A 229,440-nucleotide genomic window follows, 5' to 3' on the forward strand; every position below is an offset into this window, starting at 1 on the left:
TATTTAATTACCCACATAATTACAGCAGCATTATTATTATTATTATTATTTATTCGATTTGTATGCCGCCCCTCTCCGAAGACTCGGGGCGGCTCACAACATGTAACAACATAGCATGAATATCCTATGCACAATTCTTGAAAAACAAAGAGATCCCGCCAGAAAATAACATCATAGAAAAAAAATTATAGATGTGCAGGAATGGATAGGATGACCATGGTGATTAAGGAAACTAGCAACTCAGAGTATTCCCTATATGATCTGGAAAAATTGGTACGATTGGACAGGTAAATAAAGACAGGAAAAAAATGTGAAAGGATGTATCGAAAGGAATATAGAAATATGTAACATATGTATCTATAAAGAGGCAGTATAAGAAATGTAACATATACACGATATCGGGTATAAATCTGTATTCAATCATTGAAAATGGTTTTTTTTTCCTTTTTAAAAAGTTGGAAAAACTCAATAAACATTATTTTACAAACAAAAAGTGATTTATGCAGTGTGGACTCCTAGCAATCACTGACTCAGATTTTCATATCCTTTCCGAAGAGCATCTACCATCCCTTCTGAGATTGGAGCAGACACCAGGGGGAAAATACTACTGGTAATCATAGAAACATAGAAGACTGACGGCAGAAAAAGACCTCATGATCCATCTAGTCCAGGTTTATTCAAGATAAAGACTATTAAGCATTCCTGCGATGGACCCATTCACAAAACATACTAAAGGCTAGGATTGGATTTCCAAAACACAAATTAAAAACCACTTGAGTGCAGACTTACATTTATAGGCTGCTAAACTCTGTCCCGATTCTGGGTGGTCTATAAATTTAGTCTAGTGTGTAATAAGATCTTAACCTACTTTCGGAAGGGAAGTAACATCAGCTTAGCAAATTTATTGTTGCAGCCACAATTTATAAGCTATAGCATACCATAAAATGCAATGCGGCAGAATGGTAAAACAGTAAAGTGAGATAATTAAGGAGCATTAGGTGCATGAAAGTTAAAATAAGACAAAGCCAGAGCTACAACCTTAGCATTTTTTTCCTAACTTTAAATATCAGAAGAGCAAAAGTAGCAGCTTGATTGCTAAAACTTGAAAGCACATCTGCAAGGAGCTAAATTCAGGTGTTTGGGGTCAATGTCCTTGAGTTCACCTACCATCAATTATTTGGCTTTAATCTCATTGTACCTGGGGCAATGAAAGGTATAATGAATGAATAATATCCTTGACTTGAGCAATACATTAAAAATGTTGATTGAACTGCAGTAGCTTCATATTAGACCATTTCATATTAGACTATATTGACCTTTGACTTAATGAAGCACATTGGACCAACACCAAAAACTGACATGGCTTGGTTCCCCAAAATCAACAGACTGCGGAAACTTCACACTAGACTTCAAGTATCTTGCTGTGTGTCTCTCCTCTGAGCCCTTGGTTTCCAAATGAGATGCAAAAGTTTCCACAGTCTGTTGATTTGGGGAGCCATGTTCACAACTACCGTATTTTTTGGAGTATAAGATGCATTTTTCCTCCCTAAAAGAGACTGAAAATTCAGGTGTGTCTTATAATATGAATGCAGTTTTTTTCTGATGCTTCCCCCACCCCCAGCCCTAACTAGGTGCTAACAATCTTCCCAGCTCTTCTCTTGCAGGTTCTTTCATTGTTATTGTCTGCAAAGAATGTTTTCCAAGCCTTAAATCTTTGCAGAGGTTTTTTTCATTGCTCTAACTTGCTCCAAATGTTTCTTTCCAGCCCTAACCAGGTGCTAACGATGTTCCCAGCTCTTAGCAGGTTGCAAGTCTTTTATTGTTACTCTCTGCAAATAATGTTTTCCAAACCCTGCCTTTGTAGGTTTTCACTGCTTCACTTGCTCCAAATGTTTCTTTCCAGCCCTAACCTGGTGCTAACAATGTTTCCAGCTCTTACTAGCTTGCAAGCCCTTTCATTGTTACTCTGCAAAGAATGTTTTCCAAGCCCTAAGTCTTTGCAGGGTTTTTCCATCGTTCTACTTGCTCCGAATGTTTCTTTCCAGGTGCTAATGATGTTCCCAGCTCTTATTGGCTTGCAAGCTCTTTCATTGTTACTCTCTCCAAATAAAGCCCTAACCAGGGGATAAAATAATGTGCTGAAGCTGACCAGACTAAGGAAGCTGACCAGACTAAGGACACTAGCCAGATGAATACCTGGTAAGCAGATTCTTTTCCCTATTTTCCTCCCCAAAAATTAAGGTGCATCTTATACTCAAGTGCGTCTTATACTCCAAAAAATACAGTAAGTAAGTAAGTCTGAAATGCTTTAGCAGTTCTTGAATCATTTAGGAACTTAGACTGGGTGATTCTGAGTCCCTTCCAACTCTGTGCTTTTATTTTTCTATTATTCATAAGGCTGAGACCTAGATAAAGCCAGCCTGGAATGCATATTTGTGCAAATTAAGGCTTCAGGAACGGTTTTTCCTCCCAAGATCTTCAAGAAGATGGGCATGAACTAGTGATTTAAGCCCCATTCCTTTTGTCATGCATAGAATCATAAATACATACAACTGTCATAAATACATGCCAATTGCCAAGCGTCTGAATTTTAATTATCTGACCATGAGGATGCTGCAAAGGCCATTAGGTGTGAAAAATGGTCCCAAATCATTTATTTTTCTAGTGCTGTTGTAACTTTCAGTGGTCACTAAATAAACAGTTGTAGGTCGAGGACTACTTGCAACCCTTTTCTCTCATTTGCCTAGCACAGCGGTTGGGGGTTATGCCGACTGAAAAACTGCCCGCTGCATCCCGGAGCCCATTGTAGCATCCTTGGCACATGTTTATGTTTCATCAGCACATGCCATCTGTGGGAAGAATGATTAGCTCACAAGCTTCTGGTTTGTGTAATGATCGCACCACAAACCCACACAGGACAGGATTCAACAAAATAAGAGTATTGCAAAAGGAGCAGCGCTTTTATTTTTATATCAAAGCAGCAAACCGCATTACGAAAAGAAGCCACCTGCAGTGCAGTTATTGGTGAGTAGAGGACTAACAGCAAAGGAAAATCCCAGGTCCAGCTGCCACTCATCCATTTGCTACCTTGCCTGGGTTGCTACAGTAAATTAAGCAATAATATGGCTGGTTTGGTTTTGGGTGTGAGTGCACTACATGCCAATTGCCAACCGATCTGTTTATAATCCATTGATGTATTCAATGACAGACAGGCACAGCCAAAGAGCCTTATGTGGCCCATGGGCCATACAATGCTCACGTCTGTTCTAGAGGGTGGGAATCACAGCGGAAAAAGTCCACCGTAAGGATTAGGATGCAACTCCTTAATAGACGGGATTTGTATTATATCCCTCATGATAAAGTGGGTAGATGGCAGGGATGGGTTGAAATTGGTGCAGTAGGCAACTGCTCACCGGTGGTGGCCATGAGATTGTGCAATTTGTACGTGACCGCTCTGGTGCCAGTCCTATGGCACTGCCATCTTTCTTCTTCAATTCTTTGCATTTATTTATTTATTGGATTTGTATGCCGCCCCTCTCCATGGACTCGGGGTGGCTAACAACAGTGATAAAAACAGCATGTAACAATCTAATACTAAAACAACTAAAAAACCCTTATTATAAAACCAGACATACATACAGACATACCATGCATAAATTGTAGAGGCCTAGGGGGAAAAGAATATCTCAGTTCCCCCATGCCTGACGGCAGAGGTGGGTTTTAAGCAGTTTACAAAATGCGAGGAGGGTGGGGGCAATTCCAATATCTGGGGGGAGTTGGTTCCAAAGGGCCGGGGCTGCCACAGAGAAGGCTCTTCCCCTGGGTCCCGCCAAATGACATTGTTTAGTTGACGGGACCCGGAAAAGGCCAACTCTGTGGGACCTAATAGGTCGCTGGGATTCGTGTGGCAGAAGGCGGTCCCGGAGATAATCTGGTCTGGTGCCATGAAGGGCTTTATAGGTCATAACCAACACTTTGAATTGTGACCGGAAACTGATCGGCAACCAATGCAGACTGCGGAGTGTTGGTGTAACATGGGCATACCTAGGGAAGCCCATGATTGCTCTCGCAGCTGCATTCTGCACGATCTGAAGTTTCTGAACACTTTTCAAAGGTAGCCCCATGTAGAGAGCGTTACAGTAGTCGAATCTCGAGGTGATGAGGGCATGAGTGACTGTGAGCAGTGACTACAGGTCCAAATAATCCCCAGACCTACATCAAAAATACTCAATGTGCTGTAGATATTATTCTTTTTTCCCTGAAGTTGCCCAGGTCAGTGCCCTTCCTCGAGCGGTAGAAATATTGTCAGATGTCTAGGCTCACCTTGGGAACATGCACAGAATGTATCGAGCCCAAAATTTCCTTAGCCAAGTGAGACAATTTGCACAGTCTGACCTCATTTTGCGTTATATGTTATACAGTGATCCCTCGAGTTTCGCGATCTCGATCTTTGCGAAACGCTATATCGCGATTTTTCCACCCGATGACGTCACTCCCTTCCTTTCTCATCTTTCTTTCTCTCTCTCTTTCTCTATCTTGCTTCTTCCTCTCTCACACTCTCTTCCTCCCTCTCTCATCTCTTTCTTTCTTTCTTTCCTTCTCTCTCTTTCTCTTTACTTCTCTCTTTCTTTTTACTTCCGCACCACTATATTGCGAAAAATCGAGTATCGCGAGGGGTCTTGGAACGTAACCCTCGCGATATTCGAGGGATCACTGTAGTTGTAAAGTCAATCGTGGCAGTTAACTTAGTAACACGGTTGTTAAGTGAGATTGTTGAGAATTCTGGGAGTTGAAGTCCACAAGTGTTAAAGTTGCCAAGTTTGAAGATCTCTGCCCAAGTTGCACTTTTTCAATTGGCTCAGTCTTCACATTTTATGAGGCAAAAACTCCATATATCCTGGGTGGTGGTTGTCACTCCTGAAAAGGACACAACTACTCAATTGAAAATTCTGTACAGTGTACAGTGATGTTTGTTCATCCTGTTTGAAGAGGACCTTGACATCTAATGGGTTGTGGGCTGTACGTGATGTGATCACAGGCGGCCAGTAAGGCCTCTACGGGCACGAAATGTTCTGCCCCATGTTGGGTAGACGTGTGGACACCCTTGTCGCAACATTTGCAGCTCTGAAGTACACAGAACAGAAAGCAGCAGCCAGGGTTGCGTGCGGAGTCCACTGTCCAGGAATATCTACAGCCCTCGCGTCAGCCTTCACACACACCTCACCTACCCCCATCCATGAAAGACTCAATAGCAGTTGGAGAGTAAATTTGATCAGGGTTTTAGAACATAGAATGATAAGAGTTGGAAGGGATTTTGGAGGTCTAGTCCAACCCCCTGCTGGAACAAGAAACCCATTTCAAGTAATGAGATTCAACCTGGAAATAAGGAGGAATTTTCTGACTCTGTGAGCGATCAACCAGTGGGACAGAAGTTGCCAACACTTGAGACTTTCAAGGGGAGATGGGAGTGCCATTTGTCTGAAGTGGTGTAGGGACTACTGCTTGAGAGGGAGGTTGGATTAGATGACCTTCAAGGTCCCTTCCAACTCTAATTAATTAGAAACATAAAAGACTGAGGGCAGAAAAAGACCTCATGGTCCATCTAATCTACCTTTATACTATTTCCTGTACTTTATCTTAGGATGGATTTATGTTTATTCCAGGCATGTTTAAATTCAGTTACTGTGGATTTACCAACCACATCTGCTGGAAGTTTGTTCCAAGCATCTATTACTCTTTCAGTAAAATAATATTTTCTCACGTTGCTTCTGATCTTTCCCCCAACTAACCTCAGATTGTGCCCCCTAGTTCTTGCGTTCACTTTCCTATTAAAAATACTTCCCTCCTGAACCTTATTTAACCCTTTAACATATTTAAATGTTTCGATCATGTTGCCCCTTTCCCTTCTGTCCTCCAGACTATACAGATTGAGTTCATGAAGTCTTTCCTGGTAAGTTGTCCAAGGCTCTTTTTGAAAGCCTCCAGTGATGCAGCATCCACCACCTCTGAAGGGAAGCTATCCCATTGATTGACTGCTCTCATCTAGGAAATCTCTCCTTAATTTCTTAATCTCTCCTTGCAAAGCCCTACATGGCATCAGACCAGAATACCCTCAGGACCGCCTTCTGCTGCACGAATCCCAGCACCCAATCAGGTCCCACAGAGTTGGCCTTCTCCGGGTCCCATCGACAAACAATGTCGTCTCGCGGGCCCCAGAAGAGCCTTCTTTGTGGCAGCCCCAGCCCTCTGGAATCAACTCCCCCTGGAGATCAGGACTGCCCCCACCTTCCTTGCCTTTCGCAAATTACTGAAAACCCATCTATGCCACCAGGCTTGGGGGACATAACTGACCCTCAGCTGTTTCATTTTATGTATGGTTTAACTGGATGATATGACTATTTTATAATGGGTTCTTATAATTGTTTTTAATATTAGATTTGTGCTTTGTATTTTGTTGTGAGCTGCTCCGAGTCTTCGGAGAGGGGCAGCATACAAGTCTAATAAATTATTATTATTATTATTATTATTATTATTATTATTACCATTACTATTATTCCAGGTTGTTTCTCTCCCTGAGTAATATTCCATTCATTGTTTTTCCATTTTGCCTTTTGGCGCTTTGGAGAATAGCTTGACCTCCACCCCACCCCGCCAGGCCCTTTTGTAACACCGACTAAGTCCCTCGTCTTAACTGCACCGGCTTAAGCCAAAAGTGGCTTCTCCGGGCCGAATCCCACCAACGCGCTTGGCCAGGATTGTGGCAAGCCAGCAACGCGGCCGGGGGAGGGGAGCGGGGTACTTACTTAGGCCTTCCGAGCGGCTCAAGGAGCCCCTCCGGCTGAGGCGCAGCGCTGCCCTTCCGAGCCGGCTTTGCAGAAAGCGCAACCGAGGCCTCCCTTGGCCGCCCTCACAGCCCGGCCCGGGACGCCTTATTTTTTCCACGCCGCTTCCCACCAAAAAAAAAAAAAAAGAGGGGAAAAAAAGCCCCCGTTTCCTCACGCTTTACTCTTTAGTTTTTCGAATATAGAGGGCGCCCCCCCCCCAACCGCCCCCGCTTTCTAGGGTGTTTTGGGTTTTTGCGCGCGCGGGAAGCTTTCCCCTCAGCTGAGGAGACTCTCGCGCGCCCTGCGTTTTGAGGACGCGCCGGGCGCCCTCTCGGCCCGTCTCTCCCGCGCCCCGTCCGGCCCTTGCCCATCCCCTTCCCGGCGTCCCACTTCGGCCGAACCCCCGGCCGGGGCGGCCTCCTCCAAGCGAGCGGAAAGGGCGGCGGGAAGATGGCGGAGCCCGGCGGGGCCGAAACCTTCGCCGAGCGACCGTCGACGCCGAGCGGCGGCAACAGCAGCCTCAGCAGGTGAGGACCGGAGGAAGGACGCATCCTGCCCCGCTCCCCACAGTCGTCTCTAGTCCCACCTCCTTAGGGGGGAAAGGGAGGGCGCACCTTCTTCTCAGTCCCCCACCTCGGCTCTGCCTCACACGGGACCCCGCTGCCCCCCACCCCAACGACGGAGAGCCCCTCCGTGGCTTCTTGGGTGCCCCGAGGACGACGCGGCGCCCTCTTTTCTCCAGTGCCTGGGCACCTTCCCCCCGCCCCGCCGCTGTTTTGCATTTTGATTTTGATTGATCTTCTCGGGTTTCTGACCCACCTCTGGAAACTGGGCGGGGCTCTTGCCAGGAGGCTGTCGGAGTGTATGTGGGGGAGTACCCCAATGTAGTATATTGGCAGGCCCAGTTTAATTAACCAGGTTACCGCATTAGCCCTGTTTTTCTACCTTTTGCACAGGACGAGGAACCCCGTACCCACCTGCTGGCTGGGCGCTCCAGGCTGAACTTAAATAGAGGCTAACATAATTAATTTATTTTTATTTATTTATTTTGTCCAATACACAATACATATTGAGGCGAATAGACATGAAGTATTATATATAAAGAGAAGATATAAAAATAGAGAAGATATATGAAGGAAGAAAATATACTGTATATGATATATGAGATAAGGAGAGGCAATTGGACAGGGGACGAAAGGCAGGCTAGTGCACTTATGTACGCCCCTTATTGACCTTTTAGGAACCTGGAGAGGTCAATCGTGGATTAAGGGAGAAATGTTGGGGATTAGGGGTTGACAATACTGAATCCGGTAATGAGTTTCACGCTTCGACAATTCGATTGCTAAAGTCATATTTTTTTACAGTCAAGCTTGGAGCAATTAATATTAAATTTGAATTTGTTGCATGCTCTTGTGTTGTTGCGGTTGCAGCTGAAGTAGTCATTGACAGGCAGGACGTTGCAGCATATGATTTTGTGGGCAATACTTAGATTGTGTTTTAGGCTTTCTAGACCTAGGATTGATAGTCTGCTTTCATAGGGCATTCTGTTTCGAGTGGAGGAGTGAAGGGCTCTTCTGGTGAAGTATCTTTGGACATTTTCAAGGGTGTTGATGTCCGAGATGTGGTATGGGTTCCAGACAGATGAACTGTATTCAAGGATGGGTCTGGCAAAAGTTTTGTAGGCTCTGGTGAGTAGTGTGAGATTGCCAGAGCAAAAGCTGCCTAGGATCAGGTTAACAATTCTAGAAGCGGAATCGAGGCTAGGGAGCTGTGTAAAAGGGCAGGATGACTGACCTGATTACTTAGATTGTGTGAACCTAGGCAATGTAATCCTGAGTGAAGGTGGATTGTCTCCAAGTCTTCAGAGAGGGCCGGCATACAAATCTAATAAATAATAATAATAATAATAATAATAATAATAATAATAATAATAACAACAACAACAACAACAACAACAACAATAACAATAACAACAACAACCATCATCACAACCACCACCATCATCCTCATCATCATCCTGGGTGAAGGTGGATTGTCTTCCCTGGCCACCTAGTTCTATAATGAAAGCTAAATCAGGGTTATGGTGCTGTTCAGATGGTTTGATGACTGACCTGGTTACTTAGGTTGTGTCAATGTGGGCAAAGTAATCCTGGGTGAAGGTGGATTGTCTCCCTCGGCCGCCTAGTTCTATAATGAAAGCTAAATCAGGGTTATGGCACTGTGCAAATGGGCATGATGACTGACCTGATTACTTAGGTTGTGTGAACGTGGGCAATGTAATCCTGGGTGAAGGTGGATTGTCTTCCCCGGCCACCTAGTTCCATATTCTTCTCCTGTGTCCATCTGTCAATGGTATGATGAACACCAGCTCTGCCTGTATAGGGATCCCTCAGGCTGGTGGCGATGGGAGATGTAGTCCATCATGTCTTAAAAGTGACTTTGGAGCCTTCGGGTCTTCCTTCCATTCCATAGTTTTTCTGCCTGCCCCTGGAAAGATTTTTCCTCCTTTTAATGCCCTATGATGGTTCCCTGATCTTTCCCCCATCCATCGCTTGGCCTTATATTTATTTATTTTATTTATTATTTGGATTTGTATGCCGCCCCTCTCCGAAGACTCTATAAAATTGGTTCTCCATCACCTTTTAGTGCAGTCACACTTGTTGCTAAATGACAATTCCCAGCAACCCCAAGTAGTGTGACCCAACATCTGGAATGCTACAGGTTGCTTTCACACAAAATTTTGATCACCCTTGCTGAATTAACTACTATTACTATTTTTTTCTCATCATTCCCATCACCCATCTCCTCCCACTTATGACTGTATGGCTGTAACTTGCTGCTTGTATCCTTATGATTTTTATTAAGATTTTTCCTGATTGCTTATTTGACCCCTATGACAATCATTAAGTGTTGTACCTCATGATTCTTGACAAATGTCTCTTTTCTTTTATGTACACTGAGAGCATATGCACCAAATTTTTTGCTGCTGTCTAGCGGTTGTGCCAATTTTTATAACCCATAGCAGTGGCTCTCAACTTCTCTTTTACCACGAACCTCCTTTAAAAACCTTTTGTGGCCATGGACCATGGCCACGGACCTCCAAGGCTTAAGAATAGAATAGAATAGAATTTTTTATTGGCCAAGTGTGATTGGACACACAAGGAATTTGTCTTGGTGCAGATGCTCTCAGTGTACATAAAAGAAAATATACATTTGTCAAGAATCATGTGGTACAACACTTAATGATTGCCATAGGGGTCAAATAAGCAATGAAGAAGCAATATTAATAAAAATCTTAGGATATAACCAAGAATCAAATCATAACGTTTCTTCAAGCGTTTGCGGACCCCTTGTGATGATGTCGCAACCCCTCAGGGGTCCGTGAACCACAGGTTGAGAACCACTGACCTAAAGCAGTGGAAGTGATGTGTTGGTGCCTGGAGGCTGTTGGAGTCTGGATGGGTGCCAACAGACTCAAACTCAACCCGGATAAGACGGAGTGGCTGTGGGTTCTGCCTCCCAAGGACAACTCCATCTGTCCGTCCATAACCCTGGGGGGGGGGGGGGAATTATTGACCCCCTCAGAAAGGATCCGCAACTTGGACGTTCTCCTCGATCCACAGCTCACATTAGAGAACCATCTTTCAGCTGTTGCAAGGGGGACGTTTGCCCAGGTTCGCCTGGTGCACCAGTTGCGGCCCTATTTGGACCTGTAGTCACTGCTCACAGTCACTCATGCCCTCATCACCTCGAGGCTTGACTACTGTAACGCTCTCTACATGGGGCTACCTTTGAAAAGTGTTCAGAAACTTCAGATCGTACAGAATGCAGCTGCGAGAGCAATCATGGGCTTCCTTAGGTATGCCCATGTCACACCAACACTCCACAGTCTGCATTGGTTGCCGATCAATTTCTGGTCACAATTCAAAGTGTTGGTTATGACCTATAAAGCCCTTCATGGCATCGGACCAGAATATCTACGAGACCGCCTTCTGCTGCACGAATCCCAGGGACCGATTAGGTCCCACAGAGTGGGCCTTCTCCGGGTCCCGTCAACTAAACAATGTCGTTTGGCGGGTCCCAGGGGAAGAGCCTTCTCTGTGGCGGCCCCGACTCTCTGGAACCAGCTCCCCCCGGAGATTAGAACTGCCCCCACCCTCCTTGCCTTCCGTAAACTCCTTAAAACCCACCTTTTCCGCCAGTCATGGGGGAATTGAGATATCTCCCTCGGGCCTATACAATTTATGTATGGTAGGTTTGTATGTATGTCTGATTAATAATGGGGTTTTAAAAATGTTTTTAAATTATTAGATTTGTTATGAATTGTTCTATTGCTGTTGTGAGCTGCCCCGAGCCTACGGAGAGGGGCGGCATACAAATCTAATAAATAAATAAATAAAGTCCAGTTGTGGAGCTCTTGGTGCCCTTTGATCTTGTTGGTTGGTTTGTAGACGTTTCTTTACCCAACTAGGTACCATCATCAGTGGCATTAAGTGTGGAATTTGCTCCTTGTTTATATCCGGTACCTTCCATATAAACAGGGAGCCAATCTGGTCTCGAGCAGTGTTTGCCAACCTTGGCAACTTGAAGATATCTGGATTTCAACTCCCAGAATCCCCCAGCCAGCATTCGCTGGCTGGGGGATTCTGGGAGTTGAAGTCCAGATATCTTCAAGTTGTCAAGGTTGGGAAACACTGGTCTAGAGGTTAAGGCAAATGGCCAGAAACCAGGGGACTGTGAGTTCTAGTCCTGCCTTAGGCATGAATGCCAGCTGGGTGACTTTGGCCCACCAATCTACCTCGCAGGATTGTTGCTGTGGGGGAAATAGGAAGAGAAAGGAGTATTAGGTTTGTTTGCTACCTTGAGTTATTTATAATAAAGTTGAGTGATGAAACATCTGCAAGCAACCAAGCTCAGAAAGCACCAAGGCATCCACAGTTGAACTCTCAGCTGCAAGGTACTGTATTCTCTTCGAGTGAAAAAATACGGTGGTCCTAATCAAGTTAAAACATTCTGACTTATTTGACTACTGCTATAAATCATCTCCAGGTATTTTGTGTTGTGTGATCCCAGTTGCTATGCGGCAGAGATGTCCCTTTATCTCGTTATGTGATCATGTCTGCTGCAGCATTATCTTCTCTGTCCTCATATTTCCTATTTTCCTCTCTCTGGGAGGTCCTGGCTGTGTTCTGCTTACATTTTTTTTTCGCAGGAAGTTAAGCGAGGCTTGCAGAGGTCTTCAAACATGGCAACTTGAAGACTCGTGGACTTCAACTCCCAGAATTCTCCAGCCAGCCATGCTGGCTGGAGAATCCTGGGAGTTGAAGTCCACGAGTCTTAAAGTTGCAAAGTTTGGGGACCCCTGGCTTACAGGGTAAGAGGAAAGATCAGGCCGGTTCAGCATGCTAGGCCCACAGTAGCCAACGCAATGTCTCTGCGGCAGAAGGCCACAAGCAGGAGGAATGTTGTAATTCTGCCGCATAAATCCCAGCAGCCAATCAGGTCCCACAGAGTTGGCCTTCTCCAGGTCCCGACAATGTCTAGGGGAAGAGCCTTATCTGTGGTGGCCCCGGCCCTCTGGAACCAGCTCCCTCTGGAGATTCGGACTGCCCACACTCTCCCCGCCTTTCGCAAGAGCCTTAAGACCTATCTATGTTGCCAGGCGTGGGGCAGTTAGATCATGCCCCCTCCTTTGGAGCATTAAACGTTACGTGTAGGTATGATTGTAATATTGAGTGTTGATTGTCTATTACTGCTTGTTTTTTAAGATAATGGGTTTTTTTAGCCATAGTTTTAATTACAGTATTAGATTTGTATTTATATTGTGCTATTGTTGTGAGCTGCCCCAAGTCTCCGGAGAGGTGCGGCATACAAATCTAATAAATTATTATTATTATTATTATTATTATTATTATTATTATTATTATTATTTATTAATTCCTCCCATCCCTATCTAAGTAGAACTACTAGGCATGGCTACTTTGAGGACCATCAAACATCCACAACTTTTTGGATTATATCTAGATGGTTTTTTTTTAAGCATTAGATGAAACTTATCATTTCACCTAGTGACCTGTGCTCAGTTTCCCTTTCTTTATTGATTGTTAATCTCTTTTCATTCTTTATTCCCTCCACGTTCTACAGTTGTCTTCTTTTAATTGCTCCCTTGTCCCCATTTTGTTTTCTGGTTGTAGGTTCTTTCGATAATCTTTTATTAAATTTCTTATTTCCTAGGTGAACTAGAAAATGGATCCCCTGACTCCCAGATAGAGATTCCTCCCGTTTGTTCTTCTCCACCTCCTCTCATATTTTCCCTTGAAGATAATTATGTGTTTTTCCACAATTACTCCCTTTATTCTGCTCAGCTTTTTTCCTTCTCTCCTATACAGCGATCCCTCGATTTTCGCGATCTCGATTATTGCGAAACGCTATACCACGGTTTTTCAAAAACTATTAATTAAAAAATACTCCACGTTTTTTTTGCTATACCGCGGTTTTTCCCACCCGATGACGTCACTCTCTTCCTTCCTTTCTCATCTTTCTTTCTCTCTCTCTTTCTCTATCTTGCTTCTTCCTCTCTCACACTCTCTTCCTCCCTCTCTCATCTCTTTCTTTCCTTCTCTCTCTTTCTCTATCTCCCTCTTGCTCTCGAGCGGCGGGCGGGCAGGCGAGTGAGCGGCGGGCGGGTAGCAGCGAGGAGCCGAAGATCGGGGTTTCCCCTTTGCGTGGGTGGCGGGGAAGACCCAGGGAAGGTTTCTTCGGCCGCCCAGCAGCTGATCTGCTCGGCAGCGCTGCTGCAGGAGGACCCGTGTCCGAAAGCTGGTGAGAGGGGTGGATCGGGCGAGCGGCGAGCGGCGGGCGGGCGGTAGCGGCGAGGGCGCCGGACGCGCTGGGGGGGGGCGGGGGCAGCCGACATTCAAAGCAATCTTTGTCGGCTTTCGCACTTTCATCGCTCCCCGGCTCCACCATATGCGCATGCGCGGCCATGGAAAAAGGGCGCGCATGCGCAGATGGTGTTTTTACTTCCGCACCACTATACTGCGGAAAATCGATTATCGCGAGATGTCTTGGAACGTAGCCCTCGCGATAATCGAGGGATCACTGTACTCCATTGGCCTGTGATATGTGTTGCAGCACAGAGCGTACAGATTCCCCTTAGTTTCAGTTTTTACATAACCTGCTATATTGTATACTAATATTCTTATTTGCCTGTATGACTTTCTCCCCCAGTATCTTACATGTGCCCCAAATAGTTTTCGGAGAAGGGCGGCATACAAATCTAATGAATTGAATTGAATTGAAAATACAGGCAGTCCTCAGCTTATGACCACAATTAGGACATGAACATCTGTTGTTAAGTAATGTAGTTGTTAAATGAATGGTCCACGGAAAGGGGCCAAATCTAATTAATAATAATAATAATAATAAGCCTTCTGCTGCACGAATCCCAGCGACCGATTAGGTCCCACAGAGTTGGCCTTCTCCGGGTCTCATCAACTAAACAATGTCGGTTGGCGGGAACCAGGGGAAGAGCCTTCTCTGTGGCGGCCCCGACTCTCTGGAACCAGCTCCCCCCAGAGATTAGAACTGCCCCTACCCTCCTTGCCTTTCGTAAACTTCTCAAAACCCACCTTTGTTGTCAGGCATGGGGGAATCGAAACATCTCCCCCGGGCCTATATAATTTATATATGGTATGTTTGTGGTTATGTCTGCTTAAAAATGGGTTTTTTTAACTATTTTAAATTTTAAATTTTAAATTGTATATTATTAGATTTGTTATGAATTGTTTTATTGTGTTGTGAGCTGCCCCGAGTCCATGGAAAGGGGTGGCATACAAATCTAATCGATAGATAGATAGATAGATAGATAGATAGATAGATAGATAGATAGATAGATAGATAGATAGATAGATAGATAAATAGATAGATAAATAGATAAATAAATAAATAAATAAATAATTCTTTTTGCTATTTTGCCATGGTTGTTAAGCGAATCCAGCTTTCCCCATTAACCGAAGCCAGCTAGGAAGATCTTAAATGGCAATGATGTGACCCTGATTATTATTATTATGATTATGATTATGATTATTATTTATTAGATTTGTATGCCGCCCCTCTCCGTAGACTTGGGGCGGCTCACAACAATAACAAAGACAATGTAAGAACAAATCTAATAATTTAAAAAACACTAAAAGCCCCATTATTAAAAGCAAACATACACAGAAACATACCATGTATAAACTGTATAGGCCCGGGGGAGATGTCTCAGTTCCTCCATGCCTGACAGCAGAGATGGGTCTTAAGAACTTTACGAAAGGCAAGGAGGGTGGGGGCAGTTCTAATCTCTGGGGGGAGCTGGTTCCAGAGGGTCAGGGCCACCACAGAGAAGGCTCTTCTCCTAGGTCCCGCCAAACGACATTGTTTAGTCGATGGGACCCGGAGAAGGCCAACTCTGTGGGACCTAACTGATGCTGTAACTGTCATAAATATACTCCAGTTGCAAAGCATTTGATTACATCGTCATGGGGATTCTGTGACAGTCATACGTCTGTGGACTGATTGTACGTCACAGCACCATTGTAAGTTCAAGTAGTTGCTAAACAAGTGGTCCTAATTCAAGGTATTTTCTTTAGCTTTCGGTGGGAAGTGAACAGAAGAAATGATCCATTTCCCATCCTTGCTTTACACTTAGAATTAGTTTGGTCTAGTGGTTAAGGGACCAGGCTAAAAATCAGGAAATACCTCACAGGGTTGTTGTGGGGAAAATAGGAGGAGAAAGGAGTATGATATAGGTTCGCTGCCTAGAATTACTTATAAAGTAATAAAGGTGGGATTAAAAGCGTATTTAAAAAATATGCTTGGATCTTAATTATTTTGTTTATTGCAATCCTCTTTAATATTAAATTCTTCCGTTCAGTGCTCTGCATGGCATGTTGCTAAAATTTTAATAACTAGCATAAACATGATTATAAACACCAGGATCAAATTGAATTCTAAATATATCTACTTAAAATAGTTAGACTTCTCTGCGGTTGTTTTAATCGTGCCCATTGAGTGTGGGAGTTTTACAGGCTGATCATTGTGAGCATTTTATGGTGGATTATTTCCTTGATTTTCCGCCAAATGGTTTACAATTAGCAGGTCTAGACTGATTAATGGACAATGGGGATATCCACTTTGTTCCTACAGCATCAATTGTTATCAGAGGTTAAAGTAGATTAAACTCCTAATATCCTGATTTGGAATTTCCAAAGTGTATCCAATAGGCCCTTAAATGCCACGAATTTGGACAGATTGATCTTTAACCTGATCTAGGTAATTTTTTAATTGAAGCAGATGAGGCTTGTACTATTCTGGACACCAGAAATTACAATATATAAGAATTATGATCCAAACATCCTTTTTCAGGCCTAGTGCCATATAAATTGAACTTGAGTTACAATCATAATGGAGCCTGTCCATCATGGTCATAATTTTATGTTATGTTATGTTATGAATTGTTCTATTGCTGTTGTGAGCCGCCCTGAGTCTACGGAGAGGAGCAGCATACAAATTTATTTATTTATTTATTTATTTATTTATTCATTCATTCATTCATTCATTCATTTATTTGGATTTGTATGCCGCCCCTCTCCGAGGACTCGGGGCGGCTCACAGCATATATAAGAACAGAACAATAATGAAAATCCAATTAATACTACAATTTAAAAACAATTAAAAGAAAGACTTATCGACCAAACATTCAACAATCATACTTAAGCATTCAGTGGTCAGGGGGAAGAACTAAAAGTCCCAAGCCTGGCGGCAAAGATGAGTTTTTAATCTCTTTTGGAAGGCAGGGAGGGTGGGGGCAGTGCGAATCACTGGGGGGAGCTGATTCCAGAGGGTTGGGGCTCCCACAGAGAAGGCTCTTCCCCTAGGTCCCACCAGCCTGTGGGCCCATTTTGCCAGAAACAGGAAGTCAATGCTGTTTTTTTGACAATACAGGTTGTAAAGCACAGTCACGCTGTTAATGGCCGAAATATAGGCCAGTTACCAAGCACTTGACATGCAGTCACATGAGCAGCCGTCAGAACTTAAGAATTGGATCATAAGCCCTCCAGAGTGGTCCATTGTAACTTTGAAATTGATTGTAAATCAACTTTGCGTAACAACCACAAAAAAGGGGGTGAAATTGGATTGGGCACATGACCCACCCATTTTACGACCATCACAAGAAACCTAAGTATGATTGACAGGCTCCATTGTGGTCATATATCACAGTGATGGTGAACCTATGGCATGCATGCCACAGGTGACACGTGAAGCCATATTGGAGGGCATGTGAGGCGTTGCCCTATGTGAACTCCACCGCACTAGTCAGCTTTTTGGACTTGGGGAAGGTGGTACTGTATTGCCCAAAGGGCAAACCGGAGTTTTGGAAAAATGGACTTCTGGTTTGCCCATTATGCTGTTTTTCGCCCTCCGGGGTTTTAGGAAGTTTCTCTGAAGCCTCCGGAGTGCAAAAAAACAGCGCAGCGGCAAACCAGAAGTCCATTTTTCTGAACTTCCCGTTTGCCTGTTTGAAGAATCATCTATGCCAGTGTTTCCCAACCTTGGCAACTTGAAGATATTTGGACTTCAACTCCCAGAATTCCCCAGCCAGGCTTGGGGCCATTAGAGTCTAGCCCCCCGGCTGATGAATGAATTGTATGTTTCTTTGTTTGAATGGGAATGATTGATTTTTTTAAGTAACTCAGGTTTTAGAATAGCTAGTTTTAAATTTAATTGGATTTAGGATATTTTGTACTGTTTGTATATGTTGTAAGCTTCCCCGAGTCCTCGGAGAGGGGCGGCATATAAATCAAATCAAATAATGAATGAATGAATGAATGAATGAATGAATGAATGAATGAATGAATGAATGAACAAAATAAATATAAGATAGGGGGAAGACAGGTGAGTGTGGGGAAGAATTGAAGCACACCCTGTGGGTGGATGGAAGGAAGGAAGGAAAAAAAGAAGTGTAAAGAATAAGGGAGGGAGGGAGGAAAAAAAGAAAGAAAGAAGAATGGAAGGAAAGAAGAAGAGAGGGAGGAGGAAATGATAAAAAGGGAGGGAGGGAAGAAAGAAGGAAGGAAGGAAGAAAAAAGGGAAGGAAGAAGAAAAAAAGAACACAGACTTGGGTACTATTGTTGAGTTGCTACTGGGAATGCCTGATTCCTCCTTTTGAGTTGGAGCCAATGGAGGCCTTTTCTCATTCCCAGTACTCTATGAACCAACCTTCAGTGCCTCTGGCTGTAGCTGCGGAATCTCAGGTCAGTTTCTAATAAGGCCTCCCTCCCTGCCTTAGGAAACAATGGCGCCTGGTGGGACCCAGGGGAAGAGCCTTCTCTGTGGCGGCCCCGGCCCTCTGGAACCAACTCCCCCCAGAGATTAGAACTGCGCCCACCCTCCTTGCCTTTCATAAACAACTTAAAACCCACCTCTGCCCCCAGGCATGGGGGAATTGAGATCCTCTTTCCCCCAAGGCCTTTACAATTCTATGCATGGTATGTATGTATGTATGTATGTTTGGTTTTTATATTAATGGATTTTTAATCATTTCTAATACCAAATTACTATTGTACACTGTTTTATTGTCGCTGTTAGCCGCCCCGAGTCTCTGGAGAGGGGCGGCATACAAATCCAATAAATAAATAATAAATAAACATTCTCTAGTCTCCCTCCCCACCTCCTCAGGAAGCTAAGTTAACTCTATCCCTGTTAATACAGGTAGTCCTCTGCTTACAGCCACCACTCAGCCCAATATTTCTGTTCCTAAGTAAGATAGTTGTTAAGTTACATCAATGTGAACATTAACAAAATCTGCCGCCTAATTAAAGGCCTAACTCATTAGTAAGAAAGGAGTAAAGTAGTCTTTAAGCAGTTTGCTTGTTTTATTTGTTAACCAAGTATAGGATAGTAGTTTATATAAACATAACATAGAAAGTAATGATAAAAAGGACAATAGGACAGGGACGGTGTGCACAATGGTGCGCTTATGCACACCCCTTACAGACCTCTTAGAAAAGGGGAGAGGTCAACTGTAGACAGTCTAAGGTTGAAGATTTTGGGGTTTGGGGAAGAAACAACAGAGTCAGGTAGTGAATTCCAGGCGTTGTGGATTATGATTGATAGAAACATAGAAGACTGACGGCAGAAAAAGACCTCATGATCCATCTAGTCTGCCCTTATACTATTTTCTGTATTTTGTCTTAGGATGGATATGTGTTTATCCCAGGCATGTTTCAATTCAGTTACTGTGGATTTACCAACCACGTCTGCTGGAAGTTTGTTCCAAGGATTTACTACTCTTTCAGTAAAATAATATTTTCTCATGTTTTCGATCTTTCCCCCAACTAACTTCAGAATGTGTCCCCTTGTTCTTTTGTTCACTTTCCTATTAAAAACACTTCCCTCCAGAACCTTATTTAACCTTTTAACATATTTAAATGTTTCGATCATGTCCCCCCTTTTCCTTCTGTCTTCCAGACTATACAGATTGAGTTCATGAAGTCTTTCCTGATACGTTTTATGCTTAAGACCTTCCACCATTCTTGTAGCCCGTCGTTCAATTTTTTCAATATCTTTTTGTAGGCGAGGTCTCCAGAACTGAACTGATTATGTACCATCAAATTGTTTTTGACTCCTAGTGGTCATAGATTAGTGTTTCTCAACCCTGGCAGCTTGCAGATGGTTGGACTTCAACTACCAAAATTCCCCAGCCAGAATGGGTTGGGAATTCTGAAGTTGAAGTCTACCCATCTTCAAGCTGTCAAGAATGAGGAACACTGATTTATATAGACCTTCTCCAGGAGATTCTGTCCCTAACTTGTTCCTTCATGTCCCCCCAATAGTGCCCCTTGTACTCGATTCTATCCCCTTTGCTACTGGTTGCTGTCTTCTTTCCTTCTATATTTCCCAGTCTTAGAGCCTTTCCAGAGAAAAGTTAAAATTTCTTTAAATAATAAACTTTTTTTTAGCTAAAAACCAAGTTCCGGTATCTTTTCATTTCATTTCATTTCATTTTATTGGATTTGTATGCCGCCCCTCTCCGTAGACTCGGGGCGGCTAACAACAGTGACAAAAAACAGAATGTAAAAATCCAATACTACAACAGTTAAAAACCCTTATTGTAAAACCAATCATACATACAAACATACCATGCATAAATTGTAGAAGCCTAGGGGGAAAGATTATCTTAGTTCCCCCATGCCTGACGGCAGAGGTGGGTTTTGAGGAGCTTACGAAAAGCAAGGAGGGTGGGGGCTATTCTAATCTCTGGGGGGAGTTGGTTCCAGAGGGTCGGTGCCGCCACAGAGAAGGCTCTTCCCCTGGGCCCGCCAACCTACATTGTTTAGTTGACGGGACCCAGAGAAGGCCAACTCTGTGGGACCTAACCGGCCACTGGGATTCGTGCGGCAGAAGGCGGTCTCGCAGATATCCTGGTCCGGTGCCATGAAGGGCTTTATAGGTCATAACCAACACTTTGAATTGTGACCGGAAACTGATCGGCAACCAATGCAGACTGCGGAGTGTTGGTGTGACATGGGCATATTTAGGGAAGCCCATGATTGCTCTCGCAGCTGCATTCTGCACGATCTGAAGTTTCCGAACACTCTTCAAAGGTAGCCCCATGTAGAGAGCGTTACAGTAGTCGAACCTCGAGGTGATGAGGGCGTGAGTGACTGTGAGCAGTGAGTCCCGGTCCAAATAGGGCCGCAACTGGTGCACCAGGCGAACCTGTGCAAACGCCCCCCTCGCCACAGCTGAAAGATGTTTCTCTAATGTGAGCTGTGGATCGAGGAGGACGCCCAAGTTGCGGACCCTCTCTGAGCGGGTCAATAACTCCCCCCCCAGGGTAATGGACGGACAGATGGAATTGTCCTTGGGAGGCAAAACCCACAGCCACTCCGTCTTACTGTTGGCATGAGCATCCATGAGCACAAATGACAAAATATGATTTTGAAGCAATGATCTTCCAGGCTCTCAAAGTTAACTTCTGAATTGGTTGTATGCAACTACTCGCAAACATCACCAACCGATCCCCATAATCGTGGCGTGTGGGCCTTGGCAAAGAATCACTCAAGGTTTTCTTTTGTGCCTTTCCTGGAACCTCTGCCAAGGAACAGTTGCTGTTCTGTATTTTCCCCCCACAACTATAGTAACACAAACAATGGGACTTGCAAGGCCACAAGGCATTAAGCGTGTGGTTTTTTTTAATGCCCATTATTTCACATTCTGCAATGTGACCTCCCTTTCTTCCTCCTTCCCCAGGACCCCCACTCCTCATTCTAAAGCCCTTTCAATTAAAAGTTTAAATTATATCATGCTCCTGGTTGAAACCATAGTTTCAGCTTGGAAACTGGGTATCCTAGGACAAGTCCACAAATGCTAGAGAATTCCTGGAAGCTTAGCACAATCAGTCGTCCAGGGGCACATTTTATTTATTTATTTATTTTATTTATTCATTTGTCCAATACACAAATACACAGGAAGAAAAATAGACATGTGATAATATAAAAGAGGGTGAAAGTGAACTTAGAGGAGAGGATATATGAAAGGAAGAGAATATATAAGATAGGTGAAAGAAAGGAAAGACAATTGGACAGGGGACGAAAGGCACACCAGTGCACTTATGTACGCCCTTACTGGCCTCAGGAACCTGGAGAGGTCAATCGTGGAGAGTCTAAGGGAGAAATGTTGGGTGTTAGGGGTTGACACAATTGAGTCCGGTAATGAGTTACACGCTTCGACAACTCGATTGCTAAAGTCATATTTTTTACAGTCAAGTTTGGAGCGGTTCGTATTAAGTTTGAATCTGTTGCGTGCTCTTGTGTTATTGCGGTTGAAGCTGAAGTAGTCATTGACCGGTAGGACGTTGCAGCATATGATCTTGTGGGCAACACTCAAATCGTGTTTTAGGCGCCGTAGTTCTAGGCTTTCAAGGCCCAGGATTGTTAGTCTATTTTCGTAGGATATTCTGTTTCGAGTGGAGGAGTGAAGGGCTCTTCTGGTGAAATATCTTTGGACATTTTCTAGGGTGTTGATGTCTGAGATGTGGTATGGGTTCCAGACAGATGAGCAGTAGTCTAGGATGGGTCTGGCAAAGGTTTTGTAGGCTCTTGTGAGTAGAGTGAGATTGCCTGAGCAGAAGCTGCGTAGGACAAAAACAACATATACATACCATTCAAAAGAGACAATCAAAAATCTAAAAAGGAAACAAAAGGCCCAAAACACCACATCTCCAGCAATCAACACCCAGATGAGCAGAGATTAGCACCAAAATTAACTTTAGACTAACAATCAACAAGCAAACAATACCCCAATCAAGGAACTGCCAAACCAGCTAACAGTAAACAACAATCCAATCAAGGAACCACTCAAGACAGCTTGGACCAACTGACAGGGCATAAAATGAGAGCAAACCCAAACCACCACCACCACCCAGCACTGATGAGGTTACCTAATTAGGTAATGAAATGTCTGAAAGAAAACCACTGAGCTCACAGAGCACCCAAAACCCCATATACCAAGCTCAGTTTCATATATTCCAAGATTACTTTGTCTTCATTTTTTGTTAAAGAAGTGGAATATGTGTGTGTGTGTGTGTTTTTAGGGTCCATTGGTAACCACAATGGAGTTTGAAGCTGTTTCTTGAATCATGACCTTAAACTTTTGTAAGAAGATGGGCCCTTGTTCCCTTGAAAAGGGATAAAACAGTGGTTCTCAACCTGTGGTCTGTGGACCCCCAGGGAGCCTTGATGTAACAGGGGGGGTCCATGAAGGCATAAAAAATGTTATGATTTAAATCTTGAGTTACGTCCAGGGTTGCGAACCATTGAGTAAAAGGTTTCTCCAGTTTGAGAGACTGTTACATAGCAGGTAGTACTAAGACTTCCTTGCAAATTGGTGGCGTGGCAGTTTTGAATAGCATATATTGTCCCCAAACTGTATATAAATCTATTCCCTTCTCTACAGTAGTCCTTGATTTATGACCGGTTGTTAGCAATAATTCAAAATTACAATCAGGATCTGAAGTGCTGATGGCTACCCTTGTCATGTGATTACATTTGGGGGCCCTGGCAATCTGCCCTCATTTATGGCTGTTTGTAGCATCCTTCAGTCACATAATCATAATTTATTATGTTTGTTTGGCTGAAAACGTAAAAAACGCCCATTGCAGATAAAGGATCTGCTTCATGGCCATGGCATTCATTTAATGATCGTAGTTGGTAAGGGGCGAGTATAAGTGTCCTAGAGTGCCTTCCGTCCCCTGTCCTATTGCTCTCCTATACCTTTCTTCTATTCCTATATTTCTTCTTCTATTCTTTCATTGATATGTTCTATTACTTCATCTTCTTTTCTATTATTTCTTAGATATATTTTAGTATGAGTATCTGCCCTATAACCGTCATCATGTATTTTGCTATGTGTATATAGATATACATATACCCATTAAAACTTTCATTGTGTATTGGACAAAATAAATAGGTAGGTAGGTAGGTAGGTAGGTAGGTAGGTAGGTAGGTAGATAGATAGATAGATAGATAGATAGATAGATAGATAGATAGATAGATAGAAAAAATGTAAAAAAATCAGGTGTAGTTACACTTAATGCCTGGCACAACTTACAACTGTATTTCTGGGCATCCCAAAGGTGTTTTTTTTCAAAAGGCAACTGAAATTTCCAAGAAGTTTCTTCAGCTCTGCTTCATGGATGAGAAGCGAAATATTTTCAAGGAAAACCAAAATCAAGAAAGTTCAGTTGCCTTTTGAAAAAGCACCTGGATGATTGAGAATCTCCTCCTTATCTAGGTGATAAGTTGAGGGCTACTTGTACAGTGGTACCTCTACTTAAGAACGCCTCTACTTAAGAACTTTTCCAGATAAGAACCGGGTGTTCAAGACTTTTTTGCCTCTTTTTAAGAACCATTTTCTACTTAAGAATCCGAGCCCGGAAAAATTTCCTAGGAAATCTGAGAGCAGCACGAAGGCCCGGCCAGTTTCCTGCCATTCCCCCTTTAATCCCGGCCATCTCCGGCATTTCTGGGCTGCCTTTCGGTGTATGGGAGGCGCATGCTCCTCCTCGCCACCTCAGAGTCCCCCCCTTTTTTAAAGCCTTTTTTAAAAAAAGTTTTGGATTTTTTTGATTCCCCTCCCCTCACCTTCTTCCTTCGCCAGCGACTGTCCTCCTCCTGTTCTTCCTCCTCCTCCTCCCACCCAAATTCCGAGCTTTTATCTCTTTCCTAATGGGTTTACACGCATTATTTGCTTTTACATTGATTCCTATGGGAAAAATTGCTTCTACTTAAGAACATTTCTACTTAAGAATCTGGGTCACGGAACGAATTAAGTCCGTAAGTAGAGGTACCACTGTATTGTACAATTGGGAAAAACTGCAGAAAAGGGTAATCAAAAAGATCAAAGGCCTGGAGCTACCTGTATGACCAATTGAAGAAAAAAAAAGCATCTTTTAATTTATCCCTCTCTCTCCCCCTTCCCCCGTTTCTAGCATGGCGGACAAGAACAGCACATTGAAATGCACTTTTTCTGCTCCGGGCCATAGTGTTACCCTCCTGCACGGCCTGGCTTCTCTGCGGGCTCAGGCCCAGTTGCTGGACGTCATCCTCACCATCAACAATGAGGTCTTTCAGGTGCACAAAGTTGTTTTGGCGGCCTGCAGTGACTACTTCAGGTGAGAGGCCCATAGAAGGCATTTTCTGCTCTTTCAAACCACGTTGACTGAGTTGGCCCTGGACAAAATGGTGGGTTTGTGTAAGGGAATTGAGCGGCGGGTGTCCAAATGGAGTCAGAGACACTGAACTTCTCGTTTTATATACATTATATAGAAATAAATGTATTTCACATCTATATTTGCAGCCGATAAGATAGTCAGGCGCATCACGACATCATGAGGTAAATTGTGAGGTAAATCACAGAACAGCATGCAGAACTCCCAGAAGGAAAAAAAGGCGGGAAAAGTGGGAACTCCCTCTTTACACCCACAGCAAGCAATCATAATGTAGAATGCAGGAGCTAGCCTGATTCCTTTAGTTTTCTTACTATCCTACATTTATTGATTGATTGATTGATTGATTGATTGATTGATTGATTGATTGGATTTCTATGCCGCCCCTCTCCGGAGACTCGGGGCGGTTAACAGCAGCAATAAAGCAGTGTACAATAGTAGTCTGATATTAGAAATAATTAAAAGCCCATTAATATAAAAAAAACCAAACATGCATACATACATACATACCATGCATAGAATTGTAAAGGCCTGGGGGGAAGAGGGTCTCAATTCCCCCATGCCTGACGGCAGAGGTGGGTTTTAAGCAGCTTACGAAAGGCAAGGAGGGTGGGGGCAATTCTAATCTTTGGGGGGAGTTGGTTCCAGAGGGCCGGGGCCGCCACAGAGAAGGCTCTTCCCCTGGGTCCTGCCAAGCGACATTCTTTAGTTGACGGGACCCGGAGAAGATCCACTCTGTGGGACCTAACTGTTGCTTGTGCTTGGTACAATAGTTAGATGAGTCAAGTGTTACATTTTCTTGCAAAAAGTTTTCCATTCTAAAAAGAAAAGGCATTTGCAATGTATTATTATTATTATTAATAATAATAATAATAATAATAATAATAATAAATTTATTGTCATTGTCAAAAACAATGAATTGTCATTGGCAACGAAAGTCGTGTGACACCCAGAGACCAATCCCACCATACATAAAATCAGAATAGGTAAATTTTAAACATAGAATAAAAAATAGAATAAAAAATAGAATAAATGTCCCACCCACTATAAATTCCCCACCCTGAACCTCTCAACCATCTACATGACAAACCGAGTAATATTGTCCAACAGTTCACTGATAGTGACCCTTTAGTTCGTTGTTAAGTGCGAGTATAGCTCTGGGATAAAAACTATTCAGGAAACGTGTGGTCCGAGTTCTAGTTGTTCTGTATCTTCTGCCAGAAGGCAACAGTTCAAAGAGATTGTTAGCAGGATGAGAAGAGTCTTTGAGAATGGTATGCACCTTCCTAGAACAGCGAGATGTGAAGATGTCATCCAGGGCGGGTAGCTGGAGCCCAATGATGTTCTGGGCAGTTTTAATAATTCTCTGTAGAGCTTTTTTGTTCGCTACAGAGCTGCTCCCGTGCCAAGCTAGAATGCCGTATGTCAAGACACTCTCAATGGTGCTGCGATAGTAGGACAACAGTAGACGCTGAGATAAATTTATCTTCCTGAGCATTCTCAGGAAGTACAGCCTCTTTTGTGCCGCACGCAGTGCAATACCCATCAAACTTTCATGCGTTGTTGTAAACACTAATGTTTTACTATTAACTGTAAAAAATAACATTTTCATCCTAATAGCCGCGAGAGCCATCGTGGGGCTTCCAAGATTCACCCACGTTTCTTCAACACTCCGTGGCTTGCATTGGCTGCCAATCAGTTTCCGGTCACAATTCAAAGTGTTGGTCATGACCTTTAAAGCCCTACATGGCATTGGACCAGATTACCTCCGGAACCGCCTGCTACCGCACGAATCCCAGCGACCGATAAGGTCCCCCAGAGTTGGCCTTCTCCGGGTCCCGTCGACTAAACAATGTCGTTTGGCAGGCCCCAGGGGAAGAGCCTTCTCTGTGGCGGTCCCGGCCCTCTGGAACCAACTCCCCCCCGGAGATTAGAACTGCCCCCACCCTCCCTGTCTTTTGTAAACTACTCAAGACTCATTTATACCGCCAGGCATGGGGGAGTTGAGATATTCCTTCCCCCTAGGCCATTACAAGTTATGCATGGTATGTTTGTGTGTATGTTTGGTTCTATAATAGGGGTTTTTAGTTGTTTTTTTATTATTGGATTGTACATGTTGTGTTTATTATTGTTGTTAGCCGCCCCGAGTCTGCGGAAAGGGGCGGCATACAAATCCAATAAATTATTATTATTATTATTATTATTATTATTATTATTATTATTAATAATAATAATAATAATTAATAATAATAGGTATGCTTGGCATATAAGGGACAGAATGAAACAAAAACAAAATACAAATACTAAACAAAAATGGTTTAATGTTGTTACGTTAGGTTGATGAAGAATGCTTGGGTGAAAACCAGAAGTAGATTTCTGCATAGGAAAAAAAATATCTTGAGATCATCAATTCTGGAGCTGAATGTTGATTTATTTACATTTGCAAGCCGTTCAGTTATAGTCTCTAAGTTGTTTAAACATTAGTACAATGAAACAGTGAAAGCCGTAGTAAGCAATAAATTATCAAACCAACACATCATTTTGTGCATCAAAAAAGGTTACAACCAGCTATCTTATATTTGCTGGATGATTACATTTGTAATTCAGACTTGTTTTTTGAGTGCTTTGAGGAAGAACGGCATTTTAAATGCCTTTTGATATATTAACAGGGAGGAAATGGTCCTTTACTTCTTACAATTATGTTATTTTAATGTAAACGCACAACAACGGATGCCTGCCTTGGTATTTTGCAGGCCTGGTTCCCAGAACCACATAATTTGTATTGCCTAAATTCATCTGTTGAAATAAGATAAAGTTAACCCAATCAGAATAAAATGAAGACCAGACCAGTTTTAGCTACTGAATGTGTCCTGAGTCACCATATTTCTTTTTTGGAAGAGTATATTTCTTGCAACTCATTCTGATGAATAAAAGATACACTCGAAGTCTGCTCATTTTTGTCTTAAATTGGTGGGTTATTGCTTAAATCAGGGGTGCCCAAACTTGGCAATTTTAAGACTTGTGGACATCCCTGAATTCCCAGCATGCTATTTTAAAGATGCCAAGGTGGTCACCCCTGGCTCAGATTTTCATATCCTTTCCGAAGAGCATCTACCATCCCTTCTGAGATTGGAGCAGACACCAGGGGGGAGAATACTACTGGTAACCATAGAAACATAGAAGAGTGATGGCAGAAAAAGATCTCATGATCCATCTAGTCTGCCCTTATACTATTTTCTGTATTTTTATCTTAGGATGGATCTATGTTTATCCCAGGCATGTTTAAATTCAGTTACTGTGGATTTACCAACCACGTCTGCTGGAAGTTTGTTCCAAGCATCTACTACTCTTTCAGTCAAATAATATTTTCTCACGTTGCTTTTGATCTTTCCCCCAACTAACTTCAGATTGTGTCCCCTTGCTCTAGTGTTCACTTTCCTATTAAAAACACTTCCCTCCTGGACCTTATTTAACCCTTTAACATATTTAAATGTTTCGATCATGTCCCCCCTTTTCCTTCTGTCCTCCAGACTATACAGATTGAGTTCATTAAGTCTTTCCTGATACGTTTTATGGTTAAGACCTTCCACCATGCTTGTAGCCCGTCTTTGGACCCGTTCAATTTTGTCCATATCTTTTTGTAGGTGAGGTCTCCAGAACTGAACACAGTACAGTGATCCCTCGATTAGCACGGTCTCGATTAGTGCGAAACGCTGCAACGCGGTTTTTCAAAAAATATTAATTAAAAAAATAAAATATTAAAAAATAAAAAATAAGTCCACGCTAGTTCTCTCTCTCTTTCTCTCCCTGTTGCCGGCGTGGTATATGAGAGAGAAAGAGAGAGGCAGAGGTCGGGCGCATTACCGGGAGGTGGAGGCGGCGTGGGGACGCTGGGTGCCGGGGACACCGAGGAGGGGGTGGACGTGGCCTCTCAGCTGCAGAGGCGGAGGCAACGGCGGAGTCCGGCGCTGGGGCCATGCGGGGCCGCTCATCCAGGGGGGCGTGGACTGGCAAGTCGCCCTCCTTTCTCTTTCTTTCTCTCTCTTATACCACACCGGTAACAGGGAGAGAAAGAGAGAGAGCGGAGGGCACCTTGCCGGTCCACGCCCCCCTAGATGAGCGGCTCCGCATGGCCCCAGCGCTGCCCAGGCAAAGGGGAAACCCCAAGATCGCTTGCCGCTTGCCGTATTGCAGCGAAGGAGGCGAAGCAAGGCTCCAAGCTGCAATACGGCAAGCGGCAAGCGGCAAGTGATCTTGGGGTTTCCCCTTTGCCTGGGCGGCGGGAAGACCAAGGGAAGGTTCCTTCAGCCGCCCAACACCTGATCCGCTCCGCAGCGCGGCAACGGGGAAACCCCATCTTCGGCTCCTCGCTGCTTCCGCGCTGCGGAGCAGATCAGCTGTTGGGCGGTTGAAGGAACCTTCCCTTGGTCTTCCCCGCCGCCCACACGCAAACTCCACCATCTGCGCATGTGCGGCCATGAAAAAAATGGCGCACATGCGCAGATGGTGGTTTTTACTTCCGCATCCAGTATAACGCGGAAATCGGTTAGCGCGGGAGGTCTTGGAACATAACCCCCGCGCTAACCGAGAGATCACTGTATTCCAAATGGGGTCTCACCAGCATTCTATATAGCAGGATCATAATCTCCCTCTTCCTGCTTGTTATACCTCTAGCTATGCAGCCTAGCATCCTACTTGCTTTCCCTACCGCCTGACTGCACTGTTCACCCATTAATCCTCATCTTATGACCATAATGGAGGGTGCTTATTATGATTGTAAGCCACGGTGGTCGTAAAGCAGGTCACACACTTGACCAAACCGATTTGATGACCTTTTTTTGTAACATTTGTTAAGAAAACACTGTGGTTTTAAACAAAAAAAAAAATGGTTAGGTGTGAAGCAGTTTTATTGAAAACTACTGTAGAAGTACCGTATTTTCTTATTTCTTATTGTTGTAAGCTGCCCTGAGTCTGTGGAGAAGGACGGCATAGAAATCCAACCAAATAAATAAATAAAAATAAATATTTTTTTCAGAGTATAAGGCACACATTAGTTTTGGGGGAGGAAAATAGGGAAAAAATAATCTGCCTGCCAGTATCCATCTGGCTAGTCCTTAAGTCTGGTCAGTTTCAGCATATTACTTTGCTGGTTTTGAGCCCAGGTGCTTGCTTTTCATCCCCTGTTTGGGGATAAAAAACATTTTCTAAAACACATAATTTCTCTTTCTCTCTTCAGAGAAAGAAAAACAATGAGAAAAGCAGGCAAAGAGAAGATCGCTTCCCTAGCAAACTACAGAAGACCACTTCATTCATTAGCACCTCGTTAGGGCTGGAAAAAAAGGCTCAGCCATGAAAAAAAACAGGCAAAGGGAAGATAGCTTAGCTAGCAAAGCATGGAAGATTGCATTAGCACTTCATTAGAGCTGAAAAAAGCTTAGTAAAAACTACATTTACACCTTCTCTGTGGTGGCTCCGACCCTCTGGAACCAGCTCCCCCCAGAGATTAGGATTGCCCCCACTCTCCTTGCCTTTCGGAAACTCCTTAAAACTCGCCTCTGCCGTCAGGCATCGGGGAATTGAAACATCTCCCCCCTGCCCATGTAGTTTCTGTGTATGATTCGACTGTGTGCTTGTTTTTTATATATTGGGGTTTCTTTTGGATTTTTTAACCTAAAACTGTAATTTAAATTGCTAAATATTAGATTTGTTACTATGTATTGTTTACCATTGTTGTGAGCCGCCCCGAGTCTACGGAGAGGGGCGGCATATAAATCCAATAAATCTAATCTAATCTAATCTACATTTAGAGTATTAAGACACACCCAAATTTTCAGCCTCTTTTAGGAGAGAAAAAGATGCGTCTTATACTCTGAAAAATACAGTAAATGTCGGGTTTTTTAGCAAAGCCATCATAAAATGTGGTCACATGACCACAAAACATTGCAAATTGATATACCGTATTTTTCGGAGTATAAGACGCACCTTTTTACTCCCTAAAAGAGCCTGAAAATTCAGGTGCATCTTATACCGTGAATGTAGCTTTTCCCCCCAGGCCTAACTAGCTGCTAATGATCTTCCCAGCTCTTACCTTGCAGGCTCTTTCATTGGTTCTCTCTGAGAAGAATATTTTCCAAGCCCTAAGTCTTTGCAGGGTTTTTTCCATTGCTCTACTTGCTCTGAATAAGTTTCTTTCTAGCCCTAACCAGGTGCTAATGATGTTCCCAGCACTTAGCAGTTTGCAAGCTCTTTCATTGTTATTCTCTGCAAAGAATGTTTTCCAAGTCCTAAGTCTGTGCAGGGTTTTTTTTCATTGTTTTATTTACTAAGTATTCTGCCGGGCTCTCTGGTAGGAGCCTCCCAAAAATTCAAAGGTACAAATTTCAGACACACACACGTTTGAAAATTCAAAACAATGTTCTTTATCACAAAATTCAAAATAAACTAAGCACTCTTTTTGTATTGCAAAGAGCACTCGTCCCAAAACAACCGGGTAGTTTGTACAAGTCCCTTATCAGTTCGTAAGTACTTAGCTTGCAGCTGTGAAGAAAGTCACAGCCCTTCTTCTTCCACGAAGTGAAACACACTTTGCTCTGCTTTGGTTTCAAAGTGGTGAAAAGTCAACAAACAAAGGCCGGAGTCAGCAAGACATTCATGAAACACAATGATCAGATAATTCTCCACAACGGACAAACCCACACGCTGCTATTTATAGCAGCAGCCCTAATTACTGGAGCCCCACCCAACCACAGGTGGCCTCATTTTCTCTTGTAATAATCCTTCAGTTGTTGTCTCCTATGCATCACTCTACGCATGCGTGGATGTGTCATTAATTCTTGTTCAGAATCCAAAGATGATACAGATGATTGATCACCTCCTGGGCTGTCTGCCAAACTGTCCTCCTCCCTGTCACTCACGCTTCCTTGGTCAGAGGAGACTTTGTCGGCAGATTCCACTGGGAGCAAAACAGGCCTGCAGCATGTGGATGTCTCCCCCACATCCACCTGCACATTCCTTGGGGCAGGAGCTGGGCCAGAGCTAACCACAACACTTAGAATGTTTCTTTCCAGCCCTAACCAGATGCTAATGATGTTCCCAGTCAATGGAATTTTGTGGACTGATCTTCAGCTATAACTAAGATAGGAACTAAGATTCCTAACATTATATGTCTCTATGTTACGTCATGTGTGTGTGTGTATGATTTTTTGTTGAGTTTATATATATATTCCCTCTCTCTACACACACACACACACACAGCGTATTTTTCAGTGTATAAGACGCACCCTTTTCCTCCCTAAAATGGGCTGATAACTAGGGTGCGTCTTATACTCTGTAGCTTTTTCCCCCCCAGCCCTAACGAGCTGCTCTTTCTTTTTTATATATAAAATATTTTTATTATACAAAGATTAAAAAGCAAACATATCCATTTTTTTCCAAAACCTACAAATCCTTAGGTTTTTTGACTCAAACTAGCTGCTCTTTCATTGTTTCTCTCTGTGAAGAATTTTTTTTCTAAGACTTTGCAGGTTTTTTCCATTGCTCTACTTGCTGAGACTGTTTCTTTCCAGGTGCTAATGATGTCCCCAGCTCTTACTGGCTTACAAGCTCTTTCGTTGTTACTCTCTCAGAATAAAGTTTTTTTTAAAGTCCTAACCAGGGGATAAAATAATGTGATGGCTAAGGACGCTAGTCATATTCGGGTTTCTTCCCGTGTAAGTTTCAGAGATTTCTGGCGACGTTTCGACGAGGTCCCACTCGTCATCTTCAGGCTGGTGCTTCTGTCCTTGTGCTAGGGCGAACACAGCGAAACCTGAGCTGCCTTCCCTCTATAAATACCACACCCACCAGCCAGTATTTATAGAGGGAAGGCAGCTCAGGTCTCTCTGTGTTCGCCCTAGCACAAGGACAGACGCACCAGCCTGAAGATGACGAGTGGGACCTCGTCGAAACGTCGCCAGAAATCTCTGAAACTTACACGGGAAGAAACCCGAATAGGCCAAGATCTCCATATATATATATAAAACAAAGTGACCTCTGGATGTTGACCATCTCCTACCTGTTTCTAACTTTTTGTCTCCCACCTTCTATCTGTTTATGATTACGCTTGCCTTATTTGTGCCTGCTGCGTGTGTATCTGCGAGCATCTGCATACATCCTGGTCCTTGTTTTTTGATTGGTGTTTGTTTCCCTAGTAACATCAACCCCAGAGGTTTATTGCTCTTCATAATGAGGAGCAATTAAGGGGGGGGGGGGCAGAAGATCACCCACCAGACACTAATGGCTCTGTCGGATTCTGTGCACCACGCACGCCGGGGCCCCGGTGTTGGCTTGCTGCTGAGCTATAATTGCTTCAAGGGCTTCTCTTGTAACTTGGGTGTTTGGCAGGGTTTTCATTAAGGAACAATGAACAACATAATCTTCCCTTTGGTTTGCAGTTCTGATTTTGATGCAAATGAAGGGTAAAAAGGAAAGAGGCAGCATTAAAGGCGATTTGGCAGCTGTTGCTCTAATCTGGATTTCAAGATTACAAGACAGTTTTTCTTCAAAAAAATCAGGATAATTATAAGCTGACCGTGATTTTTCCTCGATATTCAGCGCTTCCTTCCAGCAGCAAAGCATTTTCAGTCCTTCCCTATAAAAGGAGGGAAAGTGCAGCTCATAATTTTCTTAAGGGGGCTGGAGGCTAAAACATACAAAGAACGGTTGCAGAAACTGAGTATATCTATTCTGACAAAGAGAAGGATTGAGGGTGACATTGACAGTGGTCTTCTAATATTTGAGAGGCTGTCACAAAAAAGAGGGGGTTGGCATCTTAATTTTGAATCATGTGACCATGGGGATGATGCAACGATCATAAGTTTGAAAAATGATTATTATAATAATAATAATAATAACAGAGTTGGAAAGGACCTTGGAGGTCTTATAGTCCAACCCCCTGCTTAGGCAGGAAGCCCTACACTACTTCAGACAAATGGTGATCCGACATCTGCTTAAAAACCTCTAGTGTTGGAGCATTCACAACTTCTGGAGGCAAGCTGTTCCACGGATTAATTGTTCTGACTGTCAGGAAATTTATTTATTTTATTTTATTTATTTATTCGATTTTTATGCCGCCCTTCTCCTTAGACTCAGGGCGGCTTACAACATGTTAGCAATAGCACTTTTGAAGAGAGCCAGCATATTGCCCCCACAATTTGGGTCCTCATTTCTCCTTAGTTCTAAGTTACTTCATTCCTTGTTTAGTTTCCACCCATTGCTTTTTGTTCTACCCTCAGGTACTTTGGAGAATAGATGGACTCCTTCTTCTTTGTGGCAACCTCTGAGATATTGGAACACTGCTATCATGTCTCCCCTGGTCCTTCTTTTCATTAAACTAGACATGCCCAGTTCCTGCAACCGTTCTTCATAGGTTTTAGCCTCCTGTTCCCTAATCATCTTTGTTGCTCTTCTGTGCACCTTTTCTAGAGTCTCAACATCCTTTTTGCATCATGGCGAACAAAACTGGATGCAAATATTCCAAGTGTGTCCTTACCAAGGCCTTATAAAGTGGTATTAACACTACATGTGATCTTGATTCTATCCCTCTGTTAATGCAGCCTAGAACTGTGTTGGCTTTTTTGGCAGCTGCTGCACACGGCTGGCTCATATTTAAATGGTTGTCCACTAGGACTCCAAGATCCCTCTCAAAGTTATTACTGTTGAGCAATGTACCACATATACTATACCTGTGTGTTTTGTTTTTCTTGCCTAAATGTAGAACCTTATTTTTTTCACCATTGAATTTCATTGTTAGATAGCGCCCATTGTTCACATTTGTCAAGATCCTTCCGTATTTTGCTTACTTATAAAAGTGATTATAAGTCACTTTTTTCAGTACTGTTGTGTCTTTGAATGGTCATTAAATGAACTGTTGTTCATTGAGGACTATCTGTATCAGCTATAGATGAGCAGCTGTCAAAGAGAACTGTTCTTGTTCTCTTCTTTATGGAGGCAACTGTTTTGATACAGCACGGAGGGCTGGGTGGACTGATAAAACAGGATGGTTTATGTTATTGTTTTATGTCTATTAAAGCAGGGGTCCCCAATCACCGGGCCGCGGACCAGTACCGGGCCGCGGGGCATGTTGCACCGGTCCGTGGAGTCAGCAGCTGCCAGTCCTCCTGCCGCCACCCCCTCCCTCCAGTGCTTCACCTCCCGCCGGGCAAGAGGCCTTGGGAGGCAGGTTCTGCCGGCCACAGGGCGATGGACGGGACAGAGGGGCGGGGAGGACCGAGAGGCTCAAGCCTCTTTTGGCTTCTGCCGCGGGGCGCTTTTGCGTTTTTGGCTGGGGGGAGGCAGGAGGGCTAGCCTGACCCCCTCTCTCCACCACTTAGCTCCCGCTGGGCAAGAGGGCTTGGGAGGCAGGTTCTGCTGGCCACAGGGCGATGGCGGGAAAGAGGGGCGGGGAGGACCAGCACCCCCATGCTTAATCCCGCCCCCAACCACACCCCTTTCCACCCCCACCGGGCCATAGAAAAATTGTCTTGCTGAAACTGGTCCCTGGTGGAAAAAACGTTGGGGACCACTGCATTAAAGCTTCTAAGCTTTTACAGGTAGTCCTCGGTTTATCATTAATAATAATTAATAATTAATAATTTATTAGATTTGTATGCCGCCCCTCTCCATGGACTCGGAGTGGCTCACAACAAATAACAAATAACAAATAACAAATCTAATATTAAAATTATTCATTTAGCAATCATTTAAGATTATAATGGTCTCATTAAACGGTTTTTAAGGGGGGGAATGACTTACGACTGGTCCTCGCCCTTATGACCACTACAGCAGGTGCACAGTCACATGATCAGAATTCAGGTGATTGGCAACGGGCATGTGTTTACAAGGGTTGCAGTGCCCCCAAATCATGTGATTATTACCATTTGCATCCTTCTCCATCAACTTCTGATAACAAACTCAGGAAAGGGAGCTGAATTTGCTTAATAACCACATGTTTCACTTAACAGCTGCGCAATGGTTCGCTTAACAGCCATGGTAAAAAACAAAAATTGTAAAATTGGGCATGACTCACTTGCCCTTATTTTGCTTAGTAAAGGAAATTCTCATCCCAATTGTACTACCCGTAATTCTCTTTCTGTAATCAGTAAGTTTCGTGCAAGATTTTTCTCTCGAATCTCAAAAAGGCCTCTGTCAGTATGATGCTTGCCTACTATATGTAAGACTCACTTACACCGCCAGGCATGGGGGAGTTGAGATATTCCTTCCCCCTAGGCCATTACAAGTTATGCATGGTATGTTTGTGTGTATGTTTGGTTTTATAATAAGGGTTTTTAGTTGTTTTATTATTGGATTGTTACATGCTGTTTTTATCATTGTTGTTAGCCGCCCCGAGTCTGCGGAGAGGGGCAGCATACAAATCCAATAAATAAATAAATGTATTTTACGGCTTCCTGACCTATGCTAACGTATGCCATTCGGTTTTATTTTAATAGAGACGCTTGAGACAGTCTTTAACATGAAACCAAATCAAAATGCATCAAAGCTCATTTAAAAAGGCAGTGATTTGAAAAGATATAAAGGGTTCATCAACGTTTCATAGAACCAAGAAAAACATCTTAACATCTGCACGTGTCGGATGCTCCTGGAAGGTCTTACAAGCTGGCGTAAACAAGGGAGGGTTGAGGCAGATTTGCTGAGACAAGGAACACATAGCCCTTGCACAGGAAGGAAACTTAGTCATTTATAATAATTTAAATATGCTTATTCGTTGAGAAAACAACCTCAAAGTGGATTCGCATCCTTGAATTATGACCACTATTGAAGACCAGAATTTCTATTGCTAACTAAGCAAAGCAATTGGTAAGTCAGTCCTGCTGCCCCATTTTAGGACCCTTTTCACCACCATTGTTAAGCAAATCACTGTAGTTGTTAAGTGAATCGTACAGTTATTAAGCAAATCTGGCTTCTTCCATTGACTTTGCTTGTCAAAAGCAGGCTGGGCACATAACAAATGTCAATCACATAATCCTGGGGATGATACAGCCATTATCAATATATACCAGGTACCAAGTATCCCGATTTTGAACAAAGGATTGCCGGGTTGTAAGTTCAAGGACTGGTTGTAAGTCACGGTATTCAGTACCATTGTAAATTTGAATGCTTGTTAAACAAATGTTCGTAAGTTGAGGACATATCTGTATGTAATTTATCGCAATGCATCAGTCAGTGAAAAGACAAGTTATTTGTTGCACACTTTCTCGGTTGGCAACCTGTGGAAGATGTATTTATTCATCTATCAAATTTCTTTTTTTCTCAATTTTATTTATTACATTTATTTATTTAGCAAGTAAATCTACGGAGTCTATGGAGAGGGGCAGCATACAAATCTAATAAATAAATAAATATATATGTGTGTGTGTGTGTGTCACATGTTTTTTTTATTTTATTTTATTTTATTTTATTCATTGGATTTGTATGCCGCCCCTCTCCGGAGAATTTGCTGAATTTGAAAATTAAGGGAGACTAGGATAGATCTATTTCGGCCTTATTTTGGCCTCATCAGCTAGCCATACCCACTGGGACCTGAACCTGCAACCTTTGCCTTGAAAGGCAGAGAATTATCCTCTAGGGCTAGGCTACAGTATCCAATCCCTTCAGCTCTGCACCAGGGAAGGGTTACATATTTTTGTGTCAAATCACCCTGGTGTATTGAAGGAACATCACAGCTCCTTATTTGCCTCTCGGCCCAATATATATATATATATATATTTGTTTATTTATTTATTTTTTATAAAATTTATTCTCTGTCTTGTATTGTGGTTCGGCCGACTCTGAGCCCCTTAGACTCTCCCCGGGGGATGTCCAGGAATGGTGAATCTCACCCATGTCGTCTCCTGTTTCTTTGATTCTTTCAGGGCCATGTTCACCGGTGGGATGAGGGAAAGCAACCAAGATGTGATTGAGTTGAAAGGAGTCTCTGCCAAGGGCTTGAAGCACATCATAGAGTTTGCCTACAGTGCCGAAGTCACCCTTGACCTCGACTGCATCCAGGACGTGCTGGGAGCGGCCGTCTTCCTGCAGATGGTCCCCGTGGTGGAGCTGTGCGAGGAGTTCCTGAAGTCGGCCATGAGTGTGGAGACCTGCCTTAACATCGGGCAAATGGCCACCACCTTCAGCCTCGCCTCCTTGAAGGAGTCCGTCGATGCCTTCACCTTCCGCCATTTCCTCCAGATTTCCGAGGAAGAGGATTTCCTCCACCTTCCTTTGGAAAGACTCGTCTTCTTCCTTCAGAGCAACAAGCTGAAGAGCTGCAGCGAGATCAACCTCTTCCGGGCGGCCATCCGGTGGCTGCAGTACGACCCAACGCGCTGCAGCAGTGCCAGCCAGGTCCTCTGCCACATTCGCTTCCCGCTCATGAAGTCCTCGGAGCTGGTGGACAGCGTCCAGACTTTTGACATCATGGTGGAGGACGTCTTGTGCCGGCAGTACCTCCTCGAAGCGTTCAACTACCAAATACTGCCTTTTCGCCAGCATGAGATGCAGTCTCCCCGGACGGCGATCCGCTCCGATGTCCTTTCTCTCATCGCTTTTGGCGGCACGCCGTACACCGATAACGATAGGACCGTAAGCGGCAAAGTCTACTACTTGCCCGACAGCAGCACACGCCAATTCAAGGAGCTGACGGAGATGGAGGTGGGGACTAGCCACACCTGCGTGGCTGTCCTAGACAACTTTGTTTACGTGGTTGGGGGGCAGCACCTGCAGTACCGCAGCGGCGAGGGAGCCCTTGACATCTGCTACCGCTACGACCCCCATTTGAACCAGTGGCTGCGTATTCAGGCGATGCAGGAGAGCAGAATCCTGTTTCAGCTGAACGTGTTATGTGGCATGGTCTATGCCACAGGGGGCAGGAACAGGTCCGGCAGCTTGGCATCCGTGGAAAAATATTGCCCCAGAACCAACGAATGGAGCTTTGTCTGCCCGCTCAAACGCAGGACATGGGGCCACGCGGGGGCCACCGTGGGAGGCAAGCTGTACATCTCGGGCGGGTATGGCATATCCGTGGAAGACAAAAAGGCCTTGCATTGCTACGACTCGGCCCTGGATCAGTGGGAGTTCAGAGCTCCCATGAACGAACCCCGCGTCTTGCACACGATGGTCAGCGCCAACAATAAGATTTATGCCCTGGGGGGCCGCATGGACCACGTCGACCGTTGCTTCGACGTCTTGGCCGTGGAGTATTACCTACCGGAAGCCAACCAGTGGACGATGGTAAGCCCCATGCGGGTAGGACAGTCGGAGGCTGGCTGTTGCCTGCTCGAGAAGAAGATCTACGTCGTGGGGGGATACAACTGGCACCTGAACAACGTCACCAGCATCGTGCAGGTGTACAACACGGAGACGGACGAATGGGAGAGGGACCTCCACTTCCCGGAATCGTTTGCTGGGATTGCTTGCGCGCCGGTGATTCTACCACAGCCAACGGCCTGGAGGTGACCATCGGAAGCCACGCGCTCTTCTGAACCGTCCCGTGCATGCTCTTGCCTGGCTTGTTTTGCAAAATAAAGTTGTGTATCCATGGCAGACGAGCGGACATTTCTGCCTACACTCCTCTGGTTCATTGTATTCCGGCGGAACCCTTTCGACCCCGTTGGGAATGGGAGCGTGATACGGAAGAAGCAGCGGTGGTGCACGGCTCAGTTTTTCTTCCCTAACAACATCACACCTGTGGACATTTAATAAGCTTCTTTTTCATTTATGAATAACTGAGGGGTTCACTGTATCTCAGAGCGTCACTATACGGAGACGCGCGGTAGCTGGACAATTTGGAAAAAAATCAAGAAAATTTAAGATCATTCTCAAACCAAGAAGAACGATGGAAGGAAGGAGAAGTCAGCTCCAGGCACCAACCATCTATGATTTCACACAGGAGTATATTTTCCCGAAAAACAGCTTTGAACAACTGTACTATGGAACATAGCTGTTCTGTTGTTGAAAACTCGGTAAGACATTTTTTGCTATGCAGAGATTTAGGAAAAAGCGAAGACAACTCCACCGAAGCTTGGAATCTGTGGATTGGAGGCCAAAACGGGATTATTAGCACAGGTAAATATGACTCCCTTATGAAACCAGGTTGGTCTCTTCAGCCTTGAAAGACGGCGTTTAAGGGGTGACTTGATCAAAGTGTATAAAATCATGCGTGGGATAGAAAAGGTGGATAGAGAAAAATTCTTTTCTCTATCACGCAATAGGGGGCCCTCCCTAAAGCTCATAGGTAAGAAAGTGAGGACAAATCAAGGGAAATATTTCTTCACCCAGAGGGTCCTTGGTTTATGGAATTCACTTCCAGAAGAGGTCGTGACAGCTGTCAGCCTTGATAGCTTCAAGCCAGGATTAGACAGATTCATGGATGCCAAGTGTATCAGTGGTTCTATGTTGGTTGAGGCAGGCAGGATTCCCTTGGGTCCCACTTGTTGGGAGTCAAGGGAAAGGGAGGGTCTTGCCTTCTCTTTCTGCTCAAGATCCCCATGGACAATTGGTGGGCCACTGTGGGACACAGAATGCTGGACTCGATGGGCTTTGGTTCGATTCAGCATGACTTCTCTTAGGTTCTTATGTTTTTATGCATCATTTCCTGACATGGGAACACTTTCTTGAATCAAGAATGTTCACTATTGGATGGGATGGACAAGATACAGTCTGAACAATTACTTGATGGAATGGTTATATTTATCACTTCTTAATTGTTGGAAAACCTCTTTTATATGTCTGCAGCTGCTTGGAAAGTGAGATGCACAGATTGACATTTCATTCTGCAGGATGAACTCTGGGGATAAGATATGTAGTGTGCTGAATGGGTATTTATATTAATCTGCCAATTTGTCGCTCACATCTGCTGTGACTACAGTACTGAATCGGCAGATTGTTTTGAGTATAGCTCGACTTACAACCAATTCAATCTCAATTTATTGGATTTGTATGCCGCCCCTCTCTGAAGACTCGGGGCGGCATAATAATAAACCATTTGTTTATTGACAGTTCTAAGTTACAACGGCACTGAAAAAGCAACTTATGACTGATTTTCATTGTTATGACCATTGCAGGAACACGGAGAAATCCAATTCACTTAACAATCATGTTAGCAACTTAACAACTGCAGTGATTCACATCTGCTTAGCCACACAAATTCTACACTCAATGCAAAGAAGCTTTATAGTTGCCATTTTTACTTTCTTCAATGCCCTGATCATAGTGGCACCCCTGGGCATTATGGGAAGTAAGGCAGAGTCAGACAGTGAAATGCCAGTGCTAGAAAATTTAATTTAACTTAACTTAATTTAATTTAATTTAATTTAATTTAATTTATTCGACTTCTGTGCCACCCAATCCCGTAGGACTCAGGATGGTTTACAATAATACAGAAATAATATAATAATAAAAAGAAGTCAAATATTAAATCTACTATTATTTTACTGAAAGAGTAGTAGATCCTTGGAACAAACTTCCAGCAGACGTGGTAGATAAATCCACAGTAACTGAATTTAAACATGCCTGGGATAAACATAGATCCATCCTACAGAAAATAGTATAAGGGCAGACTAGATGGACCATGAGGTCTTTTTCTGCCGTCAGACTTCTATGTTTCTATGTTTCTATTAATAATAGCTGTAAAACCTCATAATAAACCCATATACTAAAATAACCCCCTATAAAATCCCTAAAACCTGTCTAACAACATACATACATACCAATCGAACATAATTCGGCCATGTCTGCTGTTAGATTCACAGCCCCCAGCCAATATCCAGTGCTTAGGAACCTTGAGTGAGGAGGGAGAAATCAGGGGGGGTTTGATGGGGGTGGGATGGGGGTGCTTGGTCTAGAAGTAGCTGAGATAAAGTTCCCCAATGCAGTTCTCCATTCACCAAGGATCAACAGAGATTTTCAGCCATCCAGTTTATGGTTGTTCCACAGATGCTTTTTCAAGAAGCAATTGGCCTTTCTTTGTTTTCCCTTGAAGACCTTTCGCTCCTCATCCAAAAAGCTTCTTCGGCTCTGACCGAGTGGCAGGGAATGGAAGGATTTCTATTGTTTCTAGGGCACAGATAAACCTCCAAATGGCCTCGATGACTGTCAGAAAGAATGCTGATGACCAGATGACTTCAAGGAATATAAATCCTTCCATTCTCCACCATTTACATAGAAACATAGAAGACTGACAGCAGAAAAGGACCTCATGGTCCATCTAGTCTGCCCTTATACTATTTCCTGTATTTTATCTTAGGATGGATATATGTTTATCCCAGGCATGTTTAAATTCAGTTCCTGTGGATTTACCAATCACGTCTGCTGGAAGTTTGTTCCAAGGATCTACTACTCTATCAGTCAAATAATATTTTCTCATGTTGCTTTTGATCTTTCCCCCAACTAATTTCAGATTGTGTCCCTTTGTTCTTATGTTCACTTTCCTATTAAAAACACTTCCCTCCTGAACGTTATTTAACCCTTATTTAACCCTTAAACATATTTAAATGTTTCAATCATGTCCCCCATTTCCCTTCTGTCCTTCAGATTATACAGATGGAGTTCATGAAGTCTTTCCTGATGCGTTTATGCTTAAGACCTTCCACCATTTTTGTAGCCGGTCTTTGGACCCGTTCAATTTTATCCATATCTTTTTGTAGGTGAGGTCTCCAGAACTGAACACAGTATTCCAAATGTGGTCTCACCAACGCTCTATACAGCGGGATCACAATCTCCCTCTTCCTGCTTGTTATACCTCTAGCTATGCAGCCAAGCATCCTACTTACTTTTCCTACCGCCCGACCACACTGCTCACCCATTTTGAGACTGTCAGAAATCACTACCCCTAAATCCTTCTCTTCTGAAGTTTTTTGCTAACACAGAACTGCCAATACAATACTCGAATTGAGGATTCAGTCAGAACTGAAGAAGCTTCTTGGATGAAAAGCGAAACGTCTTCAAAACAAAAACAGTCCAATTCGCCTCTTGAAAAAAGCACCTTTGGGATATTTCCCTGTGAAAGCATTCAGCCCTCCCCTGGTGGGTCGCCCTCTAGGGAGGCACAGCATGCCATGATTGCCACATCAGAATGAAATGACAGAGAAAAAGTTTTCTCGATGAGGCGCCCTTGAATGCATCAAGACCTCTCCTTTTTATTGTGTATTCACAGTTCTGACATGTGGTACAGAATAACCAATTCGCGAACTCCACCTACATTAAGCCATCCTCCAACTATTCATTCCTATACCATATAAGGCTGCCCTTTGGGTAATAAACAGAAGCTACATTCCTTGCCTTTTCCCTGGAAAGGAATGAGTGAGGCATATATTTCCTTATATGGAAGTTCTATAGGTTTTCTTTAAATGCTTTCCATACATGGTCATGATTCCGCAGGATGCTTATTCAGCCTAGACTTTGCTGCCTGCCTTTCCATAGAGGAAGAATTAAGGTTTTATTCAGCACATGATCTAGGCTTAAAACATCACTCTCCAGCAATATTTTATTCCCAAATTTCAGTGCTTAAAAACCTATGATTACAACATCCCTGACCATTGAATGCTTAAGTATGATTGTTGAATGATTGGCCGATAAGTTTTTCTTTTAATTGTTTTTAAATGTAGCATGAATTGGATTTATAGTATTGTTCTGTTTTTATATATATGCTGTGAGCTGCCGCGAGTCCTCAGAGTGCGGCAGCATACAAATCCAATCAAATAAATAAATAAATAAAATAATTGCAATGCCTGCGCTTCTGGCAGAAGGCTGCTGCTAACCCAACTGAAATTCATTTCTTCCTTTGCTTTTTCCATATCTAAATAGCCACGTATGCTTCAGCGGCAGCCTGGAACAGCAAACGAGGACTTGGCATTAAACACATAAAACCAGCGAATTGCAGCTTTTCAGAAGAAGCTTGAATGTGTGTGCTTAGGAGTTTCACATCTTGCTGATCAGGTTTGTTTTTGTGTTAGGGAACATGAACTTTGGAGCATCTTCCAAGGGTTGGAATAAAAACATACTTTCGTATATCGACCTCCTGAATTATTTTCAATGCAAGTTGTTTGCTTGATTCTCTGTTTTGCCCTGGGAAAAGGAACCAGGAAAATGCTGAGATACAGTATTGATATGCAATAAAGCACATTTGCCTAGAAAAAGATTTTATCTCTAAATTGTGTGCCTAAAACTTATTTATTTATTAATTATTTTATTAATTGGATTTATATGCCACTCCTCTCCAAAGACTCAGGGCGGCTTACAACATATAGAAAAATAACAATAGAAATATCCTGAATTCAATTTTAAGGTTAAAACTAACTAATCTAAATTCCGAGTTCCTTAAAAATCAATTACTCCCATTCAAACAATCAGACATACATTATGTTCTGCCTGACTGGGCTCAGGCAATGCGTAACAATCCAAGGAGAAGAAATCAAACACACACGTGCTCTTCTGATCAGCAAACTTGTATTAAACAAACAAAAAAGGGTTACTCAAAACAGTCCTTAGTGTCAGGAACCAATGATAGTGCAAGGTGTACTTCAGCCGCATACAAAAAACACAGGAAAAAGCAAACAAAGACAACCTGGAATGATCAAAGACGTTTCAGGAGTCCTTTTGAATCTTTGGAGCAAACAGCAAGTTCCAGAGGTTTCACCTCCCACGTGTCTGAAAAACCTGGGCTGAAAACTCCAAAGGCACGGAACAGAAACTTCAGAGCAGGAACCACAAAATAACACAGATAAACAGCCACAGTTTGCCTTGTGCCTCTGTTCCCTTTTATACCTTTAGCCCTCATTAAGGGAACCATACCCAGCCCTCAGTATAAGAACCACACCCAACCCAGGTGCTACTCTGATGACTTGTAATAATCCTTCAATTGATCCCTCCTTTGCATCGCTCTTCTGCTACCCATGTCTATGAATTGTCCTGCAGAGGAATCCAAAGACGAAAGACTGTCTGAGGGACTGCATGCCAAATCCCCTGGGATGTCTGCTGAGTCCTGCGAACCAGTGGCCTCATCCTCCTGGCTGTCAGCCAGGCTTTCGCACTCACTTTGTGCCGCATCTCTCCCATCTGTGGGAGCAACGGCTGGCCCAGGCCCAAACACAACACATTACATTCATCAACATCTAATGTCCCCAGGCCTGTCGGCACAAATGGGTCTTTAAGTTCTTGCAGAAGACGAGGAGGGGGCCGGTGGTACGAATCTCTGCGGGGAGCTGGTTCCCTTCAAGCTTTATAGATACTTGAAGTGGAATAATGCAGGTAGCCCTCCACTTAACAACAGGTTGCGTAGTACAAAGTTACAGTGGACCTCCCTGGGCTACTTACAAACCATAATGTTGGCTGCCTCCTTCTTCTCTCTTGCAGCCACATGATCACATTTTAGGCACCCAGCCCATTTAGAGCCATTTGCAATGACCACATTTTGCATTGTCATGTATCCATGGGTGAGATCATCCAAGGGCATGGGGTGAGGTATCATCAATACGCCGATGATACCCAGTTATGCATCTCCACCCCATGTCCAGTCAACGAAGCAGTGGAAGTGATGTGCTGGTGCCTGGAGGTTGTTGGGGCCTGGATGGGTGTCAACAAACTCAAACTCAACCCAGACAAGACGGAGTGGCTGTGGGTCTTGCCTCCCAAGGACAATTCCATCTGTCCGTCCATTACCCTGGGAGGGGGGAAATATTGATCCCCTCAGAGAGGGTTCGCAACTTGGGTGTCCTCCTCGACCCACAGCTGACATTGGAACATCATCTTTCGGCTGTGGTGAGGGGGCGTTTGCCCAGGTTCGCCTGGTGCACCAGTTGCGGCCCTATTTGGACCGGGAGTCATTGCTCACAGTCACTCATGCCCTCATCACCTCGAGGTTCGATTACTGCAACGCTCTCTACATGGGGCTACCTTTGAAGAGTGTTCGGAAACCACATCGTGCAGAACGCAGCCGCGAGAGCCATCGTGGGGCTTCCAAGATTCGCCCTCTGCGCGTCCCTTGGACTGCAAGGAGATCCAACCGGTCAGTCCTAGAGTAGATCCACCCTGACTGCTCTTTAGAAGGCCAGATACTGAAGGTGAAACTCAAGTACTTTGGCCACCTAATGAAAAGGATGGACTCACTGGAGAAGAGCCTAATGCTGGGAATGATTGAGGGCAAAAGAAGGGGACGACAGAGAATGAGGTGGCTGGATGGAGTCACTGAAGCAGCCGGCGTGAGCTTCAATGGACTCCAGAGAATGGTAGAGGACAGGGAGGCCTGGAGGAACATTGTCCATGGGGTCGCGACAGGTCAGACACGACTTCGCAACTAACAACAACCACTGCATAATTTATCGAATGCATTTTTCCTCCTTGGAAAAGACTGAGCGAAATAAGAGTTGACTCGTTCAGCCTTTTCTTCTTAGCTCTTAGCAATCTTTGTTCTTCACTGAACAGTTGATATACTGATTATGTTAATGTTGATTGTTTCTAAAGAAACCCATTGTTCTTGGTATCCTTTGCTAATCAACTTCGCAGCTTTCACTTTCTTATTATTACCAGCTATAAGCCTGGACAACCTGTCTATATTCTTCTCCCTTTATAAACTACAGTGGTACTTCTACCTAAGAACGCCTCTACTTACGAACTTTTCTAGATAAGAACAGGGTGTTCAATATTTTTTTGCCTCTTCTCAAGAACCATTTTCCACTTACAAACCCGAGCCTCCGAAACTGTAACCGGAAAAGCCAGGGAGAAGCCTCTGTGGGGCCTCTCTAGGAATCTCCTGGGAGGAAACAGGGCCAGAAAAGGTGGGGAGAAGCCTCTGTGGGGCCTCTAGGAATCTCCTGGGAGGAAACAGGGCCGGAAAATACTGGGAGAAGTCTCTGTGGGGTCTCTCTAGGAATCTCCTGGGAGGAAACAGGGCTGGAATAGGCGAGGAGAAACCTCTGCGGGGCCTCTCTAGGAATCTCCTGGGAGGAAACAGGGCCGGAAAAGACGGGGAGAAGTCTCTGTGGGGTCTCTCTAGGAATCTCCTGGGAGGAAACAGGGCCGGAAAAGGTGGGGAGAAGCCTCTGTGGGGCCTCTCTAGGAATCTCCTGGGAGGAAACAGGGCCAGAAAAGGTGGAGAGAAGCCTCCTTGGGGCCTCTAGGAATCTCCTGGGAGGAAACAGGGCCTCCACCCTCCCTGTGGTTTCCCCAATCGCACACATTATTTGCTTTTACATTGATTCCTATGGGAAAAATTGCTTCTTCTTGCAAACGTTTCTACTTAGGAACCTGGTCACGGAACAAATTAAGTTCGTAAGTAGAGGCACCACTGTAACTCCCTGTGCTTTTCTGATATGCCTCCTTTCTCATTGTTTTGGAGTTTTAAAATCTTTTTTCAGATTTTACTAAGCCTTTGGCGTAACTACACTGGCTTCTTTGGTGTCTTTCATTTTCCTCCTCCCTATGGCCGTTAGAGAGTCCTTGACTTAAAACAGTTTATTTAATGACCATTCAAAGTTACAACAGAAATGATAAAAGTCACTTAACGACTCTTTTTCAGACTTATGACTTGTAGCATGCCCACGGTCCCATGGTCAAAATTTGGACACTTGGCAACTGGCTTCCAATTATGATAGTCCTGGGATCCCATTTATGATCCCACGATCATGTGATCCCCTTTTGTAACCTTCTAAGAAAGTCAATGGGGAAACCAGATTCACTTAACAACACCACAGTGACTTCACTTAACTGTGGCAAGAAAACTTGTAAAATGGGGCAGAAATTCACTTTTAACAACTGTCTCACTTAGCAACAGAAATTATGGGCCCAATTGTAGTCGTAAGTTCAGGACTAGCTGTAAATGTGTTTTTACAATATTATTTCCTTGCTTAAGAACTCCCATCAATTTTCCGCAACTTTTCCTATTAATTTATTTTGTTGTGTTTTGATTTTACTAAAAAAATCAACATGATTATACAGTTTTTCTTTTTTTTAATCCATTTGAGTCTGTGTTGATTCCTGGTAACAACAACAACAACCACAAAGTTGGAAGGGACCTTAGAGGTCTTCTAGTCCAACCCCCTTCTTAGGCAGGACACACTACACCGCTTAAGACAAAGGGTTATGCAACATCTTCTTAACAATTTCCTGTGTTTGAGCATTCACAACTTCTGGAAGGAAGTTGTTCCACTGATTAATTGTTCTAATTGTCAGGAAATTTCTCCTTAGTTCTAGGTTGCTTCTCTCCTTGTTTAGTTTCCACCCATTGCTTCTTGTTCTACCCTCAGGTGCTTTGGAGAATAGGTTGACTCCCTCTTCTTTGTGGCAGCCCCTGAGATATTGGAACACTGCTATCATGTCTCCCCAGGTCCTTCTTTTCTTTAAATTAGACATACCCAGTTCCTGCAACTGTTCTTCATTTGTTTTAGCCTCCAGTCCCCTAGTCCTCTTTGTTGCTCTTCTCTGCACTCTTTCTAGAGTCTCAACATCTTTTTTATTTATTTATTTATTTATTTTATTTATTGGATTTGTATGCCGCCCCTCTCCGTAGACTCGGGGCGGCTAACAACAGTAATAAAAAACATCATATAAATCCAATATTAAAACAACTAAAAAACCCTTATTGTAAAACCAAACATCCCTACAAACAAACATAACATACATAAATTGTAAAGGCCTAGGGGGAAAGAATATCTCAATTCCCCCATGCCTGACGGCAGAGGTGGGTTTTAAGGAGCTTACGAAAGGCAAGGAGGGTGGGGGCAATTCTAATCTCCGGGGGGAGTTGGTTCCAGAGGGCCGGGGCCGCCACAGGGAAGGCTTTTCCCCTAGGCCCTGCCAAACGACATTGTTCTGTTGACGGGACCTGGAGAAGGCCCACTCTGTGGGACCTAACCGGTCGCTGGGATTCATGCGGCAGAAGGCGGTCTCGTAGATACCCTGGTCCGGTGCCATGAAGGGCTTTATGGGTGATGACCAACACTTTGAATTGTGCCCGGAAACTGATCGGCAACCAATGCAGACTCCGGAGTGTTGGTGTTACATGGGCATTTTTGGGAAAGCTCTCGCAGCTGCATTCTGCACGATCTGAAGTTTCCGAACACTTTTTGCATCGTAGCAGTATTCCAAGTGCGGCCTTACCAAGGCCTTATAAAGTGGTATTAACACTTCACATGATCTTGATTCTGTCCCTCTGTTAATGCAACCTAGAACTGTGTTGGCTTTTTTGGCAGCTGCTGGCTCATATTTAAATGATTGTATACTAGGACTCAAAGATCCCTGCGGTAAGTGCTTGGGCTGGTCCCTACTGTTTTCTTGATAGGTCTTTTGGGGAAATGGTTTGTCACTGCCTCCTTCCTAGAGCTGAGGAAGAGGGGCTGGCTCAAGATGACTCTACTGGCAACACTTGAACTCAATGACTCGCTCACTATTGCTAGCTTCAGTGCTTTAACCACTGCACAAAAGTGGCTCTCATAATCTATTTAGCTCTTTTTAAAAACAAGAGTTGCATTTTCATCCAAACTACTTGGTACTTCCTTAATTAAGTGCTTTGTATTGGTTTGTAAGTGTGGCTGATTTGCTTGCTTGCTTCCAAAACCCATTGAAAGAGAAAGCCATTCAACAAGACACATCAGGAATTTCCTGGAAGGTCTGTGCTCAATGACATTTGTATCATAACAGATGTTCGGGCTAATTGATGTTTCCCATCTCGATGACTTCATGCCTCTTGGGGAGATCTGTCGTTAGTTTTGGGAAAGCATCATTCACAATTTCTCTGTAATTGGTCGCGTGATGCTAGACCTCATGGGCCGTATTGTTTTCATTTGATCGTCCCACTTTTTTCAATCCGGATGATAATAATAATAATAATTTATTAGATTTGTATGTCGCCCCTCTCCAAAGATTCGGGGCGGTTCACAACAACAATAAACAATGCGGTACAAATCCAATATTTAAAACTATAGCTGTACTATAGCCACTCTGCAGCATGGCCAGGTTTCTCACTCAGCAGGAATGGATTCAAATGCTCCTCGCTAAGAAACATAGAAACATAGAAGACTGACGGCAGAAAAAGACCTCATGATCCATCTAGTCTGCCCTTATACTATTTCCTGTATTTTTATTTTAGGATGGATATATGTTTATCCCAGGCATGTTTAAATTCAGTTACTGTGGATTTACCAACCACGTCTGCTGGAAGTTTGTTCCAAGCATCTACTGTTCTTTCAGTCAAATAATATTTTCTCATGTTGCTTTTGATCTTTCCCTCAACTAACTTCAGATTGTGTCCCCTTGTTTTTGTGTTCACTTTCCTATTGAAAACACTTCCCTCCTGGACCTTATTTAACCCTTTGACATATTTAAATGTTTCCATCATGTCCAAGGGGGGAAACAGGGCTGGAAAAGGTGGGGAGACGCCTCTGTGGGGCCTCTCTAGGAATCTCCTGGGAGGAAACAGGGCTGGAATAGGCAGGGAGAAACCTCTGTGGGGCCTCTCTGGGAATCTCCTGGGAGGAAACAGGGGTGGAATAGGCGAGGAGAAACCTCTGTGGGGCCTCTCTAGGAATCTCCTGGGAGGAAACAGGGCTGGAAAAGACGGGGAGAAGTCTCTGTAGGGCCTGTCTAGGAATCTCCTGTTAGGAAACAGGGCTGGAATAGGGGGGGGAGAAGCCTCTGTGGGGTCTCTCTAGTAATCTCCTGCATTATTTACTTTTACATTGATTCCTTTGGGAAAAATTGCTTCTTCTTACAAACCTTTCTACTTAAGAACATGGTCATGGAACGAATTAAGTTCGTAAGTAGAGGTACCACTGTACTTGATGACCAGAAAAGTGCCAAGCCAACAATTTCCCACAGGCTTTTTCTAATTCTTGACAACATCCTATGGCCGAAACATGTTCCTCCAACACAAAACGCATTCTTTCCTCCATAGGATGGTGTGTATGTAAATCTACAAAGACACCAGTGCTAATCTCTGCAGGGAAATGGCAGTCTTCTCTGCCTCTTATATAACAAAGTGGCTGAGTCACTTTGGGTGTCACATCACAGATGTGTGAGACCTTTTACACAACCTGTATATTGCCGTCTGGATTTGGTGACATTTTATCTCACCTTTAAGCCAAAATTGCTACTCAATAGGAGCTTATTGAAAATAGGTTTTGAAGAACGAAAATGTGATCCGCGATGGAAAAAGAACCAGGTCAGTAGAGTGATAATAAAGCTTTTGCCTGCAAAAAGACTTTGAACTCTTTCCTTTCATCACTCCTCTATAACATTACCGGATTCCATAGTGTCATCCCCAAACCCCCAACACTTTACCCTTAGATTATCTACGGTTGACCTATCCAGATTCCTAAGAGGTCAGTAAGGGGCGAGTACAAATGCACTAGAGTGCCTTCCGTCCCCTGTCCTATTGCTCTCCTATATCTCCTATACCTTTCTTCTATTCCTATATCTCTTCTTCTATTCTTTCATTGATATGTTCTATTACTGTATCTTCTTTTCTATTCTTTCTTAGATATATTTTACTATGAGTATCTCCTCTATAACCTTCATCATGTATTTTACTATGTGTATATAGATATATACCCACTAAAACCCTCATTGTGTAAGGGACTAACTAACTAACTAACTAACTAACTAAATAAATAAATAAATAAATAAATAATAAACCTCTTCTCAACTCTATTCTGACATACAAAAATTAAATCTATGTCATCAATTTAAATCAACTCTGGATTAAAATAAATCAATAAGGATTTTTTTTTGTCTCCAGTGATTTCAAATCGGCTCAGGCTTGTGAAGAATGTTCACCTAGAAAGGGAGAGCAAGAACACTATAATTTCTGCCCTTTGTCTCGTTTTAAGCTTTTGGTGAATCTTAAGAATTGTGGCTGGTCAGAGATTGGATGAGTCTAATAAGAGCGGATGTCCTGAATCATAGTTAATCACCCCTTATTGCGCAGGCAAACTCAGTTTTTTTCACTAGCAAATATTTCCTCCATTGCTAGCCACTGAAATTCAGAAGAATTCTTTTTCTAATCCAGGAAGATTAATATAGCATATAAATGTTAATCAGTGTTATGGTGTAAGAGTACTATGTTACCCGTATCACATATGAAGTAGAACACAAATCTGGATATTGTCTAGTGCTTCTTGTAGATATAGTAGTCCTTGGAAGAAGCCGATTATCTAGGCCCTCAGCAGTCAGGATTCAGGCCTGGCTGCAGAATGGAAACTGCTTTGGTCGCGCTGATGGATGATCTCTGGCGGGCCCGGGACAGGGGTTTATCCTCTGTCCTGGTGCTTCTTGACTTCTCAGTGGCTTTCGATACCATCGACCATCGTATCCTTCTGCGCCGCCTGGAGGGGTTGGGAGTGGGAGGCACTGTTTTACAGTGGTTCTCCTCCTACCTCTCTGGTTGGTCGCAGTCGGTGTTAGTGGGGGGCCAGAGGTCGACCTCTAGGTTGCTCCCTTGTGGGGTACCTCAGGGGTCGGTCCTTTCCCCCCTGCTATTTAATATCTACATGAAACCGCTGGGTGAGATCATCCAAGGGCATGGGGTGAGGTATCATCAGTACGCAGATGATACCCAGCTGTACATCTCCACCCCATGTTCAGTCAACAAAGCAGTGGAAGTGATGTGCCGGTGTCTGGAGGCTGTTGGGGTCTGGATGGGTGTCAACAGACTCAAACTCAACCCTGATAAGACGGAGTGGCTGTGGGTTTTGCCTCCCAAGGACAATTCTATTTGTCCATCACCCTGGGGGGGAAATCATTCCCTTCCCCCTAGGCCTATACAATTTATGCATGGTATGCTTGTGTGTATGTTTGGTTTTTTAAATAAGTTTTTTTAAAATTATTTTAAATATTAGATTTGTTATATGTTATTTTATTATTGTTGTTAGCCGCCCCGAGTCTATGGAGAGGGGCGGCATACAAATCTAATAAACAAACAAACAAACAAACAAATAAATAAATAAAATTTATAATATTATAATTGGCTAATTTATTTCTGAATCATTTATTTACAGTTTGAATTACTCAAAAATTTCCAAGAGATCAGAACTACAAAAAGGAAGAGTCGAAGCAACCACATGCATATATGCATTTATTTTCACATTTTTTGAAATGTCTATATCCCTCCAAGAATGCATTTCAACTTGCAGAATTCCTTAGCTGCCATGGGACTCTGGGATCCCGTCTTAATTCCCCGAGTTCTGGGAATTCAGTCCACACAACTGAAATATTCTCAAAATTGGAAAAAAAATTGGGTTACAGTATTTGATATCTTTGAAAATCGAGTGAAATAAATTCATGGAAAGAGCCCCTATAGCTAAAAGAGAATGGCTGTACTGTATTAAAACACATAACTGCTCAGCCAGGATAGTTTGTTCTAAGATTGTTAACATGGTAGCCTGGGTTGGTAGGAAAAGAGTGTCTTTGAAAAATCTTGAAAGTATACAACATCCTGGTGTTATTCTGAATCCATTCCACAACAGAGTTTAATATCGGTGAGGGGATTGTCCTTAGCTTGGTGCACAAGAGCAGTTTTCCCCCAAACATCATCACTCTTCTAAACAAATAATTCCCTCAACACTGGCAAACTATTAAGTTTTGCACTACTATTACTACTATTACTACAATCTGTATAGTCTGGAGGACAGAAGGAAAAGGGGGGACATGATCGAAACATTTAAATATATTAAAGGGTTAAATAAGGTTCAGGAGGGAAGTGTGTTTAATAGGAAAGTGAACACAAGAATAAGGGGACACAATCTGAAGTTAGTTGGGGGAAAGATCAAAAGCAACGTGAGAAAATATTATTTCACCGAAAGAGCGGTAGATCCTTGGAACAAACTTCCAGCAGACGTGGTAGATAAATCCACAGTAACTGAATTTAAACATGCCTGGGATAAACATATATCCATCCTAAGATAAAATACAGAAAATAGTATAAGGGCAGACTAGATGGACCATGAGGTCTTTTTCTGCTGTCAGACTTCTACTAGTTTTTTCTCATCATTCCTACTACCTATTTCTTCCCGCTTATGACTGTATGACTGTAACTTGTTGCTTGTATCCTTAAGATTTTTATTAATATTGTTTCTTCATTGCTTATTTGACCCCTGCGACAATCATTGTTATACCTCATGATTCTTGACAAATGTATATTTTCTTTTATGTACACTGAGAGCATCTGCACCAAAGACAAATTCCTTATATGTCCAATCACATTTGGCCAATAAATTCTATGCTATTCTATTCTTGTTGGCTCACCTAGTGTTTCTCAACTTTAAGTTAAGAATTTGAATATATGTGGATTTCAACTCCCAGAATTCTCCAACCAGCATAGATTATGAATGGATTGGGAATCTGGGAGTTGAAGTCCACCCATTTTCAAGCTGTCAAAATTAGATTTGAACACTGAACTAAACGGCTGAAGATGGTGCAAATGTTGAAAGTACCCCCCCCCCCCAAAAAAAAATCCAGGCACCAAATTAAAGCTGTTACATAAATGCAGCTGCTGAGGAATAGGAAAGAGACATGTGAAGGGGAATTTAAAGGAGAATAAAGTCCCCCTAAAATAAAAAAGGACAACTAGAAATAGAATAGAATTTTTATTGGCCAAGTGTGATTGGACACACAAGGAATTTGTCTTGGTGCATATGCTCTCAGCGTACATAAGACAGAGAAAGCTTTGCTCTTTCAAAAAAGAAATTATTATTATTATTATTATTATTATTATTAATTAGATTTGTATGCCGCCCCTCACAACAGGAATAAAAATATAGCAGTGGAACAAATTTAATATTAAAAATATATAAAACCCTATCCTTATTTAAAAAACCAAACAGCAACATTCATACCAAACATAAAACAAAGTACTGTATTAAAAAAAGCCTGGGAGAAAGGTGTCTCAACTCCCCCATGCCTGGCGGTATAAGTGAGTCTTAGTGGACAGGCGGTCCGATCATGCGCAACACAGACGGCTTACTTGCCTGCTAAGTGTGAAAGGGGCCAGAGAAGATCCCCTCCCTCCGCGCAAGCGTAGAAAGAAGGATTCGGCCCATAGAGATAGGGGGGAAAAAATCAGTCTTGTGCGCCTGCTTGAAGGAGTTGCGATGAAACCGAGGAAAGGCACCGCGCGTGCGCCAAAGCGCCCGGCCCCGGGTTGGCTTCGCAAGCGGCGACTCTGCACTCCTTCCCACCTCCCTTTCCCCAAGTCTGCCTGTTCTTACGCCTGCGCAGTTCAGGCCCGTCCGGCTGCCTGTTTTTTTACTTTTTATTTTGAGTGGTTGTTGCTCAGGCGGCGCACGCGCAGAGGCGCGTGGTCCCAAGCCTTGCGAGCCTCTTCTCTTCGCTTCGGCCTCGTCTCCCTCGCTGGCGCGCCTGCGCAAGTCGTCGCCGCCTGGTTGGTGGCGGTGCCTGGAGCCCCCGGTGGGAGGGGGGAGTCGGGGGTGGGAAAGGGAGGGGGGGCAAGAGGAGGAGGAGGAGGAGGGATGCGGACGGGGGAAGATGGCGGCTGCGTCGTCGAACAACCCGCGGAAATTCAGCGAGAAGATCGCGCTGCACAACCAGAAGCAGGCCGAGGAGACAGCGGCTTTCGAGGAGGTCATGAAAGACCTCAGCCTGACGCGCGCCCACCGGGTGAGGAGGCCCCGTCGGAGGGAGAGGGAAGGATGGAGAGCGGGAGGGACCGCCGGACTGACGCGCTGCCCGAGTCCCCTCACAAACGCGGGGGCGAGGGGGGGGGTGACGGCTTGCATCGAAATTCGCCCCCCTTCTCTGTGGGGCTCGTTTTTAAAAGTCCCGTTTCCTGAGGAGAAGTCGGGGTGGGGGTGTCTATGAACACCCTTTTTTTCCTTTCCCCCCGAGAAAACTGGGGGGGGGAGTTTAAAGACCTCCCCCTCAATTTGAGGGGGAGGAATGAAGGAAAATAAAATGAAGTGGGGCGTGGGAGACGCCGTATCGACATCCTTTCCACCTCCCCTCACCGAGTGGGTGTGGGGGGGGGTTTGTAGAAAACGGAGGGTTTCAAGTTGAGGGGGGGCAATTGAGGGAGGGGGAGAACTGACGCCCCCTGATTAGGGATGGACCTGGGAATCAAAACAACAAATATTGGGGAGAAAATCTCCTTAGGAACAAGGGAGAAGTTAAACCCCACGGTTTAAAATGAATAAATCAATCCTGCAAGTGTAGTGATGATGATGATGATGATGATTATTATTATTATTATTATTATTATTATTATTACCACCACCCTTAGGAGTCATGGTTTATGTTATCTGCTAGGGGCCTTGGTAATTTGCGATCAAGAAAGGTAGGATGAGGATGTCACGAATACGTGTAAAAAAATATGCTGAATGCATTATCTTCCCCTTGCAAAAGAAATTGGCATTAAAAAGACCTGAGAGATGGAGTGCAAAGATGGATAAACTAAATAAAGGAGGTCAAGGGGGATGAAATGACCCACCTGTGCACTTATTTTTGGTAGGAGGAAGGGAATTGTGCTTTCCCAATCTATCATGGAGTTATTAAAAGATGGAGAAAGGATGAATGGATGGATGATAGATAGATAGATAGATAGATAGATAGATACATGATAGTAGCTAGCTAGCTATTATCTAGATAGATAGAGAGAGATGGAGATAGAGAGACAGACAGACAGACAGACAGACAGACAGACAGACAGACAGATAGGGGATTGATAGATAATAGATAGATAGGTGATAGATAGATAGATAGATAGATAGATAGATAGATGATAGATAGATAGATAGATAGATAGATAGATAGATAGATAGATAGATGACAAGCTTGGAAGGTGAGTTGGCCAGGAGAAGGAATCTTAATTCCATTCTGCTTCAAGTGAGGGATACTGGATTAATAAAGAGTAAGAATAGGGGTGGGGGAGCATGGGAATGGAGTTAACTTCCAAAACAGAAGGGATTGTAACACTTTTGTCTTTTATTAAATATCAGAGGAATAAGAGAGAATAAGTGGATTTTGATAAAAGAGGTTATAATGATGAACTCCTCTTTCCTCAAGGGATGGACCAAATTAATATTTTTAATAACCAACCAAACAGCAGGACTATTAGTATTATCCTTCTCATCTTTGCTATTACCTACTCCTTTTGGTATTTTATGACTATCACTTTGTTGGTTGTATCTTATGAGTTATCATTGTGTTGCTTGTACATATACTGAGAGCTTATGCACTGGAGACAAATTCCTTGTGTGTCCAATCGCACTTGGCCAATAAATAATATTTTGTATAATGGCAAATATGGGGAGGAGGTTAGAAGTGCCTATAATTTTAGGCAGATAATTCCCCTGCTCAATGTATAGATAATAATGTATACATCTTCCTTATAAGTATATGAAGAAATTGTAGAGTAAATCCCCTCCATATCCAGGAAATAATAACTCTCTTCCCAATTTATGGACCGGGAATTGAAGAGTCTTGCGTATATTGGGAGGAGTGTTTAATTAAAACATTCAAGATGTGTGGTAATTACATCTCATCTTGTTATGTTTGTAGTGAGGAGTTTCATGGCTCCCATTCTTTTATTTGTATATAAGAAAGGGCAGTATTGAGGGATAAAGCAGTATTATATGTATTTGTGGAAATGAAAATGGGGAAGAAATTAATTAGCCCTTAATTTATGCACAAGAGAATCAATTCAATCTCCCCATTTGCCCTCAGGAGTATATTAAGAAAAGGTTAAGAATCTTTTCCTGGATAAAAGAGAAATGTGAAAATGAAGGAAATGCAAAATTAGAAAAAGCTTGCATCTAATTTACATGGGTGTGTGTAAATTGTTGAAAGGATGACTTCTACCTATCTTTGCTTTTAGGTGGTGTATATTTTCCTGTAGGAAATAGTGAGGACATTGTGAGAAGCGGCTCTTTCCATTTGTTTAAGCTACTGCTTATTGTTAGATGAGCAGTGAGAATTACAAGGAAATTCCAGTCTATAATCTGGGATATTCATTCATTTAAGGAAACATGTATCCAGTGTTTAGGAATTGTTAAAAAAAATTGTTACATGGTTTTGTAGTGTGGGTCAGTGTATTCAGGTATCATAATACACTTAATGAAATATGGATTGTCATCAAGACACTGCTGTTATATCAGGGAGAATCATTCTTTTCCATGTTAGAATTCAATTAATGCTCTCCTGCTTGGGTGGAGTATCTGGATTTGAACAGACGGAAAAATATCTTTCCTTTGTATTCTGTCTGTCTCTGGGTGGAAATATATGAGATCAAGGATATTTAATATCCACTTGCTTTTACTGAAACAGAAAATATTGGAGAAAATAATTTTATTTCCTATCCTTGCAATGTTGTATAAAATCAGAGTTCAAGATAGTGCTTATATCGTTTTAGTATATAATATCTATGTGCTATGACAAATAGCACTTTATAACAAACAGTTGATTCCTTAGGAGTTGGTTTGGGCATTAGTTCATGTAGATTGCTTTATAACTAGGGGTTTGCAATGCGTGTTGTAGCCATATTAGTAATAAAATGTTACTCTTTTCTGAAGTCACTGTTCTTTTAGTGAGAAAGATTGGCTTTCTGCGGAAATTCAGTTATTAACTAAAGGGGAATGTTACATTTTCTAAATGAAATATCAACAGAATGATCAACTATCATCTTCTAAGAAATGACATTAAGATGGGAGAATGTCTGTTGCAATGCAGTTAGATGATTATAAACGTCATAATTAGAAACATTACAGTGGGGTAAAAACCTTCCTCTTTAAAAGTGCTGGTTGTCATCTATAAAATTCTACATGGCCCAGTTACTTGGGAGACTGTGTGTTTCTCATAGGATGTGCCCAACCATTCTGTTCTTGCAGGGTTGGCACACTCCATAAACAGTTTTGTCTATTGCAGAGGTCCCCAAACTAGGCAACTTTAAGACTTGTGGATTTCAACTCCCAGAATTCTCCAGCCAGCATAGCTGGCTGGAGAATTCTGGGAGCTGAAGTCCATAAGTCTTAAAGTTGTCAAGTTTGGAGACCTCTGGTCCATTTGGACTCCAGAATCACACATTTTTTGCAGCACTTTTGCATTCCTCCAGAAATCTGAATAGCCCTCAAAAGAGAAGACGCAGAGATTATTGTTGAGGAGATTGGTGACTACCTGGCTCCTCGCACAGCCAGGGAGAGTGAACACCTTTGTTTCCCTCCATCAGGCCTGTCTTTTCCAGCTTTTATCTTTTACTGATTTTATTGTAATGTGTTTATTTCTTCGTTGTGAGCTGCCCAGAATCATTGAGAGTCCGGTGGCAGATAAGTTTAATAAATGCTTATTTTACAAATGCAACTTTATTTGTCCAATTTCTATAGTCGCCCATCTCAGCCAAGTGACGGAATGGCTTAAGTTCTGAAACTAATAAAATAGTTAAAAACAATAAAAACATTCACGAAATAAATACAGCAGCCAAGATGGTTAGCCAAAAGATATTGACAAAATTGAACGGGTCCAAAGACGGGCTACAAGAATGGTGGAAGGTCTTAAGTATAAAACGTATCAGGAAAGATTTAATGAACTCAATCTGTATAGTCTGGAGGACAGAAGGAAAAGGGGGGACATGATCGAAACATTTAAATATGTTAAAGGGTTAAATAGGGTTCAGGAGGGAAGTGTTTTTAATAGGAAAGTGAACACAAGAAAAAGGGGACATAATTTGAAGTTAGTTGGGGGAAAGATCAAAGGCAACATGAGAAAATATTATTTTACTGAAAGAGTAGTAGATCCTTGGAACAAACTTCCAGAAGACGTGGTTGGTAAATCCACAGTAACTGAATTTAAACATGCCTGGGATAAACATATATCCATTGTAAGATAAAATACAGGAAATAGTATAAGGGCAGACTAGATGGACCATGAGGTCTTTTTCTGCCGTCAGTCTTCTATGTTTCTATGTTTCTAACTAACAGTACAAGCAAGGAATGGGTCCCTTAACACTTTTGGAACCCCTGGTTAAGGAACAAGTTTTAAAGCCTTATAAAAAAAGGGTTGGGTCTCCAGTAGAAGACTATTCCACAAAGCAGAGGCTACAGCAGAGAAGACCCTTCTTCTTGTTCCCTCCAATTGATATCCTTTGAGTGATGGGATTTGCAGCATGTCCGCAAAGAGTTAACAATGGAAATAATTGAACCAATGACTTTGTTTCAGAAAATGGATGGTATGAACATAACAGGATTTTACTTTTGCTATTATCAAGTTGTAGCCTGTTATTCCATGAAAAGGTCATCAACACTGCAGCATTTTTTTTGAAATAATACAAAAAAAGATGCTTCAAGGTACATACGAGGTGTGAACATAACATCTGTCTGCAACACTTTGAAGTAGCAGTTCCTTCCTCCTGGGTTTGTGGTGTTATCTTCTGGAGCTGCGATGTGATCTCAGGAAACACAAATTGGCTAAGAATTGTGAACCCACCTTTTTGGAATTAAACGAAGGCTACATCAGTGTCTCCTGTTTGGCAAAGAAAAACCTTGCTACCAATGTTGGTTTATAATGGTTATTGTGGTTATTATTATTAGATGTCAACCGAGGGGGAACATATATTTATAATAAATGAATACATATGGTCTAGTTTTTGATAGAGCCACATTGTGTGTTTACACTGAAGATCTATGCTGGTAAGGGCCAACCTGCAAATTCTTCCCACATATTAAAGATTGCAGCCACCATAAAAGTTCCTTCAAAGTTGAAATAAAAATACTTTTTTTTTCCCTGTAAGAGAAGTGGGATGATCACCTTATAAATGCCAACAGGATATTTAGGATCCTACTTAGTGTAAAGACATTTAATTTATTAGGGACAGTTCAAAAGAAGGCACTAAGAATGACGTAATGTGGAATGTAAATTCCATTACAAATTGGAACAGAAGAACAAACTGAGTTGAAGCGCACACTGTTGAGAATGTGTGTTTTCCTGTTTGTGGATCTTTTATTGTGGTAACTCGGTGCAGCCTGAGGTCTTTATGCTGAAGATAATTCCTTTATATATAAAGTCCGTTTCACATTTTGGTTAAATTCTTGCTGTCCAGATGTATTTTGTCATTTGGCGGGCCCCAGGGGAAGAGCCTTCTCTGTGGCGGCCCCGGCCCTCTGGAACCAACTCCCCCCGGAGATTAGAATTGCCCCCACCCTCCCTGTCTTTTGTAAACTACTCAAGACTCATTTATACCGCCAGGCATGTGGGAGTTGAGCTATTCCTTCCCCCAAGTTATGCATGGTATGTTTGTGTGTATGTTTGGTTTTATAATAAGGGTTTTTAGTTGTTTTATTATTGGATTGTCACATGCTGTTTTTATCATTGTTGTTAGCCGCCCCAAGTCTATGGAGAAAGCGGCATACAAATCCAATAAATTATTATTATTATTATTAATTATTATTAATAATTATTATTATTATTAATACTGATGTATGTATGTATGTATCAGAGGTGGGATTCAGCCGGTTTGGACTGGTTCAGGCGAACCGGTAGTAGCGACTTGTGAGTGGGCCCATCCACCTGCCGGGCGCAATTCTGCCCTATATCACTGTGGTTTTATGACACTGCAGACATAGCGCACAAGCAAATTGCCATGTTTTTTAACAGTGCGCACGGTCATGCTCACATTTTTAATTCTGGGCAAACCAGTTGTTAAATGATGTGAAGCCCATCTCTGCTATGTATTTATATATGTTACAGTGTTCCCTCGATTTTCGCGGGTTCGAACTTCGCGGAAAGTCTATACCACGGTTTTTCAAAAATATTAATTAAAAAATACTTTGCGGGGTTTCCCCCCCCTATACCATGGTTTTTCCCACCCGATGACGTCATATGTCATCGCCAAACTTTCGTCTGCCTTTAATAAATATTTTTTAAAATAAACTTTAATAAATAAATATGGTAAGTAATAATCTGAATGGTTGCTAAGGGAATGGAAAATTGCAATTTAGGGGTTTAATGTGTTAAGGGAAGGTTTGTGATACTGTTCATAGCCCAAAATAGTGTATTTACTTCCGCATCTCTACTTTGCGGAAATTCAACTTTCGCGGGCGGTCTCGGAACGCATCTCCCGCAAAAAGTGAGGGAACACTGTATCTTGTATTATTATAGAACTGAATCATGTGTCAGACTATAAGAATTAGAAAAGTTTGGGCTAGAAATGAGGCAAATGTGGATTTCTGAAGGAAGATCAGGATATGCATTTAAAAAAAACGAATAAGACACATGATAGGGAATTCCAGTTATGTCCCATAGTATTGGATGGCAAATTAATATTTAGCTACACGGTGTGAGCTATTTGAACCAGTCTGGACTCTTCATTTCTTGTTACCTTCACACTAGTGTTCATTGTTGCAGAAGAACAGATGTAGTTGATATGGAGAATTAAACAGGACGTGCTGTGGGGTGTAGAGACATTTATTGGGCTATATTGATGGTAATGGTTTATAGAGGGCTGATGAAAGTGATGTAGCTCTGTGCTCTGCTGTTTAATGCGCCCTTTCTGATGAGTTCTGAATGTCATTGACAACATTGTTAAATCACTGTGCTACTTACTATTACTGCATTTGGCAAATCAGTAAGAGTTGTGAGGGTTTCTCACCCCCACCCCCCATTCTTAAGCAAACTTTTCTGGTTGTTCTTGTATATTGAATACATTCAAACATGGAATTGTGGCATCCATGGGAAAATGCAGTGCAGATACTGTACTGTAATATTCTTGTAATATCTTAATTGGCATCCAGTGCTTGAAAATACGTTTTCCTCCAGCTCCTCTAGTCCCTTGTGGTTATTGCAAAAAAAAGAAAAAAAGAAAGAAAAAGTAACTACGAATTACAGAGTGATCATTAAAGCTGTGAGTCTGGCTTTACAGTGTTCCCTCGATTTTCACGGGTTCGAACTTCGCGAATAGCCTATACCACGGTTTTTCAAAAAATATTAATTAAAAAATACTGCACGGTTTTTTCCCCTATACCACAGTTTTTCCCGCCCAATGACATCATATGTCATCGCCAAACTAATAATTTTTGCAAATAAATAACAAAAAGAATAATTATTGTTAATAAATAATTATGTTTATAAATATCAGGATCACTAAGTGTCTTATTCAATGGTGAGTACCAGTAATAATGGTGAGTAAATGGTTGTTAAGGGAATGGGAAATGGTAATTTAGGGGTTTAAAGTGTTAAGGGAAGGCTTGTGATACTGTCCATAGCCAAAAATGGTGTATTTACTTATGCATCTCTACTTCGCGGAAATTCGACTTTCGCGGGCGGTCTCGGAACACATCCCCCGCGGAAATCGAGGGAACACTGTATACTCATCCAGGAACAGTTTTACATGGATTTTTGAAAAACGAATTTCCTTCTTAAATTTTATGGAGCCTTGTTTTTTCACTGTCATTCCTTTCTCTGTATTATCTTGTACTTCGTGTCCATTAGGGTATTTGTGTACTTTTTCTAAGGGTCTAAGATAGCCAAGTAATAAACAAATGATTACATTTATTATTTGTTTTCCAATAGATTTTATAAATGGTTCTGCCAGGTTCAGCAGCTTGCTAATATTGTTAATGGTACTTTTTTGGTAGCTCTTTATTAATTGCCTTAATTGTTCTGCCGACTTATTTATTTATTTGTTGGATTTGTATGCCGCCCCCTCCGCAGACTCGGGGTGGCTAACAACAGCAATAAAACAGCATATAATAGTAATCCAATACTAAAACAGTTAAAAACCCTTAGTATAAAACCAAACATAGGTACAGACATACCATGCATAAAATTCTAAAGGCCTAGGGGGAAAGAGTATCTCAATTCCCCCATGCCTGGCGGCAGAGGTGGGTTCTAAGCAGCTTACGAAAGGCAAGGAGTGTGGGGGCAATTCTAATCTCTGGGGGGAGTTGGTTCCAGAGGGCCGGGGCCGCCACAGAGAAGGCTCTTCTGCTGGGTCCCGCCAAGCGACATTGTTTAGTTGACGGGACCCGGAGAAGACCCACTCTGTGGGACCTTACTGGTCGCTGGGATTCGTGCAGCAGAAGTTAAAGATCTTCAGAATTTATCCCTTGCAGGACTGATAACTCCATGCTTCCTTCAGTAAAATCCTCTATCCTTTGCCCTATGTTTGAAGTATGCTAATGTGCAATTATTTTTGTTACAATGGCAAAAGTGGTGGTAGGAGAAACATCACTTTTTCAAACTCTGCTGTTTCTGTAGTGCCATGTTCCTTTTTATGTATATCTCTGTATCTGTATCTCTTGAATGGCACCTAAGAGTGATGCAAATCCTTCACATTCTTTGAAAGGCTCTGAAATTTTGGTTGGGAATCATTTGGGCAACTGATTCACATGTTTTCATGATTATTTATTATTTTATACGGAATTTTAAAGATGCCTGCTCAAAGCAGGTAGAATCAATTTTTTTTATTATTATTATTATCATACTCGTTTATTTATTATTGCAAAAAAAAAATTATATCACCCGATCATAGAGCTCTGGTAAGTGTGCAACAATAAAGATAATACATAGGAAATAATAAAACCGTATACAATTAAACAGTATTATGGCTCATCAATATAGTTATGCGCCAAAACCTTATTTAGAAAGAAAGGTTTAGCATCGTCATAAATGCCAAAAGGAGTAGGGGCCAGGTATATTTTGGGGATAGAAAATTCCATTTGTTTCAACACTTCTCATGAATTGATATTTCTCCAGGTTGTTGTTGTTTTTAATTTAAAATTGGTGCTTTTCAATCAATCTGGGTCATAGTTGTCCTAAAGCTCCTTTTTCAAGAGGCAACTGGACTTTCTGGTTTTTCTTTGAAGATGTTTTGCTTCTTATCCAAGAAACTCTTTCAGTTCTTCTGAGGGCCGAAGAGCCTTCTTGGATGAGAAGGTCTTAAAAAACAAACCAGAAAGTCCAGTTGCCTCTTGAAAAAGCACCTTTGGAACATTAAAGGTAGGAGTTGTTGTTTTTTTTAAAAAAATGTGTTGTGTGAATACTGCCTAAATAGGAGTGGAATATGTGAACTGGGGAAAAAATGAAAAACACCATCTTCAAATTGTGACATTAATTCCTTAGTTAGACATTCTGACTTTCCTTAGTTTTGGTTAGGGTGGGATGCCTAGTTTATCCCTCTGTCAATTGTCACAGACACTCTTTGAGATTAATAAGTGTTCTCCCAAGGCTGCTTCATTGAGCTTCCTAATTAAGGATTCCGTTTTGATCCACATAGTGTAGAAACATAGATAGAAACATAGAAGTCTGACGGCAGAAAAAGACCTCATGGTCCATCTAGTCTGCCCTTATACTATTTTCTGTATTTTATCTTAGGATGGATATATGTTTATCCCAGGCATGTTTAAATTCAGTTACTGTGGATTTATCTACCACGTCTGCTGGAAGTTTGTTCCAAGGATCTACTACTCTTTCAGTAAAATAATATTTTCTCATGTTGCTTTTGATCTTTATATTTTGCTGTGAGCCGCCCCGAGTCCGCGGAGAGGGGCGACATACAAGTCTGAATAATAAATAAATAAATAAAATCTTTCCCCCAACTAACTTCAGATTGTGTCCCCTTGTTCTTGTGTTCACTTTCCTATTAAAAACACTTCCCTCCTGGACCTTATTTAACCCTTTAATATATTTAAATGTTTTATCATGTCCCCCCTTTTCCTTCTGTCCTCCAGACTATACAGATTGAGTTCATGAAGTCTTTCCTGATACGTTTTATGCTGAAGACCTTCCACCATTCTTGTAGCCCGTCTTTGGACCCGTTCAATTTTGTCAATATCTTTTTGTAGGTGAGGTCTCCAGAACTGAACACAGTATTCCAAATGTGGTCTCACCAGCGCTCTATATAGAATTCACCTTACTCCTTAGTGTTGATGAGATTTTGAATCTGGCCCTTGAGTGATCATTTGGTGAATCTGGTTGTGCTGTGGTGCCATGTAGTGAGTCAATTGGGCTGATGGGATTGATGGCAAACATACACACCTATTGTGTCAGAAACCGGAGCTCTTATTCTCCTTACATTGGGGATTGTGTAGCTTGTCAGCTCTGCACAGCAAGGCTTTTGCCTCGCTTTAACTTCAACGGTGTTTTAAGTAAAATATGGCTGGTTAGAACAGTGGGTGCTTTAGGACATTATCCCCATTCATGTCCTGCCAACTAATTGTTTCTTCATGACTGAACAGAGAGCAGAACTATTCACGTGGTTACTTTGCCAATTGTAGTGTATCCTCTCATCTTCCCGGTAGGAAAATATATTGTAAACAGTCAGCAGAGCTTCACAAAAGAGAGTGACAAAAAAGTCAGTGGGGGAAAGAAAACATGTTTTGCAGGGTGTGTGTGTGTATGGGGGGGGGAAAGTGTTCAGAAAACACATCATATGTGCACCTGGTTGATCTTGGCATTGGTTCTGTATGTTTCATGGACCTGGTTTTAATTTTCTCTGCACAAGAAAATAGGTCTGAGCAAGCATTTTCAGCTTAGTGCTAAATACAGGTTTGTATGCCTGAATTCAGTCTCCAAATGGCTAGGTGACAAATTATGAGAAAGACTTTTACTCTTCACATTTGGAATACAGTGTTCAGTTCTGGAGACCTCACCTACAAAAAGATATTGACAAAATTGAATGGGTCCAAAGACGGGCTACAAGAATGGTGGAAGGTCTTAAGCATAAAATGTATCAGGAAAGACTTCATGAACTCAATCTGTATAGTCTGGAGGACAGAAGGAAAAGGGGGGACATGATCGAAACATTTATATATGTTCAGGAGGGAAGTGTTTTTAATAGGAAAGTGAACACAAGAGCAAGGGGGCACTATCTGAAGTTAGTTGGGGGAAAGATCAAAAGCAACATGAGAAAATATTATTTTACTGAAAGAATAGTAGATCCTTGGAACAAACTTCCAGCAGACGTGGTTGGTAAATCCACAGTAACTGAATTTAAACATGCCTGGGATAAACATATATCCATTGAAAGATAAAATACAGGAAATAGTATAAGGGCAGACTAGATGGACCATGAGGTCTTTTTCTGCCGTCAGTCTTCTATGTTTCTATGTTTCTATCAGTTGAACTATTAATTCTAATTGGGTTTTGAATGTAAAATGAACTTGGTAAAACAGGGATTTTGTTATTTGTGTCTTTAGTATGGAAGAGTTAAGAAGATAAAGTTGCTTGATACTGAGCACCCAAATAATATATGCCAGAGACCAGTTTCTAGCGCTAGTGTAAGCTCACAGCCCAATCGATGCACTGCTTGTTTTGGGCAAAAATAGGCAGAAGCATTATGTATGCTGCTTTGAGTTGTACAAAGTAAAGGTAGGGTATTATTACCTGTTCACAACAGTGAAGTCACAGCTTTAAAGTGCCATGTTTTTTGGAATATAAGATATGCTGGTGAATAAGACACACCAAGATTTCAAAGAGGTAAGTAAGAAAAAAAGGGTTTTGTCCTCCTTGACCCCCAGGAGCACTCTGCAGGCCTCCCAAACCCTCTGTGCACCCCATTTTTTGCAAAAATGGACCTGTTTTTAAAAAAATGGGGCACACAAAAGGTTTGGGAGGCCTGCAGAGTCCTCCTGGGGGATAAGGGAAGTCAAAAATGTCTCTGTTTTTGCAAAAAAAGGCCTGTTTTTCACCAGTTCTTTTTGTTGTTGCAAATATAGGGTACACAGAGGGTTTGGTAGACCGACAAAATGCTCCTGGGGGCTGGGGAAGGCAAAAATTCCACTTTTTGCAAAAAAATGCCCTGTTTTTCACATGTTTTTTTCCCAAAGATGGGGTGTTTTTGCCTTTCCTAAACCCCCAGGAGCACTGTGCAGGCCTCCCAAACCCTTTGCCCACCCCATTTTTGCAAAAAATGGGATGCAGGGGCGGGGCTTTGGGAGCCTCAAAATGGCTGTATTCAGTGTATAAGATGCACCAACAATTCCACCCTCTTTTTTTGGGAGGGGGGGGAGTGTGTCTTATAATGAGAAAAATAGGGGTTTTATTAGGGTTGGCCCTGAGATGTATCATGTTCTACCCAATAACCTGGAATGTCCTTATGTGTTGTGTTTCTCCAAAAAGACGACCCACATTGAAAAGAAGCCCTATCATGTTTTTGAGCACATGGGATCAAATTAAGCCCTATCCACAAAATTAGCCGTAATTAAGACCCCACCCTGGGGTGCAGGGGGTGGAGTATGCAAGTAAAAAATAAGCTAGATTGGGGGTGATGGAGCTGCCCTACTTGCCAAGCCTCACACATCCCGAGACCTTCTTTGTCTTCTTCTGCGGCCACTTGCCGCCATTTGCACACATCAACCTGGTCTCCATTTTGCCTTTAGATGCCTACTGGAAGGCATCTGTGGCCAATACCAGAGCTCTGGATCGATCCGGAATTTTGTTATCAGCTGCAGATGCCTTCTGGACAGCATCTGAAGGTTAAATGAAGGCTGGGGCGATGCATGCGAGTGGTGGCAAGATGCCGCAGAAGAAGTGGGCCAGCAGTGGGCGGAGCTGCCAGGGCCATCACTGTGAGGGAGTCAATAATTATAGCCCTCAAAAAGAAGACTTAGCCGGTTTTATAGGGGTCAAAAGACATTAAGACCAGGCCTTCGTTTTTGGAGAAACATGGTATCAAAGTAGCATGTGTGCAGATTCAAACCGTGTGGTCTTTTGTTACTGACAGATGGAAATTTTGTCGGTGTGCAAACTTTTCAAGTGCTGTCCCAAGGTTTTTTGGTATGGCACTCACCCAGTGTGCCGATAACCATTGGGATCCCCATGGCAGGTTTATGTCATAATCTTTCTGTTTCATGTTCAGATCGTGATACTTTGTGATCTTTTCCAATTCTTTGTCTTCTATTATCCCCTGCTTCAGTTCAATCCCAGTTAAAGATGGTGTGTTATGTGTTAAGGCTTTCTTCCCAGTTTGTCTTCAGAAATACCACAATATTTTAACCTGCTTGTTTTCAACTACTTTTTCAGCTCTATAGTCCTACCAATTTTTCATTACCAGAACATGATAATTTTTACAGATGTTCCAGTGAATCATTTTGGCAACTGTGTTATGTTGTTATTTATAATCAGTTTGTGCCATCTTCTTGCATGATCTGAGCATATAATCTGGTGTTTCTCCTGCCTCTTTCCACAACCTGCGCTTTAAATCGTCTCATGATTTTTCAGTTTTCTCACCTTGATTGCATTAGTTTAACAGTCTAAAACCAAGCCCTCAGTTTTTTTCTTTTTTTAAATGTTTAATGCCTGATAGGTTTTATCTTTATTCCGTTTCCCCTCAATCTTTTGTAGAAATTGACCATGCGGTGCGTTTCCTTGCCAGCATTCTGTTTACATTTTTATTACATTATTTCAGTATTCACTTCTTGTTTCCTGCACATTGAGTTCTTGACTGTCTTTTACATAATCAACCAATACACTCTTTTCCTCTTTGACAGTTTTTTTTGACCTGAAGTAAACTTCCGTCTCCACTTCTGTTGGGCAGATATAATCTGTCATTATCACTAGAGTGATATACAGTGGTATCTCTACTTACGAACTTAATTCGTTCCGCGACCAGGTTCTTAAGTAGAAAAGTTTTTAAGTAGAAGCATTTTTCCCATAGGAATCAATTCAAAAGCAAATAATGTGTGCAAACCCATTAGGAAAATCCAAACGTTAAGGCTTAAAAAATAAACGGCAGGCGGACAAAGTGAAGGCTAACAGAGTAGAGACAGACAGCAAGGAGAAGCGAGGAATGGAGGTCCTAACGAGGCTAACACCGCCCCAAATCGCTTCCAAAATCACCCCTCCAGATGCTTCCTATGCCACCCCAAATCACTCCCAAAATCACCCCTCCAGATGCTTCCTACACCGCCCCAAATCACTCCCAAAATCACCCCTCCAGATGCTTCATATGCCACCCCAAATCGCTCCCAAAATCACCCCTCCAGATGCTTCATATGCCACCCCAAATCGCTCCCAAAATCACCCCTCCAGATGCTTCCTACACCGCCCCAAATCACTCCCAAAATCACCCCTCCAGATGCTTCATATGCCACCCCAAATCGCTCCCAAAATCACCCCTCCAGATGCTTCCTACGCCACCCCAAATCGCTCCCAAAATCACCCCTCCAGATGCTTCCTACACCGCCCCAAATCACTCCCAAAATCACCCCTCCAGATGCTTCATATGCCACCCCAAATCGCTCCCAAAATCACCCCTCCAGATGCTTCATATGCCACCCCAAATCGCTCCCAAAATCACCCCTCCAGATGCTTCCTACACCGCCCCAAATCACTCCCAAAATCACCCCTCCAGATGCTTCATATGCCACCCCAAATCGCTCCCAAAATCACCCCTCCAGATGCTTCCTACGCCACCCCAAATCGCTCCCAAAATCACCCCTCCAGATGCTTCCTACACCGCCCCAAATCACTCCCAAAATCACCCCTCCAGATGCTTCATATGCCACCCCAAATCGCTCCCAAAATCACCCCTCCAGATGCTTCATATGCCACCCCAAATCACTCCCAAAATCACCCCTCCAGATGCTTCCTACACCGCCCCAAATCACTCCCAAAATCACCCTCTCAGATGCTTCATATGCCACCCCAAATTGCTCCCCAAATCACCCCTCCAGATGCTTCCTACACCGCCCCAAATCACTCCCAAAATCACCCCTCCAGATGCTTCATATGCCACCCCAAATCGCTCCCAAAATCACCCCTCCAGATGCTTCATATGCCACCCCAAATCGCTCCCAAAATCACCCCTCCAGATGCTTCCTACACCACCCCAAATCACTCCCAAAATCACCCCTCCAGATGCTTCATATGCCACCCCAAATCGCTTCCAAAATCACCCCTCCAGATGCTTCCTATGCCACCCCAAATCGCTCCCAAAATCACCCCTCCAGATGCTTCCTACACCGCCCCAAATCACTCCCAAAATCACCCCTCCAGATGCTTCATATGCCACCCCAAATCGCTCCCAAAATCACCCCTCCAGATGCTTCATATGCCACCCCAAATCACTCCCAAAATCACCCCTCCAGATGCTTCCTACACCGCCCCAAATCACTCCCAAAATCACCCTCTCAGATGCTTCATATGCCACCCCAAATTGCTCCCCAAATCACCCCTCCAGATGCTTCCTACACCGCCCCAAATCACTCCCAAAATCACCCCTCCAGATGCTTCATATGCCACCCCAAATTGCTCCCAAAATCACCCCTCCAGATGCTTCCTATGCCACCCCAAATCGCTCCCAAAATCACCCCTCCAGATGCTTCCTATGCCACCCCAAACTGCTCCCAAAATCACCCCTCCAGATGCTTCCTACACCGCCCCAAATCACTCCCAAAATCACCCCTCCAGATGCTTCATATGCCACCCCAAATTGCTCCCAAAATCACCCCTCCAGATGCTTCCTATGCCACCCCAAATCGCTCCCAAAATCACCCCTCTAGATGCTTCCTACGCCGCCCCAAATCGCCTTCAAAATCACCCCTCCAAAAGCTTCCTACGCCACCCCAAATCGCTCCCCAAATCACCCCTCCAGATACTTCCTACAGCAGCCGCAGCCGAGAGAGAAGCAAGGGTTCGTAAGTAGAAAATGATTCGTGAGTAGAGGCAAAAAAATCTTGGAACACACGGTTCGTATCTCGAAAAGTTCGTAGGTAGAGACGTTCGTAAGTAGAGGTACCACTGTAGTTCACAGGGAGTACCATTATCTTCCTTTTTTTTCAGCCTGTCTAACTCAGCATGGATAATTTCAGGTATGACACCGATATTGATGGTTTTGGTGGTGTTTCCACCATTCAATTATGTTTTAAACATTTTTCTCATTTATATATATATATATTTTAATCACATTTTTCCCCTGATCATGCTTGATATTATCCAACTGTAAAATACTTATAGACTTGATCCTGATGGCTCCTGATGGTATGGCCATTCAGTATTTGAATTCCATTACTATTCATAATGTTTCTAAGTCATGCTACTGTAGCACATTTCTTTGGGCCAAATTCCATTGCTATATCTGATCTTAAAAAATTACAGTAGTCCCTCGCTATACCGCGCTTCACCTACTGCGGCTTCACTTCATCGCGGGTTTCTGAGGAAGCCGATCGGCAGATTTAAACAGCCCGCCGAACTCTATTGGCAGGTTTAAAAAAAAAATATCTAAAATTGTAAATACTGTATTTAAATACTGTATCTAAAATAAATACTGTGTGGGAAGGGTTTATAAACACTTAAAACAATGAAAACTTACCAAACAATTACAATATAAATACTTAAATAAGTACTATCAGTCGATAAATTTCCCATCGCGGATTTCACCTCTCGCGGCCAGGTCTGGAACGTAACACCAGCGATAGGTGAGGGACTACTGTACATTATTTGTCAATGACTGGATTTTCGTTTTTGGTATTCCAAAAAGCTGCAGCTCATCCATATAAAGCAAATGTGAGATTTAGTAGTATTTTTTGTTGTTTATTAACCAAGATTTGTTTTTGTCAAAATCAGTGAGATCATAGCAAAGACAAATAACATGGATGATCCCGAGTCACTCCAGATGCCTCTCCTAATATTGACAAATCCATTTTTTCTCATATACAGCCACCAATTCTGTCTTCCACTGATTCATTATTTTTTCTATTAACATTGTAAAGTTTTACTGACACCAGTTCTTTCGAAACTTTTTATAATCCAGCCATGTGCAATGAATCAAATGTCTTTTTACAATCTTTCCATACCTTAGGTATGTTTTTCACCATTTGCAATTGTCTAAAACCATTTTACCAATCGGTGGTTGATCTTTTGTACTTATTCTTTTCATTTATTTCTTTTCTCTTCTACTGGAATAATGTTATTTTCTTCTAAATAATCTTGGCTGTTGTCTGCTAAGGCAGTGATTTTCAACCTTTTTTGAGCCGCGGCACATTTTTTACATTTACAAAATCCTGGGGCACACCACCAACCAAAATGACACAAAATGACACCCTAAGACACTCTCCTCTCTTTTTCCATCCCTGTCTCCTCCCCATCCTTGTGTGTGTATACACACTCTTGAACCATTTCCAAAAACAGATGAGGGCTGGGTTTTTCTCTCTTATTCTTTGGGTGCTTTTTATCATATGCTTTAAATCAAGAGTCACTTCTCTCTCTCTTTTGTTTCTCTCTCTTTCCTCTCATTCTCTGTCTCAATCATTTTCTCATTTCTCTTTTTTTCCTCCCCTTTTGCTCATTTCTCTCTCTCCCTTCCTCTCCTTTTCTCTCTCTCTCTCGCTTTCTTTCTCTCTCTCTTGCTTTCTTTCTCTCTTTCTTTCTTTCTCACTCTCACTCTCTCAGCAAAAAGTTGTGAGACCGGAACCTGAGCTTCCTTCTTCGCGGCACACCTGACCATGTCTCGCGGCACACTAGTGTGCCACGGCCACTGGTTGAAAAACACTGTGCTAAGGTATTATGCCAGTGAGTAATTTAAATGTTATAGACAAATATGTTATTGGCCTGTAGTTTCCTGGTGGTGTCTCTTTCCTTATGTTTTGGAATCAGTTAAATTTTATCAGTTATTAAATAGTCACTGATATTGCCTTTATGCAATAGTTCATGAAGGTATAACTAGCTAATCAGGTATTTGAGCCAAAAGCCATGTCATTGCTTATTTCCAGTAGATGTCCAGTTTTGAATCCTTTTCACTTGATCTTTAACCCATTCTGCTGTTGTTTGTTCTTCCATTTGATTTTTACTAAATTCATCTTGACATTCTTTTATCCATCCAGCATTTTTATTATAGCTTTTCTGGGTCTCTCTTAGATCTTTTCAAAACTGGATTGTTCCCTTTTTGTTTGGTTTTCCATTTTCAGAGTTTTTATTGCCATTTATACTTTGGTAAAATTATCTCTACTCTCATTGAAATAGCTGATTTTGCTTAAATTGGATTTGTTCCTCATAATCTTACATTTTGCCTGCTACTGCAGTTATTTGCTGTTTTATTGTTTTCAAAGTTGCTTCAGTTTTTCTGCTGCTAAGCCAATGGCCTGGACTTGATTGTTACATTCTTCCATTTTTGTGCTTTTGTGTTCTTTAAATTACTCACATCTGATCTTAATTCCTTTACATTGATCGCCAATCTGATTGCAATTGAATATGATTTTAATTTTGGATTTCTCATTTCATTATCCAGTTCTTCTGTAACCGTCACAAGTGTTTTACTGAAGCAAGCTGATTATTCTGTTTGATAGATATTATTTTAACTCCTGCATGGGCCTTATTCACATCCTTCATTAGGTGACAAGTCTTTTTGATGCTATGTTCAAGGCTGTCTGTCTTTGTCCTTCTATTGATAATTCTACATACGCCATAGTTTTTTCTTTTAATTTTTCTTGGTTGTGAGTCAGTTCATGGGTGGTTTCTGTGCTGCTCTGTACTGTTCTATTGTTCTTGTTGCTTCTTCTAAGTTATCAGTCCTTTAGCTCAGGCGTCTCCAAGCTTAGCAACTTTAAGCTTGGAGGACTTCAACTTCCTAAAGCTGGCTGGGGAATTCTGGGAGATGAAGTCCGCCAGGCTTAAAGTTGCCAAGGTTAGAGATCCTTGTTTTAGTTCATATCAGCTTTTTCTTTTATACTTGCAATAGTTGATACCTGAGTTCCCTCTACTAGTCGTCTAGTATTATTTTGAGGTCTTCCATTTTCACAATTTTTCTGAAACTCTTCCAGTTCCGCATCCCTGACTATTTTATTTCTGATAATGAATCTCCTTTTGTCTGCTATTGGTTGTTCAATGATATTTGATTCTGGATAAATTATTTTCAAATATTAAAACATTTGCTTTAAGTATTCCCCCCACCCCCCACCTCCCTGCTTTGTTGAGTCCGATTTATACTAGCAGGCAATAATGGTGTAATTTTCTAACAGTAGACTTTTGTCTGTAGTGGTTGTTTTTTCAGTAATCCTACAATGGTAGGTCTTGGTTGCTCAGCCTTAGCTCTTATTTATTTATTTATTTATTTATTTAATTAATTAATTAATTAATTAATAGATTTGTATGCCGCCCCTCTCCAAAGACTCAGGGCGGCTCACATCAACAGAACAATACAAATCCAATGATTAAAAACAACCTTAGAAACATAGAAAAATAGAAGACTGACGGCAGAAAAAGACCTCATGGTCCATCTAGTCTGCCCTTATACTATTTCCTGTATTTTATCTTACAATGGATATATGTTTATCCCAGGCATGTTTAAATTCAGTTACTGTGGATTTACCAACCACGTCTGCTGGAAAAACCTTAATATAAAAACAATCTTGAATCTTATTACCCACTTGTTCATGGATACAGTGGTACCACTACTTAAGAACTTAATTCGTTCCGTGACCAGCTTCTTAAGTAGCAAAGTTCTTAAGCAGAAGCAATTTTTCCCATAGGAATCAATGTAAAAGCAAATAATGCGTGCAGGCCCATTAGGAAAGAAATAAAAACTCGGAATTTGGCTGGGCGGAGGAGGATGAAGAGGAAGAGGATAGTCGCTGCCGAAGGAAGAAGGTGAGGTGAGGAGAATTTAAAAAATCCAAAACTTTAAGGCTTAAAAAAAAAAAGAGGGACTCTGAGGTGGCGAGGAGGAGCACGCACCTCCCATACACCTGGCGTGAGGCTGCCTCCCATACACTGTGCCAGAGAGAAACCCAGGCGGGCGGGTGGGGAGAACCTCCCGCTCCTTTGACCGAAAGGCGGCTGCTGCTGCTACCTGCTTCCTCTTCCTTCCCATGCTGAAGGGCTCCCCTCTCCTCTCACTCGCTCACTTTGTAGCTGGTGCCTTTCCGTACCCAGGTGCTCCGGGAGACAACCTCACGCTGAGTGTATGGGAGGCAGCGTGAGGGAGTTTATTCCCTCACAGGGAAGTGGTTTATTCCCTCTCCAAGTGCCCAGAGAAAGGGAAATGCTCCGTTCGCTCTGGGCTGCCAAAGCCTCCTTAAGCGCCACCAAAAGGCTCCTCTGGCAGCCCAGAAAAGCCCAAGAGGGCCGGGGTTAAAGGGAGAATAGCAGGAAACTAGCCGGGCCTTCGTGCTGCTCTCAAATTTCCTGGGAAAATTTTCCAGGCTCGGGTTCTTAAGTAGAAAATGGTTCTTAAGTAGAGGCAATAAAATCTTGAATAAATAAAATCTTATCTACAAAAGTTCTTAAGTAGAGGTGTTCTTAAGTAGAGGTACCACTGTACTTGGGAACTTTAACATCTGACGCAATGCTTGTTGATCCAGGTGATCCAGTATAGGATTCTTTTTCTTTTTTCTCATCACGTTAAATGAATTAATGGATACACTTAATTTGGATTTTCCACTGAGACCTACCTGACATAGGTGACCTTCTGGTAAGACTACACTATTGCCACGATAGCTCTTAATTATTATTTTGGTTTGTTGCCCAATCAGCCAGTTGTTTGGACTGGATTGGCATTTTTATCCACCTGTTGAATCCTTTCCCCAGATCTGGGGTAGGCAGGTATTGTTTGATGGTATTAAAGGCAATGTCACAGGGTGTTAGCTGTTTCACGTAAAGCTGCAGTTGACCAATGATAATTTTATCAATGGCGATGGTGGTATTTTAAGAAGAGCTACAGACGTCTTGGGATTGCATCCAAGGCACCTACTACTACTGGGATGATCTTTGCTTTGTTTCGCCATGGTTCTACTTCTATTTGCAGATTTTTATGAAACCCCCACCCCCCACCCCCAGTTCTTTCTCTTCTCTTCTGCTGTCTCCAGATATTGCCATGTCCATTATCCAGACGTTCTTGTTTCTGTCTATTGGCAATTGTTACATCCGGAATGGTATGAGGCAGTTGCTTGTCTGTTTGAATTGTAAAATCCCAGAGCACTTTAGCTTCTTTGTTTTCTATTGCTTTGTCTATTTTGTGGTCCTACAAGCAAATGGTATTTCTTGCAGATATTCCAGTGTAATTATCGTTGCTACTTTGTCGTGCCATCGTTTGTCATCATTCTTATTATTTATATTTTCTGATCGCAACACTGTATAGTCACAGCTACCAGTTCTTTAGCTGGTGTTCTTCCCAAAAACCTAGGACAGTGATGGTGAATCTATTGTAGGGGTGCCACAGGTGGCACAGCGAGCCATATCTGCTGGCACGGGAACTGTTGTTGTTGTTGTTGTTGTTGTTGTTATTATTATTATTATTATTATTATTATTATTATTATTATTTATTAGATTTGTATGCCGCCCCTCTCCGTAGACTCGGGGCGGCTCACAACAATAACAAAGACAATGTAAGAACAAATCTAATAATTTAAAAAACACTAAAAACCCCATTATTAAAAGCAAACATACAGACAAACATACCATGTATAAACTGTATAGACCCGGGGGAGATGTCTCAGTTTCCCCATGCCTGACGACAGAGATGGGTCTTAAGAACTTTATGAAAGGCAAGGAGAGTGGGGGCAGTTCTAATCTCCGGGGGGGAGCTGGTTCCAGAGCTGTTGCCCTAGCTCAGCTCCAACGTGCATGTGTGTTCCGGCCAGCTGATTTTTTCCCTCACACAGAGGCTCTGGGAGGGCGTTTTTGGCTTCCAGAGAGCCTCGGGGGGGGCGGGGGATGGAGGAGGGTGTTTTTACCCTCCTCCCAGCTCCAGGGAAGTCTTTGGAGTCTGGGGAGGGCGAAACATGAGCCAACTGGGCCCACCAGAAGTTGGGAAGCAGTCTATTTTTGGCCTCCAGAAGGTCTCTGAGTGGGTAGGGGAAGGTGTGTTCACCCTCCCAAGGCATTGAATTATGGGTGTGGGCACTCACACAGACGTGATAGCATGCGCGCAGGCATGATAGCATGCGCGCATGTTCTTTTGGCACCCAAGAGAAAAAAGGTTCACCATCACTGACCTAGGATGTCATCATGAATCCAAGCAGTGCAGCCTTTTGTAATTGACAGATGGTGAATTTTTTTGGGTCAAAATGCATCTTTTCTTAGTGCAATTGGTATACTAGGTGCCATACCAAAAGATTTTTGGGCCATTTGGGTCATTCCTGCTAGTTTATGCCATAATCCTTCAATTTTGATTTCCAAATCTTAATACTTTATGATCTTCTCCAAATTTTTGTTTTCCATTGGACTTTCCACAGATCAGTTATCCACAGTTTTGTCTTTTCAAACACGGTTAAAGCTGGTGTGTTACAAGACGAGAGTTAACCAGTTCATCTTCGGAAATTCCACAATATTTGTAACCTGAGCCATTTGGACTACTTTTTCAATAGTTTTATTTTCCCACCAATTATTTCATTAGTGGCACATGATAACTTTTACAGATGTCACAGTTAATCATTTTGGCAGCTGTGTTACAGTTGTTTATTTATAATTAGTTTGTGCTATTTTCTTGCACAAGGTGATCTATTGTTCCTCTGCCACTTTTCACAATCTGCACTTTGAATCATTTGACAATTTTTTCAGTTCTGGCCTTGATTGCATTCGTTCAAATAGCTTGCTCTTTCACAGTCAGAATCAATCCTTCAGGGGTAGGTTTGTTTGTTTTTTAATGTTCCAGTTCAGAGGCCATTGCCAGGTTTTATCTTTATCCTCCCCCCCCCTTTCAATCTTTTGTAGAAATTGACCATGTAATCTTTTTCCTTGCCAGCATTCTTGTTCGTGCTTTTATTCGTGGTTATGACCTTTAAAGCCCTTCATGGCATCGGACCAGAATATCTCCGAGACCGCCTCCTGCCGCACGAATCCCAGCGACCGATTAGGTCCCACAGAGTGGGCCTTCTCCGGGTCCCGTCAACTAAACAATGTCGGTTGGCGGGCCCCAGGGGAAGAGCCTTCTCTGTGGCGGCACCGGCCCTCTGGAACCAACTCCCCCCGGAGATTAGAACTGCCCCTACTCTTCCTGCCTTCCGTAAACTCCTTAAAACCCACCTTTGCCGTCAGGCATGGGGGAACTGAAACATCTCCCCCTGGGCACGTTTAATTTATGCATGGTATGTCTGTGTGTGTGTCTGTTAGCATATGGGGTTTTTAAATATTTAAATATTTTAAATTTGTCTGATTGCTTATGATTTGTTTCTACATGTTGTGAGCCGCCCCGAGTCTTCGGAGAGGGGCGGCATACAAATCTAAGTAATAAATAAATAAATAAATTACATTAGTTCAATATTCACTTTTTGTTTCCTGCCCGTTTCATAGGTTCCAATTTTTAACTTGCATCAATCCTTATTCTTGGCTGTCTTTTACCTAATCAGATAATGCACACTTTTCTTCTTCGATAGTTTGTTTGACCTGAAGTAAACTTCTGCTTCTATTTCTGTGGGGCAGAATCTTCAATATCATTAGAGGGAGGCAAAGTATAGTGAACATTCATCAGGTTTGTTGTTTTTTTTTTGTGTTCCAAACTATCCAGTTCAGCTTGTGCCCTCTTAATAAGTCCAGCTGTGTATCATAAGACGGAGTGGCTGTGGGTTTTGCCTCCCAAGGACAACTCCATCTGTCCTTCCAGTACCCTGGGGGGGGGAGTATTGACCCCCTCAGAGCGGGTCCGCAACTTGGGCATCCTCCTTGATCCACAGCTCACATTAGAGAAACATCTCAATGTTTCTCTAATTAACTCAATCTGTATAGTCTGGAGGACAGAAGGAAAAGGGGGGACATGATCGAAACATTTAAATATATTAAAGGGTTAAATAAGGTTCAGGAGGGAAGTGTTTTTAATAGGAAAGTGAACACAAGAACAAAGGGACACAATCTGAAGTTAGTTGGGGGAAAGATCAAAAGCAACATGAGAAAATATTATTTGACTGAAAGAGTAGTAGATCCTTGGAACAAACTTCCAGCAGACGTGGTAGATAAATCCACAGTAACTGAATTTAAACATGCCTGGGATAAACATATATCCATCCTAAGATAAAATACAGAAAATAGTATAAGGGCAGACTAGATGGACCATGAGGTCTTTTTCTGCCGTCAGACTTCTATGTTTCTATCTTTCTATCTTTCGACTGTGGCGAGGGGGGCGTTTGCCCAGGTTTGCCTGGTGCACCAGTTGCGGCCCTATCTGGATCTGGACTCGCTGCTCACAGTCACTCATGCCCTTGAGGCTCGACTACTGTAACGCTCTCTACATGGGGCTACCTTTGAAGAGTGTTTGGAAACTTCAGATCGTGCAGAATGCAGCTGCGAGAGCAATCATGGGCTTCTCTAAGTATGCCCATGTTACTCCAACACTCCGCAGTCTGCACTGGTTGCCGATCAGTTTCCGGTCACAATTCAAAGTGTTGGTTATGACCTATAAAGCCCTACATGGCATCGGACCAGAATATCTCCGGGACCTCCTTCTGCCGTACGAATCCCAGTGGTCCAACAGAGTTGGCCTTCTACGGTCCCGTCGACTAACCAATGTTGTCTGGCGGGACCCAGGGGAAGAGCCTTCTCTGTGGTGGCTCTGACCCTCTGGAACCAGCACCCCCCAGAGATTAGGATTGTCCCCACCCTCCTTGCCTTTCGGAAACTCCTTAAAACCCACCTCTGCAGTCAGGCATGGTGGAATTGAAACATCTCCCCCTTGCCCATGTAGTTTCTGTCTATGATTCGACTGTGTGCTTGTTTTTTATATATTGGGGGTATCTTTTGGATTTTTTAACCTAAAACTGTAATTTAGATTAGATTTGTTACTATGTATTGTTTTTTACTATTGTTGTGAGCCGCCCCGAGTCTACGGAGAGGGGCGGCATATAAATCCAATAAATCTAATCTAATCTAAATCTAATCATATCACAGGTATAGCCCATGTATTGATGGCTTTGGTGGTCTTTCCACAACTCTATTATTATTCATAATGGATTAGGTTGATGTGGTCAGCAGTGATTTCCTGACAGAAATATAGGGAAAAGTATGACAATTGCTTTCATCTCTGTTGGATTTCCCTACATGAAAATCTATATATAAGATGCCTTAAATATATGAATCCAGCAATGTATAAAATACCCTTATCTTGAGACATTATCAGGATACAATATGGGTGTTGTGGTTAGCTCTGGCCCAGCTCCTGCCCCAAGGACTGTGGGTGTGGGAGAGACATCCACATGCCGCAGGCCTGTTTTGCCCCCGTGGAATCTGCTGATGAAGGCTCCTCTGACCAAGAAGACATGAGTGACAGGGAGGAGGAGGGGTGTGGCAGACAGCTCAGAAGGAGATCAATTATCTAGCTCCTCCTTGGATTCAGAACAAGAGTTAATCATACAGCCACGCATGAGGAGAGCAATGCATAGGCAGCAACAACTGAGAGATTATTATCAAAGAAAATGAGGCCACCTGTGGTTGGGTGGGGCTGTGGTAATTAGTGAGGCTGCTATAAATAGCAGCTTGTGGGTTTGGCCATTGTGGAGGATTATCTGATAATTGTGTTTCGTGACTGCTTTACTGAATTTGACCTTTTATGTGCTGATTTTCCCCGCTTTGAAACTAAACCAGAGCAAAGTGTGTTTCACTTTGTGAAAGAAGAAGGACTGTGAATTGCCTCACAGCTGCAAGCTAAGTATCACAGAACTGATTAGGGACTTGTACAAATTACCAGTTTGTTTGGAGACGAGTGCTCTTTGCTATACCAAAAGAGGGCTTAGTTTAAGTGAATTTTCATTATAAAGAACATTGTTTTGACTTTTCAAACGTGTGTGTGTGTCTGAAATTTGTACCTGTGAATTTTTGGGAGGAGTCTACCAGAGAGCCCGACAGAACAATGGGTAGTCCACAACTTACAAGACTTCATTTAGTGACCATTCAAAGTTACAATGGCACTGAAAAAAGTGTCTTATGAATGTTTTCCACACAGCTGTTGCAGCCTCGTGATCTAAATTCAGCTGCTTGGGAACTGACTCACATTTATGACTGTTGTGTCCCTGGGTCATATGATCACTTGTTTCGGCCTTCTGACAAGCCAAGTCAATGGGGAAACCAGATTCACTGTAACAGCCGTATTACTACTGTGACCCCTGCAATGATTCACTTAGCAACTACGGCAAAAAAAAAAGTGGAGCAAAATCCACTTAACAAATGTCTCACTTAGCAACATCAATTTTGGGCTCAATTGTGGTCGTAAGTTGAGGACTCGTTGCAGTGGATGAATCTTTTGGATTTTGGAACGACGGACGATGGTAGTTCCACCCTTGGATGTCTTTAAACTAATTTTATTTTCATGCTCCCCCCCTTCCCCAAAATGCTATGGAGGTTAGAATCTATTGACATTAAATGTGGGTAAGTAATGCTCTATTTTTTACCCTTCTTGCTTTTTTGGCAACGAGATGCTTTGCTATTCCATTTCTGGGGTGATGCATCAGAGTTTATTTTTTATTATTATTATTTATTGGATTTGTATGCCGCCCCTCTCCGTAGACTCGGGACGGCTAACAACAATGATAAAAACAGCATGTAACAATCCAATACTAAAACAACTAAAAACCCTTATTATAAAACCAAACATACACACAAACATACCATGCATAAATTGTAAAGGCCTAGGGGGAAGGAATATCTCAGTTCCCCTATGCCTGACGGCAGAGGTTGGGTTTTAAGGAGCTTACGAGAGGCGAGGAGGGTGGGGGCAATTCTAATCTCTGGGAGGAGCTGGTTCCAGAGGGCCGGGGCCACCACAGAGAAGGCTCTTCCCCTGGGTCCCGCCAACCGACATTGTTTAGTTGACGGGACTCGGAGAAGGCCCACTCTGTGGGACCTAACTGGTCGCTGGGATTCGTGCGGCAGAAGGCGGTCCTTTTGCTCTCAAGTATTTTTCCTGGTTGCCCCCCCCCCCCCTTTCCAGTAGCATTTCACTTCATTAAACATTGTTTACCATCATGCTTTTACTCTCGCTGGTTACAGCGCAGGCTGTGGACTGCTGCCTCCCTACACCCTTCTTCATCTTCAATCTCAAACGCCTGTTTCCTTCCATTGTCCTTGATGCTGTCCGCAATCAGCTAGGATTGTGGATGCAATCTTGTGTTGGTGGGCGGCGATATCTTTTTATTTGGTCCCTTCATGATGATTTGATTAGAAATGCAGAGCTTTATTTCAGATCCTCTTTTCCCTGGAAACAGTTTCACTGTGAAGAACAGATAAGCCTTTGAGTGAGGGGGTGGAGGGGAGGCGGCTAAGTGTTAGCCGGGAGTATTCTGACATTCTGCTGTATTACTTAGTGTGGGAGGCAGATGGCTGATGATCAGGACCGTGCAGTAGTAAGGATGCTTTGAAAGAGGAGGGATTTGCTTTTGCGGTACACATCTCTTAAGTAGAGGGAATCCATCTTGTCACAGTGAGGGTATTAAGAGAGAAATAGGGCTTTGAAGTGAACGTAGAAGGGTTGGTTATCAGGAGGAAGAAAGGGCTATTCCTAAATAGAATTTGTAGAATTAAAGTAATATACACTCTGCTCAGCTTTGAGTCCCCCCTCCTAATTTTTTTTATTGAAGATTATATTATAAAACAAGGAATAAGGGTGACGTGATAGCAGTGTTCTAATATCTCGGGGTTATAATAACAATAATAACAGAGTTGGAAGGGATCTTGGAGGTCTTCTAGTCCAGTGATTTTCAACCTTTTTTGAGCCGCGGCACATTTTTTACATTTATAAAACCCTGGGGCACATTGACTGGGAGGAGGGAGGGGGCTAAAAAATGTTTGGGCAAAAAATTATCTCTCTCTCTTCCTCCCTTTCCCTCTATTTCTCTCTCCCTCCCTCTTTCTCTCCCTTCCTTCTTTCTCTCTCCATCCCTCTTTCTTTCTCTTCCTTCCTCTTTTTTGCTCTTTCTCTCTCCCTCCCTACCTCTCTCTATGTCTTTCTCTCTCTCCTTCCCTCCCTCTCTCTCTCTCTCTCTTGCTTTCTCTCTCTCTTGTTCTCTTTCTCTCTTTCTTGTTCTCTTTCTCTCTCTGAGCTTCGCGGCACACCTGACCATGTCTCACGGCACACTAGTGTGCCGCGGCACACTGGTTGAAAAACACTGTTCTAGTCCAACCCCCTGCTTAGGCAGGAAACCCTACACTACTTCAGACAGATGGTGATCCAGCATCTGCTTAAAAACTTCCAGTGTTGGGGCATTCACAACCTCTGGAGGGAAGCTGTTCCACTGATCAACCGTTCTGACTGTCAGGAAATTTCTCCTTAGTTTTAAGTTACTTCTCTCTGTTGTGGTTAGCTCTATGGATGTGGACTATGGATGTGGGGAAGACATCCACATGCTGCAGGCCTGTTTTGCCCCCCCCCCCCCCCGTGGAATCTGCTGATGAAGGCTCTTCTGACCAAGAAGACATGAGTGACAGGGAGGAGGAGAGTGTGGCAGACAGCTCAGAAGGAGATCAATTATCTAGCTCCTCCTTGGATTCAGAACAAGAGTTAATGATACAGCCACGCATGCGGAGAGCGATGCATAGGCAGCAACAACTGAGAGATTATTATCAAAGAAAATGAGGCCACCTGTGGTTGGGTGGGGCTGTGGTAATGAGTGGGTTTGGCCATTGTGGAGGATTATCTGATCCTTGTGTTTCGTGACTGCTTTGCTGCCTTTGACCTTTTGTGTGCTGATTTTTCCCCACTTTGAAACTAAACCAGAGCAAAGTGTGTTTCACTTTGTGAAAGAAGAAGGACTGTGAATTGCCTCACAGCTGCAGGCTAAATATCACAGAACTGATAAGGGACTTGTACAAATTACCAGTTTGTTTGGAGACCAGTGCTCTTTGCTATACCAAAAGAGGGCTTAGTTTAAGTGAATTTTCATTATAAAGAAGATTGTTTTGAATTTTCAAACGTGTGTGTGTTACAAATTTGTACCTGTGAATTTTCAGGAGGAGTCTACCAGAGAACCCGACAGAACACTCTCCTTGTTTAATTTCCACCCATTGCTTCTTGTTCTACTTTTTTGCCACAAAGCAGCAGAAGGCAGGAGAAGAAGCAATGGGTGGAAACCAATCCAGGAGAGAAGCAACCTAGAACTATGGAAAGATTTCCTGAGAGTGAGAACAATGAATCAGTGGAACAACTTGCCTCTAGAAGTTGTGGGTTCTCCATCATTGAAGGTTTTAAAGAAGAGATTGAACAATCCTCTGTCTGAAATGGGATAAGGCCTTGATGGTGAACCTATGACATGCATGACACAAATGGCACGTGGAGCCATATTGGTAGGCACACGAGCTCAGGCCTCAAAGAAGTTGGCAAACTGGCCATTTCTGGCCAATGGGGGGGGGACATTTTTGCCCTTCCCAGGCTCCTAGAAAGACTGAAGCCTGGGGGAGCAAAAAAAAGGGAACCGGAAGTTGGCAAATGGAACGTTTCCAGCCTCCGGGTGGGTAGGGAAGCCTGTTTTTGTCTTCCCCTGTATTTTAGAAAGGCTCTAAAACCTGAAAAGAGTAAAAAACAGGCATGCCATCGCATACATTGAGCAGGGATTTTTTTGTGTCATGCACACATGTGTGAGGATCCGCGTATGGAATTATGGCTGTGGGCACGTATGCAACCAAAAAAGGTTCGCCATTACTGGGATAAGGTTCCTTACTTGAGCAGGGGGTTGGGCTAGAACACCTTTGAGGTCCCTTCCAACTATATTATTCTGATATTCTACAAATAGAGTTAATACGATCTACATAGTATAGGAACATATTACAGTGTTCCCTCGATTTTCGCGGGTTCGAACTTCGCGAAACGTCTATACCACGGTTTTTCAAAAATATTAATTAAAAATACTTCGCGGTGTTTTCCCCTATACCACGGTTTTTCCCGCCCGATGACATCATATGTCATTGCCAAACTTTCGTCTGCCTTTAAAAAACATTTTTATAATAAACTTTAATAAATAATCTAAATGGTTGCTAAGGGCATGGGAAATTGTAATTTAGGGGTTTAAAGTGCTAAGGGAAGGCTTGGGATACTGTTCATAGCCAAAAATAGTGTTTTTACTTCAGCATCTCTACTTCACGGAAATTCGACTTTCGCGGGCGGTCTCGGAACACATCTCCCGCGAAAATCAAGGGAACACTGTATAGGAAAATAAAGTTAAATGTGAACTGTGCAGAAAGAAAGAAGAAGCGAAAAGGAAATCTCCCCCCCACCCGAAAAAGAAATATTGGGAAAGTATAATCAGCATTAATCAATTATAACTTATCTCTTAAAATATAATCAAGCACTTCATCTCGTATTACACCCCATTCTTTTAAAGCTCATCAGCAACAGTCTGTTAAGGATTATCAAAAATAACACAAATATACCTACAGTGGTCCCCCAATTATCATGAGGGTTCCGTTCCAGGACCCCTCGCGATGATTGGTTTTTCGCGAAGTAGCGGTGCGGAAGTAAAAACACCATCTGCGTATGCGCAGATGGTGTTTTTACTTCCGCCGCAGCAGCGAGGAGCCGAAGATTGGGGTTTCCCCGCCGCCCACGCAAACTCCTCGCTGCTGCCGCGCCCGCCACTTGTCCGCCCGCCGCTTGTCCGCCGCCTGCCTGCCCGCGCGCCCGCCCTTCGCCCGCCCACGCCGTTCGCTCGCGCCGCTTCCCAGCTGAGTCCTGAAGCGAACTTCCGCGTTTGGCTTCAGGACTCAGCTGGGAAGCGGCGCTGGGGTTTCCCAGCCGCCCACGCAAACTCCTCGCTGCTGCCGCGCCCGCCGCTTGTCCGCTTGCCGCTTGTCCGCCGCCTGCCTGCCCACGCGCCCGCCCTTCGCCCGCCCACGCCGTTCGCTCGCGCCGCTTCCCAGCTGAGTCCTGAAGCGAACTTCCGCGTTTGGCTTCAGGACTCAGCTGGGAAGCGGCGCTGGGGTTTCCCAGCCGCCCACGCAAACTCCTCGCTGATGCCCGCCGCTCGCCCTCCCGCCAGCAAGAGGGGGAAGACCCAGGGAAGCCGCCCAGCAGCTGATCTGCCCGGCGCCATCTACGCATGCGTGGCCATAGAAAAAAGGGCGCGCATGCGCAGATGGTGTTTTTACTTCCGGGTTGAAAAATCGCGATATAGCCTTTCGCAATGATCGGGATCGCGAAACCCGAGGGATCACTGTATTACCTTGTTTCAATCCTTCCCTATTTATTTATATTTATATCTCCATTTCCATTTATATCCCCCATTTCTTCTCTTCAAGTGACATTTTTAAGACATCACCATCTAGAATCAATCAGAAAAACCATTAAACATGATCATAAATATAGCAACTCGTTATTTTATCTTTGATCAAATGAACAGATTTTGTATTCTTTCTTCGTTCTCCCTACAGTGTTTAAGTTCCTCAAAGAAAGTTCTAACACTTCTTCCAGACAAAGGCAGAGGTAAAGTTAATTTGGAGATAAGACCGAGGCCTTCTCTCTCGACCGCAAAAGCTTCCACACCTGCATTTAAACCTTTTGTTTCTTGTCCAGAAAAGACTTGTTAGATTCTTTTTTAGGAATCTATTTTTAAAAAATAACTAAATTACTAAACATTTTTCTTTGTCTTATCAAACTTGAGTTCCTGATGGAATAACAGGTAACAAAATCAGCAAAATAATTTATAGTAGAGAATATAGGCAGTAAACGTGTCCCAGAATAATGATGCGAACTCAATTTTGGACGAGGAGACCCGACCTCGTTGGTAGCCTCACATTACAGTGAACAAGGACACACATTTAATTTTGCAGCAACTAAGATCATTGGCCAGGCAGGTACAAAGATAACCGGGGAAAGTAAGGTTCGACATATAGGCAAGGAAAGCAAAATGCACAGGTACACTGCTCAACAGTAGTAACTGCAAGAGGGATCTTGGAGTCCTGGTGGACAATCATTTAAATAGGAGCCAGCCGTGTGCAGCAGTGCCAAAAAAGCCAACACAGTTCTAGGTTGCATTAACAGAGGGAGAGAATCAAGATCACCCGAAATGTTAATACCACTTTATAATGCCTTGGTAACGCCACACTTGGAATACCGCATTCAGTTTTGGTCGCCACGATGCAAAAAGGATGTTGAGACTAGAAAGGCTACAGAGAAGAGCAGCAAAGAGGATTAGGGGACCTGGAGGCTTGGATTTCGGCAGTCCGTCCCCCTTAGGTTACCACTGCCTCTCTGCCAAACCTGCACGTGCGTTATTCCTTAGGAGAGCTGTACGGATTCAGCTCCATTGATCTTAGAAGCCGATGTCTTAGAAGAACTTGAACGATTAAAGATAAATAAGGCAATGGGTCCAGATGGCATCCACCCCAGACTTCTTAAAGAACTCAGATCTGTCATTGCTACCCCCCTGACTGATTTGTTTAACCAATCCTTGTTAACAGGAGATGTTCCTGAGGATTGGAGAATGGCAAGTGTTGTGCCTATCCACAAGAAGGGCAGTAGAGAAGAAGCTGGTAACTACAGGCCAGTTAGCTTGACATCAGTGGTAGCTAAAATGATGGAGACTCTATTCGCTCCAGGACTCAGCTCGAAAGAGGCGACAGGCAGCGCGGAGAAGCCGTTCGCTGGCGCTGGCTGTCGGCGCTTTGGAGCTGAGTCCTGGAGCGAATTCGCTCCAGGACTCAGCTCGAAAGAGGCGACAGCCAGCGCGGAGAAGCCGTTCGCTGGCGCTGGCTGTCGGCGCTTTGGAGCTGAGTCCTGGAGCGAATTCGCTCCAGGACTCAGCTCGAAAGCGGCGACAGCCAGCGCGGAGAAGCCGTTCGCTGGCGCTGGCTGTCGGCGCTTTGGAGCTGAGTCCTGGAGCGAATTCGCTCCAGGACTCAGCTCGAAAGAGGCGACAACCAGCGCGGAGAAGCCGTTCGCTGGCGCTGGCTGTCGGCGCTTTGGAGCTGAGTCCTGGAGCGAATTCGCTCCAGGACTCAGCTCGAAAGAGGCGACAGCCAGCTCGGAGAAGCCGTTCGCTGGCGCTGGCTGTCGGCGCTTTCGAGCTGAGTCCTGGAGCGAATTCGCTCCAGGACTCAGCTCGAAAGCGGCGACAGCCAGCGACAGCGAACGGCTTGTCCGCCGCCTGCCTGCCCGCTAGCGAGGAGCCGAAGATTGGGGGCGGAGCGGCTGTTTTAAAATGTCGCCGCCGGCATGGGGGGCTTGCCAGCACCCCCCGGACCCCCAACCCAGGTTTGGGGGGCTGCTAGGAAGCCCCCCATGCCGGCGGCGACGTTTTAAAACAGCCGCGCCGCCCCCAATCTTCGGCTCCTCGCTAGCGCTGCGGGAGTAAAAACACCATCTGCACATGCGCAGATGGTGTTTTTACTTCCGCAGCGCTACTTCGCGAAAACCCGCTCGTTGCGGGGGTCCTGGAACGGAACCCTCGCAACGAGCGGGGGATCACTGTATTGTATTGGCAGTTCTGTGTTAGCAAATACTTCAGAAGAAAAGGATTTAGGGGTAGTGATTTCTGACAGTCTCAAAATGGGTGAACAGTACAGTCAGGCGGTAGGGAAAGCAAGTAGGATGCTTGGCTGCATAGCTAGAGGTATAACAAGCAGGAAGAGGGAGATTATGATCCCGCTATATAGAATGCTGGTGAGACCACATTTGGAATACTGTGTTCAGTTCTGGAGACCTCACCTACAAAAAGATATTGACAAAATTGAATGGGTCCAAAGACGGGCTACAAGAATGGTGGAAGGTCTTAAGCATAAAACATATCAGGAAAGACTGAATGAACTCAATCTGTATAGTCTGGAGGACAGAAGGGAAAGGGGGGACATGATCGAAACATTTAAATATGTTAAAGGGTTAAATAAGGGTTAAATAACGTTCAGGAGGGAAGTGTTTTTAATAGGAAAGTGAACGCAAAAACAAGGGGGCTTCTGCTCTTTCCCCGAATTAGGGTTAGTTGGGGTAAAGATCAGAAGCAACGTGAGAAAATATTATTTTACTGAAAGAGTAGTAGATGCTTGGAACAAACTTCCAGCAGAGGTTGGTAAATCCACAGTAGCTGAATTTAAAGATGCCTGAGATAAATATATATCCATCCTAAGATAAAATACAGGAAATAGTATAAGGGCAGACTAGATGGACCATGAGGTCTTATTCTGCCGTCAATCTTCTAGGTTTCTTCTTCTTCTTCTTCTTCTTCTTCTTCTTCTTCTTCTTCTTCTTATTATTATTATTATTATTATTATTATTATTATTATTATTAATTAGATTTGTATGCTGTCCTTCTCCGATGACTCGGGGCGGCTTTTAATTAAATTTTAATTTAATTAATTTGACTTCTATGCCACCCAATCCCAATGGGACTCAACGGGGAAGCCAGATTCACATAACATGTTATGAACTTAACAATTGCAATGATTCACTTAATAAATGTGGGATCAACTATGGTAATAAAGCAAGGACTGCCTGTACTGTAGATGCCCGCACGCACTCTACCTGAATGGCCTCCTGCGCCCAGCCAAGTCTTTCTCAGCTGCTTCTGTTCCTGGCATCTCTCTTCTACTCCTGCCTAGGCAACTCCTGTGAAAGAGAGAGGATGGGCGAGTTTGAGAGTGAGCAAGAAGAGCAGGAAAAAGGCGGAGGAGAAGGGAGGGAGGGAGACCAGCCAGAGGGCAAAGAGAAAATTCGCATTATCTCCTCCCTACCGGTTTTCCGGAAAGCTGTTAAAACCTGGCTTTTCGGGCAGGCCTGGAATTAAGACTGATTGTTGCAAGTATTCATCCAAGAAGCTTCTTCAGTTCTGAGTACAGTAGTCCCTCGCTATACCGCGCTTTACCTACTGCGGCTTCACTTCATCGGGGGTTTCTAAGGAAGTCGATCGGCAGATTTAAACAGCCTGCCGAACTCGATCGGCAGGTTTTTCAAAAAAATATATATATCTAAAATTGTAAATACTGTATTTAAATACTGTATCTAAAATAAATACTGTGTGTGAAGGGTTTATAAACACTTAAAGCAATGAAAACTTACCAAACAATTACAATATAAATACTTAAATAAGTACTATCAGTCGATAAATTCCCCATCGCGGATTTCACCTATCGCCGCCAGGTCTGGAACGTAACACCAGCGATAGGTGAGGGACTACTGTAGATGGTAGGGAAACTGAAGAACTTTCTTGGATAAGAAGGTTAACATCTTTTGGAAAGTTAGCACTCATCCTTCTCCTAGAAGAATGAAATATTCTAGGAAATATTTAAAAGGTAGTCTATTATATCTCCCTGGATGGGAGAAGGAGAAACATGCCCTTGTAAAGTAGCCCATCTTTGTTAGTAGCCCCAGAAAGACTGGTGCCAACCTATCTACAAGACAAAAGCCGCTCTGAGTCTTCGGAGAGGGGCGGCATACAAATCTAATAAATAATAATAATAATAAAATAATGGTGTGATTTTAGTGATGCTTTTTATTGTTTCTTTACTTATATTGTATTTATACCTGTTGTTAGCTGCTCAGAGCCCGTTTGGAGTGAGCGGCATATAAATGCCATAAATAAATAAATACAATAAATAAATAAAAAGAAAGGAAGAAAAGGAAGAGGGAGGGAGTACACTTAGTCACTTTTCCCCCTATGCCTCCCCCACCCCTTCCCTGGTTCGGCTGTACCTTTCCAGCTGTCCAAGCCAAAGGCACGCATATGCTGTTCCTCAGGGAGAATGGAGAAGGTAGCGCCATGCAGCTGGGGCCACCCCCCCCCAACTGTTTCTTGGCTAGGAGTCAAGATTTTTGCAAAGTTATTCAAGCAAATTCCAGTTGCTCCTAAGCAGCCTTGCCCGTGAAGGTTTAAGAGTGCTTGGATTTAGACAAGGAGGATTTTCAGCACCAGAGACAGTGGCAGGTAAAGCTTGTAGGAGAGTGGATGAGGCCCTGGGACTCGCAGAAGTGCGATTCGGCAGGTTCTGATCAGTTGGGGGAAAGATCAAAAGCAACGTGAGAAAATATTATTTCACTGAAAGAGTGGTAGATCCTTGGAACAAACCTCCAGCAGACGTGGTTGGTAAATACACAGTACAGTAACTGAATTTAAACATGCCTGGGATAAACATATATCCATTGTAAGATAAAATACAGGAAATAGTATAAGGGCAGACTAGATGGACCATGAGGGCTTTTTCTGCCGTCAGACTTCTATGTTTCTATGTTTCTGGAGAACCGGTAGCGGAGATTTTGAGTAGTTTGGAGAATGGGTAAATGCCATCTCTGAATGGCCCGGCCCCCATCTATTCTCTGCCTCTCGAGTCCCAGCTGATCTGGAGGAAATGGGGATTTTGAAGTATCCTTCCCCTGCCATGCCTGCCAAGTCGCACCCGCTAAGCCACACCCACAGAACTGGTAGTAAAAAAAAAGTTGAAACCCACCACTACCTGGGAGGCTTCCTACAGGCGGTGTGTGTCTCCTCCCCATCCCTCGAGGCCCCTCGTGCTCCTTACTTACATCTGCTTAATGACACACAAGATCCCTCAACAGTTGCAACCAGGAGTGCCAGGGTTGCGATCATCGATAAAAACAGTCACGTGTCATCTTGCTTAATGACTGTTTCACTCACTGACCAAGATTCCAGTCCCAGTTGTAATTGTATGTCAAAGACTGCCTATATCTCAATGCTGGTTGGCAGGGTGTTGAAAAGTTTATCAAAGTGTCTCAGGTGAAAAGAGGCCTAGAAACCAAACCAAACCAAATAAACAAATAAATAAATGTGTGCTATGTAGTCTTATGATATATAATAGCTTACACAACTTTCAGAGAAGTTTGGAAAATTAATGGAAGAAAGGCTTATCAGTTTAGATTAAAGCCGCCCCGAGACTTCGGAGACGGGTGGCATACAAATCTAATTTTTTATTATTATTATTATTATTATTATTATTATTATTATTATTATTATTATTATTATTATTATTATTTGCCATTGTCAGAATTACCCTAGTTATCCTTGCAAATTGTTGGATACTAAAAATCAAGTGCACACATATACACCCCACATCTAACTACAGCATATGACTATTGTTGTGAGCCGCCCCGAGTCTTCAGAGAGGGGCGGCATACAAATCTAATAAATTATTATTGTTGTTGTTGTTGTTTTGTTGCTGTTGTTGTTATGATGATGATGATGATGCCAGGTTTATTATTGGCATTGCTTTCTCTGCATGTTTTCTTTTTTATTTGTTGAAATAATTTCTTTAAGTTATTCTGTGCATGATCTTTGTTGAAAAGAGAAAACAAGGTTAATTATATACAGGTAGGAACTTGTGAACTGGATAGTTCTGTTTTCTTTTTTTTTGCTAGTTTTCATCTTCACTCTGATTGGTTTAGCACCTTTCCCCATTGCAAACAAAATATAATCTCTATGACTAATAGAGCAAAGTTGGGTTGATTATTATTGGCTAGATTAGGTCAGATGAAAATTTATTTATTTATTTATTTATTTATTACTTAGATTTGTATGCCGCCCCTCTCCGAAGACTCGGGGCGGCTCACAACATGTAGTAACAAATCATAAGCAATCAGACAATTTAAAATATTTAAATATTTAAAAAAACCCATATGCTAACAGACACACACACAGACATACCATGCATAAATTAAACGTGCCCAGGGGGAGATGTTTCAGTTCCCCTGTGCTTGATAAATAGTATTTGAGTATGAAAAACATTTGAAAAATGGCCAAATAGATTATATCTTCACTTTGAAAAAGTTCCTTTAATTCAGTGCCATTTGGTGAGCCTTTACTTCTATTTAGAGAGTTAACTCTACACTAATGTGCTTATATTCAAAATGTTTTATTTTCTGCGTTATGTAAAGAAACTTAAGAATTGAGATCAAGGATATTGCTTAGCAGAATGAATTCTTATTGTAGGAAATACAGTGGTACCTCATCTTACGAACACCTCTTCTAACGAACTTTTCAAGATACGAACCCAGTGTTTAAGATTTTTTTGCCTCTTCTTCTGAACTATTTTCACCTTACGAACCCAAGCAGCTGCTGCTGGGATGAAGGGGTTTCTTCCCCCCCCTGTTTTGAAGAAAGAAAAGGGAGGGGCTGCTTGGAGTAGGAAAGATTTTGCAGAGAATAAGGTGCTTGCAAAGGAACTGAAAGGGTGTCTTTTTAAGAAAGAAAAGGGAGGAGGGAGGGGCTGCTTGGAGTAGGAAAGATTTTGCAGAGAATAACGTGCTTGCAAAGGCACTGAAATTGTGTCTTTTGAAGAAAGAAAAGGGAGGGGCCTTTCTTCCTTCCCACTCACCCTTTAGCCTAGCCTTGCTTCTTCCACCCGCCCCCTTTAGCTGCTCCTCCCTGCCCTCTGTTCGCCTCCCTTCTAAAGTTTGGGATTTTCCTGAAGGATTTGCACGCATTATTTGCTTTTACATTGATTCCTATGGGGAACATTGTTTCATCTTACGAACTTTTCACCTTACGAACCTCCTCCTGGAACCAATTAAGTTCGTATGATGAGCTACCACTGTATAGCACTGAATGCAGTTTAACAGAGCAAAACATCCATGCTTTGTTGGAAGGAAAGTGGTTGTTCATTAACTTTTTATTATTACTCCCCACCATCAGCAGTAGAGAAATATGAGGAGATTCCTATTGTCACAGTTAATTGACAAAAACAATTAGGCTCCATGTTTAAATTTCCCTTAATGATTATTTTAAAGAAATGCAAGAAAAATAGAAAAACAACTTTCTGTGACCTATATTATCCTGCTGGTTATAATATATCAGAGGTAAGCAACGTTTTTTGGCTGGGGACACATCTAGAGTTTTGAAAGCATGTGAAGAATACAGTCACAAGATGGCTGCCACAAAAGACCTCTAATAGCCTATAAAATGCCTGGCAACCAGAAGCTGAAGTCGTCCTTTATGATGACTAAATGCATTCCTGAAAATAAATATGTTGGTGAAAGATAGTGCTTTGATCCATTTTATCCCAGTTTTCTGTTTTAATTCTGTTTAATTCTGATAATGTTTAAAATGGTGCTAGGAAACCTGGTGAATACCAAGTAGGTTTTTTGAAGACACAAACATCTTGAAATGTAGAATAAAATGTGACATTGTTTATCAATTTATTTAATAAGAGGCCATCCGGCCATTCAAACCCTCTGCTAGCTGCATTCAGTTGCCCAGACTCCACCCCGCAAGGGATTATGGGGTCATTAAAAGATGATGATGATTTTATTGTCAAAGAAAAAGAAAAAAAGTGTTCATTCCTTAACCATGGTCTGCATTACTTAGTACTTATAGGAAAGAACTCCTAAGAAAGGAAGGATTGCATCCAACAGAGGGCAAAATAAAAGGTACAGTTAGTCCTCAACTTATGACCACAATTGAGCCCAAAATCTCTGTTGTTAAGTGAGGTTTGCCCCATTTTACGACCTTTCTTGCCACAGTTATGAATCACTGCAGTCATTAAGTTAGCCACACGGTTGTTAAGCGAATCTGGCTTCTCCGTTGACTTTTGCTTGTCAGAAGGTTACAAAAGTGGATCACGTGACCCTGCAACCGTCACACAGACATGCCAGCTACCAAGCATCCAAATTTTGATCACACGAATATGGGGATGCCGCAACAGGTCGTAAGTGTGAAAATCATTTGCGAGTCACTTTTTTGCAATGCTGTTGAAACATCAGATGAATGAACGGCTGCAAGTCAAAGATTGCCTGTATTGTGCTGCAGTCCTTTTGAAGGAAGATTTAAAGTAAAACTTCTGGTGTTCTAGTGTTTCTTTTAAATTATTAGATTTGTTATATACAGTGATCCCTCGAGTTTCGCGATCTCGATCTTCGCGAAACGCTATATCGCAATTTTAAAAAAATTAATTAAAAAAAAAAACCACTTCCGCGTTTGGCTTCGGGAGTCAGCTGGGAAGCGGCGTGGCTGTTTTAAAAGGTCGCAGCCGGCCTGGGGGGCTTCCCAGCACCCCCCCGAACCCTTAACCCGGGTTCAGGGGGGTGCTGGGAAGCCCCCCAGGCCGGCTGCGACCTTTTAAAACAGCCGCGCCGCTTCCCAGCTGAGTCCTGAAGCCAAACGCCAAAGGCGAACTTCCGCGTTTGGCTACAGGACTCAGCTGGGAAGCGGCGCGGCTGTTTTAAAGGGTCGCAGCCGGCCTGGGGGGCTTCCCAGCACCCCCCCGAACCCCCAACCTGGGTCTTCCCGGCCGCCCACGCAAAGGGGAAACCCCGGCTCCTCGCTGATGCCCGCCGCTCGCCCGCCCGCCAGCAAGAGGGGGAAGACCCAGGGAGGGTTCCTTCGGCCGCCCAGCAGCTGATCTGCTCGGTAGTGCAGCAGCAGCGAGGAGCCGAATCTGGGTTTCCCCTTTGCGTGGGCGGCGGGGAACGCAAACTCCACCATCTACGCATGCGCGGCCATAGAAAAAAAGGGCACGCATGCGCAGATGGTGTTTTTACTTCCGCAACCCTACATCGCGAAAAATCGATTATCGCGAGGGGTCTTGGAACGGAACCCTCGCGATAATAGAGGGATCACTGTATTGTTTATTATTGCTGTGAGCCGCCCCGAGTCTACGGAGAGGGGCGGCATACAAATCTAATAAATAAAAAAAATAAATAAACTGGAAAGGGCAAGAAGACAAAGGACAGAGACCAGATGGGACAAAGCCTCTTGGCCAGGGATGAGATGCAGCCGGTTTGGACCATTCAGGCGAACCCGATGCTAATTTTACATCTGGTTCGCTGAATCTGTAGTTGCAAGGACTGCCTGGCCCTGATCACCCCTCCCTTACAAGGAGTCTCCACGCAGCCAGTTTTGGACACCAGGTAAATTTAGGGCCCGCACGGAAATTCTGGGGTGGTGAAAAATGGGCCTCCTGGAAATTCCAGAAGTCTGGAAAACAGGTCCATTTCCGGCCTCTGGAGCCTGGGGAAGCCGTTTTAGCCCTCCAGGCTCGTGGAGCCTAGGGAGGATGAAAAGCCCCCCCCATGATGCAGGAGACTGAGTGTGCCACACCCACCATGGCCACGCCCACCCAGCAACTGGGCAGAGAGCCGGGATGGCGCAGTGGTTAGAGTGCTGCACTGCAGGCTACTTCACCTAACCACTAGCTGTAGTTCAGCAGTTCAAATCTTGCCACCAGCTCAAGGTTGACTCAGCCTTCCATCCTTTTTTTTAAATTATTATTATTATTATTATTATTATTATTATTATTATTATTATTATTATTAAATTATTATTTATTAGATTTGTATGCCGCCCCTCTCCGAGAATTCGGAGCGGCTCCCAGCAAACAATACAATACAGTCTACAAATCCAATGTTAAAAACAGAACAATTAAGAAATCCTTATTAAGAACCATCACACAGCTCAACATACCATACATAGAAACATAGAAGACTGACGGCAGAAAAACACCTCTTGATCCATCTAGTCTGCTCTTATACTATTATACTTTATACATACATAAAGCGAGACAGCCGAGAGGGAATCAATTTCCCCATGCCTGGCGACATAGGTGGGTTAATCTCTGGGGGGAGTTGGTTCCAGAGGGTTGGGGCCGCCACAGAGAAGGCGCTTCCTCTGGGTCCTGTCAGACGACATTGTTTTGTCGATGGAACACAGAGAAGGCCAACTCTGTGGGACCTAATCAGTCGCTGGGATTCGTGCGGCAGAAGGCGGTCTCGAAGGTATTCTGGTCCGATGCCATATAGGGCTTTATAGGTCATAACCAACACTTTGAATTGTGACCAGAAACTGATCGGCAGCCAGTGGAGGCTGCGGAGTGTTAATGTAATATGGGCATATCGGGGGAAGCCCATGATTGCTCTCTCAGCTGCATTCTGCATGATCTGGAGTTTCCAAACACTTTTCAAAGGTAGCCCCATGTAGAGAGCGTTACAGTAGTCAAGCCAGAGGTGATGAGGGCATGAGCAACTGTGAGCAGTGACTCCCGGTCCAAATAGGGCCGCAACTGGTGCATCAGGCAAACCTGGGCAAACACTCCCCTCGCCACAGCTGAAAGGTGGTGTTCTAATGTCAGCTGTGGATCGAGGAGGACACCCAAGTTGCAGACCCTCTCCGAGGGGGTCAATAATCCCCCCCAAGGATAATGGATGGACAGATGGAATTGTCCTTGGGAGGCAAAACCCACAGCCACTCCATCTTGTCAGGGTTGAGTCTGAGCCTGTTGACACCCATCCAGACCCTAACAGCCTCCAGGCACTGGTACAGAACTTCCACTGCTTCGCTGACTGGACATGGGGTGGAGATGTACAACTGGGTATCATCAGCGTACTGATGATACCTCACTCCATGCCCTTGGATGATCTCACCCAGTGGTTTCATGTAGATATTGAACAGCAGTGGGGAGAGCACCGACCCCTGAGGCACCCCACAAGGGCGAGACCTAGAAGTCGACCTCTGACCCCGCACTAACACCGACCAGAAAGGTAGGAGGAGAACCACTGTAAAACAGTGCCTCCCACTCCCAACCCCTCCAGCCGGCGCATAAGGATACCATGGTTGATGGTATTGAAAGTCGCTGAGAGGTCAAGAAGAACCAGGACAGGGTATAAACCCCTGTCCCGGGCCCACCAGAGATCATCCATCAGCGCGACCAAAGTAGTTTCCGTGCTGTAGCCGGGCCTGAATCCTGACTGTTGAGGGCCTAGATAATCAGCTTCTTCCAAGGACCTCCTTCTGAGGTGGGTCAAAGTAGGACCCAGATTGTTGGGGGCAATAGGCTGATTCTGTAAACTGCTTAGAGAGGGCTGTAAAAGCCTCATGAAGCAGTGTGTAAGTCTAAATGCTATTGCTATTTCTAAAATTTTTGAATCCCGCCCCTGCAGTCTGGATCCATGTGGATTCCAGACAGGCGGCTTCATCCACAGTGGTCAGCTCATGGTCTAGTCTATTATCCTCCTGCCTCACAGTCCAAATTAGGTGCGCTGATCATTGCTCCGAGGGAGCAATCAGTCTTCATTTGGTGCAGAATTGATTGGTTCTTCTGGCAGGCCTTGGTGCTTGCAGCAACTGTGTCCATATCCATAATTTGAAGGTTTCCGTTTCATTCATTCTCTCTCCAGCTTTCTTAGCCACCCGTTACCATTGGGGGGAAAAATCGGTGCTTTAACTATCCTGATCTTTGTTGTCATAGAAATAGCCTTATCTTTTGTGATCTCGCATAAGGTTGTCCTTGTTTCCTTCTTCAGATTAATCTCTGCCTTGCTTAATGGCCCTCTTCCCCTGTTTTGAGTCCAAGAAAATAAAACTACCCACACCTTCGCTTTTTAAATTCGTTATGCTAATTGTATTCTAAATGTCATTTTAATATTTAATCTTAATCCGGGTTTTCTGCTCAAAAAAATAAAGGGAACACTCAAATAACACATCCTAAATCTGAATGAATGAAATATTCTCATTGAATACTTTGTTCTCTACAAAGTTGAATGTGCCGACAACAGAATGAAATTGATTGTCAATCAGTGTTGCTTCCTAAGTGGACAGTTTGATTTCACAGAAGTTTGATTTACTTGGAGTTATATTGTGTTGTTTAAGTGTTCCCTTTATTTTTTTGAGCAGTATACAGTGATACCTGGTCTTACAAACGCCTCATCATACAAACTTTTCGAGATACAAACCCGGGGTTTAAGATTTTTTTGCCTCTTCTTACACACTATTTTCACCTTACAAACCCACCGCCGCCACTGGGATGCCCCGCCTCCGGACTTCCGTTGCCAGCGAAGCACCCGTTTTTGCACTGCTGGGATTCCCCAGAGGTTCCCCTCCATGGGAAACCCCATCTCAGGACTTCTGTGTTTTTGCAATGCTTCAGGGGAATCCCAGCATCACAAAAACGAGCGCTTCACTGGCAACGGAAGTCCGGAGGTGGGATTTCCCAGTGAGGGGAGCCTCAGTGAAATCGCAGCATCACAAAAACATAGAGGTCCAGAGGTGGGGTTTCAAGGACTCTGGTGTTTTTGCGATGCTGCAATTTCACTGATGCTTCCTTCGCTGGGAAACCCCAGCTCCAGACTTCCGTTGCCAGCGAAGCACCCGTTTTTGTGATGCTGGGATTCCCCTGCTGGGAGTCCCCTGCAGCATTGCAAAAGCACAGAAGTCCAGAGGTGGGATTTCCCATGGAGGGGAGCTTCAGGGGAATCCCAGCAGTTGAAAAACGGGCACTTCGACTGGCAAAAGGGGTGAATTTTGGGCTTGCACGCATTAATCGCTTTTTCATTGATTCCTATGGGAAACATTGTTTCGTCTTACAAACATTTCACCTTAAGAACTTCATCCCGGAACCAATTAAGTTTGTAAGACAAGGTATCACTGTACTTCCCATGTTTGTTTTCATGAAATCATCGTGAGTTTTATTTACATTTTCCCATTTTCTCTCAGCTTCTTAGGCTTTTCAGACTCCTGTTTGATTCCAAAGGTCCTTTTTTCCAATCCTAGCATTCTTATATCTGTTATGTGAGTTTAAAAGATATGAGGACCATATGTAACTTTCTCTTACAGGCAGTGACCATTTAGTGACCAATCACTTAGCGACTGTTCAAAGTTACAACGGACCTACCAAACGCTACTTATGACGAGGTTCCAGAGATCCAGTGGCTGCAGAGACCCCTGTAATCACATGACTGCATTTCAGATGTTTGGCAACCATCTCACCTATATGGCTTTTTACAGTTCCATAGTCATGTGACTGTCATTGTGGTGGTTTCCAGCCAAAAATGTCCATAAGAATAATTTAACAATTGCCACATTCACTTATTGACCATTTCAAAAAAGTCATCAAATTGGGGGCAGTCATATAGGTGCCTTGACTTACGATCGTCCTCATAATCTTAATAAAGTGACTTTTGTCCCATTTTATAACTTTACTTACCGCATTTAATAATAATAATAATAATAATAATAATAATAATAATAATAATAATAATAATTTATTAGATTTCTATGCCGCCCCTCTCCGAAGACTCGGGGCGGCTCACAACAACGATAAAAACAATATTATACTGGCACAAATCTAATATTAAAAAAAACTAAAAACCCTATCATAATTAAAAACCAAACAGCACATACATACCAAACATAAATTATAATAAGCCTGGGGAAAAGGTGTCTCAAATTCCCCATGCCAGGCGGTATAGGTGGGTCTTAAGTAGTTTACGGAAGACAAGAAGGGTGGGAGCAGTTCTAATCTCTGGGGGGAGTTGATTCCAGAGGGCCGGGGCCGCCACAGAGAAGGCTCTTCCCCTGGGGCCCGCCAGATGACATTGTTTAGTCGACGGGATCCGGAGAAGGCCAACTCTGTGGGACCTTATCGGCCGCTGGGATTCGTGCGGTAGCAGGCGGTTCCGGAGGTACTCTGGTCCAATGCCATATAGGGCTTTAAAGGTCATGACCAACACTTTGAATTGTGACCGGAAACTGATCGGCAGCCAATGCAGGCCACGGAGTGTTGTAGATACGTGGGCGAATCTGGGAAGCCCCACGATGGCTCTTGCGGCCGCGTTCTGCACGATCTGAAGTTTCCGAACACTTTTCAAAGGTAGCCCCATGTAGACAGCGTTGCAGTAATCGAACCTCGAGGTGATGAGGGCATGAGTGACTGTGAGCAATGACTCCCTGTCCAAATAGGGCCGCAACTGGTGCACCAGGCGAACCTGGGCAAACGCCCTCCTCACCACAGCCGAAAGATGATGTTAAGTCAATCACTGCAGTTGTTAAATTACTAACACGGTTGTGAATTGGATCTGGTTTCCCCATTCATTTTGCTTGTCAGAAGGTCACAGGAGATGATCACATGACCCCCCCGAACACCGCAACCGTCATAAATGTGCGTCAGTTGTCAAACATAAGTGTGAAAAATGGCCGTAAGTCACTTTTTTTTAGTGCCGTTGTAACTTTGAACGGTCACTAAGCAAACGATTGTAAATTGAGGACTACCTGCAGTTGAGAAAGCCAAAGAACATCCAAAAGAAGTCCGTATGTGCTTCAATTTTAGAAAGGCCTTAAATTGCGTCAGTGTTGTCAAAGTGTGCGATGTGCTTACAAACATGGGAATCGCAAAACATCTCGTTCTTGTGTGGTACCTTCGCCCAGGCAGGAAACCACAATATGGACAGAACAGTTCAAAACAGACTGGCTTCAAGTTGGCAAAGGAGTGAGACGGGCCTGCATCATCTCCCCTTATTTATTATGTGATACGTGGTTTTTTTGAAATTAGAGGAGGAAACATCAATAACACTCTGCTGATGACATTATAGAGAAAGCTGAAAGTGCAAATGAACTGCAAGCTGTGGTAATGAAAGTTGGGAAGCACCGAGAGGGGGGAAAATATGGGACTAAGATTAAATATAAATCACCCAACGAATGACAACAAGTACAGCAAGCAATCTTAGAATTGACAGTAAAGATACCGAAGGGCTGAAGAGCTTCTGCCTCTTAGGATCACATGTCAATGACAAAGGAACCAGAGTCAAGAAAAATGATCGAAACATTTAAATATGTTAAAGGGTTAGATAAGGTTCAGGAGGGAAGTGTTTTTAATAGGAAAGTGAACACAAGAACAAGGGGGCACAATCTGAAGTTAGTTGGGGGAAAGATCAAAAGCAACGTGAGAAAATATTATTCTACTGAAAGAGTAGTAGATCCTTGGAACAAACTTCCAGCAGACGTGGTTGGTAAATCCACAGTAACTGAATTTAAACATGCCTGGGATAAAAATAGATCCATCCTAAGATAAAATACAGGAAATAGTATAAGGGCAGACGAGATGGACCATGAGGTCTTTTTCTGCCGTCAGACTTCTAGGCTTCTTCTTCTTCTTCCTCTTCCTCTTCTTCTTCCTCTTCTTCTTCTTCTTAATTAGATTTGTATGCCGTCCTTCTCCGATGACTCCTCTATGTTTCTATGTTTCTATGCCAAGTAGCGTTTGGTAGAGACGTGGAGGCAATCCTGAAATGCAAACAATCCAACGACCTTTTCATCCTTTTTATTGGGGTGGAGTTAGCGGATGCCTATGTGGAGTTTGCAGCAGGTATCTTCTCTTTCCACCCTGATAGAGACACACCCGAGTCCCTTTGAGAAGGGCAGCATAGAAATCCAATAAATAAATAAATAAATCAAAGAAACAAATTCTGCAGCTATCTAGAATTGAACTCTCAACCTTCCGATTAGGAGACTAGCATCTTCAACTCTAGGCCACTGCTCTGCTCACTCTTGCCCCATGTAGTCACCCACAATTACGATATCCCTGAAAAATCACCCTCCAATCTCTATATTTGAAAGAGAGTCCCCCATGTTCTGAAGCAGTCTGTTCAATTGTTGGACAACAAAATGTTTCTAATGGGAAAGTGAACACAAGAACAAGGGGACACAATCTGAAGTTAGTTGGGGGAAAGATCAAAAGCAACATGAGAAAATATTATTTTACTGAAAGAGTAGTAGATCCTTGGAACAAACTTCCAGCAAACGTGGTTGGTAAATCCAAAGTAACTGAATTTATTTATTTATTTTAAATATTTTTATTGATTTTCTTAAAATAGACAGACACACAAACAAACATTGAACACAAAATGGGGATACATTTTCCCCGCTTATCTTGAAAGTATAAGTTCAAATACAGAAAAAGAATACATAATTAGATATACGGTATATTGAATGTTAAAAAATTTACTAAATTTGAGTTAAGGTTTTTCACATTGTTACTAATACATACATAAAACCAAAATTCTTACTATATTACTTATATATGAACTAATTCTTATATATAAACTAATTCTACCTTAGTCATTAAACAATAAATTTAAACTAATATTAGTATTTATTATTACCCAAGTAAAAACAAGTACAACAAGTTAACTAAAAATAGGTTATATATCTTATTTTTTCTTATCTATCCATTTATAAACATTGTTCCATGCTTCATAAAACTTAGTATCTTCTTGATCATTTAAGTAACTGAATTTAAACGTGCCTGGGATAAACATCTATCCATCCTAAAATAAAATACAAAAATAGTATAAGGGCAGACTAGATGGATCATGAGTCTTTTTCTGCCGTCAATCTTCTATGTTTCTATGTAACTCACTATAAAACTTTGCCCTAATGTCCAGCCAGTGTATTTCCTTGTGATTTAAACTTATGTGTTTCTTGTTCTGCTTCTGAAATATCTCTGAACAATATTGATCTCACTTTTGCGTGACAGCCCATCCGACACATGATGACAGTTACCATGCTTCCCCTCAATCTTCCTCTTCTCCAGGCTAAACATATCCAACACCAACTGTTGTGATACGTTTTTCCTTTAAGGCCACTTGTCATTTTGATTTACCTACCTAAAATGTGGTGTCCAGAATTCAATGCAGTTTTCTTTCTAGGCAGGTTCTGGCCGTCATTGAATCGAAAGGAGCAACTCTTTCTTTTGCTTTGTTCTCAAGAAACTTGTTGGTATAGTTGAATCAAATCAGGGTGGATAAATATCAATGTTTTTTTTTAAATTGGATTTTTAAAAATTTAAATCAGATTTTTATTTTATTTTTATTGAATTTATTTTAGTAAAAATGATTTGTGCGTCGTGGTTCTTGACAAATGTGTTGTGGTTAGCTCTGGCCCAGCTCCTGCCACAAGGACTGTGGATGTGGGGGAGACATCCACATGCTGCACGCCTGTTTCCCCCCCCCAGGTGGAATCTGCTGATGAAGGCTCCTCTGACCAAGAAGACATGAGTGACAGGGAGGAGGATAGTGTGGCAGACAGCTCAGAAGGAGATCAATTATCTAGCTCCTCCTTGGATTCAGAACAAGAGTTAATGATACAGCCACGCATGCGGAGAGTGATGCATAGGCAACAACAACTGAGAGATTATTATCAAAGAAAATGAGGCCACCTGTGGTTGGGTGGGGCTGTGGTCATTAGTGAGGCTGCTATAAATAGCAGCCTGTGGGTTTGGCCATTGTGGACGATTATCTGATCATTGTGTTTCATGATTGCTTTACTGACTTTGACTTTTTGTGTGCTGATTTCTCCCCGCTTTGAAACTAAACCAGAGCAAAGTGTGTTTCGCTTTGTGAAAGAAGAAGGACTGTGAATTGCCTCACAGCTGCAAGCTAAGTATCACAGAACTGATAAGGGACTTGTACAAATTACCAGTTTGTTTGGAGACGAGTGCTCTTTGCTATACAAAAAGAGGGCTTAGTTTAAGTGAATTTTCATTATAAAGAACATTGTTTTGAATTTTCAAACGTGTGTGTGTGTCTGAAATTTGTACCTGTGTATTTTTGGGAGGAGTCTACCAGAGAGCCCGACAGAACACAAATGTATCTTGTCTTTTATATACACTGAGAGCATATGCACCAATGACCCAATTCCTTGTGTGTCCAATCACACTTGGCCAATAATAAATTCTGTTCTGTTCTATTCTAACCTACCTACCTACTTATGCTCTTCCCCTCATATTTATGCTGTTTCATAAATAGCACAGCATCTAATATGGAACCCTCCAGTATTCCAGCTTGATGAGGAGCCATTGAGTGTACTTGTTCTGAGCCATTTTGCTAATCTAGCATCTCATGGAGACTGGTGAGTTCTTTACTTGCTTCCATTCTCGCGGTCAGCCTCTCAAAAGACCAGGTGGGTTTGACATGATTTATTTTTGACTAGGCTTCATTCTTTAGATCTCAAAGTGGCCTGCTCCAATCTATCTCGGTCCACTGATTTCTGAACATTTCATGTGGTATGGCTCATTTCCTCTTTGACAAGTTTTTCTTCTGGTCCATATTGCTCACATTCAGTGTTCCCATTATATATAAAAAGCAAATTCTTTTCCAACAATAGCACCATCACTGATGATAATTCCTTTGGGTAAAAATACATCTAATTCTGAAAATTCAATATTCTGTATCATCATCTGGCATGATGATGACAACACTACTGAACAAGTTTATTTCATTCATTCATTCATTCATTCATTCATTCATTCATTCATTCATTCATTCATTCGCCACCCATCTCCGCCAAGGCTAGTTTGCCCTGCCTTCTTCCAGATTTGATTTTACAGTTCCTCTTGTAGATACAGTAGTACCTCTAGATACGAGCTGCTCCACATGCGAGTATTCCAAGTTACGAGCCACGAGGGGAGAGAAATTTCTGTTCCAGACCCGAGCTCAAATTCGGGATACGAGCCGAGCGTCCACTAGGTGGCGAAAGAATCCTTGCTTCTGGTTATCTCGGAGGGGAAAAACAAAGTCTAAAGCCATTTGTTCTAGATACGAGTTGTTTGACATACAAGCTCCCTTCTGGAACGAATTAAACTCGTATCTAGAGGTACTACTGTACTTCCATTTCTCTTGTGTCTGCAGAGCTCAGGTGCCGCCTTTGTGAAATACATTAACTTCATATTAATTTCTTTTTTAAAAAAAGTTACTAGCAAGCATGTCCCAAAGGTGCTTTTTTTCAAGAAACAATTGGACTTACTGGTTTTTCTTTGAAGACGTTTCCCTTCTCATCCAAGAAGCTTTTTCAGCTCTATCATGATGGTGGGCAACGGAAGGATTTATACACTCTGCAGACAGCTGGTTATTTGCATTTATTTATTTATTTATTTATTTAATTTTATTTATTTATTTTTTTGATTGATTGATTGATTGATTCATTCATTCATTCATTCATTCATTCATTCATTCATTCATTTATTGGATTTGTATGCCGCCCCTCTCCGCAGACGCGGGGCAGCTAACAACAATGGTAAAAGACAACATGTAACAATCCAATTTAACAAAACAACTAAAAACCCTAATTATAAAAACCAAACACACGCAAACATACCATGCATAACTTGCAATGGCCTAGGGGAAGAAATATCTTAACTCCCCCATGCCTGGTGACAAAGGTGGGTCTTGAGTAATTTGCGAAAGACAAGGAGGGTGGGGGCTGTTCTAATCTCTGGGGGGAGTTGATTCCAGAGGGCCGGGGCCGCCACAGAGAAGGCTCTTCCCCTGGGCCCCGCCAAATGACATTGTTTGGTCGATGGGACCCGGAGAAGGCCAACTCTGTGGGACCTTATCGGCCACTGGGATTCGTGCGGTAAAAGGCGGTTCCGGATGTATTCTGGCCCAATGCCATGTAGGGCTTTAAAGGTCATTACCAACACTTTGAATTGTGACTGGAAACCAATCGGCAGCCAGTGTAGGCCGCGGAGTGTTGCAGAAACATGGGCGAATGTAGGAAGCCCTTAAGGCCTCTTGGAAATTTATCTGTGTCATCAGGGTCATCTGAGTGGTGCAAATGAGTGTCCAGCCTTCATGGAACTATTGAAAGGACTGTGTTGAAAGCACACCATTCCAGAAACTTCTGTTTCCATCAGTATCATTTTTGATGTTTTGGCCTTGACTGGTTTATGTGGTTTATTTTTGTCTTCATGCTGGTTTGGGTCATTGTGTTACCTTTAGCTTCTTTACTGTCACCAGCATTTCGTACAATTATTATAATTACAAGCTAATTTCCCCCCCCCAAAATCAACATAAGTAAACAAAATCACTACAGTACTGTGAATATGGAAAATAAATACCCAATGATCTAAATATTATAATTAATAGGATTATAAAGCTATACTTTATGAATTGAAACTAAAATGCCAACATACTAAATACTAAGTCACTAATATACACATATATTAATTGGATATAAATCTTAATAAGTCAAATACAACAGAGGACTAACATTTTAAAGAAAGTTAAAATCTATTTTTATAAATGGGATTGTATTGTGGTAGAGTTCTAAAAGTGGTTTTTCTGTATAAAACAGCGGAGGCTGAGAATTTTTGGCAGTTCTCTTAGAGAAGTTATGGTTCCTGTCTGACAGTAACAAATTAAATAGTTCCCAGAAGACAACAATGTTGTGAGACAGCAATTAGTAAGTGGAGTTATAAGGCTTGGTGCCGCTTACTATAGAAAGGGCATATAAGAAGGGCTAGAACAGTGATGGCAAACCGTTTTTTCCCCGGGTGCCGAAAGTGCGTGTATGCACACTATCGGGCATGCGTGAGTGCCCACACCCATAATGTAGGTCCCCGGCAGTCTGGTTTCAGGCCCGGTTATAGCACAGAAACTGCTTTGGTCGCGTTGATGGATGATCTCTGGCGGGCCCGGGACAGGGGTTTATCCTCTGTCCTGGTGCTCCTTGACCTCTCAGCGGCTTTCGATACCATCGACCATGGTATCCTTCTGCACCGGCTGGAGGGGTTGGGGGTGGGAGGCACTGTTCTCCAGTGGTTCTCCTCCTACCTCTCTGGCCGGTCGCAGTCGGTGTTAGTGGGGGGGTCAGAGGTCGGCTCCGAGGTCTCTCCCTTGTGGGGTGCCTCAGGGGTCGGTCCTCTCCCCCCTGCTATTTAATATCTACATGAAACCGCTGGGTGAGATCATCCAAGGACATGGGGTGAGGTATCATCAATATGCAGATGATACCCAACTTTACATCTCCACCCCATGTCCAGTCAACGAAGCGGTGGAAGTGATGTGCCGGTGCCTGGAGGCTGTTGGGGCCTGGATGGGTGTCAACAGACTCAAACTCAACCCAGATAAGACGGAGTAGCTGTGGGTTTTGCCTCCCAAGGACGATCCCATCTGTCCGTCCATTACCCTGGGGGGGGGAATTATTGACCCCCTCAGAGAGGGTCCGCAACTTGGGCGTCCTCCTCGATCCACAGCTCACAATAGAGAACCATCTTTCAGCTGTGGCGAGGGGGGCGTTTGCCCAGGTTCGCCTGGTGCACCAGTTGCGGCCCTATTTGGACCAGGAGTCATTGCTCAAAGTCACTCATGCCCTCATCACCTCGAGGTTCGACTACTGTAATGCTCTCTACATGGGGCTACCTTTGGAAAGTGTTCGGAAACTTCAGATCATGCAGAATGTAGCTGCGAGAGCAGTCATGGGCTTCCCCAGGTATGCCCATGTTTCACCATCACTCCGCAGTCTGCATTGGCTGCCGATCAATTTACGGTCACAATTCAAAGTGTTGGTTATGACCTTTAAAGCCCTTCATGGCATCGGACCAGAATATCTCCGACACCGCCTCCTGCCGTACGAATCCCAGCGACCGATTAGGTCCCACAGAGTGGGCCTTCTCCGGGTCCCATCAACTAAACAATGTCGGTTGGCGGGCCCCAGGGGAAGAGCCTTCTCTGTGGCGGCACCGGCTCTCTGGAACCAACTCCCCCCAGAGATTAGAACTGCCCCTACTCTTCCTGCCTTCCGTAAACTCCTTAAGACCCACCTTTGCCATCAGGCATGGGGAAATTAAACACCTCCCCCGGGCATGTTCAATTTATACATGGTATGCTTGTGTGTATGTCTGTTAGTATATGGGGTTCTTTTAAATCTTTAAATATTTTAAAGTTATTTGAATTATTTATGATTTGTTATATCTTGTTGTGAGCCGCCCCGAGTCTTCGGAGAGGAGCGGCATACAAATCTAAATAATAAATAAATAAATAAATAAATAAATAAATAAATAAATAATAAATAATTCAATGCCTGGGGAGGGCAAAAGAGCCGGGGTGGTGCAGCAGGTAGAGTGCTGTACTGCAGGCCACTGAAGCTGACTGTAGCTCTGAAGGTCAGCGGTTCAAATCTCATCATCGGCTCAAGGTTGACTCAGCCTTCCATCCTTCCGAGGTGGGTAAAATGAGGACCCGGATTGTGGGGGCAATAGGCTGGCTCTGTTAAAAAGTGCTATTGCTAACATGTTGTAAGCCGCCCTGAGTCTAAGGAGAAGGGCGGCATAAAAATTTAATTGAATCGAATTGAATAAATAAACTTCTGGTGGGTCCTGTAGCCTTGTGTGTTGCCCTCCCCAGGCTCCAAAGGCTTCCCTGGAGCTAGGGGAGGGTAAAAACGCCCTTCCCCATCCCCCCGGATGCTCTCTGGAAGCCAAAAACGCTCTTCCAGAACCTCTGTGTGAGCCAAAAATCAGCTGGCCAGCACACACATGCATATGAGCCGGGGTGGCGCAGCAGGTACAGTGCTATATTGCAGGCCACTGAACCTGGCTGTAGATCTGTAGGTCAGCGGTTCAAATCTCATAACCGGCTCAAGGTTGACTCAGCCTTCCATCCTTCCGAGGTGGGTAAAATGAGGACCCGGATTGTGGGGGCCATAGGCTGGCTGTTTTAAAAAAGTGCTATTCCTAACATGTTGTAAGACGCCCTGAGTCAAAGGAGAAGGGCGGCATAAAAATCCAATAAAATAAATAAATAAATAAATGTTGGGGCTGAGCTAGGGCAACGGTTCCGTGCCAGCAGATATGGCTCTGCGTGCCGTAGGTTCTCACCCGTGCCATAGGTTTGCCATCACTGGGCTAGAACTTCAGAGTTATTTTATTATTTATTTATTAGATTTGTATGCCGCCCCTCTCCGTAGACTCAGGGCGGCTCACAATACAATAAAAACAATTCCTGACAAATCTAATAATTTACAATTTAAAATTTAAAATAGTTAAAAAACCCCATTTTTAAGCAGACATACCTACAAACATACCATTCATAAATTATATAGGCCTGGGGGAGATATCTCAGTTCCCCCATGCCTGACGACAAAGGTGGATTTTAAGGAGTTTGCGAAAGGCAAGGAGGGTAGGGGCAGTTCTAATCTCTGGGGGGAGCTGGTTCCAGAGAGTCGGGGCCGCCACAGAGAAGGCTCTTCCCCTGGGGCCCACCAACCAACATTGTTTAGTTGACGGGACCCGGAGAAGGCCCACTCTGTGGGACCTAATCGGTCGCTGGGATTCGTGCAGCAGAAGGCGGTCCCTGAGATATTCTGGTCCGATGCCATAAAGGGCTTTATAGGTCATAACCAACATTTTGAATTGTGACCGGAAATTGATCGGCAACCAATGCAGACTGCGGAGTGTTGGTGTGACATGGGCATACCTAAGGAAGCCCATGATTGCTCTCGCAGCTGCATTCTGTACGATCTGAAGTTTCTGAACACTTTTCAAAGGTAGCCCCATGTAGAGAGCGTTACAGTAGTTGAGCCTCAAGGTGATGAGGGCATGAGTGACTGTGAGCAGTGAGTCCTGGTCCAAATAGGGCCGCAACTAGTGCACCAGGCGAACCTGGGCAAACTCCCCCCTTGCCACAGCTGAAAGATGATTCTCTAATGTGAGCTGTGGATCGAGGAGGGCGCCCAAGTTGCGGACCCTCTCTGAGGGGGTCAATAATTCCCCCCCCCCCAGGGTGATGGATGGACAGATGGAATTGTCCTTGGGAGGCAAAACCCACAGCCACTCCGTCTGATCCGGGTTGAGCCTGAGTCTGTTGACACCCATCCAGGATTCCTCCAGTCAGGGAAGTAGGTTCACTGCGCAAAAGGGAGATTGTGCCTGCCCTCCAAAATTTTGGTCTGCAAAATCTAAAAATTCAGATGAGGAGAAAGCTCTGCAGGTAATACCGAATAGATAATTTGCTGGTGCGAAAAGTTTCCTATTTATATATTGCGGGTGTGAGTGATCTAATTTGCCCTGTTCTACCTGGAAGACCGTGTGAAACATCTGCTGCCCGATTGTGGCTCTTGCTCTGAGTAATCTCATTAGCAGTAGAACTGTACCTGAGCAGCCACTCTGGCATCACTAACTGGATTCTCACTTTCCAGGAAGAGCAAAACCTGTCAAGGAGGATCGTGGCAACCTACTTCTTTGGGATTAACAGGGCCAAATCCTCCCAGGTATTTCAGCACAGTTGTGTCTCAGTCCACTCTATAGGACCTGCCTGGCTCTGGGAATGGAAACATAGAAGATTGACGGCAGGAAAAGACCTCATGGTCCATCTAGTCTGCCCTGATACTTATGGATGCTGTTAAAGTCCCTAGTGAAGACAATGTCCTCAAAAGGGGCTAAGTGCAACCCAGCCGTGTGGGATCACTCACGAACGCGAATCCTAGAAAGAAAACTTGGACACATTCTCTCTCTGGGTGAAGTGACACGGTGATAGAGCCATGTACCTCTTTTTATTTGGGAACATAAGGAAATGGGGATAATTACACATACATGTCAAGTGATACATCCAATAACTTAACTTCAAACATATCTTTGAGTTCTTCCTATTCCCACAGATATCACAAAACAATTTCCTAGAAGCTCTTCCTCAAAGCAGATGTTTCTCACACCTAATTTCTCTGAAGCCTTCTGCCTTATCTCAACTAATCTTCCTTAATCACCCTCTCCTCCTGTGTATGCTTCAGGCAATGTAAATCTCCCCCTTTGATCCTACAACCTCCTGTCCCGGAGTGATGTAAACTTTGTTTATTAGTGGGATGTTTATTGAGCCCTTTTGTTTCCCTGTTGTAATTACCAGGAATGCAGACTAGGCAAGTTTCGTGCCCTCCTATCCTGGATTATAATAAGCAGAGCATTTTTATGCTAGTGGTCCAGATATATATAATTATAATACAATCCTATGCTAACATATTTATGCTATACTGCAACAGATACTATTTCCTGTATTTTATCTTAGGGTGGATATATGCTTATCCCAGGCATGTTTAAATCCAGTTACTGTGGATTTACCAACCACGTCTGCTGGAAATTCAGTAAATCCAGTTACTGTGGATTTACCAACCACCTCCAAACAACTTTCTTCAACAAGTACCAAACAGCAGTCCTAAATGATTCCTAATGATCAATCCTACATGTAAAGTTTCATACTCACCTATCTGTGTGGAAGTGCCATGACAGCCTCCAAAGTCTCCTAGATCAGTAGTCACCAACCGGTGGTCTGTGAGAAAATTTTGGTGGTCCCTAGGAAAATTATTTGCATTTTTAATATTGCACTAAAGCAGGGGTCCTGCTTCCTGGTCAGATCCAATTTGAACTGAGCCAGTTGTTTTGCCAACTCTTCTCCTGGTGGGTGCTTAGTTTCAACAACTGCTTCCTCTTGGGGCCCCAAGGAGCCTGGGTGGGGAGGTGAAGGATGGCTGACAGAGGAGGGGCGAATAGAGGCCAGCGAAGCACCCGTCAATGTGAATGACATAGACTTGGCCACGCCCACCCAGTCACATAACTACCTAATCATGCCCACCCGGACGGTCGTTAGGCAGATCATATTAGTGGTCCGTGGAATTTAAAATTATGAATTTAGTGGTCCCTGAGGTCTGAAAGGTTGGGGACCCCTGTCTTAGGTAATAGTAATAATAATAATGATGATGATGATAATAATAATAATAATAATAATAATTATTATTATTATTATTATTATTATTATTATTATTATTATTATTTATTAGATTTGTATGCCGCCCCTCTCCGAGGACTTGGAGCAGCTCACAACAACAATACACAATGTACAAATCTAATGTTAAAAAACAATTTAAAGCCCTCTCATCTTTAGGTCGTGAATATGGTGAGCCTTGTTTGAGACTGACCAGAATGATCCCTAATAATTTGTTTTAAAGTTCATTGAAATAAGTCCTTATTTGGAATACTGTGTCGAGTTTTGGTCACAGTACAAAAGAAATTGAGACTCTAGAAAGAAAGCAAAGGGCAACCAAGAGGATTAGGGGACCAACGGCTAAAGTTTATAAAAAACGTTCCTAACGTGGATATATCTAGTCTTAACAAAGATGATATAAGGGCAGACTAGATGGATTATGAAGGTCTTTTTCTGCCGTCAATCTTCTACCCTGTTTCCCCGAAAATAAGACGTACTCCAAAAGTAAGGCATGTCAGAGGTTTTGCAGAATTTGCTAATATAAGGCACCCCCCGAAAATAAGGCATAGTCAAGTTTACAAACAGTACGGTGGAAAAACATACGGTACCATTCAAAGCTGTTCATAGCGGTACCGTAATAATGTGGCGTCCCCTGCTGGCCCCTTCCATCGCTTTGTACCGTCCAGTACAGCAGACACAGTCTGCTGCTGTCTCACTGCCATTACAGTCTCCACTACAGTGCATAGACGGTAGTTCCTCTAGTGGCCGGAAGCTGCAATAGCGGGAGTATACTGTTGTACCATATAAGTGCTGTTGTTTGTTTGTGTGTGTGCCATACTGACAGGTACTGTACCGTAATCAGTGTACCGTTTGGTACACTTTCTTTGGGAGTGTCAGCTTTTCTGCCTGTGAATTTGTCTTATTTGAGAAATATAAGGCACCCCCCCTAAAATAAGACGTAGCACAACATTTGGAGGAAAAATTAATATAAGACAGTGTCTTATTTTTGGGGAAACACGGTATGTTTCTATATGATACACTACAGTGATGGCAAATCTATGGCACGGGTGCCACAGATGGCATGTGGAGCCATATCTGCTGGCACACGAGCAGTTGCCCAAGCTCAGCTCCAGTGTGCATGTGTGTGCCAGCCAGCTGATTTTTGGCTCACACAGAGGCTCTGGAAGGGCATTTTTGGTTTCCAGAAAGCCTTCGGTGGGTGGATGGGTGTTGTGGTTAGCTCTGGCTCAGCTCCTGCCCCAAGGACTGAGGAGCTGGATGCGGGGGAAACATCAACATGTCATACACCTGTTTTGCTGCCGACAGAGTCAGACGGTAAATTGTCCCCTGCAGAAGGAAGTGACAGTGAGATGGAGGAGGGGGGTTTGGAAGACAGCCGAGGAAGAAGTCAATCATCCTTATCTTCCTTAGATTCGGATGAAGAAATAATGATAGACCCACACATGCGTAGAGCTATGCATAGGAGTGAGCAGCTTCAAAAGTATTATAGGAGATAATTGAGTCCACCTGTGGTTGGGTGGGGTTCAAGTAATTAGGGCTGCTGTTAAATTGGCAGCGTGCTGGCCTCACAGTGTGGAGATTATCTGATCGTACTGGTTTGGACCGTGACTTGCTGTTTCAGGACTCTGTTTATTGATTTTTCAAGACTTTGAAACCAAGGCAGAGCAAAGCCTGTGTGTTTCAACTCATGGAAGAAGGAGGGCTGTGACATTTCTTCACAGCTGCTTGATAAGTACTTAAGGGCTGCTTAAGGGTTTTTTACAGCCTACAAGTTTCTTTTGGGAAAAGTGCTCTTTTCAATACAAAAAGGGTGCTTTGTTTCTTTTGAATTTTATGATAAAAAACATTGTTTTTGAATTTTCAAGTGCGTGTGTGTGTCTGAATTTTTTACCCTTGAATTTTCGGGAGCCTCATACCATAGAGCCCGGTTGAACAGATGGGAGGGCATTTGCATTGGCTGCCGATCAGTTTCCGGTCACAATTCAAAGTGTTGGTAATGACCTAGGAAGCCCTACATGGCATCGGACCAGAATATCTCCGGGATCGTCTTCTGCCGCACAAATCCCAGCGGCCGATAAGGTCCCACAGAGTTCGCCTTCTCTGGGTCCCGTCAACTAAACAATATCATCTGGCAGGTCCCAGGGGAAGAGCCTTCTCTGTGGTGGTCCCGGCCCTCTGGAATCAACTCCCCCCAGAGATCAGAACTGCCCCCACCCTCCTTGCCTTTCGTAAATTGCTCAAGACCCACCTATATCGCCAGGCACGGGGGAATTGAGTCATCTCCCCGGGTTTATATAGTTTATGTATGGTATACAGTACTTGTGTTGTATGGTTTTTTAAATGATGGGGCTTTAGATACTTTCTTTTAATATTAGGTTTGTTACATCATATACTGTTATTATTGTTGTGAGCTGCCCCAAGTCTGCGGAGAGGGGCGGCATACAAATCTAATAAATTATTATTAAATTTTTATTATTATTTTTTCCCTCCCCCAGCTCCAGGGATGCCTCTAGAGCCTGGGGAGGGTGAAACACGAGCCTACTGGGTCCACCAGAAGTTGGGAAACAGGCTGTTTCCAGCCTCCAAAGGGCCTCCGGGGGGGGGGGGGGGGCGGAGGAAGCTGTTTTCACCCTCCCCAGGCATTGAATTATGAGTGTGGGCAATAGCGCACGCACACACTCTTTTTGGCACCCGAGGAAAAAAAGGTTCGCCATCACGGGTGAAGGGTCTCCTGCTTGAGCAAGAAAGAGGAGACCCTCCAAGGTCCAAGCAAAAACCCTGCTTTTCTGTATTCTTCCCGGTATTGAAATTAGCAGTTTCCCAAAGCCAGCTTTTCTTTCTTGTTGGAAAGGAGGGAGGGGACGGACTATAAATCATCTCCAGCCTTGCACCTCAAGAGATTACCCAACCTGAAGTAAATGGAATAATGTCAACAAACCCCTTTGGGCTGTTTCCAGGCAGACCTTTTATTGTGCGGCATTCATTATGGTAATTTCACAGGGCTTCCAGATGACATTTTTATCCTATTTTCTTAATTAGTATAATCCATTTAGGTTGAATGGCATGGAACAGAGGAGCAGATCTCAGAATGTGTGTAGATGATTGTTTATGCTTTGTGTTTCTAAATTATAGAGCTTTTGGCATCAGTGGCAATAATTCCCCTCTCCTGCCTATCACTTAGCTGAGCTTCCGTAGGTATTTCATACACTTGCACGTATATCTTTGCATTTTAATTTTTTTAACCCGATTCTTCAGAATTCTACAATTAGAAACATAGAAACATAGAAGTCTGACGGCAGAAAAAGACCTCATGGTCCATCTAGTCTGCCCTTATACTATTTCCTGTATTTTATCTTACAATGGATATATGTTTATCCCAGGCATGTTTCAATTCAGTTACTGTGGATTTACCAACCACGTCTGCTGGAAGTTTGTTCCAAGGATCTACTACTCTTTCAGTAAAATAATACTTTCTCACGTTGCCTTTGATCTTTCCCCCAACTAACTTCAGATTGTGTCCCCTTGTTCTTGTGTTCACTTTCCTATTAAAAACACTTCCCTCCTGAACCTTATTTAACCCTTTAACATATTTAAATGTTTCGATCATGTCCCCCCTTTTCCTTCTGTCCTCCAGACTATACAGCTGGAGTTCATGAAGTCTTTCCTGATACGTTTGATGCTTAAGACCTTCCACCATTCTTGTAGCCCGTCTTTGGACCCGTTCAATTTTGTCAATATCTTTTTGTAGGTGAGGTCTCCAGAACTGAATTGCCTTACTAGCTTAGCCCTGCGCCAGATTTTTCTTTATATATTTTCACTTTTTTTGTTAGATGTGAATAATAGATGATATATCTGCAAACCAGCAGAATTCCTTTAAAAAAAAACACCCAATATGCTTATAAAGATTGCTTCATGTTCCGTGGAGGTGAATATCCGAAAATCAGTCACCATTATTCTGACGGGAAATAATCTAAGCCATTGCTCCTTAAGGCAGTTCATTAATCTACTTTAGCTAGCCTTGTGATTCTGTTATTAATGCTTTCATTTCAAACGGCAGCTTCTTTTCCATCTTATAAACACAGGATAACCGAACTATGATAAATGAACTCGGCAAAAGATGCTTAATATTGGAGTCGTTTTGAATTCTTGTCCACGGTTTTAAAGAAAGGGTTCGTTTGTGCCTCAGAAGGTGGCAGTATTTGGCTGCCTCTCTGGGTTCGGGAGCAGAGTAGAACTGGATCTGGTTAATATGTGCGTGGGAGATCACCCCAAAATTCACAGAGTTTAGGCTGGATCTTCTGAAGTGAATCGTGTCCTATGAAATAGCAGTGCTGCAGTAGAATATTTTACAACCTTACAAGATGACACAGTTAGTGATTGGGATGGAAAATAAAGCAGAGGCTGAAGAATTAGAAAAAGATCACGTTATAGGTCCTTGGGGAGGGGCGACATATAAATCCAATAAATAAATAAATCAAGCAATAAATAATATTTTGATACCGCAAAAGAGCTCAATGAAAAGAACGTTCAACTTCCAAGCTTTTACACTTACCTTGTACGGGTAGTAAGGCAACATTCCAGATTCTGCATTTCGGACTTTTCCATTTTACATGGAATGAGAACAGCCGGACATACAAGTCAGATTCGGAAAGGCAGGTGTGCCTGAGATTACATTGCTGACAATGGTGGATAATAATATAGGGGAATAATAATAATAATAATAAGATAGGGGAACGCTAAATCAGAATTCCCCAACCTTTTCAGCTTTGTGGACTGGTGGGGAAGCAGGAGAGGGAATGGTTCCACCCAAGTGGCTGACATGCAGCTCCTTTAAAAAAATTTTTTTTTTACATTATTATTTTATATCGACAAACATACAAACAACATTAAACATTTATACTTATATACATAATAATTAATATTTAACAATTCTGGTTCCCCCCCCCTTATATTTCCTTAATACTAATTCCTTTTCTTGTTTTATTTTTTCCACCTCTTATCCAGTTATATAGTTTCTCCCACACTCTATAGTAGTTCTTATTTTGTTCATCTTGTAATTCATAATTAATTTACTTAATTTAGCGCAGTCTAACATTTTGTTGATCACCATCTCTTCATTTGGTGTCTTTTCTTGTTTCCAATTTTGTGCGAATGCCAATCTTGCTGATGTTAGTATATGTGTTATTAAATAATAGTCTTCTTTGCTGTGTTGACCTCTGATTATCCCCAATAAATACATTTCTGGTTTTGTTCCTAATTTATATTCCAATATTTTTTCCAACCAGCCCTGAATTCTAATCCAAATTATTTTTGCTTCCGGGCATAACCACCAGATATGGTAATATGTTCCTATGGCTGTTTTATACTTCCAGCATTTATTACTTATACTCGGGTGTATTTTAGCTAAGCGTGCTGATGCATAATGCCATCGGTAAAACATTTTATATAAATTGTCTTTATATGGTATAGATCAGTGTTTTTCAACCAGTGTGCCGTGGCACACTAGTGTGCCACGAGACATGGTCAGGTGTGCCGCGAAGCTCAGAGAGAAAGAAAACAAGAGAGAGAGAAAGAAAAAGAGAAAGCAAGCAAGAGAGAAAGAAAACAAGAGAGAAAGAAAGCAAGAGAGAGAGAAAGAAAGAAAAAGAGAGAAAGCAAGCAAGAGAGAGAGAAAGCAAGAGAGAAAGCAAGAGAAAGAAAGCAAGAGAGAGAAAGAGAGGGAGGGAAGGTGGGAGAAAGACAGAGGGAGGTAGTGAGGGAGAGAGAAAGAGCAAAAAAGAGGAAAGAAGGAAGAAAGAAAGAGGGATGGAGAGAAAAAAGAGGGAGAGAGAGAAATACTGTACAGCGAAAGGAAGAGAGAATTTTTTTGTCCAAGCTTTTTTTAGCCGCCGCCCCCCCTCAATGTGCCCCATGGTTTTGTAAATGTAAAAAATGTGCCACGGCTCAAAAAAGGTTGAAAATCACTGGTATAGATAATGTCATTTTATAATTTACTTTCCATAATTTTTCCCAATCATCTATTTGAATTGAATAACCAAAATTAGCTGTCATCTATGCTATCATATTCTGTTTGACTATTTCTTCTATATTTTCATAATTTAATAAATAATTATACATTTTAGGAATAAATTTTTTATCTGGGCCTGTTAGAATTTGGTCTATTTCATAAGTTTTTTTGCATATTCCATATCCTATTAAATCTTTTTTGTATCTACTTTGTATTTGATAGTATGGTAGCCAATCTATTTCTATACCTTCATTTTTGAGTTTTTCTCTTGATTTTATGCTTCCCTTGGAATCTAAAAGATCTTCATATGTTATTATTTGATTTGGGGTTATTATATTCGGATGTGCTCAAATGGAGCACACGCACTTGCCTGCTGCTTGCACAAGTGGGGATATACACAGGGACACACTCACCCATCACTTCCGCAACCCCATTCCAAAGGGCTAGTGAGCTGCAGCCCAGGAGTTGGGAGCCCCCTGCTCTAAATGAGTAGTTAAGGTGCTGGACAAAGTTGCAGAGAGATCCACGTTTGAGCCAATTTTTCTCTTAGCTCAAGAGTTAATGTTAAGAGATTAAACTAGAAATAGGAAATTCAGTTTCTAGTCCACCCAGAATCAGACAACCAGCAATATGTTTCCAGAGGGATACAGTAGTCTGCCAAGGTTATATATCTTATTTATTTAGGCATGCACAATACTTCATGAAAAATGTTGGCCTAGGAGGAATAGAAGCTGGAATTAAAATCAACCTAAGTTTCTGTTTGCTTGGAAGCAAGAAAGATTTAGGGAGTCACTTGTTGAAAGAAGAGATTGCAAAAGCTGCTGGGCTGCTCAGTATTATTTTAACAAATCTCTAACATGTCAACAGTTTGTGTGTTCCTAATACAAATAGCTGGATAGGTAGTTGGAATAGTAACAAACCTTTATATTCCCAGTTTTCCAAATTCACAGGTGATTTTATCCATGAAATGAAGAGATGTCTGTCTTTAGATAAAGAGTATGATAAATCTGTATACAAGTAGTCCTCGACGTACAACCACAATGGAACATTTCTGTTGTTAAGTGACACATTTGTTAAGTGAGTTTTCCCCCATTTGATGACCTTTCTTGCCTCCGTTGTTAAATGAATCACTGCAGTTGTTAAATTAGCCACATGGTTGTTAAGTGGACCTGGCTTCCCTGTTGACTTTTGCTTGTCAGAAAGTTGCAAAACTGGGAGTTGAGGTCCACAGGTCTTAAAAGTTGTCAAGGTTGAGAAACATTGCTCCATCCTCAGAGAGGAGCGGCGTATACATCCAATTAATAAAATAAATAAATAAATATGCCCAGGTTTGCCTGGTGCACCAGTTGCGACCCTATTTGGACCGGGAGTCACTGCTCACAGTCACTCATGCCCTCATCACCTCGAGGCTTGACTACTGTAACGCTCTCTACATGGGGCTACCTTTGAAGAGTGTTCGGAAACTTCAGATCGTGCAGAATGCAGCTGCGAAAGCAATCATGGGCTTTTCCAAATATGCCCATGTTACACCAACACTCCGCAGTCTGCATTGGTTGCCGATCAGTTTCCGGTCACAATTCAAAGTGTTGGTTATGACCTATAAAGCCCTTCATGGCACCGGACCAGATTATCTCCGGGACCGCCTTCTGCTGCACGAATCCCAGCGACCAGCTAGGTCCACAGAGTGGGTCTTCTCCGGGTCCCGTCAACTAAACAATGCCGCTTGGCGGGACCCAGGGGAAGAGCCTCCTCTGTGGCGGCCCTGGCCCTCTGGAACCAACTCCCCCCCAGAGATTAGAATTGCCCCCACACTCCTTGCCTTTCGTAAGCTACTTAAAACCCACCTCTGCCGCCAGGCATGGGGGAACTGAGATACTCTTTCCGCCTAGGCCGTTACAATTTTATGCATGATATGTCTGTATTGATGGATGATCTCTGGCGGGCCCGGGACAGGGGTTTATCCTCTGTCCTGGTGCTCCTCGATCTCTCAGCGGCTTTCGATACCATCGACCATGGTATCCTTCTGCACCGGTTGGAGGGGTTGGGGGTGGGAGGCAATGTGCTTCAGTGGTTCTCCTCCTACCTCTCTGGCCAGTCGCAGTCGGTGTTAGTGGGGGGTCAGAGGTCGACTCCGAGGTCTCTCCCTTGTGGAGTACCTCAGGGGTTGGTCCTCTCCCCCTTGCTATTTAACATCTACATGAAACCGCTGGGTGAGATCATCCAAGGACATGGGGTGAGGTATCATCAATATGCTGATGATACCCAGCTTTACATCTCCACCCCATGCCCAGTCAACGAAGCGGTAGAAGTGATGTGCCGGTGCCTGGAGGCTGTTGGGGCCTGGATGGGTGTCAACAGACTCAAGCTCAACCCGGATAAGACGGAGTGGCTGTGGGTTTTGCCTCCCAAGGACAATCCCATCTGTCCGTCCATTACCCTGGGGGGGGGGAAATTATTGACCCCCTCAGAGAGGGTCCGCAACTTGGGCGTCCTCCTCGATCCACAGCTCACATTAGAGAACCATCTTTCAGCTGTGGCGAGGGGGGCGTTTGCCCAGGTTCGCCTGGTGCACCAGTTGCGGCCCTATCTGGACCGGGACTCATTGCTCACAGTCACTCATGCCCTCATCACCTCGAGGTTCGACTACTGTAATGCTCTCTACATGGGGCTACCTTTGAAAAGTGTTCGGAAACTTCAGATCATGCAGAATGCAGCTGCGAGAGCAGTCATGGGCTTCCCCAGGTATGCCCATGTTTCACCATCACTCCGCAGTCTGCACTGGCTGCTGATCAGTTTCCGGTCACAATTCAAAGTGTTGGTTATGACCTTTAAAGCCCTTCATGGCATCGGACCAGAATATCTCCGAGACCGCCTTCTGCCGCACGAATCCCAGCGACCGATTAGGTCCCACAGAGTGGGCCTCCTCCGGGTCCCGTCAACTAAACAATGTTGGTTGGTGGGCCCCAGGGGGAGAGCCTTCTCTGTGGCGGCACCGACTCTCTGGAACCAACTCCCCCCGGAGATCAGAACTGCCCCTACTCTTCCTGCCTTCCGTAAACTCCTCAAAACCCACCTTTGCCGTCAGGCATGGGGGAACTGAAACATCTTCCCCTGGGCATGTTTAATTTATATATGGTATGCTTGTGTGTGTGTATGTTAGTATATGGGGTTTTTTAAATTTTTGAATATTTTAGTTGATTGGATTATGTATTGGACTGTTTTTCACTTGTTGTGAGCCGCCCCGAGTCTTCGGAGAGGGGCGGCATACAAATCCAAATAATAAATAAATAATAAATAATAAATAAATGTCTGTTTGGTTTTTAGTATACTGGGTTTTTAATTGTTTTTAGTATTGGATTATTATTATATGCTGTCTTATTATTGTTGTTAGCCACCCCGAGTCTTTGGAGAGGGGCGGCATACAAATCCAATAAATAAATAAATAAAATAAATAAATACAAGACATCACACTGATAACAAAAGGGCATCCAGCCACTGTTTTCACCCACATTTTCATGTTCACTGCTTTAGGTAGCTCGCTTAGGTCTTTCTTTGACTTTTTGATTTGTTGCACTCTGGACTCCAGTCCTCATATTTCCATTTTGTAAGAGATGGAAATGAAAGATAAGGCAAATCTTTGCCAGGAGGAAGTTCTGTATGGCTACAATTTGTCCGGGTCGATAACAAAGAGGTTATTTTAACTGTACAAAAGGAATTCAAGTCACGGGTAATTATGGTATAGGTTGCAAAACCTCATGTAGGTTTGCTGGCAGAGCCAAAGTTTGCTGGATTCCACATTACTCTGTTTGCTAATTCACTTCAGGAGTAGAAAGTAGCCGATCAGTCTGGCTGCTTAGTCCTTGATATACCATATTTTTCAGAGTATAAGATGAACCTTTTTACCCCCGCCCCAAAAGAAAGTAAAACTTCGGGTGCGTCTTATACACCAAATGTAGCCCCATCCAGCCACCCTCATCCTTTGGCCTCTGCCTCCCAGCAATTTACCTCCTTGCAGCAAACAGAACAGAGCTTGTTAAGCCAAGCATCTCATTATCAGCTTCCCGACCCTCAGCTGATTTGAGGCTACTGCTAAACTAAAAGTGAAACTAGCTGCAAGGAGGCAAATTGCTGGGAGAGAGAAAGACACACCCAAATTTTTATTTTCTGCTCAACTGGATGCAAGGACGTAAGTCAATAACTGTAAATGTCTGTAGAATGTTCACATTATTAGACTTATTTTTAAAGACTGTTTTATTGTTGTTCTAGAAAACAAAGCTTTTTAAAATAAATTCTTGATTTGAAGAGGCCCAGTGGTATTGTATCTTTTTTTAAATAGCAGATGATAGTTACCATATACTTCAAAAAGACACATCAATTTTAAAGATCTGTAAAAGTATAATCTGAAATGTAACAGTGTCCTGTTTTAGTATTAAGATAAGGCAGCTGAGTTAAACCCTGACTTAGTCATGTTTGCAGTAGATCTATTTAAATAATTGGGAGGAATTAGTTTGACTACATTTAAGAAAGATTTCTGGCATTAATATACTGCCATAATGTACATTTTCCCAATTCTTTGCTATTTCTATGGGGCAGGCACACATACACAGAAATACACCGCAGACGGTGTATATCATCTGTGTTCTTTGCTGGGAGGTAAATTGCTGGGAGGCAGAGGCAGAATTTTTCCCCCTTGTTTTCCTCCCCCCAAAACTAAAAATGTGTCTTATGCTCCGGGGCGTCTTATACTCTGAAAAATACGGTAATTTCTTGGTGCAAACGTATCACTTCGTATTCCTCACATACGACCCACCTCCCTTTGATGGTAAATTCTTATTAAATGATGTATAAACCAAATGTGAGCAAGATACTTCATTTCTGCTATTTATTTCTGTGCAACCATTTTTATTTTAATGGGATAGTGGTGAAAAGGTCTATTTTAAAGGGCTAACTTTTTCACCATGATAGCTAGGAAGAGGCAATATATTCTGCTAGTAACTAGAAGAGTCATTGCTCCCGGTGCCAGTGCTACTGTTGATTCTTGTGAAATGGCATTCCTTAATAGGTTTCCTTATACAGTAATACCTCGTCTTACGAACTTAATTGGTTCTCGGAGGAGGTTCGTAAAATGAATTAATGCGTGCAAGGAAAAAAAACGCAAAAAACCACCGCCACCTGGCTGTCACCTTTTGAAACAGCCGGGCGCTTCTCAGCGTTCTCCCAATGCCGAACCCGGAAGTTCGGCAAAAGTTCGGGGTCGGCGTTCAGGGTCAGGAGGACGCTGAGAAGCCCCGCCGCCTGGCTGTCAGCTTTTCAAAAGAGCCGCGGAGTTGTCGGGCCGGTTGGGAGGCTCAAACGGAGGTGGGGAATCCCAATAGGGAATTCCATGGGTGGAGCTTTGACGTCACAAAGACGTCCTTCCTGGCTGGCCAAAACGTGGAGAGTAGAGAAGCAGAGAAACCCTGCCTGGCTTCAATTGTATGAAAGGCTGACTACATAGAAAGCACTTCATAGATTGACATAACTCCTGACTTTGCATGCTGAAGTTAGTTTCTGGCATGCTTGGTTAAGATTGCCTCTCCCCTTGTGGATTTAGAAAACGGTTACCATTCAGAGTAAAAGTGCTACACAATTCATGAAATCAATGAATACACACTCTCAAGTTCAGTTCTTGTGTAACTGGTCTCCAATAGCAATAGCACCCAGCAGTAGTTTTTATATACCACTTCATATATCTTTACAGCCCTCTCTAAGCAGTTTACAGAGTCAGCCCAGTGCCTGCCACAATCTGGGTCTTTATTTTACTGACCTCGGAAGGACGGGGGGGGCAGAGTCAACCTTGAGCTGGTCAGAATTGAACTGCTGGCAATCAGCAGAATTAGCTTGCAATACTACATTCTAACCACTGCACCACCATAGCTTTTTATAATAAGACTTAGGTGTCTGAAATTTGAAGAATAGCTGTCAGTCAGAGGAGACAGGACTGGGTTAATGGTGCCAGTGAACCGATTTGATAGATGGAGTCATAAAAAACAAACAGGATATTGGGCTGTGAGAGATAAATGTCTCTGAAGCTTCGGTTTTGATATTTCATTGCATATAATGTGTGTGAGAGAGGGAGGGAGGGAGGGAGAATTAGAGGGAGAGAGCGAGAGAGCGCTTTGGTTTGACAACTTGGCAACAGTCATATTTAAAACCATTTTCTTTTTTTTTCTTTTTTATTATTATTTTCATTTGGTTTTTTTTTCAAATATAACAAAAAAGACATACACAAAAACATACACATACAACATTTGGGAAACAAACGTTTCCCCACTTTTTAAAAGTTCGATCAGAGAATTTTACTTCTTACACATAGTATTAATTCTTTAATTCTTTTATTTGATGCGTTGCTTTGCTTGAATTTTTATTTATTTCTTTGCTGCTCTTTCCTTTAACCAGTCATAAAATTTTGCCCATATTTTATAATATTCTGAATCTTCCTTTCCCTCTAATTTTTTGGATAGCCTGTCCATCTCTGCACAGTCCAATATTTTTTTAATTATTATATTCTCTTCCGGTGTTTTATCCATTTTCCATTGTTGGGCATATGCTATCCTGGCAGCTGTTAATATCTGTATAACTAAGTATCTTACCTCTTTTTTCCATTTTTTTAATTAAAAATACCCAATAAATACAATTCTGGGTTTTTTTTTCAAATTCTTATTTTATTATTTCTTTTAACCAGTCTGTTATTTTATTCCAGAAATTTTTTGCTTGTACACATGTCCACCATTGACGGTAAAACGTGCCTCTTTCTTTTTTGCACTTCCAGCATACTGGGGAGGTTTTTGGGAACATTTTTGAAAGCCTTTCCGATGGTAGATGCCACCTGTAAAACATTTTTAATTGGTTTTCCTTGAATGCAGTCGATTTTGTCGTCTGCCAATTATTAGTCCATAGTTTTCCCCATTTTTCTAGTTCAATTGTGTAGCCAAAATTCATTCCCCTTAAAACCATTTTCATATTCCACATGGAATAAGAACATAAGAACCTAAGAACAGCCATGCTGAATCAGGCCAAAGCCCATCGAGTCCAGCATTCTGTATCACACAGTGGCCTACCAATTGTCCATGGAGATCTCGAGCAGAAAGAGAAGGAAAAACCCTCCCTTTTCCTTGACCCCCAACAAATGGGACCCAAGGGAACCCTGCCTGCCTCAACCAACATAGAGGCGGCACCTGGACATCCGTTTCAATAACCACCGATACACTTGGCATCCATGAATCTGTCTAATCCTGCCTTGAAGCTATCAAGGCTGACAGCTGTCACGACCACTTCTGGAAGTGAATTCCATAAAGTGAATTTCGAATAAGGTTCAGAGTAACGCAGTGGTTAGAATGCAACCGGTTCAGGGTTGACTCCACCTTTCAACCTTTCAATAAGGTTCAGGAGGGAAGTGTTTTTAATAGGAAAGTGAACACAAGAACAAGGGGACACAATCTGAAGTTAGTTGGGGGAATGATCAAAGGTAACATGAGAAAATATTATTTTACTGAAAGAGTAGTAGATCCTTGGAACAAACTTCCAGCAGACGTGGTTGGTAAATCCACAGTAACTGAATTTAAACTTGCCTGGGATAAACATATATCCATTGTAAGATAAAATACAGGAAATAGTATAAGGGCAGACTAGATGGACCATGAGGTCTTTTTCTGCCGTCAGTCTTCTATGTTTCTATGTTTCTATCCTTCTGAGAGCGGTAAAATTTCCCTATGTTGTTGTGGGCGATATGCTGAGTCTGTAAACTGCTTAGAGAGAGCTGTAAAGCACTGTGAAGCAGTACATAAGTCTAAGTGCTATATGGCTATGGCTATTGCTATAACAATTCATGGGGAGTGGCCCACTGTCAATAGCGTCTTTGTTTATTTTATTTATTTATTTTATTTATTCATTTGTCCAATACACAAATACATAGGAAGAAAATAGACATGTGATAATATAAAAGAGGGTGAAAGTGAACTTAGAGGAGGGGATATATGAAAGAAAGAAAATATATATGATAAGTGAGAGAAAGGAAAGACAATTGGACAGGGGACGAAAGGCACACCAGTGCACTTATGTACTCCCCTTACTGGCCTCTTAGGAACCTGGAGAGGTCAATCGTGGAGAGTCTAAGGGAGAAGTGTTGGGGGTTAGGGGTTGACACAATTGAGTCTGGCAATGAGTTCCACGCTTCGATAACTCGATTGTTGAAATCATATTTTTTTACAGTCAAGTTTGGCGCAGTTCGTATTAAGTTTGAATGTGTTGCGTGATCTTATGTTATTGCGGTTGAAGCTGAAGTACTCATTGACTGGTAAGACATTGCAGCATATGATCTTGTGGGCAATACTCAGATTGTGTTTTAGGCGTCGTAGTTCTAGGCTTTCTAGGCCTAGGATTGTTAGTCTATTTTCGTAGGATATTCTGTTTCGAGTGGAGGAGTGAAGGGCTCTTCTGGTGAAATATCTTTGGACATTTTCAAGGGTGTTGATGTCTGAGATGTGGTATGGGTTCCAGACAGATGAGCAGTAGTCTAGGATGGGTCTGGCAAAAGTTTTGTAGGCTCTTGTGAGTAGAGTGAGGTTGCCTGAGCAGAAGCTGCGTAGGATCAGGTTAACAACTCTAGAGGCTGCCTGCCAACCAGTAATTATAATTGTGTTCCGTCACCCCAACATTATTTACACATGCTGCAGAGCCACTACGCAGCACGCTGACTGGAGCATTCTGGGAGTTGAAGTCCACACATGTTACATCTGCCAAAATTGAGAAACATTGCTCTAAAGAAGATAAACACCCCTTGTTTGCTCATATCAGAACTATGCTCAGTTACATAAGTGCATATTTATTTTGCTGCTAAAAATAAAAGCGGGAGCAGAAAAGCTATTTTAATCCTGCTTAGCAGTGGGCATGTCTGCTTTTTTTTGTGTTGGATTTTTATTTTGAGTAATTTTGTATGCCAAATAAATAATTTAGTTAAAAGGGTAGGTAAGTTGACTGTGGATAACACAGCATAAATGGTTGCAAATTGAGCTATGAATTATGAAGCCTTCCGCTTGAATATGCTAGATATTTCCTTGGTGACTTTACGCAGCTCACAAACATTAGTTATCCCACTTGTAATAGGGGGATAATAATGCTTACAAGGAATTATGAAAATTACAGCCTTACATAAAAGGAATGGCTTGAACACTTATTTTCTTATATAAAATTTACCCAATGGGACATATAGAAAATAGAGCTATATATCTGGGTGTTATTTCTATACCTAGTTTTTAAAAATGAGTCTTGCTATTTGCAATTTAAAAACTGAAAAACAAGCGGGGCCTACTTGAACATTTGAAAGTTAATAAAATACAGTGTTCCCTCGATTTTCGCGGGTTCAAACTTCGCGAATAGCCTATACTACGGTTTTTCAAAAAATATTAATTAAAAAATACTTTTGCGGGTTTTTTTTCTCTATACCACAGTTTTTCCCGCCCGATGATATCATACATCATCGCTAAACTAATACTTTTTGCAAATAAATAACAAAAAAATAATTATTGTTCATAAATAACTATGTTTATAAATATCAGGATCACTAAGCGTCTTATTCATGGTGAGTACCAATAATAATGGTGAGTAAATTTTTGTTAAGGCAATGGGAAATGGTAATTTAGGGGTTTAAAGTGTTAAGGGATGGCTTGTGATACTGTCCATAGCCAAAAATGGTGTATTTACTTCCACATCTCTACTTCGCGGAAATTCGACTTCCCAAGCACCTAGGACTGCGTGATGTAGCGGCGAATTATGTTTGCCGATGCCAGTAAAGAGGCCTTTTGCAATTGACAGATGGAGATTTTGTCAATTCCAATGGTTTTCAAATGTCCGCTGAGATCCTTTGACACTGCGCCCAGCGTGCCAAGTACCACTGGGACCACTTTCACGGGCTTATGCCAGAGTCATTGCAGCTCGATTTTTAGATCTTCATATTTCACTAATTTCTTTAGCTGCTTCTCCTCAATTCTGCTGTCTCCTGGGATTGCGATGTCGATGATCCATACTTTCTTTTTCTCCACAATCAGGATGTCTGGTGTGTTATGCTTCAGAATTCGATCAGTCTGAAGTCGGAAGTCCCACAGTAGTTTTGCTTGCTCGTTTTCGACCACTTTTTCGGGCTTATGATCCCACCAGTTCTTTGCCACTGGTAAATGGTAGTTCCGGCACAAGTTCCAGTGGATCATCTGTGCCACAGCATCATGTCTATGCTTGTAGTCAGTCTGTGCGATCTTTTTGCAGCAGCTGAGTATGTGATCGATTGTTTCATTTGTTTCTTTACACAGTCTGCACTTTGGATCGCCTGTTGATTTTTCAATTCTGGCTTTGACAGCATTTTTAAAATAATAATAATAATAATAATAATAATAATAATAATAATAATAATAATAATTATTATTATTATTATTATTATTATTTAGATTTGTATGCCGCCCCTCTCCGTAGACTCGGAATCCACTTGCTGAGCCGGGGTGGCGCAGTGGTTAGAGTGCAGCAATGCAAGCTACTTCATCTACCTGCCAGCTGTAGTTCAGCAGTTCAAATCTCACCACCGGCTCAAGGTTGACTCAGCCTTCCGTCCTTCCAAGGTGGATAAAATGAGGACTCCGATTGTTGGGAAAAAGAGGCTGACTCTGTAAACCGCTTAGAGAGTGCTGTAAAAGCCCTATGAAGTGGTATATAAGTCTAAATGCTATTGCTATTGCCTTTGAGACATCTCATAAAGAGATTTCCTAGAAACCGGGGTGCCTGTGTGCGCGCAGACAATGCAATTTCCAGCCTGCCCCAACCCCACCTCTCCAATTGGGAGCTTGGGTTTCCCCTCCCCTGTTGTTTCAAACACATTAAGCCGTCAGAAGCTCAATCTGGCCTTTTCTCCTTTCCAAAATAAAGCAATGGAGGGAGGGATTGCATCACTCTAGTGAAAAGAAAAACATTACCGTAAACCAGGCTTCTTTCTCCAAATCAAGGCGCAACAGATGTCCAGCCCCAGCAAACTGGGGTGGGCTTTACGACTCTACTTGCAAGCTTTCCACAGGCATCTGCTCTGCTGTCGAAAGCAGAATAGTTGAGTGGGTGGACCTTGGTCTGATACAAGGCAATTTTTCTTGTCCGCCCACGAGGTCCTCTTTGACGCCTTCTTAGCCGATCAGACATGCAGTGGGGTGAGTCGATGAAAAGGACAGAGCCTACTGTTTGTTTTGGGATGGGGGAGCGCAACCACAATTACCTCATTAGGTTCGGGATTCAAAGCTGGCAGGGATGTCGGCTGATTGACAAAAACACTTGGCTCTGAATCTGCTGGCTTTCAAGCAGCCTGCATCGATCTCTCTTGTTTTTCTAACCAGGTTGCATTAATAATGTAAAAGCAGTTTGGAGTATTTCTCAATCCTTGCTTGAAACGGGGTAGGAGGAGATATTTCGTGTGCAATGCTTGGAGAAGTAGCTTGCGTGCAGCGGCTTTTATAACATTTTGAAAAATACTGTCTTGCATAATCGAAGGACTTCTGTGTAAAATAAGACATCTGAAGTTACACCACAGGTAATCCTCGACTTAACAAGCATAATAGGGGCCAGGATTCCTGTTGCTTAAGCGAAGAGATTGTTAAGTGAATCGTGCCTAATTTTACGACCTTTTTTCTCCACGGTTATTAAACAAACCACTTCAGCTTTTAAGCAAATCATTGTCATTGAGTGAAACTAGCTGCCATGGTCACATGGGTTGGTTGCAGCTGCGAGAGCAATCATGGGCTTCCCAAGGCATGCCCATGTTACACCAACACTCCGCAGTCTGCATTGGTTGCCGATCAATTTCCGGTCACAATTCAAAGTGTTGGTTATGACCTATAAAACCCTTCATGGCATCAGACCATAATATCTCCGGGACCGCCTTCTGCCGCACAAATCCCAGTGACTGTTTAGGTCCCACAGAGTTGGCCTTCTCCGGGTCCTGTCGACTAAGCAATGTCGTTTGGCGGGACCCAGGAGAAGAGCCTTCTCTGTGGCGGCCCTGACCCTCTGGAACCAGCTCCCCCCAGATATCAGAGTTGCCCCCACCCTCCTTGCCTTTCGCAAGCTCCTTAAAACCCACCTCTATCATCAGGCATGGGGGAATTGAAATTTCTCTTCCCCCTAGGCTTATAAAATTTATACATGGTATGCTTGTATGTATGAGTGGTTCTTTAAATTGGGGTTTTTTTAGATTGTTTTTAATATTAGATTTATTTACATAGTCTTTTTATATTGTTGTTAGCCACCCCGAGTCTTTGGAGAGAGGCGGCATACAAATCTAATTAATAATAATAATAATAATAATAATAATAATAATAATAATAATAATAATAATAATACAATAATACCTTCAAAGTCCCTTCCAGCTCTTATTCTGTATTCACTAAATCAGGAGTCCCCAAGTCCTGTGCCATGGACCAGTACTGATCTGCCACATGCCAGAAACCGGGCCGAACATACAAGTGAAGCTCCATCCACGGAATGCAGGCAACGTGTGAAACCACGACCCCTTTGGTCCACGGAAAACCTTTCTCCATGAAACCGGTCCCTGGAGCCCAAAAATGGTGGAAGGTCTTAAGCATAAAACGTATCAGGAAAGACTTAATGAACTCAATCTGCATAGGCTGGAGGACAGAAGGAAAAGGGGGGACATGATCGAAACATTTAAATATGTTAAAGGGTTAAATAAGGTTCAGGAGGAAAATGTTTTTAATAGGAAAGTGAACACAAGAACAAGGGGACACAATCTGAGGTTAGTTGGGGGAAAGATCAGAAGCAATGGGAGAAAATATTATTTTACTGAAAGAGTAGTAGATGCTTGAAACAAACTTCCAGCAGACGTGGTTGGTAAATCCACAATAACTGAATTTAAACATGCCTGGGATAAACATATATCCATCCTAAGATGAAATACAGGAAATAGTATAAGGGCAGACTAGATGGACCATGAGGTCTTTTTCTGCCGTCAGACTTCTATGTTTCTATCTAATATTACATCCCTAATTGAGTGGTTCTGAAAGTGCGCATGTTTTATGCTTTTTTTAATCCCATAGCTTGCCATCCTTGTTGTAAATCGTGGCCTTCTAATGTTAGTATTCTTCCATTGTATCTTCTATCCACATTAAAAGTGCAGATGGGTGGTACAGCTCCCAATCTGGGAGACTGAAGCCCTCTGACTTGGTTATCTTGTGAAAATTTGAGTTTAATTCTTGGTTTTTCCTTGCCCGGATAAATTTAGTAATTATTTTACTTAATTGCCTGAAAAAATGGTAATCTAATTTTATAGGTGTTGTTTGGAACAAATATAGCCATTTTGGAATTATATTCATTTTTATGGATGCTATTTTCCCATCTAGCGACAGTTGTCTCTTGCCCCATTTTTCTAGATCCTGAGAAACAGAACTCTTAAAAGAAAAGGATAATTTAGAGTAGAATTTGGGAAATAGAGAAAACAATGCATTTATCCATCCTAGATCAGTGTTTCCCAACCTTGGCAACTTGAAGATATTTGGACTTCAACTCCCAGAATTCCCCAGCCAGCATTCGCTGGCTGGGGTATTCTGGGAGTTGAAGTCATGATATCTTCAAGTTGCCAAGGTTGGGAAACACTGTCCTAGATAATAACCTCAGAAGAAGTCTATTCAGAAGCAGCCTCTTTTGAGTTCAAGAAGACTGACTAATATGGCTTTTATTTTAATGTTCTGCACCATGAGTAACATAACTGAATGAGAATGATAGTTTAAAAACCATTGTAGATATCACCAGTGAAATACTATACAGGTAATGCTCAACTTACGAGCCCAAAATTTATTTTGTTAAGTGAAATATTTGTTAAGTGACTTTTGACAGATTTTTACACAACTTTTGCATCATTGCAAGCACAAGTGCCACAGCTTGTGGGATGATGCCACACGCTGTGTTGTGCTGGTGTCACTGCTTGAGGTAGGAGTGCTGTGCAGGCTTTGCTGCTCACTCGTGCGATGGTGCAATCTGCCACATGGCCTCTTGCCACAACTGGTGGCACCAACATCCACGGGGCCTCCTGTCGTGAACAGTGGCACCGGCGCGACATGGCATGCGGCCTCCTGGCGCAAGCGGATGCAGAAGAAGTCGTGCAGCAGCACGAAAGATGTCAGGGCATGGGAGGCCTGGTTGTGGTGATCCTCAGGTAAATGGGTAAGACATTCTTCCCCAAAATAAGACCTGGTGTCTCTTTTGGAGCGGGAGTCACTGTTCACAGTCACTCATGCCCTCCTCACCTCGAGGTTCGACTACTGTAACGCTCTCTACATGGGGCTACCTTTGAAGAGTGTTCGGAAACTTCAGATCGTGCAGAACGCAGCTGCGAGAGCAGTCATGGGCTTTCCCAAATATGCCCATGTTACACCAACACTCCGCAGTCTGCATTGGTTGCCGATCAGTTTCCGGTCACAATTCAAAGTGTTGATTATGACCTATAAAGCCCTTCATGGCACCGGACCAGATTATCTCAGGGACAGCCTTCTGCTGCACGAATCCCAGCGACCAGTTAGGTCCCACAGAGTGGGTCTTCTCCGGATCCCGTCAACTAAACAATGTCGTTTGGCGAGACCCAGGGGAAGAGCCTTCTCTGTGGCGGCCCCGACCCTCTGGAACCAATTCCCCCCAGATATTAGAATTGCTCCCACCCTCCTTGCCTTTCGTAAGCTTCTAAAAACCCACCTCTGCCATCAGGCATGGGGGAACTGAGATATTCTTTCCCCCTAGGAAATTTACAATTTACGCATGGTATGTTTGTATGTATGTTTGGTTTTATGATAAGGGGTTTTTAGTTGTTTAGTATTGGATTATTACATGCTGTTTTTTATCACTGTTGATAGCCGCCCCGAATCTGCGGAGAGGGGCGGCATACAAATCCATTAAGTAAGTAAGTAAGTAAGTAAGTAAGTAAGTAAGTAAGTAAGTAAGTAAGTAAGTAAGTAAGTAAGTAAGTAAGTAAGTAAGTAAGTAAATAAATAAATTTAAAAAAAAATAAGACTGAATCTTATTTTCAGGGAAACAGGTAATGGTTTCAAAGTTTGGTTCTCTGAAGTTGTGGCGGGACATGAGATCTTTCCTATTATATTTAAGAGCCTGTTAATTGCAGATGCCAAGAAGGTAAGCTGAGCTTTTCTACATGCAAATTGGAACATAATATCATCTCACACCATTTCAGAAAAAAAATATGACTTATGGCTCTTTTTCAGTGAAGTTGCACCCGGCAGCAAAGCGTCGCTTTGGCAGAGACAAGGCAGGTGCGCCGCTGAGATGGCCGGTCCTGGCGGAGATAGTGGCGGGGGTGTGGGGCATGGACGTGACATTCCTGGTGCTGCTGCTCCTCGAAGGGAAGCCGTCAGAACCAACTCAGCAGTTGCCACCGACTCCGCTGGGACTGACTAACTCAGTGGCGCGCCCTGCCTTGTCTCTGCCAAAGCGACACTTTGCTGCTGAGTGCGGAGCAGAGATTACATTAGATTTATTGGATTTATATGCCGCCTCTTTCTGCAGACTCGGGGCGGCTCACAACAATGGTGAAGAACAATACATAGTGTTCTGTCAGGCTCTCTGGTAGACTCCTCCCAAAAATTCACAGGTACAAATTTCAGACACACACACGTTTGAAAATTCAAAACAATGTTCTTTAATGGAAATTCCCTTAACCTAAGCCCTCTTTTGGTATAGCAAAGAGCACTCGTCTCCAAACAAACTGGTAATTTGTACAAGTCCTTTATCAGTTCTGTGATACTTAGCTTGCAGCTGTGAGGCAATTCACAGTCCTTCTTTCACAAAGTGAAACACACTTTGCTCTGGTTTAGTTTCAAAGCAGGGAAAAATCAGCACACAAAAGGTCAAAGTCAGTAAAGCAGGCACGAAACACAACAATCAGATAATCCTCCACAATGGCCAAACCCACAGGCTGCTCTTTATAGCAGCCTCACTAATTACCACAGCCCCACACAACCACAGGTGGCCTCATTTTCTTTGATAATAATCTCTCAGTTGTTGTTGCCTATGCATCGTTCTCCGCATGCGTGGCTGTATCATTAACTCTTGTTCTGAATCCAAGGAGGAGCTAGATAATTGATCTCCTTCTGAGCTGTCTGCCACACTCTCCTCCTTCCTGTCACTCATGTCTTCTTGGTCAGAGGAACCTTCATCAGCAGATTCCACCGGGGGCAAAACAGGCCTGCAGCATGTGGATGTCTCCCCCACATCCACAGTCCTTGGGGCAGGAGCTGGGCCAGAGCTAACCACAACATATAGTAACAAATCTAATATTTAAAAATCTAGGTTACAGTTTTAGATTAAAAAGTCCAAAAAAAGAAACCCCAATATATAAAAAACAACACACAATCGAATCATACACAAAAACTACATGGGCAAGGGGGAGATGTTTCAATTCCCCCATGCCTGACGGCGGAGGTGGGTTTTAAGAAGTTTACGAAAGGCAAGGAGGGTGGGGGCAATCCTGATCTCTGGGGGGAGCTGGCTCCAGAGGGTCGGAGCCACCACAGAGAAGGCTCTTCCCTGGGTCCCGCCAGATGACATTGTTTAGTCGACGGGACCTGGAGAAGGCCAACTCTGTGGCCCCTCGCGAGGATTCCCGGGGGGGGGGGAGACAGAGGCAGAGAGATGAGAGGTAAAGAGGGGGGGGGGAAAGTGAAGGACAATGTGTGGGGAAGAGAGAGAGAAAAAATCCTACTTCAAGGATTTTCGTTTATCACGGGTGGTCCTGGAACGTAACACCCCCGATAAACGAGGGATCACTGTATATCCATTGTTCGCTCTACGGTCGTTTTGCTGCAAACCAAAAGTAAAGGCTTAATTTTTGGCTAAAACACTGTAAATTGTGGTCGCATGATTGAGGGGGATTCCTAAGGGCCATAAACGAAGGCCGGTTTGCCAAGTACTCCAAATGCATTCACGTGACCATAGGAACGGCAGCTGTTGAAACCATGTTGTAAGTACCTTTTGGGGGGGGGGGGGGTGCCCCTTGTTAAGTGATTGCAAGAGAAATCTTAGCAACTGTGTTGCTAAGCAGCAGGGTCATGTATGGCATCGCTTGATTGCACAGAATTATGTCAGTTATAACTGCAGTTGTTAAGTGAATCAGTGCAGGTCAATAAACACACCGTCATATGACCATGACTTGCGTTTTTTCAAGGCTTTCCAACTTGACTTTGCTTGTCTTATTTGAATACGTAAAGCATTGCGTGATTCAGTGGGCAGGGGACTCGACTACCGTGCAAAGCTTGAACAGTGGGAGAATAGGTGGACGAAAGGTTTAAAATGTACATTACGTTACAATTTAAAAGAACATTTTTATAAGATGAGGTATCATTGGTATGTAATGCCAGATGTGTTATCCAGAAGGTGTAAAGATACTGTATTTCAAATGAATGTTGGAAAAGCAAATGTAAAGAAGGGACTTTTTAATCTTTTATGGTGGACATGTGATAAAGCAAATAAATATTGGAGTAGGATTCATATTCTAAGACAAGAGATTCTCAAAGTGAATTTAAAGATAAATCCAGAACATTTTAATAATAATAATAATAATAATAATAATAATAATAATAATAATAATAATAATAATTGTTATTATTATTATTATTATTATTATTATTATTATTATTATTATTATTATTATTATTATTATGTCATTACAACACAGCAAACGAGTTCACTATGCTGGATTTCGTATTTCATCACCAGTCGGGCGCTTCCCAAGCACCTAGGACTGGGTGATGTAGTGGCGAATTATGTTTGCCGATCCCAGTAAAGCGGCCTTTTGCAATTGACAGATGGAGATTTTGTCAGTTCCAATAGTTTTCAAATGTCCACTGAGATCCTTTGGTACTGCGCCCAGCGTGCCAAGTACCACTGGGACCACTTTCACTGGCTTATGCCAGAGTCGTTGCAACTCGATTTTTAGATCTTCGTATTTCACTAATTTCTCTAGCTGCTTCTCCTCAATTCTGCTGTCTCCTGGGATTGCGATGTCGATGATCCATACTTTCTTTTCCCCCACAATCACAATGTCTGGTGTGTTATGCTTCAGAATTCGGTCAGTCTGAAGTCGGAAGTCCCACAGTAGTTTTGCTTGCTCATTTTCGACCACTTTTTGGGGCTTATGATCCCACCAGTTCTTTGCCACTGGTAAATGGTAGTTCCGGCACAAGTTCCAGTGGATCATCTGTGCCACAGCATCATGTCTATGCTTGTAGTCAGTCTCTGCGATCTTTTTGCAGCAGCTATTTTTTTAAAAATTATTATTATTATTATTATTATTATTATTATTATTATTAATAATTAGATTTGTATGCTGCCCCTCTCTGAAGTCTCAGAGTGGCTCGAGGTTTAATGGGAAAAGACTTGGATTTTTTTTGGGGGGGGGGCTTTGATGTTGCAAGATTACTTTATGCACAAAAACGGAAGGATGCTTTAATCCCTGCAATAGATGAATGGTTGCAAAAGCTGATAGCAAATCTGTAGCATGCATGCCACAAGTGGCACACGGAACCAGATCAGTGGGCATGCTAGCTCAGGTCCAGTGTGCGTCAACCCGCTGATTTTGGGGCCTTTTGGACCCACTGGGAGTCAGCTGTTTTCAGCCTCCAGAGCGGGGTGGTGAAAGCCCGTTTTTTGCTCTCCTCAAGCTCTGGAGCTGGGTGGACGAAAGGATTAAAAATGGATGGACGAAAGGTTTAAACCAGCATTCCTCTGGAGGCTGGAAAATGGTCCATTTGCTGACCTGGTTGGACTGGAAGTTTGGGTTTTGTTTGGCTCTCCCAGGGCTTCAGAACTTTTCTAGGAGCCCTGGGGAGAGTGAAAACGGCCTTCGCCACTCCCCCCGGAGGCCCTCTGGAGGCCAGAAATGGTCCATTTCAAGTTGGGAAGTGGGTCATTTTTTGCCTCCGGAAGGCCTCCAGTGAGAGCCATTTTTACCCTTCCAGGCTCCTAGAAAGGCTCTGAAGCCTAGGGAGAGTGAAAAACGGGGGTGCCATCATGTGCCGGGAATGGGTCGGAGTCACACATGCATGCGTGTGTGGGAGCGCCACATGGAATTATGGGGTTACCCCACCTTGCTCCCCCTCCCTTTTGGCACGTGAAGAAAAAAATATTTGCTATTCCTGTGATAAAGTTAGCATGAAATGGCTAAATTGACAGCTTTGATAAAAGGAAAAAACACAAGTACTTTTGTTTCTCCTTGGAAACCCTCCGTGGACTTTGTGCTTGAGGTTGAAAAAAATAAATTGAAATTTTGATTTTGGGTTTTGCTGATTAAATAGATCTCTTGTTACAGAAATGGCTAGTTTGTACTATTATGTGAAAGTATAAAGTTGAGGTTTGATGTGAATGCCTTATTCTACTGCACCAAAGAGAATCAGAAGTCAGTGCCTTTTTCTTTTTCTCTTCTTCTCGACACTTTGTTCTCTTCCGTTTTCTCTTCCCTATTTTTTCCGTTTGCTTATTCGATTGCGACGCCGCAAAGTCCCTGAGGGGATCAAGGTCTTCAGAGGGACTTAGGGCGACCCAGACGCGTGGGGTCACTCACGAACGCGAATCCTAGAAAGAAAACTTGGACACATTTCTCTCCGGGTGAAATGACACAGTTTTGGGCCGTGCACTTCCTTTTATTGGGGAGAATATGCAAAGTGGGTAAGGTTATAGATTACATTTATAGATTAGATTTATTGGATTTATATGCCGCCCCCTCCGCAAACTCGGGGCGGCTCACAACAATAATAAAAAACAGTACATAATAACAAATCCAATGCCCACCAATCTAATTACAATTTAAAATTAATAAATTCATAAAAACAGTCCCAATAAATATAAAAAACAGGCACACAGTCAATCAGTCAAATGGCAAAAACAACATGGGCAAGGGGGAGATGTTTTTTAGTTCCCCCATGCCTGACGGCAGAGGTGGGTCTTAAGGAGTTTATGAAAGGCAGGGAGTATGGGGGCAATCCTAATTTCAGGGGGGAGCTGGTTCCAGAGGGTCGGGCCCCCCACAGAGAAGGCTCTTCCCCTGGGTCCCGCCAGATGGCATTGTTTAGTCGACGGGACCCGAAGAAGGCCGACTCTGTGGGACCTAACCGGTCGCTGGGATTCGTGCGGCAGGAGGCGGTCCCGAAGTATATGTCAAGTGGTAAACAAACATCCAATAACATAACTCTACGATATGACACGTATATGTCAAGTGGTAAACAAACATCCAATAACATAACTCTAAGATATGACACAACTTCCGAGTCCTTCCTATCTACATATGGCACGTAACTAGTTTCTACTGAACAAATGTCTCTCATGGCCAATTTCCTGGGACCTTTGTTGTTAGAATGGCTATCTCCTGTTTACCTCAAAGCAAGGTCTTTTATTGCTGCCTTCGTCCTGTTTATCCCAGGAAATGTAAATATGCATCCTTCTATCACACAGTTCTCATCCTGCTGACACATTCTTGTTATTCAAGGGGGGCTGCCATGAACCGCTTTATGGCCAGTCACTTCCTCAAGCAGAGTTCACCAGAAATGCAGACTCACTTTGTGACCTACGTGCAGTCCTGTTCCTGGCTAATGGAATCGGAGTGTATAAGGCATTTGTTGCTAGAAGTCCTGACAGTCTCAAAATGGGTGAACAGTGCAGTCAGGCGGTAGGGAAAGCAAGTAGGATGCTTGGCTGCATAGCTAGAGGTATAACAAGCAGGAAGAGGGAGATTATGATCCCGCTATATAGAATGCTGGTGAGACCACATTTGGAATACTGTGTTCAGTTCTGGAGACCTCACCTACAAAAAGATATTGACAAAATTGAACGGGTCCAAAGACGGGCTACAAGAATGGTGGAAGGTCTTAAGCATAAAACATATCAGGAAAGACTTAATGAACTCAATCTGTATAGTCTGGAGCAGAGGTCCCCAACCTTTTTAGCACCAGGGACCGGCTTTAAGTTAGACGAGTTTTCTACGGCCCGGTGGGGGGGGGCTTTGGTCATATGGGGGTGGGGTTATGGAGGGGTGGAGCTTAGTGACGCAGCCCTCCACACTTCTCCACAGGGCGGGGAGAATGAGGAGGCTCCTTTGGCGGCTGGGGGCTGCCTGGCTTTGTGATTTTGACTGGGGGGGGACTTAGGAAGGTCCTACTTCTCCCCCCCCTCCCAGCCAAAAACTCAAAGCCTATCTGCTGGATACGGGCGATGAGCGGGACGAGCAGCGCCGAAGCCGGTGGCTTTGGCAGCTGCTGCAAGAGGCTCTCCGCTCTCGGGAGAGTTTAACAACAGAGGCTCTTTGGCTGCCCGGGGCGCGCGCGGGCGCACACACGCATACACCCGGAGACCTTTTCCCGTCTTCTTCTCCTCGCTCGCTCCCCTCATAACCAGCCGCCCCGCTCGCGGGGGGATGCCCGTTCGTAGCTACCAGCCCGCCAAGCGTCGAGGGGGCTTCTGAGGCTGAAGGGAAGAGCCGGAATGCCCTTCCCGCGTTTAGATTGGGGGAAACGGAGGAGGCGGCGGTTGTTTTCTCCTCGCTCCAGAAACTAGGCGATCGCGCCCCACCGCTGCCGCCTCCTCCGTTTCCCCCAACGGCAAGCAATCTAAACGCGGGAAGGGCATTCCGGCTCTTCCCTTCAGCCTCAGAAGCCCCCTCGACGCTTGGCGGGCTGGCGTAGCTACGAACGGGCATCCCCCCGCGAGCGGGGCTGCTGGTTATGAGGGGAGCGAGCGAGGAGAAGAAGACGGGAAAAGGTCTCCGGGTGGCCCCGCTTGGCTCCGTCTCCCTCCACGCAGGATGGGCTTTGGGTCTCCGACGCCCTCGCCCGTTCCCTCAGGAGCGATGAGTGGGACGTCTTCTTCCTCCTCGCTCGCTCCCCTCATAACCATCCCTCCAGCGTCGAGGGGGCTTCTGAGGCTGAAGGGAAGCGCCGGAATGCCCTTCCCGGGTTTAGATTGCTTGCCGTTGGGGGAAACGGAGGAGGCGGCGGTTCTTTTCTCCTCGCTCCAGAAACTAGGCGATCGCGCCCCACCGCCGCCGCCGCCGCCTCCGTTTCCCCCAACGGCAAGCAATCTAAACGCGGGAAGGGCATTCCGGCTCTTCCCTTCAGCCTCAGAAGCCCCCTCGACGCTTGGCGGGCTGGCGTAGCTACAAACGGGCATCCCCCCGCGAGCGGGGCTGCTGGTTATGAGGGGAGCGAGCGAGGAGAAGAAGACGGGAAAAGGTCTCCGGGTGGCCCCGCTTGGCTCCGTCTCCCTCCACGCAGGATGGGCTTTGGGTCTCCGACGCCGCGGACCGGCTGGAAAACCCCAACGGCCCGGTCCCGGTCCGCGGACCGGCGGTTGGGGACCTCTGGTCCTGGAGGACAGAAGGAAAAGGGGGGACATGATCGAAACATTTAAATATATTAAAGGGTTAAATAAGGTCCAGGAGGGAAGTGTTTTTAATAGGAAAGTGAACACAAGAACAAGGGGACACAATCTGATGTTAGTTGGGGGAAAAGATCAAAAGCAACATGAGAAAATATTATTTTACTGAAAGAGTAGTAGATCCTTGGAACAAACTTCCAGCAGACGTGGTAGATAAATCCACAGTAACTGAATTTAAACATGCCTGGGATAAACATATATCCATCCTAAGATAAAATACAGAAAATAGTATAAGGGCAGACTAGATGGACCATGAGGTCTTTTTCTGCCGTCACACTTCTATGTTTCTATGTTTCCAGATATCAGATCCTATCCTAACATTATATGGCAGCTACATTCAATTATTCTTTTTGCTATTCCTGGAATACCAACTCCCCCCAAAAAACCCCTTTGTTCACAACATTTTAAATTCCAAGTCATACAATAACCATGCCTTAAAAAACAAAGTTGGCTCTTTGAGTTCCTTTGTTTATGTTGCTTTGGAGGGATTTTCACATTTTGTGGGGCTGCTATTATTGTGGACTGAGATTTGGCTGGCCTTGACCGTGTTAGCCTGGCTATTCCCTTGGGTATTGAGGCCAGGAGGTTAGATAAGCTCATTGTGTAATATAGGTTGGTGTGCCTTAGCAGTGTGTCTTGCGGCTGTGATTTTGCATGGCCTTTCTATTGTGTATTGTAAGTCTGCTTTTATCCCTATATACAATCTGAGGTCATATGTTTTTGGAATTGGGCAGAAATATAAAGCAATTAAGTACCGGTAAGTAAATATGCTTACATGAATGAGATAAGTAAGAATATAAGAAATGGAGTGAAGCACTATGGCATAGTTTTAGTAGAACAAAGCAAATAGCCAAGAGAAATTTTGATAGCTAATAGCATTTTGAAACCGAATGAGAACAGAAAACAATCTTTGAAATCCAGATGACAATACAGTGGTACCTCGTGATACGAACCCCCTGTGATACGAACATTTCGAGATACGAACTGGGGGTTTGGAAATTTTTCCAACTTTTTTCGACTTACGAACCCACCGCAGATCGCAAAAAGGTGCTCTGCTGGGCGCCGCCACCTGGCTGTCACCTTTTAAAACAGCCGGGGGGGGGGGGGCTTCTCGGCGTTCTCCCGAACCCAAACCCAAACTTTTCGGGTTCGGGGAGGCCGCCGAGAAGCGCTGCCGCCCGGCTGTCACCTTCTGAAACGTGGCCTCCAGGGAGGACGTCTTCGTGACGTCAAAGCTCCGCCCATGGAATTCCCTATTGGGATTCCCCACCTCTGTTTCAGCCTCCAGATCGGCCGAAAACACCGCTGCCGATCGCAAAAACGGCGCTACGCTGGGTGGTGGCGCCCGGCTGGAACCCGAACCCGAACCCAAACTTTTGCCAAACTTCCAGGCTCGGCATTCGGGAGAACGCCGAGAAGCCCCCCGGCTGTTTTAAAAGGTGACAGCTGGGTGGCGGTGCCCAGCAGAGCGACATTTTGCAATTTCCCGCCCCCCCCTTGCACGCATTAATCGCTTTTACATTGTTTCCTATGGGAAACATTGTTTCGTATTACGAACTTTTCGCCTTAAGAAGCTCCTTCTGGAACCAATTAGGTTCGTAAGACGAGGTATTACTGTATTAGAAAAGGGGGTAGCACAAGGTAAATGATGCATACCAAAACAAAACAGATAAATAATTAAGAATTTTAATTAAGAATTTGGCAATTGATATTATATTGTATTCTAATTTGAAGGTATGTGAATTTGTATTTCTGTAAGGTGTGGAGGAAAAAAATAAAAAAAATAAAACCCAGAAAAAAGCAAGTAAATATGCCTAGATATTCGGTGGTTTCTGAATTATTCTTCACTTATTGGAGAATTGCTTTTTTTCATATCCTTCAGATCACTCATAAGCTTTATTTCATAAGGTTTCATTAATGTCTTCTCGGTCATATTTGCCTCCCTGCATTTAAACTTCTAATTCATCTTGTTTTTCTGCATACAGAACAAAATACAATAACAGAATTGGAAGGGACTTTGAGGGTCCAACCTGCTTAGACAGGAAACTCTATACCAGTGATGGCGAAGCTTTTTTTCCCTTGGGGTGCCAAAGGGGCTTACGCGATAGCATGCATGCGCATCCCCACACCCATAATGCAATGCCCTCCCCCCATGCATGCGTGCATAACCCCCGTGCTGCCCCCGCCTTGCACATGCGCACAGGGATCACTGAAGCCTCAGGAGCCTGTGGATGAATGACAAAAAACAGATTCCACCTGATTTTCACCCTTCCAGAGGGTGCGGGTGAGGTTTCCCCAGGCTTCAGGAAAGCCTCCAGAGCCTGTGGATGTCGAAAAATGGATCCAACAGTCCAACAGCAGCTGCAAGAGCTATCATGGGCTTTCCCAAAATGCCCATGTAACACCAATACTCCGCAGTCTGCATTGGTTGCCGATCAGTTTCCGGTCACAATTCAAAGTGTTGGTCATCACCTACAAAGCCCTTCATGGCACCGGACCAGGGTATCTATGAGACCGCCTTCCCAATCGAATCCCAGCGACCGGTTAGGTCCCACAGAGTGGGCCTTCTCCGGGTCCCGTCAACAAAACAATGTCGTTTGGCGGGGCCCAGGGGAAAAGCCTCCTCTGTGGCGGCCCCGGCCCTCTGGAACCAACTCTCCCCGGAGATTAGAATTGCCCCCACCCTCCTCACCTTTCGTAAGCTCCTTAAAACCCACCTCTGCCGTCAGGCATGGGGGGACTTAGATATTCTTTCCTCCTAGGCCTTTACAATTTATGCATGGTATGTTTGTTTGTATGGATGTTTGGTTTTACAAATAAGGGTTTTTAACTGTTTTAGTATTGGATTTACATGATGTTTTTTATTACTGTTGTTAGCCGCCCCGAGTCTACGGAGAGGGGCGGCATACAAATCCAATAAATAAATAAACTGACTGACTGACTGACTGAAAGAAAGTTTGGAAATAAACTTTTACCTGTTTTTACCCACCTCAAGCTTCAGGAAAGCTGCTTGAAGCCTGGGGATGGTGGAAAATGGCCCAATGGCCCAACTGGAAGTTCGGAAACATTTGGTAGGCCTGTTTGGTCTGGTTTTTTACCATCCAAAGGCTCAGGAAGCTTTCTTAAAACCTGGGGAGGGTGAAAAACGGATCAACCAAAAGTTCATTTCTCTACTTCCGGCTTATTGGGTCCATTTTTCGCCATCAACAGCTCTAGAGGCTTTCCTAAAGCCTGGGAAAAGTGAAAATGACCCCTTCCATCCTCCAGAAGGGTGAAAATCAGCTGGCCAGCTCTGCATGCTACCTGTGGCACATATGCCATAAATTCGCCATCACAGCCCTATACCATTTCAGACAAATGGTTATCCAGTCTCTTCTTAAAATAGATAGATTAGATAGATAGATAGATAGATAGATAGATAGATAGATAGACAGACAGACAGACAGACAGACAGACAGACAGACAGACACTGTAGATAGACAGACAGACAGACACTGTATATAGATAGATAGATAGATAGATAGACAGACAGACAGACAGACAGACAGACAGACAGACACTGTAGATAGACAGACAGACAGACAGATACTGTAGATAGATAGATAGATAGACAGAGAGAGAGACATACTGTAGATAGACAGACAGACAGAGACAGACAGACACAGATAGGTAGATAGATAGATAGATAGATACATACATAGATACATAGATACATAGATAGATACATAGATAGATACATAGATAGATAGATACATAGACAGACAGACAGACATGTAGATACTGTAGATAGACAGACAGACAGACAGTCAGTTAGTAGGGCAGCATAATAGACAGACAAACTAAATGAATAATTTTTCTCTCTGTTCCTGTGCCAAATTTCTCAAGAGATAAGAGTGAAAAATACCCCATCCATAACTCCTTCTCCCTTGCATTGCCTTCAGGTTGTGTTGGATGGGATACTTTGTTCTAACAGGGATCGGGAAAAAAGAATATTTGTCTGTGGATTTCAGAAAGATAACTCTCAGATAATGGATGTTTATCTGTAGTTTATAGACTGTCCAGTTACAGATTAATGCTTCATTTCCTTATTTCATTAGGGAGATTCCAGTCATCACTATGAGACTCCATTATTTTCTCCTCTTTAGAACTAAAGCAGGAATCTTCCTGCATGGCTTCCTCGGCCTCAGAGGTTTTTGACAGCTGCTTTTCATTTAGGACTCTAGAAGCATGATGAACATAGAGGAATAGATTCTGAATCTCCAGAGTATAAGAACTATTGTCGAGAGCCTGGGGCTATTCCATTCCATTCCTCTCTCTCTCTTCAACTTCTGTTGTCTTCCATCTTTTGGAAAACTTTTTGAAGTGCTTCTTATGTCATATTTAAGAACTCCAAACTCTGAACAGCTTACATTCCCTACACCATAAAGAAGGTTGATTATATGCACAACAACAACGTCAATTTACACTTAACTGCGAAGAAGCAATACTGGAATCCATTAAAATAAAACTCCAGATGATAAAAGGGGACAAAATTCATCACACATCTAATTCGAGAGCCTCTTGTAAAGTCAGGATTTAATAGTCTTTCTAAAGCCCGGCAGGGTTGGGGGCTGTATAGATCTCAGGGGGAATACTGCGCTGAGGCTCTTAAACACGACTAGAATCTGAAAAATGTAAATGTAAAATAATGCACTTAGGGAAAAGGAATCCTCAATCTGAATATTGCATTGGCAGTTCTGTGTTAGCAAAAACTTCAGAAGAGAAGGATTTAGGGGGTAGTGATTTCTCAAAATGGGTGAGCAGTGTGGTCGGGCGGTAGGAAAAGCAAGTAGGATGCTTGGCTGCATAGCTAGAGGTATAAGAAGCAGGAAGAGGGAGATTGTGATCCCCTTATATAGAGTGCTGGTGAGACCACATTTGGAATAATGTGTTCAGTTCTGGAGACCTCACCTACAAAAAGATATTGACAAAATTGAACGGGTCCAAAGACGGGCTACAAGAATGGTGGAAGGTCTTAAGCATAAAACGTATCAGGAAAGACTTCATGAACTCAATCTGTATAGTCTGGAGGACAGAAGGAAAAGGGAGGACATGATCGAAACATTTAAATACGTTAAAGGGTTAAATAAGGTTCAGGAGGGAAGTGTTTTTAATAGGAAAGTGAACACAAGAACAAGGGGGACACAATCTGAAGTTAGTTGGGGGAAAGATCAAAAGCAACGTGAGAAAATATTATTTGACTGAAAGAGTAGTAGATCCTTGGAACAAACTTCCAGCAGACGTGGTTGATAAATCCACAGTAACTGAATTGAAGCATGCCTGGGACAAACATATATCCATCCTAAGATAAAATACAGGAAATAGTATAAGGGCACACTAGATGGACCATGAGGTCTTTTTCTGCCGTCAGACTTCTATGCTTCTAAAAATTTGATGTGTGAGCTTCTGTTTCCTCTCGTTATAGTTCCTTTGTTATCCATGAGATTATTTTTCTTAGTTGCTGGGATGGTAACCTAAATCGAAGCTCGTGTTTGAACTTTAGCCATTTGCAAATGAAATAAGATGTGTAACTCAGAAAGGTCTCAAAGATATTTTTTTTCTTCAAAAGGCAGCTGGACTTTCTTTGTTTTTTTCCTTGAAGATGTTTGGCTTCAGTTCTTCAGAAGAAGCTTCTTGGATGAGAAACAAAATGCCTTCAAGGAAAAACAAAGGAAGCCCAGCTGCCTTTTGAAAAAAAGCGCCTTTGGGACAACCACGGCCTGGACAACTGAGAATCTCCACAGACGTTTAGGTCATAAAAGAGATGAGCCCTTCTCTACAAACTAAGAATTGGGATTTATTATTTATTTGTTGGTTTGTTTTGGTTTTTTTTAGAAAAAAGTAGTTCAAACTCACCATAGTAACAGCTGATTTTTATCAAGAATGACAGTAATCAGGTACATGGATCAAGTTTTCACACATCTTTGGGAAGCCTTAAGCCTGTTAGGAGTGCCGGGGAGGACTCTATCCATTGAGAAGTAAGGCACTACTTTACAATTAGAGCATTTCATGTTTCTTCAAAAAGTGTTTGGCACCGAACCAGGATACATCAGGTAAAACTGACATTGCCTGTCCAATCAGCTGATATAGGACCTATTAAGGGTCTAGGGTGCGTCTTATATTCCGAATGTAGCTATTCAAAGCTTTTTTTCCAGCCCTAATGCGGTGCTAACAGTCTCCCTGGCTTCCAGCATTATAACAATATAACAATAACAACAGAGTTGGAAGGGACCTTGGAGATCTTCTAGTCTAACCGCCTACTTAGGCAGGAAACCCTACACTACTTCAAACAGATGGTTATCCAACATCTTCTTAAAAACTTCCAGTGTTGGGGCATTCACAGCTGCAAATATTCTCCTTTATTGGTAACATGTAGTTATTTTACTGATGAATGAAGATGAATGTACATGTCCCAGGATAATGTTGCAGGGTCCAATCTGGGTCAATCACCAGGACCAGAGCTATTCTGCTTGCACTGTTTGGCTTTTGGGACTCAGTACATTTCCCTGCTTCTAATCAAATCCTTATGGGACCATTATCTGAGTCCCTCTGGCTGCATGAGGCCTGGGAGCATCAGTGTGCAGACAATATCCAGTTATGTATCTCAACTCCTGATCTGCAGGGTGATGATATTATGGACTTCTTCTGGTGCAGGAAGGCTGTTAAGGCTTGTTGGTAAGCTGTGTGATCATTGTGTTGTTTCATTGACGCAGGCACATTCTGACTATTTTCTCACATTTTTGTTTTAAATTTATTTATGATTTCCCATTATCTAAAAGTTGCTATGGCGATTGAGGTGGCTTATAAACTGAATAAATAAATAACTAATAAATAATTCAGTTCTTAGGTGGTCTGATTGATAGAATCTACATCGGGTGTATAGCTGGAGATGTTTGTTATCACTCTTTATTTTGTTTTTGTTTACTTACTGTTGTACCCAGAGTCTTCTGGGATTTGGGTGGATTAGAGAGATTGCTAATAAATAAACAACCAAGCAAACTTCCTTTAGTCTCTCATTTACTTTGCTGGATCGGAGTAAAGATTCATCTAATCCCATTCTTTTTTTTTTAAATATATTTTTATTGGTTTGATTATATGTTTGATTATATGTTGAGTAGAATTTGTGACGAAAATGTGAAAAATAAACTCCAGTCACTCTTTTAATAGTAAACAAATGCAAAGTAGAGCTAAGGAAATACAGTGTTCCCTCGATTTTCGCGGGGGGATGCGTTCTGAGACGGCCCGCGAAAGTCGAATTTCCGCAAAGTAGAGATGCGGGGGTGTAAATACACTATTTTTGGCTATGAACAGTATCCCAAGCCTTCCCTTAACACTTTAAACCCCTAAAGTTACAATTTCCCATTCCCTTAGCAACCATTTAGATTATTACTCACCATGTTTATTTATTAAACTTTATTTTAAAAAATGTTTTTTAAATGCAGATGAAAGTTTGGCAATGACATATGATGTCATCGGGCCGGGAAAAACGTGGTATAGGGGGGGAAACGTGAAGTATTTTTTAATTAATATTTTTGAAAAACCGTGGTATAGACGTTCCGCGAAGTTTGGACCCGCGAAAATCGAGGGAACACTGTAAAAGAATATAAACTAGTAAATATTTGAACCCCCTGCTATTGGTGGTGGTGGTGGTGGATTTGTCAGTCGGGTGATGGGCACATGCACTGTGCACCATTTTATGTTTGTTTTATGTTTGTTTTAATGTGCAAACCAATAAAAATCTAATCCCATTCTTGAATGAATTTTAAAAGGTGTTTTTTTTTTTAGAAAAAGACTGCAGTTATCTGAGGCTCACAGAAGTAATATCAGGCAAGGTTGGATTTTAGTAAGGAGAGACCTAATAAAACACCCAAATCTCTGCAGTCAAGGTTGGGTCAAGTTACAGATTTCCATCATGAGTTTTTGCCAGAGGAAGCCAAAAGCTAAAACCAGAACCATGGATAGCTCCAAGCCAGCCTCTGGCCTTGAAATTCTCTTTTCCTACACAATAGGAGAAATTTCAACTAAAACAGATTGAAGCTTTAATTAGGCAGCCATAACAGTAGCATAATGAGCACCATTCTCTCAGAATTTAAAGATTTTGTTTTCTGGCCAAGAAGATGCAGAATAAGGGGTGGGCTATATTCTCCTCCCAGCCACCACTTGCGTCCCGTCGATGGTCTGATGGTTCATGGGAAGAAAAATGCTGTTTTTCAAGCAAGTTTTTTTCCTTTTTTTAAAAGGGTGGTTTTATGTATTTTCATGTAAAAGTGGTATTTGAAATGACTGGTTTAAAATGCAGGTGATTTCACTGCATCCCTTACAGTAAATTAGGAGATAAAAAGTTGGGGCACATACATTGAAATATTTTTTTATTTTATTTTATTAAAATAAGAGCACAGTCTAGGTTCTGTGTGTATTGGTGAAATTTGTCAAGTACTTGGTTCTCTGATGGGACTGTGTGTGTGAAAGAAAGCACTGTCAGTTGTTTAATCAAGAACTGTGGCAATAAAATAGTTGTTAAAAGGTTTGAGGAAGGCAGTCCTTTATAGCTTACACAAATTCTCTTTTTTTTGGACAGAGTATTGACTGGGTCAACTCTTTTTTTAAACAACATTGATAATAATAATGTAAATAAGTATGTATAATCCTAATCTTCCAACATAGATCCTCGACTTACAACAAACCGTTGAGTCCAAAACCTATGTTGCTAAGCGAGACATTTAAGTGGATTTCTTGACACAATTGTTAAGTGAATCACTGTAGTTGTTCAGTTAGTAATATGGTTGTTAACACCAAGACAACTAGACACAAGAACAGTTTTCCCCCCGAACGCCATCACTCTGCTAAACAAATAATTCCCTCAACACTGTCAAACTTTTTACTAAATCTGCACTTCTATTTCTACTAGTTTTTCTCATCATTCCTATCACCCTTTTTCTCCCACTTAGGACTGTATGACTGTAACTTGTTGCTTGTATCCTAAGATTTTTATTAATATTGATTGTTTCTTCATTGCTTATTTGACCCCTATGACAATCATTAAGTGTTGTACCTCATGATTCTTGACAAATGTATCTTTTTCTTTTATGTACGCTGGGAGCATCTGCACCAAGACAAATTCCTTGTGTTCTGTTCTATTCTATTCTACTCTATTCTACTCTATTCTACTCTACTCTACTCTATTCTAAGTGGATCTGTCCTCCCTGTTGACTTCTTGTCAGAAGGTTGGATCATATGACCCTCGGACATTGCAGGTTTCATAACTATGAATCCGTTGCCAAGGGTCCGAATTTTGATTGCGTGTCCATGGGGATGCTGCTGTGGTTGTAGGTATGAAAAGCGGACATAAGTCCCTTTTTCCCACTGATGCCGTTGAGACTTCTCATGGTCCCTAAATGAACTGTTTGCAACTCGAGGATTACCTGTATGCTGTTACAATGAAAATAATGAGTGGAAATCTGTAACGTTTTGAGATAACAGGGATAGCAATTAGCCCGAAATCCATTTTGGTATGATAGATTGTTAATGGCTTTAAGAAATAATTCAGGCATCATAAGAGAGAGAGAGAGATAAAAGGGAGAAAAGAAAATAGTGGAATTATTTGAAATCAAAGGAACATTGTTTTTCCATCTTCCTCCTACTCCTGCTCTTCTAAAGACTCATTAAAAACAGATTTCCTTTGGCTTTTGAGAGGCACTGCAGTAGATTTTGGGGATCTTTACATTCATGTTGAATTTTAAAAAAAATCTAAATTTTTGAAAGACGATACTCAGTATCATAATCCTAAACATCTTTTTGTTTCGGTGAGAAGCGTTGCATAGTAAGAGTGAGATAAGAGTTTTTGTTTGTAAGACAGGAAACGCTTAGCAACGTAATTGTGTCTATTGTAAGCAGCCAGCATCAAGAGGCAATTTCTGCTTATTAGAAGCTAGGTGCTGTTAAAAGAATATCTCCGAGACCGCCTTCTGCCGCACGAATCCCAGCGACCGATTAGGTCCCACAGAGTGGGCCTTCTCCAGGTCCCGTCAACTAAACAATGTCGGTTGGCGGGCCCCAGGGGAAGAGCCTTCTCTGTGGCGGCCCCGACTCTCTGGAACCAGCTCCCCCCCGAGATTAGAACTGCCCCTACCCTCCTTGCCTTTCGTAAACTCCTCAAAACCCACCTTTGTCATCAGGCTTGGGGGAACTGAGATAGCTCCCCCGGGCCTATACATGTATGTATGCTTAATAATGGGTTTAAAAAAATATTTTAAATAGTAAATTATTAGATTTGTCATGAACTGTTTTTATTGTGTTGTGAGCCGCCCAGAGTCTACGGAGAGGGGCGGCATACAAATCTAATAAATAAATAAATAAATAAATTAAATAAATAAATAAATAAATAAATAAATAAAAGGAGGATTTTTCTCTGTCTCAAGGTTTTAGAGCTGTGGTGGTGCAGTGGTTAGAGTGCAGCACTGCAGGCTACTTCAGCTAACTGCTAGCTGTAGTTCAGCAGTTCAAATCTCACCCCCGGCTCAAGGTTGACTCAGCCTTCCATCCTTCAGAGGTGGTAAAATGAGGACCCAGATTGTTGGGAGCAATATGCTGATTCTGTAAACCGTTTAGAGAGTGCTTTAAAAGCACTATGAAGCGGTATGTAAGTCTAATTGCTATTGCTATTCTGGGCTGTGATCCATATGGGCATGTTTTCTAGGATTAAAATTAAAAGAAAACCTAAAATGTGTTGTTCTCCCATAAGGTTCTAGAGGTGTGAATATGACTCTCCTAAGTATAACAAGCAGGAAGAGGGAGATTGTGATCCTGCTATATGGAGTGCTGGTGAGACCCCATTTGGAATACTGTGTTCAGTTCTGGAGACCTCTCCTACAAAAAGATATTGACAAAATTGAACGGGTCCAAAGACGGGCTACAAGAATGGTGGAAGGTCTTAAGCATAAAACGTATCAGGAAAGACTTAATGAACTCAATCTGTATAGTCTGGAGCAGTGTTTCCCAACCTTTTTTGAGCTGCGGCACATTATTCATATTTTCAAAATCCTGGGGAACACTGAACGGGGGGGTGGGGGGGGGGTGGCTAAAGAAAAGTTTTGACAAAAAAAATCTTCCTCCATTTCGCTCTATTTCTCCCTCACTCTTTCTCTCTCTTCCTTCCCTTCTCTCTCTCTCTCCATCCCTCTTTCTTTCTGCCTCTCTTTTTTGCTCTCTTTCTCTCTCCCTCCTTCCCTCCCTATATGTCTTTCTCTCTCCCTTGCTCTCTCTGCCTCTCTTGCTATCTCTCTTTCATTCTCTCTCTTTCTTTCTTTCTTTCTCTCTTTCTCTCTCTCTCTGTCTCTCTCTCTCTGTCTCTCTTTCTCTCTCTCTTGCTAGCTCTCTTTCTCTCTCTCTCTTTCTCTGTCTCTCTCTCTCTGCCTCTCTTGCTATGTCTCTCTTGCTCTCTCTCTCTGCCTCTCTTGCTATGTCTCTCTTGCTCTGTCTCTCTTTCTCTCTCTTCCTTTCTTCTCTGCGGAGGCCGGCGAAGGTTTTTCTTATTTTAAATGTTCCGGGTGGCAGGGGGATACAGAGCCCACACGCACACACACCCGACATTCCAAATTCTGCCTCAGCTGTGAGAAGAACGCCTGCCCCGCCTGTCCTGCAGCCCTTTCGCTGACAGCCTGGGACAAAAGCGCTCCGTGAAGGGACTGCAAGAGGGGCCGGGCGGGCATTAGCAGCCGGATGAGGAGGACGAGAAGCCGCTGCAGCCACCCCCAATCCCCCCCCCCTTCCCTGGGTGCCTTCCAAAGGCCCCTGGAAAAAGGCAGGAGGTAGCAACAAGGCGCGAGGACAAGCAGGCAGCTTGGCGGAGGGGAAGCGCTGAGGGGCTCTCCTCCTTCCCCACCCCCGCGCTTCTCTCCCGCCCTGGCTTTTGCTTTGCCCGCAGATTTCCCCGCAGTTCAAAAGGAGGCAAGAGGTGGCCTGGATGAAATTGCGGGGAAATCATGGGGCGAAGCGAAAGCCAGGGCGGGAGAGAAGCGCGGGGGGTGGGGAAGGAGGAGAGCCCCTCAGCGCTTCCCCTCTGCCAAGCTGCCTGCTTGTCCTCGCGCCTCGTTGCTACCTCATGCTGCTCCCACCATGGCTGCGCGCGGTTCCGGTGCCCCTGGCTGAAGGTCGTCCTGTGGCTGGTCTTGGGCTTTACGGTGGCTTCCTGGTTCCCTCTCCTCCCTCCGCCTGTGTCTACCGCCAGCGCCTCATTCCTCGGAGCTGCCGCTTCCTTCCAGGCAGCCCAGCCACGCTGCCGTAGAAAGTGCAGAGGTTATTGCCGCCGCCTCTGCCTCCACTCAGGGAGCCACCGTGGTTGAGCTGAGGGAGAGGAAAAGGCGCGGTGACCACGGTGGCTCCCTGAGTGGAGGCAGAAGCGGTGGCAATAACCTCTGTGCTTTCTACGGCAGCGTGGCTGAGCTGGACGGAGGGAAGCGGCAGCTCCCACTCGAGGAACCCACGGCAACGGGCGACGGCTTGGTGGGAGGCGACGGCGGGAGACACAGGCGGTGGGAGGAGAGGGAACCAGGAAGCGACTGTGAAGCCCAAGACCACCCACAGGACGACACTCAGGCAGGGGCGCCGGCAGCGCCCCGCCCAGCTTGAGCTTCTCGCGGCACACCTGGCCATGTCTCGCGGCACACTACTGTGCCGCGGCACACCGGTTGGGAAATGCTGGTCTGGAGGACAGAAGGAAAAGGGGGGACATGATCGAAACATTTAAATATGTCAATGGGTTAAATAAGGTTCAGGAGGGAAGTATTTTTAATAGGAAAGTGAACACAAGAACAAGGGGACACAATCTGAAGTTAGTTGGGGGAAAGATCAAAAGCAACGTGAGAAAATATTATTTGACTGAAAGAGTAGTAGATCCTTGGAACAAACTTCCAGCAGACGTGGTAGATAAATCCACAGTAACTGAATTTAAACATGCCTGGGATAAACATATATCCATAGAAACACAGAAACATAGAAGACTGACGGCAGAAAAAGACCTCATGGTCCATCTAGTCTGCCCTTATACTATTTCCTGTACAGTAGAACCCCGACTTACGAGACTAATTGGTTCCGGAAGGAGGCTCGTAAGTCGGAACGCTCGTATGACGAAACATTGTTTCCCATAGGAAACAATGTAAAGTCAATTAATCCGTGCAACAACCAAAAAACCCGCTGCCGCCGAACGCGGAAGTTAGCGTTCAGAGACAGCTGCGAAGCGGCGCGCGTGTTTTAAAACGTGGCAGCCGGCCTGGGGGGCTCGGGGGCTTCCCCCCGATCCCCCCAGGCCGGCTGTGACGTTTTAAAACACCCGCGCCGCTTTGCAGCTGTCTGCTGAAGCCGAACGCGGAAGTTAGCGTTCCGGCTTCAGGAGACAGCTGCGAAGCGGCGCGCGTGTTTTAAAAAGTTGCAGCCGGCCTGGGGGGCTTGCCAGCACCCCCCGAACCCCCCAGGCCGGCTGCAACCTTTTAAAACACGCGGGATACGAGCGCCAAGGAGCTGTCTCCTGAAGCCGAACGCGGAAGTTAGCGTTCGGCTTCAGGAGACAGCTCCTTGGCGCTCGTATCCCGAATGTGAGCTCGGGAGGCGAACAAAAATGTCGCTCCCCTCCCAGCTCTTATCTCGAGTAGCTCGTAAGTAGAGCTGCTCGTATGTCGAGGTTCCACTGTATTTTATCTTACAATGGATATATGTTTATCCCAGACATGTTTAAATTCAGTTACTGTGGATTTACCAACCACGTCTGCTAAGATATCCTACGATAAAATACAAAAAATAGTATAAGGGCAGACTAGATGGACCATGAGGTCTTTTTCTGCCGTCAGAGTTCTATGTTTCTACGTTTCTAAGATCTATAGGGTGACAATATGCCTTTTGAGTGGGGTGGGCAACTACAGCAACTTTATGATCTGTGGACTTTTAACTCTCAGAATTCCTGAACCAACCATGACGGGTCAGGAATTTTGGGAGTTGAAGTCCCCCGTTGCCATATTTGCCCACGCCCGCTTTAAAGACTCACCCACTGCATTCACCCACCAGCCCTCCCCTCCCATTCATTTTGCCATCTCTCCAAAGCCAGTCAGCAGGACTTCCAAAGTACATAGGTTTATTCTGGGTTTAAAACAAAATGCATTTTTTCACATCCCTAATCCCATATATGCTGCAGTATACTTTTGAATTACTGCAGGCAACGTCAAGGTGTGTGTGTGTGTTAGTTTGGAACCAGTGATAAGATTGAGCTTATTCACCCATTTCCCCACTTTCCAACTCTAAACATCTCTTTGGTTTGCTTGTTTTGTTTTAAAGAATTTTCATGACCGTTCAACTTGAACAGTGTCAGTCTCAGGGGTGGGCTACTGGGGGGTTCGCAGGGGTTCTGGAAAAGATTCTAGCTAATATTCTCTAAGATCCTCTAGCTAAGATTCTGTGTGGTTCAGAGAACACCCCAAATCCTACCCCTGGCTGGCTCCGCCCATCCCACCCCTCCCAGAAGTCCCCAGGCGGCCTCTTTTGGGTGCAGGTAAATGCAGGCCACACACGGAGACTCAGGGAGGATGAAAAACAGGTCTACCAGAAATTTAGTTTTCACCCTCCCGGAGGCTCGACGAAAGGCTCCAGAGCCCAGGGAGAGCAAACCACCCCCCAAACACCGCTTTGCTACAGGGGGATGACTAGGCCACGCCCACTATGGCCGCATCCACCCAGCAACTGGGCAGAGTGCTCCTTGCTAAAATTTTGGAAGCCCACGCCTGGTCAGTCTGGGCAACTTACAAGAAACAATCAGGGTAAAAATGGCAATTAGCAATAAATAATAATAATATCAAGCCGCTGCAGAAGTTGGTGATAAATTAACAGCTTGCCACACTGTTTATATAATACTTGATGGTTGTGGGAACTTGGGGAGGGTGAATGTTAGGAGGGAACAGATGCAGCTACAAAACATTATTTCAAGTGGTTCAAGGGCATGCCCGTCCATAGGGGCGGAAGTGAACCACTGGTACAATCTGAATGAACAACGTGACAAGTTTGTGTGTTGGGGGGGGGGGAGACAAGGGATGTGAACTTTCAACTGAGTGAGAAACTCAGAACCAGGTTTCCCTGTGTAGGTGCCAGCAGTGACTTTTTAAATAACTTTTTATGGGTTTTAGTTTAAGACAATGTTCAACTTCTTTTTATCCCTATGTATCTATTTGTATTGTATTTTTATTATTGTTGTAAGCCTCTCTGAGTCCTTCGGGATTGGGCGGCATAGAAGTCGAATGAATGAATGAATGAATGAATGAATAAATAAATAAATAAATAAATAGCTAGGTAGCGCTAGCTCCGGAAATAAATTGGAACTCTGAGAAATGCTCCAACTCGGATTTTGATTTAGTTCGGATGTTATCTGAAACCTTCACATAAACTGCCTTATTCCAAGTCTGTTTGTTAGTACCTTAACTTGCCAGTCTTGATAGCTGTATCTCTGACAGACTGGAACTGAACTTGAACTGTGCTCAATCTTGCACATTCGTTATGCTCAGCACTAAATTCTGCCTACTGAAAATTTCACAGGAAGCTTTCAGTTATCTCTTCTTAATTAGCATGGGAAATGTCTTGTCTCTGGCTTAATCTCTCCCTCTTGTGTTTTCTAGTTACAGCTACAGAAAACCCAGTATTTGCAGTTGGGGCAGAGCCGTGGCCAGTACTATGGAGGATCCTTGCCAAACGTCAATCAGATTGGCAGCAGTGCGATGGACATGCCCTTCCAGGTGAATTTTATCCCAGCTCTTCTCAGAAGAATGACCGGGAAAGTTAGAAACCAATGCCTGTTGTCCTGTACCCAAAATGAAATGTATCCCTATAAATTACAGGCAGTCCTCAACTCACAATCACAACGAGCCCAAAATTTCTGTTGCTAAATGAGACAGTTGTTAAGTGAGCTGTGCCCCGTTTTATCACTTTTGTTGCCACAGATATCAATTGAATCACTGCAGTTGTTAAGTTAGTAACACTGTTAAGTGAATCTGGCTTTCCATTGACTTTGTCAGAAAGTCGCAAAAAGTGATCACATGACCTGGGACACTGCGACCATCCATCATAAGTCGGTTGTCAAGGGTCTGAATTTTGATCACATGACCACGGGGATGGTTGCAACAATCCCAAGTATGAAAAATAGTCATAAGTACCATGTTTTTTGGACGATAAGATGCACTGGTGTATAAGATGCACCAAGATTTCAAATATATCTTGGTGCATTTATGTTTGTTTGTAAAATTCTTGAAAATCCAAAAATAAAATTAAAAAAAAAATTCAAAGAAGTATGAAATTTTTTGTCCTCCCTGGGCCCTACTCTGCAAGCCTCCCAAACCTCTGCACGCCCCATTTTTTGCAAAAATGGGCCCCATTTTTACCCATTTTTTGTATAAAATAGGGTGGGCAGAGGGTTTGGGAGGCTTGCAAAGAGCTTCTGGAGCTGGGGGAAGGCAAAAATGCCCCCGTTTGTGCGAAAAATGGCCTGTTGTTTGCTCAATTTTTTTTTTTTTTTGCAAAAACTGCTGTTTTTGCCTTCTAGCCCCCAGGAGCTCTCTGCAGGCCTCCCAAACCCTCTGTCCACCCCATTTTTGCAAAAAAAACCAGTGCCATTTTTTGCAAAAAAGAGATATGGGGTGGGTGGGGGCTTTGGGAGGCCAAAAATGGCCCTATTCAGTATATAATATGCATCAACATTTCCACCCTCTTTTAGGAGGGAAAAGGGTATGTCTTGTACTCCCAAAAATACAGTAATTGTTTTTCAGTGTCATCACAACTTCAGATGGTCAATAAATGAACTGTTGTAAATCATGCCTGGGATAAACATATATCCATTGTAAGATAAAATACAGGAAATAGTAATAAGGGCAGACTAGATGGACCAAGAGGTCTTTTTCTGCCATCAGTCTTCTATGTTTCTATGTTTCTATCATGGGTTACCTGTCTGAATATTAAATCTTGTGAGAAAATAAATGTTTCACACTCTTTACAGTGCCAATTTCCCCAGTGGTGAGAATGTCACCTGAGTTAGCACCTGGTGGGCCATCCAGCCGGTTGGGTTTCAAGCTCTTTCTCTGTCTTTTCTTCAGACTCCTTTTCAGCCATCTGGGTTGGACACCAGTAGGACAACTCGACACCATGGGCTGGTAGACAGGGTGTATCGGGACAGGAATCGCCTTGGCTCACCACATCGGCGCCCTCTCTCTGTGGATAAGCATGGCAGACAGATATCCTTTGATTTGATAAAATGGCAGGAGTAGGATGGGGTAAGCAGGAGTATTCTTAGATCCGTAGATGATTATTATTAGACGAGCACGCGTTGAACCATAGCGATGACAAAATGCTTTTCTCCCTCTCCTCTTTAAAATAGGGTGATTAAATTAAGCTGGGGAGGACAAAGTCTTTTCTGTTATTTATTTGTTTATTTGTCAGTCAAACAAGTATAGTATTATAGTACATATTAACATAACATAAGTAGAACGTAGTAATAGAAAGGATAATAAGACAGTAGGACAGGGACATTAGGCACATAAGTGCACTTATGCACGCCCCTTACAGACCTCTTAGAAAAGGGGAGAGGTCAATTGTAGATAATGTAAGGTTGAAGATTTTAGGATTGGGGGAACAAACAACAGAGTCAGGTAATGAGTTCCAGGCGGTGACCACTCTATTGCTGAAATCAGTATTTTCTGCAGTCACGTTTGGAGCGATTTACATTCAGTTTGTATCTATTACGTGCTCTTGTGTTGTTGTTGTTGTTAAAGGTGAAGTAGTCGCTTCCTAGGTTAAATAAATCTGAATTTCAAGGCACTTTGTTCTTTAATCAGTCTTTTATACTTTTTAAGGCACATATAAATAGAGCCAAGTGCCTTTGTTCTAGCTGATTCTGCAGTGTTGTCACCTGACTGTTATGGTTATATATCATTGTTTTATGTGATCCTGGCTGGTTAGGATCACTAAAAGAACACAACAGTCCTGGAAAAATAATGGCATCACACTAACAATGAGTTATTGGTTGTTTCTAAAAGAAGAACTAATAGGGCAAAAAGTGTAGTTTTTAAAAAAAATCTTGGGACAAAGAAACATCTAAAAGTCATATCTCCCTTGACTGTCTGATTTACGTGGACAGCTGTCCATATGGTGCTGTCTACCTGTCTCCTCCTTCAGATACAAGCTGGAGAAGGTATGTATACAATAATTTTGAAATACAAAAGTCTAACTTTTCTGTTTACACGGCAATCTCTAAAAGCATATTTTTTGGCCCAGTAAAGAATATATTATGGTATATATCATACAATTCAAGAAATGCATGGCTCAAAAAAAATAAATAAAGGGAGCATTTTAAAAACAGAATATAACTTCAAGTAAATCAAACTTCTGTGAAATCAAACTGTCCACTTAGGAAGCAACACTGATTGACAGTCAATGTCACATGCTGTTGTGCAAATGCAATAATTGTTGTGCAAATGAAATATTCAATGAGAATATTTCATTCATTCAGATCTAGGATGTGTTATTTGAGTGTTCCCTTTATTTTTTTTGAGCAGTATATTTATTTACCTCTCCATTTTATGCAGCCAGCCAAAGACACTCATTGAGATGGGCAGACATGTAATTTGGATTAAAAATATTTATTTGACAAAACAATTACAATTAGTAGTTTTAACTGATTAGGTATGTGTCTGTATGTTTAACTATATGCTCCTTATAGTAAATTTTTTTAAAGCTAGTGGACTACAAATCCTGTACCATACCTTCTTTGATTAAATTTACCAATTTACCATTTAAATTTAAATGAGGCACGACATTAAATAAGAACCTAGATTAAGACTAGTAATAGTTTACTATCACAGTTGAGTAACCACCATAATTAAATCTGGGATTGGAATGTGGGCAATCCTTCCAGAAGTGCATCTGAAATGGTTCGATCTACTATTTTAAACTTTACTGCATATTCATGAGGATTGGTATCTTTCTCCTCACTACTTCTACTCTAAGGCAGGTGAATAATTAGTATAAATACTTCACGTAGTCAAAACAACATTAAGAAAAGAAATGAAAAACCATGGCGGCAGAATGAAATAATTATAAAAGCCTAGCAAATTAATCTCTCTCTGAACCTTCTGTTTCCCTTATATATAATTTGGGAAAAACATTCCAAAGCATCCCAGAGATAGGACAGGTTGACCACAGTGGGGCCCTTGGTGCTCACTGAGTTGAGTTGTTTTCTTGCAGATGTTTCATTATTTAAGTAGATAACATCTTCAGTGCTGGAAGGGAATGGGGTTTGTAGAATGGAATAGAATAGAATAGTTTAAAAAATGACAAGAAACATTAGGGGCACAAACGTTGATGAAATATACAAACCATGGGATAAATGGTACGACTGGATGCAGAATAGAATAACCTAAAAAAATGTTAAAAGACCCATACAAACTTAGATAACAACAAAATAATATTTACGTTTAGTAAGATAGTAGTTATCTATTTTTCTATTTATCTTTTAAATGACGAATCTAATCAATTAGAAATTGAACATTTGTATACTGAAATAGTAACGGGCAATGATCTGCATGTATATATATATTGAGATTTCTTTCTTTTTTATTGTATTTGAAAAACTAAATAAACCTTTAAAAATAGAATAGAATAGAATTTTATTGGCCAAGTGTGGTAGGACACAGAAGGAATTTGTCTTGGTGCATATGTTCTCAATATACATAAAAGAAAAGAAGTTTGTCAAGAATCATGAGCACTTAATGATAGTTTGAGTACAAAATAAGCAATCAAATCATATTAGAAAACAGTCAAATCATAAGGATACAAGCAGCAAAGTTACAGTCATTTATGGGAGGAGATAGGTGATGGGAATGATGAGAATATTAATAGTAGTGCAGACTTAGGAAATAGTTTGATGGTGGTGAGGGAATTATTTGTTTAGCAGAGTGATGGCATTTGGGAAAAACTGTCCTTGTGTCTAACGTCGTTTTGAGGGTAGGAGTTGAAGCAGTTTGTGTCCAGGGTGTGAGGTGTATGTAAATATTTTCACAGCGCTTTTTTTTTTTGACTCGTGCAGTATACTAGTGGCCACATATTGACCACAGGTTGAATGATCATGGAGGACATCTAACTCAGTCCAGTACTCCAAGCAAATTCTGCAGTCCAGGATTCATCTTCCGTGTCTTCAAAATAGCCTCTCTTGAAATATTTCCATCAGGAAAACCCTCCAGCTTCAGTAGCACTTCCCTGAGTTTTAAACATTTTAAAATATTTATTATTTATTTATTTATTAGATTTGTATGCCGCCCCTCTCCGTAGACTCGGGGCGGCTCACAACAAAATAAAACAGTTCATGACAAATCTAATAATTATAATTTAAAATATTTAGAAAACCCCATTTACTAAGCAAACATACGTACAAACATACCATGCATAAATTGTATATGCCTGGGGGAGATGTCTCAGTTCCCCCATGCCTGACGACAAAGGTGGGTTTTAAGGAGCTTACGAAAGGCAAGGAGAGTAGGAGCAGTTCTAATCTCTGGGGGGAGCTGGTTCCCGAGAGTCGGGGCCGCCACAGAGAAGGCTCTTCCCCTGGGGCCCGCCAACCGACATTGTTTAGTTGACGGGACCCGGAGAAGGTCCACTCTGTGAGACCTAATCGGTCACTGGGATTCGTGCGGCAGAAGGCGGTCTCGGAGATATTCTGGTCCAATGCCATGAAGGGCTTTAATTGTGACCGGAAATTGATCGGCAACCAATGCAGACTGCGGAGTGTTGGTGAAACATGGGCATACCTAGGGAAGCCCGTGATTGCTCTCGCAGTTGCATTCTGCACGATCTGGAGTTTCCGAACACTTTTCAAAGGTCGCCCCATGTAGAGAGCTTAAGTTCTTCTTTAACTTCCCAGCAAGGTCCCCCCACCTAATTCCACACGCTGATGAAAAAAGCTTTACCTTTTTTCATTACAATCCTTCCCATATTTAAAGACAGTCCTTAAACATTCCTTAGACAGACAGAAAAACAGAAGCAGCTTTCAAGTGGCAGTCTGCCATTTTCTGAACTGAACTTTAGAAACAACTTCGAGGGTGATATCAGTAGAAGAGCACATACTCTGATATTGCTGCCAACCTGCCTTTCATTGAAGACCTGTATACTGCACGAGTCAAAAAGAAGGCGGGGAAAATATTTACTGACCCCTCACATCCTGGACACAAACTGTTTCAACTCCTACCCTCAAAACGTCGCTACAGAGCACTGCACACCAAGACAACTAGACACAAGAACAGTTTTTCCCCCGAACACCATCACTCTACCAAACAAATAATTCACTCAACACTGTCAGACTTTCTACTAAATCTGCACTTCTATTCTACTAGTTTTTCTCATCATTCCTATCACCCATTTCCTCCCATGTTGACTGTATGACTGTAACTTGTTGCTTATATCCTAAGATTTTTATTAATATTGCTTCTTTATTGCTCATTTGACCCCTATGACAATCATTAAGTGTCGTACCACATGATTCTTGACAAATGTATCTTTTATTTTATGTACACTGAGAGCATATGCACCAAGACAAATTCCTTGTGTGTCCAATCACACTTGGCCAATAAAATTCTATTCTATTCTATATCAGTCTACATACAATTGTAAAAGTAAGGAACAACATTTTCAAAGTTTTGCAAGAAAGAGTCAGATATTGTAAGGAAGAGGGTTGCCATCAAGATGATTAATTATTATTTTAAGTATTGATTTTGTGTTTTTTATTGCTCATGTTGTTTTATTGTATGTTGAAAGAAAAATAAAGAAAATTTTTATACCCGAACAAAAAAGATGAGGATCGTTATAAAAGAGACAATCACATAAATTCACTTAATATTGCTGGCATATATGCATAAAATAGGGATTTTTCACAATAGAAATAACATAACCTTTATTGTCATTTTTTTGGGTGAGTACAATAGCATACATTTAAAAAATGAAATTCTGATGCGCAATCTCAACACGCACACATACTGTATATGTGTATGTGTGTGTATGTATTATATCCTCACATGTACGGATATAATATAAACACACGCAAGGGCAGAATTTATTTATTTATTTCATTCGACTTCTATGCCGCCCAATCCCGAAGGACTCAGAGTGGCTTACAACAATATAAAAAATACAAATACAATAAAAAGAAGTCAAATATAGATATTTAGAACAATCAACCCCAGTTAAAAACCCACAACAAACACACACACACAAAATATGGCAGGATTTGGTTATTTTTTTATCACCCACTTTGCTTCAACTGCTATGAGTTTGGAACCAACCTCTCTGGGGTCAGTTTGAATGGCTTTTTGTGCTGACAAAGGTGAAAAACAGTCCTTTTATTTATTTTATTTTATTTATTTATTGAATTCGTATGCCGCCCCTCTCCGTGGACTCGGGGCGGCTAACAACAGTAGTAAAAACAGCATGTGACAATCCAATAGTAAAACAGCTAAAAACCCTTGTTATAAAAACCAATCATACATACAAACATACCATGCATAAATTGTAGAAGCCTAGGGGGAAAGAATATCTCAGTTCCCCCATGCCTGACGACAGAGGTGGGTTTTAAGGAGCTTACGAAAGGCAAGGAGGGTGGGGGCTATTCTAATCCCTAGGGGGAGTTGGTTCCAGAGGGTCGGGGCCGCCACAGAGAAGGCTCTTCCCCTGGGTCCCGCCAAACAACATTGTTTAGTTGACGGGACCTGGAGAAGGCCAACTCTGTGGGACCTAACCGGTCGCTGGGATTCGTGTGGCAGAAGGCGGTCCCTGAGATAATCTGGTCCGGTGCCATGAAGGGCTTTATAGGTCATAACCAACACTTTGAATTGTGACCGGAAACTGATCGGCAACCAATGCAGACTGCGGAGTGTTGGTGTGACATGGGCATATTTAGGGAAGCCCATGATAGCTCTCGCAGCTGCATTCTGCACGATCTGAAGTTTCCGAACACTTTTCAAAGGTAGCCCCATTTTAGGTATTCCAGTCATTCGCCATTCATTTGACTTGCATTATGCTTGGATATCAGTTCATGAAGAGCCATGGCTATAAACTCTATCCCAGGCAGATAATATAGGAATGTGAGGAATGCTTAGCAGCTTGGCAAAGAAGTATACATTACAAATGCTTTATATACTTGGCTAGTATTTTCACGATTTCTTCCCCTTTGTCACTAGGACCAATTCTGATTCTGCCCTGCACCAGAGCACAATGACGCCCACTCAGACAGAGCCTTTCTCAGCTGGGTCACAGGATATGCAACAAAAAAGAGGTGACTTAAAAAAAAGACACACAAAGCAAGCACAATCCAGGAGTTGTGAAAAAAAGAAAGCTGTAAAATTGCCTGTAAACTTTCCTGGGGGGGGGGGGGGGGAGGTGTTTGAAGAGATGCAGCAAAGATGATGAAATTTCACATTAGAAAAATGTTATGCAGAAATTGAAGTTATTTTGGCTGTTTGTGTGTTTGATCCCAAAGAGGAATAATCAAGATAGAAACGGATTCACTGAAAACACTGGAAAGTATGTTAATGCTTATGTTTGTACAAAACATAATGTATCATAATGAATCACGACAAATAAAACAAATTACTGCATAGCTAGAGGTATAACAAGCAGGAAGAGGGAGATTGTGATCCCCTTATATAGAGCGCTGGTGAGACCACATTTGGAGTACTGTGTTCAGTTCTGGAGACCTCACCTACAAAAAGATATTGACAAAATTGAACGGGTCCAAAGACGGGCTACAAGAATGGTGGAAGGTCTTAAGCATAGAACGTATCAGGAAAGACTTAATGAACTCAATCTGTATAGTCTGGAGGACAGAAGGGAAAGGGGGGACATGATCGAAACATTTAAATGTGTTAAAGGGTTAAATAAGGTCCAGGAGGGAAGTGTTTTTAATAGGAAAGTGAACACAAGAACAAGGGGACATAATCTGAGGTTAGTTGGGGGAAAGATCAAAAGCAACATGAGAAAATATTATTTTACTGAAAAAGTAGTAGATCCTTGGAACAAACTTCCAGCAGACGTGGTAGATAAATCCACAGTAACTGAATTTAAACATGCCTGGGATAAACATATATCCATCCTAAGATAAAATGCAGAAAATAGTATGGCAGACTAGATGGACCATGAGGTCTTTTTCTGCCGTCAGACTTCTATGTTTCTATGTTAATGCTTATGTTCGTACAAAACATAGATAATGTATCATAATGAATCACGACAAATAATACTTGGGTTCCTCTCCCACCCTCCAAATTCTTGCGTCTCCAAATAAACCAAATAAATAAACTGGAATAGATGGATAGTTTTCCCCAAAATAAGATATCCCCTGATAATAAGCCCATTCAGGCTTTTGAGTGCATGGCAATAAGGCCAAGCGCTTACCGTATTTTTCGCTCTATAAGACGCACCTGCTGATAAGACGCACCTAGATTTTAGAGGAGGAAAATAGAAAAAAAATATTTTGAGCCAAAAAGGGGAGAGGAAGAGAGGAAGGAGTGAAAGAAGGGAGTGAGGGAGGGAAGAAGGGAGGAAGGAAAAGGAAAGCAAGAAATGGAGGGAGGAAAGGAAGGAAGGAAGGAAAGAAAGAAAGAAAGAAAGAAAGGGGGAAGGGACAGGAACAGAGGAAGGAAGCAAGGAAACTTATGAAAGGGGAGAGTAAGAGAGGAAGGACTGAAGGGAGGGAGGGAAGAAGGTAGGAAGGAGAAAGAAAAGAAGAAATAGAGGAAGGGAAGGTAAAAGAGAGAAAGAAAAAGAGCAAGAAAGAAAGCAAGAAAGAGAGAAAGAAAGAAAATGAAAGAGAAATAAAAATAGAGAGGGGGAATGAAAGAAATGGAATGAGGGAAGGAAGGAGAGAAAGAAAGCAAGAGAAAGAAAAAAGAATGAAAGAGCAAGAGAGCAAGAGAGAAAAAGAAAGAAGGAAAGAAAGAAAGAAAGGCAACTTCAAAGAAAGGCTCACTGAGCATCTCTCACTCTCTCTCTCTTTCTATCCCTCTTTCTTTCTTTCTTTCTCTTCCTTTCTCTCTCTCCTCTTTCTTTATCTCCTCTCTCTCTCTCCCTCTCTCTTTCTCTCCCCCCTCCCTCCCCCTTTCCCTCTCTCTTTCTCTCTCTCTTGCTATCTCTCCCCCCTCTCCCTCTCTCTCCCCCCTCTCCCTCTCTCTTTCTCTCTCCCTCTCTTGCTATCTCTCCCCCCTCTCCCACTCTCTTTCTCCCTCTCCCTCTCTTTCTCTCTCTCCCCCTCTCTCTTTCTCTCTCTCTCCCCCTCTTTCTCTCTCTTCTTCTCACTTTCTCTCTCTTGTTTCCTTTCTGTCTGGGCAGATGGCTGCCTTCTGCCTTGGGGCGCGATTCGCCCCCTCTCCTCCTCCGCCGCCGCCTTCTGCCTTGGGGCGCGATCCGCCCCCTCTCCTCCTCCGCCGCTTCCTGCCTTGGGCGAGCAATCCCGGAGTCCGGGACTGTGTGGCTTTGCGCCATGAAGAGGAAACGGCTCCGGCAGCAGGGAAAAGTCGGCCGTTTTCTCTTCATAGCGTAAAGCCACCCTGTCCCGGACTGCTCGCCCAAGGCAGGGGGCGGCGGAGGAGGAGAGGGGGCGGATCGCGCCCCAAGGCAGAAGGCAGCGACGTTGGAGAGGGGGCAGATTGCGCCCCAAGGCAGGAGGAGGCAGCGGAGGAGAGGAGGCAGATCGCGCCCCAACGCAGGAGGTGGCAGAGGAGGAGAGGAGGCGGATCGGGCGGGCAATAGGGCAGCGTGGAGAAGCCAGCGGGGAGGCAGGGGTGGCCGCGGCTCCCTTTACTCCTACTGCCACACCTCCCCGCCCCCGCCCACCTCCCCGCGGGCTGGCAGGGGGATGGGGAGCGCGCGCCCGTGGAAAAGGGCGCTCGGGTGTATTTGGGGGTGCACGCCTGCTCACGGGCGCAGCTTACGAGGAACGGTGGGCCAGGCAGCAGCTAGCCAGCCAGCCGGCGGGATGGCGCTTCCGAATTCGCAGCCTCCCCCCCCCTCCCTGCCTGCATCTTCGCTCCATAAGACGAGGCTGATTTTTCATCCTACTTTGGGAGGGAAAAAACTGCGTCTTATGGAGCGAAAAATACGGTATTTCAGGGTTCAAAAAAATATAAAACAGGGTCTTATTTCTGGGGAAACACGGTAGTAACGTGACCAAGCCCAAGACTTTTCGGATTTTCAGTGATATTTTGAGGGGATCAGCATTTAATAATACATCTCTGAACTTTCAGCTATACTCCAGGTTCATATAATGATATAGGTAATCTTGTGTCCATCGTATCTGAACTTCACACCAAGTTAGTATTAAAGTTGGATTTGTCCTACTACTTGTTTCTTACTGGACTTGTTGATTTATTTTTTTTTAAGTGAAGTGGCCAGTAATTTGGTCACTGAGCTATGTGTGATCTTTTCTTAAGCAGCTTTGAAAAATGCCTTCTGCTGAAAGTAACTCCACCTGAGCAACAGCTGGCTTTACTTCCCTGATAAGAATACAGTGATCCCTCGAGTTTCGCGATCGCGATCTTCGCGAAACGCTACATCGCGATTTAAAAAAAAAAATATTAATTTTTTAAAAAACCACTTCCGCGTTTGGCTTCAGGACTCAGCTGGGAAGCGGCGCGGCTGTTTTAAAAGGTCGCAGCCGGCCTGGGGGGCTTCCCAGCACCCCCCCCGAACCCCCAACCTGGGTCTTCCCGGCCGCCCACGCAAAGGGGAAACCCCGGCTCCTCGCTGATGCCCGCCGCTCGCCCGCCCGCCAGCAAGAGGGGGAAGACCCAGGGAAGGTTCCTTCGGCCGCCCAGCAGCTGATCTGCTCGGTAGCGCAGCAGCAGCGAGGAGCCGAATCGGGGTTTCCCCTTTGCGTGGGTGGCGGGGAACGCAAACTCCACCATCTACGCATGCGCGCCCATAGAAAAAAAGGGCGCGCATGCGCAGATGGCGTTTTTACTTCCGCAACCCTACATCGCGAAAAATCGATTATCGCGAGGGGTCTTGGAACGGAACCCTCGCGATAATAGAGGGATCACTGTAAATTGAAGTCTTCATTTTCTTCCCCTTCCACTGTAGCCCTGCACAGCTGTCCACTTGCTTCACATGAGCTTTGAAGAATGGAGGGGGTTGTAGACACGCACACAACCTTTCTCCCAGTTCTGCCCTCCCTCTCCTTCTAAAACAGAGGTCTTCAAACTTGGCAACTTTAAGACTTTTGGATGTCAACTCTCAGAATTCTCTCAGAGATCTGAGAGTTGACATCCAAAAGTCTTAAAGTCGCCAAGTTTGAAGACCTCTGTTCTAAAAGGATTTCTATTTGACATGTGCTTGATATTGTTCTGTCTGGGTCACTCCAGAAGCCAATACCAACCCAAAAAGAGAAGCCAGACACACTGGTAAAAGGCAAAGGCAGTTTTATAAAATGCAAGAAAAACACAGGTAACAGAAAATGTCCTTACAAACAGGAAAATGCTGTATCTTCAGATATATCAACGAAGGCAAAAGTCCATGCAGCAATACAGAATTCTTGCTGCCAAGCCGAGGCTGTAGATAGCAGACCCACACCTCCCACGGGTCTTCCAAAGCTGCTGGGCCACAAGCCAGGAACAGAGACGCCGAGAAACAAGACAGGATAACGCAACTCCAAACTGATAACACTCCACATGGCTTCAAGGGCTTGCTTGCCTTTTAAACCCTGCTAAGGAGGACCACACCCAAACCCAGCTGTTCCTAATTCAGTGCTGATAATACTTCTTTAATTGCTCCTTTCTTTGACCGTCTCTGTCGCATGTCAATGACGGCTTGAGCCTCATCACCTAATGACTCCAAACTACTGGCTGGGGACAGCCCCCCCCCCGGCCGGGCTCTCATGCTGTTTTCCATCCCATTCCTGATTTTCCTCTCCCCTGTTCAGCCCCCTCCTCTTCGCTGTCATCCTCCTCCGGGCATGGAGCCAGCAGAGACACAGCCGGTCCCTGAGCAAGCCTCAGGCTGAACTACAACAGATATGAGGAAAACATTTCCTAATAAAAGCAGATCCCTCAAATGTGTTGAAGCTGCTTCTTTTGTTTGAGTGATGGGGGAAATCCCTTTTGTCCCCTCCCTTCAATATCTGGGGATCAGAAACTGGGGAGGTGATGTGGGGGACTCAGCCTGCCACTTTTAGCATGCACAAGAACTATAATGTTAGAATGGTCATTGCGAAGAAAGGAGATGGGTAAGGGGGGACATGATCGAAGCATTTAAATATGTTGAAGGGTTAAATAAGGTTCAGGAGGGAAGTGTTTTTAATAGGAAAGTGAACACAAGAACAAGGGGGCACAATCTGAGATTAGTTGGGGGAAAGATCAGAAGCAATGTGAGAAAATATTATTTTACTGAAAGAGGAGTAGATGCTTGGAACAAACTTCCAGCAGACGTGGTTGGTTAATTCACAGTAACTGAGTTTAAACATGCCTGGCATAAATATATATCCATCCTAAGATATAAATTAGATTAGATTAGATTTATTGGATTTATATGCTGCCCCTCTCCGCAGAGTCGGGGCGGCATATAAAATACAGGAAATAGTATCGGCAGGCTAGATGGACCATGAGGTCTTTTTCTGCCGTCAATCTTCTATGTTTCTATGTTTCTAGTTCTTCTATGTTAGTTGATAGCCCTACGAAGGAACCTCTCTACTCACTTCTCCTCTTTCCCAGAGATTTTCAGAGCACACTTGGCTGATATATTTTTTTCTCACACTAGTCTTATTACTGACGGTTCCAGGCATGGAAGAAGATGCATCAGAGACAGAGAAAAATCTTTCAAAACAAGGATGGGATACTAAGAAGGTACTGGCACTAATTTTGTGGAGTATATGACTTACTGACCACCGTTGAACCATCAGAGGTAGTAAAGCTTCCTTCTTAGAGTGCAACACATATGTAGAAGTGAAAGGGGCTATTTCAGACTTTAAAGTGAACTGTATGTTTGGTATATAAACCAGGGCAGGGATACTGTGAGCACTTTTTAATTCTAAAGCAGGAAGAGGGAGATTGTGATCCCCTTATATAGAGCGCTGGTGAGACCACATTTGGAATACCGTGTTCAGTTCTGGAGACCTCACCTACAAAAAGACATTGACAAAATTGAACGGGTCCAAAGATGGGCTACAAGAATGGTGGAAGGTCTTAAGCATAAAACGTATCAGGAAAGACTTCATGAACTCAATCTGTATAGTCTGGAGGACAGAAGGAAAAGGGGGGACATGATCGAAACATTTAAATATGTTAAAGGGTTAAATAAGGTTCAGGAGGGAAGCATTTTTAATAGGAAAGGGAGCACAAGAACAAGGTGACACAATCTGAAGTTAGTTGGGGGAAAGATCAAAAGCAACATGAGAAAATATTATTTTACTGAAAGAGTAGTAGATCCTTGGAACAAACTTCCAGCAGACGTGGTTGGTAAATCCACAGTAACTGAATTTAAACATGCCTGGGATAAACATATATCCATTGTAAGATAAAATACAGGAAATAGTATAAGGGCAGACTAGATGGACCATGAGGTCTTTTTCTGCCATCAGTGTTATATGTTTCTATGTTTCTAATTTTCAAGCAGCCAGAAATTGAATTTGGTGTTACTGGTTATAGCATATTCCAACAATTTGGCTTTATGTCATTCTCAAGGAGGAGGGGGCAACATAGAAATCCCCCTCTTTCACAGCCCAGCTCCCTCCCCCAAAATATTGCTTTTGTCATCCACAGCTCTCTCCATTCACGTCGAGGCATGTGTAGTAGAATTGGCAGCTGAAGTGGTGTGTGTGGAGTTAAAGGACAGCTTAGGTTGGAATTCCTGCAGGGAAGGAAGTGATAAGAGACCCTATCCCCCTACCCCACTCTCCTCAATCCTTGGAGTACTTATCTGGTTGTTCTCAAGAGAGTAAAGTCAGTCTAGGGAGATTCTTGTAAATAGGCAAGCAGCAATGGAGCCTGGAACTAGGAATGGCTGTTTGTATGCATGTTTTTTTAGAGTACAGTGGTACCTCTCTACCTAAGAACGCCTCTACTTACGAACTTTTCAAGATTTTTTTTGCCTCTTCTCAAGAACTATATTCCACTTACAAAACCGAGCCTCCGAAACTGTAACCGGAAAAGGCAGGGAGAAGCCTCCGTGGGGCCTCTCTAGGAATCTCCTGGGAGGAAACAGGGCCGGAAAAGGCGGGGAGAAGCCTCTGTGGGGCCTCTCTAGGGATCTCCTGGGAGGAAACTGAGCCAGAAAAGGTGGGGAGAAGCCTCCGTGGGGCCTCTCTAGGAATCTCCTGGGAGGAAACAGGGCTGGAAAAGGCAGGGAGAAGCCTCCGTGGGGCCTCTCTAGGAATCTCCTGGGAGGAAACAGGGCCGGAAAAGGCGGGGAGAAGCCTCTGTGGGGCCTCTCTAGGGAACTCCTGGGAGGAAACTGAGCCAGAAAAGGTGGGGAGAAGCCTCCGTGGGGCCTCTCTAGGAATCTCCTGGGAGGAAACAGGGCCGGAAAAGGTGGGGAGAAGCCTCTGTGGGGCCTCTCTAGGGAACTCCTGGGAGGAAACTGAGCCAGAAAAGGTGGGGAGAAGCCTCCGTGGGGCCTCTCTAGGAATCTCCTGGAAGGAAACAGGTCCGGAAAAAGCTGGGAGAAGCCTCTGCGTGGGGCCCCTCTAGGAAACTCCTGGGAGGAAATGGAGCCAGAAAAGGCGGGGAGAAGCCTCCGTGGGGCCTCTCTAAGAATCTCCTGGGAGGAAACAGGGCCTCCACCCTCCCTGTGGTTTCCCCAATCGCAAGCATTATTTGCTTTTACAATGATTCCTATGGGAAAAATTGCTTCTTCTTACAAACTTTTCTACTTAAGAACCTGGTCACGGAATGAATTAAGTTCATAAGTAGAGGTACCACCTTGTTATATTTTACTGTGTTGTTGTTACATTTTGTTGTTTCTCTATTTTATGACTACTGTTAGCCGCCCTGAATCATCTTTGCAGAGGGCGGCATACAAATATAAATAATAAATAAAATGAATGAATGAATGAAAGAAAGAAAGAAAAAGAAAGAAAGAAAGAAACTTCTCTGATCAGCTGACAGTGTCGCCCTGGTTTCTTCCGCCTGACAGCATTAAAGCATTAAAGAATTGGCTGTTAGTTGGAGAAGGTGGACTAGAAGGTGGACCAGTTCTTCAATAGAGACATTTTTCCCCTACATAAATAAGTACAGCTATAGTCCAGATGTCTGGGTTGATCCAGGTGGGTGGGAGCTTCAGGTAGCAACCTTTGATATTATCTATATCTATCTATCTATCTATCTATCTATCTATCTATCTATCTATCTATCTATCTATCTCTCCTCTCTCTGTCTCCTCTCTCTCTCTCTCTCTCATCTCTCTATCTCTATCTATCTATCTCTCATCTCTCTCTCTCTCATATCTCTCTATCTCTATCTATCTATCTATCTCTCATCTCTCTCTCTCTCTCATCTCTCTATCTCTATCTATCTATCTCTCATCTCTCTCTCTCTCATATCTCTCTATCTCTATCTATCTATCTATCTCTCCTCTCTCTCTCTCCTCTCTCTCTCTCTCTCATCTCTCTATCTCTATCTATCTATCTATCTATCTATCTCTCATCTCTCTCTCTCTCATATCTCTCTATCTCTATCTATCTATCTATCATCTCTCTATCTCTATCTATCTATCTATCTATCTATCTATCAATCACCTATCTATCATCTATCTATCTATCTATCTATCTATCTATCTATCTATATCATCTCTCTCTCTTTCTCCTCTCTCTCTCTCTCTCTATCTATCATCTCTCTCTCTCTCTCTCTCTCTATCTATCTATCGATCTCTATCTATCTATCTATCTCTCATCTCTCTCTCTCTCTCTCATATCTCTCTATCTATCTATCTATCTATCTATCTATCATCTCTCTATCTCTATCTATCTATCTATCTATCTATCACCTATCTATCATCTATCTATCTATCTATCTATCTATCTATCTATCTATCTATCTATCATCTCTCTCTCTTCTCTCTCTCTCTCTCTCTCTCTATCATCTCTCTCTCTCTCTCTATCTATCTATCTATCTATCTATCTATCATCTCTCTATCTCTATCTATCTATCATCTATCTATCTATCTATTTGGATTGGATTAGATTGGATTTATATGCCAGCCCTCTCCGAGGACTCAGGCCGGCTTACAACATACAAAGAAACAATATAGCATCCTAAATCCAATTATTTATAAATTAATAATCTAAAACAATTAAAACTCTCATTCCCATGCAGTCAACTACTGTAGCTCACAATACATAATGATCTTTGTTTGTTTTTGCAGCCGAGTGTCTCATTTTGACCTACTCTTCTCTGTTCTCTTTCAGACAGGGTCCTCGAGGCCTAAATCTTGTGAAGTTCCAGGAATCAAGTATGTTTAAGGGGAGGGGTACATTAGGTTTCTGGGTAAATAGGAAACCAGCACCATCATTTTGGGAAAACAAATCTCTGTCCTTGTTGTGTGTATGTGTTTTTAGTGGAGTGGAATAACTGAGAAGCCCAGTGTAATGGCTTGCAATAATTTTAGTAGTTGCTGTTCAGTAAGGAGTATGAAGAATAGCAAAGCAAGATCATGTCCCTGTTGATATTTGGCTTAGCATGTTTTCTGCAATGGCTGAATTAACAAATCATAGTTTTTGATGTGACTGCAAATTATGCTCCCTATGAAAATATAGTTGAGGGTGGTTGTTGTTGCATCAAACAATTCACACATCAATCCCTATAATTCAAGTCAAACATTGTGGCTTATTATGATAGCGATAAGATTTGACATTAGGGACATGCACAAAATAGGAATTTGGCTTTGTTTCAAACCTGAAATAAGTGATTGTGGCCCAGAAGTTCAGCTGAATAGAAACATGGGACATTTGATATGAGTTTTGACAAAAAAAAAATTCTCCATAACTTAAAAGACTTCTTATGGGATTAATATGATCTGGGTTTTAAATTGTACTCGGGGCACATCTTGTTTGTAGAAACCCTTCAATTACTGTAATAGGTGCTTCGTTTGAATAGGTTGTTTTGAAAAATCTTTAAAAGTGATTATCATTTCCTGGAAAATTATTTTTAAATACCTATCCTTTTAGACTCAATTGTATTAGATAGCTAATGTTAAAATGGTGGTTGTTTATAAGCGCTGCCTTGAACAAAATCCTTACTTCTTTCAAGAAAGGAGGATGCGATAGATTAAATTGTCATGATCCAGATTTCAAGCAGGAATTATCACCCTGTTCATTCCAAAAGTGCTTTTCCCCCTCAAGAGGCAACTAGACTTTCTTGTTTATGAGAGCCGTGGGGCGCAGTGGTTAGAGTGCAGTACTACAGGCTTGCTGAGTGCCGACTGCCAGCAATTTGGCAGTTTGATCCTAACTGGCTGAAAGTTGACTCGGCTTCCATCCTTCCGAGGTGGGTAAAATGAGGATCCAGATTGTTGGGGGGCAAGAGGCTGACTCTGCAAGGCACTGTTAATTCCTCCTTGCCTGATGGCAGAGGTGAGTTTTAAGAAGTTTGTGAAAGGCAAGGAGGGTGGGGGCAATCCTAATCTCTGGGGAGGAGCTGGTTCCAGAGGGCCGGGGCTGCCGCAGAGAAGGCTCTTCCCCTAGGCCCCGCCAAACGACATTGCTTAGTTGACGGGACCTGGAGAAGGCCCACTCTGTGAGACCTAACTGGTCGCTGGGATTCGTGCAGCAGAAGGCGGTCCCTGAGATAATCTGGTCCGATGCCATGAAGGGCTTTATAGGTCATAACCAACACTTTGAATTGTGACCGGAAATTGATCGACAACCAGTGCAGACTGCGGAGTGTTGGTGTAACATGGGCATATCTTGGGAAGTCCATGATTACTCTCGCAGCTGCATTCTGCACGATCTGAAGTTTTCAAACACTTTTCAAATGTAGCCCCATGTAGAGAGCGTTACAGTAGTCGAACCTTGAGGTGATGAGGGCATGAGTGTCTGTGAGCAATGACTCCCTGTCCAAATAGGGCCCCAGCGAACCTGGGCAAATGCCCCCCTCGCCACAGCTGACATATGGTTCTCTAATGTGAGCTGTGGATCGAGGAGGACGCCCAAGTTGCGGACCCTTTCTGAGGGGGTCAATAATCCCCCCACCCAGGGTGATGGACAGACAGATGGAATTGTCCTTGGGAGGCAAAACCCACAGCCACTCCGTCTTATCAGGGTTGAGTTTGAGTCTGTTGACACCCATCCAGACCCCAACAGCCTCCAGGCACCGGCACATCACTTCTACTGCTTCGTTGACTGGACATGGGGTGGAGATGTACAGCTGGGTAACATCTGCATACTGATGATACCTCACCCCATGTCCCTGGATGCTATTTTTCTTTGAAGATGTTTTGCTTCTCGTCCAAGAAGCTTCTTCAGCTCTAACTGTAAGGTGGGGAATGGAAGGATTTATACCCCTTGCAGACCGCTGGTCATTTGCATTCTTTTTAGCGAATCATTAAGACCACCTGGAGTTTTTATTTTTTTTAACCACTTGCTAAAAGAATGCAAATGACCAGCTGGCTGCAAGGAGTATAAATCCTTCCATTCCCCACCATTCCATCAGAGCCGAAGAAGCTTCTTGGATGAGAAGGGAAACATCTTCAAAGAAAAGCAAAGAAAATCCACTTGCTGCTTGGGAAACAAAAATAAAAGCACCTTTGGGACAAGCATGACCTGGATGACTGAGAATAGACAATCACCCTTTTTTTTTTTTTTGCTTCTGTGAATTCCAATAACTCAGAAGGCCTTGGCCTACATTTAACAAAGCTTCCTTTCCTCTGTCTTTGCAGCATATTTCCATCGGCTGACCAAGAAAACACTACTGCCCTTATCCCGGCGGCTCACAACACAGGGGGCTCACTGCCAGACCTGACAAATATCCACTTCCCTTCTCCTCTCCCAACGCCGCTAGACCCAGAAGAGTCCACTTTCCCCTCCTTGAGCAGTTCCAACAGCACCGGGAACCTCACTGCCAATCTGACGCACATGGGGATCAGCACAGCCAATCAGGGTAAGGCGATGGCGTGCGCGTACAGAGGCCTTCTAGCACGACCTCTTCTTGCAGTCTGGTCCAGGATATTTATTTTCAGCCAGGCAGGACTGTACTGGGAAAAAAAAGTTACGTTACGATTGGTGCTCCTACTTACAACCATCACCAACAGCCTCACAGCCCTGTGATCAAAATTTGGGCACATGGGGTGCTTAAATCTGGCCTGTGGGGCTGGGATGGAGATAGCAAAGGACCAGCCCGTGGTGTCTGACAGCCAAAACGGGGTGCGCAGCCCCCTGCCATGCATATCCCACCACACAGACACACACCTATGCCCTGTTTTGGCCAGCAGGGTGCCACAGGAGGCATCTGTTCCATCTCAGTTCTTCTGCCAGCTTGTGGAGAACTACAACATTGATCCAGCCCTCAAAGAAATCCAGTCTGACCCCCCCCCCTGGATTAGGGGGGTGCTGCAGTGGCCATCAGCCTGGAAAAATGATCTTAAGTCACTTATTTAGCGCCGTTGTAACTTTGAATGGTCATTAATCAATGAGATTAGTTTGACATGATTTGCCTTCCGTAAAGCCAATCAGCATGGCTTTACTGAAGCCATGAAATCATGTCAGACTAATCTCATTGATTTCTTTGACTATGTCACAAAGGTGTTGGATCAAGGTGGTGCCGTGGATATTGCCTATCTGGACTTCAGCAAAGCCTTTGATATGGTTCCACATAAAGAGCTGATAGATAAATTAGTGAAGATTGGACTTAATCCCTGGATAGTTCAATAGATTTGCAGCTGGCTGAAGCGTAGACATCAGAGAGTTATTGTTAATGGTGAGTATTCTGAGCAGAGACAGGTTACAAGCGGTGTGCCACAAGGGTCTGTTCTGGGTCCTATTCTTTTTAATATGTTTGTGAGTGACATAGGGGAAGGTTTGGTAGGGAAGGTTTGCCTATTTGCTGATGACTCTAAAGTGCAATAGGGTTGATATTCCTGGAGGCATCAGTAATATGGTAAATGATTTAGCTTTACTAGATAAATGGTCAAAGCAATGGAAACTGCAGTTTAATGTTTCCAAATGTAAAATAATGCACTTGGGGGGAAGGAATCCTCAATCTGAGTATTGTATTGGCAGTTCTGTGTTAGCAAAAACTTCAGAAGAGAAGGATTTAGGGGTCGTGATTTCTGACAGTCTCAAGATGGGTGAACAGTGCAGTCAGGCGGTAGGGAAAGCAAGTAGGATGCTTGGCTGCATAGCTAGAGGTATAACAAGCAGGAAGAGGGAGATTATGATCCCGCTATATAGAGTGCTGGTGAGACCACATTTGGAATACTGTGTTCAGTTCTGGAGACCTCACCTACAAAAAGATATTGACAAAATTGAACGGGTCCAAAGACGGGCTAGAATAACGGTGGAAGGTCTTAAGCATAAAACGTATCAGGAAAGACTTCATGGACTCAATCTGTACAGTCTGGAGGACGGAAGGAAAAGGGGGGACATGATCAAAACATTTAAATAGGTTAAAGGGTTAAATAAGGTCCAGGAGGGAAGTGTTTTTAATAGGAAAGTGAACACAAGAACAAGGGGACACAACCTGAAGTTAGTTGGGGGAAAGATCAGAAGCAACGTGAGAAAATATTATTTGACTGAAAGAGTAGTAGATCCTTGGAACAAACTCCCAGCAGACGTGGTAGATAAATCCACAGGAACTGAATTTAATCATGCCTGGGATAAACATATATCCATCCTAAGATAAAATACAGGAAATAATATAAGGGCAGACTAGATGGACCATGAGGTCTTTTTCTGCCGTCAGTCTTCTATATTTGTATGTTAAATGAACTATTGTAAGTCAAGGACTATTTGCTGTTTTGAAAATCCATCTGGAAAAACCCCTCTTCATCTTATGCTCATTTTCTCTTCTCGGCGACAGGAATGACAACTACGTCAGCTTCTTCCCAGCAACACCGGCAGCCAACCGTCAGTCCCCTCTCACTGAACACAGATTCAAGGAGAAGCCAATCCCAGCAAGTGTCTCCGACGCTTTCACCCCTTTCACCGATTACTCAGGTACAAGGGGGAATTCTCCGAGGGGGCCTTGAAAACTGTGGCATAATAACAGCATAGACCCAATCCGTAATGAACGCTCCAAGCTGGGAGCTTTTGCCAGTGTATCAACTCTGATAATAATGTTGCTTCAATTCATAACTTTCCCCTTCAATTGTAGTTTTGGTGGTTTGCGGAACGATAAGCCAGTTATAATTCTCTGTTGGTCCTTTGAGGTTATTTAGCCATATCCAGGTGGAATGCCAAGCCACGGTGGGCAATCTGTTGCCCTCCAGATGTTGGATTTCATCAACCACCATGAGAGTTGCCTTCTAAAATGCCAACCTCTGGTTATCTTTGCACTGACCCCTTTTAAATATACTTTGGGAGGCGGGGATCAGGAATTATTATTTAACCATCATTTATTAAAGGGGTCCTAAGTGCTCTGGGACCTTGGTTGCTTTCTTGCACGTTTCATTACCCAACTAGGAAACATCATCACTACGCTGGTTATTGAAAAGGATGTCCATGTGAAGCCTCTGTGTTGGTTGAGGCAGGCAGGGTTCCCTTGGGTCCCATTTGTTGGGGGTCAAGGGAAAGGGAGGGTTTTGCCTTCTCTTTCTGATCAAGATCCCCATGGGCTTTGGCCCAATTCAGCATGACTCTTCTTAGGTTCTTATATTGACTGCAAAATTGTACCATTCTGTTGTGTGTGCACACTCATCCCATAGATACTTACAGAGGGCCTGGGAAGTGCTAAAAAGCCAGATTGTTAAAATAGGAACGTTCCTGCCTCCCCCACAAGACTAGCATAATCAGAGTCGAGTGCTTCCTTCTGAGGTCTTCATCCCAAGAAATCTGATTTCCCTGCACTGATGTCCTTTTCGGTCCTTTTCTTTTTAAGGCTGTGGCGTTGGACGCGCTCTCCATGGAGCAGCAGCTCCCCCCCTACCCGTTCTTCACCCAGACAAGCGCGCAGCAGCAGCAGCAGCAGTCACAGGCCCAAGTGGCGAGCGCTTTGCCACCCAACGCTTCTCTGATGCAGACCTCCGGCTTGCAGCGAGGCGTTCAGCTCCCCCCACTCTCGGTCTCTATCCCTTCCACAATCCCACAGTCTCCTCCGGGCAGCCAAACCCAGACTTCCATGGGGATAGACATCAACTCGGTAAGTTTGGTTGGGGAAGAGGAGTTGGGACCTCCAGCTTCCTAGACATCTCAGACAAAAGCCATAGGAAGCCGGAAGAAGCTTGTCCAGAGCCTCTCTGCTTTCTGAAAAGTGCACTGTTTGGATATGTTGAGATTACCATTGAAAACTGCACAGAAATACAGTGGTACCTCTACCTAAGGACGCCTCTACTTATGAACTTTTCTAGATAAGAACCGGGTGTTCAAGATTTTATTGCCTCTTCTCAAGAACCATTTTCTACTTACAAACCCAAGCCTCTGAAACTGTAACCAGAAAAGGCAGGGGGAAGCCTCTACGAATCTCCTGGGAGGAAACAGGGCTGGAAAAGGCAGGGAGAAGCCTCTGTGGGGTCTCTCTTGGAATCTCCTGGGAGGAAACAGGGCTGGAAAAGGCAGGGAGAAGCCTCTGTGGGGCCTCTTTAGGAATCTCCTGGGAGGAAGCAGGGCTGGAAAAGGCAGGGAGAAGCCTCTGTGGGGCCTCTCTAGGAATCTCCTGGGAGGAAACAGGGCCGGAAAAGGCAGGGAGAAGCCTCTTTGGGGCCTCTCTAGGAATCTCCTGGGAGGAAACAGGGCCGGAAAAGGCAGGGAGAAGCCTCTTTGGGGCCTCTATAAGAATCTCCTGGGAGGAAACAGGGCTGGAAAAGGCGGGGAGAAGCCTCCGTGGGGTCTCTAGCAATCTCTTGAGAGGAAACAGGGCCTCCACCCTCCCTGTTGTTTCCCCAATCGCACACATTACAGTGATACCTCATCTTACAAACGCCTCATCATACAAACTTTTCGAGATACAAACCCGGGGTTTAAGATTTTTTTGCCTCTTCTTACAAACTTTTCACCTTACAAACCCACCGCCGCCGCTAGGATGCCCCGCCTCCGAACTCCCATTGCCAGCGAAGCACCCGTTTTTGCACTGCTGGGATTCCCTTGAGGCTCCCCTCCATGGGAAACCCCACCTCCGGACTTCCGTTGCCAGTGAAGCGCTTGTTTTTGCGATGCTGGGATTCCCCTGCTGGGATTCCCCTGCAGCATCGCAAAAACACAGAAGTCTGGAGGTGGGGTTTCCTATGGAGGGGAACCTCAGGGAAATCCCAGCAGCGCAAAAACGGGCGCTTCGGCTGGCAAAAGGGGTGAATTTTGGGCTTGCACACATTAATCGCTTTTCCATTGATTCCTATGGGAAACATTGTTTCATCTTACAAACTTTTCACCTTAAGAACCTCGTCCCGGAACCAATTAAGTTTGTAAGACAAGGTATCACTGTATTTGCTTTTACATTGATTCCTATGGGAAAAATTGCTTCTTCTTACAAACCTTTCTACTTAAGAACCTGGTCACGGAACGAATTAAGTTCGTAAGTAGAGGTACCACTGTGTGTGGTCTAATTGCCAGGCCTCCCTCGTAGCCTCTGGAAAACGTAGTCCTCCAAATATCATAGAGACTTCTGCGAAGGGACTGGATTAGAAATCTTTATCGGAGATAAACATGGTTCTCAAAAGCCTTGAATACTTTTGAGATACAGTTTCCACCTGGAGGGAAATCAGTACGGCCCACAAGTTGAGTTTGACTCTTGATAACGATGCAGATGCACATTAAGTTGTTCTTGGCAACAACATAGAAGTGGTTTTGTTTGAGCCATTTTCAAGAACGTTTTTTAACAGTCATCCGTTATAAAGATTCAGTTACAACGGCAGAGAGTGCAATATGGGGAATGCTGTAGGATCAGGCTAGAGATAGATCATGCTGGAGAAAACCTGTGTGGTTGCTAAGAGTTGACAACAGCTTGACTGCATGTAATCAATCAAGATAATTATGATCTAAAACTTGGTCTCTCGCCCAAGGAGGTCAACCAGGTGCCGCCATCTTTGAGGGAGGTCAGCTCCTTCATGCCAGTCTGACAGCTGTGGAGTGATTTGACATTTTTCCTTTTTTAAAAAAATCCTAGAGTGGAATAGAAAATGACACCTGACCTTCAGTCTCACCTACAACTCCCCCAGCTGGGCTTCATGGAGGTCTAATTTATAAGCGGACCCAATTTCACAAGATCACGGCCACGTTTTTTTCATTATACAGTGGTACCTCGGTTCTCGAACGCTTTGGTTCTCGTACATTTCGGATACCGAACAAAATTTTCGGCAAACATTTGCTTCGGTATCTGAACAAAAATTCAGATACCGAACAGCCACAGAAAATTTTGTTTGTTATTCAAAATGTTACCACCCGCTTAACAGCCTCCCAATCTCTGTAGTCTAACCTCTCCAAGCTGCAGGAAGGGTGGGGGCGGCTGCAATACCGGCAGCTTAGGGGGGCTCCTTTCCTCAGTGCTTCGTCTTGTGCACCAACTTTCTCCTTCCCGGCGGGAGCGTTGGCGACGGCAGCGGCTTCCCTTCGAGGAGCAGCAGCGCCGGGAACGTCACGTGATGAAGGGAAGCCGGTGGAGCCATCTCAGCAGTTGCCGCTGCTCCACCGGCTTCCCCTCATTATGTGACGTTCCCGGCGCTGCTGCTCCTCGAAGGGAAGCCGCTGCCGTCATCACCGCTGACGCCGGGAAGGAGAAAGTTGGTGCACAAGACGAAGCACTGAGGAAAGGAGCCCCCCTAAGCTGCCGGTATTGCAGCCGCCCCCACCCTTCCTGCAGCTTGGAGAGGTTAGACTATAGAGCTCCTCAGATTTTTATCCCATAGGAAATAAAGAAAATAGATTTAGTTGGTTCCCAGCGAGTCAACAGGTGCTGGGAACCAATTAAATCCATTTCCATTATTTCCTATGGGATAAATTAATTCGGTACTCGACCAAATCGGTTCTCGACCACACATCTGGAACGAATTGTGGTCGAGAACCGAGGTACCCATGTATTTTCATGCCAGATGCCTGAAAATGTTTCCATCCCCTAACTCAGTGTTTCCCAACCTTGGCAACTTGAAGATATTTGGACTTCAACTTCCAGGATTCCCCAGCCAGCGAATGCTGGCTGGGGAATTCTGGGAGTTGAAGTCCAGGTATCTTCAAGTTGCCAAGGTTGGGAAACACTGCCCTAACTTATGGCTGGTCATGGCAGTTCCCCTAAAAAGCTCAAGCCAAGAGTCCCATAATCCTTTCCATGCCTCTCCTTTTGTTCACAGCCAGTCCCCCCAGCCTGGATTCAGGGAGCCTTAGAACCAGGTGAGATCAGTGCCCAGCTGTAAAGAGGTTTTCTCTTGGGATTGAATCAAATTGATGTCCAGTATTTCTCAAACCTAGCCACTTGAAGATGTGTGGACTTCAACTTCCAGAATTCCCCAACCAGTATGTATTGACTGAGGAATTCTGGGAGTTGAAGTCCAAGCATCTTCAAGTGTCCCAAGTTTGAGATCAATGTATACATTGATCTAGCTCGGGCAGGCAAAGTTGGCTCTTCTGTGACATGTGGACTTCAACTCCCAGAATTAATGAGCTAGCGTGATTGGCTCAGGAATTCTGGGAGTTGAAGTCCACCAGTCATAGAAGAACCAGCTTTGCCTACCCCTGATCTAGCTAACTGGAACCTAGAGTGCCTATTAACTCCACACGTATTGTTCTTAAAACTGAACACATAGAATTGCTGCTTGATGTATTTGCTGTTTGTTTCCAACCCCAAAGCAGTTTTTTTTTAATCTGTCACATAGGTAACCTTTTAAAAAAACCCAAATTGAGTTAAAATTGCATTTTCTGCAGACTTCCCCCCTTTTCTGCATCGTTGCAAGGAGTTTGTGGAAATTTCCATTTTAGACTAATTGTAGCTTCGCAGCTAATCCTTGAACCACATTGAATGGTTTGAAATGAGCCCTCAAGCCATGGCTTAGGGTAAAATTGCTTTCCCCAGGAAAAACACCGCTCACACTAACTACACCTGCTCAGCTTTAATTGTATGTCCTAACCTGCAAAATCATTAAGATCAAAAATCATAGCTGGCTGGGGAATTCCAGAAGCTGAGGCCCACGAACGAGTCTTAAAGTTGTCAAGGCCAGACACCTGTGACTTAAAAGTGTGGCTTTCGTGCAGAATAAATTGCCCCTGCAGTAAGCAATGGTTTTTCGTGATATTTAGACACAACCGCTAGCCAAGATACCAGTGATTTCAGGGCTCTCTGTGTGACAAAATGCTGCCTCCCCTATTTCTCTGCCTTCCATATTCTAGCATTAGGTATGCCTGCTGGCCTTTTTTAAAAAAAGAAAGACACTACAGCGGTACCTCATGATACGAACTTAATTGGTTCCAGGAGGAGGTTCGTAAGGTGAAAAGTTCGTAAGACGAAACAATGTTTCCCATAGGAATCAATGTAAAAGCAAATAATGGGTGCAAATCCTTCAGGAAAATCCCAAACTTTAGAAGGGAGGCGAACAGAGGGCAGGGAGGAGCAGCTAAAGGGGGCAGGTGGAAGAAGCAAGGCTAGGCTAAAGGGTGAGTGGGAAGGAAGAAAGGCAAGGGGGGCGCCCCTCCCTTTTCTTTCTTCAAAAGACACCCTTTCAGTGCCTGCAAGCACGCTGTTCTACTTTTGTTAATGCAAAGTCTTTCCCCCTCCAAGCCGCCCCTCCCTTTTCTTTCTTCAAAAGACACCCTTTCAGTGCCTGCAAGCACGCTGATCTACTTTTGTTAATGCAAAGTCTTTCCCCCTCCAAGCCGCCCCTCCCTTTTCTTTCTTCAAAAGACACCCTTTCAGTGCCTGCAAGCACGCTGATCTACTTTTGTTAATACAAAGTCTTTTCCCCTCCAAGCCGCCCCTCCCTTTTCTTTCTTCAAAAGACACCCTTTCAGTGCCTGCAAGCACGCTGTTCTACTTTTGTTAATGCAAAGTCTTTCCCCCTCCAAGCCGCCCCTCCCTTTTCTTTCTTCAAAAAAGGGGGAAAAAACCCTTCATCCCAGCAGCAGCAGCTTGGGTTCGTAAGGTGAAAATAGTTCGGAAGAAGAGGCAAAAAAATCTTAAACACCGGGTTCGTATCTTGAAAAATTCGTTAGAAGAGGCGTTCGTAAGATGAGGTACCACTGTATTTCTGTGGCACTGGCTGTCTAAATACTTTCCCAGTTTGCACTGTTCTGCACCTCAGACTTTATGAATCTGTCACCGTTCTCCCCTAATTTGTGCAAGTTTTCCAAGCGATCATCTTTACAGTAAGGCTCGCTTCCTGGTGTCAAAGCTGGACCTGTCACCAAGCTGAAGCAAGCCATCCTTGGATAAATTTTAATACCCCTATGTAGAATTGAAGTGTTTTTGGTCTCATCCTTTGGAGAAGGAGACTGCTCACCCAAGAAAATTCAACATTCAAGCAGGAAGCAGGAGAACGCATGCGAGTTCCATAACTTTTTCCACAGGCTCCTCTGGAAAATAATTTGTGTGAGTCAATGCATTCCGCCTTACGGGCTGCACAGCTAGGATAGAAACGGGGAAGTTGAAGTAGAGGGTTCACCCCCCCTCTCTTCAAGCTGGAGTTTCAGAGTACAGTGATACCTTGTCTTACAAACTTAATTGGTTCCGGGACGAGGTTCTTAAGGTGAAAATTTTGTAAGACGAAACAATGTTTCCCATAGGAATCAATGGAAAAGCGATGAATGCGTGCAAGCCCAAAACTCACCCCTTTTGCCAGCCGAAGCGGCCGTTTTTGCGCTGCTGGGATTCCCCTGAGGCTCCTCTCTATGGGAAACCCCACCTCCGGACTTCTGTGTTTTTGCGATGCTGCAGGGGAATCCCAGCATCGCAAAAACGAGTGCTTCGCTGGCAACGGAAGTCCGGAGGTGGGGTTTCCCAGCGAAGGGATCGTCGGTGAAATCGCAGCATCCCAAAAACACCGAAGTCCTCGAAACGCCACCTCCAGACCTCTGTGGTTTTGCGCTGCTGGGATTCCCCTGAGGCTCCCCTCGCTGGGAAACCCCACCTCCATACTTCCGTTGCCAGCGAAGCGCCCGTTTTTGCACTGCTGGGATTCCCCTGCAGCATCACAAAAATACAGAAATCCGGAGGTGCGGTTTCCCAGCGGCAGCAGTGGGTTTGTAAGGTGAAAATAGTTTGTAAGATGAGGCAAAAAAATCTTAAACCCTGGGTTTGTATCTCAAAAAGTTTGTATGACGAGGCGTTTGTAAGTCGAGGTATCACTGTATTGTGGTTACTCAGTTCCCTCCAAAAACTGGAAGAAACATCTCAAAACAGGCAACTGGAATCATCCTGGGTTGTAACAGAAACCCCTTGTTACTCTGTAGAGATTTTCAATCCTCCAGGTCATAGTTGTCTCAAAGGTGCTTTTTCAAAAGGCAAATGGGCTTATTTTTTTTCCTTGAGGAAGAAGAAGACGAAGACAGCATTTCACTCCTCATCCAAGAAGCCTCATCAGTTCTGGAAGAATGGTGGAGGCAATGGAAAGATTAGATCTGATTGGCGGGGTGGGGGGGAATGGGGTTGGGGGGTTCACGTTTCTTTGGAGTCCTCTGGTTGTTGGCACTCTCCCTGAGAGCTCTGGTGGGCTTTGTTTCTGTCTGTCCTCAGGGCCCCCTATATCAGAGTGCAAATAGGGGGGGGGGGATCTCCTTGAAACTGCTGAAAGGACTGCTCTGTAGACCAGTGTTTCCCAACCTTGGCAACTTGAAGATATTTGGACTTCAACTCCCAGAATTCCCCAGCCAGCATTTGCTGGCTGGGGAATTCTGGGAGTTGAAGTCCAAATATCTTCAAGTTGCCAAGGTTGGGAAACACTGCTGTAGACATACAGGAGGTGGACAACAAAATGGAAACACCTTGAAAATCCAGATTTGTGAAGCTCCCTTTAAACAGTTTTTGTGGAAACTGGGTTCTGTACATGTCTATTGAGCTCTGCAGTGATTTTAGGAGCTGTGGTCTTGCGATCCACTCTAACAATTCGCTTTAGAGTCTGACGGTCTCTCTCAGACAACTTCAACTTTCGACCAGATCTGTGCTTGGCTGAGGAGGTTTTCCCTTCTCTTTCAAGAGCAGTCATTACTTTTCAGACATGACCTCTTGAAATGCCAAACATTCGGGCACTTTCTGTTACACTAGCGCCTGCCATTCAAGCCCCAACAATTTGGCCTCTTTGAAAGTCTGAGAGGTCTGCCATTTCTAGAAGTACCAATTTCCTTAGATTTCTGTTTTAAAAAAGGTAGTTTAAAAAAACACCAAATAACAGAATTTTTTTAAAAAAACATTAAAATATGTCAAGTTTTGGTTGATTTGAACATGTTCAAACATTATGATGCCAAAAAGTCAAGTGGTTCCATTTCTTTGTCCTCCCCCTGTAGAATAGAGTAGAGTAGAATAGAATAGAATAGAATAGAATAGAATTCTTTATTGGCCATGTGTGATTGGACATGCAAGCAATTTGTCATTGGTGCATATGTTCTTGGTGTACATAAAAGAAAAGAGACATTTGTGAAGAATAAAGAGGTACAATACTTAATTTATTTTATTTTATTATTTATTATTTAGATTTGTATGCCGCCCCTCTCCGCATAGGGTTCAAATAAGGAATCAGGAATCAGGAAACAATCAATATTAATAAAAATTGTAAGGATACAAGCAACAAGTTACAGTCATACAGTCATAATCAGCAGTGGGCCACGAGCCAGAACACTAAATTGCACTCGCTGCCGCGGCTCGTAAGTTCTTGTGGGACCAGCGCGATTTTGCTGCTGCACCTATGGGAGAAGCAAAATCGCGCACGGAGCCGCAGGTGTGCCTGTGTTTCAGCCTGCGCAGAAGCAAAAAAGCCTCACCGAAACACGGGCGCACCTGCGGCTCCGTACGTGATTTTGCTTCTCCCACAGGTGCAGCAGCAAAATCGCGCTGGTCCCACAAGAACTTACAAGCCGCGGTGGCGAGCGCAATTTAGTGTTCCGGCTCGTAGTCCACCGCTAGTCATAAGTGAGAGGAAATGGGTGATAGGAATGATGGGGGAAAACTAGTACAGTGTTCCCTCGCTTTTCGCGGGGGATGTGTTCCGTGACCGCCCGTGAAAGTTGAATTTCCGCGAAGTAGAGATGCGGAAGTAAATACACTATTTTTGGCTATGAACAGTATCCCAAGCCCTCCCTTAACACTTTAAACCCCTAAATTGCAATTTCCCATTCCCTTAGCAACCATTCAGATTATTACTCACCATGTTTATTTATTAAAGTTTATTAAAAAATATTTATTAAAGGCAGACGAAAGTTTGGCGATGACATATGATGTCATCGGGTGGGGGAAAACCGTGGTATAGGGCAAAAACCCGCAAAGTTTTTCTTAATTAATATTTTGGAAAAACCGTGGTATAGACTTTCCGCGAAGTTCGAACCGAACCCACAAAAATCGAGGGAACACTGTAGTATTAGTAGTGCAGACTTAGTAAATAGCTTGACAGTCTGAAGGGAATGATTTGTGTAGTAGAGTGATGGCGTTTGGGGAAAAACTGTCCTTGTGTCTAGTTGTTCTGGTGTGCGGTGCTCTGTAAGCGACGTTTTGAGGTTAGGGGTTGAAACAGTTTGTGTCCAGGATGCGAGGGGTCAGATTGCATTGTAAACGCTTCTAGGATGCAAAGCAAAACTTCCTTCTCCTTCCTGAATAGAATAGAATAGAATAGAATAGAATTTTTATTGGCCAAGTGTGATTGGACACACAAGGAATTTGTCTTGGTGCATATGCTCTCAACGTACATAAAATAAAATATACATTTGTCAAGGGAAAGAAACCGGTCCAGCTGCCTTTTTGGAAAAAGCACCATTGAGAGAAGCCCTTTTTTACAGGTTCATGACTTCTCCGGGCATTGTTGAACCGTACTGTGTGCTGCTGAATTCATCCAGGACTATTCTTGCCTTCTGTTCTCTTCTCGTTTTCTCCCCTTCCCTCCACCCCTCGCCCCAACCTGTGTACGTGAAAGAAACCTGTGTTTTCTCTCCTCCTCCTCCTCTTCCTCCTTTTCCCTACAGTCTTTAACACTGTGTCCTTCTGTAGGGCTCACTCCAGCAGTACCGCAGCAATGCTGGCTCCCCGGCCAACCAGTCTCCCACTTCTCCTGTCTCCAATCAAGCTTTCTCTCCTGGCAGCTCCCCTCAAGTAAGGGACTGTGTGCTTCTAAGGCCTTTGGGTTCCATGCTTCTCGTTTTATTCCCCTTCCCCTTTCTTAATTTTGTTTCGTCTTCCCCAATCCAGCTGTTCGAATGGTTTCAAAACAGTAACGCTCTGTCAAGTTGGGTGGGTTTACTTTGAAACGGCTGGGATCCTTTGGGGAAATTCCTTTTCGCTAAACTCCGAGGCCAACCTGAATCTGACCTCTTCTTCCCGTACTAACGTCTGCTTCCTGGTGTTAATTCTCTTTCAAATGTTGCCCTTCTCTCTAAAAAAAAGTCACGATGCCATCTTGGCTCAAAAAAAGCAGGCCGAAATGTATTGCCGTGCAGAATTAAAGTATGTTTTTAATGCATTTTATTTATTTACTTTTAAATGTTGACTGCCCAACTCTGGTGAACTCTGACATTGACAGAGGCCTATTGGTGGTGGTGGTGGGGAATACGGTGTTCCCTCGATTTCTGCGGGGGATGCGTTCTGAGACCGCCCACGAAAGTCGAATTTCCGCGAAGTAGAGATGCGGAAGTAAATACACTATTTTTGGCTATGAACAGTATCACAAGCCTTCCCTTAACATTTTAAACCCCTAAATTACAATTTCCAATTCCCTTAGCCACACTCAACATGTTTATTTATTAAAGTTTATTAAAAAAATATTTATTAAAGGCGGACGAAAGTTTGGCGATGACATATGACGTCATTGGACAGGAAAAATTGTGATATAGGGGGGGAAACAGCAAATTATTTTTTAATTAATATTTTTGAAAAACCGTGGTATAGACTCTTCGCGAAGTTCGAACCCGCGAAAATCGAGGGAACACTGTATGTGGGAAAGTATGATTTTTGTGTGATTTTTATGCTTTTTGAATCTTTAAAATGTTTTTAGAACAAACATGTAGCAGAACTGTGCCACTGTATATAAGCCAAATCGCCTTGTTGAATTTTGTCTATGTTTCTCTAGTATAGAGATCTTCATATTTGGCAACTTTAAGACATGTGGACTTTAAGCATAGCTGGCTGGAGAATTCTGGGAGTTGAAATCCACAAGTCTTAAAAATTGCCAGGTTTAAAGTTGTAAGGAATATATGTTTGTGTGTGTGTGTGTGTGTGTGTGTGTGTGTGTGTGTGTGTGTGTAGCATGTTTTTGCTTAATTTGAAAATAAAGGGAGACTAGGATATATAAATATATTTATTTATTTATTTATTTTATTTATTTTATTTATTTATTTGTTGGATTTGTATGGTGCCCCTCTCCGGAGACTCGGGGCGGCTAACAGCAATAATAAGACAGCGTACAATAATAATCCAATACTAAAAACGATTAAAAACCCATTAATATAAAAACCAAACATACATACAGACATACCATGCATAAAATTGTAAAGGCCTAGGGGGAAAGGGAATCTCAATTCCCCCATGCCTGGCAACAGAGGTGGGTTTTAAGTAGCTTACGAAAGGCAAGGAGTGTGGGGGCAGTCCTAATCTCTGGGGGGAGTTGGTTCCAGAGGGCCGGGGCCACCACAGAGAAGGCTCTTCCCCTGGGTCCCGCCAAGTGCCATTGTTTAGTTGACGGGACCCGAAGAAGACCCACTCTGTGGGACCTAACTGGTCGCTGGGATTCGTGCAGCAGAAGGCGGTCCTTGAGATATTCTGGTCCGGTGCCATGAAGAGCTTTATAGGTCATAACCAACACTTTGAATTGTGACCGGAAACTGATCGGCAACCAGTGCAGACTGCGGAGTGTTGGTGTAACATGGGCATATTTGGGAAAGCCCATGATTGCTCTCGCAGCTGCATTCTGCACGATCTGAAGTTTCTGAACACTTTTCAAAGGTAGCCCCATGTAGAGAGCGTTACAGCGTTATATTGTGAACCACAGAGTATAGCACCAACTTTAATCTAGATAGCTTTTTAAAAAAAGAATATGTTTGTAGAAGAAATTAAGAAGATGTGTGGATTTCAACTCCCAGAATTCCCCAACTAGCCATGCTGGCTAAGGGAATTCTGGGAGTTGAAGTCCACACATCTTCAGTCAGCCAATCTTGATAAAAATGTCACTTAGAATACCAATAGCTATTAGCACAGTGGTGGGAATAACTCCCCATACCACGTTTCCCCGAAAATAAGAGCTGTCATATATTTGAACCCCCAAATAAGCGCTTGGCCTTATTTTTGGGGAGGTCTTGATATTTGGGGGCACTTGGAGCAAGATGGGGGTTTTCTTGCTGTTTTATCTGATTTCCAGCTCTGTCTCCCTAATTCTAACCTGAAGAAATGGGGACCAGCTGAAATATTTTTGGAGGAGGGCTTATTTTCAGGGAAAAACTGAATTTAGACATGGTCTACTCTTGAATATACCAGAGAACATGTATATACCTGGAATAATAAGAGATGTATTGAAATCAATAACAAGCCATAATAAACTAGATATACTGGATATCAGATTGTGGGGACAGGATTGGAAGAGATCTCTGGTCTTTATTCCTGGTTTATGGGCTTCTTGATTGATTCTGTTAGAAACATCAATGATGATGGACTTTTGATTGAAGAAACTGACTGAAGAGAATATATTTAAGAAATAAAATGACAACATTCTTAACTTAGAAAACAAAAATGTACTGGGATGGGATGGGCATATACTGCATTTTTGGTCAAGACACACTGGTGCATATAAGATGCACCAAGACTTTGAAGAGGTAAATAAGAAAAAAAATGTTTTTGCCTTCCCCAGTCCCCAGAATCACTCTGCAGGCCTCCCAAATCCTCTGCGTGCCCCCCCCTTTTTTGCAAAAATGGGCCCATTTTCCACCCATTTTTCTGTAAAACAGGGTGCAGAGAGGCCGCCCCGAGTCTGCGGAGAGGGGCGGCATACAAATCTAATAAATAAATAAATAAATAACATAAGTTTGGGAGGCCTGGAAATTGCTTCAGTGGATTCAGGAAGAAAAAACCACCATTTTTAAAAATGAAAAATGGCCTATTTTTCGCAAAAATGGAATGCAGAGGTGGGCCCAAAAATGGCTATATTTGGTGTATAAGACGCACCAACTTTTCCACCCTCTTTTAGGGTGGGAAAAGGTGTATCTGAAATTCTGAAAAATATGGTAGGTAGTTTCAGACCAGAATCTCCGTTGTTAAGCAAGGTGGTTGTGAAGGTTGTAAGTGATGACCACAGGGGCCCAGTACGTTACATCCTTTTTAAATACATGCCAGTCAAGCAACTTAATTTTAATTGTGTGACTGTAGGGATGCTGTGTCAGTTTGCACACTTGAGGGCTGTTTCTACGTCCCATTTTTTAGTGCCCGTTGTAAGTTTGAATGGCGTAACTTTGAACGGTCACCTAATTAATGAATCATAGTTGAAGGTTACCTGTCGTATTTATGAGAATTATTTTTGAATAATACTGGATCCCAAACCGAATATGAATAAGAATTAGGATGTGGCTGCAAATAATGCAGATGTTGCATGGAAGCATAATTTCCAAATCATTGGGAGGAATCGCGCTTTTCATTGTGTTCCGACCCAGTTCACAGAAAAGTAATTGGAAGGATTGGGTAGCTAGGAATTAAGGTATAAATTTAATGCCACGCAGCAACGGTTGCAGATTGCAACACTCTGAGTAATGAATTTAAGTTACAAGAAGGAAGGTTCTTCTTTATTTATTAGCCCTCCTTCAAAATATTTTTTTTTAAAAAAATAAACAACTCAAGGGCAAACCTATTTAATACCCATACCTCCTCCTATTTCCCCCACAACAACGGAACGTTGCAGAAAAAAATCCTCATAAGGACAGTTTATTAATGGGACAAATTACACAAGAGACCCAGTGGCTGCTTTTTATTGTCTCTATTATTCAGAAGGTTGGACTCAATAAGCTAATTAATATCTTCCAGCTCTATGATTTTCTTCTTGCCCGCTTGGGATTTTATCTATCCCCATGAGAGTTTGTGTGGCACAGTAAAAAAAATGGCCCAGTCAACTACACACACACGCAGCTCTCTCTCCCTCCCTCCCCCTCTCTCTCCTTCCTTTCTTTCTTCCCTCTCCCACCCTTTCTTTCCCTCCCTCTCTCCCTCCCCTTTCCTTCCTTCCTCTCTCTCCTTTCCTCCCTCCCTCTTTCTCCCTCTCTCCCTCTCCCTCATCCTCCTCCCTTTCTCTCTCCTGCCCTTTCTCCCTTCCCTCTCCCACCCTTTCTCTCCCTCTCCCTCCTTCCCCCTTCTCTCTCCTCTCCTCCCTCTCTCTCCTCCTCCTTCCCTCTTTCTCCTTCCCTCCCCCTCTCTCTCCTTCCTTTCTTTCTTCCCTCTCCCACCCTTTCTCTTCCTCCCCCTCCTTCCCCCTTCTCTCTCCTTTCCTCCCTCCCTCTTTCTCTCTCTCCCTCTCCCTCCTCCTCCTCCCTCTCTCTCCTGCCCTTTCTCCCTTCCTTCTCCCACCCTTTCTCTTCCTCCCCCTCCTTCCCCCTTCTCTCTCCTTTCCTCCCTCTCTCCTCCTCCTTCCCTCTTTCTCCTTCCCTCCCCCCTCTCTCCTTCCTTTCTTTCTTCCCTCTCCCACCCTTTCTCTTCCTCCCCCTCCTTCCCCCTTCTCTCTCCTTCCCTCCCTCTCTCTCCTCCTCCTTCCCTCTTTCTCCTTCCCTCCCCCTCTCTCTCCTTCCTTTCTTTCTTCCCTCTCCCACCCTTTCTCTTCCTCCCCCTCCTTCCCCCTTCTCTCTCCTTTCCTCCCTCTCTCTCCTCCTCCTTCCCTCTTTCTCCTTCCCTCCCCCTCTCTCTCCTTCCTTTCTTTCTTCCCTCTCCCACCCTTTCTCTTCCTCCCCCTCCTTCCCCCTTCTCTCTCCTTTCCTCCCTCTCTCTCCTTTCCTCCCTCCCTCTTTCTCTCTCTCCCTCTCCCTCCTCCTCCTCCCTCTCTCTCCTGCCCTTTCTCCCTTCCTTCTCCCACCCTTTCTCTTCCTCCCCCCTCCTTCCCCCTTCTCTCTCCTTTCCTCCCTCTCTCCTCCTCCTTCCCTCTTTCTCCTTCCCTCCCCCCTCTCTCCTTCCTTTCTTTCTTCCCTCTCCCACCATCTCTTTCCCTCCCTCTCCCTCCCCTTTCCTTCCTTCCTCTCCTTTTCTCCCTCTCTCCCTCCCTCCTCCTCCCTCTCTCTCTCCTGCCCTTTCTCCCTTCTTCCCTCTCCCGCCCTTTCTCTCTCCCCCTCCCTTCCTTTCTCTCTCCTTTCCTCCTTCCCTCTTTCTCCCTCCCCCCTCTCTCTCCGTCCCTTTCCCCCTCTCTCCCTTCCTCCTTCTCTCTCCCACCCTCTCCCTCTCTTCCTCCCTTCCTCTCTCTCCCTCCCTCCCTCCCCTTCTCTCTCCTTTCCTCCCTCTCTCTTCCCCTCTTCCCCTCCTTCCCTCTTTCTCCCTCCCTCCCCCCTCTCTCTCCGTCCCTTTCCCCCTCTCTCCCTTCCTCCTTCTCTCTCCCACCCTCTCCCTCTCTCCCTCCCCTCCTTCCTTCCTCTCTCTCCCTCCCTCTCTCCCTCCCTCCCCTTCTCTCTCCTTTCCTCCCTCTCTCTTCCCCTCCTTCCCTCTTTCTCCCTCCCTCCCCCCTCTCTCTCCGTCCCTTTCCCCCTCTCTCCCTTCCTCCTTCTCTCTCCCACCCTCTCCCTCTCTCCCTCCCCTCCTCCCTTCCTCTCTCTCCCTCCCTCTCTCCCTCCCTCCCCTTCTCTCTCCTTTCCTCCCTCTCTCTTCCCCTCCTTCCCTCTTTCTCCCTCCCTCCCCCCTCTCTCCATCCTTTCTTCTCTCTCCCACTCTCTCCCTCCCCTTTCCTCCCTTCCTCTTTCCTTTCCTCCCTCCCTTCCTCTTTCTCCCTCTCTCTCCTTCCCTCTCCCCCTCCCTCCTCCTCCCCCTCCCTCCTCCTCCTCCTCTCCGTCTCCCTTCCTCTCTCCTTCCGTCCCTCCCTCCTCTCTCCTTTCCTCCCTCTCTTTCCCCCTCCCTCCCTCTTTCTCCCTCCCTTCCTCCCCCTCTCTCTCCCACCCTCCCTCCCTCCCACCCCTTCTCCTTTCCTCCCTCTCTCCCTTCCTCCCCCCACCTCTCCCCCTCCTTCCCTTTTTCTCCCTCGCCCCTCTCCCTTCCTCTCCCTCCCTCCTTACACACACACATCAGTTCATTTAGCGACCGTTCAAAGTTACACCACCACTGAATAAATTTCAGGTTCAGTTGTGGATTTAAGTAGAGGATTACCTGCATGTGTGCGTTTGTGTCTGTGCGTTGAGGGAGGGAAGGAGAGAAAGAGAGAGAGAGAAAGAGAAACTCTTGAAGGACTCTGACAGCGTTGCAAGGCCCAGAGACCCGTGAAGAGCTGCATAGGCCTGGGGGTCCTAGGCTCGGTTAAAGGACTGAGCTGCCTTCAAAGTCATTTTTCTTTCTCTTTCCCTGACAAAGCAGTGGTGCTGTAGTCCACCTCTTGGTTTTCTTATATCGGGTGTTCAGCCAGTTCCTATGAAACGGGAAGGAGGAAAACTGTTGACGGAGTAAAAACCCTTCTCCAGTTTGCCCAGCGCTCTTTGCAAAGGCAGCAAAGGGACTAATCTCGGATCCTGAAGTGCTGAACCAGTGAAAAACTTCCCAGTTTTAATATCTTTGGAGCAGCTTTTGCTGCCGGTAGTTATTAAAACTGCATTTACGATTCCGTGGGGGGAAATTTATATAAATTCCACATCTATTCTTGCTGATCTACTGAGCCGGTGGAAAGCATTTATAACACGGGTTTGCATCATTGCTCAGTCATAAAAATGATTCCCCCCCCCCCCAATAGCTGGGAGGGGAGCAGGACCCTAGCTGGTGAAAATATAAACTAGCAGATTCTAAAAATATTTTTATTTCCCAATATGATGGAGTAGCTACGTGTTTGTTTGTCTTTCCCCCACACAAGAAGGTTAGCAATCTAGGAATCTGAGTGATTGATTTCAAGTGTGCTGTTAACTGAAAAGGCGGGACATGATCGAAACATTTAAATAGGTAAAAGGGTTAAATAAGGTCCAGGAGGGAAGTGTTTTTAATAGGGAAGTGAACACAAGAACAAGGGGACACAATCTGAAGTTAGTTGTGGGAAAGATCAAAAGCAACATGAGAAAATATTATTTTACTGAAAGAGTAGTAGATCCTTGGAACAAACTTCCAGCAGACATGGTAGATAAATCCACAGTAACTGAATTTAAACATGCCTGGGATAAACATATATCCATCCTAAGATAAAATACAGGAAATAGTATAAGGGCAGACTAGATGGACCATGAGGTCTTTTTCTGCCGTCAGTCTTTTATGTTTCTATGTTTCTAACTCAATTTTTATATTCCTAATATTGTGCAACAGGCCCAGATAAAGGTGCAGCTTCTTTAAGGAGATTCTGAAAGGCATAATGCGCATTCCTTTTTTTAAAAAAATTTTTTTATTAGTTTTTAAAAACAAACATAACAAACATGACATACAACATTTAGTGGAGCTACAGTCGCTCCACTCCAAGACCCCTCGCGATAATCGATTTTTCGCGATGTAGGGTTGCGGAAGTAAAAACACCATCTGCGCATGCGTGCCCTTTTTTTCCTATGGCCGCGCATGCGTAGATGGTGGAGTTTGCGTTCCCCGCCACCCACGCAAAGGGGAAACCCCGATTCGGCTCCTCGCTGCTGCTGCGCTACCGAGCAGATCAGCTGCTGGGCGGCTGAAGGAACCTTCCCTGGGTCTTCCCCCTCTTGCTGGCGGGCAGGCAAGCGGCGGGCATCAGCGAGGAGCCGGGGTTTCCCCTTTGCATGGGCGGCCGGGAAGACCCAGGTTGGGGGTTCGGGGGGGTGCTGGGAAGCCCCCCAGGCCGGCTGCGACCTTTTAAAACAGCCGCGCCGCTTCCCAGCTGACTCCCGAAGCCAAACCCGGAAGTGGGTTTTTTTTTTAAATTAATATTTTTTTTAAAATCGCGATATAGCGTTTCGCGAAGATCGAGATCGCGAAACTCGAGGGATCACTGTACAAGTTTATGAAAATCTATATAGAAATTTTTAAGAGAAGAAGGAAGCATTTACATTTATATTGTAAATAATCACCATCTGATACAATTTAACTACTAAATTCAAATATTCAAAGTAATATAACAACACACGTATCTCTTTTTCTTTCTTTCCCACCAAGTATAATACCTTCTGCCAAATGTCATAAAATTCTGATTCTTCTTGGTTATTTAATGCGCATTCCTATAGGGCAGTGATGGTGAACCTTTTTTCCCTTGAGTGCTGAAAAAACATGTACACACACAATCACGCATGTGTGAGTGCCCACACACATAATTCAGTGCCTGGGGAGGGCAAAAACAGCTTCCCCTGCCCCCCGGAGGCCCTCTGGAGGCCAGAAACGGCCTGTTTCCCAGCTGCTGGTGGGGCCAATAGGCTGGTGTTTTGCCCTCCCCAGGCTCCAAAGGCTTCCTTGGAGCCGGGGGAGGTTAAATACACCCTCCCGCATCGCCCCAGAGGCTCTCTGGAAGCCAAAACTGCCCTCCCAGAGCCTCCGTGTGAGCCAAAAATCAGCTGGCCGGCACACACATGCACGTTGGAGGTCTTAAGCATAAAACGTATCAGGAAAGACTTAATGAACTCAATCTATATAGTCTGGAGGACAGAAGGAAAGGGGGGGGGGGGACATGATTGAAACATTTAAATAGGTTAAAGGGTTAATTAAGGTCCAGGAGGGAAGTGTTTTTAATAGGAAAGTGAACACAAGAACAAGGGGACACAATCTGAAGTTAGTTGGGGGAAAGATCAAAAGCAACATGAGAAAATATTATTTTACTGAAAGAGTAGTAGATCCTTGGAACAAACTTCCAGCAGACGTGGTTGATAAATCCACAGTAACTGAATTTAAACATGCCTGGGATAAACATATATCCATCCAAAGATAAAATACAGAAAATAGTATAAGGGCAGACGAGATGGATCTTTTTCTGCTGTCAGTCTTCTATGTTTCTATGTTTCTATGAGCCAGGGCAATGGCTCATGTACCAGCAGATATGGCTCCACATGCCACCTGTGGCACCCGTGCCATAGTTTCGCCATCACTGCTATGGGGACTCTGATGCATTTCTAGATTTAGATTCAAAACTCTGCAGTTCCTTTTGCTGAACAAGCGACCTTTCCATGGAAAGGTGTGTGTGTGGTCATGTGATCCCTGGACACTGGCAATAGTCGTAAGTGTGAATCAGTTGCTAGGCATCTGAATTTTGATCACATGATTGCAGGGATTCTGTAGTGGTCATTTGTGGAAAAAAAACAGGAGTCAATTTTTTTCAGTGCCATTGTAACTTTGAACAGTCACTAAAGGGAACTGTCGTAAGTTGAGGACTACCTGTAGCTGTCCTGAATAAATTGCTGGTGAACTTAAGCTGCGCATGAGCCTATTTATTTATTTGATTTTTTTTAATGCCGCCCTTCTCCTTAGACTCAGGACGTCTTACAACATGTTAGCAATAGCACTTTTTAACAGAGCCAGCGTATTGCCCCCACAATCCGGGTCCTCATTTTACCCACCTCAGAAGGATGGAAGGCTGAGTCAACCTTGAGCCGGTGGTGAGATTTGAACCGCTGACCTGTAGAGCTAGCAGTCAGCAGTACTGCAGTCTACCCACTTCGCCACCTCGGCTCATATCTTAGCTCTTCACCTTCAACCTAAAGGGAAGAGAGAAAGGTCATTAACGTCACACGGTCTGGATTAAATTTCTGAACACTTTGCTCATCCAAAAGAGTTCAGTGAGTGGGCATAGCATTACTGCCAGAACACTGCCCAGAGCTATAATGGACTGGGGACAGCCTATAAATGTTATACTGTATTTTTCGGAGTGTATTTATTAGATTTCTATGCCGCCCTTCTCGAGGTGACTCAGAGTGGCGTACAACATTAAATATAACAATACAGTAGTATATAAATATGTTAAAGGGTTAAATAAAGTCCAGGAGGGAAGTGTTTTTAATAGGAAAAACACACAAGAACAAGGGGACATAATCTGAAGTTAGTTGGGGGAAAGATCAAAAGCAACATGAGAAAATATTATTTTACTGAAAGAGTAGTAGATCCTTGGAACAAACTTCCAGCAGACATGGTAGATAAATCCACAGTAACTGAATTTAAACATGCCTGGGATAAACATATATCCATCCTAAGATAAAATACAGAAAATAGTATAAGGGCAGACTAGATGGACCATGAGGTCTTTTTCTGCCGTCAGACTTCTATGTTTCTATAAGAAATCTAATAACTATAAAAATAATGAAAATTTACTAAAACATTTTAAAAGACCCCGTGTACACTCACGCGCATTCATCAATCATATCTCGTATCGGCCAGAGACAGTCTTATCACTCACAGCCTCCAGGCATATGTAGGTTTTTAAAGCTTTATGAAAGACCAGGAGGGGAGGGGGCAGTTCTAATCTCCGGATGGAGGGAGTTCCAGAGGGCCGGGGCCGCCACAGAGAAGGCTCTTCCCCTAGGCCCCATCAGTTGACATTGTCTGGCCGATAAGATACATGAGGTGGAAGACGATCCCGGAGATAATCTGGTCCTAAGCCACGTAGGGCTTTGTAGGTCGTAACCAGCACTTTGAATTGGGCCCAGAGACCAATTGGCAACCAGTGCAGCTCAGATCTTGGTAGTCCCACTATAGCTCATGCGGCTGCATTCTGCACAATTTATAGTCTCCGAACACTCTTCCAAGGCAGCCCCATGTAGAGAGCATTGATGTAATCGAACCTTGAGTGATAAGGACGTGAGTGACTGTGAGAAGTGACTCCCTGTCCAGATAGGCGAGTATTCTGAGCAGAGTCAGGTTACAAGCGGTGTGCCACAAGGGTCTGTTCTGGGTCCTATTCTTTTTAATATGTTTGTGAGTGACATTGGGGAAGGTTTGGTAGGGAAGGTTTGCCTATTTGCTGATGACTCTAAAGCAGTGTTTTTCAACCAGTGTGCCGTGGCACACTAGTGTGCCGTGAGACATGGTCAGATGTGCCGTGAAGAAGGAAGCTCAGGTTCCGGTCTCGCAACTTTTTGCAGAGAGAGAGAGAGAGAGTGTGTGTGTGTGTGTGTGTGTGTGAGAGAGAGATAAAGAAAAAGAAAGAAAGAAAAGAGAGAAAGAGAGAGAAAACAAGTGTTAGAGAAAGAAAGCAAGAGAGAGAGAGAGAGAAAAGGAGAGGAAGGGAGAGAGAGAGAGAAATGAGCAAAAGGGGAGGAAAAAAAATAGAAATGAGAAAATGATTGAGACAGAATGAGAGGAAAGAGAGAGAAACAAAAGAGAGAGAGAAGTGACTCTTGATTTAAAGCATATGATAAAAAGACCCAAAGAATAAGAGAGGATAAAACCCCAGCCCTCACCTGTTTTTTGAAATGGTTCAAAAGTGTGTATACAAACACACACACAGGGGTGGGGAGGAGACAGGGATGGAAAAAGAGAGGAGAGTGTGCCCCAGGATTTTAAAATATAAAAAATGTGCCGCGGCTCAAAAAAGGTTGAAAATCACTGCTCTAAAGTGTGCAATAGGGTTGATATTCCTGGAGGGGTCTGTAATATGGTAAATGATTTAGCTTTACTAGATAAATGGTCAAAGCAATGGAAACTGCAGTTTAATGTTTCCAAATGTAAAATAATGCACTTGGGGAAAAGGAATCCTCAATCTGAGTATTGTATTGGCAGTTCTGTGTTAGCAAAAACTTCAGAAGAGAAGGATTTAGGGGTAGTGATTTCTGACAGTCTCAAAATGGGTGAGCAGTGTGGTCGGTCGGTCGGAAAAGCAAGTAGGATGCTTGGCTGCATAGCTAGAGGTATGACAAGCAGGAAGAGGGAGATTGTGATCCCCTTATATAGAGCGCTGGTGAGACCACATTTGGAGTACTGTGTTCAGTTCTGGAGACCTCACCTACAAAAAGATATTGACAAAATTGAACGGGTCCAAAGACTGGCTACAAGAATGGTGGAAGGTCTTAAGCATAAAACGTATCAGGAAAGACTTAATGAACTCAATCTGTATAGTCTGGAGGACAGAAGGAAAAGGGGGGACATGATCGAAACATTTAAAAATGTCAAAGGTTCAGGAGGGAAGTGTTTTTAATAGGAAAGTGAACATAAGAACAAGGGGGCACAATCTGAAGTTAGTTGGGGGAAAGATCAAAAGCAACATGAGAAAATATTATTTTACTGAAAGAGTAGTAGATGCTTGGAACAAACTTCCAGCAGACGTGGTTGGTAAATCCACCGTAACTGAATTTAAACATGCCTGGGATAAACATATATCCATCCTAAGATAAAATACAGGAAATAGTATAAGGGCAGACTAGATGGACCATGAGGTCTTTTTCTGCCGTCAGTCTTCTATGTTTCTATACGGCCACAACTGGCGCACAAGGCGGTACCCATGCGAACACCCCCCTCGCCACAGCAGAGAGATGGTTTTCTAAGCTCAGCTGTGGATCGAGGAGGATTACCTGCATTAGCATCGAAAAACAAACTCAAATGCATTCTTTTGTGAGCTCCAGAATTCAGTATCCCATAACTATAATTAAGGAGTGGCAGCCTCCCTGTCGGACCGCCAGCCTCTCCTGGCAGGGTCTGCCTTTGGCTCCAGAGGGCCCGTCGTAAGGTACTTCTCTGGTGCCTGGCTAGACAATGCGGGCAGGGAGAATTGCAACTCTAGCAGTTTTTACCTTTTAAAATTTGGATCTTTCAAGCATTGCAGTGGTGCGAACTGGCTAAGGTCGCCTCGGGTACAGTAGCAACATCCAAGTTTTTGAGACGACACTTTGCTTTCGTTTAGGCTACAGAATCAGAACCAGAATAGAGCCGGATGGGACCTTAGAGGTCCTCTAGTCCAGCCGCCTTCTCATGCAGGAGAACCTATTTATTTATTTTTATTTATTTTATTTATTAAATTTGTATGCCGCCCCTCTCCGAAAACTCGGGGCGGCTTACAACAACAATAAAAACAGTATAACAATGGAACAAATCTAATAATAAAATTATATTAAAAAAACCCAACAATTTAAAAACCATACAACACATACATACCAAACATAAAATATAAGAAAGCCTGGGGGAGATGTCTTAGTTCCCCCATGCCTGGCGATATAGGTGGGTCTTGAGTAACTTGCGAAAGACAAGAAGGGTGGGGGCCTTTCTAATCTCTGGGGGGAGTTGATTCCAGAGGGCCGGGGCCGCCACAGAGAAGGCTCTTCCCCTGGGGCCCGCCAAACAACATTGTTTGGTCGACGGGACCCAGAGAAGGCCAACTCTGTGGGACCTTATCGGCCGCTGGGATTCGTGCGGTAGAAGGCGGTTCCGGAGGTATTCTGGTCCAATGCCATGAAGGGCTTTAAAGGTCATTACCAACACTTTGAATTGTGACCGGAAACCGATCGGCAGCCAGTGCAGGCCACAGAGAGTTGTAGAAACGTGGGAGAATCTAGGAAGCCCCACGATAGCTCTCGCGGCCGCATTCTGCACGATCTGAAGTTTCCGAACACTTTTCAAAGGTGTTCTTTTCATCACTATACCAGTGATGGCGAACCATTTTTTTTCCTTGGGTGCTGAAAGAACATGCGCGCACGCACTATTCATTCATTCATTCATTCATTCATTCATTCATTCATTCATTCATTCATTCATTCATTGGATTTATATGCCACCCCTCTCCGTGGACTGGGGCGGCTCACAACAAACAAGGAATACACAATAAAACAATTTGATCCAATTTATAATAATTAAAAAAAACTTTAAAAACATCCTAAAAATTAAAAGATTCAGGTAACATTCACTCAATCAATTCATTCAACCATCAGGTGAGAAAATATTGTTTTACTGAAAGAGTAGTAGAGGCTTGGAACAAACTTCCAGCAGATGTGGTTGGTAAATCCACAGTAACTGAATTTAAACATGCCTGGGATAAACATCCATCCATCCTATTTCCTACAGGAAATAGTATAAGGGCAGACTAGATGGACCATGAGGTCTTTTTCTGCCGTCAATCTTCTATATTTCTATGTTTAGGGGGAAAAGGCAGGCCTCCATAAAATGTACATGGTATTGATCATTGGAGATAACAGACTTCCAGAATTTATTAACGAAACAGGGAAGGGACTTTTTCTCATCCCCACTCCACGTTTCCTGTTTTTCTAAGGGAACGAAAGGTACTTGCATGGCAAAAAGACTCCCTCATCAAAGCTTGCAATGCTCGCATCTAATACTTACAGAATCTTTATTCTACCTTACATGCAGTGCAGGGTTTTTTATTATTATACAGCATATGGCCCTTGACCCCCCAATCTGGATGCTTTCCCAAATGTGTGGGCATCGACCAACAGGACAGATGGGAATTCTGAAGATTAAAATCTAGAATAAGGAATAACGTGCCCCCACACACACAAAATGATTCAATTTATATGCCTACCTATTTAGCATTATTTGTATCTCCACCTAATCTCACATACCTGTAACTTGATTTTTTAAATAATTGGGGATTTTAGGTTAGCTATCTGTTTTAATTAATTAGATTTAGCCATTGTATTTCATTGTTTCTTATTAGATGTTGTAAGCCGCCCTGAGAGGGGCAGCATATAAATCCGGTAGATAGATAGATAGATAGATAGATAGATAGATAGATAGATAGATAGATAGATAGATAGATAGATAGATAGAAAGATAGAAAGATAGAAAGATAGAAAGATAGAAAGATAGAAAGATAGAAGATAGATAGATAGATAATGGATAGATAGATAGATAGATAGATAGATAGATAGAAGATAGATAGATAGATAGATAGATAGAAAGATAGAAAGATAGAAAGATAGATAGATAGAAGATAGATAGATAGATAATGGATAGATAGATAGATAGATAGATAGATAGAAGATAGATAGATAGATAGATAGATAGATAGATAGATAGATAGATAGATAGATAGATAGATAGATAGATAGATAGAGCGATAGAACGCATGTACATCCTTTTGGTACACAAACCAAAAAAAGATTTGCCATCACTGCTCTAACCTCTCCATGTTGTCCCCCAGCCTTAACAATCCTTCGATTTAAGTAACAGGCGGCTGCAAAGATCAGTCAAGTGGACGCCTTGTTCAATTCACAAAGAATGACCCCCATATATGATTTATCTATCAATATATAATTGTCCTCTTCACCAAAAGCTACTTTTCTAATGTCATAAGGTTACGTTTGCCCGTCCCTTTCCCAAATGTTTAAAATCTACATGCAGAAATGTTTCTGAATGGTAGTGTTCTTTCCCCAATCTACGTTCTACTTCTGCGGTCAGTATCTAGGAGGGATAGTGCTATGAATTCATCCTTTTCTCTATTTCCCAATCCTTTTTTCTCCCACTCCAAATTATCCTTCCTTTTTATAAGAGTTCTGTTTCTGTTTATCACTCTGAGAACGCTGCCTTGTTAGTAACTTCTCCCCAGTAGAATTTGAGCAAATCAATCCCAGAGTCAACAAAATGTAATGGGAAAACCCAGAAACACCATTTTGGGGTGGAAAAGAGACAGACGAATTCTCTGAAAGTACAAAAATTAGATGAAAAACTGGATACATTAATTTCTGTTTTTCTTTTTACAGCAAACGTCTATCCTAGGGAGCGTCTTTGGTGACTCTTGTTACGATCAGCAGATGACTGCCAGGCAAGCAAACGCTTTATCCCATCAGGTGAGTGGGAAATGTACTTCATTTACGTACAGGTAGTCCTCAATTTACAACCATTCATTTAGTGACCATTTCAAAATTACAACAAGCGACTTACGAAACGTCCTTGCACTTAACGGCCATTGCAGCATCCCTGTGGGTCACGTGATCAGAATTCAGGTGCTTGGCAATCGGCATATACCGTGTTTCCCCGATAGTAAGGCAGTGTCTTACTATCTTTTTACCCCCAAAAGCCCCACTGTGTCTTACTTTGGGGGTATGTCTTATATTGTCCTGGGCACCGGGGCCGGCTCGTCTTCGGGCTTTGGCGTCCACCCACCCCCAGCCCCGTACCGCTTTACGGGCCGGACGATTGGGGGGGTGGGGGGGACGCGATGCAAAGGAAGTGAAGGGGACTACGGGTGCCGGGAAGGCATGGAGCCACGTGCGAACGTCGCGGCGCGCGTGTCCTTTCAGACCCCCCCCCCGCCGTTTCCCGCCTCCACTGACAGGGTGAAGGTAGCTGTTCCCGGAGGGCTCTTCTTGCCCGGGTTTTTTTTATGCGCCTTGCCCGCCACCGCGCCCTGGCCTTTGCCCAGGGAGCCCCGCTAAGCCTTCTGCGCCTGACTCGGCGAGGCGAGAGGGAAGAAGGAGAAGCGCAAGTGGATGCGGAGCGCCCGGGAGGCATTTATCCGCCCGGGAGGCATTTATCCGTCCTTCGCTTTGACGGCGCTGGTCCGAAGCGAGCCGAGCAGGCGGACCAGCGCCGTCAAAGCGAAGGACGGATAAATGCCTCCCGGGCGGATAAATGCCTCCCGGGCGCTCCGCATCCACTTGCGCTTCTCCTTCTTCCCTCTCGCCTCGCCGAGTCAGGCGCAGAAGGCTTAGCGGGGACCAGCACCGTCCTTCGCTTTGCCAAGCCGGGGAAGAGGCGGTGGCGCCGCGGCAAGGCGAAGGACGGCGCTGGTCCGAAGCGAGCCGAGCGGAGGGGAGCGCCGTCCTTCGCCTCGCTGCCACCGCCTCTTCCCCGGCTTGGCAAAGCGAAGGACGGTGCTGGTCCCCGCTAAGCCTTCTGCGCCTGCGGCTGGGGGCATTGCCCGGGCCCTTCCAGTAGCGGCTGGGAAAAAAGCAACAGAGCAGCCCGCCCAGACCCGAAATGATCCCGTCGCTGCCGCCTGCAGAACCTCTACCGCCGTCCAACCTCGGGGAAGGAGGAGGCGGGCTCCCTCTCCCCTCCCTCCGCCTCCCTCCACTGTGCTCGCAACTGGCTGCCCTCCCGTCGGCAGCCGGGTTAACGAGAGGCTGGGCTGTCAGCCTCTGGGAAACCCGGCGTGCCCGAAGGGGGTCTGCATCTCGGAGGCATATGCAGAGCGCAGGTGGCTGAGGGAGGCGAGGCGAAGCGAATTCAGGGCGCGCGAAGGAGAAGCCGGCTCTCAAACCGATCGGATTACCTTCCGCGCCTTAACATTTATTTATTTTTTCCCCACCTGAGCGGATGCACCGGCACTCGCGAATCCGGTCTGCTCAAAAGCAATTTAGATCGGGAGATAGGAGCCTAAAAACACTCTTCTTTTTTTTCCTTTTTCTTTTGAATACTTCCGTGTTTCCCCGAAAGTAAGACATATGTCTTACTTTCGGGGTATGGCTTATATTAGCCAACCCCCCTGAAACCCCCCATATGTCTTACAATCGGGGGGGTCTTACTATCGGGGAAACACGGTACATTGGTACCTCTACCTACGAACGCCTCTACTTACAAACTTTTCTAGATAAGAACCGGGTGTTCAAGGGTTTTTTTGCCTCTTCTCAAGAACCATTTTCCACTTACAAACCCGAGCCTTCGAAACTGTAACCGGAAAAGGCAGGGAGAAGCCTCCATGGGGCCTCTCTAGGAATCTCCTGGGAGGAAACAGGGCTGGAAAAGGCAGGGAGAAGCCTCTGTGGGGCCTCTCTAGGAATCTCCTGGGAGGAAACAGGGCCAGAAAAGGCGGGGAGAAGCCTCCGTGGGGCCTCTCTAGGAATCTCTCTAGGAATTTCCCCAATCGCATGCATTTATTCCTTTTACATTGATTCCTATGGGAAAAATTGCTTCTTACAAACTTTTCTACTTAAGAACCTGGTCACGGAATGAATTAAGTTCGTAAGTAGAGGTACCACTGTACATGTGTGTGTGTGTCTTTTTGTTGAATCCCCCTGGTATACTTAAATATGGGAGGAGTATACTGCTTTCTTTTTGCCTCTTGGCCCCTCCAGGGGCCATATCTAAGGCAGTTTAATAATAATAATAATAATAATAATAATAATAATAATAATAATAATAATTTATTGGATTTGTATGCCGCCCCTCTCCATAGACTCGGGGCGGCTAACAACAATGATAAAAACAGCATGTGACAATCCAATAATAAAACAACTAAAAACCCTTATTATAAAACCAAACATACACACAGACATACCATGCATAACTTGTAATGGCCTAGGGGGAAGGAATATCTCAACTCCCCCATGCCTGGTGGTATAAATGAGTCTTGAGTAGTTTACGAAAGACAGGGAGGGTGGGGACAGTTCTAATCTCCGGGGGGAGTTGGTTCCAGAGGGACGGGGCCGCCACAGAGAAGGCTCTTCCCCTGGGGCCCGCCAAACGACATTGTTTAGTCGACACTGTTTAGTTTATAGCCAACAAACTATATATGTGTAACATATTGTTGATTATGAAAAGGAAGGGAGACTAGTATAGATCTATTTTGAGCTTATTATGCCCTCATCAGCTAGCCCAGGGGTAGGCAAGGTTGGCTCTTGTATGGTTTGTGGACTTCAACTCCCAGAATTGCTGAGCCAATCATATTAGATCAAGAATTCTGGAAGTTGAAGTCTACATGTCATAGAAGAGCCAAGTTTGCCTACCCCTGAGCTAGCCATACCCTGCAGGTTCAAATCCCGGTAAGGGTATGGGTAGCTGATGAGAGCATAATAAGACTGAAATAGATCTATACTAGTCTCCCTTTTCATTATCAGCAATAATATGCTACACACACACTTAACAACTGAAATTCGGGTCCCATTTGTGGCCATAAACCGAGGACTGCTTGTAATGGAATTGAGAAAACCAAGGACTGATCTAGAGCAGAAATGTACCAAGAATCTCCAGCAGATACTTGGTTGACAAGGGAGTCAATTTCACCAAGTGCCATTCTGAAATTCTGCCTCTTTCCAAGGAGCTTCTACAGAGATTCCTCCTCTTTCCTGCATTAAGTTCAATATTGAATTTTCCCAGCGCAGAAAGAGCTGTTTATTGGGAATTCTGCAATATATTTAAGGGAAAGTTGACTTCTCTAGCTAAGGAGAAGTGATTCTGGTAAGCTCCACATTTCCCAAGCACTTTTAGAGTAAATCTATTTTAATTGGGGAGTGTGATTAAGTGAATCCATTGGCAATTTTGGAAGATAAATTTCAACATAAATTATTTCACAGATTCACCTGTCTCCTAAATTAAAATGAATGGCCCCGTGTTTCTTAAGTTGATTTTTGCCCCCTGATTGCTACAGTTCTGAGGTTATTGGTGTCTTGCTGCTGAACAGTAGAAGATACCATCTTTTAAATTTAATTTAATTATATTATATCGTATATCACTGGCTAAAACACCTTCATTCTGCTATCGCAGTCTTGAATGACTTTGAAGTGCAAATCTCGTTAAAACTTCTGCGCTTTTCTATCTCTTCTGACTTCCATTCTTTGTGCATCACAAGAATGAGTAAGCAAAGTATAAATGCAAAAAGATAAATAAGTTTAAAAATTGGCCTTGATTCCTGGGATTGCAAAGATCCACCCATGCAATTTTTGGGGCAACAATGCAGATATGGATTGTTTTTTGCCTTGTGGCGATCCCTCCCCTCCTATTTTTTTTTCCTTCCTAATCCAGAGCCTACAGCTCTGGAAACCACTGACGGTTTTTCATCCAAGTACTGCTGAGGCCCGATCCTTCTTAATTTACAAATCCAGACAAGGTCAGCCAACGCTGAAAAATAAATAGGATAGAAGAATTTAATGGAATAAAAAATAGGGCAATAATTCAAGGTCTGCTGTGTCCAGCTGTGGTGCATTGCTGCCCTCTGGTGGGAAGATGCGGGAAGTAAGGATGCCTACTGGACTTTGGGGCTTGTTTCGGAATAAGGTCCATTGAAGCTGTCGTAAAGTATGTGACAAAGTGGGGACATTAAGACTTTGGCTGCGTTTTGTCAGGTGTCAGGACAGTGATCAGTGGATCCCTGATCCACTGATCAGTGATCCGAAGACAATGAACACTCCAGCGAATAAAGGGATTTTAACTGTATTTATTAGCTCAAGCAGAATTAAAAGCATAACGTTAAAAAAAGTCTAAAATAGGTAGAGTGCAGTACTGCAAGCCACTAAAGCTGATTGTAGATCTGAAGGTCAGCGATTCAAATCTCATCACCGTCTCAAGGTTGACTCAGCCTTCCATCCTTCCGAGGTGGGTAAAATGAGGACCTGGATTATGTGGGCAATATGGTGGCTTTGTTAAAAAGTGCTATTGCTAACATTTAAGCCGACCTTGAGTCTAAGAAGAAGGGCGGTATTAAAAAAATTGAATAAATTACATACATACATACATACATACATACATACATACATACATACATACATACATTCATACTTACCATGTTTCCCCAAAAATAAGACCTATCCCGAAAGTAAGGCATGTCAGAGGTTTTGCAGAATTTGCTAATATAAGGCACTCCCCAAAAGGCGTAGTCAAGTTTACATACGTTTACAAGATCTGAGGGGACAGGGTGAGACGGAATGGGAGTCGGGATCTGACACGCCCCTCCTGGCCGCCCGCTTAACAGCCTCCCAGTCTCTACTGTCTAACTGCTCCAAGCTGCAGGAAGGGTAAGGTGGGCTGCAATACCGGCAGCTTCGGGGGCTCCTTTCCTTAGCGGTTCATTTTGTTATCTCTAGGCAGCTGCACCAACTTTTTCCTTCCCGGCGGCGGCTCCGGCTGCTTCCCTTCATCATGTGACATTCCCGGCGCTGCTGCTCCTCGAAGGAAGCCGCCACCATCGCCGCCGCCGGGAAGGAAAAAGTTGGTGCAGCTGCCTACAGATAACAAAACGAACCGCTAAGGAAAGGAGCCCCCGAAGCTGCCGGTATTGCAGCCAGCCCTACCCTTCCTGCAGCTTGGAGCGGTTAGACAGTAGAGACTGGGAGGCTGTTAAGCGGGCGGCCAGGAGGGGCGTGTCAGATCCCGACTCCCATTCCGTCTCACCCTGTCCCCTCAGATCTTGTGGTAGCTGCTTTAAGTAAGGCACCCCCCGAAAATAAGACGTAGCACAACTTTTGGAGCAAAAATTAATATAAGACAGTGTCTTATTTTCGGGGAAACATGGTACGTACATACCAAGCAAGCTGCTACCCACCTCTCTTATTGGATGTCAGGAGCTTTTCATTAACAACAGCAGAGATGCCCCAAGGACAACTCATTTCTCTAACGTTACATTGTCCCAAAGATGCCTTTTTTCAAGAGGCAGCTGGACCTCCTGGGTTTTTATTTTATTTATTTAATTTGACTTCTATGCAACCCAATCCTGAAAAAGACATTTCGCTTCTCATCCAAGAAGTTTCTTCAGTTCTTCATCTGCGCCTAGGTACACCCACAACAGCTCGCGCGCCTGCGTTCTGGACTTGTTGTAGCCTCCGAACGCTTTTCAAGGGTAGCCTCAATAGAGGCAAGTGGGATCTATGTCTGGTAGAGGCAGTCTGTCTCAAAAGTAGGGTGGGGTGGGGTGGGGGAGAACTAGGGGAGAAAAGGGTGGCCTTCACCTCCTACCTCTGGTGGCCTTAGAAATAGGCCTTTGATCTGATCTCCAGGATTCCTTCCTTCAGCTCGAGCAGTTCAACATGATTGAGAACGCCATCAGCTCCAATAGCTTGTACAGCCCCTGCTCTACCCTCAACTACTCCCAGGCAGCCATGATGGGGCTGACCGGGAGCCACGGGAGCCTCCAGGACCCACAGCAGCTCAGTTACACCAGCCACGGGAACATCCCAAACATCATCCTTACAGGTAATGAAACCCCGTGGTTTTGGCTCCTTGGGAAATACAGGTAGGATGGGCTGCTAAACCTGTAAGTGCAGGGATAGGTAAACTTTGTTGCACCCAGGGAAGGTGCTTACCGTATTTTTCGGAGTATAAGACGCACCTTTTTGATAATTTGGGTGTGTCTTATACTCTGAATGTAGCTCCCCCACCCCGACCTCTAACTAGCTGCTAACGATCTTCCCAGCTCTGACCTTGCAGGCTCTTTCATTGCTACTCTCTGCGAAGAATGTTTTCCAAGCCCTGAGTCTTTGCAGGGTTTTTTTCATTCCTCTGACTTTATTTATTTATTATTTATTTATTATTTGGATTTGTATGCCGCCCCTCTCCGAAGACTCGGGGCGGCTCACAACAAGTGAAAAACAATCCAATACAATCCAATTAATTAAAATATTATAAGTTTAAGAAAATCCCCAATACTAACATACACACATACAGGCATACCATATATAACTTCAACGTGCCCAGGGGGAGATGTTTAGTTTCCCCATGCCTGACGGCAAAGGTGGGTTTTGAGGAGTTTACGGAAGGCAGGAAGAGTAGGGGCAGTTCTGATCTCCGGGGGGAGTTGGTTCCAGAGGGCCGGTGCCGCCACAGAGAAGGCTCTCCCCCTGGGGCCCGCCAACCGGCATTGTTTAGTTGACGGGACCCGGAGGAGGCCCACTCTGTGGGACCGAATCGGTCGCTGGGATTCGTGCGGCAGAAGGCGGTCTCGGAGATATTCTGGTCCAGTGCCATGAAGGGCTTTAAAGGTCATAACCAACACTTTGAATTGTGACCGGAAACTGATCGGCAGCCAATGCAGACTGCGGAGTGATGGTGAAACATGGGCATACCTGGGTAAGCCCATGACTGCTCTCGCAGCTGCATTCTGCACGATCTGAAGTTTCCGAACACTTTTCAAAGGTAGCCCCATGTAGAGAGCATTACAGTAGTCGAACCTCGAGGTGATGAGGGCATGAGTGACTGTGAGTAATGAGTCCCGGTCCAGATAGGGCCGCAACTGGTGCACCAGGCGAACCTGGGCAAACGCCCCCCTCGCCACAGCTGAAAGGTGGTTCTCTAATGTCAGCTGTGGATCGAGGAGGACGCCCAAGTTGCGGACCCTCTCTGAGGGGGTCAATGATTCCCCCCCCAGGGTAATGGACGGACAGATGGGATTGTCCTTGGGAGGCAAAACCCACAGCCACTCCGTCTTATCCGGGTTGAGTTTGAGTCTGTTGACACCCATCCAGGCCCCAACAGCCTCCAGGCACCGGCACATCACTTCCACCGCTTCGTTGACTGGGCATGGGGTGGAGATGTAAAGCTGGGTATCATCGGCATATTGATGATACCTCACCCCATGTCCTTGGATGATCTCACCCAGCGGTTTCATGTAGATGTTAAATAGCAAGGGGGAGAGGACCGACCCCTGGGGTACTCCACAAGGGAGAGACCTCGGAGTCGACCTCTGACCCCCCACTAACACCGACTGCGGCCGGCCAGAGAGGTAGGAGGAGAACCACTGAAGCACAGTGCCTCCCACCCCCAACCCCTCCAACCGGTGCAGAAGGATACCATGGTCGATGGTATCGAAAGCCGCTGAGAGATCGAGGAGCACCAGGACAGAGGATAAACCCCTGTCCCGGGCCCGCCAGAGATCATCCATCAACGCGACCAAAGCGGTTTCCGTGCTGTAACCGGGCCTGAAGCCCGACTGCTGGGGACCTAGATAATCGGCTTCTTCCAAGGACCGCTGGAGCTGGAGTGCCACCACCTTCTCGACAACCTTCCCCATGAAGGGAAGGTTGGAGACTGGACGATAGTTGTTAAGTACTGCTGGGTCCAGGGAAGGCTTCTTGAGGAGGGGGCGCACAAGCGCTTCTTTATAGAGTGATGGAAAAACTCCCCTCCCCAAGGAAGCGTTGGTAATCTCCTGGGCCCAGCTCCGTGTCACCTCCCTGCTGGCCGAGACCAACCAGGAGGGACACGGATCCAGTAAACAGGTGGCGGAACTCACAGCTCCAATGGCCTTGTCCACTTCATCAGGTGTCACCAGATCAAACTCTTCCCAGACAGGTGCTCCGAATCAGTTTCTTTCCTGCCCTAGCCCGGTACTAACAATGTTCCCAGTTCTTACTGGCTTGCAAGCTCTTTCATTGTTACTCTCTGCAAATAAAGTTTTTTTTTAAAGCCCTAATCAGGGGATAAAATAATGTGCTGAAGCTGACCAGACTAAGGATGCTAGCCAGATGAATATCTGGTAGGCAGATATTTTCTTCCCCCCCCCCCCCCCCCTATTTTCCTTCCCAAAAGCCAAGTGCATCTTATACTCCGGTGCATCTTATATTCCAAAAAATATGGTAAGTTCTTTATTTATTTTGGGAATAGTGGTGTTATAAGAGTCTTTTTTTCAGAGAATTGTGTTAATAGGTTGAAATGAGTACAGTGATACCTCGTCTTACAAACCCCTCGTCATACAAACTTTTCGAGATACAAACCCGGGGTTTAAGATTTTTTTGCCTCTTCTTCCAAACTATTTTCACCTTACAAACCCAAGCCGCGGCTACTGGGATGCCCCGCCTCCAGACTTCTGTTGCCAGCGAAGCGCCTGTTTTTGTGCTGCTGGGATTCTCCTGAGGCTCCCCTCCATGGGAAACACCACCTCTGGACTTCCGTGTTTTTGCGATGCTGCAGGGGAATCCCAGCAGCGCAAAAACGGGCGCTTCGCTGGCAACAGAAGTCCAGAGGTGGGGTTTCCCAGCGAGGGGAGCCTCAACGAAATCACAGCATCACAAAAACACGGAAGTCCAGAGGTGGGGTTTCCCATGAAGGGGAGCCTCAGGGAAATCCCAGCAGCACGAAAACGGGCGCTTTGGCTGACAAAAGGGGTGAGTTTTGGGCTTGCACACATTAATTGCTTTTCCATTGATTCCTATGGGAAACATTGTTTCGTCTTACAAACTTTTCACCTTACAAACCTCATCCCAGAACCAATTAAGTTCGTAAGATGAGGTATCACTGTACTTCAAAACTTGAAGGAAACTTCAGGCATCTATTTTGCCCCCCTTCCCTAGGGGAAAAAAATGGCCTGATTTTTTTTTATGTATTTTTTTAAAGAGGTCAAATCATTAATTCACTTCTTAAACTCCATAACAATCAAAAACGGAAAATCCTTTTGAGTTGGAAGTTAAGGGGGCGGCACCAAGGGGGTCCGTGAAGGGCTCCCCTTTGCCGGCGCTTCCAGTGTGCTCCCAGTGACCCGCGCGGGGTGCGCCGTTGCTGAGATTCAACTTCTGTGCATTCACAGGCAGCGATTTTTGGCGATTTCTTTGCTTCTGTGCCTGCACAGAAGTAAAAAACACTGAAAATCGGTGAAATCTCATGCGCGTGAATGTCCTCGCATGAGGATTTTGCTTGCGGCACATGCACAGAAGCCAAATTTGCCTGGGGACGTACATACGCAGCCCATATTGGTTGCAGCCCAATACTGGTCCCGGTTAGTACTGCCTATGATCTGTAGCCTATGAATTGCTAACGCAGCAGAGGTGGGATTCACATAATTTTTGTACCGGTTTGCCCAGCACCAAAAATGCCTTCCGCGCCTGAGCTGGGCGCAGTTTGCACATATGCGCCTGGGTTCAAAACGTTCTTAAGTAAGACGGCATAGTGCCAGGGCTGGCAGGCCACCCGCAGGTTGCTACTACCAGTTCTCCCGAACCGGTTCCTAACAATCTGAAGTTAGTTGGGGGAAAGATCAAAAGCAACGTGAGAAAATATTATTTCACTGAAAGAGTAGTAGATCCTTGGAACAAACTTCCAGCAGACGTGGTTGGTAAATCCACAGTAACTTAATTTAAACATGCCTGGGATAAACATAGATCCATTGTAAGATAAAATACAGGAAATAGTATAAGGGCAGACTAGATGGACCATGAGGTCTTTTTCTGCCGTCAGTCTTCTATGTTTCTATGTTTCTAACTGGCTGAATTCCACCCTGCTTGGAGAAGGAGGCATTTTGCAAGCAAGAATTATGTCCTCTTTGATGACTCTTTTAAATATACACGAGGGGATAGTGATGAGAGCAAGATAGAAAGATTGATGGAAGAAATAGGTTGGGTAGGTGGGGACAGGCATTTAACTTTCTGAAAGCTTATTATAGAAGAAGAAGAAGACTTTTTGCATTCTGTATTGGAAGCCAAAACTACATCCATATGTTTGTTTTTGTTCCATTTAATACAAGGAGTAAATTGCCAGAGTAATTTAAAAATGGGACATGTTACCAGTAGCAAAGATCAGAAAGAGAATTTAAAATAGGGGCAAAAACCTACCGACTAGGTATTCATCTGGCTAGCGTCCTTAGGCTGGTCAGCTTCAGCACATTATTTTATCCCCTGCTTAGGGCTGGAAATAAATTATTCAGACAAATTAGCAATGAAAACAAGCCTGCAAAGACTTCAGGCTGAAAAAAAAAACCTCTTTAGAGTAGGAGTGAAAAAATCCTGCAAGCTGGGAAGATTGTTAGCACCTCCTTAGGGCTGGGGGAAAAAAGCTTCGAAAAAGCTCCATTCGGAGTCTTAAGATGCACCCAATTTTCAGCCTCTTTTAGGGGGGAGGGGAAGGGTGTGTCTTATACTCCGAAAGGTACAGTAGTTAGTACATTTCGGAACCCTCCACCTCCCTCAAAGAGGGACTCTGGGGAAGTGCCCAGCAAGGTATTAAAATCATAACAGCAGTAGATTAAAAAGGTAGAAAATTTAGAAGGAGGCGAGGATGATAAAACACTATTAAATTATTTGAAAGGCACAAAGGGAGGGGGGGTTTCTCAGAGCCAGCCCCACGGCTGCACGCTCCCCATGCAAGGTTGCAGGGGACATGTTTTAACTCCTTATTGGAGGCCAGGAGATTGGGTGGGGGGCTCTGTCACCTTTGGGGGGGATTATTCTGCAGGTGGGGGGGCAAGACGACAGAGACATGTGTTTTCCTGGATCACACCAGTTGAATTCTTTAGCTGACAAGGTGTGTAACATACCTTCCCTGCCTGCCTCCCTGACTTGGTGGATGGGCTGATGTAAAGGATCTTTGGCCTTATGCCATTTGGAGGGGGGATGGAATAGGCTAGAGCAGTGATGGCGAACCTATGGCATGGGTGCCATATCTGCTGGCACGTGAGCTGTTGCCCCAGTTCAGCTCCAATATGCATGTGTGGGCCAGACCAGCTGATTTTTGGCTCGCACAGAGGCTCCAGGAGGGTGTTTTTGGCTTCCAGAGAGTCTCCGGGGGGATAGGAGAGAGCGTCTTTACCCTCCCTAGGCTCCAGGAGCCTGGGAAGGGTGAAACACAAGCCTACTGGGCCCATCAAAGGTTGGGAAACAGGCCATTATCCGACCTCCGGGGGGCGGGGAAAGCTGTTTTTGCCCTCCCCAAGCATTGAATTATGGGTGTGGGCACTCGTGCGTGTGCGATAGCACACACACATGCTCTTTCGGCACCCGAGGGGGAAAAAAGTTTGCCATCACTGGGCCAACCGGGGAAAAAAATCCAGGTAATAATTTCAAAAGATTCCCCTCCCCTCTTTTTTTTTCTTTATTAGCTTCATTGGGTGAGAACAAAAAGCTCAGATTGAAGGGAAACTGGGCAAACCTGATCAAAATTCTCTCTTTCTCTCTCCCTCCTTCCTTCCCTCCCTCCCTCCCTTTCTTTTTCTTCCCCTCTTTCTCTCTGTAGTGACCGGGGAATCGCCTCCCAGTTTGTCGAAAGACCTCACCAGCTCTTTGGCCGGGGTGGGGGACGTCAGCTTTGACTCAGATTCCCAGTTCCCTCTGGACGAACTCAAAATCGACCCCTTGACCTTGGATGGGCTTCACATGCTCAACGACCCCGACATGGTCCTTGCGGATCCCGCCACAGAGGACACTTTCCGGATGGACCGGCTGTAGTGGGGGGGTGGGGCGTGCGGGCGGGTGGAGAATGGGAAAGGGGCGTACGTTTTGCCGCGCAGTCCAAACAAAAGGAGCGCATCCAAATCACCAAGTCCCGGAACGTCCATGGCCACTCTGGTGCTCGGAGGGAGGACGGGTCGAGCCCGTCTCGGATCTCTTGCATCCCGTCAGGGTCCCCGGAGAGCTGCGGCTCCACCGTGTGTGTCCAGTTTTAGCAATCGCTTGTCCTACACTTTGCCCGGCGCCTGTCCTGCTCGCCCCCTCCTCCCCCAGCACCCACTTAAAAACCTTGGTTCATGCCTTTGCCGTTGCGAGAACGCCGTTTCTTCAACCCCTCTCCGGGACCCTCCTTTTCTCCCCTCCTCCTGTCACCAAAGTTCCGGCATTTTTTGGTCCTCTTTCGTCCTTTGCCCTAAAAGCTTTGGGCTTTGTGTTCGGGGAGTGAAAGTTATATTTGCCCCACCACCACCTCCGCCCCCTCCTCTTCCCAAGGCAGAGGATCTACTCAGAAGATAAAATCGGTGTATCGTTTTGTTTTCCTGTGTACGTAAACTATCCGAACTACCTTTTGGCTTCTGTTACAGAAACAGACCTCCCGCATGGGAACTGAGGGCTTTCCCTCCCCGCCCCTCGGGGGGCGCCGTCGTTAGGGGACCGCTTGTTGAAAACGGGGAGCGTTTGAGGGGGGGGGGGCGGATGAGAACGAGAAGGACCTGATTTCTAAAACTACTTTGTGAATCCCGCTGCCTCTCTGTGGAGAAAGACTGGACAGCTGTGGCTCTCCGAATAAACTCCGTAAAAGCAGCCGCTTGCATTGGGAAGTGGGGAGGGGCGGAGAGGGGGAGAGTGGCTTGCAATCCTCTGCTTGATTCTACGATTCCTTGACTGTTTTCTGGAGCCTGTTTAGCTCATTTGCCTGCGTGCATGTAGCAGCTTTCGGAAAACGGCTGTCTGACCGCCACCGTCGCCCCCGTTCGGGAGATTTAGTTGCATGAGCCACATAATTCCTCTCAGCAAACTGACCGTGTTAAAAAAAACAAAACTGTTTTGTTTCTTTTCCCCCCTCTTATTTTTGTTGTTGTTGTTGTTGTTGTTGTTGTTCCTTCAAAGAATTTTCAGGGAGAGAGAGGCAAGGCAAGCCCAGGGAGACAAAAGAAGGCACAGACGTTTTTCTAATTATTATACGTGGAAATTCTGCAATTTCTCTGAAGAGATGAGATCTGGGCCGTCGCCTGCAGGTTGTGGTTGTTGTTGTTTTAAAATAACTTCTTTTAAGGCTGCAATCTCCTCCTGCTTCCCCCCCCCCCCTTTTGCTTGGGAAAGAAGTAGTTCTCGCTCTGCATCTATAACAACGAAAACAAGCGGGGGGCCCTCCCCACCTTTCTCTCATGAAAATGAAATAATCTGCCTCTGACCATGTCAGGGTCTGGTTATTTATCTTTGCGCTCCAAATTGATTGGATGGAAATCAGTTCAAGTGGCTTCAACCATACAAGTAGGCCAGGACATGTTCCGGTTAGGCTAGTGGTGGCAAATCTTTTTTCCTTCGGGTGCCAAAAGCAGTGCGTGCACGCACTATTGTACATGTGCGAGTGCCCACACCCATAATTCAGTGCTTGGGGAGGGTGAAAATGGCCTCCCCCATCCCCCTGGAGGCTGGAAATGGCTCGTTTCCCAATTTCTGGTGGGCCCAATAGGCCTGTTTTTCGCCCTCCCCAAGGTCTAACCGGAGCCTGGGGAGGGCAAAAACGCCCTCCCACATCCCCCTGGAGGCTCTCCGGAAGTTGAAAAAGCTCTCCCAGAGCCTCCATGCAGGCCGAAAACCAGCTGGCCAGGGCACACATTCATGTTGGAGCTGAGGTAGGGCAACGGCTTGCGTGCCAGCAGATAAGGCTCCGTGTGCCCCCTGTGGCACGCATGCCATAGGTTCTCCATCGCTGGGTTAGGACATCCATTAGGCTAGGGCAGGGATAGGCAAAGTTGGCTCTTCTGTGGCTTGTGGACTTCAACTCCCAGAATTCCCGAGCCGATCATGCTAGCTCAAGAATTCTGGGAGTTGAAGTCCACATGTCATAGAAGAGCCAACTTTGCCTACCCCTGGGCTAGGGGTCAACAACCTTAAACACTCAGGCCCTAACTGGAAACCCCCTGTTCCATTCCGAAGCCAACCGGAAGTCCACTTCCCCCACCATAGTCACCTCCTAGCATTGCGTCCATTTTCCTCTACCTGTCCTAACCGAAAGACCTATCAACAGTGGAGCTGACCGGCAACAGGGACCCGCAGCAGAGGGATGAAAGAGCCACATGCGGCTCCAGAGCCATGGGTTGTCCACCCCAGCATTAGGCTAACCAAACTGAGATTTGTCCGGCTAGCAGGTGAATTCAGTGGCCCGTAAAACTAAGGACTCTCCAACCTTGGCAACTTTTATGACTTGTAGACTTCAACTCCGCAAACTCCAAACATAGGAATCTTGTGCTTGGGCAGGGGGTTGGATTAGAAGACCTTCAAGGTTCCTTCCAATTTTGTTATTGTCTAGCCGTGCAGTACCTTCTTTCTGGCCAAAGTTGGAGGGCCAGTCCCCAGATTGAACCCCATACACCGTCCCCACACAATATGTCCTGAATCTGAGATTTGAGACTTTCTTTCTTTCTTTCTTTCTTTCTTTCTTTCTTTCTTTCTTTCTTTCTTTCTTTCTTTTTTCTTTCTCTCTTTCTCTCTCTCTCTCTTTCTCTCTTTCTCTCTTTCTCTCTTTCTCTCTTTCTCTCTCTCTCTTTCCTTCCTTCCTTCTCTCTCTCTCTCTCTCCCCCACACACACACCCTCAAATGTCTCTTACTATTCTTTTCTCCCCCTATTTTCAGACTCTTATCCCTTTCCTCCCCCAGTGAGTTATAGCTGGATCTTTGAGTGTGTATACACAAACACACATGTGCAGGTAGCAAGGATATCCATCCCGAGTACGGTTCAGTTACGTTTTGTTTGTGCCATGGTCAGTTTATAATTTTTGCACTAAAAAAGATGGGGTTTTTTAAAAAGTGTTGTCGGTTCTTTGTGTAATGTTTTTGCTGTGATGTGTTCCTCTCCCCCTCCCTCCACCCCATCTTCTAAATTCTGGGAAAAAAACCCCACTCTCTCCATTTCATAACCCTTGTCAGTATTTTAGTTTGACTCCTCGTGGTCTGCTTATTTCAAATTTTCAAATGGCTTTTTCTTCAGAGGAAATCCCACCGGAAAAATTAAAAAGGCTGCTTTATCCTGCTTTAAACACGGGCCCCTAGGTACTAAGCAGGCCGTTTGCAATTCTCTCTCTCGTTTCCGACAACACAGTTCGTTTGTTTCAAGTCAAATCTCTCCCGTCTTATTTCATCGGCATGCCAAAATTTCCTTTGAATTTTGACCTGCAATTTTGGGGCAATTGGAAAGCAAAATGCAGAATCCTCCCAGTTTTGACTCAATCCTTTCCAGTTTTTGGAAAGATTCCTTGATTCTTGAGCTGGTTTTTTTTTATTAACCGGGAGATATAAATGGCTATTTTCTTTCTCTCATTTTTTTTAGATTTACACATGTACATAGGAAAACTTGTGTATTGATAAATTGTAAGTAGTTTTACAAAATGGCCTTAATTTACTATTTATGTATATACATAATGGTGTGTGATTGTGCATGTATATGTGTGTGACTAGTCGCACACATAGACATCCACGCAAACAGACAAAACCTGATCTGAATGCAATTTAATTTGAAATCGCATCAGGGACCATTTGCTTTCAACAAATATCATTTCCCTTGTTAGGCTGGGGAAAGTACATGTTGAAAAATAAATTTAAAAAGTCATAGAACAAGGAAGAAACTGAAGACTTAAACAGCAACCTTAGCTGTGTTGTGGATCTGAATTTTGCTGGTTGAGCTAGTAATTATGGGCCCCGGTGATGGTTATCTCTTTTTACGCACCTTACTTTCTCTTGCTTTACAAAATGGAAAACTTCCCTCCCTCCCTTCAATCCTGGAGTAAAATCTGCATTAACGATTTAAGGAGGTGGAAGAGGAGAAAAATAATATATAAATGCACTTAGAGCTCCAAGTTACGGGATCTGCAATTTGCCAAAACCGATGCAGGGTTGGAAGAAGGCAAAAAGAATCTTGTTACGTACGTGTAGGGCTTAGAAACCCCAAAGCTGCATTCTATCTTTTCGTATTCCACTTTGTGTTTTTTGTCCTATGAGGAATAAAAGGTGGGGTTGGAATTGTCAGGGGAAATAACCCTTTTTATGATCGTTGATGTCTGCATGAATGGTGAAGAATCTGTCCAAACGTGGTGCCTGTTGTTTAGGTAGAGAATTAAGACTTTATTTTATTTTTTAAAAATGTCTTAACTGTGAGCTTAATTTGGAGCTGGATTTGACCCTGCATTGGTCATAGTTGTGAAGCTGTCCTTTATTTTCATTCCCTAAAATCTGATTTCATCCCCCTCCCCAGTTAGGGGCAGTATTGACAATTCTCTGCCCTGTTCTCTCATTTTAGCTTCATAATCAGCCCAAGAGAGAACCTCAGCCAAGAGAAAATTACTGGCCCGAGGTCACTTAAGTACATTTTGGGGGGGCGAAAATGAGCTCCTGTATTTCCACTTTGAATCACACACTAAAATCCAGAGGGGGGGGGGAGGAAGCCTGAGGCTGTCCAGATATTTTTCCTGTCCATTTCCAATATCCTGCCAACATGGTCAGTGGCAAGGGTCTGTGGCTTTTGCCAACTAAGGCGTCTGAAAACCAGCAGTTTGTGAGGCCGTCTCAGCTTCCACTGTTTTCTTATAGGCATTTCATTACCCCACTAGGTAACAGAGAAACATAGAAGACTGACGGCAAAAAAAGACCTCATGATCCATCTAGTCTGCCCTTATACTATTTCCTGTATTTTATCTGAGGATGGATCCATGTTTATCCCAGGCATGTTTAAATTCAGTTACTGGGAATTTACCAACCACGTCTGCTAGAAGTTTGTTCCAAACATCTACTACTCTTTCAGTCAAATAATATTTTCTCCCGTTGCTTCTGATCTTTCCCTCAACTAACCTCAAGATTGTGGCCCCTTGTTCTTGTGTTTACTTTCCTATTAAAAACACCTCCCTCCTGAAACTTATTTAACCCTTTAACATATTTAAATGTTTCGATCATGTCCCCCCTTTCCCTTCTGTCCTCCAGACTCTACAGCTGGAGTTCATGAAGTCTTTCCTGATAGGTTTTATGCTTAAGACCTTCCACTATTCTTGTAGCCCATCTTTGGACCCGTTCAATTTTATCCATATCTTTTTGGAGGTGAGGTCTCCAGAATTGAACACAGTAATCCAAATGGGGTCTCACTAGCGCTCTATACAGCGGGATCACAATCTCCCTCTTCCTGCTTATTAACTATGGAGAGGGGCGGCATACAGATTTAATAAATAAATTAACATCATATGTGCTTGCTCTCTGTTTATATACAAGTGGCTTGCCCAAATTGGTGGGAGTGTTCTTTGTGATTCCATGACCAGGCTGTCCGGCCGCTAGTATTTAAACAGAGAGGCAAACCCACCCCTTTCTAGCACTGATGATAATGCCTAGTTGGGTAACGAAATGCCTGGAAGAAAGGAACTGAGCTCAGAGAGCACTAAGGACCCCAGGTTCAGTTTTGTAGCTCATCTTCTGAGCTACCATTGTTCTTTTCTATTGGAACCACCAGGTTGCCTATTATTCAGAACTTCTTCTGTTGTCTATCAGCTTCCAGGCTGCCATTCATTAGTTAGACACCAATTCCTACGGACTGGGGTGACCTGCATTAATATGCCCTGCCAGATGGCCTTAAATCCCCCCTCCTGTCCTTAAAGCTGAGCCGAGCGTGCCACTGGTCAGACCGAAGGAATATTATTATTATTTATTGGATTTATATGCCAGAATTATGTCAGAATGAAGGATATTTTGTGAATAAAGGCATCCCTTCTAGGAAGTTTTTGGAGGCTAATGTCTTCATGTTGGAAAATAACATTCTTCAAATAACTTGTCCAAGGCTTTGTTTCTTTTTGGTTTCCATATCATTTCATTTTCTCTCTCAATAAGCTGGTTAGTGAAGGACTGGGTGGTACAAACAGGGCCATTACCTTCTATCCCAACTACCTGTGGCTTCAAACTTGCTTCCCTTCTGCACTTCCACTCTGGGCCTCTAAAGAAACGAGAAGACAGAAGTCTTTATGTTTTAGGGGTTTGCTTTCATTGAACATACAGTAGTACCCCTAGATACGAGCATAATTCGTTCCATAAGGGAGCTTGTATCTCGAGGCAACTCGTATTCTGGAACAAATAACTTTTTCCCCCTCCGAGATAACCAAAAGCAAGGATTCTTGCGCCACCTAGTGGATGCTCGGCTCGTATCCCGAATTTCAGCTCGGGAGTAGAACAGAAATGTCTCTCCCCTCCTAGCTCGTATCTGGAAATACTCGCATGTAGAGCAGCTCGTATCTAGAGGTACTACTGTATCTTGATTTTTCTACTTGCCGTTGGTCGGGGCAATGCGGAGTTTGGTGTAAATAATCCTTTCTCTCAGGGGAAACGGAGATTTGGCCCAAGTTGAGTTTGACGGTGCAGAGGAGGGAGGATAAATTATTTCTCTGTTTAATAGTGTCTAGTCTTGTGTTTGAAAAAAATAAAAAAATAAAAGAGATTGAGATCTTAGAGGGTGGGACATCCCCATACGGTGGTGTTTCTCAACTCCGGCAGCCTGAAGATGCGTGGACTTCAATTCCCAGACTTGTGGGTGGACTTCAACTCCCAGACTTGTGGGTGGACTTCAACTCCCAGACTTGTGGGTGGACTTCAACTCCCAGACTTGTGGGTGGACTTCAACTCCCAGACTTGTGGGTGGACTTCAACTCCCAGACTTGTGGGTGGACTTCAACTCCCAGACTTGTGGGTGGACTTCAACTCCCAGACTTGTGGGTGGACTTCAACTCCCAGACTTGTGGGTGGACTTCAACTCCCAGACTTGTGGGTGGACTTCAACTCCCAGACTTGCCTGTGGACTTCAGCTGTGCTCCCAAATCTGGGAGTCAAAGTCTACACCTCTCCAAGTTGCCATAGTTAAGAAAGATGGCCTTTATTAGAGGCACTTTTCCTCTGAATTCCAGGTCAAGGGCAAATCCCAGTTGCAAGTTGGCTTTCGGAAGACCCCCTGGGATACCTTGTCTGTATCAGCAGCACGTTTTGGACGGAGGTGGGCAAAGGGAACACGGCTCACCTTTTGCTCCAGGCCAAGCTATTTGCATGTTCAAAGAAAAGTTGCATCTTGTTATTGTTACTGCTGCATGTTAACAAAACTCTGGGCTTCGTCTCCTTGGAAACATAGTTCTGACCGTGAGCATAATGTCTCCAGGTATTCCTGTTTTTGTTTCTGTTTGTTTTTTTTAAAGTAGTCACCCAAGAGATTTATATATAAATATAAATATATATAAATATATCTATATGAAGATGAAGTATTTCTGTTTTTTTTCCTTCTTTCTTTTGTGGATAGATGCTTTGCGACCCGCTCATTTCATTTCCCTCCTCCTTTGGATGAACCGTTCCAAAATATTCAAATTGAGGCTGCATCTCTCTGACCTTGTAAAGTTCTGTGCTTTTTAAATCAGTGATGGCGCTTTAATTTTTCAAGGAAAAGGGGGGGCCGGAAATCCCCACACCTCCCTTGTCACTGTGATGACATTGTGAAAGAGCAGTGTAAATATTTACGTAGGCACACCTTTTTAAAAAAATTAAAAAAGGGAAAAATATTTTTTAATAACCCCACTCCCCATTTCTGTGTTTTATAGCAGTGATTTTCAACCTTTTTTGAGCCATGGCACATTTTTTACATTTACAAAATCCTGGAGCACTTTGAGTTGGGGGGGGGGGGGGCCCTAAAAAAAAGTTTGGACAAACTTTTTTCTCTCTCTTCCTCCCTTCCGCTCTATTTCTCTCTCCCTCCCTCTTTCTCTCCCTTCTTTTTTCTCTCTCTCCACCCCTCTTTCTCCCTTCCTTCCTTCCTTCCTCTCTTTTTTGCTCTCTTTCTCCCTCCCTCCCTCCCTCCTTCTATGTCTTTCTCTTTCTTTCTTGCTCTCTCTCTTGTTTTCTTTATCTCTCTTGTTCTCTTTCTCTCTCTCTTGCTTTCTTTCTCTCTCTCTTGCTTTCTTTCTCTCTCTTGCTTTCTCTCTCTCTTGCTTTCTCTCTCTCTCTCTTTCTTTCTCTCTTGTTTTCTTTCTCTCTCTGACCATGTCTCACGGCACACTGGTTGAAAAACACTGTTTTATAGGAGTAGCAGTGGTGGGTGGGACGCTACCGTTCCCGCTCACGCGAAGGTGTCATGATGACATTTTAATAGCACATTATCATTTTTATCTTTTTTAAGAAGCATAACTTTTATCATTTTTGTGGCTCTTTGTGGCAAGATGTGAAAAAGGCAGGAAGGACGATAAAACACTACACCACGGCACTTATTAATCTGTTTGTGCTTTCGTTGTTTTCTCTTTTTCTTAACTTTCTTTTGGTGTGATATGTCTGTATATAAAAATAAATGTGAGATTGGCCAGTTTTCACTGTTGGAAAGAAAAGGGATGATTATGTATTACTTCTTTGGAGATGCAAGCACTCTCCCGACACAGTCACTTATTCTTCTTTTATTTAAAGCAAAATTTAGTAAAGAGTCCATATCCACAATGCATATTTGGCAGAAGGTCTATAAATACTCAAAACCATCTGTGTCCCATGAAAACAGAACAGTCTATCATTGTTTTTTCCAGACTTGGCAACTTTAAGATGTATGGACATTATTCCAATATCTAAAGGGCTGCCACAAAGAAGAGGGGGTCAAGCTATTTTCCAATGTATCTGAGGGTAGAACAAGAAGCAATGGGTGGAAACTAATCAAGGAGAGAAGCAACTTAGAACCAAGGAGAAATTTCCTGACAGCTAGAACAATTGATCCGTGGAACCACTTGCCTCCAGAAGTTGTGAATGCTCCAACACTGGAAGTTTTTAAAGAAGATGTTGGATAACCATTTGTCTGAAGTGGTGTAGGGTCTCCTGCCTAAGCAGGGGGTTAGACTAGGAGACCCCCAAGGTCCCTTCCAACTCTGTTAGCCTGTTAACATTACATTCCATGTAAGTTATAAGTCCCAAAGAAAGAAATTTGCTGCAAAGTTCCGCTTCCAAGGATAATTTTGCATCCTCTCAAAACACAGACTATTTTGCCTGGGGGAATCAATGACATCATAATTTACTGACTTTTTTAAAAAAAGAATATAATCAGTATGACAATAACCAGCTAAGCAGTAGAGGACATCAACTCTCAGGATTCCTCACAACTTAAATTTGCCAAGTTTGAAAAACATCGGCCTATAATAAATACGCAGAGGGAAAAGAGAACATTTTGGTCCAGTTCAACTTTTCATTTTTGGAGGGAGAGCTTTTGCAAGTCATTAAGGGCTGAGTGTACTCTTTTGTCTGCCTTCCTCCTTATTCCCTTCAAAGTACCCCCTTCCTGGTATGAGACCCTGTCTTGGTACCTTCTTTGAGAAGATTCCAGGAGCCAAGCACATCACGGTGCATGAAAATGACTTGTATCTATAAAATCATAATCCCCAACCCGCTTGTCCATCGAAATTTGACGGCAAATTGCTGAATTCGTGTGGCATGATTTTTTTTTCATATTTAAAAAACGTAAAATGACAACATGGGTGCATTAAATCTCTGTAAGTTTGGTACACTATCACTGTGTTTATGCTAGATGCTATGTGAATGTTTTCTGGGTCGGCTCAATATTATTGAACCCTAAACTAGCCAAGTGGCCCCCAAAGGGAGCTAACCAAGTTGCAGTATGTTGTGTGAATGCATCTGCTAGGCTTGTCGACATGGGTCAAGCAGGTTAAGAAGCAAACCTATTTTGTAGAGTAACAAATCACCAAAAAAATTGTCAAGACAATTAAAATCTAAACTAAAATACTGCTTCCTGTGACGTTCAGAGCAAACAAAATCCAAACTGCCTCCCCTCCAAACTTTTTTTTTTTAAAGTTCTCCCCTCCTCTTCCTTCTCCTGGTGCAGAAACATTTTAAGTGTGGCTGCTAGAAATGTGTTAGCACCCACATTGCCACCTTCCCTTCTTGGAGGAACAATCTTTGCTCTACATTTCTAAGAGGTTATTGGCCAAGCGCTTAAGAGCTGTGATGGTGAACCTATGACACGCATGCCAGAGGTGGTACACAGAGCCCTCTCTGTGGGTACATGGGCCGATACCAGCTGGTCTTCAGGTTTTTGGCAAGCCTTTTTTGGTCGTTCTTAGGCTGTTTTCTGGGTCATTTTCAGGCTGGTTTGGGGGATATTTTCAGGCTGAATTTCGACCCAGAAAATGGCCCGGTAAACAGCCTAAGGACACCCCAAAAGCAGGCATGTGCAGGCTACATAACTGGTCATCAGGATTGCAGTGTTCCAACACGCATGCATGTTCTGGTTTGGGCACTTGGTGACGAAAAGGTTCGCCATCACTGGCTTAGAGCCTTCCCAAATAGGGAGACGGGCAGTATCTGAATTTAATAAATAATAAAATTAACCAAAGCCAGTCCTGAGGGATGGAGGCTTTAAGAATCTGGTCAGTGAATTACAGCATTTGGACTGGAAAAGATCAAGTGGGATCCAAGAACAAGGCGATCAAATCAGGAAACCAACCCTGACTCTCCTTTAGAAGGACAGATGCTGAAGCTTAGATACTTTGGCCACCAGAAGAGAAGAGAGGGATCCTTGGAATGATGTTAGGACAAAGTTTGAAGGCAAAGGAAGAAGGGGACAATGGGGCAAACTCCAGGAGATGGGAGGGCATGGGGTCTGGTGTACTTTGGCCGATGAGGTTGCGAACGGTCGCAAGCAACATAGCGCCTGAACAACAACAAGAAGAAAGGAATGTTGTAAGACTTTTACCCAGGATGGATAGGCTTGTTTTCTGTTACTCTAGAACAGTGTTTCCCAACCTTGGCAACTTGAAGATATTTGGACTTCAACTCCCAGAATTCCCCAGACTTTAGACCCACTTCCTATAAATGCAAGGCGACTGGGGTCCCATCTGTGGGTTGCAGGGGTTAAACAATACGATAAGAGTAGTTCAGTGGATGTGTTTGTGCAGGATCCGGTAATTTGTGCTTCAATGTATTGTTCAAAACCCAACCACTGTCTTAGCGGGTCGCCGCGCTAGGAGGATTTGCTGTAGCATAGCATGTTACAAGAAACAATTCTCATGTTTTGTTCACCTGGGATTCATAAATTGAACCCAGCCTCAATTGTGCCGGAAGAAACCCCACAAATATTGTGAAGTTGACCACTTTCTGGTTTAATCAAATAAAAATTGAGGCTAGCATAATGACCACCACAAATATCCCGTAACATCAGGTCCGGTCATGTGGGAACCTCAATTTGGTACCATCATAACTTACGATGGAAGTTCCAGGCTCATAAATTAAGGATTGTAATTAATGCCAAGGACTATTTGTAAACAAAGAAAAATTGGTCAAGGGGAGGTATTAAATTTTTTATTCAAAATGTCCATGTCAAGCAATAGAAGCAAATATACTGTTTCTCCCCAAAATAAGACATCCCTTAATAACAAACCTAATCGGGCTTATATATTTATATATTGGCAGGGGTTATAAAAATATGAGATGGAGAGAGCAAGACAGAGCGCGTATTTTTATAACCCCTGCCTGCACAAACTGCCCGCTGCAACAAATGAGTCGGCAGAGGAGCAACAACGTCTCCACAACTCCACTACCCATGAACAACACAACAGGAGCAAGATTATCCTTTTCTGGCTATTTATTGGCTTGAGAATTGCTAACAACATGTCCATTGTGTAGCTGGTTCGCTTGGCTAGCTGCTAGGGAAAGAAAGCCCAAGAGATGTAGAACTTTAACGCGGTAATATTTCACTTGCTGTTTTCCTCTCCTTGGAATTTCAGTAGCTTGGAAGAATTAGTACTTCAGTAAAAACCCAGCCAGTTTTTGTGGCCTCCAAGCAATGTGGAATAAAATTTCCTGTTTTGTGGAGCTCAGAACATTTGGCTGCTAGCCTCACTTTGAAGTCAAATACATTTTTATCGTCTTTTCTTTCGTTGTTGTGCAGGCACAGACTCTTAAGTAGACTCTACACGTTGTGTGCATACACAAAGCTTCCACTAACCAAGGGAAGTTTATCCCCAAATGTGCTTTTTCAAAAGAAATAGAATAGAATAGAATAGAAAAGTAACCAAATGTAACTGAACACAGAAGGAATTTGTCTTAAATTTGGAAAGGCAGCTGGACTTTCTTTTTCCTTGAAAACATTTCGCTTCTCATCCAAGAAGCTGCTTTGGTTCAGAACTGGGGATTGTTGGAAAGCATGAGGACTAGTCGCGCCCCTAGTTGTATGTGTCCACTTATTTGTTCCGATGCAGCTGCATATCACACTGTCAATATACTGTAGGTTTTCTGAAAGGTCACGACTAAATTTCTTCGTCTGCCGATAATTGTAGGCAAAAGAGCTCTTTGTGACTCTGCTTGTGTGATTTCTTTCTTTTGGAAGGTTTTATTTTGTTTGGATGTGAAAGGAAGGTTATTTATTATCCTGCAGGAAGCTCGCAGAAAGAGACTACACAAAGCAAGGGATTTTGACCATACGGTGTGTGGCTTTTGGATATTGTCTCGTGGTTGTGGTGGTGGATAGCAAAGGCGGTGAAAATAAAGAGATGCGGGTATGACCTGACCAATGTAGACTTTCCCAGCGCCTCCAGCACAAACGTTGGAAATGTGAATCGGTGCTTGAAGTTCCGTAGAATTTATTTTGAATTTGGAGCGAATTTGAGAGTCCACTGCAGTTCAGAATGCTAGGACAGTGGTACCTCTGCCTGAGAACGCCTCTACTTACGAACTTTTCTAGATAAAAACCGGGTGTTCAAGATTTTTTTGCATCTGCTCAAGAACCATACAAATCTGAGCCTCCAAAACTGTAACCGGAAAAGGCAGGGAGAAGCCTCTGTGGGGCCTCTCTAGGAATGTCCTAAGAGGAAATAGGGCCGGAAAAGGCGGAGAGA

At 43.8% G+C, this 229,440-nt stretch overlaps 2 protein-coding genes across 8 annotated transcripts; both read left to right on the forward strand.

The window, feature by feature from the left end:
• The first annotated feature begins 6,825 nt into the window (after nt 1–6,825).
• KLHL26 (kelch like family member 26) lies at nt 6,826–43,781 on the forward strand. Of its 2 annotated transcripts, none has more exons than XM_070732394.1 (4): nt 6,826–7,351; nt 24,361–24,543; nt 37,506–39,696; nt 43,435–43,781. In XM_070732394.1, exons 1-3 carry the CDS (start codon nt 7,275–7,277, stop codon nt 39,085–39,087), a joined length of 1,842 nt encoding a protein of 613 aa, XP_070588495.1. In that variant the 5' UTR covers nt 6,826–7,274; the 3' UTR covers nt 39,088–39,696; nt 43,435–43,781. The 2 variants fall into 2 exon arrangements, with proteins under 2 accessions (XP_070588495.1, XP_070588505.1); XM_070732404.1 differs by having other exon boundaries at nt 6,862–7,351; nt 37,506–39,593.
• An 11,298-nt stretch (nt 43,782–55,079) lies between these two features.
• Nucleotides 55,080–223,781, forward strand: CRTC1 (CREB regulated transcription coactivator 1). Of its 6 annotated transcripts, none has more exons than XM_070745769.1 (14): nt 55,080–55,233; nt 156,858–156,974; nt 158,325–158,462; nt 159,357–159,418; nt 164,454–164,548; nt 170,017–170,102; nt 173,660–173,703; nt 176,128–176,348; nt 178,266–178,402; nt 179,283–179,543; nt 188,508–188,609; nt 204,233–204,319; nt 210,182–210,377; nt 223,486–223,781. In XM_070745769.1, exons 1-14 carry the CDS (start codon nt 55,102–55,104, stop codon nt 223,701–223,703), a joined length of 1,896 nt encoding a protein of 631 aa, XP_070601870.1. In that variant the 5' UTR covers nt 55,080–55,101; the 3' UTR covers nt 223,704–223,781. The 6 variants fall into 6 exon arrangements, with proteins under 6 accessions (XP_070601870.1, XP_070601886.1, XP_070601879.1 ...); XM_070745785.1 differs by having other exon boundaries at nt 210,197–210,377; XM_070745778.1 differs by lacking the exon at nt 223,486–223,781 and adding an exon at nt 216,120–216,896.
• The last annotated feature ends 5,659 nt before the right edge of the window (nt 223,782–229,440 follow it).

This window comes from Erythrolamprus reginae, chromosome 1 (assembly GCF_031021105.1).
Source record: "Erythrolamprus reginae isolate rEryReg1 chromosome 1, rEryReg1.hap1, whole genome shotgun sequence".
NCBI classification, from domain to species: domain Eukaryota; kingdom Metazoa; phylum Chordata; class Lepidosauria; order Squamata; family Dipsadidae; genus Erythrolamprus; species Erythrolamprus reginae.

Excerpts from the sequence above, each read along its gene's own strand:
- CRTC1 (XM_070745769.1), top strand. The coding sequence starts at position 55,102 with ATGGCGGCTGCGTCGTCGAACAACCCGCGGAAATTCAGCGAGAAGATC. Across the intron at positions 156,975-158,324 it reads CGATGGACATGCCCTTCCAG|ACTCCTTTTCAGCCATCTGG; the intron begins GTGAATTTTATC and ends TCTTTTCTTCAG. Across the intron at positions 170,103-173,659 it reads AAGGATGGGATACTAAGAAG|ACAGGGTCCTCGAGGCCTAA; the intron begins GTACTGGCACTA and ends GTTCTCTTTCAG.
- KLHL26 (XM_070732394.1), top strand. The coding sequence starts at position 7,275 with ATGGCGGAGCCCGGCGGGGCCGAAACCTTCGCCGAGCGACCGTCGACG. Across the intron at positions 7,352-24,360 it reads GGCAACAGCAGCCTCAGCAG|CATGGCGGACAAGAACAGCA; the intron begins GTGAGGACCGGA and ends CCCCGTTTCTAG. Across the intron at positions 24,544-37,505 it reads GCCTGCAGTGACTACTTCAG|GGCCATGTTCACCGGTGGGA; the intron begins GTGAGAGGCCCA and ends TGATTCTTTCAG.